At 40.8% G+C, this 268,516-nt stretch overlaps 1 protein-coding gene and 1 long non-coding RNA gene across 9 annotated transcripts; one reads left to right on the top strand and one right to left on the bottom strand.

The window, feature by feature from the left end:
- Positions 1-78,948: 78,948 nt before the first annotated feature.
- On the top strand, positions 78,949-85,308 carry LOC134295611 (uncharacterized). Its single transcript, XR_010002241.1, has 2 exons — positions 78,949-81,918; positions 84,279-85,308. It is a non-coding gene; the product is annotated as an uncharacterized LOC134295611 (long non-coding RNA).
- A 48,785-nt stretch (positions 85,309-134,093) lies between these two features.
- Positions 134,094-257,703, bottom strand: tmem260 (transmembrane protein 260). 8 transcript variants are annotated; one of them, XM_062968638.1, is made up of 16 exons: positions 257,419-257,703; positions 237,029-237,060; positions 236,033-236,184; positions 202,651-202,828; positions 196,311-196,424; positions 191,414-191,593; positions 189,908-189,948; positions 187,928-188,011; positions 182,623-182,740; positions 179,898-180,070; positions 177,917-178,088; positions 177,022-177,170; positions 174,708-174,884; positions 172,822-172,875; positions 172,320-172,410; positions 134,094-134,851 (listed from the first exon to the last, which is right to left on the bottom strand). In XM_062968638.1, the coding sequence occupies exons 1-16, from the start codon at positions 257,693-257,695 to the stop codon at positions 134,840-134,842; spliced, it is 2,004 nt and encodes a 667-aa protein (XP_062824708.1). In that variant the 5' UTR covers positions 257,696-257,703; the 3' UTR covers positions 134,094-134,839. The 8 variants fall into 8 exon arrangements, with proteins under 8 accessions (XP_062824708.1, XP_008120372.2, XP_062824705.1 ...); XM_008122165.3 differs by lacking the exon at positions 134,094-134,851 and adding an exon at positions 159,782-163,974; XM_062968635.1 differs by lacking the exon at positions 134,094-134,851 and adding an exon at positions 159,782-163,974 and having other exon boundaries at positions 174,708-174,779.
- Positions 257,704-268,516: the final 10,813 nt, after the last annotated feature.

Raw genomic sequence — 268,516 nt, 5'->3', positions numbered from 1 at the left:
GGAGTTGAAGTCCAAAACACCTGGAGGCCCAAAGGTTGGGAACCATAGGTATAATGAATGGATTTAGACACCACGCTAACTATCATGGCCTAATGAAGTGATTCCCAACCTTTGGGCCTCCCAGTGTTTTGGACTTCAGTGCCCACGGTTCTTAACAGTTCATAAGCTGGATGCGATTTCTGGGAGTTGAAGTCCAAAACCTCTGGAGACCCAATGGTTGGGAACCACTGGTGTAATAAATAGACTTAGACACCACGTTAACTAATGCAGTTGTTCCCAACCTTTGGACCTCCAGGTGTTTTGGACTTCAGTGCCCATGGTTCTTAACAGTTCATAAGCTGGATGCGATTTCTGGGAGTTGAAGTCCAAAACATCTGGAGACCCAATGGTTGGGAACCACTGGTGTAATGAATGGACGTAGACACCACATTAACTATCATGGCTTAATGCAGTGGTTTCCAACCTTTGGGCCTCCAGGTGTTTTGGACTTCAGTGCCCATGGTTCTTAACAGTTCATAAACTGAATGCGATTTCTGGGAGTTGAAGTCCAAAACACCTGGAGGCCCAAAGGTTGGGAACCACTGGTGTAATGAATGGACTTAGACACCACATTAACTAATGCAGTGGTTCCCAACCTTTGGACCTCCGGGTGTTTTGAACTTCAGCGCCCATGGTTCTTGACAGCTGGTAAGCTGGCTGGGATTTCTGGGAGTTGAAGTCCAAAACACTTGGAGGTTGGGAAGCATTGGCCTAATGCTATGGGTTCCTGGGAGTTGTAGTTCTGTAAAGGCTTCTCTGCTAAAGAAGTGTTAGTATAGACCAGGCATGGGCCAACTTGGGCCCTCCAGGTGTTTTGGACTTCAACTCCCACAATTCCTAACAGCCTACCGGCTGTTAGGAATTGTGGGAGTTGAAGTCCAAAACACCTGGAGGGCCCAAGTTGGCCCATGCCTGGTGTTTTTGGAGCCTGGAAAGGAGAGAAGGAGGTGGATCACATTTGGGAGGGAAGTTTGGGTTGATGGCTCTCCAAAGCAGATCTCCTCCTCTTTCCAAGGAGGGAGTGGACCTAAGAAGCTAAGCAACCATGCAGCAATAATGGATGCACAAAAGAGTTGGGGAAAGTTCTCCCTTTGGGGTCTTTGCAAGCTCTGATTTCCACAGCAGGGAGCACAAAAGTAGAAAGAACTTGGAACAATCTTCTTTTGGACGCCTCTCTCTATCCCTCAGACATCTCTTCTTGGGGTCTTCATGGATTCAATGGATAGAAAAGAATTATATATTTACTTTAGTCCTTTCTTTGCTTGGTTTCTTTCCACCCCGCCTTTCTTCCCTTTATAGGGACACAAACCGGCCAACAATAAAACGAGCCTCTGGACTGGAGTTAGGAGCTGGTTGGACTTCCATTTGTTGCTAATAATAATAATAATAATAATAATAATAATAATAATAATAATAATGCTTTATTTATAACCCGCCCTATCTCCCCGAAGGGACTCAAAATGAAATACGGATTATTTTATTATTATTATTATTGTTATTATTATTATTATTATTATTATTATTATTATTATTATTATTATTTTATCCGTATTGATACGTATGGGGATTCCTCCTGTTAGCAACAAATAGAACACAACGAAAATGAAAACTATATATTGAAACAATGCCCATAGACTAGAGTTGGGAGCTTCAGACCGTGAAGATGTCTTCATATTGGGTTGCTGTGAGTTTTCCGGGCTGTGTCTAGCCATGTTCCAGAAGGATTCTCTCCTGACGTTTCGCCTGCATCTATGGCAGGCATCCTCAGAGGTTGTGAGGTCTGTTGGAAGCTAGACAATTGGGGTTTATATATCTGTGGAATAATGTCCAGGATGGGAGAAGGAACTCTTTTCTGTTTGAGGCAAGTGAGAATCTTGCAGTTGGCCAGCTTGATTAGCACTGAACAGCCTTACAGCTTCAAGGACTGGCTGCTTTCTGTATATTATTGTGATTGATATACATATACATATATATATATATATATATATATATATATATATATATACTTTATTTTGATCCCTCCTTTCTCCCCAATATAGGGACTCAAAGCCACTAAGATTAAATAGAATGCAATGCAGATTCAAAGAATGCAATTCAAACAATGCGTGAAAAACATGGGAAATGTATTTTTTTAATTTAAATTTTCTTTTTTTACAATGGCTCTGATAATATTTCAATGAAGTTGTTTATTTAGCATCGCCCCCCCCCCCAAAAAAAAACAAACATGTTTTGGAATTCGGGTTTTTTAGGGGAAGTTTCTTCTGTATTTGCGTATATGATAAATTAAGAGACATTCTAGAGAGGAGACTCAAGTCAAAACATGGAATTCGTTTCTGTTTCATAGACACAGAGGTTGAATGCAATCTTTTAAAAAGAATGTTGTGCTTGAAACAAAAGCTTGGACAGTATTATTATTGGATTGCTGTAAATTTTCCTGTCTGTCTGGCCATGTTCCAGAAGCATTCTCTCCTGATATTTCGTCCACATCTATGGCAGGCACCCTCAGAGGTTGTGAGGTCTGTTGGAAACTAGGCAAGTGGGGTTTATTATATATCTGTGGAAGAAAGAACTCTTTGTCTGTTGGAAGCAAGTGTGAATGTTGCAATTGGCCACCTCCATTAGCATTGAATGGCCTTGCAGCTTCAAAGCCTGGCGGCTTCCTGCCTGGGGGAAATCCTTTGTGGGGAGTTGATTAGCTCGCCCTGATTGTTTTTTGGTCTGGAATTCCCGTTTTCTGAATTTTGTTCTTTATTTACTATCCTGATTTTAGAGTCTTTTAAATACTGGCAGCCAAATTTTATTCATTTTCATGGTGCCCTACTTTTTTGAGGATGCCTGCCATAGTTGTGGGTGAAACATCAGGAGAGAATGCTTCTGGAACATGGCCATACATCCCAGAAAACTCACAGCAGCCCAGTGATTCCAGCCATGAAAGCCTTCGAAAACACAATAGTAATGTCTAATATTAATTAATCGCCTTGATAATAAAACTCACTAGAGGATAAAGTCAGAAGAAAGACCCAAAATGCAGACCGACAACAACAACAACAACAACAACAACAACAACAACAACAACAACAACAACACTGTGTTCATAACAGTCGAAGGCTTTCATGGACAGAATCACTGGGTTGCTGTGAGTTTTCCGGGCTGTATGGCCATGTTCCAGAAGCATTCTCTCCTGACGTTTCACCCACATCTATGGCAGGCATCCTCAGAGGTTGTGAGGTCTGTTGGGAACTTGGCAAGTGTCTATACGCATTCTTTGAATTGCATTCTTTTAATCTGCATTGCGTTCTTTTTATACTTAGCTGCTTTGTGTCCCTATATTAGGGGAAAAGGCGGAATCAAAATAAAGTAAATCAATATTATTATTGTAATTATTATTAATAATATATATTATATATGATTATCACTCAGACAAGAGTTCTTTCTCCCAACTCTGGCAATTATTCCACAGATATATATATAAACCCCACTTGACTGGTTTCTAAGAGACCTCACAACCTTTGAGGATGCCTGACATAGGTGTGGGCGAAACGTCAGGAGAGGATGCTTCTGGAACATGGCCAGACATCCCGGGAAACTCGCAGCAACCCAGATACTACTATTATTTTTAATACTAACGATAACAATAATAATAATAATAATAATAATAATAATAATAATAATTTCCACTCGCTATTATTGTTTACTACCCTCAGAATCAACATAGGGCTTTAATATTTCATTTCCATCCCTAAATCCGGGTAAGTGCAAGGAGACGAGGAGGAAATATCCTGAATATTGGCTTTTGTATATAATACATTGCGTCAATATGTAACTCCGTCTCTTTGGTTTCCAATTTAAAAACAAAACGAAACAAAGGCCTTTTGACTGTGATTCCTAGTGAGTTTCAGTCTCTATGAATGTAAATGGGGGTCGTCCAAATAAATGTAGGCGATTCGCAACGTTTTCTCTCCGCTTCGTAAAAGCCGCCGAGTTTTAAGCCGGGTTTTTTTTTCCCTCTTCCGAACCTTGCGCCCCATAGAAACTCGCTTCATTCCCACTTCTTCGCCAACCAACCCCCAAGAAGTCAGAAATCCGTGTTTCGGGAGATGATTCCTTTCTATATCCGAAGGCAGAACCGCCCATCCAAAGTGAGGAGGAAACTCCAACCATCGCTTTTAGTTTCTTTTCTTTTCTTCCTTCTTTCTTTCCCTCCCTTTCCTCCCTTTCCTTTAACTTCCTTCCTTCTTTCTTTCCCTCCCTTTCCTCCTTTTCCTTCCTTACGTCCTTCCCTTCTTTCTTTCCCTCTTTCGTCTTTCTTTCTGTCCCTCCCTCCCTTTCTTTCTTTCTATTCTTTCTTCCTCCCCCTTCCTTTCTTCTGCTTCCTTCCTTCCGTCCTTCCCCTCTTTATTTCGTTTCCTTCCTTCCTCCTTTTCCTTCTTTCCTCCCCTCCTCTTTTCCTTTCCTCCCATCCTTTCTTTTTCTTCTTTCCTTTCCCTTTCTTTCTTTTCATTCTTCCTTCCTTTCTTCTCTCCTCCCTCCTTCATTTTTCTTCCATCTTTCCCTTCTTTCTATCTTCTTTCTTTTCCCTCCCTCCTTCCCTCCCTCTCTTTCTTTCTTTTTTATTCTTCCTTCCCTTCGTTCCTCCTTCCTTCCTCCTTTTCTTTCCTTCCATTCTTCCTTCCTTCCCTTCTTTCTTTTCCCTCCCTTTCTTTCTTGCCTCCATCCCTCCCTCTCTCCTTTCCCCTTTTCCTTTCCTTTCTTTACTTCTTTCTTTCCTTCTTCTTCATTCCTTCACTTTATTATTATTATTATTATTAAACTTTATTTGTACCCCGAAGGACTCGATGCGGCTTACAAAGGCCAAGGCCTCAACGCACAATATAACAATACAAAACAAAAGGCAAATTAAAAACAATTAAAACAGTATAAACAACAAGCAATAAACAATACGCTAAAACACAATAAAACTGGGCTGGGCCAGAGTAATGGGTACAAGATTAAAAGTGCTGATGTGACAGGTGATATATAAGGCTTATAGGGCAAATGCAGAGTGCGATATACGATCTTAGTTCTAATAAAGTGCTTATGGGACTTGGTGTTGGAGATTTCCTATTAATCTGGGAAGGCACATTGGAACAGCCAGATCTTCAAGTTCTTTCTGAAGACTGCCAATGTAGGGGCCTGTCTGAGATCCTTGGGGAGGGTGTTCCAGAGTCGGGGGGCCACCACAGAGAAGGCCCTGTCTCGTGTCCCCACCAACCACGCTTGCGACACTTCCTTCCTTCCTTCCCTCCCTCCCTCCTTCTCTTTATTTTCCTTCTTCCCCACTCCTTTCTCCCTTTCCTCCCTCCCTCCCTCCCTTCCTTCTTTCCTTCCTTCCTTCCTTCCTTCTTTTTTCCTTCCTTCCTTCCTTCCTGCCTTCCCTCTCTCCCTCCTTTTTTTCCTTCTTCCCTCTCTCCTTTCCCCCTTTCCTTTCCTTTCTTTCCTTCTTTCTTTCTTTCCTTCTTCTTCCTTCCTTCCTTTCCTTCCTTCCTTCCCTCCCTCCCTTCCTTTCTTTCTTTTCCTTTTTCCCTCTCTCCTTTCCCCCTTTCCTTTCCCTTCTTTCCTTCTTTCTTTCCTTCTTCTTCCTTCCTTCCTTCCTTCCTTCCTTCCTTCCTTCCTTCCTTCCTTCCTTCCTTCCTTCTTTTTCCTTCCTCCTTTTCTTTCTTTTCCTTCTTCCCTCTCTCCTTTCCCCCTTTCCTTTCCTTTCCTTTCCTTTCCTTTCCTTTTCTTTCTTTCTTTCTTTCTTTCTTTCTTTCTTTCTTTCTTTCTTTCTTTCTTTCCTTCTTCTTCCTTCCTTCCTTTCCTTCCTTCCTTCCCTCCCTCCCTCCCTTTCTTTCTTTTCCTTTTTCCCTCTCTCCTTTTCCCCTTTCCTTTCCTTTCCTTCTTTCTTTCCTTCTCCTTCCTTCCTTTCTTCCTTCCTACTTTTTTCCTTCCTTCCTTCCTTCTTTTTCCTTTCTCCTTTTCTTTCTTTTCCTTCTTCCCTCTCTCCTTTTCCCCTTTCCTTTCCTTTCCTTCTTTCTTTCCTTCTCCTTCCTTCCTTTCTTCCTTCCTACTTTTTTCCTTCCTTCCTTTCTTCCTTTCTTCCCTCCCTCATTTCCTTTCTTTTCTTTATTCCCCCCTCTTTTCCCCCTTTCCTTCCTTCTTTCTTTCCTCCTTCTTCCTTTCTTTTCTTCTTTCTTTCCCTCTCTCCCCTTGCTCTCTTTCTCTCTCTCTTCTCCATCCTTTCATTTTTGTGGCTGAAGGTCCAGGGAGAGTGAAGGAACCCGGCTCCAAGGAGAAACAAAAGGCAACACAAAAGGCAATCCAAGAAAATACACTTTTCTGCTTCTGGAACACGGCCATTCAGTCCGGAAAACTCACAGCAACCCAGTGATTCCGGCCATGAAAGCCTTCGACCAGCAGCACACTTTTTTCGGGTTGTCTTCAGCCAGTGAATCTTCTCTGTGAAAATGCCCAAGGAAATGTTTGAATGTCTCCCTGGAGAATCCTTATTACCATCCTGGAGCTTAAAAGGATTCATCCTCTAGGAAGATTTCTCAGCAGCTTTGGAAGATTTTCTTTCCTGGTTCAGTTTATTATTATTATTATCCTCCGACATTGTGTTTTTGAAGATTCACAAGACACCAAGGAGAAAATGTTTTGGGTTGTTGTGAGTGTTCGGTCTGTATGGCCATGTTCCAGAAGCACTCTCTCCTGAAGTTTCGCCCACAATATATGGCAGGCATCCTCAGCGGTTGAAGGGTCTGTTGGAAACTAGGCAAGTGGGTTTTATATATCTGTGCAATATATATAGCAGGAAGCAGCCATGCTTTGAAGCTGCAAGGCCATTCAATGCTAATCAAGGTGGCCTATGGCAACATTCACCCTTGCCTCCAACAGACAAGAGTTTTTATCCCAATTTGCACTTTCCACAGAGATATAAACCCCACGTGCCTAGTTTCCAACAGATCCCTCAACCTCTGAGGATGCCGGCCATAGATGTGGGTGAAACGTCAGGAGAGAATGCTTCTGGAACATGGCCAGAAAACTCACAGCAATCCTGTGGAATTCTAGAGTTTGCAGTTTAGTGCTAATTGCAGGATTACAAATCACAGGGATGCGTTTCCACTGCAGAATGAATGCTGTTTGATGTCATTTGAACTCCCATGGCTCAATGTTATATAAATTTTGGGAGTTGCAGTTTTACAAGGCCTTTAGCTCTCTCTGCCAAAAAAATGCTGGATTTTCACAAAATTATTATAGTACAATATAGTAATAGTTAATGCTTATATTGTGCTATACTAATAATATAATATGTTTTATGTACATACATATAACTTGTAAGCCACCCTGAGTCTCCTTCGGGGTGAGAAGGGCGGGATATAAATGTCGCTAATAAATAAGTAAATAAATAAAACTACAACTGCAAGGATTGCATAGCATTGAACTGTGTCAGTTCAAGTGGTGTCAAACTGCATTCATTCGACAGTGTAGATAGAGCTTAGGACAAAGGGTGAATACATTCAATTTGTGGCAACAACTGTGTTGTTTTTTTATGTTTTTATTCCAAAATGTAACTATTCTCTGTCCATTGGAGCAGGTTTTAAAAAAATCCTCAAACATTTGAAACTAAAGATTTCGGCATCCAATGACTTCTTCTGATCAGAACAAATCTCTCCTCTTTTTGTAACACACTGGACTCTACCTTTCCCTAAGCGTTCTTCATTTCTACAGTATAATTTCTCAATTGTTTCTACAATTGTTAAATAATGGGAAGTCCGAAATACTTTCCAGTCTGCTTCAGATAAATAATAATAATAATAATAATAATAATAATAATAATAATAATAATAGTGCTGGCATTATAAATTGGACACAGGTGGAACTGGACAATTTGGACAGAAAAAGAAGAAAACTCATGACCATTCATCATTCCCTGCACCCTCGCAGTGATGTTGACCGGCTGTATCTGCCTAGAAGATCAGGGGGCAGAGGACTCTTGCAAGTAAAACAAGCAGTCAAAGAAGAAGAACATGCCCTGGCAGAATATGTAAAACAAAGTGAAGAACCTGCTTTGATTGAAGTCAAAAATCAGAAACTCCGCAAAGCACAGCAGACAAATAACCAGTACAAGAAAACCGCACTACAAACTAGAGCTGACAGCTGGCACAACAAAACATTGCATGGAAAGTTCCTTGACAAAATTGAAGGAAAAGCTGATAAGGAGAAGACCTGGCTCTGGCTCACAAATGGGACCCTGAAGAAGGAGACAGAAGGCCTGATCCTTGCAGCCCAGGAGCAAGCCATCAGGACAAAGGCAATTCAGGCCAAGATCGAAAAATCAGCTGATGACCCAAAATGCAGACTGTGCAAGGAAACCGACGAAACCATTGATCATATCCTCAGCTGCTGTTAGAAAATTGCACAGACAGACTACAAACAGAGGCACAACTATGTGGCCCAAATGATTCATTGGAACCTATGCCTCAAGTATCACCTCCCTGCAGTTAAGAACTGGTGGGATCACAAACCTGCAAAGGTTGTGGAAAATGAACACGCAAAGATACTGTGGGACTTCCGAATCCAGACTGACAAAGTTCTGGAACACAACACACCAGACATCACAGTTGTGGAAAAGAACAAGGTTTGGATCATTGATGTTGCCATCCCAGGTGACAGTCGCATTGAAGAAAAACAACAGGAAAAACTCAGCCGCTACCAGGACCTCAAGATTGAACTTCAAAGACTCTGGCAGAAACCAGTGCAGGTGGTCCCGGTGGTGATGGGCACACTGGGTGCCATGCCAAAAGATCTCAGCCGGCATTTGGAAACAATAGACATTGACAAAATTACAATCTGCCAACTGCAAAAGGCCACCTTACTGGGATCTGCATGCATCATCCGAAAATACATCACACAGTCCTAGACACTTGGGAAGTGTTCGACTTGTGATTTTGTGAAACGAAATCCAGCATATCTATCTTGTTTGCTGTGTCATACAACGTCGTTGTGTCAATAATAATAATTTATTTTTCTATCCCTCCTCCATCTCCCTGCAGGGACTCGGAGCGGATAACACGGGGCCAAGTCCAAAAAACAAATAATAAACAAATAAATTACATGTAAAAACAAAATTTTCAATCAGATAAAATGAACACATTAAAGCCATAGTACAATATAATCTTCTTCTTCTTCTTCTTCTTCTTCTTCTTCTTCTTCTTCTTCTTCTTCTTCTTATTAAACTTTATTTGTACCCCGCTAGCATCTCCCGAAGGACTCGATGCGGCTTACAAAGGCCAAGGCCTCAACACACAATGTAGCAATACAAACAAAAGGCAAATTAGAACAATTAAAACAGTATGAACCACAAGCAATAACAATACGCTAGAACACAATAGAACTGGGCCGGGCCAGAGTAATGGGTACAAGATTAAAAGTGCTGGTGTGACAGGCGATATATAAGGCTTATAGGGCTTATATATATTATATATATATAAATGTAATGTACGTTTGTAGGACTGAGTAAACAACAAAATCACTGAATCAAAATACATCAAACTTGGCCACAAAAGACATAGTCATCCAATCTATGTCTTTCAAACAAAAAAAAAAACCCTAGAAAAATAAAGTCCAAATTAAAGGATGAGGAAGAGCCTTTTTTCCCTCCTGGCTGCCAGTCAGAAGGATATTCCCATAAGAAGAAAACAGCCAGGCTTTGAGACTGCAAGGCTATTCACTGCTATTCCACCTGGCCAACAAAGGATTCCCATAAGTCACAGCAACGCGTGGCCGGGCACAGCTAGTACAATAATAAAACAGTAAAATAATAGAATGATAAAATTCAAAGACTCAGAGATCTATCAAGGATCTCATCACACTAGATTTAAAGTGGATCCAAACTCTAGTGTGATGAGTCTGCAAGACATCTAAGAATTAATACAGTTTGACACCACTTCAACTGCCATGGCTCAATGCTATGGATTCATGGGAGATGTGGTTTCACAAGGTCTTTAGCTTTCTCTGCTGAAGAGTGCTGGTGCCTCATCAAACTGCAATTCCCAGGACTCATAGCACAGAGTCATGACAGCTAAAGCGGTGTCAAACTGCATCAATTTGACAATGTAGATACAGTCAGAGAGGGGCTTTATCACAATTGTAGGGGAAAATGGATTAACAAGGACAGAGATTTTACAAAAGCTACCAATAATAGTTGGTGCATCTAGATCAGACCTGGGCAAACTTGGGCGCTCCAGGTGTTTTGGACTTCAACCGGCTGTTAAGAATTGTGGAAGTTGAAGTCCAAAACACCTGGAGAGCCCAAGTTTGCCCAGGCCTGATCTACGTACGTTGAATGAAAAGTAATGCCTCCACCTTCGTAACTTCTCAACAGGTGACAGTACTGGTATGCGGCAGGTCCTGGCTTGTTCAGGAGACTCTTCTCTACAGTTCTATTTGGAAGGAAGCCTTAGCATTGAATGGTTGTGTTGTTAAAGTGTGAAGTATGGAACCCTGCGCAGACGGTCGGTTAGTGCGACTTAAGCAACGTGCAGTCATTGAATTCTTGACAGCAGAAGGTGTCACCCCAAAGGAGATTCATCAGAGATTGCAAGTTGTTTATGGTGATTGTGTTGATGTGAGTACTGTGTGTCGTTGAGCGAGTAAGTTTAAAGATGTTGAGATGGGAACATCTGACTTGCATGAGAAGCAAAGAGTTGGACATCCTGTGACAGCAACCACCCAGTTTCACAAGCAAAAAGTTGAAGATTGATTCAGGACGATCATCGTACACTCAGAGAGAAATTTCAATCATATTCGGCATTTCACAAGACCATGTGGGTCACATTATTGCTTTGCTTGGCTATCGGAAAATCTGTGCACGATGGGTCCTGTGAGACGCTGGTTGCAGAAACAGAGTGTCGACTTCTTCCCTGACGGCTTCAGAAAACTTGTTCCTTGTTGCCCGAATTGTCTGGTGATTATGTGGAAAAGTGAATAGTGTTAGTTAAAGAGCACATTCTAAGATTATTTCTGCATTTGATTTATTGAAATATTCCCATCCAAACTGAAGTTATGAAGGTGGAGGCATTACTTTTCATTCAGCCCTCATAGAGTGTGGAATTAATGCAGTTTGAAACCATTTTAACTGTCATGACTCAATGTTATGGAGTCCTGGGAGTTGTAGTTTAATGAGGCACCAATACCATTTGGCAGAGAAGGCTAAAGACCTTGTAAAATTAAAACTTCCAGGAATCTATAACATCAAGACAAGGCAGTTGAGGTGGTGACAAACTGCATTGATTCTACAGTATAGATAAGCCCTGCTTTAGCAATAGGCCTTAGGTCACATTTTCTTTCTCTCTCTCTTTGGTTCCTAGTCCCATTTGTTTCCCACTGGAGCAAAAGAGGTGCAAATCCCTTCTCTGCTAAGGAGTATTTGCCCGTTTCCAAGGAGATCACCAAGAAAGGGCTATTTATTTATTTTTAAATCCAGCATTATTTACTCCCGGCTACCCTTGTATTTATCCTTCTGATCAGCAAAGCGAGTTCAAGCCCTCCCTGACTCAGGAAAGGCTTGTGTGAAAAGCAGGTTGAGTTTGTGTGTGTGTGTGCAAAGAGATGACTTGGATGAAGGAAATATATATCCTCCTTTTGATACCCCAAAAAGAGATCAATATTTCAAGAACATATATATATTTATTAACACAAAAAAAGTTTTGATATACAAACAAACTGAGTTGAGGAAAATGAAGATGAAATTTGGGCAGAAGAGAATGGAGACAGCAAGGATGTTTGGAGTAGAAATGATACGGGAGACACAGAACTGGGGGCCAAGGTTTCGGAAGAAAAATATTATGGGGAAAGGTTGCAAATTTGAATTCACCTGGGCCGAATCATCATTTGAAAAAAAAAAAACGAACAAATTCCTATGCACACTGCACATGTCTTATTTGTAGTGCAAAACAACAACAACAACAATGAAAGAACAATACAATATTTTAAAATAAAAACAATTTTACCCAACGTAACCCTATCAGGATTTCAATGGGAAGCGAGGGCCTGCTTCTGGCCAATGAGATCATCAAGTTAATTAGGATTGTTGTTGTTGTGTGCCTTCAAGTCATTTCAGACTTTGGACGAGCCTATGTCTAAAATTTACTTACTTATTATTTATTTATTTACTACATTTATTTACTACATTTATATCCCGCCCTTCTCACCCTGAAGGGGACTCTAGAGTGGCTCTCAAGTCATAATATATTATATTATTCGTATAGCATAATATAAGCGTTCTATATTACTATATTATACTATACCACTGTACTGTAATATTATTAGTAATATTATATGTAATCTATATATATAAAAGAGTGATGGCATCAGGGCAGTGGACAAAACAACAAAACTACAGGCCCCCCAACCTCGAAATTTGACAACACAACCCATCATCCACGCCTCAAGGTTGATACAACAAAAAGAAAAGAAAAATAAAGTCCTAATTAGAGGGAGAGGAATAATTGTTTTTATCCAATTGCTGCCAGTTTAGAGGGCTAATCTCTGCCCACTTCGTTGCCTAGCAACCAAGGGACAGCCAGGCTTCAGTTAGGGGACAGGCAGATTTAGGCCTCACTTAGACTTCTTCCACAGATTATCTCATTTGCACTGGATTATATGGCAGTGTAGACTCAAGGCCCTTCAACACAGCTATATAACCCATTTAGAATCTTATATTATCTGCTTTGCACTGGATTATCTTGACTCCACACTGCCATATAATCCACTTCAGTGTGCATTTTATACAGCTGTGAAGAAGGGGCCTCATGTAATCCAGTTCTAGGCAGATAATTTAAGATGATCAATATACAGTAGACTCTCACTTATCCAACATAAACAGGCCAGCAGGATAAGTAAATATATTGAATAATAAGAAGGGATTCAGGAAAAGCTGATTAAACATCAAATTAGGTAATCGTTATACAAATTAAGCACCAAAACATCATATTATACAACAAATTTGACAGAAAAGGTAGTTCCATGCGCAGTAATGCTATGTAGTAATTACAGTAGAGTCTCACTTATCCAAGACTCGCTTATCCAACGTTCTGGATTATCCAACGCATTTTTGTAGTCAATGTTTTCAATATATCGTGATATTTTGGTGCTAAATTCATAAATACAGTAATTACTACATAGCATTACTGCGTATTGAACTACTTTTTCTGCCAAATTTGTTGTCTAACATGATGTTTTGGTGTTTCATTTGTAAAATCATAACCTAATTTGATATTTAATAGGCTTTTCCTTAACGCCTCTTTATTATCCAACATATTCGGTTATCCAACATTTTGCCAGCCCACTTATGTTGGATAAGTGAGACTCTACTGTACTGTATTTACAAATTTACCAGTAAAATATCACAATGAATTTGAAACACTGACTACAAAAACATTGATTATGAAAAGGCAGACTGTGTTGGATAATCCAGAACATTGTATAAGCGAATGTTGGATAAGTGAGATTCTACTTTGATATGAAATAATTTCTAGGATAGAATAATGCAGAACAATATAATCTCTAAAACCAGGACAGTAATAAAGAAATAAAGAAAGTAAATAAAGCAAGGAAATTGGAAATTCCACAAAGGAAACAATCAGGGCCAGCTAACACCTCCCAAGAAAGGATTCTTCCAGAAAGGAAGCTGAGAAGGCAGTGAAGCACTATGTACTACCAAAGTCATTATTATTCCTATCATTACTATCCTTACTATCCTTACTATTATTATTATTATTATTATTATTATTATTATTATTATTATTATTGTGTTGCGGTCAACCGTGAAAATGAATACAATCTGGCTCCAAGTATTCAAAAACACTAAAATCAGAATATATAAAAATTAATGTGGTATAATAAAACAGAACAATACAATCTCTAAAATCAGAACACTAAATAAAGAACAACACTCTGAAAATAGGGGAATTCCACACAGAAAACAATCAGGGCCAGCTAACACCTCCCAACAAAGGATTCCCATCATCAAAGTCTGGCCAATCCTCTGTTTTCTCAGGGCCACAGACAGTAGAAGCATATAAAATATCGCAAACAACACCACTCTGAAAACAAGGGAATTCCAGACAGGAAACAATCAGGGCCAGCTAACACCTCCGAACAAAAAAATCACTCAGGGAGGAAACAGCTAGGCTTTAAATCTGCAAGGCCATTACATCCTAATCATTTTTCCTAATTGCAGCATTCATACTTGCCTCCAACAGACAAAAAAAACAAACAAAACAATCAGAAATATTGTATATTCACAACCTTTAGGAAATAATGTCCCCTGATGGCACAGCATGTTAAAGCGCTGAGCTGCTGAACTTCTGGACCGAAAGGCCGCAGGTTTGAATTGGGGGAACTGACAGAGCCCCCACTGTTAGCCCCAGCTTCTGCCAACCCAGAAGTTCAAAAACATGTAAATGTGAGTGCATCAATAGGTACTGCTCCGGTGGGAAGGTAACGCTGCTCCATGCAGTCATCCCACATGACCTTGGAGGAGTCTACAGACAACGCCGGCTCTTCGGCTTAGAAATGGAGATGAGCACCAACCCCCAGAATCAGACACGACTGGACTTAACGTCAGGGGAAAACGTTTACCCTTGACCTTAACTACCACCAATTCCTCAATACTTTATTTCCCATACCACCATTCTTCGCCACAGCAACGCGTGGCCGGGCACAGCTAGTCTATATATATAAAAGAGTGATGGCATCAGGGCAGCGGACAAAACAACAAAATTACAGGCCCTCCAACCTCGAAATTTGACAACACAACCCATCATTCACGGCTCTAGGTTGATACAATAAAGTCCTAATTACAGGGAGAGGAATAATAGTTTTTATCCAATTGCTGCCAGTTTGAAGGCTAAGCTCCACCCACTTGGTCTCCTAGCAACCTACTCAGCCCAGGGGACAGGCACAGTTAGGCCTCACTTAGGCCTCTTCCACAGATTATCAGATTTTAACTGGATTATATGGCAATGTAGACTCAAGGCCCTTCCACACAGCTGTATAACCTATTTAGAATCTTATATTATCTGCTTTGAACTGGATTATCTTGACTCCACACTGCCATATAATCCACTTCAGTGTGCATACTAAACATAAAGACAACCATACAACAGGCATTCAATACCACCACTACCTCAACAATTTCTCACCAACACCACCAGACAATGCCACAGCAACGCGTGGCTGGGCACAGCTAGTATATAATATATAATTAATGTTACTATATGGTAGGTAAGGTAAAGGTTTTCCCCTGACTAAGTCCAGTCGTGTCTGACTCTGGAGCTTGGTGCTCATCTCCATTTCTAAGTCGAAGAGCCGGCATTGTCCATACACCTCTCCAAGGTCATGTGGCCGGCATGACTGCATGGAATGCCGTTACCTTCCCGCTGGAGCGGTACCTATTGATCTACTCACATTTGCATGTGTTCGAACTGCTATATGGTATTATTAGTATATTGTGTTACATTATAATATTATTATCAATATTATATGTATATACAATATATTATATTATAACTTTTATAAAATATTATATTATAAAACTGAGGGCGGGGGCCAGGTAAATCACCTTGGAGGGCTGCATCTGGCTTTAGTTTGGGGACCCCTGATCTACACTGTAGAATGAATGCAGTTTGACGCCACTTGTACTGCCATAGCCCCATGCTATAAGAGTTGTAGTTTGGTGAGGCACCAGCACTCTTTGGCAGGAAAGGTTAAAGATCTTGTCAAACTCCAACTTCCATGATTCCACGCCATTAAGTCACGGCAGTTAATGTGGTGTCACACTCCATCAGTTAACAGTGTAGATGCACCAGTAGGGTGCTTTCCTAACCTGAGACATAAGGAAGGGGCATAAAAGAGCTAATTTCTTTTTCATTTTTTCCCTATTCCTCCACTTCTTTACCTTTCAGGCCTATCCTTCTGCAAGAAACCTCTGCAATGATGCAGGAAGGAAAATTTCAATATTAGTGGTGCCTTCAAGTCATTTCTGATTTTTGGAGACCCTAAAGTGAACATATCACAGGGCTTTGAGAATGTGTGATTTGCCTAAGATCACTCATGGATTTTCAAACTCACATTAAATTCTCTATCTCTAAAGATTATATATCCTTTCTCCAAATGCTTGGGATCAGAAATGTTTCCAATTACAGTAGAGTCCCAATTATCCAACATAAACGGGCCAGCAGAACGTTGGCTAAGCAAATATGTTGAGATTAAGAGATTAAGAAGAAGCCTATTAAACATCAAATTAGGTTATGATTTTACAAATTAAGCACAAAAACATCATGTTATACAACAAATTTGACAGAAAAAGTAGTTCAATACCCAGTAATGCTATGTAGTAATTACTGTATTTACTAATTTAGCACCAAAATATCACGATTTATTGAAAACATTGACTACAAAAATGCATTGGATAATCCAGAATGTTGGATAAGTGAATGTTGGATAAGTGAGACTCTACTGTATTGGAATTTTTTGGTGTTTGTAGTAAAGGAAATGGTTTTCCCCTGACATTAAGTCTAGTCGTGTCCGACTCTGGGGGTTGGTGCTCATCTCCATTTCTAAGCCAAAGAGCCAGCATTGTCCATAGACGCCTCCAAGGTCATGTGGCCAGCATGACTGCATGGAGCAGCTTTACCTTCCCTCTGAAGCAATACCTATTGATCTACTCACATTTGCATGTTTCGAACTGCTAGGTTGGCAGAAGCTGGGGCTAACAGCGTGAGCTCACGCCACTCCCTGGATTTGAACAAGTTCAGCAGCTCAGCAGCTTAATCCACTACACCACGGAGGTTTTTAAAGAGTCTTACCAACAGACAAAAAGTGTTGAAAGGAGATAGGAGGAAGGGAATGTAAAATATGTCATTGTATTTATTTATTTATTATTTATTTACAGCATTTATATTCCGCCCTTCTCACCCCGAAGGGGACTTAGGGCAGATCACATTACACATATAGGCAAACATTCAATGCCTTTTAATATAGAACAAAGACAAGACAAACATAGGCTCCGAGCGGGCCTCGAACTCATGACCTCCTGGTCAGAGTGATTCATTGCAGCTGGTTGCAGCTGGCTTGCTCTCCAGCCTGCGCTACAGCCCGGACGACATAGCACTTCATTTGAGCCCAGTTTCAGAAGGAAATAAAAATCATTGACTGGAAGTGGAGCAAGAAAGTCATCTTCTTCCCAAACTTCAGGGGAATCCACCCCAAACTTCAGTTGAAACTCCAAATGAGGGACTCTATTTGGTAAGACACGTTTCAGTACCTTGGATAGCTTTTTAGACAGCTACCCGAAGCACGTGCTTCTACCATTTGTCTAGAAATATTGTCTAGAAGTCTGGGTGATCTACCATTAATCTCTCCTTTGCCATTATTCCTGCTGCTTCTTTTCCAGCCTCTGGGCTCGCCAGGCTCCAGGTAGTGATTTCGGGGCACTCGGTGGTGTGCCATATTCCAAATAACAGGCTCCATTCAACATCTTAGCACTCCGAGTAAACATGTGTTCATTGGCCCGAAATACCTGTCAGTGACACCAGGCATTTGCAAGGTTGGAATCACTGTGTGTAATGGATAATTGCTCAGCAATTAAAACAATTTGGAGGCAAGGTTCATTAGAGTAGAAACAAATGGAAGGCAGATTGGCTTGTGTGAAAATAAATTGAGAAAATACCCTAGCAGCTCAGCAGAGTTGCTCTAGCGAAAATGTACATATCTTTTGTTACACACGGATGTTTAGATTTTTGGAGAAGGGCAAATGGTCAATTGCTGCTTCTAAACTCTGTATCTCAATTTTTAGATAAATATGAGAAATGGCTTACACCAAATAAGACATAACTGAAGAACATCGATAGGGAAACACTGACCTTCTGTGCTGTCCATCTTCATTATGGGCATCCTTTCAAATGTTTAAAATGGCTATCCTCGCTTCATCGTCTCTTCTTCAGGTCAAATATTCCCAAATCCTGAAGCCATTCCTCAGATGGATTCATGGTTTCCAGACCATTTTGCTTGCCTTCCTCTGGACAGTCAGATCAATATCCTTCTTGAACTGGACACAGTATTATTTCAGGTGAGACCTGGCCAAAGCAGAATGGACTGCAATGATGACTTCCCTTGATCTAATAATAATAATAATAATAATAATAATAATAATAATAATAATAATAGTCTTTATTAATACCCCACCACCATCTCCCTGCAGGGACTCGGGGCGGCTCACATGGGGCAGAGGCCCAAACAACATAAGGACAAAATAAACAACAACATAATACAAATCACAATATAAAAGGACAAAAACAGTGATATGATATAAAACCAGAATATTATAACAGTTAAAACCAGTAAATTAAAAACAACGATACAAGGATAAAAAATTGCATTTAAAGCACATAAATGGTAAGGACATAATAAATACATTAAATACAATAAATTATTAAAACCATCTGGGGCTGATTAGTTAATGACTGTCTCACCGATGGTCAGCCGAAACATCTTCACAGGTGCTGCCTTAAACTTGCTGGAATTAAGGCAAGTTACATGGATGACTATACTTTCAAACTACAGGAAAGGAGATTCCACTTGAACATCAGGAAGAACTTCCTCACTGTGAGAGCTGTTCGACAGTGGAACTCTCTCCCCGGGGCGATTTCCTGCTTCTTAGCAGGGGGTTGGACTAGATGGCCCATGTGGTCTCTTCCAACTCTACTATTCTATGATTCTATGATTCTATGTTGTTGGTACTACTATCAACTCTAACCCTGATCTAAAGAAGTACTCCCTGAGTACCGCCCTGAGTTCCTTTGGGGAGATAGGACAGAATAGAAATAAAGTTTTATTATTATATTATTACACCAGATTCATTAGAGCAGTGGTTCTCAAAGTGTGCTCTACCTGGGGCTCAAATTTTAATGTTTGCCCATGCCTAATATATATACATGATATATACTATAATATAGGGGCCTCCGGTGGCACAGTGGGTTAAACCGCTGAGCTGCTGATCTTGCTGACTGAAAGGTCGGCAGTTCAAATCCGGAATGTGGGGTGAGCTTCCCCTGTTAGCCCCAGTGTCTGCCAACCTAACCTTTCGAAAACATAAAAATGTGAATAGATCAATAGGTACCTCCAGTGGGAAGATAATGGTGCTCCATACAGTCATGCCGGCCACCTGGCCTTGGAGGTGTCTGCGGACAATGCCAAGGAAGAGAGGAAGGCCGGAAGGTCTACAAATAGTCAAGTCCAGTCAGAGCTGTATGAGTTGGATTCAAGTCCAGTCGGATCTGTATTCAAGTAAAGTCAGAGGTAAATACTGAGTCCATCTTAGAGACAATTGAACTCTATACAAGAAAGAGACAATAAGAAGAAATAAAGATTCAGAAGCCTCAGTTCGGCCAAAATTGTGTCTATCTCTCCTCGTAAAGACTTTGTGGTGAGACTCAGGAGGAGAGAAAGAATAAAATTATAATCTCTGATCTGTTCCCTGTGCAGCCAGTTCACCTTCTAAGTACAGTAGAGTCTCACTTATCCAACATAAACGGGCCGGTAGAACGTTGGATAAGCGAATATGTTGGATAATAAGGAGGCATTAAGGAAAAGCCTATTAAACATCAAATTAGGTTATGATTTTACAAATTAAGCACCAAAACATCATGTTATACAACAAATTTGACAGAAAAAGTAGTTCAATATGCAGTAATGCTATGTAGTAATTAATGTATTTACGAATTTAGCACCAAAATATCACAATGTATAGACTACATCAGGGGTCCTCAAACTTTTTAAGCTGAGGGCCGGTCCACAATCCTTCAGACTGTTGAGGGGCCGGATTATCATTTGAAAAAAAAATACAAACAAATTCCGATGCACACTGCACATGTCTTATTTGTAGTGCAAAAACAACAACAACAACAACAACAACAACAACAACAACAACAACGAAAGAACAATACAATATTTAAAAATAAAAATAATTTTAACCAACATACATTTATCAGGATTTCAATGCTCCTGCTTCTGGCCAATGAAATAGTCAAGTTAATTAGGGTTGTTGTTGTTGTTGTTGTTGTTGTTGTTGTTGTGTGCCTTCAAGTCATTTCAGACTTTGAGCAAGCCTAAGTCTAAAATGTATTTATTTATTATTTATTTATTTACTGCATTTATTTACTACATTTGTATCACACCCTTCTCACCCCAAAGGGGACTCAGAGTGGCTTACAAATTATATGTACATACAATATTTTATATTATTAGCATAGCACAATATTAGCATTATATATTACTTTATTGAACTATACCACTATACTGTAATATTATTAGTAATATTATATGTAATATAGAATATATAATTAATATTATTATTATTATATGGTATTATTATTAGTGTTATATTGTATTACATTATAATATTATTATCAATATTATATGTATATACAATATATTATATTATAAAACTGAGGGCGGGCGCCAGGTAAATGACCTCGGAGGGCCGCATCCGGCCCCCGGGCCTTAGTTTGGGGACCCCTGGACTACATTGACTACAAAAATGCGTTGGATAATCCAGAACGTTGGATAAGCGAGTCTTGGATAACTGAGACTCTACTGTAGTCTCTGATCTGTTCCCTGTGCAGCCAGTTCACCTTCCAAGTAGTTATGATAGCGTGGGGGCAGAGCAGTCATGTTTCAGAAGTATTCTTTCCTGACATTTCACCCACATCTATCTTCTCTGAAAACCCTGTGATGGGGTCACCACATGTCAGAAATGACTTGAAGGCACACAAACAAACAAAAACAAATAATTGTCTTTGCAGCAGATGCCACAGGAGCAACATTCTTGTCCCTATGGGTAGCACTTCCAAGAGCCAGGGGTTCATTTCACAGCTCATTTTCAATCCTCATTGTCTCAGGACTCTGAAAAAAATATGTTTAGACTCACCTTGTGGTTTTACTGCCAAGTTTGTGAAATCCAAACCAAACAACCTGTCCCAAAGCCAGATGTCACTGCTGGGGATTGTTTAACTAACTCTCTTTTTTCTTTCTGTCTTCCTTGCTCTATTGAGAAGAGCTGCCTTGGAATTTGACTTGAAGGTTCTCATAGGCATTTTCGTCCCTCAAGTATTTCCAGTTGTTCTTGTCGTGAAACCCGATCACCGAACAGTGCCCAAAAGACTGCTTTGGGATGGTTTCATCTCTCCCTTCCAGCCCCACCTCCTCCATTCTTCTTCTTCTTTTTCTCCCTTTTCACCTCCATTGCTGCCCTTCTAGCCTTTTGCCAACCCACCTGGCCAGGTGTGCAAACGTCCTCCCTCGCTCTCCTTGGCAGGATGCGCTGGAAAAGAAAAACCAGCCGGTGAGGTCAAGGTCAGATGCTGCAGGGAAATAAACAGCCCACAATGAAAAGACGACAAGGTGAGTTTTCTTTTTCTGGTCACCTTGACCATATTAACAACGACATAACTCAAGTTTAAAAGCATGCTATGAATTCACTCCACAACAGGAAAGGTTTTAAAAAAATTGGTTAGTAGCGCCAAATGTAAACCAACGTTTTGAATTGTGATTTGGATTGTGCCAATTTTAAGGCTACAATTGAGACAAAGTAAACATCTTGCCCTTTCCGGATAATTCTCCCTCTTCCCCATGAAATGTTCCTTCATTCCCTCCGTATATAGCATTATAATTTTAATTTTAAAGGGCCCCCAGTGGTGCAGTGTGTTAAAGCACCGAGCTACTGAACTTGCGGACCAAAAGGTCACAGGTTTGAATCCAGGGAGCGGAATGAGCGCCCGCTGTTAGCCCCTGCTTCTGCCAACCTAGCAGTTCGAAAACACGCAAATGTGAGTAGATCAATAGGTACCGCTCCGGCGGGAAGGTAACATCGCTCCGTGCAATCATGCTGGCCACATGACCTTGGAGGTGTCTGCGGACAACGCTGGCTCTTTGGCTTAGAAATGGAGATAAGCACCAACCCCCAGAGTCGGACATGACTGAATTAACGTCGGGGGAAACCTTTACATTTTTACCTAGTAATGTTAACCTTCAGTTGAGGATTTAGAAATAGAGTTTGGACATATAAAGGAAAGGGACAAAAAAAAAGGTATGAAACTGGGACATATTACTCTCTGCAATGCTAGAAATGTGGAGTCTGGAAGAAAAATTAATTTCATAGAATCATAGAATCATAGAATAGTAGAGTTGGAAGAGACCACATGGGCCATCTAGTCCAACCCCCTGCTAAGAAGCAGGAAATCGCATTCAAAGCACCCCCGACAGATGGCCATCCAGCCTCTGCTTAAAAGCCTCCAAGGAAGGAGCCTCCACCACGGCCCCGGGGAGAGAGTTCCACTGTCGAACAGCCCTTCTCACTGTGAGGAAGTTCTTCCTGATGTTCAGGTGGAATCTCCTTTCCTGTAGTTTGAAGCCATTGTTCCGTGTCCTAGTCTGCAGGGCAGCAGAAAACAAGCTTGTTCCCTCTTCCCTATGACTTCCCTTCACATATTTGTACATGGCTATCATGTCTCCTCTCAGCCTTCTCTTCTGCAGGCTAAACATGCCCAGCTCTTTAAGCCGCTCCTCATAGGGCTTGTTCTCCAGACCCTTAATCATTTTAGTCACCCTCCTCTGGACGCTTTCCAGCTTGTCAACATCTCCCTTCAACTGTGGTGCCCAAAATTGGACACAGTATTCCAGGTGTGGTCTGACCAAGGCAGAATAGAGGGGGAGCATAACTTCCCTGGATCTAGACGCTATTCCCCTATTGATGCAGGCCAGAATCCCATTGGCTTTTTTAGCAGCCGCATTTGGAGGTAGAATGTTTACTGGAGGTCAATGTTTTTTACCCATAGCTTATTAATTTTGGGAGCACCCAGTGGTGCAGTGGATTAAACTGAGGAGCTTCAGAAGTTGTTGAATGAAAGGTTGGCAGTTCGAATTGGGGGAGCGGAGTGAGCTCCCACTGTTAGCCCCAGCTTCTTCCAACCTAGAAATTCGAAAACGTGCAAATGTGAGTAGATTAATAGGTACTGCTTTGGCAGGAAGGTAACATCTCTCCATGCAGTCATGCCAGCCACATGACCTCGGAGGTGTCTACGGACAACACTGGCTCTTCGCCTTAGAAATAGAGATGAGCACCAACCACCAGAATTGGACACAACTAGACTAAATGACAAGGGAAAATGTTTATGTTTACCTTTATTAATTTTGAGAGGTTATTCTGCTTCAATTTGAGTTGGACTAGGACTCTGAGGCTGGATCTATACTGTCGTATATCCCAGAATCTGATCCCAGATTATCTGATGATTCCAGATTATCTATTATTATTATTATTATTATTATTATTATTATTATTATTATTATTATTTACAGCATTTATATTCTGCCCTTCTCACCCCGAAGGGGACTCAGGGCGGATCACATTACACATATAAGGCAAACATTCAATGCCTTTAACATAGAACAAGGACAAGACAAACATAGGCTCCGAGCTGGCCTTGAACTCATGACCTCTTGGTCAGAGGAATTTGTTACAGCTGGCTGCAGCTGGCTGGCTGCTCACCAGCCTGCACCACAGCCTGGGCCCATTATCTGGCAATGTAGATTCATATAATCCAGTTCAAAGCAGATAATCTGGGATCAGATCCTGGGATATAGGGGCCGGGCTGTGGCGCAGCTGTTGAGCAGCTGCCTTAAATCACTCTGACCATGAGGTCATGAGTTCGAGGCCAGCCCGTGGCGGGGTGAGCACCCGTCAATTGAAAATAAAAAATAGCCCCTGCTCGTTGCTGACCTAGCAACCCGAAAGATAGTTGCATCTATCAAGTAGGAGATAAGGTACCACTTATAAAAAAAGTGGGGAGGCAAGATTAACTAATTTACGACCTGGAATGAGGAAGTGCCGTCAGTGTGGATGATGAAGCAGCTGCTCCCCCCTGTGGCCAGAATCAAACATCCCCTCAGAAGAAGGTTAACTTGCCTCTGCGTGTGTCTCTCAGTCTCTGTTTGATGTGTTTATGGGCATTGAATGTTTGCCCTATGTGTGTTATAATGTGATCCGCCCTGAGTCCCCTTTGGGGTGAGAAGGGCGGAATATAAATACTGTAAATAAATAAATAAATAAATAAATATAGGGCAGTGTAGATTTAGCCTGAGAGAAAAGGGGTTGAATTTCCATTTGGCCATTGAAACCCATTGGGTGACCCTGGCCAAGTCACACACTCTCAGCCTCAAAGAAAGGAGAGGGCAAGCTCCCTCTGAACAAATCTTGCCAAGAAAACCTTGGATAGGGAATTTTAGGTGAGTACATAAATACACTAAAAGCACCAGATTCCACTTGCTCTTGGAAACTAAGCAGGATCAACACCAGTTAGTACTTGGATGGGAAACCACCAATAAAAACCAGTAGGAGAAGAAGGAACTGGCAAAACTACATCCAAGGATTTCTTGTCTAAGAAGCCCTGCTGCAGTTACTATAAGTTGACAGGAAAGTTGAAGACACATACAACACACTCCCACATCTGCACTAAAGGGAATTAGTACTAAAAATGATATTACAAGGCCCTCTTAAGTGTCAAGGATAAGTCATCTTATCAGCTCCCTCGATATTCAGGTAAACAAGTTTAAGAACAGAACTGTCACCATCTCTTCTTCACTCCACTCCAGTCTGAGTCAGGAGATATCCATTCCCCACCTCACAAGATGAAATTGAATCTGGCAAAAGATAAAATCCTTAAAAAAAAATCCATCACAAACAATAAATGCATTCATTTGCAGAGCCAGGGAAATGGTTTAGGAAAGGCAAATAAATGATTCAGTCAAACCTGAACACAAAACATGCTTGTGCCGAGTCCCATTTGGCACCGTGCGACGACCAGCAAATGTGCAACCAATTTAATAGGTAAGTTAAAAGAAAGAAATGCAAATGAGCAAAATTTCAGTGTTACCCGAAGCTGGCACCTAATGTACAAACATCCCACATATGGGTCTGTTTGTTTTAACTATTCCTGTTAAATTGGTTACACATTTGCTGGCTGTTAAACTGCACGGTTGTTTGAAGGCTGGAGATACATGTATTGCAAAGTAATTTTTCTTTTTCTTTTTTACTTTTTATGTTGGAAAACATTCCTGAGATGTGGTGCAAAATACAAATATGAACCTTGAATTAGGACTCTGGCAGTCTGTTTAGACATACGGGGAAGGGAAGAGGTTGAAGACTGGACAGAAAGTTGCAATATAGCCTCAAATCCTAGCACAAAATCAGACAACTGTTGGGGATTAGGAAGCATTACCACACATTCACACACCCATGACATCTTGGAGGGGCAAATCTGCCAATATGAAATAAAATACCCTTCAAAGACCCCGATCCTCTAAGCAGAAAAGGAGCATTTTCATCATATTTTAGGCACTCCCAGGCTGTAAACCTGGTTTCCCAACAGAAAGGAAACCTAAGGTGAATCTATCACTAGATTTCCTTGGAAAGGTTTATTCAGAGTGAGGTTGAGAGAGGCTGAGTTGCACAAGGTCAACCAATGGGTTTCTATAGCTGAGCGGAGATTCGAACCTTGATTGAGTCATAGTCCAATACTACGAGGGTTATTCAGAAAGTAGATTACATTTTGGAATTAAAAATGAACAAAGTATAGGAGAAAACATTTACCATATGCAGTTGAAAGCCACACCCAAATACCACTTCTCAACATAGTTGTCATTCAAATCTAGGCACTTATCATAGCAATGAATGAGCTTGGCAACTCCTTCCACACAAAACTCTTCCGCTTGCGTACTCAACACAGCGTTTTGGCAATGATGCGCAGCTGCGGTAAGGGGTGACCGGCTGGTTGAGGATGCAAGCGGCAAAGTTTTGTGGGGAAGGAGTTGCCAAGCTCATTCATCGCTCTGATAAGTGCCTAGATTTGAATGGCGACTATGTTGAGAAGTGGTATTTGGGTGTGGCTTTCAACTGCATATGGAAAATATTTTCTCCTATACTTTGTTCATTTTTAATTCCAAAACATAATCTACTTTCTGGATAACCCTCGTATATCACGCTAACTCTCTATCGGTGATATTACATATGCATAGGCCAACAGCAAGTTTCTGGCTGATTTCTAATCATTCTCATCTGAGCAAAATAGTCAGTGTCAAGAACTGTTCCAAGACAATCTACAGCCTGGAAAATCCAAAGGCAAAGAAATTTTGTGCGTAAAAGAGCAGGGAGCCAAATGAGCCACAGAAATGGATAGCAGTGGCTGCTGGATGTGACTGTAAGGTTGGCAATGAAACACCATCTTCCACCATGCCTCAGAACATCAGATTTATTTAGCAGCTGCTTCTATATGGATGGAGTAAGGTGCATCTAGAATTAATGCAGTTTGGCACCACTTTAACTGTCAGGGTTCAATAATATGAAATCCTGGAAGTTATCGTTTTCCAAAGTCTTTAGCCTTTTTTGCCAGTTCTGGTGCCTCACCAAGCGACAAGACCTTGGAGTCCTTGTGGACAACAAGTTAAACATGAGCCAATAATGTGATGCGGCAGCTTAAAAAGCCAATGAGATTTTGGCCTGCATCAGGAGGAATCTAGTGTCTAAATCCAGGGAAGTCGTGCTACCCCCCTATTCCGTCTTATTCAGACCACACCTGGAATCACACTGTGTCCAATTCTGGGCACCGCAATTGAAGGGAGATGTTGACAAGCTGGAAAGCGTCCAGAGGAGGGCGACTAAAATGATCAAGGGTCTGGAGAACAAGCCCTATGAGGAGTGGCTTAAAGAGCTGGGCATGTTTAGCCTGCAGAAGAGAATATTGAGAGGAGATATGATAGCCATGTATAAATATGTGAGGGGAAGTCATAGGGAAGAGGGAGCAAGCTTGTTTTCTGCTGCCCTGCAGACTAAGACACGGAACAATGGCTTTAAACTAAAGAAAAGAAGATTTCACCTGAACATCAGGAAGAACTTCTTCAATGTGAGAGCTGTTCGCCAGTGGAACTCTCTGCCCTGGACTGTGGTGGAGGCTCCTTCTTTGGAGGCTTTTAAGCAGAGGCTGGATGGCCATCTGTCGGGGGTGCTTTGAATGCGATTTCCTGCTTCTTGGCAGGGGGTTGGACTGGATGGCCCATGAGGTCTCTTCCAACTCTATTATTCTATGATTCTACAACATTCAAGAATCCTTAGTCTTGGACCTATGGCAATCAAAGTGAAGTCAAACTGCCTTAATTTGACAGTTTGAAGCAGCCATAGTCAATCCCTTCTGGATTTTTGTGCCACAGTTCAAGGACCTCTCCAAGGTGCTGAATCTGTTTGCGCAGCATGAAGCTGCCAAAACGTTCAGCCTAAAATCAGGAACGGATTCACTGCCCCACTGACATGAAAGTCACCAGTTGCAGGGGCAGGGGAGGTTCTAGGGCAGTGGTTCTCAACCTGTGGGTCCCCAGGCGTTTTGGCCTTCAACTCCCAGAAATCCCAGTCAGTTTACCTACTGTTAGGATTTCTGGGAGTTGAAGGCCAAAACATCTGGGGACCCACACTTTGGGAACCACTGTTCTAGGGCCTACAATTCTCTCCTCCATCAGAGATAAATATATTGGAGAGTTCAAACAGAAAGGATAGGAAGCGCTCAGCAACTCACTCTGTTCAAGTATCTGACTTACCTTATCTAATGGCAGGGCTGGCCCTTGTCAAGGTGTCCCTGAGATGCTATCCCATTCCAACAAATCACTCAAAGACATGAGTCTTGAATATTATTATTATTATTTATTATTTACAGTATTTATATTCCACCCTTCTTTCTCACCCCGAAGGGGACTCAGGACGGATTGCAATGAACACATATATGGCAAACATTCAATGCCAACAGACAAACAACATACAGTATATACAGACACAGATGCATTTAACATTTTTCCAGCTTCACGATTCCGGCCACAGGGGGAGCTGTTGCTTCACCGTCCACTAGTGGCTGTACTTCCTCATTCCTTTCCTCGTGTTTTGCTGGCAGTTTTATGGTGTTGTAAATTAGTCAAATTAGCCTCCCGCATAAAGCATACCTAAATTTCCCTACTTGACAGATGCAACTGTCTTTCGGGGCTACATAGGTCAATAGCAAGCCGGGCTATTTAATGGTCAGGGGTTTAACCCGACCCGGGCTTTGAACTCTCGGTCAGTAGTGATTTATTGCAGCTGGTTACTAGCCAGCTGCACCACAGCCCAGCCCCATGACTCTTCCCATGATTGGTGTTGAAAACCTAAGACACAATGATTGTCTCGGTCCAGCTTTGGCATTAAAAAGGAGGGGGTGAGGATATCAACTCCATCTTTGCAATAGGACGGACTCTGTGCAGATGGGAAGACAGGGAAAGGATGAGTTTTGGAGATGTTGAGTGAGAGAGCAGGCATAGCTGTAAGAAACTGTGAAGACGGCAGGCAATAAATACTACCCATTAATCTCTCCCAAGATAATCCTGTTATTTTAATGCATCAGAGGTTGAGGGGGATACATAATTTTCAGTGTCAGCTATCCAATAATTGGCATGTTATAGGATCCAATCTAAACAGTTGGGTGGAGAGGACTCGGGGGGTGTTCTGGATGCATGGGGACCAGCATAGGATAGCAAGTGCTTTTCATATCAATGGAGTGGCAAATTTGTTCTGGGTTTTAGTCCAAATTGTTAACAAGTACAGAACCCCATCCCAAAAAAATTTCAAGCACCTAAAACTTAGGTCTGATTGTCAGCTCTGCCAGAACAGAAACCACCACTTCTGTGCACCTGAGATTTATTTATTTATTTATTTATTTATTTAATTATTTACAGGAATTATATTCAGCCCTTCTCACCCCGAAGGGGACTCAGGGCGGATTACAATGAACACATATGTGGCAAACATTCAATGCCAACAGACAAACAACATAGACAGACACAGAGGCATTTAACATTTTTTTCCAGCTTCACGATTCCGGCCACAGGGGGAGCTGTTGCTTCACTGTCCACTAGTGGCTGTACTTCCTCATTCCTTTCCTTGTGTTTTGCTGGCAGTTTTATGATGTTGTAAATGAGTTAAATTAGCCTCCCGCATAAAGCGTACCTAAATTTCCCTACTTGACAGATGCAACTGTCTTTTGGGGCTGCATAGGTCAACAGCAAGCCGGGCTATTTAATGGTCGGGGGCTTAACCCGACCCGGGCTTCGAACTCATGACCTCTCGGTCAATAGTGATTTATTGCAGCTGGTTATTAGCCAGCTGCGCCACAGCCCGGCCCAATCCAAGAACCAGTTATATGTCCCCTTTTGATGTTTTCTTTTTTATAACACACCAGTGAGTTCAAGGTGATGTACATGGCTCCATTTCCCTCACTTTTCCTTCATAACAACCTTGTAAGGCAGGTCAATCAAAACATAGATCATAGCCAAGAACCAGAAGAAGACTACAACTTAAAAAGATAAGTGTGTAAGAACTAGATAAGATTCTCAAGCATCAAGATGCATCAAAATACCAAAATAAGGACTGTCTATGCCACCATATTTCTGAGTTTTATATATCGTTGTGAAAGCCAGACAGTTAAGAAATCTGAGAGGAAGACAATAAACTCATTTGAAGTATGGTGTTGGAGGTCTTCCAATACCATGGACTGCTAAAAAACAAAGCAAAGCAATGCTGAATTCCCACTAAAAATCAAGATGACTAAATGGAGGCTGTTGTACTTTGAACACATCATGAGAAGACATGACTATTAGAAAATAAAATAAAAATAATGCTTGGGATGATAGCAAAAGAGGAAAACTGCATTTCAGATAGATGGGCTCCATCAAGGGAGCCACATCTTCTCTGAGTTTGGAAGACCTTTGCAGGACTGTTGATCGCTCCCAAATGTCTTGAAGGTGTTGTCTTGGATTGTCTCATTTATTAGGTCACCCAACATCTAAGCCAACATGATGGTTACTAACAGGAAAGTAGATCAGAGAGAGAAAGTCATTGTCTTAAGTCTTCCCACAAATGTGGTAGCTGAGTTGCATGGGAATCTGCATCTTCCACATTCTCTAACCATGTTATTGGTATTTGTTGTTAACTCAGCTTTGATTTGTCATGAAATCTTCAAGAGCCTCGGTCATTCACTGCTCTGTTCAGGTTTTCCAAACTCAGCACTTTCCTTAATTACCAGTGCTTCCTTTAATTGAATCAACCCATTTTAATTCCATCACTCTCCTTTTCTCTTACCTTTCATTATTGTCTTTTTCAATTAGTCATGTCATCCCATGACATGTTCAAACTTTGACAGTCTCAGTTTAGTCATATGTTTTAATCATTGTATTTTATATAATGTTTATGATTATGCATTTTTAGCCATGTTGTAACTCCACTCGAGCCACGAGGAGATGTGGGTAAGAAATAAAATTGTTGTTGTTGTTGTTGTTGTTGTTGTTGTTGTTGTTGTTGTGCTCCCAGAGAATTCAAGCTTGATTTGTTCTTGAATTTTGTATTTACTTTTTTTTTTTAGCAATCCATTGTATCCCTGGAACTTTCCTCCTGGATTATATGAAGCCCCTTCTACACATCTGTATAAAATCCACACTGAACTGGATTATATGGCATTGTGGACGCAAGATAATCCAGTTCAAAGCAGATACTGTGGATTATCCTGCCTTGGCATTCTGGGTTATATAGGTGTGTGGTAGGGCCTTGAGTCTACACTGCCAATTCAGATAATCTGTATTTTATAGGCGGTGTGGAAGAAGCCTGGATGCCATTCTGGCTGAATGGGTTGCTAGGAGATGAAATGGGTGGAGCCTACCCGTCTAACTGGCAGCAAGGGGAAAAACAGTTCTTCCTCTTCCTCTAATTTGGACTTTATTTTTCTAGGTTTTTTTGTTTGAAAGACATATTTTGGATGACTATGTCTTTTGTGGCCAAATTTGGTGTGATTTCGTTCAGTGGTTTTGTTGTTTATTCCATAGTAAAATGCACATTACATTTTTGTATATATACTAGCTTTGCCCGGCCATGCGTTGCTGTGGCTTATGGGAATCCTTTGTTGGCCAGGTGAAATAGCAGTGAATAGCCTTGCAGTCTCAAAGCCTGGCCATTTTCTGGAGTAGCTGGAGCTTTTTGTTGTATGAACGTAGAGGCATGGATGAGGAGTTGTGCTGCCAAGTGTTTCTGGGATGTGTAGTTTTGTTATTTTGTCCTAGGCCGAAATTTCATTACCCTTTTATATATATATATATATATATATATATATATATATATATATATATATATGAATGAGAGGTTTGGGCTTTTCAGGGTGGTGTGATTGAGTTTTTAAGGTTGGTACAAAATTATAATATATTTTAATATTCCTAAAAACATAAATTGCTTAATTGTTTTTAAATTGTATATATCTTAATACATTTGCATTATTTTGTATTTATGATGAGCTGCCTTGAGTCCCTATGTAAGAAGACAGGCAAGATAAAAATGAAACAAGTAAATAAAAATCATCTCAGAAAAAAACATTACATTGCAAAAATCAATGCAAATCTAGTGTCACTTGGCAAGGGAGTATAAAGGTGAAAAGCTGCCCTGTTCAATTGCTCACCTCTCCAGTGTACTTGCCAACAAATCAGGATCTATTGTAGAAAAATCAGCATCAAGCAGTACACATTGCAAAGCACTTAAAATAAAGAGACTGAGAAGGTTGCCTTCTCAGCCAAATGTGCACACACTCACTCACTCACTCACTCACTCATGTGCCTGCCAGGGAAAAGGCAAATTGTTAAGCTTGGGGTGTGGTGTGAAAACCCACATTCAAACTGCTCCTGAAAAGAATACAATAGGGTCAACTTACACCAACCTTAAGTGGCTGGCTGCCAAGGGGATCGTTCCCACGTACCTTGGAGATTCAATGGGCCCACCTGTTCCTTGCATGCTCTTTTCCTCATCCTGATTGACTATCTGGGCAGCGAAAGTCTTGAGGAACAACAATCGGCGCCTGATTAGGTTACAGCAGCCGAGCAATGATTGCCATGGAAGCAAAGAAAGCCAGGCGTGTCTTGTTCGGCAGGGCCAGGTTTTTCGGTGAGGACCTTTCTTCTGCAGGAACGCCTACAATTAATTGGGATGTACAGAAGGGAGAGAGACAGCATAGTGTAGTGAGTCATTTGAGTATTGAACAAGCTTTGTTTCATGCCCAACATTATTAAATTAAAGTATTGTATATAAAATGACTTTCAGTCTATGTGTATAAGGCGTATATGAAAGATAAATGAAGTGAGTATTTAGATGGGTGTCCTGTTTTGTCTTTCAAGAACAGCCTTAAAACAATGTGGTAAATAAATGAAAACTGCTTTACTTCAGCAAAACATAAGAACAGCACACTCAGTAGTATAATGCAAAAGAAAGCAAGGAAGTCTTTGGAGAAACACAGTTCTTAAGTCTGATAAATTCCCAAAACAAGTAGCAGTCTTACTTCAGACAAAGAAACAGCAATAAATCTTTAGGAGCAGGTTCCCTGCTTCGAGATGCAGACTTGAAGCAGGCACAAGGGGAGCGAAGGCTTAGGCATTAGAATCAGTTTTTACCAGCAAGAGCTGGCTGCACCTGCTTCTTCTTTATAGCCCTGAGTTCCCTCACAGCTGCTAGGGCAGTTCCTAATTACTCAGTTACATTTCTGGCAGCTATTCTAGCTGAATGACGTCTCTGCTCTGTTTCCCTTCGCCTCTCCTGAAATGTGGGTACTTGCAAAATCTCCTCTTCAGATTCCAACTCCCCCTTAGATTCTTGAATACTTTCCTGCTCCCCTTCCTCTTCTGAAGAAAAGGAATCCCTAACAATGGGGTCCCATTTCCAACATAGCTCATTGTGGAAATATATGCAAATCCAAGTATTCCAAAATACCTGGGGAAGCCAACATTTCTCATTTCACAGAATTGGGATAAAGGATATTGAAACAGCATACCAGCATTTCTCAACCTATGGGTTGGGACCCCTGAGGGGGTCACGAGGGGATGTCAGAGGGGTCACCAGAGACCATCAGAAAACACATATTAATTCACAGTGCTCTCTAGAGGTAGGTGAACTACATCTCCCCTAAATCACTGACAATTCTTCCCATATCCCTCCAGTATTTTCTGTTTGTCATGGGGGTTCTGTGTGGGAAACTTGGCCCAATTCTATCATTGGTAGGGTTCAGAATGCTCTTTGATTGCAGATGAACTATAAATCCCAGCAACTGCCATTCCCAAATGTCGAGGTCTGTTTTCCCCAATCTCCACCAGTGTTCACATTTGGACATATTGAGTATTTGTGACAAGTTTGGTCCAGATCCATCATTATTTGAGTCCACAGTGCTCTCTGGATGTAGTTGAACGACAACTCCAAAACTCAAGGTCAATGCCCACCAAACCCTTCCAGTATTTTCTGTTGATCATGGGAGTTCTGTGAGCCAAGTTTGGTTCAAATCCATTGTTGGTGGAGTTCGGAATGCTCTTTGATTGTAGGTTAACTATAAATCCCAGAAACTACAACTCCCAAATGACAAAATCAATCCCCCTCCCCCCCCAACCCTGCCAGTATTCAAATTTGGGCGGATCGGGTATTTTTTTGCCAAATTTAGTTCAGTGAATGAAAATACATCCTGCATATCAGATATTTGCATTACGATTCATAACAATAACAAAATTGCAGTTATGAAGTAGCAACAAAAATAATGTTATGGTTGGGGGTCACCACAACATGACGAACTGTGTTAAGGGGTTGCGGCATTAGGAAGGTTGAGAACCACTGCTGTGTGCAGTTTAGAAGCTTCATATTCCAATACAGGTGGTTGTTTGTCAGGACCCAGGCTACGGAGCACCAATAACCATGCGCAGAGGCCGGATTCTATCTAATATCTTTATTATAGGAATATATAAAGTCAATAAAAACAAGTGAAGAATATAGTTCAGAAGTAGACCTTTCAGGAAAGGTCAAATATAGTCCAGGAAAATAATGTCCAATATGTGATATTAGAGTCCAAAGTTATAATCCAATAACCGAAACACATACTTTGCCAAGCAATAGTGTGGGGAGATGACAAGGTCTTTTAGTCCATTGAAGCTTGACAACAAGGCTGGAAAACAAACTAGATTCTTGGCAAAACAAGACTTGATACGAGGCAAACAAGAAGCAAGAACAAGGTCCGTGGCGAGGTCCGGGGAACAAGGCAGGCTTGGAACTTGGTCCTGGAAACAAGGAATTGGAGTTGCGTAGTCCACACACGATCTCACTCCTCAAGCTGACGAGTTGACTCCGCAAGGTTTCCTTTGCGGCAAAACACCTAAATAGGGTCTCGTTTCCCGCCAGAAGAACACTTTCCCTGGAGAACTAGAAGTGAAACCCAACTCTGTCCAGATGCATGACTCCTTAGAATTTCCCAAGGGAAGCAGACCTAATCAGCTAATTGTTTGGCTGCGATTCTGGCGCTCCGGCGATTCGCCTCCCTAGCTCCTCTATCTCTATTATAATTGTCCTTTCGAGAAAACGGGGGAGAATTCTGCCCAAGGCTTGTTTGGCTGACTTCTTGAGGGCAAACATCCTCCAGGTGCAGGGGCTCCGATTCTGGCTGAACCGGTGGAAATCCCATGTTTTCCTCCTCGTCTGCCACAATAGTACTAGGAACAGGACTACAAGGCCCATGAGACATCACATTGTTGTTATATGCCTTCAAGTCAATGCCAACTATCTCAGTGACCCATGTTTTGGATCTTGGAATATTCTGAATTTCTGGATAAGGGGGGGGGGGGTTCAACCTGTTTTTTCATCAATTTTGATTCATTGTTTCTGGCAAAGGTTTCAGGTTGTTTGTGTCGATGTGTGAGAGGCTAATTGAGACTTATTCACCTTTTTCGTCTCAATTCCTCTCCTTCTGAAGACCTGGCAATCTGTCCAGTCTCACAGAAAATAAACTCTCATCAGTCGGTTGTCAGCCGAAGTCGGCGGTTCAGAGCTTTTATTGAAGCTATTTACAGCTATGTACATAAGCGCAGCTAACACACATGTCCGGCAGAATTGATGGAGACCAGCGAAGAAACATATCAGTAAAACTTGTCACCTCCCACATTCCATTCCCAGTGACTGATGTCTGCTACATAAGCGGAAGTTGAATTAATGTCACTCTAGGCCAGGGGTCCCCAAACTAAGGCCCGGGGGCCGGATGCGGCCCTCCAAAGTCATTGACCTGGCCCCTGTCCTAAACTTTAGACTTAGGGTTGACCTAAGGCTACCTGGTCTTTGGAGGTCTCTGTGCTTACCTATGGTCTTATGAGATCATTGAGATGGTCTTTGAAGGTCTCTTTGCTTAGCTACGACCTTATGAGACCATCTAGATGGCTTTTGGAGGTTACTTTTCTTACCTATGGTCTTCTGATGGCATGATGAGATCATCTAGATGGCCTTTGAGGGTCTCTTTCCTTACTTATGGTCTTATGAGATAATCTAGATGGTTTTTGGAGGTCACTTTCCTTACCTATGGCCCTATGAGACCGTCTAAATGGCCTTTGAGGGTCCCTTTCCTTATCTAGGTCTTCTGACAGCCTGATGAGATCATCTAGATGGCCTTTGAGGGTCTCTTTCCTTACTTATGGTCTTATGAGACCATCTAGATGGTCTTTGAAGGTCTCTTTGCTTACCTATGGTCTTACGAGATCATTTATGTCAACGATCCTCAAACTAAGGCCCATGGGCCGGATGCAGCCCTCCAAGGTCATTGACCTGGCCTCTGTCCTAAACTTTAGACTTCGGGTTGACCTAACTCTGAAATGACTTGAAGGCACACAACAACAACAATGCTAATTTTGGACCATTTCATAGTCCGGCCCCCCCAACAGTCTGAAGGACCATGAACCGGCCCTCCACTTAAAAAGTTTGAGGACTCCTGCTCTAGGGAGTAAATTTAATTCTATGCTGTTAACCATTCCTCTGCTGGAAGTGTGTGGAAAGCACCACACACTTACTTTAACAATGAGTGAACATTTCACAAACTATATAAACCACTACTCTGACAGTTTGCTGAGGTCTTGTGCCAAGAGAGGTTTCACAAACTACACTATATCCATTCCTATCATAGAGGTTTCTTCTTCTTGAGCAGGATCCTTAGACCTTTCCTTTTCTCGATGCCACAGCACAGCTTCCAGGGACACGTGTCATTTCCTGATTTCTATGTCAGCCACTTGAGGGTAATGCAGGGACTCTTAAAAAAAGAAAAGCATTTAAATATCATTTGTGTATGTTTCGGTTTCCATGTCCTCCTTTATGAGTGATGGCCCTGACAGTCAAAAAGCATGGTGTGAAACCACAAATTACCCCTGGCAGGCAAAGGTGAATTGAGCTTAACTTGGCAGCAGGATTAGATAAACAAGTTTGATGACAGTCAAGTTCTGCTTGGGCTCTTGCTTGTCAAAAAGTTGTGAAGATGCCGGTGAGTGCCTCAGCTTTAAGCATAAGCTCCTGAGAGACAGGAGGGATTATTCTTGTACTGACACTGGTAATAATTTCCAGGCTGATGCCAGGTGGGTGCCAGGGAAGAACAGCTATCAGGATTCCCAAAGGCCAGTTCAGACGTGCATTCCTTTCCTTTCCTTTATTTGCTACCTCAACTGCACCTAGCGCTGCCACAGTCTATACCTATAATCTCTTCCTCATCCTTTTTAGAACTATTACATAGAACCCGTTCCCATTTCTTGTCCCTTTTTCCTCCTCCAGTATATAAAACCCAGTGCCTAGGGGCTTATTTACACCAGGGGTTCTTAAAATTTTCCACTCACAACTCCATTCTACCTAAGAAAGCTTTCATAACTCTAGGTATATTAGGTAATATAACAAGTACTAACATTTAATAATAATTAATTTACAGCAACAACATCTATATATATAAAAGAGTGATGGCATCAGGGCAGCGGACAAAACAACAAAACTACAGGCTCCCCAATCTCGAAATTTGACAACACAACCCATCATTCACGGCTCTAGGTTGATACAACAAAAAGATAAGAAAAATAAAGTCCTAATTACAGGGAGAGGAATAATAGTTTTTATCCAATTGCTGCCAGTTAGAAGGCTAAGCTCCGCCCACTTGGTCTCCTAGCAACCCACTCAGCCCAGGGCACAGGCAGAGTTAGGCCTCACTTAGGCCTCTTCCACACTGCCTGTAAAATACACATTATCAGATTTTAACTGGATTAGATGGCAGTGTAGACTCAAGGCCCTTCCACACAGCTATATAACCCATTTATAATCTTATATTATCTGCTTTAACTGGAATATCTGGACTCCACACCTTTACCCTTTACCTTAACTACCACCAATTCCTCAATACTTTATTTCCCATACCACCATACTTTGCCACAGCAACGTGTACTACAACGTGCACAGCTAGTAGTACTATACAATATAATAATATTGTGCTATGGTAATAATATAATATATTATTGTATATTACAATATAGTAAAGGTAAAGGTTTTCCCCTGACGTTAAGTCCAGTCATGTCTGACTCTGGAGGTTGGTGCTCATCTCCATTTCTAAGCCGAAGAGCCGGCGTTGTCCATAGACACCTCCAAGGTCATGTGGCCACAGGCATGACTGCATGGAACGCAGTTACCTTCCCGCCAGAGCGGTACCTATTGATCTACTCACATTGGCATGTTTTCGAACTGCTAGGTTGGCAGGAGCTGGGGCAAACAGCGGGCGCTCATTCCGCTCCCGGGATTTGAATCTAGCACCTTTTGGTCCGCAAGTTCAGGAGCTCAGCTCAGGCTCCCCATATTACAATATATACATGTAATATTGATATTAATATTATAATGTAATGCAATATAATACTAATGATAATACAATATAATGATATTAATTATATATTATATATTAAATGTAATATTACTAATAATATTACAGTATAGTGGTATAGTGCCATATAGTAATATATAATGCTATTATTGTGCTATGCTAATGATATAATATATTGTATGTAAATACAACTTGTAAGCCACTATGAGTCCCCTTCGGGGTGAGAGAGGGTGGGGTATAAATGTAATAAATAAATAAATAAATCTGCATTTGCAAGGCTTGCTAAACAGGCTGATTTTCCTTTTTATGAAGTACATCTGAAGCATTTTTTGCAGAGTTCACTGTAAACACTGCACATTGCTGCTAACAGATTCATCCAAATGTCTAGGTCAGGGGTCCTCAAACTTTTTAAGTGGAGGGCCAGTTGCCGGTCCTTCAGACTGTTCGGGGGCCAGACTATGATGAAATAGTCCAAAATTAGGATTGTTGTTGTTATGTGCCTTCAAGTCATTTCAGACTTAGGTCAACCCTAAGTCTAAAGTTTGGGACAGGGGCCAAGCAAATGACCTTTGAAGGCTGCATTCGGCCCAAGGGCTTAGTTTGGGGACCTCTGGTCTAGGAGGTATTTCGAAACCTATTGCCAAATATTTTGTGACCCCAACACTGAGTTAAGAGGACTCAATTTGGGGTCAGGACTCACAGTTTAAGAAACATTAGTCTACACAAGCCTCAAAACAATAAATGGGCCAAAGGTGACGACTGGATGTCCATACAATGCAAGGTGAACCAGTTTAGTCCTGTAAAGGAAATTCAGCAAGTGCTCTGAAGTTTGTTGAAGCTATATTACAAAAAGTGACATTAAATAGTTGGAAAGCTCTGTTCTAGGCTTGCTCAAATAATTCGATTTCCCCGTTACCCGTTATTAATTCGTTATTTTCGTTTGTTTTGAAGCAATATACGACCTTGATTGTCCACACGTCTGGATATCGCGGTTTCGAATCGCGAGAGGCCGTTTTTTCTTATTTCTTCATTTTTTTCGTTAGGAAAAAAAAGCTTTTGCAAATCACCCAAACTCCTTTCCTTTTGCCCCTCAGCAAAAGGGGCGTCACGGGCTCAGCCAATGGGAGGGGGCGAGGGGGAAGGAGGCCGAGGAGGAGGAGGAGGAGGAAGACGGAGGGGGGAAATGGCCGCCGCCACCGCCTCGCCTCAGCTCAGGCCTGGAGAGACAGAGAGGGGCCCGGCGGTGAGGAGGAAGAGGCCCGGGATGTGAGGGGGTGTGGGCCAGGCCCGTCCTCGGCTGCTCCCGGGGAGGGAGGGAGGGAGGGAGGGAGGACTACGACTCCCAGGGGCCCAGATTCGCACCCTCCCTCCCCCCAATACAGGTCTCCATACCACGCTACATGAACTTGAATGGATACTGTGGTTGTGTTGTCGAAAGCTTTCATGGCCGGGATCACACTGTTGTGGTATGTATTCCGGGCTCTATGGCCATGTGCCAGAAGCATTCTCTCCTGACGTTTCACCCACATCTGTGGCAGACATAGAGGTTTTGACGTCTGTGCGAAGCTAGGCAAGTGGGGTTTATATATCTGTGGAAGGTCCAGGGTGGGAGAAAGAACTCTTGTCTGTGGGAGGCAAGTGTGAATGTTGCAATTGGTCACCTTGATTAGCATTGAATAGCCTTGCAGCTTCAAAGCCTGGCTGCTTCCTACCTGGGGGAATCCTTTGTTGGGAGGTATTAGCTGGCCCTGATTGTTTCCTGTCTGGAATTCCCATTTTCTGGGTGTTTCTGGGAAGGTAATGGCACTCCATGTAGTCATGCCGGCCACATGACCTTGGAGGTGTCTATGGACAACACTGGCTCTTGGGCTTAGAAATGGAGATGAGCACCAACCCCCAGAGTCAGACATGACTGAACTTAACGTCAAGGGATACCTTTACCTTTACCTATACACACACACACACACACACACACACACACATATATAAGCAGGGACTCTCTCTCTCTCTCTCTCTCTCTATATATATATATATATACAATATATATCACACACACACCAATTTAACAAAGTTTCAGCCACAAAAACAAAGTTTCTGAAGTAGAACAATGACTTTCACAGTAAAGACAACCCAATTTAACAGGAAATAAGACTTTCAAACCAGGAACAGATTTCTGCAATTATTAAAAAATGGTTTATTATAAAAGCTATGAAAATTCTCCAAAAATCAGAGGATAAGGGAAACGTTCCAAATTTTGGTGAGCTATCAGTGTTAAATGTGTTCTACCACTGTACCAAGTTTGAAGAAGATCACTCAAAAAATGAGGGTGGGAGAGTCCTGTAAAGTCCTCTCCCTCTGTGCTGTTTTTGGGAATTGCGCATGCGCGTCCGCCATTAACGAATTAATTTTGAAAATAACGAATTTTCGTTAATTTCAAAAATTTTTGGGGGCCAAATTCGGAAATACCATCAGAAACGAAAAGCTGCCCCCCTCTAGTTTTGAAACGAGTTTAGAATCAAATTTTTCATGGATCGATCAAGCCTACTCTGTTCTATAGACACGTGGAACCCCTGCAACTGTGATCAAATATAGACATTCCATCGTGCTAAAAAAAGTACAACCATATCCATAAGAAACCTTATCTGTGTACAAAACACCATAGAATCATAGAATCATAGAGTTGGAAGAGACCAGTCCAACCCCCTGCCAAGAAGCAGGAAAATTGCATTCCAGTCACCCCGACAGATGGCCACCCAGCATCTGTTTAAAATCCTCCAAAGAAGGAGCCTCGACCATACTCTGGGGCAGAGAGTTCCACTGCTGAACAGCTCTCATAGTTAGGAAGTTCTTATAAAGGTCTTCCTGATGTTCAAAAAAATAGCTGGCAACCAAAAGGATGCCAGCTATTTTTTTGAAAGCCTGTTTTTCCTGAAGCTGAGATGCATCCCTATTTTTAACTTTTCTTGATTACCTTCAAGATGGGATTAGACTTTGAGTTCAAAAGTCCTTTCACAAAAATATGCATCTGTTAAGAGGCTTGGCTGGGATTCTTTGGATTAGAAGCCCCATTGGTTCCAAGCCGTGCTGGCGATTCCGAGTCTTGGTGGCTCAGCCATGAGTTTGGAAGCCAGGCGGACAAATAAATGACTAATCAAGCCCAGGGTTACTGTTGCTGCCCTGTCTGAATTCCCCTGTCATAATCTCATCTCCTTCTTCCTTCTCTTAATTAATTTCCGCGTGGCCCGGGCGGGGGCCTTCCTTGAGTGTGTCTTGTTTGGAAGAGATGAGCCATCACACACTTCATTAGCAAGGTGTAAAACGATCCGAGGGACCCTTCTCCATCCACCTGCTTAATTGGGTTAATGAAGCCTCTCGGTGGGCCTTTGCTTAAAGCACTATTCTCCAAGGCTTCCTATAGGTTTCAGCCGCAGCTCTCACACAAATCCAGGGAAGACAAGCTTACATTTAAAGCCCTACAGTTGTGTAAGTTTCTTAGGAAAGGAGAGAGAAAAGGATGTTGTACCTTTTGCAGAGGAAGAATCTGAACAACTTCAGCCATGTGATTTTAGAAATTAATAGGACCAACAACATATTCAAGACCAGTTTAGGCAGAAAAATGCAACGCGGTTATAGTTTCCAGACCAGATGACACCGAAGACTTCCATAAGAAATGACCCTCCAACCATTCCTAAAAAACATCCAGTGAAGGAGTGTCCACCATCATTCATGGCAGATCATTTTGCAGTTGGATAGTTCTTATAGCCAGGTATTCATGAATAGTCTCAATCTCCTTTGTTGAAATGCATGAGGGTTGAATGAAAAGTAATGCCTCCACCTTCGTAACTCCTGAAAAGATGGCAGTCCTGGTCTGTGGCAGGTCCTGGCTTGTTCAGTAGACTCTCCTCTACAGTTCCATTTGGAGGGAAGCCTTAGCATTGAACAGTTGTGTTGTTAAATTTATTTATTTATTTATTTATTTACAGTATTTATATTCCACCCTTCTCACCCCGAAGGGGACTCAGGGCGGATCACATTACACATATAAGGCAAACATTCAATGCCTTTAACATAGAACAAAGACAAGACAAACACGGGGCTCCGAGCTGGCCTCGAACTCATGACCTCTTGGTCAGAGTGATTTGTTGCAGCTGGTTGCTCAACAGCCTGTGCCACAGCCTGGCCCAAAGTATGCAATCCTGCGCAGACGGTCAGTCAATGAGACTTAAGCAATGTGTAGTCATTGAATTCTTGACAGCAGAAGAATTTCAAGCATAATCGGTATTTCACAAGAACGTGTGTGTCACATTATTGCTTTGTTTGGCTATCGGAATATCTGTGCACGATGGGTCCTGTGAGAGGCTGGTTGCGGAAACAGAGTGTCGACTTCTTCCGTGACAGCTTCAGAAAACTTGTTCATTGTTGGCAGAAATGTATCCAATTGTCTGGTGATTATGTGTAAAAGTGAATAGTGTTAGTTAAAGAGCACATTCTAAGGATTATTTCTGCCTTTGATTTATTAAAATATTCCCATCCAAACCCAAGTAACGAAGGTGGAGGCATTACTTTTCATTCAACCCTCGTATATACAAAGCTTAGGTTCCTAGTTTATGGAAAGCAGAAAACATCCCTTAAAATATAGATTTCACATCCTCTATTACAGGCATGGACCTATCCCAGGCATGGGCAAATACACATCCTAATATCTCACAGCATTGAGCCATGGCACTAAAAGTGGTGTGAAACTGGGCTCATCCTACAGTGTAGCTGCATCTTAGGTGTGCATTTTAGTAATTTGTAATGTCGTGTTGTGAGCTCTTTTCTGTTTTGCATATTAGTTTTTATTTTCTACTATCTTAGGTACCTGGTGATGTCCAAGTTAGGTTTTTTTTTTGTAATAATAAATATTAAAATTAGTGATAGTTTGTTTTCAGATTTTATGAATGGCCCCATTAGTAAATTTATAGCAATATGGGTAAACTACAATTCCCATAATCCTGGGTCAATCCCCTTCCAAATGCCACAAGTATTCCAAGTTGACTAAGTTTGGTCCAGATCCATCATCAGTTGGGTTCACAGTACTATCTAGATGTTGGTAAATTATCACTCCCAAAGTTCAATGTCAGTTCTACCCAAACCTAGCCAACATTCAAAGTTGGCCATGTTGGATATATGTGCCACGTCTGGTCCAGATCCATCATTGGTTGGGTTCACAATACTATCTGAATGTGGGTAAACTATAAACCCCAAAATTCTAGATCAATTCTATCCAAACCCTTCTAGGATACAAAATTAGCCATAATGGGTATGCATGCCAAGTATGGTCCAAATACATTTTGTTTGGATTCGCAGCGTTCTTTGCTTGCGGGTGAACTACAATGCCCAAAATCATGGATCAATTTCCTCCCAAACCTAATCTGGTATTCAAAGTTAGCCATGTTGGATATCTGTGCCATCTTTGGGTCATATCAATTGCTGATTGGAATCTCAGTGCTGTTTGGATGTGGGTGAACTATAACTTCCAAAATTCTAGGTCAATTCCCTCCAAACCATAGCAGGACTTGTTGATCATAGTCATGTTGGGTCAGCATGCCAAGTCTGGTGCAGATCCATCATTGATTAGGTTCATGGTGTTCTCTGGGTGCAGGTGAACTACAACTCCCTAAATCCAAAGTCAATATCCCCCCAAACCCCTCCAGTATTGTCGAAGGCTTTCATGGCCGGGATCACAGGGTTGTTGTATATTTTCCGGGCTGTGTGGCCATGTTCCAGAAGTATTCTCTACTGACGTTTTGCCCACATCTGTGGCAGGCACCCTCAGAGGTTGTGAGGTATGGAGAAACTAAGCAAGGAAGGTTTTATATAAACCTCTGAGGATGCCTGCCACAGATGTGGGCGAAACGTCAGGAGAGAATGCTTCTGGAACATGGCCAGACAGCCCGAAAAACACACAACCACCCTCCAGTATTTTTTGTTGGTCAAGTGGGGTCTGTGTGCAAAATTTGGTCCAGATCCATTGTTGGTGGGACTTACAGTGCTCTCTGAAAGTGGGGGGCATCTTGGAAAACACATACAAACAAAATAGATACATACATAATAGAAATTTTGACTTTTATTATATAGATAGACTAGCTGTGCCCGGCCACGCGTTGCTGTGGCATTGTCTGGTGGTGTTGGTGAGAAATTGTTGAGGTAGTGGTGGTATTGAATGTCTATTGTATGGTTGTCTTTATGTTTAGTATGCACACTGAAGTGGATTATATGGCAGTGTGGAGTCAAGATAATCCAGTCCAAAGCAGATGATATAAGATTCTAAATGGGTTATATAGATGTGGAAGGGCCTTGAGTCTACACTGCCATATAATCCAGTTAAAATCTGATAATCTGTGGGAAAGGCCTAAGTGAGGCTAACTATGCCTGTCCCCTGGGCTGAGTAGATTTGCTAGGAGACCAAGTGGGCGGAGCTTAGCCTTCTAACTGGCAGCAATTGGATAAAAACTATTATTCCTCTCCTTGTAATTAGGACTTTATTTTTCTTTTCTTTTTGTTGTATCAACCTAGAGCCATGAATGATGGGCTGTGTTGTCAAATTTCGAGGTTGAGGGGCCTGTAGTTTTGTTGTTTTGTCCGCTGCCCTGATGCCATCACTCTTTTATATATATAGATTTTTAGTTTTCCTTTAGCATGTGTACCTCTATCCTTTAAAAGCTGTGTCTAATATAGAAATAGTCTTAGCCTTAGAGGAATAAAATCATAGTACAGTAGAGTCTTACTTATCCAACATAAATGGGCCAGCAGAACGTTGGATAAGCGAATATGTTGGATAATAAGGAGGGATCAAGGAAAAGCCTATTAAATATCAAATTAGGTTATGATTTTACAAATTAAGCACCAAAACATTATGTTATACAACAAATTTGACAGAAAATGTAGTTCAATATGCAGTAATGCTATGTAGTAATTACTGTATTTACAAATTTAGCACCAAAATATCACAATATATTGAAAACATTGACTACAAAAATGTGTTGGATAATTCAGAATGTTGGATAACTGAGTGTTGGATAAGTGAGACTCTACTGTATGTGTATATGCACATATATACATGTGTGGGCATATATGTGTGTATGTGTGTGTATTCATTCTATGAGTCTATTCTTTCAAGGCTGAGACAGTGTGACTTGTCTAAGATCAGCCAGTAAGATTTGAACCCTGGCTTCCTGGATCCCTGGTCTGATATTTCAACATTGGCTCCCCAACTACCAAGTAAGTAACCAAATGAAAAGTTCACTAATTTCTCTGGGGAGGAACTGGGGAACCTCAGAAAGCTCAGAGAACATTTGGCGTATTGTGACATTGAAACCTACAGAAGAGAATTTGTGGGGAGCAAATTCATTCTGTCTCAACAAGGTTTTCCTCCCCTCCTTTGTGCCTCGAACCCATGCCATAATCCTCCTTGTTTCGCTGGCTGCATCCTGTTGTTTCAGTGGGGAAAAACAATAGGCCTGGAGATTAAATCTGCATCCATGGCCCCATTGGCACAGTGGGATTTGAAGGGAACTCGCCTCAATCCCATCAGTTCCTGGCATCGCTTTGCCTTTACTCCTGGTAATTAATCTTTTCTCCTTGGGTTGTTTTATTTATTTTTTCCATGAATCGCTGTCACATTTGGAGCCATTTCATTAAGTTTCTTCTCCATTTTACGTAACTGCTCCGCTGCGTCGTCTCGCATCTGCTCCATGGATGGCGGAGAGGTCAGGCACAGCCCTCCCTCCCTTGTTTTTCTCATCACTGGACACAGATCCAGATAAACACACTTACGTAACCCGTTTGCTGCCATTCCACGCAAGGGAAGCCACAGCTTGTGGAGCCAAAGGCACTGAAAACCATGCATCCTGGATGGGTTTCCATCCCCAAGAGTACACTTTCTGCAAATGGCCCTAGGATATAATTGTTCTCACTCCACGTGTTCTTTGAGAATCAGGTATCTGTCACACAAATTCTTATGGATTTTTTTTTAAAAAAAATAGATTACACTCTTATTGAGAACAATGGACATAAAACACAGCCAATAATGTGGATTCACCGGCTTTTTTTATTTTTTGCATCGGAGGTGTAGTTACAACATTGTAGCTGTGGTCCATCTCCTGCTCTGAACCCTGAAACCTGCATTAAAATACAGTTGGCTGTTCTGAGCAATGACCCACTCTTTTTATTTTTAACTTTTATTGGAAAAAATGAGCATAAAACGCAATCTGCAAAGCAAAGACAATCTATAATTAAATTAACACCACTGCAAAGCATTAACACAATGCACAGTATTCAATCTGGTCTGGTCTCCAGAATTAAAATCCAATTCAATCAAGTTCATCGTTCCATATACATATGTTTGCTTGTTTGTTTGTTTATTTAAAAAATATATATTCTGCCCTTCTCACCCCGAAGGAGACTCAGGGCAGAGCACAACATATACCATATATATTCGAGTATAAGCCGACCCGAATATAAGCCGAGGCACCTAATTTTACCAACAAAAAAAACCTGGGAAAACATTGACTCCAGTATAAGCCGAGGGCGGTAAATTTCAGAAATAAAAATAGATACCAAATAAAATTACATTAATTGAGGCATCAGTAGGTTAAATGTTTTTGAATATTTACATAAAGCTCAAATTTAAGATAAGACTGTCCAACTCTGATCAAATCATTATTCTCATCTTCTTCAATGTAAATGTGCTTATGTATCCTTTTAATAATAATAGAGTAAAATAATACATGTAATAATAATAATAATAATAATAATAATAATAAATACAGGAAAATAATACAAGTAATAATAAATAGAGTAAAATAATAAATGCAATAATAATAATAAGGTCAGAGTGAAATAATAAATGTATTATTAATAAAAATAAAAATAGGGTAAAATAAATGTAATAGTAACAACAATAATAGAGAAAAATGATAAATGTAATAATACCAAGAACAATAGAGAAAAATAATAAATGTACCATATATTCTTGAGTATAAGCTGGCCCAAATATAAGCCAACCAGGACCCTCACCTGAGTATAAGCCGAGGGGGGCTTTTTCAGTCTTAAAAAAGGGGCTGAAAAACTAGGCTTATATCCGAGTATATACTGTATACGGCAAACATTCAATGCCGGAGCATAAAATAAACCATAAATATGCATAAACACTAAAATCATTTGTTTTCACATTAAAACCATTATTTAAAACCATTGCAAGACAGCTGCACTGTATCTGGCCAGCAGGGTGAAATTTCCTATTGCTTCCATTATTGCATTGCCCCAAAGCCCCATCTACACTGCCGGATAATGCAGTTAGAAATCCCATTATATGGTCAGTATAGATCAGGCATGGGGAAAATTTGGGCCTCCAGGTGTTTTGGACTTCAACTCCAAAACACCTGGAGTTGAAGTCCAAAACACCTGGAGGCCCAAACTTTGCCCATGCCTGGTGTAGACTCATCTAATGCAGTTCATTGCAGTTAAACTGCATTATATGAGTCTACACTGACCACATAAAACAGTTCGAAACTGCACTACATAGCAGTGTAGATAGATCCTAAGTCGCATGTTCTTGCATTCTCAGATTTCCATTGTTGCGCTAAGCAGCTTAACATAAAAATGTTATTTAGGCCCTTATATGATAAATGAGCAATAGAATCAGAGAAAATGTTCAACAGTATTCATTATGGAACAAATTAAACTTGTTAGCTATTACATGCTTCTTAAAGTATATATATCCCTTCAAAATGCCTAGAGAAGTACGTAGTCCCACCATATATGCATGCAGTTTCCCAGTAATGTTGATGCAAAGAGATTGTGATACTCTAGGTCAATGATGGGTAAACTTTTGCACTTGGTGTGTCAAAATTCACCAAAAAAAAAAAAAAAAAACCTAGCATGACTTGGGTGGTGTGTCATTTGCGGAAAAAAACCATAATTTCGCAATATGTATAGTTTAAATAACAAAAATATATAATTGTAATATATAACAGGGCCGGGCTGTGGCACAACTGGCTACTAACCAGCTACAATAAATCACTACTGACCGAGAGGTCATGAGTTCGAAGCCCGGGTTGGGTTAAGCCCCCGACCATTAAATAGCCCAGCTTGCTGTTGACCTATGCAGCCCCGAAAGACAGTTGCATCTGTCAATTAGGGAAATTTAGCTACGCTTTATGCGGGAGGCTAATTTAACTAATTTACAACATCATAAAACTGCCAGCAATACAGGAGGAAAGGAATGAGGAAGTACAGCCACTAGTGGACAGTGAAGCAACAGCTCCCCCTGTGCCCGGAATCGTGAAGCTGGAAAAAAATGTTAAATGCCTCTGTGTCTGTCTATATATGTTGTTTGTCTGTTGGCACTGAATGTTTGCCATATATGTGTTCATTGTAATCCGCCCTGAGTCCCCTTCGGGATGAGAAGGGCGGAATATAAATACTGTAAATAAATAAATAACTGTATTTAATAAATCAAAAACTATTTACTACCATTACTTCCATGTACAACAATCTATGGTACCTCTGGCAGCTTCCATGCTGATTTCACTCTATTCTAGTTTCAATGTAGTCATGAATAATAAATAATATAATAATAATATAATAGTAATAATATGATAATATACTACAATAGAATAATAATAAAATGATTATATATATATAAAATCATTCTATTATTATTCTATTGTAGTATATTATCATATTATTACACATACACACACACACACACACACACACACACACACACATATATATATATATATATATTGTGCATAATTCCCATGGAGTAAACAACAAAACCACTGGACCAAATCACACCAAATTTAGCCACAAAAATACATAGTAACCCAATCAATCTGCATGTGGTGCATGTCAGCAAAAATGGCAAATTAAGCACAATTACAAATTAAGCACCAAAACGTCATGTTATACAACAAATTTGATAGAAAAAGCAGTTCAATACACAGTAATGTTATGTTGTAATTACTGTATTTACGAATTTAGCACCAAAATAACACAATATATTGAAAACATTGACTACAAAAATGCCTTGATCCAGAACCGTGGATAAGCGAGTCTTGGATAAGTGAGACTCTACTGTATATAGCAACATTGCATAATGTGGTTGCACTTCTGCATGGTACAAGTGCACCCTGCCTATGACATATATTTCACAATGTTGCTGTTCTGCATGGAGGTTGTGTTGTGTTGGCGTAGCATATCTCCACAGGTTGATATGTATTGTTGTTGTCATGCCTTCACGTTATGGGCCGTGCTGTGGCGCAGGCTGATTAGTAGCTACTAGCTGCAATAAATCCCGACCATTAAAATAAAAAATAGCTCTGCTCTCTTTGTTGACCTAAGCAACCCAAAAGATAGTTGCATCCATCAAGTAGGAAATTTAGGTACCACTACGACACCATAAAAATTGCCCAGCAGCGTTTGGAATTAGGAAGTACTCCATCAAGGACTCGGTGTCGCCGTGGATGATGAAACAGCTGCTCCCCCTGTGGCTGGAATCGAGCATACCCCCAGGAAGCTAAAAGTGGAGAATGTTAAATTGCCTCTGTGACTCTGTCTTTGTCTCTGTCTCTATGTTCATATGGCATTGAATGTTTGCTATGTATGTGTAAATTGTGATCCGCCCTGAGTCCCCTTTGGGGTGAGAAAGAAGGGCGGAATATAAATACTGTAAATAAATAAATTACTTCCAACTTATAGTGACATAATCACAGAGTGGTTTGTGTCTGAAAGTGTCTGATTTACCCAAGATCACCCAGTAAGTTACCATGGCTGAGCAGGGATTCAAACCCTGGTCTCCAGAGCCTTAGTCCAACACCCAATCCATGACATTGATGTTGACATGTATGCCACACACATACATCTATGTTTCCCATCCTCTGTGTACATTTCTAGCATCTACTGCAGTTCTTCAACTGTAAGACATCATCAGTTGTTAGATGCACCCTAATTTCAGTACAACCAGCACTGAAAATACATAACATTACACCTGCAATTCTTAGACATACTACTATTTTAGAGATGTTTACCTAGGGTTGAAAAGTGAGTCTTAGATTTGAAAAAAGACAGCATTAGACCCAGGATCCATCCACTCTGACATATAATTCAGTTTCTGAATACAGATTATATGTTCTGATCCAGGCCCAGGAGTTGCTGAACTTGCTGGATGAAAAGTCAGTGGGTTGAATTCGGGGAGTGGGGTGAGCTTCAGCTATTAGCCCCAGCTTCTGCTAACCTAGCAGTTCGAAAATATGCAGATGATGATGATAACAACAACAACAACAACAAATATCAGACAGAAGGCCTGATCCTTGCAGCACAGGAGCAAGCCATCAGAACAAATGCAATTAAGGCCAAGATCGAAAAATCAGCTGATGACCCAAAATGCAGACTCTGCAAGGAAACCGACGAAACGATTGATCATCTCCTCAGCTGCTGTAAGAAAATTGCACAGACAGACTACAAACAGAGGCACAACTACGTGGCCAAAATGATTCATTGGAACTTATGCCTCAAGTACCACCTTCCAGCAGCAAAGAACTGGTGGGATCACAAACCTGCAAAAGTATTGGAAAAGATACTGTGGGACTTCCGAATCCAGACTGACAAAGTTCTGGAACACAACACACCAGACATCACAGTTGTGGAAAAGAAAAAGGTTTGGATCATTGATGTCGCCATCCCAGGGGACAGTCACATTGATGAAAAACAACAGGAAAAACTCAGCCGCTATCAGGACCTCAAGATTGAACTTCAAAGACTCTGGCAGAAACCAGTACAGGTGGTCCCGGTGGTGATGGGCACACTGGGTGCCATGCCAAAAGATCTCAGCTGACATTTGGAAACAATAGACATTGAAAAAATTACGATCTGCCAACTGCAAAAGGCCACCCTGCTGGGATCTGCCCGCATCATCCGAAAATACATCACACAGTCCTAGACACTTGGGAAGTGTTCGGCTTGTGATTTTGTAAAACGAAATCCAGCATATCTATCTTGTTTGCTGTGTCATAATAAAATAATAATAATAACAACAACAACAACAACAACAACAACAACAACAATAGACATTGACAAAATTACGATCTGACAACTGCAAAAGGCCACCCTACTGGGATCTGCGCGCATCATCCGAAAATACATCACACAGTCCTAGACACTTGGGAAGTGTTCGACTTGTGATTTTGTGAAACGAAATCCAGCATATCTATCTTGTTTGCTGTGTCATACAATAAAATAATAACTTTATTTTTATACCCCGCCACCATCTCCCCGAAGGGACTCGAGGCGGCTTACATGGGGCCAAGCCCAAATAATAACAGACTTAGTAAAAACAGACTGAAATAAAAACAAATCAATAAAACATATCAATAAAACATGGGTTGGATAAAAACATGAAAAACACATAAAAAGGACTGTGAGTAGATCAATAGGTACCTCTCTGGCAGGAAGGTAATGGAGCTCCATGCAGACATGCCAGCCACATGACCTTGGAGGTGTCTACGGACAATGCCGGCTCTTCAGCTTAGAAATGGAGATGAGTGGAGTGCCGCAGGGCTCTGTCCTGGGCCTGGTTCTGTTCAACATCTTTATTAACGACTTTATTAACAACATCTTTATTAACGAAGGGTTAGAAGGCACGATCATCAAGTTTGCAGACGACACCAAACTGGGAGGGATAGCCAACACTCCAGAAGAAAGAAGCAGAATTCAAAACGATCTTGACAGACTAGAGAGATGGGCCGAAACTAACAAAATGAAGTTCAACAGGGACAAATGCAAGATACTTCACTTTGGCAGAAAAAATGAAATGCAAAGATACAGAATGGGGGACGCCTGGCTTGACAGCAGTACGTGTGAAAAAGATCTTGGAGTCCTCGTGGGCAACAAGTTAAACATGAGCCAGCAATGTGATGCGGCTGCTAAAAAAGCCAATGGGATTCTGGCCTGCATCAATAGGGGAATAGCATCTAGATCCAGGGAAGTCATGCTCCCCCTCTATTCTGCCTTGGTCAGACCACACCTGGAATACTGCGTCCAATTTTGGGCACCACAGTTGAAGGGAGATGTTGACAAGCTGGAAAGCGTCCAGAGGAGGGCGACTAAAATGATCAAAGGTCTGGAGAACAAGCCAAATGAGGAGAGGCTTAAAGAGCTTTGCATGTTTAGACTGCAGAAGAGAAGGTTGAGAGGAGACATGATAGCCATGTACAAATATGTGAAGGGAAGCCATAGGGAGGAGGGAGCAAGCTTGTTTTCTGCTGCCTTGCAAACTAGGACACGGAACAATGGCTTCAAGTTACAGGAAAGGAGATTCCACCTGAACATCAGGAAGAACTTCCTCACTGTGAGAAGGGCTGTTCGACAGTGGAACTCTCTCCCCGGGGCCGTGGTGGAGGCTCCTTCCTTGGAGGCTTTTAAGCAGAGGCTGGATGGCCATCTGTCGGGGGTGCTTTGAATGCAATTTCCTGCTTCTTGGCAGGGGGTTGGACTGGATGGCCCATGAGGTCTCTTCCAACTCTACTATTCCATGATTCTATGATTCTATGAGCACCAACCACCAGAGTCGGACACAACTAGGCTTATTTTCTGGGGACAACCTTTACCTGTACTCTAACACAAAAATGCGGATTTTCCAGTTCTAGGAAATGGAATCCTGCAACCTATTTAACATTTTGGCAAAAATAAGGAAAGAATCGAAAAGCATTCATTTTGAAAACATCCAACAGAGATGCTAGAAATTGCATCCACTGCTTATGGGTAAAAAGCAGGATCCCATTGTGTTTCAGGTATATTCTGTGGCTTTGCTCAGGAATCATTAGAACAGTCTGCAGAAACACACAGTAGTGAGTTGATCCCGTTCTCTATCCAGGGGAGACGGTTGTGGTTGTTTGCAATACAGCATTGCGTGCATGTATATCGACAGACAGGCTTGAATGTAGGGATTGTCTTAGCAGAGCCGTGCATTTCTTAATGGATATTCTTTTGAAAAAGTAACCCACTGTCTTCCATTTATCATCATTACCGTTGCACAGGAGCACGTTCTTGTTGAAGATTTCCCCCTCCCTCCCTTTTGGCTCGATGCCTTCCCTGTTGCGAGTGGGGAGCTAAAATATTTTCATTACCTTCTCACCAAGTAGGAAGGAATCTTCAAAGAAGAAATGGGAGGAAGGTTACCTTCTTAACCCTAATTTCCCTACCACCAGCATAGCTTGGCGGCACATCATAAAATTAGTTTGCACTCATTCCGCGCATCAAGGCACTGGGTGGTGATAGGTTTTTCTCTTGGTAGGTTTTTGCGTGTATTGTTGTTGTTGTTGTTGTTGTTTGTTTAAAAAAAGAAAGAAAGGAAACCATTCCGTGTTGTAAACCTAGTGATTACTTCACGCTGTTTAAACTATATTCGTCGCCTTTGATCATACATTAGAAGACGGGAGGAAAAGCTGATATGGTGAGGATATAGGATGTTTTTCGGCTTCACTGCTCTTTGTTCAATGCGCTATAGCTTGAATAACATTTTTGCATGGACGGCATTCCTTTGTTTTTTCAAACACTTTCCATGAGTGACAAACAACAAAACTGATCCTTCCACATTCCCATCCAACATTTCATGAAACCAAGAGACTTATGGTTGAGTATGGTCCAAAGGATGTGGCCAAACAGGAAGAGGTCAAGACAAGTTAATAGAGAGGAAGCTCACAAAAGAATTATTGTCCTATGTAATCTATATATATAAAGGGTAATGAAATTTCAGCCTAGGACAAAACAACAAAACTACACATCCCAGAAACACTAAACTTGGCAGCACAACCCCTCATCCATGCCTCTATGTTCATACAACAAAAAGAAAAGAAAAATAAAGTCCTAATTAGAGGGAGAGGAATAATTGTTTTTATCCAATTGCTGCCAGTTAGAAGGCTAAGCTCCACCCACTTGGTCTCCTGGCAACCCACTTAGCCCAGGGGACAAGCAGAGTTAGGCCTCACTTAGACCTCTTCCACACTGCCTATAAAATACAGATTATCAGATTTTAACTGGATTATATGGCAGGGTAGACTCAAGGCCCTTCCACACAGCTATAGAACCCATTTATAATCTTATATTATCTGCTTTGAACTGAATTATCTTGACTCCACACTGCCATATAATCCACTTCAGTGTGCAGTCGGACACAACTGGACTTAATGTCAGGAGAAAACCTTTACCCTTTACCGTAACTACCACCAATTCCTCAATACTTTATTTCCCATGCCACCATACTTCGCCACAGCAACGCGTGGCCGGGCACAGCTAGTTGTATATAAAAGTAGATATCTTTGTCAAAATATCAATCCAAAAACTCTGGGTCAACTTAGCCATGAGATAATGTGTATTGTACTTTAGGTAAAGGTAAAGGTTTCCCCTGATATTAAGTCCAGTCATGTCTGACTCTGGGGGTTGGTGCTCATCTCCATTTCTAAGCCAAAGAGCCAGCGTTGTCCGTAGACACCTCCAAGGTCATGTGGCCATTGGTATGACTGTAAGGAGTGCCGTTACCTTCCTGCAGAAGCGGTACCTATTGATCTACTCACATGTGCATGTTTTCGAACTGCTAGGTTGGCAGAAGCTGAGGCTAATAAAGGGAGCTCACTCAGCTCCCCAGATTCAAACCACCAACCTTTCGGTCAGCAAAATCAGTAGCTCAATGAGTTAACCCGCTGTGCCACTGGGGGCTCCATACTGTACCTTAACTCAGTTTTAAAAAGGGGAACCATCTCTTTCTCTGAGGAGAGTAGCAAAAGGTAGGAGGCAAGAGCTTCGTTCATTCTGATGAACCTAAAAGAAGCACCGATCACATTTACAACCAGGTGTCCAGAGAAAGAAAACCAGAAATGTTGGCCCCATTTTAGGAGGCAACCCCTGGCAGTGAGACCAGGGAGATGCCTGTTGGCAGAAACCCAGGCAAGTGATTCGCCTGAGCTGCCCATTTTGAGTGAGTCCCTGCTATAGTGAGCATACAGATTAGGCCCAATTGAAATTAGCCAGTAAGCAAGGAGAGAAGGTTATTTTCAGCCAAGGAAGATTTTATTATCTGCAGATAAGATGCTAGCTAGTGATACATTCACAAAGTAGATAGCACACAGAATACAGTTTCACAGTCCTTTTTATACACAAACTGGCATAGGCTGCAGCCAAGCCTCTAATTCTGAACAATCACAGAGAGGGGCTTGGCTCACTGGCCAGCATGGGCTGGGACAAGGGATGATTAAGTGTCGATGAATGGGGTTCCTTTTACTGAACAGGAAAAATAACAAAGTGATTGAGGGCATTTTCTGGCCCTACCCAGGAATGCTATTGTCTTATGAGATGAACATGGCAAGGCCCCTTAATGGGGCTGGGCTGGCGGTTCCAGACCCCAGAGAAACAAAACATCATATATTAATACAATCATGCAAAAATGACAGAGGATGGGTTTGGCTGTAGACATGCAGATTCCTTCTGATGGGAGAGGTCCCGTTCATCAAAGGCGCAGGTGGTGAAATTGGTTCTTCCCCAAAGTGCAGGAAGAGGTGATTGCCCTGCTCCAGTAAGCTATTGTGTTGCAATGTCCAGGTAAAGTCCAAGAGATGGGTGAGGCTGGAAATTGATGAGGAAATTCCCAGCTTGGTTTCTTTAATTATTTTATTTATTTATTTACAGTATTTATATTCCGCCCTTCTCAGCCTGAAGGAGACTCAGGGCAGATCCCATTATATACATATAGGGCAAACATTCAATGCCCATATACAGAAGAGTCTCACTTATCCAACACTCGCTTATCCAACATTCTGGATTATCCAACGCATTTTTGTAGTCAATGTTTTCAATATATTGCAATATTTTCGTGCTAAATTTGTAAATACAGTAATTACAACATAACATTACTGCATATTGAACTACTTTTTCTGTCAAATTTGTTGTATAACATGATGTTTTGGTTTTTAATTTGTAAAATCATAACCTAATTTGATGTTTAATAGGCTTTTTCTTAATCTCTCCTTATTATCCAACATATTCGCTTATCCAACGTTCTGCCAGCCCGTTTATGTTGGATAAATGAGACTCTACTGTACACATGGAACTGAGACAGAGACAGACCCAGAGGCAATTTAACCTTCTCCTGAGGGGATGTTCGATTCTGGCCACAGGGGGGAGCAGCTGCTTCATCATCCACTGTGATGGCACTTCCTCATTCCAACGTCTTAAATTAGTTAAATTTGCCTCCCCACTTTATAAGTGGTACCTTATTTCTTACTTGATAGATGCAACTATCTTTTGGGTTGCTAGGTCAGCAATGAACAGGGGCTATTTTTTATTTTTTAATTGACGGGTGTTCACCCCGCCACGGGTTGGCCTCGAACTCATGACCTCATGGTCAGAGTGATTTATTGCAGCAGGCTGCTCACCAGCTCACCAGCCTGTGCCACAGCCCGGCCCTTCCCCCAGGCTATGCAATTGTGTGGGATGCAAGACATCTTTGGGTTCAGGAACAAGGGAAGGAATGGGGATCTCAGGAAAATAAAACATTAGGTTAACACAACATATAGGCAAAATAGGAACACATAGGAAAAAAAACATGGAGCATTTAGGACAAATTATATACATGAGAGACATAGTTTTCCAAAGTACCTTTAACAAGCCAGGCTTCCAAGAGGACAAAGGGGAAGGAAGGCAGGCAGAGTGGAAGAAAAGGAGGAAAGGGAAAAAAAGTGAGGAAGGAAGAAAAAGGGAAAGGAAGGAAAAGAGGAAGGAAAGGAGGGAGAAAGGAAGGAAAGAGGGGGAAGGATGAATAAAAAAGAGAGAGAAAATGAGACTTCAGTGAGTGGGGACCTAGCCCAGGTAAACTAGACATCCCAAGGACCCAGGGCTGGTTTTCTCATGCAACAAAATAATCAAAATTTTGGAAACACAGCCCTGTTTCCAAAACTTTGTGAGGAATGACTTAGGGAGCTGGGTATATTTAGCTTGCGGGAAAGAAGGCTGAGGGGGGACATGACAGTCATTTTTAAATATTTGAAAGGAGGTCACATTGAGGAGGAGATGAGCTTGTTTTCTGCTTCTCTGGAGACTTGGACATAGACAAATGGATTCAAATGGCAGGAAAAAAGATTCCACCTAAACTTCCTGGTGGTAAGAGCTGTTCAGCAGTGGAATATGATGCCTCACAGTGTGATGGAGTCTCTTTCCCTGGAAGATTTCAAGCACAGGCTGGATGGCCATTTGTCGGGGGTGCTTTGATTGTGTTTTCCTGCATAATAATAATAATAATAATAATAATAATAATAATAATAATAATAATAACAATAATTGTAATAATAAGTATTCCAATAATAAGTATTGGAAAATAAACACGCAAAGATACTGTGGGACTTCCGAATCCAGACTGACAAAGTTTGTCAGAGTAAGTTACGCAACGCAGCAGCAGTTGGATGGAATCAGTGGAACGCAGAATGAAGAGACATCAGAGATGTTGGTAAAACTATATACAAAGTTTTACTGACTTCAGTAATAATCAAGACAAACAGGCTTGCAGACAAAAGACGAACACAGGACTCTCACTCTTAGCAGACTCAGAACAGAACAGAACTGATACAATCAGTAATACATACACACTTGTGTCTGGACACTCCCCAGTTCCAGCCACACATCAATGTCAACACAGCTTCCCAGCAATTAACTCTTTCCAGACTATAGTACACTCTGGATGATGCAATCAGTATGCAATACATGCAAGACACAAATTGCATTTAAACACTACCAATACACAAATCCCACATTAACAAAGTTCTGGAACACAACACACCAGACATCACAGTTGTGGAAAAGAAAAAGGTTTGGATCATTGATGTTGCCATCCCAGGTGACAGTCGCATTGACGAAAAACAACAGGAAAAACTCAGCCGCTATCAGAACCTCAAGATTGAACTTCAAAGACTCTGGCAGAAATCAGTGCAGGTGGTCCCGGTGGTGATGGGCACACTGGGTGCCATGCCAAAAGATCTCAGCCGCCATTTGGAAATAATAGACATTGACAAAATTACGATCTGTAAACTGCAAAAGGCCACCCTACTGGGACCTGCACGCATCATCCGAAAATACATCACACAGTCCTAGGCGCTTGGGAAGTGTTTGACTTGTGATTTTGTGATATGAAATCCAGCATGTCTATTTTGTTTGCTGTGTCATAATAAAATAATAATAATACCATCAAAAACAACTTCATTCTTATACCCCGCCACCATCTCCCCAAAGGGACTCAGGGCGACTTACATATGGGGCAAATAATAATAATATATAATAATAAAACTTTATTTCTAGACCGAGAGGGACCCAGGTTGGCCAACATACATACAAACGGCAAACATTCGATGCCACAATTCCTTCACACAATTCCATCAAAAGTATAAAATGGCAATAACATACACATTATAATAAAGTTCCACATTTAAAAAAACAATAAATTTAAACATGACAATCAGTAAAAACATTATTGCACAGAACGAGCGTATACCTGGACCAATTTAAGTGACCAAGTTCATGAAGATGGTCAGTCCTTGTTATAGTTTCATTTAGACCATAGTTGCTATGGGAAGACAGTTATGTTAATCCTTCTCCTCTCCATATGCTAAGGTGCATAGATGTGTCTTTAACAGTTTCTTAAAGGAGAGGAGGGTGGGGACCATTTTAATGCCCACAAACACTAAAAACAATACAAGGAATCCATTAGAGCAAAAACAGAATTAAAATAACAACATGATAAATATAATAATCTAGATAAAACATATTGTATATACTCGAGTATAAGCCTAGTTTTTCAGCCCTTTTTTAAGACTGAAAAAGCCCCCCTCGGCTCATACTCGGGTGAGGGTCCTAGTTGGCTTATATTTGGATCAGCTTATACTCAAGAATATATGGTATGTTTATTATTTTTCTCTATTATTATTGGTATTATTACATTTATTATTTTTCTTAATTATTGTTGCTACTATTACATTTATTTTCCTCTATTATTATTATTATTGCATTTATTATTTTACTCTATTTATTATTACAGTAGAGTCTCACTTATACAACGTTCTGGATTATCCAACGCATTTTTGTAGTAAATGTTTTCAATACATCGTGATATTTTGGTGCTAAATTCGTAAATACAGTAATTACTACATAGCATTACTGCGTATTGAACTTCTTTTTCTATCAAATTTGTTGTATAACATGATGTTTTGGTGCTTAATTTTTAAAATCATAACCTAATTTGATGTTTAATAGGCTTTTCCTTAATCCCTCCTTATTATCCAACATATTCGCTTATCCAACATTCTGCTGGCCCGTTTATGTTGGATAAGTGAGACTCTACTGTACTTGTATTATTTTCCTGTATTTATTATTAAAAGGATACATTTTAAGGATAAGCACATTTACATTGAAGAAGATGAGAATAATGATTTGATCAGAGTTGGACAGTCTTATCTTAAATTTGAGCTTTATGTAAATATTCAAAAACATTTAACATACTGATGCCTCAATTGATGTAATTTTATTGGTATCTATTTTTATTTCTGAAATTTACCACCCTCGGCTTATACTGGAGTCAATGTTTTCCTAGTTTTTTTGTGGTAAAATTAGATGCCTCAGCTTATATTCGGGTCGGCTTATACTCGTGTATATACGGTAATTAAATAAAACAGCAGAATGCAAAACAGCAGCAAAAGCTCAACCAAAATAATACTTAACAAACCAATTGCCAGTAGTACAATGGGCATGACCAGGCTATAAAAAGGGCCGGGCATGGGACAGTGTAAATAGCGTGTCATACGGATGAGTATTGGATGAAGTGCAGAGAGTCAAGTCGTTAAGTCTAGTCGTGTCCGACTCTGGTGGTTGGTGCTCATCTCCATTTCTAAGCCAAAGAGCCAGCGTTGTACGTAGACACCTCCAAGGTCATGTGGCCAGCATGACTGCATGGAGCGCCGTTACCTTCCCGCCAGAGCAGTACCTGTTGATCTACTCACCTTTGCATGTTTTCGAACTGCTAGTTTGGCAGAAGCTGGAGCTAACAGTGGGTGCTCACTCCGCTCCCCGCATTCGAACCTGAGACCTTTCATTCTGCAAGTTCAGCAGCTCTGTGCTTTAACACACTTAAGAATTGCGAGAGTTGGAGTCCAAAACACCCGGAGGGCCAAAGTTTGCCCATGCCTGCCTGATATATATGGTATACAAATTACTGTATATACTCGAGTATAAGCATAGTTTTTCAGCTCCTTTTTAGGGCTGAAAAAGCTCCCCTCGGATTATACTAGAATGAGGGTCCTGGCCGGCTTCTATTCAGGTCAGCTTATACTTGAGTATATAGGTATTCAGAGTTGGACAGTCTTATCTTATTAAAGTCTTATTATTATCTTAAATTACAGTTTTATATAAATACAGTAGAGTCTCACTTATCCAACACTCGCTTATCCAACATTCTGGATTATCCAACGCATTTTTGTAGTCAATGTTTTCAATACATCGTGATATTTTGGTGCTAAATTCGTAAATACAGTAATTACTACGTAGCATTACCGAGTATTGAACTACTTTTTCCTGTCAAATTTGTTGTATAACATGATGTTTTGGTGCTTAATTTGTAAAATCATAACTTAATTTGATGTTTAATAGGCTTTTTCTTAATCTCTCCTTATTATCCAACATATTCACTTATCCAACATTCTGCTGGCCCGTTTATGTTGGATAAGTGAGACTCTACTGTATTCAAAAACATTTAGCCTACTGATGCCTCAAATAAAGCAATTTTATTAATATCTATTTTTTTTTAAATTGACCTATAGCTGCTGTGTTTCCCACCCTCGTCTTATGCTTGAGAAATAAGTTTTCCCAGTTTTTGTGGTAAAATTAGGTTCCTCGGCTTATATTCGGGTCGGCTTATACTCGAGTATATACGGTACTTCTTATATCTTTTGCAGCTGTGTGCTTTCATAGCATCTTGTTGTTTTGGTTTTTGGCTGTTCCTTCCTTGTGTGCTCTGTACTTTAAAGACTGCTCCATATGTCCACTGAAGTTTACTCTCAAGGAAGTGTGTCTCATAATCATGACAGATAGTAATTCTGGAAGGACTCAACACCAGTGATTGTCTTATAATTGTGGTTCTCTCAACCTGTGGGTCCTAACTGGGATTTCTGGAAGTCGTAGGCCAAAACATCTGGGAACCCACAGGTTGAGAACCACTGTCTTATAATCTCATTTGGTTGATAATGCCTGAGGAGGCTCAACTACATAGGAGTCTTGGTGATCCACTGTGATCAGATCCTTTCAAGGAAGTCCTTGAACACTTCATTGCCTAGTTTTGAGGGAGCATTATTCTATTTATATTTCTTTTTGCCTAATGTGTGGCCCGGGCCTCTGGTGGCACAGTGTGTTCAGTGTGTGCTGAACTTGCAGACCAAAAGGTCCCGGGTTCAAATCCCGGGAGCAGAATAAGCGCCCGCTGTTAGCCCCAGCTCCTGCCAACCTAGCAGTTCAAAAACATGCACATGTGAGTAGATCAATAGGTACCGCTCCGGCGGGAAGGTAACGGTGCTCCATGCAGTCATGCCAGCCACATGTCCTTGGAGGTGTCTACGGACAACGCTGGTTCTTCGGCTTAGAAATGGAGATGAGCACCAACCTCCAGAGTCGGTCACGACTGGACTTAATGTCAGGGGAAACCTTTACTTTACATACCTTAAGTAGATAAGCTAGATACTCAAAGACTTCATTTCTTTTATTTGAATCACAATTGCTAATCTACCATGCTTGATGACATCTTTGGAAGTTGGTCATAATCTTGAAACTGGTTTAGAAATTATAACCAAGACCTTCTTCAATTGTTGGTCCAAAGTTTAAGGTCTTCTCGAGGGGTCTTCCACTGGATGCATCTACACCAGGGGTCCCCAAACGTTTTAAGCAGAGGGCCAGTCCACAATCCTTCAGACTGTTGAAGGGACAAATTATCATTTAAAAAAAATACAAACAAATTCCAATCCATACTGCACATGTCTTATTTGTAGTGCAAAAACAACAACAACAAGAACAATGAAAGAGTAATACAATATCTAAAAATAAAAACAATTTTAACCAACATACATTTATCAGGATTTCAATGGGAAGTGTGGGCCTGCTTCTGGCCAATGAGATAGTCAAGTGAATTAGGATTGTTGTTGTTGTGTGCCTTCATGTCATTTCAGACTTTGGGCGAGCCTAAGTCTAAAATTTATTTATTTATTTATTATTTACTATATTTATTTACTACATTTGTATCACACCCTTCTCACCCCAAAGGGGACTCAGAGTGGCTTACAAATTATATGTACATACAATATATTATATTATTAGCATAGCACACTATTAGCATTATATATTACTATATTGAACTATACCACTATACTGTAATATTATTAGTAATATATAATATATAATTAATACTATTATATGGTATTATTATTAGTGTTATATTGTATTACATTATATTATTATACAATATATTTTATTATAAAACTGAGGGTGGGGGCCAGGTAAATGACCTTGGAGGGCCGCATGTGGCCCCCGGGCCTTAGTTTGGGGACCCCTGATCTACACTGTAGAATTAATGCAGTTTGACAACAGTTTCATTGCCAAAGCTCAATGTTATAATGTCATGACAGTTGTAATTTTGGGGTGCTCCAGCACTCTATATTATAGTGAACCATTGCATTGAACCATGGCAGGGGAAACCTTTACCTTTACCTAATGTGTGGTCCAAGGTGGTCCCCAAAGATGAAGTTTTTCCATGCATGCTATTTTTAAAAAAAGATAAATATCTCAAATTGCCCTGTTGTTTAGGGTCGAAAAAGAAAGTGGGGCAAGGAAGGACTCCTTCTGCCCCATTGCTTCCATCCGCAGACACACACACACACACACACACACACCACATCCATGGCCTCTGCTTAAATTATTATTGACAGCCAAGATGCCTCTCGAACAGATTGCGTAACTGTTGCCCAACTCATGTGCCCAAGTGTGGCACTAATTTAATTTTAATTTTGCAGGGCGAGTTTGCCTAAGATCCACCCCAGCTGGCCGGTGCCCATCATCTGTCGACAGAACTATCACTAAGCCATGCTGGGCTAAGTCAGGATTATAAATGAGGAGCGGCCATGTGCTCTAAATCTTCTTATTGGAGTAGCCCGAGAAGAAGGTATGCGGCCGCCACGTTTGATTGGCAGCTCCCTTCATCCTGTCGATTGACTTCCAAGGCCGCCCTCTCAGTAGCCCTATTGACGGTCACCTGCTGGTTCCAGCACGTGCCTGACCTACGACCCGTCCCTCCCCACAAGTGGGTCCTCTGCCCCCAAAACACTCTTGTTCGGGGCCTGGCTCCGGGGCCGGCTCCAATCCCCAGCCACGTCGCTCCGGTGGCACAGGGAGCCTATGGGGCATATGGCCGACTAGTTGCATGCCGAATGGGATAAACCGAAGCCAAACAGCCTCGCGCTGTTATCACAGCAGATGGGGGAAGCGTGGCATTCAATATTTAGACAGATGCCACCTCCTCGTTCCACCTGTCTGGAACTTGGACGTCGGACAACATGAACTGTCTGCCTCATTATTAAGGAGACAAAGGGAGCCTTTATGGAGCGCGCAACCGAGAGCATCACGTCGGCAGAGCGTGCACCAATATTAATTGCTGACCCTCTTGGTTCAAAAAAAAAATAGGCCCAGTAGAAACAACTTTGCAATTACAGAGAGAGAAAGAGAGAGACTGTGCTGCTCTCACATCCTTTCCCAATGCCGCTTGCCGCACTAAATTAAACCAGGAGGAAAGGAAGCGTGCGGTGTTTTTTAAAAATATGTCGTCCGGATTATGATGATTATTATTATCATCACTATGATTATCATTATGCTTTATTATTACAATTATAAAATCACATCTGAAAATGACGGCAAAGTTCCTTCCATTAAAAAGCCCAACCTTTCCATCTAACAATCACGGCTCTATTGTGCTTTGGCCTTTCTTGCAAATTTGCTCTTTGCTTCGCAGTAGTCAACAGTTCTTTCAAACAGCCAGACGCTGGAAAAACACTCTTAGCAAGGGTGCTATTATATTCCACATATTTTTACACAACAGTTTATGCCTTTTTCCTTCTCCGGCTTTGTTTAGCTTATTTTTTTTTTTAAAGGCAGAGAACAGAAAGACGACAAAACGAAAGGAAAAAGAAGAGAACACAAGTCTGCATTGTCTGGTTTTTTATGGATGCTTGGCTAATTTTTTTGTTTTTCAATTGGCAAAAGGCTTTGGTGATTTGGGAAAAAAAAGAGGATGGTGGCAGGCCATTCGTGGCACTCTACTTATAGGGCAATCAAGGATGGATTTAAACACCATTCTTCTTTCAAAAAGATTAGGAGCGAAATCCTGATGCCTTACATATGTGTAAGTTCCCCAAGGGAAGCAGTTGAACCTTTTTAGCTGAAGCAGAGAGACCACAGTCAGGTCAAGGTTGAAGAATCAATCTTGACCACAAATCAAGGAGCATGAAATGCACTGCAGACTAATCCAAACAGAGAAGTTAGCCATTGCAGAGCACTAGATGAAACAACCTGTGTCCAACCTGGACACAGAATATTATTTGAAAACACAGAAATGCTGGACCACTCTCACAACCACCACGTCAGACTACACAGAGAAACCATTGGAATCCACAAGCAACAAAAACGTGGAAACCATGAACATGAACAAAATCTGGGTACCAGTATTTTTAAAATCTCTAACATCAGGACAGTAAATAAAGAACCACACTCAGAAGAAAGGGGAATTCCAGACAGGAAACAATCAGGGCCAGCTAACACCTTCCAACAAAGCATTCCCCCAGGCAGGAAGCAGACAGACTTTAAAGCTGCGAGGCTATTCAATGCTAATTAAGGTGTCCAATGGCAACATTCACACTTGCCTCCAACATACAAGAATTCTTTCTCCCTCCCTGGTCCACTTGCCTCGTTTCCAACAGACCTCACAACCTCTGACGATGCCCACCATGGATGTGGGGGCAACGTCAGGAGAGAATGCCTCTGGAACATAGCTAAACAGATCAGAAAACTCACACCAACCCAGAATAGGAATTGTGTGAGCAGCAGTTCCATTGCCTACAACTGCACACTGTGCACAGATCAGAATTTGAATGTTTGATGTCTTGACTCAGTTCTGCAATCTTGACCCTCAACACAAAGATATAATAGCATTCAAAGGCATAGATATATTAGTTTGGAATGTCAGTATGCAGAGGCCGTATTGCATACTGTAACACTGGTAAGGTGGAACTTTACATGAGGATATTTATGGAATACAATGCCAATGTAGGATCATAGCCCATGATGCCCAGAAGGTCTTCCTGGCTCTCAACTTGGCATCACATTATAGTCTTTTCTAATGAATCCTGTCTTCCCATGATATGGCCAAAGTAGATCAGCCTCAGTTGAGTTATCTTGGTTTCTAGGTCTGATTAGCTCTTGGATCTATTTGTTTTTCTTTTTAGAAATCCAGTTGATCCAATGAACCTATCTCCAGGACCACATCTCAAAGAGGTTGATATTTCTCCCACCTGTTTTCTTCACCTCTCACAACCATACATTGACATTGGAAATATGATGGCATGGACAACCTTGACTTTAGTATTATATATCTTTACACTTCAGGGTCTTTTCTAGTTTCTTTATAGCTGCCCTTTCAAGTCTTCTGATTTCTTGGCTCTACTGTCCTTGTTCTTCTTTACTTTATACATAAAAGAACTGAAACTGAGTGTCAACCTTGGACATAGAAAAATTATATTTTTGCCTAAATCCCCCTAATTCTTCTGCTAGTATATCTAGTGGCTATAGTTCAAAAACATAACTTTTCTAAGTTCTGTTTCTGCCCTCTCATCATTTCTTGGCCCTAACCCTAGGTTGTGGATCACAATTCCCACTGTCTTTTATTCCTTGTCTAGATTAGTTGGAAGTTTCTCAACACCTTGCATAAGCCACATAACCTGCAAGTAGAAATCCAGACTGAACTCATGTTTGCAGGTTGCAAAGGTACAAAGGTGATCAGTTCCATGCCCACATTCCAATTTTGCCATCTGTTGTTGTTTTCCCTGTATTTGGAACTTCCCACCAACAGTGATCATGGAGATGATACAACCATCTCTGTGCCATGCAAAATAAAGTGTCAAAGCTTGTAGAGCTTGCAATTAAAGCTTTGGAGTCTAAAATTTTCCCCCAAATCTCAATTGGTACCTGGTTCTAAACAGGATCATAGAATTTATAGCTTGAGAGGAAATCATCATCATCATCATCATCATCATCATCATTTTACTTCTCCTCAAAGCTTGAGTTAGGGTACAACATACATTAAAACATAATATAGGCAGTCCCTGAGTTGCAACATCTGACTTAATGAATGACTCATAATTACAAACTAGGGTGAGACCATAGGAAGTGAGGGAAATCTACATCTAGGAAGGGAAATTTGCTCCTGAAAGTGTTACTATAATGGGAAAAGGGGACTCCACCAACGCTTTATCACCAATCCTTGTTTCCACAACAAGCTCAATTTCTCAAAATCTAATTTTCACAGGGACAAAAAGTGAGGTGAAAACTTCTTTATGCCTGTAAAGAAGGCACAGGCAGCAAAACAAACACCACAGAGATGTTCCGTATGCAATCTAAAGCCTATATATGGTATATATTGTATATTAAAATTATCCGTACATAAACTTTAAAATATCACTTGAGGTGTGCATGACTGCAGGTTGATTTGATCAAGCATTTGCTTGTGCAAATGAGACTGTGTTGCACAACTTTTGTGTAATACTCACTGGATACCTGTTGGCAACTTCCAACTGGAATCTGTACACAGAGATGAATCTGGATGAATCTACACTGTAGAATTAATGTAGTTTGACAACAGTTTTAGTGCCAGAGCTCAATGTTATAATGTCATGGGAGTTGTAATTTTAGGACGCTCCGGAACTTTACATTATATTGAATTATAGCATTGAACCATGGCAGTTAAAATGGTGTCAAACTGCATTTGTTGCACAGTGTAGATGCACTCCTTGTGTTCCAGCAGTCAGGGAAAGATGCTATGGAGAGGTTTGGGTGAAGACTTTCACCGTCTTTTCCTTGTTTGACTTCATGAAGCATTGTATACTTTTATGGCACTCCAAAAATAAGCAATAATAGCAATAGAGTTTAGACTTAGGGAGAAAAGGAGCAGTCAAAGTGGCCAAGGGAATGCAAACCCAGCCAATGGGAAAGTTCTTGATGCAAATGATTTTCTCATTCTCTGCAATGCTAGGAAATTGGGGACTACAGGAAAATTACATTTGGAGAGGCAGAACTCTCTTTTGCAGGAGAAAGACCCTCATGTTGCCCTCCTCCCCTCCATAGCTTCACCCCTGGTTGTGAATTAATGGCTCTTTATTAATAATGAATAGCCCGGTAGACACTTATCCAACATCTGCCTTGGGCTGAGGGTTCCTCTCCTGCGCATCTGTATTAATTTTAAAGCTAATATTTGCTCACTCCTCGGTAACGATGATTCCCTATTAAAGCCCCTCCAACTCCAAAGCATATGGGCTATGAAGCTGGAGGAAAGGCCCATCCGAACGGAGCAGCCCGGGACTCGTGAGGTTAATTACAGATATTAACGCGGCTTTTCCCCTCCTTGGCTTCTTGCCTTTGGAAAGACTGAGGGAGCTTCCAAGCGATCTGGCTCTCTTCTCGTTCGCCTGTTAACTAATTGATAAAAATGTAAGTGTTTCGAAGGAGTCTAATTAAATCCCCAAGTCTTACAATTACGGAGCTATCTGGGAGCAGCAACCTCAGCTGGCACCGTAAGATGGATAACAGGTTGCTTCCACTGCTGTGGGCCTGTCTTTCTTTCTTTCTAAAGATGTAAACCTACAAGAGGCAGCTTCACAGAAGCACTGTTCAACTGGCAACTGTGGAGTGTGGGTTTTGTAGTCCCAAGCGTCCAGAGGGCTACGGTTCTTTGCTGAGCAAGAAATGAACAAGTCCAGCAAATAACCAGAAACAGATCACAAGAAAGCTGGTTTTGGACTCCAGCTCCCAGTGTTTGGGTGTTTATTTATTTATTTATTTATTTACAGTATTTATATTCCGCCCTTCTCACCCCAAAGGGGACTCAGGGCGGATTACAATGAACACATATATGGCAAACTTTCAATGCCAACAGACAAACAACATACATTAGACAGACTCAGAGGCATTTTTAACATTTTTCCAGCTTCACGATTCTGGCCACAGGGGGAGCTGTTGCTTCACCGTCCAGTAGTGGCTGTACTTCCGCATTCCTTTCCTTGTGTTTTGCTGGCAGTTTTATGGTGTTGTAAATTAGCCTCCCGCATAAAGCGTCCCTAAATTTCCCTAATTGACAGGTGCAACTGTCTTTCGGGGCTGCATAGGTCAACAGCAAGCCGGGGCTATTAATGGTCGGAGGCTTAACCCGACCCGGGCTTCGAACTCATGACCTCTCGGTCAGTAGTGATTTATAGCAGCTGGTTACTAGCCAGCTGCGCCAGCTGCCCGGCCCCAGGTGTTGCTTTTTTGGACTCCAGCTCCCAGAATCCATTGATTCTGGCAGTCCAAAACAGCAATATCCAAACACTCTTGTTCCTCATTGCTAATGACCACTAATAGACCATGCTTATAAATATATCTCATTCCCCTTTCAAATCCCACAAGGCTAAAGTTCATCACCACATCATGTGGCAATGAGTCCCAGGGATTGATGACAAAATCTTCCTTTTCAACTGATTGCCAATTGCTGTGACCATAACTTCAGATCATACAGAAGAGAGGAGATCTTTTTATCAACCCATTCTAACTTTATACTAATGAAGGAGAAATTTGTTTAGTTTTCCTGTGAATGCGAACTTCATTTCACACCACCTGATAAACCAGTTGTTCCCAACCTGTGGTCCATGGACCACCAGTGGTCCCCAAGAACTAAAATATAGTCCACAGCCCCACCGTAACTACACCATTGTAACAAGAGCGACTGATCTCGTGAAACCCTCTTATACCCACAAAAGACATGACAACAAGCCTCCTGACTGCTGCTTCTCCTCCTCCTTCCCCATGAACAGAGCCATTCCATGTGGCACCTGGAAGCGGGAGCGCCTTGGTATCTTCATTTTTAGGCCTATTCCTGGGGTTATTTGGGATGCTGATTCATAAGATTGTATTGGATAGATCATCAGTTCGAGATTATTAAATATGGTTTTCTATGTGTGAGCAGATGGCAACTACTGGGTGGCATATCAGAAACTAGAGCTGATGTGGTCTATCTAATGCAATTTTCTGAATCAGCACCCCAAATAACCAAACCGAATCTAAAGTTGACCAAAACCTGATTTTGGTACTAATGTTAGTAAGTGATCCTTGGTCAAAGTGGTCCCTGGTCAAAAAAAGGCCAGGAACACTGTGATGAACGGATGGACCAAAACTTTGGTTCTTTTTAAAATTTGCAATTCTTTCAATATTACAATGTAAATAAGTGCATGGAACATATACATATTAGGAAAAGTGGGCAAAAATGCATTAAGCCATAAAAAGAATGAAATAATAAGAATTATTACCCATGGAATCAACTATGTAATGTAGGTCAATCACAATGACATGGATCCAATCCTTCTTTCATAATTCAGACAAGTGACAGGCTTCTAGCAAGGGAATGGTATCCTGTTAGTGACTTACGTTTCACTTTTGCAGATTTGATTAATCATGCTTAACGATCTCTTTAGAGATCACTAGATCCTCCTGCTCTGTTCTGCGGTCAACTTTTGTTGGAGACACACTGGAGGGCTTTGGCTGCATAAAATCCACATTGAACTGGATTATATGGCAGTGTGGACTCAGATAATCCAGTTCAAAGCAGGTATTGTGGATTATCTGCCTTGATATTCTGGGTTATATGGCTGTGTGGAATGGCCTTTAGGAGTCCCTAGAGAGGTGTTTTCTAGGTAAAAAATAATAGCAACTTTTTATTAATTGTTTTTCACTTTCATGAGCTTTTAACGAATATTGAGGGCTGACCATAGTTCTGATTTGAAGACCATCATTAATATCATATTTCTTTGATTCTAAACCATTGATTGTAAGATGCACATTAATTTCAGCACCAAGAACAAAAAACCCTCTATTTATATATATTAGAAGGCAACCATGATTCTAAGATGATTCTATATGGGGAGGAAAGGGAGTCTTAGAAAATAATAAATACAGTAGTTAGCTATTGAACATGTGATACTATTATATAACGCACATGCATACCTGAGCTGAGCATTGCACTCGTACACATTTCACATTTGTTTGCACATTTGTTTGCATAGTGTTACAAATCACTGACATGCAGTTGTCCCATATATCTGTGAGTGTAAAGTTACATTCTCTCTCCGTGATACAGGATCATAGCCATGATTAGCGAAATGCGAAAGGGAGAAAAACTGAAATGAATAAATGCTTCTAACCTTGCTCCCAAAACTATGCATAATTTTTCTGCAAGCTGCCTGCACATTGGACTCTGAAGGCAGTTTTCTACTTACCGTGAAATTCTATGGAATAACTCGAAACTATTCCAAGGGTTCAGCAAGACTGGCTGCACTCTTGGATGCGCTCTCGCATCTAGCAGAACGTGCTTGTTTGCCTATATTGGTTTAGCTATTTCCATAATTTACATACTGCCCATCTGCTAAGGCACCCTAAACAGTGCTAGGCTTCCTCGTCTCTCTGTCTTCTTCTGTTTTTCAAAAAGCCCAGCACATCTTGCATAAAACAGCAAACAAAATAGATACAGCTTATCCTCTACAAAACTTCAAACTCCAGCCAAAATGAAATTAAGGAGGTGGACCGTAATTTATCTTTACAGTGTTTTATGGCAATTGTACCATTGTTATTGTGGTGTGCGTTCAAGTCATTTATGACTTATGGTGACCCTAAGGCCAACCTAAACCTATCACAGAATTTTCTGGGCACGAAAGTTTGTGGTGAGCAACCAAAGGCAGTCCACCGGCGAGGCAATTTAGGCGGTTGCCTGTGGCACAATCATTCTGGGGGTGCAGTGAGGCCCCTGGGAGGATGGCGCCACTCCCTGCCTCCTTCTTCGGGCCTTGCGGGCCTTCTTCGGGCCGCCTGGCCTACTGGAAGGCCCAACGCAGGCTCCGGAATACCCGGCGCGGGCTCTGGAAGCCCGCGTCGGTCCTTCCGGTGGGCCAGGCGGGCCTTCCGGAGCCTGCGCTGGGCCTTCTGGAGCCCGCATCAGGCACTCCAGAGCCCATGTCGGCCCTTTCGGTGGGCCGGGTGGGCCTTCCCGAGCCCGCGCTGGGCCTTCTGGAGCCTGCGTCAGGCACTCCAGAGCTCGTGTCGGCCCTTCCGGTGGGCTGGGGGGCCTTCCGGAGCCCACGCTGGGCCTTCTGGAGCCCGCGTCAGGCACTCCGGAGCCCGTGTCGGCCCTTTCAGTGGGCCGGGCGGGCCTTCTGGAGCCCATGTTGGGCCTTCTGGAGCCGGCGTTGGGCACTCTAGAGCCCGCGTTGGCCCTTCTGGTTGGCTGGACGGGCCTTTCTGAGCCCACATTGGGCCTTCTGGAGCCTGCGTCGGGCACTCCGGAGCCCGCGTCGGCCCTTTCAGTGGGCTGGGCAGGCCTTCCGGAGCCCGCGCTGGGCCTTCTGGAGCCCACGTCGGGCACTCCAGAGCCCGTGTCGACCCTTCTGTTGGGCTGGGCGGGCCTTCTGGAGTCTGCACTGGGCCTTCTGGAGCCCACTGCTATCTGTTGGAAACAAGGCAGGTGGGGTTTATTTGTCTGTGGAATAATGTCCAGGGTGGGAGAAAGTGCTCTTGTCTGTTGGGAAGCAGGTGTGGATGTTGTAATTAATCACCTTGATTAGCATTTAATGGCCCTGTGGCTTCAAGGCCTGGCTTCCTCTTGCCTGGGAGAATCTTTTTTGGGAGGTGTTAGCTGTCCCTGATTGCTTCCTGTCTGGATTTCCACTGAGTGTTGTTCTTTATTTAGGTTTTTCCTTAATCCCTCCTTATTACCCAACATTTTCACTTATCCAACGCTTTTATTTTTCAGTGATTGGTTTTTTTTGGGGGGGGGGGGGCAATTTCTGTTCGCCTACACTTTAAAATTACCTTGGACCTGCTCTGTGAGCAACTGAGCCCTGGTCTCTAGAGTCATATTCCAAATCACAGACAAATGTGTGATGGTGTTGAACAACCAAATGCACAATCATGTGCAAACATTCAGAATGAGCATCCATGTGCCCTCTGCATGTACATCCATGTGCAAAACCTACCATATACAATGACAGCAGACAGGCAGCCCCATTACTACAATCTTGAGTTGAATATGTGCATTATGCACTAGGCAAAAATGTCCAACTGTTTCGATAGAGTTTTATTCTGAAATAGGTCATAGTTCTAAGTACTGATTAAAACTAATTTTAATCTCAAACGGGTGTCTTCTCTCTCCTCCCAAGGATAGTAAGGCTTTACAATGACTGTAAACTGGGTACTTTCTAATAGGGTAACATTTATGGTACCCTTTTATTAGAATTGTTTGAAGGTTAACTGAAATGTTCTTCACCAGATGTCATCTTTCCTATTCCCAACTTTCCTTATCCCACCCGTAGTGTGGTTTTCTGGTCCATGTGCATTTACGCATTATGGCAATGACTTGTACCCTATTATCAGACTTCACTACAGAGGACTCATTGAATTAATGGAGCTTAGAAAAGTATTGACTTACCAAGATAACATTGATTCCGCTGGTATTCTCTAGCTGAAACTAAGACTAGAACATAATGTCCTGACTTTTCATAAGTGTAAATAAGAGTGGACAACTAGTATTGTAGCTGTTCCGAAAACTGGAACATGAAGCAATGGATTTATATTACAAGAAAAATAAACTTCCTGAACCTTAAAAAGAATGTCTTGGCAGAAAGATCAATTCACCAGTGGAACTGGCTGCCTTGGAGAGTCATTGTGCTGGTACGGCTGTACCAGAAGCTCCAACTTTATTTTCTTTCTGCTAATGTTTGCAGTCATAGGGCAGGCCACCTGTCCATCATCATTAAGTTTGGTTCCGCCCCTTGTTCAGGGCTCTGGAAGGGAAGGAGCCATTTTCTAGTCAGTCTCACTTAAGGAATCTAAGCTATAGGACGTAGACCAGCTCGTCCCGTAGAAAAGCTTCATATCTCAAGAACATCCGGGGACATAGAACATCCAGGGATATAGAACATCCGGGGATATAGAACATCCGAGGAATCAGAAACAGAAATTCCAGGGGAAAGGTCCCAAAGGTTCCACGGAACCCCAGCTGAAACATCTGCAAGCCTTGGTTGGTAGGTCCACTCGATACGCAGAAGCATTTGGAATTGGTAGTGGGTCCCACATCAGCTAGGCCCATATAATAGACAGCCTGGGAGAGGTTATAAGAGGGTTTTCTCCTTATAGAGAAAGCACAGTTATCAAAAGCCAATTGCCTGTCCCCTGGGGACAAGACCGAAAAGGCCAACAGTTTATTAAGGAAACCTTGAAGTGTTATTTGACTCCTTGAAGATTCATTATTTGTTCAATAATAAAAACTTTGTTATCTCATTAAAGACTCAAAGGAATATCCTTTTCAGGAAAATCCTCAAGAACCTCTCTTTCAGGCACCCTGGCTTCCCGTTGGGCATAAAGTATACGTCCTATACAAAGACAATAGTTACAGGCCCAGCGTGTCTTCCTCTTTGGCAGTTCAGATGGTAATTTTTTGGTGATGTTATAGTTGTCTGTTCCTGCTTTGGAAGGACATTGGATTAGATGAGCCTTGAAACTGCTTTCAGATCAGTTCTGTGAATAACTTCAATTAGATTTTTGCTCATTTAAAACATGGTGCTGGAGGAGAGTTCTCTGGACATCATGAATCGGCAAGAGACCTATTTACACAGACCAAAATCCCATTGGCTTTTTTTGCCGCCGCATTGCATTGTTGGCTCATGTTTAACTTGTTTCCCACGAGGACTCCAAGATCTTTTTCACACGTACTGCTGTCGAGCCAGGCATTGTCCCCCATTCTGTATCTTTGCATTTCATGTTTTCTGTCTAAGTGGAGTATCTTGCATTTGTCCCTGTTGAACTTCATTTTGTTAGTTTCAGCCCATCTCTCTAGTCTGTCAAGATCGTTTTGGATTCTGCTCCTATCTTCTGGAGTACTAGCTATCTCTCCCAATTTGGTCCCATCTGCAAACTTGATGATCATGCCTTCTAACCCTTCATCTAAGTCATTAATAAAGTTGTTGAACAGAACCAGGTCTAGGACAGAACCCTGCTTGTGGCACTCCACTCGCCTCTTCTTTCCAGGATGAAGAAAACGCATTGGTGAGCACCCTTTGGGTTCATTCGCTTAACCAATTACAGATCCACCTAACCGTAGTTTTGTCTAGCCCACATTTGACTAGTTTGTTTTCCAGAAGGTCGTGGGGGACTTTGTTGAAGGCCTTACTGAAATCCAGGTACGCTACATCCATGGTGTTCCCTGCATCTACCCAGTTTGTAACTCTATCGAAAAAAGAGATCAGATTAGTCTGGCATGACTTATTTTTGATAAATGCATATTGACTATTAGCGATGACCGCATTCATTTCTAAGTGTTTGCAGACCACTTCCTTTTCTAGAATCTTGCCTGGTATTGACATGAGCCTGACCAGACGGTAATTGTTTGGGTCATCCTTTGTTCCCTTCTTGAAGATAGGGACCACATTTGCCCTCTTTCAATCTTAAGCGGCTGAGGGGTCTGAGGCCAGGAATTGTGGGATTTGAAGTCCATAACACCTGGAGGGCCGAAGTTTGCCCATGCCTGGTCTAGACACTATACTCCTCTTGATGCAACCTAGATTCACATTGGCTTTTTAAGCTGCCATATCACATTGCTAAGTCATGTTCAGGTTTTGGTCTACTAAGACTGCTAGGTCCTTTGGGATGTACTATTGTCCAGCTAGATATTTATTTATTTTATTTATTTACAGTATTTATATTCCACCCTTCTCACCCCGAAGGGTACTCAGGGCGGATCACAATGTACACATACATGGCAAACATTCAATGCCATATGAACATAGAAACAGAGACAAAGACAGAGACACAGAAGCAATTTAACCTTCTCCAGCTTCCAGCTTCATGAGGGTATGCTTCCAGCAACAGGGGGAGCAGATGTTTCATCATCCACTGTGATACCGAGTCCTTGATGGAGTACTTCCTCATTCCAAATGCTGCTGGATGGTTTTTTTTATGGTGTCTTAGTTTAATTAGCCTCCCCAGATGCAACTATCTTTTGGGTTGTTTACGTCAACAACGAGCAGGGCTGTTTTTTATTTTAATTGTCGGGTGCTCACTCCAACACGGGCTGATCTCGAACTCATGACCTCTTGGTCATAGTGATTTATTGCAGCTGGCTACTAACTAGCCTGTGCCACCACCATCAGCCATCCTACCGCTATTACTGTATATACCCGAGTATAAGCCGACCCGAATATAAGCCGAGGCACCTAATTTTACCACACAAAAAAACTGGGAAAACAAGTTGAGGGTGGTAAATTTCAGAAATAAAAATAGATACCAATAAAATTACATTAATTGAGGCATCAGTAGGTTAAATGTTTTTGAATATTTACATAAAGCTCAAATTTAAGATAAGACTGTCCAACTCTGATCAAATCATTATTCTCATCTTCTTCAATGTAAATGTGCTTATGTATCCTTTTAATAATAATAGAGTAAAATAATACATGTAATAATAACACAGGAAAATAATACAAGTAATAATAAATAGAGTAAAATAATAAATGCAAGAAGAAGAAGAAGAAGAAGAAGAAGAAGAAGATCAGAGTGAAATAATAAATTTATTATTATTATTATTAATAATGATGATGATGATGGTGGTGGTGGTGGTGGTGGTGGTGATGGGCACACTGGGTGCCATGCCAAAAGATCTCAGCCAGCATTTGGAAACAATAGATATTGACAAAATTACAGTCTGTCAACTGCAAAAGGCCACCCTACTGGGATCTGCGCGCATCATTCGAAAATACATCACACAGTCCTAGACACTTGGGAAGTGTTCGACTTGTGATTTTGTGAAACGAAATCCAGCATATCTATCTTGTTTGCTGTGTCATAATAAAATAAAATAAAATAAAATAAAATAAAATAAAATAATAATAATAATAATAATTAATAATAGAGTAAAATAAATGTAATAGTAGCAACAATAAAAGAGAAAAATAATAAATGTAATAATACCAATTATAATAGAGAAAAATAATAAATGTACCATATATTCTCAAGTATAAGCTAACCCAAATATAAGCCAACCAGGACCCTCACCCGAGTATAAGCCGAGGGGGGCTTTTTCAGTCTTAAAAAGGATACAAAAACAATGCTTATACTCGAGTATATACAGTAATTTCATTTCTTCTTCCTAAATGTTGTACCGTACATTTTTCCCTGTTGAAAGTCATTTTATTATTTTTGGCCCAACTCTCTCATCTGTGAAGGTCATTTTGGGTTCTGGTCTGTCCTCTGGGATATTAGCTATCCCTCCCAAGTTGGTGTCATCTGCAGGTTTGATAGGCATGCCTTCTATACCTTCATTGAATAAGATATTGAATAGCCCTGGGTTCAGGAGTGAACAACGTGGCACTCCACCAGTCACCTCTCTCCAGAATGAAGAGAAGCCATTGGGAAGAAGCACCCTTTGTGTTTGGCCAGTCAACCAATTACAAATCCATCAGACAGTACTGTATGAAGCCCACATTGACTAGCATCTTCGCAAGATCATCATGGGGGATCTTGTTGAAAGACTTACTGAAATCAAATACAGAAAACACAGAAACAATGCAGCAAAAAAAATTTGCAACGTCTTCGTCATACTTCAGAGTCCGCAGCTCTGGGGATCTGGGGAAAAGGAGGAAAGAGGAAGCATTTGGAGATCATTAATAAGAAAAATGGCCTTCGGTAAGTGTTTGTGGGCCAAGAAAAAAAACATATGCACCGTATATTGATTTTTGTGCAAGGGAAAAGATCGTTATGTGAGTCTGGTGCATTATTCAAGCAGAGCAGATGGGATGTTGGCATGAACATGCCAAATACAAGATGTGCGGTTTTACCCAAGTGGGCCGATAAATTATCATAAACCACTTATGGATATCCCTCAACCATGACGTCTAATAGTAAAATTAAATTAAACAAGAAACTTCCAGCCGGAATGTGTGGAAAAGCTGGCAGGAGGAGCGTCTCAGGAATGGAGGAACCAGCCAGAGGAACGTCATTCGCTCTTCATGGCTTTGGCTCACGAGCCTTCTTGAGTGGGCTTGCAAGCCGCCTCGGAGAAGACTTTCAGCAGTGTCCAAAAGCAAATGCAAATCAATTTTTAGGCAGTTTTTCAATGGCTTTGAAAGCGTTTCAGTATTCATTGGCACTGATCATTCAAACTTTGGAACTGCCTCTTCAGGTTGGGAAACTTCACTCTCAGTGATGCCATCACAAAGCTCAATCCCAATGGCTTTACAATAGAAACCTGATTGGCTGGATTCCCTGACTTCATAGTCCCTGAAGAAGGAGAGGTATAGAGTCAATATGGAAAAAAAATACTGTATATACTCAAGTATAAGCCTAGTTTTTCAGCCCTTTTTTTAAGACTGAAAAAGCCCTCCTCAGCTTATACTCGGGTGAGGGTCCTGGTTGGCTTATATTTGGATCATCTTATACTCGAGAATATATGGTACATTTATTATTTTTCTCTATTATTATTGGTATTATTACATTTATTATTTTTCACTATTATTGTTGCTAGTGTTATATTTATTTTACTCTATTATTATTATTATTATTATTATTATTATTATTATTAAAACATTTATTATTTCACTCTGATCTTATTATTATATTTATTATTTTACTCTATTTATTACTACATGTATTGTTTTTTCTGTATTATTATTATTATTATTATTTTACTCTATTATTATTAAAAGATACATAAGCACATTTACATTGAAGAAGATGGGAATAATGATTTGATCAGAGTTGGACTTAAGATAAGATTAGAGCTTTATGTAAATATTCAAAAATATTTAACATACTGATGCCTCGATTAATGTAATGTTATTGGTATCTGTTTTTATCTCTGAAATTTACCACTCTCGGCTTATACTGGAGTTAATGTTTTCCCAGATTTTTTGTGGTAAAATTAGGTGCCTCGGCTTATATTTGGGTTGGCTTATACTCGAGTATATACGGTAATATTATGTTGTTGAAAACTTTCATGGCTGGAATCACTGGGTTGCTATGAGTTTTCCAAGCTGTATGGCCATGAAGCATTTCCTCCTAATGTTTTGCCCACATCTAAGGCAGGCATCCTCAGAGTTTGTGAGATCTATTAGAAACTAGGCATGTGGGGTTTATATATCTGGAACATCAGGAGAGAACGCTTCTGGAACATGGACATACAGCCCAGAAAAGTGAAAGCAACCCAATAATACAGTAAAAGTCTCACTTATCCAACAGAAACAGACCGGCAGAACGTTGGATAAGCCCGGGCTGTGGCGCAGGCTGGTGAGCAGCCAGCCAGCTGCAGCCAGTTGCAACAAATCACTCTGACCAAGAGGTCATGAGTTCGAGGCCAGCTCGGAGCCTATGTTTGTCTTGTCTTTGTTCTATGTTAAAGGCATTGAATGTTTGCCTTATATGTGTAATGTGATCCGCCCTGAGTCCCCTTCGTGAGAAGGGGGGAATATAAATACTGTAAATAAATAAATAAGTAAATAATATGGATGGATTAAGGAAAAGCTTATTAAACATCAAATTACGTTATGATTTTATAAATTAAGCACCAAAACATCATGTTTTACAACAAACTGACAGAAAACGCAGTTCAATACATGATAATGTTATGTAGTAATTACTGTATTTATGAATTTAGCACCAAAACATCGCAATGTATTGAAAACATTGTCGCACCTCAGGTTAGCTTCACCTTGTAAAGACACCAAGCCACACACAGGAAGTAGTCTTTTGTAGTTTATTTAGGAAATAGGCAAAGGATAGTTCATAAAAGGGTAAAAGATCAGTTCCAAAAGATAGATACAAAACCAAGGCTGTAAGCAATAGGTCCATAGGAACATAGAGCATAAAACAAGGTCCTTTTCATGGAAGCCAAAAGTCCCAGCAAACAGAATATATCCACAAGATATTACAGGAAGGCAAACTTGGCACAGGAAAGCAGTCTTGCTTCTAGATCAAGCGATGGAGTTGCATTGACAAAGAGCTCTCTGCGAGCAGACTATTTTAAAAGCATGACATAAAGGCGTTCCGTTGCCCTCTCATTTATTGGCTATGCGAAGGCTTCTCCGCAACCCTCTAAATTCTAGTCTCGTAGCACGTTTGAGATTTTCAGATTCAAGGCCACTGAGCTCCTTATCAGGCGGCAAAACGGTATCCTCCTTTTCCACTCCCTGCACCTGAAATTCCTCATTAGAAACAACATCATGATTTATTCCCATGGGAACAACTCCCTGCTCTTCATTTCCCACAGATGGAATGCGCCTATAATTCCTAGCATCAGAGTCATCCTCAAATTCATCCTGAATCCTATCATTATGCACATATAACTCAGAATCTTCATCAGAGTCATGCAAAGGCACATCAGAATCACACAAAGGCAAAGGCTGAGCCACAACAAACATTGACTACAAAATACATTGGCTACTAACAAATTGACAACAAATAAAGATAGAATTGCATAAAATGAACTTACAGTAACAACACTGCCGAAAAATAAATACGTAAAAAGTTCAGTCCTTGCTGCCTAGAGAAATAGCTGTGGATTTGGGCAGGAGGCAGACTGCGTTGGATAATCCAGAACATTGGATAAGCAAATGTTGGATAAGTGAGACTCTACTGTAGTATCCATCTATTCTGCTTTAGTCTGGAATATTGTGTCTCGTTATGGGCACCTCAGATCAAGAATGATATTGACAAGCTGGAGCAAGTGCAGAGAAGGGCGACCAAGATGATCAAAGTTCTGGAAACTTAGCCTTATTGGGAAAAATAGAAGAAGATGGGAATGTTTTACTGAGGAAAGAGGAAGCAGAGAGGTGATGTGATAGCCATGAAGTATAGGAAGGACTACTGTCATGTTGCTTGTTTCTACTGCTCCTGGAGATAAATAATGATCCAATAGATTCAAATTAAAAGAAAAGAGATTTTCACTAAATATTAGGTATCCCTTCCTGACACTAAGGATGGTATCCCACGCAGGGAGACTTCCCTCTTGTGTCTGTCATGCTTTGTTAGGGAAGTATTTTAAAAGTGTGAAGAAATGGGGGAGGAGATTGACAGAACTTGTCTTCTGAATAATTATGAAACAGGAGAAAATATCGAAAACCACATGGGATGGGATCTGTCAGATTTGCTTACATTGAATCAATTTGGTGACATGGGGGAATGGGCGTTTGTAACAGATCTTGCCTAACTTACAGGGTTGGTAAGTGGCCTGCCTTGCAGGGTGGATGAACGGCCATTTGCAGGCCTTGCTTGCAAAAGTTAAGCAGAGCAAGGGGGAGGAGTGATCAGGAAGCCATTACTGTAAGTGCAGTCTGATTGGCTGATGCAAATGGAGAGAGTTGCTTAGCAACTTGAGAGGGGCAGAGCCAAAGTGACAGTTGGAGCTATGCAGCCAAATAATTCTTTCCGTTAGTCAGTTGGTTAGTTGGAGTTTGAAGTCTGGAGATAGATAAGTTTGGGAACTGTGTTTTTAAAAAGAAACCTCTTTGAGGAATATAGTTAAGAGCCTTCAGGGAAGTAAGGCTGAGTACTATAGTTTAGAGTGCTGATGTTAAATACCAGGAGAAGTGGATTTAAAGGTGTAAATTGTCCTGTTTGTATTTCCTGTGTGAAGGAACATATTTCCACAGAATTCAAGTTATAAAACCATCCTTTGTAAGATAAAAGTAAGGTAAAGGTAAAGGTTTTCCCCTGACGTTAAGTCCAGTCATGTCTGACTCTGGTGGTTGGTGCACATCTCCATTTCTATGCTGAAGAGCCGGCATTGTCTGTAGACACCTCCAAGGTCATGTGGCCAGCATGACTTCATGGAGCGCCGTTACCTTCCCGCCGGAGCGGTACCTATTGATCTACTCACATTTGCATGTTTTCGAACTGCTAGGTTGGCAGAAGCTGGAGCTAACAGCGGGCGCTCACTCCGCTCCTGGGATTTGAACCTGGGACCTTTCGGTCTGCAAGTTCAGCAGCTCAGTGCTTTAACACACTGAGCCACCAGAGAAAAGACTAACTTGATATTGAAACTTCTGCGCATCTTTACTGTTTAAGAATAAATAAACAACAACTTCTTGTTTTTATCACATAAAGTATCTCATGTGACTCTCTCTCAATATCCTAACACAGAACAGGCTCCTGAATATAACATTGATGGCAGCATTTGTAGAGGTAGTGAGTTCAAATCATCCATATTTTGGTGGTAGCTGAAGCCAAAGCCTCTGAAATTTTGGTAATTTTGAAAAATCTTCCATAGCGTCCTATGGATGGTGTTCTACAAAGCAGTGATCCAAAATGGAGCCACCTGATCCTTGTACAGTATTTTTTTTAATTAAATGTATTCAGTAGAAATTGCACTGCTTCAGGAGATTGCTGCTTTGCTTTCACTTGATTCTAACCTTTCAAAATTGTGCTTTTTCCTGCTTTTCCTTTTTCAAAGAAGTTGAGTTAGTGATCCATTGGGAAGAAGAGCAGAAGAGCCCATGGGGAGAAATGAGGTCTGTCTTAACTGCACTGGTTCATGTGATGCATCTGACAACAGATAAGTTTGGGAGAAAAGGTAAGAAACAACACCGTGTGATGGGTACTGATAAATGATGTGATTTGCTTTTTAATGCAACAGGACTAAATGCCATCTGACGCTTCCCTTATGCCCTGTGGGATGAGGTCCTATGAGTGCATCTACACTGCAGAATTAATCCAGTTTGACACCACTTGGTGTCAATGCCATGGAATCATGGGAGTAATTGTTTTACAAGGTCTTTAGCCTTCTCTGCTGAAGAGTGCTGGTGCCTCACCAAAGCATAGCTGACATGATTCCACAACACTGAACCACAGCAATTCAAGTGGTGCCAAACTGCATTAATTCTACAGTGTAGATGCACCCTAAGAGCTGTTTGACAGTAGAACACACAAACTCAGTACAGAATGGACTCTGCTTCACTGTAGGACTTTAAAAGAGGTTGGACAGCCGCCTGTCCTTGATGCATTAGCTATGGATTTGGGATCCCTTCTACGTCTTCAGTCCTAGGATTATGAGCCTGAATCCCTGCTTAAAGTCTGAGTCCTGGTGTTGAATAGTCTCAGACAAAGACACATCACAAACAACAGTGAAGCTTTGGCTGGGATGAAGTTGGGGATTACTGATCCCCAACTTGGGTAATATGTATGAAGTTCATGGGCTTTCCTATTATGTTTCTGTTACGTTTTGGATGCTTCTCTGGCTGGGACCGGTCATCAACACAACAAGTAAAATAATAATAATAATAATAATAATAATAATAATAATAATAATAATAATAATAATAAACATTATTTATATTCTGTCCTATCTTCCTGAGGGAACAAACCAAGAGCTCTGTCATTGCAGCACTCAATAACACAACCAAATCTTTTCAATTAATTTCTTCTTGAATCTCAGGAACTTCTAAGTTTTACTTAAAACCAGGGTCTCATGATGCCCACAGGAAGATAAGATCCTGCCTTCTGTTGTAGTGCCGGATGACTTTGCTCCACCAGTTCATGGCTGGAAAGAGAAGTCTATGTAGGATGTCACACCAGAGGAAGTAGGCCATGTGCAGTCTTGCTTTTAGCCTGAACTTTCAAGGAGGGATTCAAGATGATAGCCCTACATGGTTGAGAGAGTTCAGCACCTTACGGGGGTTGAATGAAAAGTAATGCCTCCACCTTCATTACTTCGGTTTGTTTGGGAATATTTTAATAAATCAAATGCAGAAATAATCCTTAGAATGTACTCTTTTTTCACTTTTCCACATAATCACCAGACAATTGGATACATTTCTGCCAATGATGAACAAGTTTTTTGAAGCCGTCACAGAATAAGTCAACACTCTGTTTCCGCAACCAGCATCTCACAGTCCCCTTCGTGCACAGATCTTCCGATAGCCAAGCAAAGCTATAATGTGACCAGCACGTTCTTGTGAAATGCCTATTATGCTTGAAATTTCTCTCTGAGTGATACAATGATTCTCCTGAATCAATCTGTCAACCTTTTGCTTGTGAAACTCGGTGCTTGCTGCCACAGAACATCCAACTCTTTGTTTGTCTCGCAAGTCAGATGTTCCCACCTCAACATCTTTAAACTTACTTGCCCAACGACGCACAGCGCTCACATCAACACAATCACCATAAACAGCTTGCATTCTCTGATGAATCTCCTTTGAGGTGACACCTTCTGCTGTCAAGAATTCAGTGACTGCACATTGCTTCAGTCACATTGACTGACCGTCTGCACAGGATTCCATACTTCACACTTTAACAACACAACCGTTCAATGCTAAGGCTTCCCGCCAAATGGAATTGTAGAGGAGAGTCCACTGAACAAGCCAGTACCTGCCGCAGACCAGGACTGCCATCTGTTGAGGAGTTACAAAGGTGGAGGCATTACTTTTCATTCAACCCTCATAGATAGATCTTTTAAGCTGTGGACTAGTACCAGAGCAAAATCATTGCCTGATTGGAATAGAAGCCACCTGTCAATGGGGAAAGGGACAGAAATCAGAAGAAGACTAAGACCTGGAAAGGCAGCTGAATGGAAAGAAGGTTCTGACACTCCCTACCATGAGCAGTCTGGTTGGCATCCTCTAGTTTTCTTTCTGCTCATAGTGGAGACGTTTTCATACAGACAGGGCTTTTAATTTTAATTACAGATCAGTCACATGTGTGTGGAATATCATCACAGTGTAACGGTTTGAGCATTGGATCACAATTTTGGAGATTTGATTCTCCAGTAAACTGGTAGGTCACAGTCCTCAGCTCCAGAAGACTCCTTGATAGAATCACCTTAGAGATGCTGTAAGTCAGATATGACTTAAAGCACATGCCTGGGCTGAAATCTCATGTTATTTTATGTCATTTTATGTGAAATCTAATCTGCTATGTCATTTTATGTCATTTTAGGTGACCTACCAGACTTTCAATGCCAGGGCAACATAGTTACATTTATATAGTCTTGCAATTACAACTGGTCCATAAGACTGATGTAGCTCTCAGTGAAAATGAGTCTGACACAACAACAACAACAACAACAACAACAACAACAACAACAACAACAACAACACAGGCCATTTATAAAAACAGAAGAACCAATCCACATGTCATACCCCAGCCACCTTTGGCTTCTGAACCTGATCCAGAAATGAACTTTGACCAGGATGAAGCTTACTCTGACCTTTTGCCCAGTTCTCCCAGCTCCTTTCAGTTACAGCTGCCGGCTGTTGATAGTTCAGATGCTTCCTTAATTGGGAGAGATACTGGAGATGTTACTCCCCTGGCTGAACCAGATGTCTAGAGTTCCCCAGAGAACGTGCCCTTCAACCGAAAGGAGTTTTTGCATCACCAGAGATCAGAAAAACAAGGGCTTAGGAGGAGTAACCGCTTGGTATCTCGAGGGGATTGTGGATAAAAAGATTCCCTTGGGAACCTTTGGGGAGTTTGGTCTCCCTTCGTTGGGATCTGATCTTCGTTCCATAAAAGTGCCTTGCACTGCAGGCAATTTGCAGTGTCAACATAGCGTTTTCCTGAGAGCACTTCACCGACTCCAGTTCCCTGATTTCACCAAGCCAAGCCTCCTGTTTCTGGCGGCCAAGCTGAGCCGCAACTCCCGATTTAAACCAGAGTAAATTCACTTCCTTGCCTTGTTCCTGAATCAAGTTTGATCTTCGCTTCGTCTTGTTCCTGCTTTGATATCCACAATCTCCTAGTGACTTTGGACCTTGTTATTCACCCTTGCTTCCTTGTTGTTCCCCGCTCAAACTTCCCAACAGTTTGAGCGTGTTTCGGTTTTGGACTTTGGACAGTAATATTGGACATTTTCCTTCATCTTTTTGGACTTATTCATACCTTTCCACAAAGGACTATTTCCCACTCATCCCTTCTGCTTATGCATTCCTGAATTTATATTTGCTTTAATAAAGATATTATATGATTATTGGTCTCTGTCTAGTTTCCAGTGTTCACGCTGCCTTGGGGTGCAACACCACAGTTTAGTTCCCGGCACCCTGGGAAGAGTTTGTCATTGACAAAAACAAAGGATGGATCAGAAGGCCAACAAGTGAGGAATAGAGAAATGAGAGGGAGAGAGAGGAGTGCATAACTCAATGGCAACCTAATTGGTTGCTGCCACGAGTGCGTTCTCCAGGGACAGATCGCCTGTGTACAGAGGTAATAGCTGACACACGTAAGCTGAGGCTGTGCAACAGAGGAGAAGGAGCCCCGGTGGATTGGGCAAAGGCTTAGTTCCAGGATTATGTGGAGACGGCGGGTAATTATTGAGTGGCATTGCTTTAGCACTGATTAATATCTGGGTGCTTGTTCCTTCCCTTCTGAGGAGAGCATTGATAAAGATGAACCCGGCCACTCCATGTCCTTCATGAAGCAAACGCATTGCAATCTGACAGGATCCGGCCTCTGTCTTTTGCTCCCTCTGTCTTTGCACCCCTCCCCAGCACTCTGCCTCGTTTGATCGCAATCTGCTACCAAGATGTATTTGCAAATTAATCAGGCCATGCTTGTTTAGCCCTTTGGTCCATTTGTACTGCTAAATTAATAAATGTTGCAGGAGCAGCCGAATACATAATTAAATTCTTCCGTTTAATCTCTCCATAACGATTTTGACCTTTGTCTGGTTCTCTGGTTAGAGTTGGAGACACGTCTGCAAGATCCAGACTTTGTAAGGAAGCCTAAGGGGACTATCTATGTACCTTGGACAGCTACTTGGGGAGCCTAAGGGGAACATCTACCTTGGACAGCTACTTGGGGGTGAAAGGATTGAATGAAGCTACAAAGAAACTGAGCTGCATGGAGAGACCAGAAAGTAATTGTTCAAACTCTCAGCCTGGTCACAATAAGCAGTAATAGACATGACTTATAAGTGATGAGAGGATTGGTATCCACAGTTCAGTATCCACAGTTTCATTTATCTATGTCTGATAAAATATGTATCTCCAAGGAATTTTCCAGGTCCTCCAACACAACTTTGGTATTCTTGGGATGGTTGTCATTCATTTCCATAGGGCTCAATAGTATCCCATTATTGCATATCCACATGAATTATGGAAATGTATACACAACCCAAGACCCAAGAGATGTAGGAGGTCAGCTGCTACCAACAGTGCTGTGGAATTCGAAGAGGGATGAATGAAGGGCGAAAGGGAGAAACGTGTCAAGAGGAAGAAGATACATCAAGCCAACCCTTGGCGGGACTACTTTCCATCTAGAAACCAATGTTCTCACCGTGAAAGAACATGCAGATCAAGGATGGGTCTCTACAGTCACCTAGGGACCCACCGCCAAGACCCTACACTTGGAAGGCAGTCAGACTTGGACATGAGAAATTGTCGATGATGATGTTGTCTATAGTGCTTGGGAAAGAAGAAGATCACATTACTGATGATTCAGTCAAGGAAGCCACAATCTTTTTTTTTGCAAGTCCTCAGCGTAGAATCATGACTACTGGACTGCTCTAACTGGAGATCCTGCATTGAGCAACAGGATGGACACAATAGCTCATGAGGCCCCTTCAAAATCTATAATTATGTGATTATAGATTTAGAAGGGGCCTCATGAGCTATTGTGTCTACCCTGCTGCTCGATGCAGGATCTCCAGTTAGAGCAATCCAGTAGGAAACTGTCCAGCCTTTTATTGAAGACATACAGAGAAGGAGACCAAACCTCTTCTCTAAGCAATTGATTTCATTGCAGAGCTGCTCTTACTGTCAAGAGGTTCCTTCTAATGTTCAGTTTAAATCAGCCTTGAGCAAACATGGTCTCTCCAGGTGTTTTGGACTTCAACTCCCACAAATCCTAACAGCCGATAAGCTTTAAACAACTCCTCCTCCGTACATGAGGCTGGACATTGTGGGCAAGCATACATATGCCGAGTTGTTTGTTCTGCTCCACAGTCACACAAGGTAGAGGATTCCTCCAGGTAGTGCCATCTTACCAGGTTGTCTTTTGATCTGCCCACTCCGCTTCTCAGTCTGTTCAGGGACTTCCAAGTTGCCCATTCTTGGTTTGCTCCTGGAGGAAGACCCTCATGGGGGCATCCAGCTGGAATTGCCTGTTTTAGCTGCCCAGAGGAACACCCTTGCTGCTGCTGGAGGAACATCAAGAGGAGTGGTGGTTCTCATGAATCCCTTCCTTGATTTGAGTCTATTGGGAGGAGGCTGATAGTCATGCAGTGGATGGCTTTCACAATGTTCAACCTTATTTCTCTCACCATTAGCAGCAACTTCCCGTCGCACGTCAGGAGGGGCAATGCCAGCTAATTTGTAGAGTTTATCAACAGGTGTAGGTTTAAGGCATCCTGTGATGATTCTGCATGTTTCGTTTAGTGCTATGTCCACTTGCTTCACATGGGCAGACTTTTGCCAGACAGGACAGGCGTACTCTGCAGTTGAGTCAGACAAGGCCAGGGCTGATGTTCTTATTACTTGTGGGTCTGCACCCCATGCACTGCCAGTAAGTTTCCGCAGGATATTGTTGCGTGCAGCTACTTTGTGCTTGGTGTTCATGCAGTGTTTCCTAAATGTTAGTGTTCGATCTAAGGTGACACCAAGGTATTTAGGATGGAAACAGTGTTCGAGCTCTTGGCCTTCCCAAGTAACTTTCAGTTTCCTGTTGGCTTCGCGGTTACGTAGGTGGAAAGCACACACTTGTGTCTTGGCAGGGTTAGGCTTCAGGTGGTTCTCTTTGTAGTAGCTGGAGAGATCTTTCAAGGCATTAGTGAGTTGGTTTTCAACTGTTTCAAAATCTTTTGCTTGTGTTGTTAGGCCAAGGTCATCAACATATATTTGTGAGTGGTGGTTGTGGCTGATCATTTGTGAAGATGTTAAATAAGGTCGATGCAAGAACACCTATGTTGCACCGTGTCATAGGCTGCCGTAAGGTCCACAAAAACTGTTCCCGTAATGCAGCCTTTCTCATAGCCTTCCTTGATATGCTCAGTCAGATGAAGGATTTAACCTGTACAGTTTTTCCCTGGTCTGAAACCTGCTTGTTGTGCAATAAGCTTGGGTTCGATAACAGGTCCTAATCGATTTAAACTTTAAACTTTTAACATTTTAGCCAGTGAAATAAAGGAATTGCCAGCATGCTGCTCATGTGTAAGTTCCTCTCAAACAACAATTGCTTGTGCATTGCGCATTGAACAGAGATTTCATATTTTTGTACACATCCAGTTGCACAGTGATGCAGTTCACTAGTGCACAACTGTCAGATAATTCCATTGGTATAATTTTATATTCCATCTCATTTTGGCCATCTGAAGACATTTGAGTGCTGAGGCATCATTCATTTGGATAGCCCAGGAACAACTATGCAATTCTCCACCACCACCACTTCGCTCAGCTCAGTCTGGGAATGCAAATCTTTCTTCTCCTTCTTTGCAATCTGAACTAATTATGATGTTATCCCGTCTGCTATTAACAGCAGCTATTAGTCAGGTCCACAGAGGCTCTGCAGGTGCATCTCTCTCCAGGGCAGGGATGCTCAGGTGAAGCAAGGAGGGAGTTCCAGCTGCATCCTGGTTGCCATGGCAACCCATCCTTCTGTCGCTAAGGACCCCTGCCCCCCACATAGCTTCAGCGGCTTATGCCCCTCGCATGTGGCACTTCCATGCGAAAAAGATCCCGCAGCAACGGGTGGGCCAGTTCGCATCAGTTCAATCAAATATCAGAGACGGGCCATTTAATTATTTTGATTAAGGTCAGTTTGAAGGATTTGTCTTGGGTTTAGCAAACACAATCTTACAGGTACACGGGCATTGGCATAAAGGAATATTTTTGTACGAGGGTTGAATGAAAAGTAATGCCTCCACCTTCGTAACTCCTCAACAGATGGCAGTCCTGGTCTGCGGCAGGTCCTGGCTTGTTCAGGAGACTCTCCTCTACAGTTCCATTTGGAGGGAAGCTTTAGCATTGAACGGTTGTGTTGTTAAAGTGCAAAGTATGGAACCCTGCGCAGACAGTCGGTCAATGCAACTTAAGCAACATGAAGTCACTTAATTCTTGACAACAGAAGGTGTCACCCCAAAAGTGTCAGAGAATGCAAGATGCTTATGGTGATTTTGTTGATGTGAGTCCTGTGCATTGTTAGGTGAGTAAGTTTAAAGACGTTGAAGTGGGAACATCTGACTTGCGTGACAAAGAGTTGGACGTCCTGTGACAGCAACCACTGAGTTTCACAAGCAAAAGGTTGACAGATTGATTCAGGATGATCGTCGTATCACTCAGAGAGAAATTTCAAACATAATTGGCATTTTATAAGAACATGTGGGTCAGATTATTGCTTTGCTTGGCTATCAGAAGATCCAACTCTTGGTGACTATGGAGTCCTATTCCTGATGTTCTTCCACAGTGAGGCCATCGGTTTCCAGATGGAAGGTGGTCCCAGTCAGAGTTGGTTTGATGCGCCTTCCTCTTGGCATGTTTCTCCCTTTTGCCCTCCATTCTTTCCTCTACAAATTCCACAACACTGCTGGTCACAACTGCCTTCCAGCTAAAGCGCTCAAGGACCAGGGCTTCCCAGTTCTCAGTGTCTATAACACAGTTTTTAAAGTTAGCTTTAAACCCATCTTTAAATCTCTTTTCCTGTCCACCAACCACCCATTTTCCATTCTTGAGTTGGGAGTAAAGTAACTGCCTTGGGAAATGGTGATCAGGCATTCAGACAACGTGGCCATTTCAGCGGAGTTGATGTCATAGGAGCATCGCTTCAATGTTGGTGGTCTTTGCTTCTTCCAGCATGCTGACATTTGTCCATCTGTCTTCCCAAGAGATTTGCAGGACAGAAAAGACAACAGTATTTGGCGAGGTAGAAAGCAGTAGGAAAACAGGTGATATAGACTGCATAACAGGTGAATAGACTGTTGATAACAGGGTAATTGTTTTTAGTTGCATACTCATGCCCTGAGAAAGAATTATACTAGATAGGTCTTGAAACCCTTTCCAAATCAGATTGGACATTTTATGACTAACTATAGTTAGGTTTTTGTGATGCTGGAGGAAACTTCTGCAGATGACATAAACCAGCAGAAAGAGACATCAAGTTTTAAATAATAATAATACATCAATAAGTCTGAGAACAAGTCAAGTTTGAACTTTCCCTAGAAGGTAATATGACTGAACTGAGACCATTGTGCTTTGAACATATCATGAGAAAACATGATAATAATACTAATAATAATAATACCTCAGCTGCTGTAAGAAAATCGCACAGACAGACTACAAACAGAGGCACAACCATGTGGCCCAAATGATCCATTGGAACTTATGCCTCAAGTACCACCTGCCAGCAGTAAAGAACTGGTGGGATCACAAACCTGCAAAAGTATTGGAAAATGAGCACGTAAAGATACTGTGGGACTTCCGAATCCAGACTGACAAAGTTCAGGAACACAACACACCAGACATCACAGTTGTGGAAAAGAAAAAGGTTTGGATCATTGATGTTGCCATCCCAAGTGACAGTCACATTGACGAAAAACAACAGGAAAAACTCAGCCGCTATCAGGACCTCAAGATTGAACTTCAAAGACTCTGGCAGAAACCAGTGCAGGTGGTCCCGGTGGTGATGGGCACATTGGGTGCCGTGCCAAAAGATCTCAGCCGGCATTTGGAAACAATAGAAATTGACAAAATTATGATCTGCCAACTGCAAAAGGCCACCCTGCTGGGATCTGCACGCATCATCCGGAAATACATCACACAGTCCTAGAGACTTGGGAAGTGTCCGACTTGTGATTTTGTGATACGAAATCCAGCATATCTATCTTGTTTGCTGTGTCATAATAAAATAATAATAATAATAATAATAATAATAATAATAATAATAATAATACTTTATTTATATCCTGTCCTATCTCCCCTATAGAAATAATAATAATAATATATGAAAAGCATTTTAAAAAGGAGGACCACATTACAAGTGGATAGACTCAATCCAGGAAGCATTGATCCTGAGTTCGGAATACTTCAGCAAGGAAGCCAATGACTGTGGATCTTGGAAGTTTCAAATTTGGAAGACTTCAACCATCTGCCATTAATCAACATTAATTTGATGGAAATTAATAACAATAAAATACCCCAATTGATTTGGTTAGACATTTTTGTTCGATGCAAAATTGGAGATTCAGTTCAAGGTCATGTATGCGGAATTGTCTATGGAGTCCCATTGTTCATTCTGTACCAATTCACCCTGCATACAGTCCATAGAAATTTTTATACATTGCTGATGGATACACTTTCTACTTTCACAGAATCACCGCACTCTCTGGCAGCAGTGTATTCCACTATCAAACAGCTCTTACTATCAGCTTATTTTCTGCTGCTCTAGAGGCTTGGAGATGGAGCAATGGAATCAAACTGCAGGAGATTCCATTTGTGCATTAGGAAGAACCTTCTAATGGTAAGAGCTATTTGGCCGTGGAATATGCTGCTTGGGAATCTGGTGGAGTCTCCTTCTCTGGAGGTTTTTAAACATTAATTGTTATGTTCCTGCATGACAGAAAGGGGTTGGACTGGATGGCCCCTGTGGTCTCTTCTAACTCTATAATTCAATTATTCAAAGTAAAGTTAAAGAAAAGTTATGAAGCCTCCAGTGGCTCAATGTGTTAAAGCGCTGAGCTGCTGAACTTGCAGACCGAAAGGTCCCAGGTTCAAATCCGGGGAACGGAGTGAGTGCCCGCTGTTAGCGCCAGCTTCTGCCAACCTAGCTGTTGGAAAACATGCAAATGTGAGTAGATCAATAGGTACCGCTCCGGCGGGAAGGTAATGGCGCTCCATGCAGTCATGCTGGCCACATGACCTTGGAGGTGTCTACGGACAATGCCAGCTCTTCGGCTTAGAAATGGAGATGAGCACCAACCCCCAGAGTCGGACACGACTGGACTTAATGTCAGGGGAAACCTGTACCTTTACCTTTACTTAAGTAAAGTTATATAACACAGATGGTGATAAAGGGTTCTAGCGACCAACCATCATGTGGATTTGAGGGAGGCATGAGCCATCCCTGAAGGTTTCATCCTGTTGATATTCTGTCTACACTGAAATTGTCCTTTTTGGCACTGTTGTAGTGTTCATAATCAGTGCTCAGTTACATAAATGGAGTTCTGCAAATATGCCTCTTTCATATGCAGTCGTATGGTTTTGGATGGTGCATAAAATGGTGAAGAACTGTTCAACAATGAAAACGTCTGCATCAGAGTAATGGTAGAGCAGGGGTCCTCAAACTTTTTAAACAGGAGGCCGGTTCACGATCCTTCGGACCGTTGGAGGGCCGGATTATAGTTGGCCACCGAGCAATAATAATTAATAACAACAACAACAACAACAACAACACACAACAATAACAGCAATAATAATAATAATAAAGAGGGTTAGAAGAGACCCTTTGGACCATTGAGTCCAATCCCTTTCTGCCTTTGTGCACCAAAGCACAAGCAAAGCACCCCTGACAGATGGCCACCCGGCCTCAATGTTAATAATAATAATAATAATAATAATAATAATAATAATAATAAAGAGGGTTGGAAGAGACCCCTTGGGCCATTTAGTCCAATCCCCTTCTGCCCTTGTGCACCGAAAGCACAAGCAAAGCACCCCTGACAGATGGCCACCCAGCGTCAATGTAAATAATAATAATAATAATAATAATAATAATAATAATAATAATAATAATAATAATAAAGAGGGTTGGAAGAGACCCCTTGGGCCGTTTAATCCAACTCCTTCTGCCTTTGTGCACCAAAAGCACAAGCAAAGCATCCCTGACAGATGGCCACCCAGCCTCAATGTTAATAATAATAATAATAATAATAATAATAATAATAATAATAATAATAATAAAGAGGGTTGGAAGAGACCCCTTGGGCCGTTTAATCCAACTCCTTCTGCCTTTGTGCACCAAAAGCACAAGCAAAGCATCCCTGACAGATGGCCACCCAGCCTCAATGTTTAATAATAATAATAATAATAATAATAATAATAATAATAATAATAATAATAAGGGTTGTAGAGAAGAAGAGACCCCTTGGGTCATTTAGCCCAACCCCCTTCTGCCCTTGTGCCGTGGGGGCCGGATAAATAGCTTCGATGGGCTGCATCTGGCCCCCGGGCCTTAGTTTGGGGACCCCTGTGGTAGAGTCTCCTTCTCTGGGATTTTTTAAAAACAGAGTCTGCATGGCCATCTGTCAGGAGTCCTTTGTGTGTTCCTCCATAGCAGAGGTTTTGGACAGGATAAACATTGTGGTCTCTTCCATTTCTGTGTTTCTATGAATCAAGGGGCGCATTGAATGCATGGATCACCTGCTGGTGATTCATACATCCAATGTGCCCTTGATTCATGAGATTGTGGAACCAGGACACATATCCACAGAGACTATTGGTTGCATAGTAGAAGGATACTCAGGATCAACCATCATCTGAGTACATGAGTGTAGGTTTACACAACACAGATAGAATAGACCTGGGTTTGAGCATTGTGAGGAACAACAATGTGGTCGGATCATCTGCAAGACATCTCGTTTGTGTCTCATTTCCTGTTCTATTCTAAAAAGGTGAAAGGGCCACCTTTTGAGAAAAAAAAACATAAATGTAATTTGCAGGGGAGAGGCTCTATCTGCCAGGAACAGGAGGAAGCAGACCTCGTCCTAGTATTTATCAGACACATGCCGCCCATCTGCTGGAGCTGGGGTCGAGAAGGATTTGCCGTTAATCCCCAGACCCATCTGCAGGGGGTTCGAAATGCTGACCACAAAGCTAGACAGGATGAAGTTTTATTTAATTAAAAAAAATACTGTTCCGGAGGTTACTGGAAATTACTCTGAAGAAGAAATCGCTTTTTGATTGTGCCATTTCTTGAGAGTAGAGGGCGGGGTCACTTTTGTGTCGAAATGAGATTGTGCCTAAAAATAAAACAAGCCAGCGACCTGTGGAGGAAGACCATTGCGGGGGAGAAGTGAGGGATGGACAATGCCGGCGGTTCACTGGATGCATCCCATCACCTGGACCAAACAATGGAGCCCAATCCTGTGCAAAATGCCACCAAGGGCTTGGAATTACAATCTGGGGCAAAAATGAATGCTGAGCAGACTATGGATATGCACACATGGCCTGCACAGAGAGTTAGAATATTTGAAGAAGGATCTGTTGCTAAACCCTGGGGCACACTGCCAATGCAATCCTATGCACAGTTACTAAGCCCAGTCGTATCAGAGGGTTCATAAAGCTGAAGCCTTATCAATGGTGCTCTGGAAAGAATACGATGTCTGTGTAAGAACATTGTTTGTGGACAATTGCTGGCATGAATGATCCTCCGTCACCACCTGTGTCTGACTGCCACATTTTTGAAGCTTTGGAGCAATCTTTAAATTGTAATGTGTTGTCAGTGTAAATGGGGGTCTCTGTTGTGTGTGTATCAGTGTTGCCACTTTCAATAAAACCCCTTCGAGTGTTATTTCCAGGAAGAGATAAGGCAAGAGAAAGCGAGTCTTGTTTCAAAAGAGCATCTCAGATCAAACGGGATGCAGAGCCAGAAACAAGAACAAAGCACAAATAATAATAATAATAATAATAATAATAATAATAATAATAATAATAATAATCAGAGGAGATTTTCATTCTGCTTTTCATTATTGCCATGATCCCTCTGTCAACAATCTTACAAAAAACAAATCTCAGCTATCAAACATCTAAGAATTCTCACAAAATTTCGCATCTGATGTACATGGATGACCTGAAGCTGTATGGAAAAACGGAAACTGAAATCCAGTCTCTGACTAACACTGTCCGAATTTTTAGCACTGATATCAGCATGGAGTTTGGCTTGGACAAATGTTCGACAGTGGCATTGAAGAAGGGAAAAATCATTGAAAGTGAGGGCATAAATATGCCTAATGGCCAAACAATAAAGTGTCACCAGCCAGAGGCCTATAAATATCTGGGCATACTACAACTGGACAACATCAAGCATGAACATGTGAAAACTGTGGTCAGCAAAGAATACACACAAAGGGTCAGAAAAATTCTCAAAAGCAAGCTCAACGGAGGCAACACCATCAAGGCCATAAACACCTGGGCCATACCTGTCATAAGATATACTGCTGGCATCATAAACTGGACACAGATGGAACTGGACAATTTGGACAGAAAAACAAGAAAACTCATGACCATTCATCATTCACTGCACCCTCGCAGTGATGTTGACCGGCTATATCTGCCTAGAAGATCAGGGGGCAGAGGACTCTTACAAGTAAAACAAGCAGTCAAAGAAGAAGAACATGCCCTGGCAGAATATGTAAAGCAAAGTGAAGAACCTGCTTTGATTGCAGTCAAAAATCAGAAACCCTTCAAAGCACAGCAGACAAAAAACCAGTACAAGAAAACCGCACTACAAACTAGATCTGACAGCTGGCACAATAAAACATTGCATGGAAAGTTCCTTGACAAAATTGAAGGAAAAGCTGATAAGGAGAAGACCTGGCTCTGGCTCACAAATGGGACCCTGAAGAAGGAGACAGAAGGCCTGATCCTTGCAGCCCAGGAGCAAGCCATCAGGACAAATGCAGTTAAGACCAAGATCGAAAAATCAGCTGATGACCCAAAATGCAGACTGTGCAAGGAAGCTGACGAAACCATTGATCATATCCTCAGCTGCTGTAAGAAAATCGCACAGACAGACTACAAACAGAGGCACAACTATGTGGCCCAAATGATTCATTGGAACTTATGCCTCAAGTACTACCTCCCAGCAGTAAAGAACTGGTGAGATCACAAACCTGCAAAAGTATTGGAAAATGAGCACGCAAAGATACTGTGGGACTTCCGAATCTAGACTGACAAAGTTCTGGAACACAACACACCAGACATCACAGTTGTGGAAAAGAAAAAGGTTTGGATCATTGATGTTGCCATCCCAGGTGACAGTCGCATTGATGAAAAACAACAGGAAAAACTCAGCCACTATCAGGACCTCAAGATTGAACTTCAGAGACTCTGACAGAAACCAGTGCAGTTCATCCTACATCCAGAGAGAACATTGAACTCCACCAATGATGCATCTAGATCAAACTTACCAGCATGACAAACTTTAACTACTGATGGAGTTTCAGGGAGTTAACCTGGCATGGTGTCAGTTGTCGTTTACCCACAACCTTATGCATTTTGTAAAATAAAAATGATGTTTTTCAAGTAACCCGGGCAGAGCTTGGTACACAATCCAGTAATAATAATAATAATAAACTTTATTTATATACCACTCTTTCACCCCAAAGTGACTCAGAGCAGTTTCCCTCCACAGCTGTGTTGTCCATCTCTGTTCAAAATACAGTATATACTCGAGTATAAGCCTAGTTTTTCAGCCCTTTTTTTAAGACTGAAAAAGCCCCCCTTGGCTTATACTCGGGTGAGGGTCCTGGTTGGCTTATATTTGGGTCAGCTTATACTTGAGAACATATGGTACATTTATTATTTTTCTCTATTATTATTGGTATTATTACATTTATTATTTTTCTCTATTATTGTTGCTACTATTACATTTATTTTACTCTATTATTATTATTATTATATTTATTATTTCACTCTGATCTTATTATTATTATTGCATTTATTATTTTACTCTATTTATTATTACATGTATTATTTTCCTGTATTTATTACTATTATTACATGTATTATTTTACTCTATTATTATTAAAAGGATACATAAGCACATTTACACTGAAGAAGATGAGAATAATGATTTAATCAGTTAGATCAGTTAATCAGTTAGACAGTCTTATCTTAAATTGGAGCTTTATGTAAATATTCAAAAACATTTAACCTACTGGTGCCTCAAATAATGTAATTTTATTGGTATCTATTTTTATTTCTGAAATTTACCACCCTTGGCTTATACTTGAGTCAATGATTTCCCAGTTTTTTTTTGTGGTAAAATTAGATGTCTCGGCTTATATTCGGGTCGACTTATATTCGAGTATATAAGCTTTGTATATTGTATTTTATGACTATTTTATGACTATTTATGATTGTTTTAACTGTTTTAATCATTTTAGTTTATTGTATATCCGTGTAACGGCATCAATTGCCACTTGTAAGCCGCCCTGAGTCCCCTCGGGTGAGAAGGGCGGGGTATAAATAATTGAAATAAATAAAAATAAATATATACGGTACCTTCTCTTTTGCTTTCCACTGTAAGTTTCAAAAAGGAAAAAAGAGCACCATCCCTAATAGAATTCAGTCAATCTGTGAAGTGTCATCACAGAGCATGCATATTATTTGCTTTAAGATTAATAGGCAAAGCCGGTGTTGACTGTTAAACTAAACAAAAACCTTACCAAAAAAACCCATCAATCACCATGCATTCTGTCAGGTGATATGGACACGCTTTTCCTGACATGACCTTGGATTCTGAAGCATTTGCCGTTCTCTCTTTTGAACCGGGCTGCATAAACATTATGCAAATAATCCAGTACGATCAATGCCTCCATCCCTGCATTTTCAAAGTAAACTCAGTCAAGTCAAGGGTTGAACGTGCATCAAGAATCACAGAATCAGAGTTGGGCCCCTTCTATGCTGCCATTTAATCCAGGTTATCAAAGCAGATAATCTACATCAGGGGTCCTCAAACTTTTTAAGTGGAGGGCCGATTCACAGTCCCTCAGACTGTTGGGGGGCCAGACTAGGATGGAATAGTCCAAAATTAGGATTGTTGTTGTTTTGTGCCTTCAAGTCATTTCAGACTTAGGTCAACCCTAAGTCTAAAGTTTAGGACAGAGGCCAGGTCAATGACCTTGGAGGGCCTTAGTTTGGGGAGCCCTGACCTAGACAATCTCATAAGACCATAGGTAAGCAAAGAGACCCCCAAAGACCATCTAGATGGTCTCATAAGTCCATCGGTAAGGAAAGGGACCCTCAAAGGCCATCTAGATGATCTCATCAGGCCATCAGAAGACCATAGATAAGGAAAGGGACCCTCAAAGACCATCTAAATGGTTTCATAAGACCATAGGTAAGGAAAGGGGCCCCCAAAGGCCATATAGACAATCTCATAAAACCACAGGTAAGGAAAGGGACCCCCAAAAGCCATCTAGATGGTCCCATAAGGCCGTGGCTAAGCAAAGAGACCGTCAAAGGCCATCTAGATGATCTCATAAGACCATAGGTAAGCAAAGAGACCTCCAAAAACCAGGCAGACTTAGGTCAATCCTAAGTCTAAAGTTTAGGACAGGGGCAAGGTAAATGACCTTGGAGGGCCGCATCCGGCCCCCGGGCCTTAGTTTGGGGACCCCTGATCTACATTATCTGCTTTGAACTGGATTATATGGGTCTACACTGCCATATAATCAAAGCAGATAATCTGGATTTTAAAAGGCAGTGTAGAAGGAGCCTTGGAAAAGATCCCAAAGGGCCATCCAGTCCTACCTCATTTTGTCATGCAAAAAGGACACAATTAAAACACTCCCGACAGATGGCCATCAAGCCTGTGTTTAAAAACCTCAGAAGAAGGTGACTCTACCAAACTGTAAGGAAGCATATTCCACCGCCAAACAGCTTTGACCATCAGGATTTTCTTCCTAATACTCAAGTGAAATCTCTTTGCTTGCAAGTTGAATCCAAAGCTCTTCAGATGCATCCACACTACAGAATTAAAGCAGTTTAACACTACTTTCATTGGTAAGATTATTTATTTATTTGCTTCATTTCTACCCCACCTTTCTCACCCCAGAGGGGACTCAAGGCATCTTACAAAATCTGGCAAAAATGCAATTCCGCACAAAGAAAAAACACATCCAGGTTTAAAGCTATGGGATCCTGGGAGATGTAGTTTGGTGAGGCCCCAGCATTATTTGGCAGGGAAGGCTAGAAATATACAGTAGAGTCTCACTTATCCAATGTTCTGGATTATCCAATGCAGTCTACCTCCCTCCTGGATCTACAACTGTTTCTCTAGGCAGCAAGGATTGAACTTTTTATGGATTTAATTTCCAGCAATGTTGTTACTGTAAGTTCGTTTTACGCAAGTCTATCTTTATTTGTAGTCAGTTTGTTAGTAGCCATTTTTTTAGTCAATATTTTCAATACATTGCAATGTTTTGGTGCTAAATTCGTGAATACAGTAATTACTACATAACGTTGCCATGTATTGAACTGGTTTTTCTGTCAATTTGTTGTAAAGCACAATGTTTTGGTGCTTAATTTGTAAAATCATAACATAATTTGATGGCTTTTCCTTAATCCCTTCTTATTATCCAACATTTTCACTTATCCAACGTTCTGCCGGCCCGCTTATGTTGTATAAGTGAGACTCTACTGTATTAGTAAAAGTACTATTCCCATGATTCAATAGCATTGAGCCATTGTAGTTAAAGTGATATCAAATTGCATTAAAAATTCTGCAGTATAAGTGCACCTCAAGTCTCTGTTGCAGCAGAAGACAAGTTTGCAGTCTCCTCAAATAGAAGGAGTGTGGCTTACAATGTTTGGTAAGAATTGTGCTTTAATGAGCAAATGAAATGCGAAATACACAACCACAATGGCACTTCATACATAATGGCAGCACATGCTCAACTTTGGTTCCACATCCTTCAGCTAAATACAATGGCACTATAGCCAAAAAAAAGAGTACATTCACATGGGCGAGAGAAATTATGCAGGTGTAAATCACACACAGAATGCCTTTTGGGATCTTCTTCAATATTATGAGCAGGACAGGGCTGTGGTGCAGCTGGTAAAGTAGCCAGCTGCAATAAATCACTCTGACCAAGAGGTCATGAGTTCGAGGCCAGCCTGCGGTTGGAGTGAGCACTCGACAATAAAAAAAAAAATAGCCTCTGCTCATTGTTGACCTAAGTAACCGAAAGATAGTTGCATCTATCAAGTAGGAATTTAGGTACCGCTTCGTGGGGAGGCACATTTAACTAATTTACGACACCATAAAAAAATCATCCAGCTGCCGTTGGAATATCATAGATCTGTATGTGCTCAAGTTCAATTACATGCAGTGTCATAGTAAAATGACAACTCTTGTATAAAATGTTGAACAATTCAAATGAGAGAGCCTGAGGATATACATGAATTGATGGGAATCTAAAGCAGGGTAGTGCTGGGCACATGGCAAAGTCGAAGTTTGTTCAGGGGATATTCTTCCCCAAATAATTCATGGATGCAAAACTTTTGGCTATGGAGCGTCACCTGTACTGTAGATCCTATCCATACTCATTTGGTGCCTAGTGGGAGTGATGAAATTTCAAAAGCGTCTGGCTATGTTCTTGTAGCCTGACAAAAAGCAATGACACTATTCCCAGGGTTTCACAGTGTAGATGCACCCAAGATGTAGATGTAGATGCACCCTGGTTTATTATGCAATTAATGGCTGGCTTCCCGTTCCGTCCAGAATAGCCGGGCATGGGGCGGAGGTCCTCTTCCAACTCGAGGATTCTAGGATTCTATGTAATAATTTAGTGTTTGGCTCCAGGAACATAGTTAAAGTTCATCTACACTGTAGAATGAATACAGTTTGATACCATTGTCGGGGTTCAGTGCTATAGAATCATGGGAATTGTAATTTGGCAATGCACCTGCACTCATGGCCTAAGAAGGTTAAAGATATTGTAAAACCACACCTTCCATGATTCCATAGCATTGGCCCATCTCTAGGTCCTTCCATGTTATTCCACCTTGTAAATGCTCCCCAGACATTTCTGTAACCCTCTTGCTCTCTGCCAGGCATACAATAACCATGGGTAGGTTTTATTTATATATATATATTTGGGGGGGGGGGGTTGTGTCAGGAGCGACATAAGAAAGTGCAAGTCACTTCTGGTGTGAGAGAATGGGCTGTCTGCAAGGACGTTGCTCAGAGGACACCGGGATGTTTGATGTTTTACCATCCTTGTGGGAGGCTTCTCTCATGTCTCTGCATGGGGAGCTGGAGCTGACAGAGGGAGCTCACCTGCTCTTCCCGAATTCGAACCGCTGACCTATTGGTCAACAGTCTTGCCAGCACTAGGGTTTAACCTTATTATTATTATTATTATTATTATTATTATTATTATTATTATTATTATTGTATGGCACAGCAAACAAGATAGAAATGCTGGATTTCATATCTCAAAATCACAAGTTGAACACTTCCCAAGCGTTTAGGACTCTGTGATGTATTTTCGGATGATGCGCGCAGATCCCAGTCGGGTGGCCTTTTGCAGTTGGCAAATCGTAATTTTGTCAATGTCTATTGTTTCCAAATGCCAGCTGAGATCTTTTGGCACAGCACCCAATGTGCCATCACCACCGGGACCACCTGCACTGGTTTCTGCCAGAGTCTTTGCAGTTCAGTCTTGAGGTCCTGATAGCGGCTGAGTTTTTCCTGTTGTTTTTCGTCAATGCGACTGTCACCTGGAATGGCAACATCAATGATCGAAACCTTTTTCTTTTCCACAACTGTGATGTCTGGTGTGTTGTGTTCCAGAACTTTGTCAGTCTGGATTCGGAAGTCCCACAGTATCTTTGCGTGCTCATTTTCCAATACTTTTGCAGGTTTGTGATCCCACCAGTTCTTTACTGCAGGGAGGTGGTACTTGAGGCATAAGTTCCAATGAATCATTTGGGCTACATAATAAAAAATAATAAAATAATAAAAAATGTTATTATTATTATATATTTATTATTATTATTATTATTATTATTTCCGCTTTCCTCTCTGTGTCAAACTGTAAGCTATATGTGGCACGATTACACTACACTGAGTAGTAACAGATTGCAGCCGATGTTTGCATTGATTTCTTTTTTCATTTGCTTACCAACAGCGCAATGGATCTTTCCCTGGGCAGCATTTTGAACCCTTTGATGACAAATTCTGCTGTGTTGACATGGCCCTTTTGATGGCCTTATGTCACTTAAGGGCGAATCCATTGCTGATTGAGGTTGACTGGTTATTGAGTTGTTGGATTGATTTACCCGCTGCCCCTCGCCCCTGCCTCCACCGCACTATCCTTTGTGAGGCCTAAGTTGAAGCAAAGACCAATTTTCTGCAAAAAAAAAAAATTAGCCAAACACACAGGGAAACGGTCCATGTAACTCTATCTACTGCTTCAATAAAATTAATACGGCAGATATTGACACTTCCTGACAGAGTCACGTTCCCACCCGCTGCACACCAAACAATGAAATGACACTAAATTCATTTGGAGCAAACGCGTGGCGTTGTTATTTTAGACAATACCTAATTTAATTTTGGTGTTTGAAAGGCAGCGATTGGAAATTATTAATACTCTTGTCTAATGTCGGGAAGAGATCGTTCAGCTATAAATTATTATTAGCATACGCAAGCAGCTCTTTCTGATTTGGAAGAACACTTTTGAAAGCCGGACAGTGAGGAAAGATGGGAAGAAGAGAATCAACTCATTTGAAATGAGAGTTCTGCCAAAAAGACAAGTCAGTCGTTTCTTAGAACAAATCAAGTCTGAACCTTTCCAAGAAGAAGAAGAAGAAGAAGAAGAAGAAGAAGAAGTAGTTCTGAAACACAACACACCAGACATCACAGTTGTGGAAAATAAAAAGGTTTGGATCATTGATGTCGCCATCCCAGGTGACAGTTGCATTGATGAAAAACAACAGGAAAAACTCAGCCGCTATCAGGAACTCAAGATTAAACTTCAGAGACTCTGGCAGAAACCAGTGAAGGTGGTCCCGGTGGTGATGGGCACACTGTTTGTAGTCTGTCAAACAGTGTGCCTCTGTTTGTAGTCTGTCTGTGCGATTTTCTTACAGCAGCTGAGGATATGATCAATGGTTTTGTCGGCTTCCTTGCACAGTCTGCATTTTGGGTCATCAACTGATTTTTCGATCTTGGCCTTAATTGCCTTTGTTCTTTGATGGCTTGCTCCTGGGGCTGCAAGGATCAGGCCTTCTGTCTCCTTCTTCAGGGTCCCATTTGCGAGCCATAGCCAGGTCTTCTCCTTATCAGTTTTTCCTTCAATTTTGTCAAGGAACTTTCCATGCAATGTTTTATTGTGCCAGCTGTCAGCTCTAGTTTGTAGTGCGAGTTTCTTGTACTGGTTTTTTGTTTGCTGTGCTTTGAGGAGTTTCTGATTTTTGACTTCAATCAAAGCAAGTTCTTCACTTTGCTTTACATATTCTGCCAGGGCATGTTGTGGTACCTCACAACCTCTGAGGATACCTGAGATGTGTGCGAAATGCCAGGAGAGAATACTTCTGGAACATATACAGTCTGGAAAACATACAACAACCCTGTGATCCTGGCAGAGGCGGTCCAACCATAAGGCGAAATAGGCATTTGCCTGTGGCGCCATCGTCCCGGGGGCACCATCGTCCTGGGAGGAGGGCACCACTCTCCACCTCCTTCCTTCTCTTTCGGGCCTTCCGGCCAGCGCAGACCCACCTTCGCACCACGCAAGCCCACCTTTGGGGCCTTCAGAGATTGTAAGGTCTGTAGGAACTTGGAAGCTAGGTATGTGGGGTTTATATATCTGTAGAACGTCCAGGGTGGGAGAAAGAACTTTTCTTTGAAGCAGGTGTGAATGTTGTAATTAATCACCTTGATTAGCATTTAATGGCCCTGTGGCTTCAAGGCCTGGCTTCTTCTTGCCTGGGAGAATCTTTTTTTGGGAGGAGTTAGCTGTCCCTGATTGTTTACTGTCTGGATTTCTTCTGTTTTCAGAGTGTTGTTCTTTATTTATTGTCCTGATTTTAGAGGGTTTTTTTTTAAATACTGAGGGCTATCTGGGTTATCTAAGTCCACACTGCCCTATATCCCTGTTCAATGTTTAGTGCTAAATTTGCAAATATAGTAATTCCTACATAACATTACCATGTATTGAACTGCTTTTTCTATTGATTCATTGTAAAACATGATGTTTTGGTGCTTAATTTTTAAAATCATAATGTAATTTGATGTTTTATAGGCTTTTCCTTTATACTTCCTTATTATCCAACATTTTCGCTTATCCAACGCTTTTATTTTTCAGTGATTGGTTTGGGGGGGGCGCCAAAATTCTGTTCGCCTACACTTGAAAAATACCTAGGGCCGGCTCTGGATCCTGGCCATGAAAGCCTTCGACAACACATCCAACCACTTCCACAGTGGATTTTTTGTTTTGTTCTTAGTACCTTCAAGTTGACTTTGATTTATGGAGCCCCCATGAAAGAGAGACACCCAAGCTTAACAGTCATCTTATCCTCAGTAGCCCTGTTCAGATCTTGCAGACTCAGGGCAACCAAGACTTCCTTGACTGAGTCCTTCCATTGGGAAAGCAGCCTTCCACTTTTTCTGTTGTATTGCCTTTGGCTTTAGCAAGTATTTTCTAATGGACTTACTTTATACATACGTGAGACACCATCAGGATTCCAGCCAAAATCAACCATCTCTTGGTAACCCATTTCTCCAATATCTTGCTTCCTTTATTTATTATCATTGAGCCAACAATCTTTTCCCTCTTCCACCACTACTGACACTGGAGTACCAAGAGAATAGTGGCCACCAATTTGCCCCACATCCCAAAATAGCCCAAAGGCCTCCAGATCTTCCAACATCCTTAAATGAGACAGCAAAATCAGTAGGAGATGGAAGTACCAAGCTGTTGGTAGATATTTTCAATGAGAATTCATTGAAATTTCTCTATTCTCTCTGAACCCCTTGAGATGGAGCAAGCTACCATTTTGGGCTTATTCTTCTGGCTGTAAAAGAAAGGTTAGGGACAGAGGACAGTGTTATAGTCCAACACAACAACCTCAAGACTGGGCCAATGAAGCGGCCAACCATGGAAGGTTGGCAATGTTTTGATCCGCCTCGTCTCGATGCTGCTGCGCCTCTGAATGCCTTCATCGCGTGTGGCAGGCTTAAGGCATGAAGTCACGCCCTGAATCAACATGAAGGGGTTGTTTAATTGCAAACTTGGTGACATAAAGACAAATGCCGAAATCTTAGAACCAAATTACGTCTAATTGCGGTTCGGTGGGGGACATGCCACTAAAACTGCCAATTTGCATATGGGGGAAGGACACACGCTGCATTGTTTTAGACAAGTTTACCAAAACATATCATTAGCAGCAAATACCAGCCACCTTCTTTTGCTGCCTTTAAAAAAAATTCTTAATTAGAGCTCCACTCAGCGTTGAACAGGCCAACTTCATCCTCTTCCAGTAAGCACTTCTTTATCAGAAGATTATATGAGCATACTGTCCACAGGGGGTCAAGATCAAATGTAAGTGGAGGCAGCCAGTTTGGGCAGATCAGAGGAAATGGAGCTGGAAAACTCTCTTTATGAATCCTCACCAACATTTAAATGCACAAGTACTAGAAGGGAAGCAAAGACGCAAAGCCAAATTTGCATCTCTTGCGCGAAAGCAATCGGAAAGGCTTGTTGCTGGGAATGAAGTCTTGCCTAACCTGAGAGCTTTGTGCTTTGGCGCCAACTCTAAGGCTGACATCCTCTTAGTGACCTACTCATGTGCAAGGCCAAGTTATGTGTCATACTACACAGATACATTCTACGAAGATTGGAAGAAAAAGAGTGGCAAATACAGAAATGTTGTGCTTTGTGCATCGAAGTTGCACATTGTAAAGCATACATTTCAAATTCGTTGATGTGTATTGCCCAATTTGGTCATTCTAGATGGGGGTTGGAGAGGTCTGATGTAGTGTATCTTTGCACATGGATACTTACTATGGAGATGTTTGATTATAACCTAGATCCACCTGACTCTCAGCCTGTTGGTGAGTTGCAATGGTGTAAGTCGTATCAATAATATTGTAATCTGGTTTTTAATAATTCAGAGGTCAGAACTCTCTATTGACCACATTGTGACCAAATTTCCCATCTGTTGCTGAGGCTGGATCTACACTGCCATGTAATCCAGTTCAAAGCAGATAATCTGGATTCAGAAACTGAATTATATGGCAGTGTAGACACAACCTCAGTTTAACTGTATGCAAACGACTCTTGCATATCCGTTTGCAGAATCTGAAGTAAGAAAAAAACAAAGGAGAAAACTGAAGGGAGTGGAGAGCAAGGCTGGGACATTTAAAAGCATCTGAAAAGTGGGGTGACAGAGGATGAATTAAGAGACTGCGCATGCTAAATAGGGACAGTTGGGACACCATCGGAAAGCTCATGCCATTCTAACATGCATGTAAAACCCAAAGATAAAAGTTGCACTAATGAACCCAGTCCCGTATTTTAAACCCAAGTTACGTTTCATAGCCATTTCGCGCGAGGCCAGAGTGAACAGAGAGAATCCAGCATAATGTTTGATTCACAAAGGGCTGCGTTCTCCGTTTTTCTGTTTGTCCAGTTCATCGTTTCCGCCGTGCAAATCCCCTCATTGATATGTCTGGTTTTGTCTCAGGGCTGCTATTGTGCCTGTCAGTCTTCGTTGTGTTTCGGAGAAGCAAAGGGAGAGTGGGGGGTCAAGAGAGAGGGAGGCAGCTGAAAAACACTGCTTTGGGATGTGTTCATCAGAATTTAATCAGAATTGTGCCGCGTTAAAAAAAAAGTGAGTGTCTGTTGCTGATAGGATTGTTGTGAGCGCTCTCCAGATATCCCTCCATTCAGCCACCGTGATTTTATCCACCGTTAAGTCACATCCGTGGTGCTATTTAGAGGAGACCTTTAATTAAATGGCCTCAAACCCTCCATGGCAATGCTGCAATTTTAATGTTAATCAGTTAATGAATCAATTGATTGGTTATAAGCCCGAAAGAAAATGACCTCTTCCTTTTCTTCCTTCCTTGCTTGCTTTTGTGGAGCGAGAAGGAAGACGCCAACGCTTTATGTGGCCAACAGGCCCTACTTAGGCTGGCGAGGTGATCAGATATCTTTCAAATCTCCTTTTGCAGCCAAAATGCAAACAGCAAGGTGGAGCAATGTCTCCTGCGTCGCTCCTTGGAGAAAGGATATCGACTGCATTAAATTGCCTTTGGGGGTATCTCAACAAATTCAGAGGCAGGACTTCCAAATACCCCATTTTCGCGGTCTTTGTGAATCAAAAATGTCCACAACTGTGTTTTAGAGTGCTGGGGCATTTTGTGATGCTTTTTGGAGCCCTCAGGTCATTTTTTGGCTGTTTTTTTAAAAAGGAAAGAAGAGGTATTACATTGGAAATGATTACTGAATATGTCTGGTTTTGAAATAGGGATCTTCCAGGACTAAAATGGCCAATGTTCTCTTAAATACTCTGCTATGCTCTACAACAACGGTTCTCAAAGTGTGCTCCAAGGAGCCCTCGAGGCTCCGCAAAGCATACAGAGGGACTCCGTGATGGCCCCTTAGGTTTCTGCTATTACGTATTATTATTATTATTATTATTATTATTATTATTATTATTATTATTATTATTTTATTGTACGACACAGCAAACAAGATAGTCATGCTGGATTTCATATCACAAAATCACAAGTGTCTAGGACTGTGTGATGTATTTACGGATGATGCGTGCAGATCCCAGCAGGGTGGCCTTTTGCATTTGGCAGATCGTAGTTTTGTCAATGTCTATTGTTTCCAAATGCTGGCTGAGATCTTTTGGCACTGCACCCAGTGTGCCGATCACCACCGGGACCACCTGTACTGGTTTCTGCCAGAGTCTTTGAAGTTCAATCTTGAGGTCCTGATAGTGGCTGAGTTTTTCCTGTTGTTTTTCGTCAATGCGACTGTCACCTGGGATGGCAACATCAATGATCCAAACCTTTTTCTTTTCCACAACTGTGATGTCTGGTGTATTGTGTTCCAGAACTTTGTCAGTCTGGATTCGGAAGTCCCACAGTATCTTTGCGTGCTCATTTTCCAATATTTTTGCAGGTTTGTGATCCCACCAGTTCTTTACTGCTGGAAGGTGGTACTTGAGGTATAAGTCCAATGAATCATTTGGGCCACATGGTCGTGCCTCTGTTTGTAGTCTGTCTGTGCAATTTTTTTACAGCAGCTGAGGATATGATCCATGGTTTTGTCAGTTTCCTTGCACAGTCTGCATTTTGGGTCATCAGCTGATTTTTCGATCTTGGCCTTAATTGCATTTGTTCTGATGGCTTGCTCCTGGGCTGCAAGGATCAGGCCTTCTGTCTCCTTCTTCAGGGTCCCATTTGTGAGCCAGAGCCAGGTCTTCTCCTTGTCAGCTTTTCCTTCAATTTATTATTATTATTATTATTATTATTATTATTATTATTATTATTATTACAAAGGCTGTTGGCCATCTGCTGCAGGTGCTTTGATTGTGCTTTTCCTGCAGAGCCACATCCACTGTTTTAATATGGTGAGATGTGAGAAAAGAGAAATACATAGGCTTCAATCAAGGAAGGTTTGCAAGTTAAGTAGGGGCTCTCATTCATATTCAAAAGCCCCAACTACACTGCCATATAATGCAGTTTGAAACTGCATTATACAGTCAGTGTAGACTGAGATAATGTAATTCAATGCAGTTGTATGAGTCTACACTCAGCGTATAATGCGGTTTCAAACTGCATTAAACAGCAGTGCAGATGGAGTCAAAGACTACAATTAACGACAACCCCTATTGAAAAGTCTAGTCCAGAAAACCCTCTTCCTGTTGTCTTCAAAGCCTTTACGTCCTTCTTCCCCAAAGTTGGCATTCAAAAGAGGCGGATAAACTATTCCATTTGAGGCTGCAGGAATAGTTTCTGTGAAAATCTCTCCTTAAGTAAACAGATCAAGTCCTTATTAGCTCAGTACCCGGAGAAGAGAAAGCCAATGAGCTATAAAGTGCGGAGCTGTTTAGCAATTATCCTAAGACAATCTGTCTTGGCGTATCTTGAACTCTCTTCACGATATAAATCTGAAACTCATTCTGCCCTCTTCATGAAACCCAAATGCCTGGTAAATCTTGGAAGTGACTTTCGGCCCGCTGGTATTTTTATTCACCTCACACTCCGAGGAGCTCACTGACTGGAATTCAATAGAAACTGTTCTCTGTGTGAAAGTAATTTCAGAAAGTAATCTAGTTTATGGAAATGAAAGGCGTCAAAACACACCAAATAAAAAAAAAAGCCCACTGTTTCCGTAGAAGTGTTCGGCTTCAAATATTTGACATGGAAATTTATCTAATCCCTTTGGGGCACCTGGGTTTCACAAGTGTTAACGTCTTTCGAAATGGATTTCACAAATGTTTATTTGGGATTCCCAGGCATACAAATAATTGAGAATATCAAGGCATCTCGCGGAATCAGTCTTAATGATAGAGATCTTGGATGGCTCAGGAGGTTAAAGGGTATGAATTTTAATTGGGGAAGACGGAAAGCGCTTCCCTCCGTGCCACCCTCCCTTCACCAGACATTCGAAGTATATATCCTGCCTTTTTGATACCATTTTTCCCAATGGGGCTTTATGGAGAAACTGGAAGTTTTTTCATAATAGATGACAAAGAAATGAGGAGTGTGCAGCAAATGGGATTCAGGACTTTATCGTACGAAGCTACTATTCCATTGCAAATGCATGGACACAAATAGTAGCTAGCTACATACCAGTATGGGCACTTTTACTATTGCACATACCAGTATGAGCACAGTGTTGTCAAATGCTTTCGTGGCCGGAATCACTGGGTTGCTGTAAGTTTTTGGGGCTATATGACCACATTGTCAACGAAGGTCTGCATAGTAAAAACAATGGTATTCCCCATAGTAACCTATGGATATGAGAGCTGGACCATAAGGAAAGTTGAGCAAAGGAAGATTGATGCTTTTGAACTGTGGTGTTGGAGGAAAATCCTGAGACCCTTGGACCGCAAGAAGATCCAACCAGTCCCTACTTTAGGGCCAGGCTGTGGCGCAGCTGGCTAGTAACCAGCTGCAATAAATCACTACTGACCGAGAGGTCATGAGTTCGAAGCCCGGGTCGGGTTAAGCCCCCGACCATTAAATAGCCCGGCTTGCTGTTGACCTATGCAGCCCCGAAAGACAGTTGCATCTGTCAATTAGGGAAATTTAGGTACACTTTATGCGGGAGGCTAATTTAACTTATTTACAACATCATAAAACTGCCAGCAAAACACGAGGAAAGAAATGAGGAAGTACAGCCACTAGTGGACAGTGAAGCAACAGCTCCCCCTGTGGCCGGAATCGTGAAGCTGGAAAAAAATGTTAAATGCCTCTGTGTCTGTCTATATATGTTGTTTGTCTGTTGGCATTGAATGTTTGCCATATATGTGTTCATTGTAATCCGCCCTGAGTCCCCTTCGGGGTGAGAAAGAAGGGCGGAATATAAATACTGTAAATAAATAATACTCCAGGAAATAGTGCCCAACCACTCACTGGTGGAAAGGATATTAGAGGCAAAGCTGAAGTATTTTGGCCACATCATGAGAAGACAGGAAAGCGAGTGATGCTGTGGAAAATGGAAGGAAAAAGGAAGAGAAGCCGACAAAGAACAAGATGGATAGATGATATCCTTGAAGTGACTGGCTTGTCCTTGAAGGAGCTGGAGGTGGCCACGGCCTATAGGGTGTCAGGCCCTGGAAGATCTCAGAATAAAAGCATGCTCACAAAGGCAACTCCCTGGAAACAGCTTTATTTTCCTTCTTACCATGAGGTATAGAAAGCGAGTTCTAACTAGTTCCTGCTAAATTGGCAGTGTATCATCCAGCTGACCCATGCTCCTCCCACTATCTATTTCTAACAGCTACATTCCATTCCCACATAACATGCTACATTTCCCAGGTTCCCAGGTTTCCCCCCAGTCCTCCCTTTCCCAACCAAATTGGCATAGAGTGGATGAAGCAGCTCGTTGTAGCTTGTACGGACACATCCTGACACAGGGAGCTCTGGCATGGGCTGGTCCATGAGGTCACGAATCAGATGCGACTGAACAAATAAACAACAACAACACGACCATATTCCATTAGCATTATTTCCTGATGTTTCGCCTGCATCTTTGGTTACTGGCATCTTCAGAGGTTCTGTTGGCAGCGAAGCAAGATTTTTTGTGTCAGGAGTGACTTGAGAAACCGCAAGTCACTTCTGATGTGAGAGAATTGGCCATCTGCAAGGACGTTGCCCAGTGGATGCTCAGGTGTTTTGATATTTTACCATCCTTGTGGGAAGCTTCTCTCTTGTCCCCGCATGGGGAGCTGCAGCTGACAGAGGGAGCTTTCTCAGTCCAGAAATCTGCTTCAGAGTCCTGGTTCTTCTCCCTCTTTTCTCAGCAGCAAACTGGCCTCAAAAGAAGATGGTTCTGTACTCTGAGTACACACCTGTCTCTTCATCAGCAGTACTCAGTCAGGACTGAAAACTTGTCCAAACTGGTTCTGCAGCAGCAGAACAGAAACAGTATCAAATCAATCCCCAGGTCTTTGAAGTCTCAGCCAACCAGCTTCATGCACTTCATTTTCCAGTTAACACACACAGCACAGTGCTTTTGCAAACCATGGCATACGGTAGATGATGGTTGGAATGGATGTCCTGGGGGTCTTTTCCAACTCTAAGTTTCCAAGCCTGTTTGGAGAAGCCAGGGAAGGAACACAAGGCCTTCTGAATGCCATACCTTCCAACTGTTCTAATGGGAAAGGCACAGTTACTATAAAACTCCTTGGATCCCACTGTTTTAACTTTCTTTAAAACATCCTAGTTTCTCTGCCTTCCTTTCTTGCTTTACAGGTTATTTCAATTGCTTCACACTGAGCTCAAAGTGCAAACATAGGGGGTTTCTTTTTCATGTCAGAAGCGAATTGAGAACATACTGCAAGTCATTTCTGCTGTTGGAGAATTGGCCGTCTATAAAGACATTGCCCGGGGGATGCCCGAATGTGTTACCATTGTATGGGAGGCTTCTCTCATGTCCCCACATGGGAAGCTGGGGCTGACAGACGGGAGTTCACCCTGTCTCGCAGATTCAAACCACCAACCTGTCATGGTTTGCAAAGATACTATATGTGCATTAACTGGAATATCAAATGCATGAAGCCGGTTGAGTTTGCAAGGACCTGGGGAATTGGTTTGTAACTGTTGCTATCCTGCTGCTGGAGAACCAGTTTGAAGAGGTTTCTCTCTGTGTGTGTATGAGTCTACTGAGTACTGGCTAAAAAGAAGATGGTTCTGTACTCAGAGAGGTCTGACTATTTCTGAGGCCTTGTTTGTTGCTGATTTTCACTGAAGCAAATTTATGGACAAAGAAAGGATGGCCTATAGCTGCTGATTTCTGTAAGCAAACAGAGGGACTATTGTAAATACCATTGTTCGGTTGATCTCTTGTTCTGCAAAGCTGAATGGTGCATCATCTGCAGGGTGTCTCTGGGTTCACGGGCATATGTAAAAGCTTCTATCTATCAACTACAATCCACTACGCGACCTTCAGGTCAGCAGTTCAGCCGGCACAAGGGTTTAACCCATTGTCCTACAGATGCACAGGGTGCATCTACATTATACAATTAATGCAGTTTGTCACCGCTTTAACAGCCAGGATTCAATGCTATGGAATCCCGGGGGCTGTAGGTTGGTGAGGCAACAGCACTATTTGGCAGAGAAGGCTAAAGACTTTGTAATACTACAACTCCCACAATTCCATAGCAATGTGCCATAGCAGTGAAAGTGGGAACAACCAATATTAATTCTACAGTGTAGATGCACCACATAGTTTGCATTCTATTAAATGAGTAGTGAGAAAATGGAGACCTTTTGTTGTCATGGCCGGGATCACAGGGTTGTTGTGTGTTTTTCGAGCTGTATATATACCTCACAACCTCTGAGGATGCCTGCCATAGATGTGGGTGAAACGTCAGGAGAGAATACTTCTGGAACATGGCCATACAGCCCGGAAAATATATAACAACCCTGGAGACCTTTCCTTTCCAGTAGGTTCATACATTCATGCAAATTCTGAATTAAGCCTTTCCTGGCAAGTGTGTTTTCTGTAACATTTGCCACACTCTGACATTGCTTGGCCACATGTGTCACGATATTCATCCATGAAATGTTTGGCGAGCATGGTGTGCAAAGCAAAGGACGTGGCTTTCAGCAACAACATTGTCCTGTCCCTTTGGAAATTCTGCTATTTAATCACTATCTATCTATCTATCTATCTATCTATCTATCTATCTATCTATCTATCTATCTATCTATATACACACACACATACACACACACACACACACACACACACACAACTAGCTTTGCCCGGCCACGCGTTGCTGTGGCTTATGGGAATCCTTTGTTGGCCAGGTGGAATAGCAGTGAATAGCCTTGCAGTCTCAAAGCCTGGCCGTTTTCTGGAGTAGCTGTATTCATCTCCTGTTTTTTAACATTTTATTTTGTATGTTGACCTTTTATGACTGTTTTATTGATGCTGATGTTTTTATTGTTGAGTAATTTGTTTTATTGTCTTGTTATTCTTATTATATTGTTGTGTTTGGGCATGGTCCCATGTAAGCCGCCCCGAGTCCCTTTGGGGAGATGGGGCGGGGTATAAGAATAAAGTTATTATTAGCTGGAGCTTTTTGTTGTATGAACATAGAGGCATGGATGAGGGGTTGTGCTGCCAAGTTTAGTGTTTCTGGGATGTGTAATTTTGTTGTTTTGTCCTAGTCCGAAATTTCTTAACCCTTTTATATATCTATATATATAAAAGAGTGATGGCATCACGGCGACCCACAAAACAACAAAACTACAGGCCCCCCAACCTCGAAATTTGACAACACAACCCATCATCCACGCCTATAGGTTGATACAACAAAAAGAAAAGAAAAATAAAGTCCTAATTAGAGAGAGAGGAATAATTGCTTTTATCCAATTGCTGCCAGTTAGAAGGCTAAGCTCCTCCAACTTGGTCTCCTAGCAACCCAATAAAAAATAATAAAAAACACCAAAAACTAATACGATAAAATACTATAATAACAGAAAATAACTAAAAATAATACAAGAAAATAATAAAATATAATAAATAAAAATATAACTTACAATAAAATTAATAAAAAATTGCAAATAATGTCAAATAAAAATTACACAATTTTTAACCAATACCACCACCAGTTTGCCACAGCAACGCGTGGCCGGGCACAGCTAGTGTGTGTGTACTAGTTGCTTCCAGAGAGGAAAAAGTGGGAATGGGGAAAGAAAGGAATCTTTTGCTGCCAGTTTTGCTTTCTCATCCATCAGCCTCCATCCCTTTCTCTGCTCATCACATCTGAGCGGTGCATCCCCGGCAACATCTGAGCCCTGCTTTTTGCTTCGGACCCTCCCCTCTCATTACCGGAGCCAGCGGGTGGAATACAAGCCCCTCTGTTTCCCTTCACTCTCTTTTATGAATAGGGTTGCTGGGCTGGGAGGAACAGTTGATGGGCAGCAGGGGAAGTGGGAAGAAAAGGGGTTCCACCCCGAGCATCATTTTCTCAATGGAGGGATGAAAAGGCCTCCAGGCCGCTATTCAGCGCCAACCATGTACCTTCCCCTCCCTGTCCCTTAGCCCTGCCACTCGGGCTTTCATTGCTGTCTAACCTCCTTGACCTTCGGTGTGTCGTCAGCCACAGGGGACGGGCACAAGGGAGGAAGGGAGGGAGGGCGGCCAGCATCCACTGGCTCCTGTGTGCCATTTAGCACCATTTTCTAATTTGCAGTTTGTTGCATGCATTGTGTGCCTTTCGTAGTGTTGGATTTCGCAGCAGCCAAGTACTTGTGACCTCATCCGTCCACGTACCACTAAGATCAAACCAAGACTTCAAAAAAAAAAATTCAGTCTAATGAGTTTACAGTGAATTTATTTATTTATTAGACTTGTATACGGCTACTCCCAGTTTGGCTCGGAGCGGTTTACAGAAATAGATTAAAACAATACCATTAGCTTTAAAATAACAATAAATAACAATAAAAACTGACATAGCCCCGAGTTTTTCACCCATCGAAAGCTTGTCAGAAGAGAAAGGTTTTGCAGGCTTTCCGAAAGGCAAGTAGGTCTCAGATAGTTCGGGTTTCAAGTGGCAAGGCATTCCATAAATGAGGGGCTACAATTGAGAAGGCTCTCTGCCTAGTAGAAGACAAATGATACGACAAATGGGCCCGGGCTGTGGCACAAGCTGGTGAGCAGCCAGCCGGCTGCAGCCAGCTGGAACAAATCACTCTGACCAAGAGGTCATGAGTTCGAGGCCAGCTCGAAGCCTATGTTTGTCTTGTCTTTGTTCTATGTTAAAGGCATTGAATGTTTGCCTTATATGTGTAATGTGATCCGCCCTGAGTCCCCTTTGGGGTGAGAAGGGTGGAATATAAATACTTTAAATAAATAAATAAGTCCGTATGTTAGGGACTTCAAGCAAATTTTGGTCTTCAGACCGAAGTAATCTCTGGGGTTGGTAGGGGAATAAGCGTGTTGTCGACCGCGTTTTAGGGGATCGGGCCCTTAAGGAGAGACCCGACCCGGTCCAGAGGGAACGGACCTTGGCGAAGCCAAAAGGAGAATATAAGCCGCAATACAACCTGAAGCCTGAAATGAAGAAGGTTCGCCAAAGTTGAAGGAAAATCCGCCAAGGAGTCTTTATTGAGCAATTCAGCTGAAAAGGACGCTAATAGCGATCATTCAATCTACTAGCGTAACATATGTTTCAAATAAAGCCATATTTATACAATGTTTCGGTCTGACAGCCCTTTGAATTTCCCGCCCCGCTCCCTCGCCCATCTGATCGCGGATAGGCTGGGAGGTTGAACGAGGCGGGCTTTCGTTTCCCGCCTCGCTCTGCTGGTCCAATGGGGGGCCGCTTTTTGTCCCCACTCGGGCCAATCAGAGAGGAGGAGGCGGGAGCTATTGAAACAATGAGGTGACAGGACAGGAAATATCAGATTAATTCTGGCCCAGCCGATTTCTAAAGGAATTAATGGCATCCATCAAGGATGTCCAGGGTCCTGTCATGTTCACAGATCTTAGATATGTCTTTGGGGTGTCAGACGGGAAGTAAAGAAGGGTGGTGATGAGCCGTCATTGACGGGCCCCCCCAGGGTGCCTTCCTGAGGCGTCCTGGCCTGGGATATGACAATGTTTGCCTTGGGGGCGAGTCACCTTTAGGAATTTGGTGACTCAAGCCCTATATTGTCCATGCGATCGGAATGAGATTGGATTAAACGGTGGCAGATTATCCTTTTGTTTTTGGGAAGGGAGGTCTGGGTCATAGGGCTAGAGTTCACGTTGGGGTCATAATATTTCCCATTTGATTTCATGATTTGACAATTATATGGGATAGAATGAAAATTAAAATAAAGTTGGAACATAAACCCTGCTGGGAAAAAATACATATTTTCTGGGGATCCCAAAGAGTATAAATACATATAGGCAGATAGGTAGATTTCAAGGAGGAAAGGGAGAATCCATAGAAGGGGGGGTTACATTGCACAAAGGGGAACCATGGATGATATAAACAATTGAAAACATTTGATAAGAATGAGGTTTACAACATCTGGGGAACCCAATATGGAAAGTCATAGGAGTGGAGTTCAAGCAGCATGATTTCACAATTCATGAAGTTAGCCCAACGATTAGAAATTCATACAACAGTGGGTCATGAGGGTGCCCAGGTACATAGAATATGCAAATTCATGGATACATGAGGAAAAAGAGTTCATCTGTGATGGGAGGAATTCGTAGAGATGGCATGGGGAAGAGGCACATGTGGGTTGCAGTCTTTGGGAGTATAGGATTTCATAAGTCCAGGGGTAGGTCTGGGGAAGAGTGTTCTTCTCCTTCATAAAATTATGAAAGTATGAATGAAACGTGGGGGGCACCCGTCCGGGCACCCCCTGGCAGCTGTAGAGAGGGTAAGGGTTCTTGGAGAACTATGTTTCCCCAGCGAGAGAGCGATCCCCCATCCCTAGTTCACAGAAAGGGGCTAGGGATCTCTTAAAACCATTCCGCGAGTCGCGGGGAGAGGAAAGTCCGGGATAAGGCTGGAAGGAAGCGGTCGGTCCCGTTTGACAATCAGCTGTTGAGGTGCCGAAAACTGGACCGATTCCGGTTCCGCTGGTTGTCTTCGAGTCAGGAGCCTTAGAAAGGGTTAGGACTAAAAAAGGAGCGTTCTAGGAGTAATTTTGATAGAGATATGAGCCGATTTGTATCGTCCGCCATATTAATCTATGGCGGAGAAACCTCAGCCGGAGTTAAAGGGACGAGAGAGAGAGAGAAATTGCATGCAAAGGAAGGAGTCAGAGAAAGATACAAAATAACCAGATAGAGAGTGTTATTGTTAAAATAAACGCTACTTTTATTGGGGGATTTTGTTACATAGTTCAGGGAAGGGGAAAGTGAAATAAAAAAGATCTCTTAATAATAGTCTGCTGCGGTCCCGTTCCGTTCCTTTGGTGAGCGATCTACGGAACTCTCCGCTGCATTTTCAAATCAATTTGAAAGCCGGGGTGACGGTCATCAAGTGGGCCCTCAGGTACGCTGGCCCCAAACCATGTAAGGCCTTAAAGGTTAGTACCAGTATCTTGAAAGTAATCCGGTACTCAATCAGTAGCCAGTGCAGCTGTTGTAGAATTGGGGTGAGAAGACGAGCCGCCGCATTTTGCACCAGCTTCAGTTTCCGGATCACTGATAGAGGAAGGCCAATGTAGAGAGCGTTACAGTAGCCGAGCCTCGAGATGACCGTCGCCTGGATCACCATAGCCAGGTCGTTCCTAGATAAGTAGGGAGCCAGTCGCCTAGCCTGACATAGATGGAAAAACACAGATCTGCTCACAGCAGAGACCTGGGCCTCCATTGTGAGCAGAAGGTCCAATAAGACACCAAGACTTTTTACAGAAGATGACGGACGTAGTGTCTCGCCATCCAGGGTAGGCAGCTGGATCTCCCTCCCACCCGGACGGCCCAGCCAAAGGATCTCCGTCTTCGCTGGATTCACCCTCAACCTGCTGGCACGCAACCATCCAGTAACGGCCTCAAGGCACTGATGGAAACGATCGGGTACGGAGTCCGGCCGGCCCTCCATCCTCAGAATGAGCTGAGTGTCGTCAGCGTACTAGAGGAGAGAGAATAGCTCCCTGTGGGACCCCACAAGTTAGCGGAGACCACGCGGAGACCATCCCTCCCCTCACCACCCACTGTCCCCGATTCTGGAGGAAGGAGGACATCCATTTAACGGGTATCCCTTAATTGCCACCCCAAACCCAGCTTGTAGAAGAGGACTTCATAATCTCCGTCATTTCACAGATGGAAACTGAGACACGTGTGGCCAAGCAATATCAGCACGTGGTCATGGTGGTCGAAGTTGTTCATAAGAAAGTATGTACACACTAAGAGAGTGCGCAGCTTGCTTTTGCCTGATATTACTGGGAAGGGCATAATTTCACTGCCTTCTCTCCTCTTTTTCCTGCTCTCTACTTTGTTTAGTTTTTTCCCACATTCCTTACAACCTCTGAGGATGCCTGCCATAGATGTGGCCGAAACGTCAGGAGAGAATGCTTCCAGAACATGGCCATACAGCCCGGGAAACACACAACAACCCTCAAACTGCATTATTTCTCCCTAGTCCAGTGGTTCTCAACCTGGGGTCTGGATGTTTTTGGCCTACAACTCCCAGAAATCCCAGCCAGTTTACCAGCTGTTAGGATTTCTGGGAGTTGAAGGCCAAAAACATTTGGAGACCCCAGGTTGAGAAGCACTGCCCTAGTCAATCTTTCCCTAGAAGTCAAGATGACTAAACTGACACTAAACTGATGTTTCATAAGGAAACATAATTCATTAGAAACCATAGTACAGCCACCCAAAACATTTGTGGGTTTGACTTTTGCAGGTTTGATTATTCACAGACTCACAGCAATATCTAGGTTCTGTAGCACTATTTTATGGTCAACGTCTTCCGGTCACATTGGAGAAACTAGAGATTTCTAGAGAGAACACCTCCCTAGGGATCACTGTGTGATTCTGTAGGCAACTTCCAGCAGAAATTGGCCATAATATCGTGCTAAAGAATCTAGAAATTTCTAGAGGGAATTTTCCCTAACCCCAGTGAACATGGAGGGCTAATTGTAATGCTGATAAGATAGGCAGCAATGAGAAAAGAGGAAGACCATATTGCAGATGGATTGACTCAACCAAAGAAACTATTTCAGTCCTAAGTCTACAAGAACTGAGCAAGACGATTGATGATAGGGTGACCTGAATGTCTCTCATTCATGGGATCAGCATAAGTTAAAGTTGCCTTGATAGTTAACAACAGCAAATCCATCAACAGGATCCCACCCAAAGTTGTTTTTTTTTTCATAATTCCGGTGATGTCAGGAGATATATGCCCATGTGAGTCAACACATAATTATTATCTTCTCCAAAACTATTTATTAAAATGTGCATCTTTCTGTAATCAACTCTTCAATGTGCTTATAATACTGTGGATTGAAGATTGCATTCCATCTATGTATCTTAAGAATTGAAATCCATGAAATCTCATGCTAAAACATGCCGGTCTTAAAGGTACCTGTTGAAAATAGCAACCTCTCACTATTTATTTGTTAATGTATATATTTGCTAACCTGTATTCTATTTGTATGTTGATTTGCCAGTTCGACTTACCTATTTGGTGTGGGAGGAGTTATAGACATCTGATTGTACTGAGCATGTTCAGACACAAGACTTCATTTTGTATTCAGTATGTGTTTGATCTTCAATGAAAGCAGATGTATGTGTCCAGATCTCAGTAGAGGTGGATGCATGTTGCTGTTCAGAGACTTCAATATAGAAATATGCTTTATGGACTTCAGTGAATACAACTATACCTAAAGACTATGGATTATTGATAAAGAATGATACCCTGTGTACTCAATATAGAGAATCTACATCCTATCTGTAACTGAACTTCAATAAGAAATGTGCCTGTATGGTGAATTAATACAAGATGTTTATGAGTAAACAAGATATGTTATTTTTCAAAGAAGACTTTGTGTTTTTTAAAATCTCTGAGTCCATATTTTTAACTAAGAGGTTTCAAGGGAGTGTATATCTTTTAGGCAAAGAAACAACCACCCTCTGCTAACCAAATATATTTTTGTAGTGGCATATCTTTCTCCTTGGCAATTTAAAGACATGGTTCTTCAGTTTAACAGCTGAGTTACCTGTGTGCCATTACATGAATGCCTATGAATATCAATTGTTCAAAGAGTTAACTTCTAACAAGATCATGATTTTCTAGTGACTAGTGGTTTTCAAAAGGTAGTCTCCACATATTCATGGAGATTCACATTTGCCAAAAGGATATGTGCCCAGAGACTGGATGCAGTTATATTTTAGTAGGTTATGCAATAGTACCACCAGAATACTTTCCTCTCCCTTTCCCCCTCTTCTCCAAATTGGTTATCTACACTGCCATATAACACAGTTTGAAATATCATCAAATTGTCAATGTAAAATTATATAATACAGTTTAACTGCATTGAGCAGCAGATGGGGCCTAAATCTCAAGTATGTTTTTGGGAAAGAAGCCTTGGAAATACAGTAGAGTCTCACTTATCCAAAACTCGCTTATCCAATGTTCTGGATTATCCAACGCATTTTTGTAGTCAATGTTTTCAATATATCGTGATATTTTGGTGCTAAATTCGTAAATACAGTAATTACAACATAACATTACTTCGGATTGAACTACTTTTTCTGACAAATTTGTTGTGTCCCATGATGTTTTGGTGCTTAATTTGTAAAATCATAACCTAATTTGATGTTTAATAGGCTTTTTCTTAATGCCTCCTTATTATCCAACATATTCGCTTATCCAACATTCTGCCGGCCCGTTTATGTTGGATAAGTGAGACTCTACTGTATCATCATATTGTCAATGTAAAATTATATAATACAGTTTAACTGCATTGAGCAGCAGATGGGGCCTAAATCTCAAGTATGTTTTTGGGAAAGAAGCCTTGGAAATAGATATTCTTTTTCACATTTTGAAAACACGCGAAACATTATTTCCAAAGGAGGTTTCAAAGAAAGCAACCACTCTTTAGAATTGGAACATCACTCCTCTGCTAAACCTGTACATTTCTGCCTTTCGGAGACAAAAGGCAGTTATTTGGTTGGAAGGGAGGGCTGGATTAATTGGTGGCCGGCACCAATTCTTTGCAGCTGAGAAAAGTAAGATAATGAGGACAATTAACCTTCCCCCCTCCCTGCCTTGCTTCAGGGGGTAAACCGATTCTCCCACCGAGAGCCGCGGTCCCCAAGGTACTTTGCCGGGAAGTCAATGTGTTTCTCTACCAAAGTATCAAGTATTGGTTTGTGCCCGAGGCCAAGGCTTCAGGTTTGATTACCCAGTTTTCTGATTCACTGAGCAGAAAAACTCCACCTGTGCAGATCCTGAGGAGAAAAGCAGGAGGATCTGATGGGGAAAAAGGCTCACCTTGTCGATGCCACCATGGGGAGAAACCAAACAAACAAGGCGTTAGGACATGAAAGGAAAGCTTTCGAGCATTTTTGCTGCTTTATGTCATTCCTCCCTCTGGGAAGAGAATGACAAGGCTAAGGAGAGAAGTCCAAACTTTGCTTCTTTCCCTTCTCTCTTTTTCTTTCCCATCACAACTGGTCTCCTGGTCCGTCAAGGAGTGGCCTTTGCTATTGTGGGCCTTGGGCCAAATGCCATCTGCATAACACCGTTTTCTTCAGATTAATCGCCCTGGTGAGGGTGATGAAACTGTAAAATGAACTGTGTCTTGTGTGTTGGTGCTTAAACTATTCATTCAGGTATTCTCTTTCTCCTGCCTTGTTATAACCGAGGTGCCTGTGGTGGAAATCCAATCTCTTTTCTAATTATTATTTATTTGCAGAAGTAGCTACGATTGGAAGGACTTGGTCCTCTTCCAGGTATTCACATAAAGGACATAGCTGTTCGTCAGAGAGCTGCGGAATGCATATTCATAGTCCTCGCATCTCAAAGGCTTGACATGCTTCTTGGACTTTGATTCTTGGCATTGGCTCCTGTGGATTTTAGCCTGAACTAAGTGACTATTCGAGGGCACGTCTGTACACGTGTAGTGGGTTAAAGCCTTGTGACTTGAAGGTTGGGTTGCTGACCTGAAGGCAACCGAATCCAATCTGGGGAGAGCGAGGATGAGCTCCCCCTATCAGCTCTAGCTCCATGCGGGGACATGACAGAAGCATCCCACAAGGATGGTAAAAACATCAAAACATTTGGTTGTCCCCTAAGCAACGTCCTGGCAGACGGCCAATTCTCTCACACCAGAAGTGGCTTGCAGTTTCTCAAGTCGCTCCTGACACGAAGAAAAAAAACTTCATCCAAGGCCAGTTAGGAGTTCTGTATTTATGTATTATTATGTAGTTATGTATTATTGTTGTTGTAAACTTCCCTGAGTCACTTTTGGAAGATAGGGCGGTATATAAATAAATTATTATTATTATTATTATTATTATTATTATTATTATTATTATTTTGTTATGACACAGCAAACAAGATAGATATGCTGGATTTCATATCACAAAATCACAAGTCAAACACTTCCCAAGCGCCTAGGACTGTGTGATGTATTTTTGGATGATGCGCGCAGATCCCAGCAGGGTGGCCTTTTGCAGTTGGCAGATTGTAATTTTGTCAATGTCTATTGTTTCCAAATGCCGGCTGAGATCTTTTGGCATGGCACCCAATGTGCCGATCACCACTGGGACCACCTGCACTGGTTTCTGCCAGAGTCTTTGAAGTTCAGTCTTGAGGTCCTGATAGGTCCTGAGTTTTTCCTGTTGTTTTTCGTCAATGCGACTGTCACCTGGGATGGCCACATCAATGATCCAAACCTTTTTCTTTTCCACAACTGTGATGTCTGGTGTGTTGTGTTTCAGAACTTTGCCAGTCTGGATTCGGAAGTCCCACAGTATCTTTGTGTGTTCATTTTCCATTATCTTTGCAGGTTTGTGATCCCACCAGTTCTTTACTGCTGGGAGGTGGTACTTGAGGCATAAGTTCCAATGAATCATTTGGGCCACATAATTGTGCCTCTGTTTGTAGTCAGTCTGTGCAATTTTCTTACAGCAGCTGAGGATATGATCAATGGTTTCGTCGGTTTCCTTGCACAGTCTGCATTTTGGGTCATTAGCTGATTTTTCGATCTTGGCCTTAATTGCATTTATTTATTTATTTATTTATTATTTAAACTTATATGCCGCCACTCCTCTAGGACTCGGGGCGGCTTGCAAGAAAGGCTAAAATCTAACAATTTAAAAACATATTTAAAATATCTTTAAAAAAAATCTTAAAAACACTCCTCCAGGGCTCGGAGTGGCTTACAAAAACAGCTAAAATCTAAACAATTTAAAAACAGCAATAGTGGAGATCAAAAGCCTGCCGAAACAGGTGTGTCTTACATGCTCTGCGGAAGACAGATAAGGTGACACCTTCTGCTGTCAAGAATTCAATGACTATACATTGCTTAAGTTGCAATGACCAACCGTCTGCGCAGGGTTCCATACTTCGCACTTTAACAACACAACCGTTCAGTGCTAAGGCTTCCTGCCAAATGGAACTGTAGAGGAGAGTCTGCTGAACAAGCCAGTACCTGCCGCAGACCAGGACTGCCATCTGTTGAAAAGTTACGATGGTGGAGGCATTACTTTTCATTCAACCCTCATATTTAAGGGGTTATTAAGCTATTTTAAGGGACTGTTTCATTCTGGTCCATGGTGGAGTATGTATGCGTAGACCACTTTCCAGGTTCTGGAGGGTGTCATTTTGGCTCTGATTTGTCCACATCCACTTGGATATTTAGAAAGCAGCTGCAATAATGCAATGACAGGATTGATAGGGAGAGTGTGTACTAAACAAGGTATTGTGCATGGTATTGTGCCTCTTTCTTTTTGCCTCCTCTTCCCTCAACTTCCCTCCCAGCTGGTCTATTTCTCTTCCTTCACCATTCTGTCTTCTGCATCCAGGTTTTTCCCATTCACATAGGTCGGAGCTGCAGAGGCAAAGAAAACTGACGTGACATTCACATATCGATTTGAAATATCCAGCCAAATACCAGGCTGCCGATCTGCAGAAGGATATCATAATGTCACATCTGCAACATCTGATTCTTTCACGCACACTCGCACCGACCATGCGCCAAGCAGCTATGTCCAACTAGCTTCAAGTGGATGGTTTAGCAGATAATTTCATCTTGTTGATGTTCTTTGAGAAAATGTAATCAAGGATATTGGATATAGGTTTTCATTGTAGATATGCGAATGGGCTGGCTCAGGTTTCATGCAAATATCTCATATATATATATATATATATATATATATATATATATATATATATATGAATGAATATGAGAGAGACTTCCCTAGCATTTATAAATATTAATACAGAATACCCAGCAAGAACAATGCATCCGAATAATGAGAAGTACAAAATCCCATCCTATTGATTCTGGCATATCAGCGGCTTAAGGATTAGCAGGTGAACTTTGGAGTTAAAATATTGCTTTGAAAAACAAAATAATGATAATGTCAAAATGCAAAAAGGATGGGGGGTGGAAGCGAGGTCTCTGAGTCATTGCGCTCTGTGTTCTTAAGGGCTTTGAAGAGATACGGCAGCACCATTGTGATGAATCGCTGATGTGGGGCAGCCAGGACCCAACCCTTTCCCCAGAGGACCCCTTTGCATATTCTCCGGGTGATAGGAGACAATCCACAAACCTTCTGACCCCAGAAGGATTGGACCTGCAGAGCAATGGTCATCAACTTGGATGACTTTAAAAGGGATTTGATGAATTCATGGAAGTTAGTAGCGTTGCCAGATATAGGGCACCGGCCTTGAGTCTCACAGTGCAAGTCCATTTTATCCATTCCTCACTTCAAATGGGAGGAATTTGACAGTGGGAACACTATCTTGCCTATATTATTACATATATATAAAGCTTGGGGACCTGGCGGTGTCCGGGTTATTAGAAGAAGGCATTATTTGTTTTGGGATGTTGGGTAATATCACTGAAGTCCAGATTCATTGTTGGCTACATTCAGGGCTTTCTGGATGCAGATGAACTACAACTCCCAGATCCAAGGTCCATTCCCCTAAACCCCTGCAATATTTTCAGTTGCTCATGGAGCTTCTCTGTGCCAAGTTTGGTCCCAGTACATTGTCCGTTGGGGGGGTGGGGTGTGTCACAGTTTCTCTGGATGTAGGTGGACTATAACTCTCAAAATCAAGGTCCATTCCCACAAACCCCTGAAGTATGTTCAGATGGTAATGAGGCTTCTCTGTGCCAAGTTTGGTCCCAGTTCATTGTCGGTGGGGGTCACAGTATCAGTGAAGGTACTGCAAGTCCCAGTTTCCATGGCAGGTTTGGTCCAGATCCATCATTGGTTGTGTTAACAGTGCTCCAGATCCATTGTTAGTTGGTTTAACAATGCTCTCTGGATATAGGTCAAGTATAATTCTTGTAAATCATGGTGAATTCTCCCCAAACCTCTTTTTTAGATGCTGATCAATTCCTCTGTTAACTGTGTGCTGTCAGAAAGGGTAGGGAAGGGTTAAGGGAGAGGCAGTGGGTGGAGTTATGCAAATTAGGGAACCCTGGGATGCCCATTCTGGAGAAATAACATAACATCAAGGATGAAATTGTCTCCACATGAAAGTCTTCATTTGGGTTGGGGGGGGGGGCAGAATGGTGTTAGTGGAGGACACTGGCAGGGTTTGGGCTACATTATTCATGGCACTCACTATAACCTGCATGTCAGTGGAGGGAGGGCCATTGGTGTCTCCTGCTCAGTGGGAAGTATAGCTGTTTGTGGAGGTGGGAGGCTGTATAAATGGACACTTCCTCCACATACACACATACACATTTTTTACTTTTATTATGTGGATAGATAGATGATAAATAGATAGATAGATATTTCCCTCATTTCTTAGACTTAGGGCAAGTCTCATGACTTGCATGACATCCTAAGGTATAAAGTGGTGGGTCCATAGGTGACTGTGGAGACCTATTTTGGATAGATGCCCTGATGGAAGGTGGTCACAACAAGGATTTACTTGATTTGCCTTTCTCTCAGCATATTTCTCCCTTTCACTCTCAATTTGAGTCTGTTCAAAATTCATAGCACTATTGGTCACAGCCAACCTCCAGACACAACACTGGAGTGTCAGGGCTTCCCAGTTCTTGGTATTTTATTCCACATTTTAAAAGATTAGCTTTAAGACCATCTCTTTTGCTATCCACCATCATTTTGTTTTCTATTCTTGAGCTGAGAATAAAGTAACTACTTTGGGAGATGGCGACTAGGCATCCAGACCGTATGGCATTTGGTCCAACGAAGTTGATGGCAGAGAGTCATTGCTTCAGTGCTGGTAGTCTTTGCATCTTCCAGAACACTGATGTTTGCCCACCTGTCTTCTTCTCAACAGATTTGCAGGATTTTTTGAAGGCAACTTGCCTGCAAAGCCAGGGTCAGACCCACCTGGCTGAACCTTCTGTGGTGCCTTCTCTTCTCTAAACTAAAGACACACAGGTCTCTAAGTCATTTCTTATAAGCATTGGCTTCCAGACTTTTGACCATTTTGGTCACCCTTTTCTGGACATGTTCCAGCTCAAAAATACACACACAATGGGTTCCTGAGGTCCAGTAAGTCCAATTTTCTACCAATGCCAAGGAATGCCAATTAAAATGGCTCTAACATTATACCTGTGGATTTCTTGCTCTTCCCTCTATGACATTCCACTCTTTTCCAATGGAAAGGGAAGGGGAAACCAATTTAGTTTGGTTTGGTTTGATTGTGAGGGGAGAGAAATGACAGTATTCTAAATATGACATCCTCCTATTTTTCCCTGGGGAGCCCAAAGCAGTTTATTTATTTACAGTATTTATATTCCACCTTTCTTTCTCACCCCGAAGGGGACTCAGGGCGGATTACAATGAACACATATATGGCAAACATTCAATGCCAACAGACAAACAACATATATAGACAGACACAGAGGCATTTAACATTTTTTTCCAGATTCACGATTCCGGCCACAGGGGGAGCTGTTGCTTCACTGTCCACTAGAGGCTGTACTTCCTCATTCCTTTCCTCGTGTTTTGCTGGCAGTTTTATGATGTTGTAAATTAGTTACATTAGCCTCCCGCATAAAGTGTACCTAAATTTCCCTAATTGACAGATGCACCTGTCTTTCGGGGCTGCATAGGTCAACAGCAAGCTGGGCTATTTAATGGTCGGGGGCTTAACCCGACCCGGGCTTCGAACTCATGACCTCTCGGTCAGTAGTGATTTATTGCAGCTGGTTACTAGCCAGCTGCGCCACAGCCCGGCCCGTTGAATCTTTGTCAAGCAGTTGAATCTTTGTCCTCTGAACTGTGTCCCTTTGTGCCCATTTGGAGGCAGCCTCCTTTGTGTTGTTCTGCATTATCAACTTTTTCCAACTTCACCATGTTTTCTTGCAAACTATAACTCCCAGGATTCTGCAGCATTGAGCCAGAGCAGTTAATGTGATGTCAGACCCGCATTGATTCTACAGTGTAGATGCACCTTCCTTCTCAACCATAGGGAGCTGTCATATCATAGCTTTTGCTTTGATTCGAATACTCAAGGTGCATCAATATGGCCTGAGATGTTAATGAAGTTTGAAAGAAATAAGACCACTAGCAAGTGGGGAAGAGGTCATGTGTGGTTTTGATAGCTAAAGTCTTATCAAGGCTGTTAATGCCAAGATGACCTCCCCCCTCCCCAAAGAAAAATCCTTTAGCATCAGCCATTGGTTCAAATAAGCCTAATAGCTCAAGAAGCCCACTAGCATTCGGCAAACAAAACACACTCAGAATCAACTTTAATGCCAGCCTGCAAGAGGTCAAAACAAGAAAGCCCAGCCTGGCTTTGCAAGTTAAATCCCAGGGATCCATTCTAATTTCCCCACTCAAGGATGTTTAAGTAGCCCTTGGATGCTCTTTACTGCACTTTGATCCGTGCATCGTTCCATTAAAAACTTTGCAACTCGGGTCTTTCTCAAATGGATAGCTGCCTGTGCCAAATGGGTTCATGCAAAGACTTAGCTAAGCTGCTATGCATAACACTACTTAATGGCTGTGGTTAGAAAATAAATATTGCCCAAGTCAGGACAAAAAATAAAACTTTCACTCCATGCGCTGTAGGTAAGCACTGGAAAAGCTCACTCCGACACGAAGATCTGACTAGTGTAAACCTACACTCCTTTGCTCTATAATCTGCAGGCAAGTGCAATTGGGAATAATGCACATAATGCACATAACATCCAATATTTCACTGATGAAAACCAGGACACGTGTGGCCAAAGTATATTATAATTTGGTCAGGAAAGCAAATATTATGCCCCTGAAAGAACAGACAAACTTTGCGAGGCTAGTGCAGTTTGCTGTGGTCAAAGCTATTTGGAAAGGACCAAATTCATCTTCCGCCTCTCCTCTCTGCCTTGGGGTGGATCTACTCTGTAGAATTAGTCTGCAAAATAGATACCCTCACATGTGGGCTTAACTGTAACTCATTTCTCATCTTTTAAAGCCATATCTGGTGAATGAAATTGACAAAACTAAGATTAGTTTCAACAAAGAGAAATGTGTGGTTCTACTCACAGCAAAAACTCACAGCAACCCAATGATTCCACCATTCCAACAACACCATTATTACATCATCACCATCATTATTATTATTTTATTCTGACACAGCAAACAAGATAGATATGCTGGATTTCGTATCACAAAATCACAAGTCGAACACTTCCCAAGTGTCTAGGACTGTGTGATGTATTTTTGTATGATGCGTACAGATCCCAGTAGGGTGGCCTTTTGCAGTTGGCAGATCGTAATTTTGTCAATATCTATTGTTTCCAAATGCCAGCTGAGATCTTTTGGCATGGCACCCAGTGTGCCCATCACCACCGGGACCACCTGCACTGGTTTCTGCCAGAGTCTTTGAAGTTCAATCTTGAGGTCCTGATAGCGGCTGAGTTTTTCCTGTTGTTTTTCGTCAATGCGACTGTCACCTGGGATGGCGACATCAATGATCCAAACCTTGTTCTTTTCCACAACTGTGATGTCTGGTGTGCTGTGTTCCAGAACTTTGTCAGTCTGGATTCGGAAGTCCCACAGTATCTTTGCGTGCTCATTTTCCAATACTTTTGCAGGTTTGTGATCCCACCAGTTCTTTACTGCAGGGAGGTGGTACTTGAGGCATAAGTTCCAATGAATCCTTTGGGCCACATAGTTGTGCCTCTGTTTGTAGTCAGTCTGTGCGATTTTATTACAGCAGCTGAGGATATGATCAATGGTTTCGTTGGTTTCCTTGCACAGTCTGCATTTTGGGTCATCAGCTGATTTTTCGATCTTGGCCTTAATGGCATTTGTTCTGATGGCTTGCTCCTGGGCTGCAAGGATCAGGCCTTCTGTCTCCTTCTTCAGGGTCCCATTCGTGAGCCAGAGCCAGGTCTTCTCCTTATCAGCTTTTCCTTCAATTTTGTCAAGGAACTTTCCATGCAATGTTTTGTTGTGCCAGCTGTCAGCTCTAGTTTGTAGTGCAGTTTTCTTGTACTGTTTTTTTGTCTGCTGTGCTTTGAGGAGTTTCTGATTTTTGACTTCAATCAAAGCAGGTTCTTCACTTTGCTTTACATATTCTGCCAGGGCATGTTCTTCTTCTTTGACTGCTTGTTTTACTTGTAAAAGTATTATTATTATTATTATTATTATTATTATTATTATTATTATTATTATGTTTATTATGTTTATTTATACCTTGCATTTCCACTCCACAAGGATACTCAATGTGAATCTATTGTCCCTTGTCCTATTCTCTAGAGCAGCAGAAAACAAGCTTGCACCTTCCTCAATAGATCATAGCTATCATGTCCCTTCTAAGCCTTCTTTTCTCCAAGCTAAACATTACCCAGTTGCCCGAACTGTTTGTCACAGAAATTCAAGATTTCTAGACCTTTGGCCATTTTGGTGGCCCTAGCTTGTTCAATGTCCTTGAATTATGACACCCCAAATTGGACACAGTATTCTATCTAAGGTCTGACCAAAGTAGAAAAGAATGCGACTCTTGACTTCCCTCTGTCAAGACGCTATATTCCTATGGATGTAGCTGAGAATAGTATTGGCTTTTTCAACTGCTGTATGACACTGTTGACATGTTCATCTTGTGGTCTATTTAGACTCCTAGATCCCTTCCTGACCTCACAATTGTGTTAAAAATGAAGTGTGGATCCTTGATTGTGACAGCAGAATTGATGAGAAGCAACTAGAAAAGCTTACGTGATACAAGGATTTAAAGATAAAACTGCAAAGACTCTGGCACAAGCCAGTCAAGGTGGTCCCAGTGGTGATTGACATACTAGGTACAGTGCCTAAAGACTTTGGCCAGTACTTAAAAGCAATCGGCACTCACAAAATTGCCATCTTGTCAGCTGCAAAAGGCCACCCTACTCGAATCTGGACTCACTGTTCGCCGATACATCACATAGTCATAGACACTTGGGAAGTGTCCGACGTGTGATCCAATATAACAGCCAGCATAGTGATTTTGTTTGCTGTGACTCATCTTGTTGTGTATCAAATAATGATAATAATAAATGAAAGCCAAAACCAAGGTCACCACAACATCTATTATAGAACTCCAGTATGCCGATGACAACGTAGTCGGTGTGCATTCAGAAGAAGACCTACAAGCCACTCTAAACACCTTTGCAGAAGCTCGGCCTCTCACTGAAAATCGAGAAAACCAAAGTGCTCTTCCAACAAGCACCAGCTAATCCCTCTGCAATGCCAGGAATACAGCTTAATGGTGTCACATTAGAAAACATTGACCATTTCCGCTACCTTGGCAGCCACCTCTCCACAAAAGTCAACATCGACAGTGAAATACAACACCGCTTGAGCTCTGTGAGTGGAGCATTTTTCCGAATGAAGCAGAGAGTGTTTGATGATCGGGACATCCGTAGAGATACCAAGGTGCTTGTTTATAAAGCCATTGTCCTCCCAACCCTGCTCTACGCCTGCGAAACGTGGACTGTCTACAGACGTCACACCAAACTCCTGGAGCGTTTCCATCAGCGTTGCCTCAGAAAAATCCTGCAAATCTCTTGGGAAGACAGGCAGACAAATGTCAGCGTGCTGGAAGAAGCAAAGACCACCAGCATTGAAACCAGCATTGAATGCTCCTATGCTATCAACTTTGCTGGACTGGCCACATTGTCTGAATGCCCGATCACCGTCTCCCAAAGCAGTTGCTCTACTCTGAACTCAAGAACAGGAAACAGAATGTTGGTGGACAGGAAAATAGATTTAAAGATGGGCTTAAAGCCAACCTTAAAAACTGTGGCATAGACACTAAGAACTGGGAAGCCCTGGCCCTTGAGCGCTCTAATTGGAGGTCAGCTGTGACCAGCAGTGCTGCGGAGTTTGAAGAGGCATGAATGGAGGGCTTAAGGGAGAAACGTGCCAAGAGGAAGGAGCATCAAGCCAACCCTGACCGGGACCGCCTTCCATCTGGAAACTGATGGGAGAACATGCAGATCAAGAATAGGTCTCTTCAGCCACCTACAGACACACCCTCAATACCCCACAACTGGAAGACCATCGTCCTCGGCCTACGAGGGATCGCCTAAGTAAGTAAGTAATAATAAATGGCAAGAAAAGAAAGTCTATCAAACATTAGGAAGGACTTCCTGTCAATAAGAGCTCTTCAGCAGTGGAATAGGTCGCCTCTGAGTCTGCTAGTCTCCTTCTCCAAAGGTTTTTAAGCAGAAGCTGGATGTCTATTTTGGGAGTGCTTTGATTGTGTGTTCCTGCATTGTAGTTGGTTAGACTGGATGGCCCTTGTGGCCTCTTCCAGTTCTGTCATTATAATTGCAGCCACATTTTGGGGCCAGCTAGCGGGAGGTGTTCCTATCTGGTTTATTTGGATCCCTTTCTCCTTGGTGCTATCTGGAATTTAACCAATGATCACCTTTCTAACACGATTTGTTTCCACCTGCTGGGCATCTGGAATGAAACCTGCCGCTGTTTCCTTGGCTTGGTGCAAGCATTGTGCATAGTCAGTCGACTCTCCTTCATTAACACATCCTTTAGAAATGCCAGGGAAATCTTTAAACCTTCCAATCTCCCTCCTGCAAGCCAACATGCGCCTTTCGTGCAAGTGCGCATCTCCAAGCAGGTGCTCTGGGACCATTCCCCAGCTTGTTGGAAATTTAATCGCCGCTAAAATATTTGGCGGTTTCGGCTTTTCCCTTCTCCTCCCGCCAAGAAAACAAGTCCTTCCTGGTTTCACAGGCATCTTTCAACAACTTTAATTTCATTTATAGATTAAGGATGGAAGTAGCATTTCCACTTGGTTGGGCGCTGGGCTCGGAGAAGACAAAAACATGCATTGTGTGCCATGTTCGGAAATGGTTTGGTAGTTCTCCTTTTCTCTCTCTGTGGCACGTCCCTCTTCTTTTTCGTTGGTTGTACTTTCTAAAAACCAGACATTCAGCTGTAGGTGGGATCCTTCATATCAGACTTTGGAGCACTTGGGTCAGGTGCTGAGGTGACAGGATTTACCTTGAGCTACTTTCAAAAAAAGTAGGAAGCCTTGAAAGAGAGACGGGGAAATGTTCTTGACGTAGATGGGAGAGCACAATGGGGCAGCAGATCTACCAGGGTTGTGGCTGCTTTTCACAGATTCATGTCAGATGTTCAGGGAAAATCATATTACAGGAAAAATTCCCCCATTCTTGATTTGATTGCTCAATGTACCCAAATTGCCCAGAATCCCAATCTTGTCATATATGCTGACCATTTTTCTCTGGTACAAATTTGTTCTCATTCAGTTCATTCAGATACACCAGGCCATTTCACATTCAGATAGCCATTGCCCATGGCTGAACAATGTGCATTTCTCATAGATATCTATCTATTGTACTTCCCTGGCCTTTGCTTGTGCTCTGGGATCTCGGTTCAGGTGCAACACATTGCCATTCAAAACAAAGGTTCCTAGTCTGAAAGGTGAGGTATAATTACAGGAAATAACATAAAAGAAGGGTAAAATAACAGTCAAGACTATTGTTATTCAGGCAGGCCGTTGGCTCTTAACTCACTATGATCACAGAGTGTGGTCTGGATCTATAATGCCATATAATGTAGTCTGAACTGCACTATATGTTCAGTTTAGACCCATATAATGCACTTTGCACTTCACTGAATTGCATTATATGGGTTTACACTGACTAAGTAATGCAGTTCGAACTGCATTCTGTGGCAGTGTAGATCCAAACATCCTTAGACATAATTAACCAAGTAATTTTTCCTGCCCCACTGCACCCCAAAAAACCCTCATTGAAACATCACTCATCAATGCAGCCAATATCCAACTTACTGTATATACTCAAGCATAAGCCTAGTTTTTCAGCCCTCTTTTTAAGACTGAAAAAGCCCCCCTCGGCTTATACTCGGGTGAGGGTCCTGGTTGGCTTATATTTGGGTCAGCTTATACTCGAGAATATATGGTACATTTATTATTTTTCTCTATTATTATTGGTATTATTACATTTATTATTTTTCTCTATTATTGTTGCTACTATTACATTTATTTTACTCTATTTTTATTATTTTTATTAATACATTTATTATTTCACTCTGATCTTATTATTATTATTGCATTTATTATTTTACTCTATGTATTATTACATGTATTATTTTCTTGTATTTATTATTATTATTATTATTATTATTATTATTACATGTATTGTTTTACTCTATTATTATTAAAAGGATACATAAGCACATTTACATTGAAGAAAATGAGAATAATGATTTGATCAGAGTTGGACAATCTTATCTTAAATTTGAGCTTTATGTAAATATCCAAAACATTTAACCTACTGATGCCTCAATTAATGTAATTTTATTGTTATCTATTTTTATTTCTGAAATTTACCACCCTCGGCTTATACTGGAGTCAATGTTTTCCCAGTTTTTTTGTGGTAAAATTAGGTGCCTCGGCCTATATTCGGGTCGGCTTATACTCGAGTATATACGGTGCTTTGGCAGTAGGGTCTTTTTATGCAGTGTGTTATGCTATTAACCATTTAACTATGTGTCAACTATTAGGGGATTTTTTTTGTTTTGTATTGTTTGAATCTATGAGTATTATCAACAGCATTGTTTATTGTTTTCTAACTTTAATATCAAATAGGTTTTAGTTGGACTTTGTTTTATTTTATTGCCATCTGCCTTAGGTTTCATGCTGGGACTGGGGACTCCAGCAATATTCTTCCCAGTCCTCTGAAATATATTTCTTTAAAGGAGAAAAAGACAACAGGGATGCCTACGAGTCTAGATAAAGGCTTCCGTTTCGGATTAAGACCCTGAACAAAATGTCCCCATTGAATTTATTCTAAGTTTAGCTCTCTTGTCTTGATTGTTTTCATGGCAATCGCTGGCAGAGAACAATTGCTGGCAGAGTCTTGCAGCTGAAATTCAACATCAGCTTTGCAGGGCTTTGGCTGGCCTGCACCAGGTTGGATGAAGTGGGGGTCACATATGGGGGGCTGTTGCGTCAAAATAATCTCTGGCAAAAAAGAAAGAAAAGAAAAGGTGGCAAAAGACTTATTTCTTGACACACTGCTCTCTTATATTAAGAAAATACATAGTGCAATAAACCCTCCTCCCCTCGATTTTTCAATTTGCTTATGACATCTCTTATTGCCTATATAGGTGGATAATGTCTTTATAGATTCAGTCACTAGATGGCGCTGAACTCAATGGAACCTTCATAGAATCAGAGAGATCTGTAGAACAGCATTTATTTTAGGGATAGGGTTCTTGAATGCTTACTTTAAAGTTCAGGATAAAGCCCAGAGTGGATTCAGCACTCAATGTAGTTTGACACCACTTGAACTGCCATGTCTCAGTGCTATGGTTGGGCTGCTGATCTGCAAGCTGCCAGGTTCAAATCCCACCCGGGGAGAGCGCGGATGAGCTCCCTCTATCAGCTCCAGCTCCATGCGGGGACATGAGAGAAGCCTCCCACAAGGATGGTAAAACATCAAAACATCCGGGCATCCCCTGGGCAACGTCCTTGCAGACGGCCAATTCTCTCACTCCAGAAGCGACTTGCAGTTTCTCAAGTTGCTCCTGACACGAAAAAAAGTGCTATGGAATCATGGCGGCTGTAGCCTTCTCTGCCAAATTATGCCTCAGCCTCATCAAACTAAAGCTCCCATGATTTCGTAGCATTGAACCAGTTAAAGTGGTGTCGAATGAATAAATTCTACAAAAGTTGCATCCTAGAGCAGATGAGGATGGAAAGGTGACAAAGCCACTGGAGGAAGAAGGACAGGATCTTTCAGAGCTGCAAAGGGAAGAGATGGGAATGTAAACATATTGAGCATCCCACAGTCCACCACAACTCCTGTTAAACCAATGGTTCCCAACCCGTGGCCCATGGCTCACTGGTGGGCCGTGAGACCTAAAATTAGGGCCGCAAGACATGCGGGAAATATTTTTTTCATGTTGTCTTCGTTTTTAGGCTTGTTCCTGGGGTTATTTGGAGTGCTGATTCTAAAAATTACATTGGATAGACCACATCAGCTCTAGGTTATCAAATATGGTTTTCTGTGGGCAGGCTGATGGCGACTATTGGATTGCATATGTTCTTTATCAGAAACTAGAGCTGATGTGGTTTATCCAATGCAGTTTTCTGAATCAGCACCCCAAATAATCAAACCGAAGCTAAAGTTGACCAAAAACTGATTCGTCACCTTTTTGGTACTAATGTTGGAGAGTGGTCCCTAGTCAAGTGGTCTCTGATCAAGCTGGTCAAGTTGTCCCTGGTCAAAGTTGTCCCTGGTCAAAGTGGTTGACTTGTCCCTGGTCAAGTTGTCCCTGGTCAAAGTGGTTGCCGCTTGAGTGGTTCCTGGTCAAGTGGTTTGCCTTTGCCTGCCTCTGAAGCTGAGAGAGTTTGACTTGCCCAAGGTCAACCAGTGGGCTTCCATAACCAAGTGGGGATTCGAACTCTGGTTTCCAGAGTCACAACACAACTTCACACTGTTCAGCATCCTGTTCAGGTGGCTTCCACTGTTTCCTTCATCCTTCTTATGGATTTCCTAAGCATCTTCAGCAAAGAACAAAGGGAAGGCTGCCTGGGGGTAATAGGACCTGTAGTCCCAAATGCCTGGTGGGAAAAGATGTTTCTGTTTTAACCTCAAGGCTCAACATGGGGCTAAGTTTCTCTGCTTCTGAGATGCGGTGCAAGCAAAAATATTCCTCCGTATTTCTCACCCCCAAATAAAGATCTCTTCATGTTGTCGAAGGCTTTCATGGCTGGAATCACTGGGTTGCTGTGAGTTTTTCGGGCTGTATGGCCATGTTTCAGTAGCATTCTCTCCTGATGTTTTCACCTGCATATGTGGCCGGCATCTTCAGAGGTTCTGTTGTCAGTGAAGCAAGTGGATATATATATATATATATATATATACTTGGGAACCCACCATTGGTCCCCTGCTCAGTGGGAACTATAGCTGATTGTGGAGACTGGAGGCTGCCTGTGTAAGTGGAAACTTCCTCCACAAACACACACACACACATTTTTCACTTTTATTTTGTGTGTGTGTGTATATATATATATATATATATATGGAAAAAACCCTTGTCTGCTTTAAGCAAGTGTAAATGTTGCAATTAGCAAGAACACCACTCAGGAACAGAAAAACTCCAGATAGCTAACAATCAAGGGACAGTTAGCACCTCCCAAACAGAGGATGCCTCCAGGCAACAGAGGCCAGGCTACCTCTATACAGATACCTTCACTGATTGACTTTGTAGGTTCATGGCTACTCATGCTATTCAAGTTTACTAATTGCAACATTCACACTTGCTTTAAACAAACAAGGGCTCTTTCTCCCACCTTGGACATTATTCCACAGGTATACATATACACTCCACTTGAACCTCTTCCAGCAGAACCTCTGAAGATATCTGCCACAGATGCAGGTGAAACATCAGGAGAGAATGCTGCTGAAACATGGCCATACAGTCCGGAAAACTCACAGCAACCCAAAAATCTCTTGTATGGAACTATGTCAACTATGGAAGACACAGGAGATCCTGGAGGAGCATGTGCACACTACCAAACACACTGGAAAAAACATTTTTCACTCTATATCCTCCCAAAATCCCTCCAGGTAAAGCCATTTCTATGAGAACAAAGTGTTCAAGCTCCACAAAATGACATTTTAAGGTCTTCTTCTGGGATTAAAATTACCCAGAGGTCCATAAACATGGCCAAAATATTCCCCATGCTCTAAAGAGTCAGACAAATAGTTCCCCAAACAGGATTCTGAAGCCTCCTTCCATGTCTTCATCTTTGGCATGCCTTTTCAAAATCCTCCCTTTGCAGCCCATTTCCCAGCGTCAAGGTATGTTTGCATGCATGGGTTCTCCCTGTCACAAGAGATGAGGCATTTGCATGCTAGCATCCCCATTTAGCTGTGGCGTATGAACTGTCTTCTGCTATTTGATTTGGCTCCTGAATGGAGGACGAAGCAGCCTCTGTCATTTTATGAAGTTACTTTTTCTTGGGCTGGAGCTTCCAGGCTCTTCCATCCAGAAGAGTCGTGAAATGTTTGCCTACCTTTCGTTTTTCTGAACAATTGGTTCTGAGCCAATGCACCCTTTGAAATAGTTTTTCATTGTATTAATTTTTTAAAAAACCAAATAAATTGTTAAATAGAATGGAGAATTCAGTTAAAAAGTGGAAAGATTAGCAGCTACGAAGGAACACAATCCTGAAGTATAAATGGATATCATTAGGATTGTCCATGCCATTATAGTTCTCATTTCTATGTATTGTTATGAAAGCTGGACAGTGATGAATGCAGATAGGAAGATCTCTTCATCTGAGATATAATGAATCTACGGATAGTATTGCGGATCGCCCAAAAGAAAATAAATAAATAAATGGGTCCTAGAGTAACTCAAGCCTGAACTCTCTCTAAAAACCAAGATAACTAAACCAAGGCTGTCATACGAGGGTTGAATGAAAAGTAATGCCTCCACCTTTGTAATTCCTCAACAGATGGCACTCCTGGTATGCGGCAGGTACTGGCTTGTTCAGGAGACTCTTTTCTGCAGTTCCATTTGGCAGGAAGCCTTAGCATTGAACGGTTGTGTTGTTAAAGTGCAAAGTATGGAACCCTGCTCAGATGGTCAATCAATGCGACTTAAGCAACTTGCAGTCATTGAATTCTTGACAGCAGAAGGTGTCACCCCAAAGGAGATTAATCAGAGAATGCAATCTGTTTATGATGATTGTGCTGATGTGAGTACTGTGCGTCGTTGGGCAAGTAAGTTTAAAGATGTTGAGGTGGGAACATCTGACTTGCGTGACAAACAAAGAGTTGGACGTCCTATGACAGTAACCACAAGCAAAAGGTTGAAAGATTGAATCAGGACAATCATTGTATCACTCAGAGAGAAATTTCAAGCATAATCGGCATTTCACAAGAACGTGTGGGTCACATTATTGCTTTGCTTGCCTATCGGAAGATACTGTGAGACACTGGTTGCGGAAACAGAGTGTCGACTTCTTCCGTGAAGGCTTCAGAAAACTTGTTCATCATTGGCAGAAATGTATGCAATTGTCTGGTGATTATGTGGAAAAGTGAACAGTTAAAGAGAACATTCTAAGGATTATTTCTGTGTTTGATTTATTAAAATATTCCCATCCAAACCCAAGTAATGAAGGTGGAGGCATTACTTTTCATTCAACCCTTGTATTTTGGTCATATCATGAGAAGTTCAGACTCATTAGAAAATATGATAAAGCTTGATAAAACAGACGACACAAGGAAAAGAGGAAGACCTCGTTGCAAATAGATCAGGCATAGGCAAACTTGGGTCCTCCAGGTGTTTTGGATTTCAACTCCCACAATTCCTAACAGCCTATTGACTTTTAGGAATTGTGGGAGTAGAAATCCAAAACACCTGGAGGATCCACGTTTGCCCATGCCTGAGATAGATATTTCTAATGCAGAGGCTTACTAAGTCCTGGCAGACTTACTGATTGGACTATTAGTGAATCAGAGGTATCTCAGTATCATGCGATGAGATGGTACTGATTATAGATATGACAACAAGAAAGCTGAAGATAAAGAGAGGGAAAGGATGGAAATACGGAGACCACTCTGACAACCATCGTGTCAGACTACATAGAGAAGTCATTGAAATCCACAAGTGCATGGACAATTTCAACAGAAAGGAGAAAACAATGAAAATAAACAAAATCTGCTTACCAGTGTTAAAAGAATCATGACAGTAAATAAGGAGCTCCACTCAGAAATAGGAGAACTCCAGACAACAAGCATTCTTGTTTGACTCTTGTTTTAACTGAAATTGTTGTATTTTTAATTGATGTATTATTGTTGTGTTAAGTTTTGTATGATGTTTTGCACCTTGGAAACCGCCCTGAGTCCCTTTGCGGAGATAGAGCAGTATATAAATAAAGTTTTTATATTATTATTATTATGTTATTATTCAAGTGCCAGTCAACACCTCCCAAACAGAGGGTGACTCCAGGCAACAAAGGCCAGGTCATCTTTATGCAGATACCATCAGTGATTAACTTTGCAGCTTCATAGCTACTCAATGCTATTCAAGCTGAAACATTCACACTTGCTTTTAACAGACAAGGGTTCTTTCTCCTACCCTCGACATCCCCAGATATATATACACACTCCACGTGCTTCGCCCCCAAGAGAACCTCTGGAGATGCCATTAGCCACAGATGCAGGTGAAACGTTAGGAGAGAAAGCTCCTGGAAAATGGCCATACAACCCAAAAAACTCATAGCAACCTATCAGAATAAAAATATAAGAGGTAAATTTACAATGGCACAATCACAAAAAAAAAGAACCTGACAATAGGGTCCTGGTATCTGCTGGGGTTTAGTTTCAGGCTCTCCCATAGAGATCACAATCCAAGCATGTGCAACTTACATTATATGCAATGGTGTTCCTCATATAAAATTGCAAAAGCAAGGTTTGCTGTTTGAGTTTTCTTTTTAATACCCTGTTTCCCCAAAAATAAGACATCCCCTGAAAATAAGACCTAGTAGAGGTTTTGCTGAATTGCTAAATATAAGGCCTCCCCCGAAAGTAAGACCTAGCAAAGGTTTTGTTTGGAAGCATGCCCGCCAAAGAGAACACCAGAGCATAAAGGATTAGTAAATGTACATACCATAGATTGTTGTACATGGAAATAATGGTAGTAATAAGAAATTCTTGATAGGATTCACGGTTTGTCTGGTTATGCTGGTTTGTGATGACAGCTACTGTACAATATATAATAAATATTCATTTTTTGTTCAACAATAAATATGAATTCTTCTTCATGGAAAAATATGAAGAAGAATATAAAAATAAGACCTAGTGCATCTTTGGGAGCAAAAATTAATACAAGACACTGTCTTATTTTCAGGGATACATGGTACAGTAGAGTCTCACTTATCAAACATAAATGGGCCGGCAGAACGTTGGATAAGCTAAAATGTTGGATAATAAGGAAGAAATAAGGAAACGCCTGTTAAACGTCAAATTACATTATGATTTTACAAATTAAGCACCAAAATATCATGTTTTACAACAAATCAACAGAAAAAAGCAGTCCAAAACATGGTAGCATTATATGTAGTAATTACTGTATTTATGAATTTAGCACCAAAACATCACAATTTTGGGGCTTGGCTGTGGCGCAGGCTGGTGAGCAGCCTGCTGCAATAAATCACTCTGACCATGAGGTCATGAGTTCGAGGCCAGTCCGTGGCGGGGTGAGCACCCGTCAATTAAAAAATAAAAAAAATAGCCCCTGCTCGTTGCTGACCTAGCAACCCAAAAGATAGTTGCGTCTATCAAGTAGGAAATAAGGTACCACTTATAAAAGTGGGGAGGCAACTTTAACTAATTTACAACGTTGGAATAAGGAAGTGCCGTCTCAGTGGATGATGAAGCAGCTGCTCCCCCCTGTGGCCAGAATCGAACATCCCCTCAGGGAAGGTTAAATTGCCTCTGCGTCTGTCTCTGTCTCGGTTCTATGTGTATATGAGCATTGACTGTTTTCCCTATATGTATATAATGTGATCCGCCCTGAGTCCCCTTCGGAGTGAAATATAAATACTGTAAATAAATAAAATAATAAATAATACAATATATTGAAAACTAAAAAAAAATTAGCTACTAACAAACTGACTACAAATAAAGATAGAATTGCATAAAATGAACTTACAGTAGCAATATTGTTGGAAATTAAATCCATAAAACGTTCAATCCTTGCTGCCTAGAGAAAGAGCTGTGTATCGGGGCGGGAGGCAAACTGCGTTGGATAATCCAGAATGTTGGATAAGTGAATGCTGGATAAGTGAGACTCTACTGCAGGGGTCCCCAAACTAAGGCCCGGGGGCCGGATGTGGCCCTCCGAGGTCATTTACCTGGCCCCCACCTTCAGTTTTATAATATAATATATTGTATATACATATAATATTGATAACAATATTATAATGTAATACAATATAACACTAATAATAATACCATATAATAATATTATATTCTATATTACATATAATATTACTAATAATATTACAGTATAGTGATATAGTTCAATATAGTAATATATAATGCTAATATTGTGCTATGCTAATAATATAATATATTGTATGTACATATAATTTGTAAGCCACTCTGAGTCCCCATTGGGGTGAGAAGGATATGATACAAATGTAGTAAATAAATGCAGTAAATAAATAATAAATAAATAAATACATTTTAGACTTAGGCTCGCCCAAAGTCTGAAATGACTTGAAGGCACACAACAACAACAACAACAACAACAACAACAACCCTAATTAACTTGACTATTTCATTGGCCAGAAGCAGGACCACACTTCCCATTGAAATCCTGATAAATGTATGTTGGTTAAAATTGTTTTTATTTTTAAATATTGTATTGTTCTTTCGTTGTTGTTGTTGTTGTTGTTGTTGTTGTTTTTGCACTACAAATAAGACATATGCAGTGTGCATCGGAATTTGTTGGTATTTTTTTTTTCAAATGATAATCCGGCCCCTCAACAGTCTGAAGGATTGTGGACCGGCCCTCGACTTAAAAAGTTTGAGGACCCCTGCTCTACTGTATATGCAAGCCATGGATGGTTGAATTCATGGATGCAGAATCTATGGCTAAGAAGGACCAGCTGTACTTGTAACATAGGTAAAGGTAAAGGTTTCCCCTTGATGTTAAGTCCAGTCGTGACCGACTCTGGGGGTTGGTGCTCATCTCCATTTCTAAGCCGAAGAGCCGGCGTTGTCCGTAGACACCTTCAAGGTCATGTGGCCAGCAGGACTACATGGAGCGCCGTTACCTTCCCGCCGGAGCGGTACCTATTGATCTACTCACATTGGCATGTTTTCGAACTGCTACCATGTTTCCCCGAAAATAAGACAGTGTCTTATATTAATTTTTGCTCCTAAAGATGTGCTAGGTCTTATTTTCAGGGGATGTCTTATTTTTCCATGAAGAACAATTCACATTTATTGTTGAACTAAAAAATGAACATTTATTATATACTGTACAGTAGTTGTCATCTCAAACTAGCATAACCAAACAAACTGTGAATCCTATCAAGAATTTCTTGTTACTACCATTATTTCCATGTACAACACTTTATGGTACGTACATTTACCAATCCTGCATGTTCTGGTGTTCTGTTTAGCAGGCGCTGGGCATGCTTCCAAACAAAAACTTTGCTAGGTCTTACTTTCAGGGGAGGCCTTATATTTAGCAATTCAGCAAAACTTCTACTAGGTCTTATTTTTCGGGGATGTCTTATTTACGGGGAAACAGGGTAGGTTGGCAGGAACTTGTAACATGCCACATCATTATTAATACCTTGGAGAGCTCCCTCGAAGTTCAGACTAAAATTTGTAACAAATTTGCTGAAAGAGATGCTACAAGTCACCACTGGGAACCTGGCGCCATTGGAAGCATTTTGGCCTCTCCTTTCCCATCATCCCTTCAATCCTTAACATTGCTACCAGGGGAAGCAAAAGGGAGGTGTAACCTACTGCCAATTCATTCTAGTGTAACAATTAAATCTATCCATTTAGCAACTTGCATCTGTAAACAGAGGCGCTTGCAACTCAAACGGCGGCTCCGGCGTGTCGGCGAAGAGAAACAAAAGTTTTAAATCTGACGCTCGCATTCGGAATCACATTCCAAAATGCAAATACATACCCACAAGCATGCAGCCACATATTTTGATGGAAACAATTACCAAAAAAAAGGCCTCTGTGCAAATTTTTCCTCCCAGTGGAGCCAAGGAAGCCCAAATCCTCTCCGGAGTGCCCTCTGCCGGGCAGAAAAATCCAGCGCAAGCCACGCTGCCTCCAATTAAATTTTGGCACCTTCCTCGCACATCTGCTTTAGGAATACAAAGCGTGAAATTTGGAGTAGCAGGTTTAATATTTGATCCAGCCAACAAAATTTTGCTACAAGGACTTACCTATGGTAGGCTGTTTAAAAAAACACGGCGGTGGGGAGGGTTGTTATTCCCCATCTCAGTGTTTTGTTCCCTTGCCACCCGGCCTGTCTAAACTGGAGAAAAAATCTGTCACCAAAGTAAATACATGGCAGGAATAATTTCATGGCTGTGCAAAATTTGTTTTAATTTCCCATCCGGTACAAATAATTACTTAGCATAATACCCCCTAAAAATGTGCGCTCTTATCTGAGAACTGCCGATGGCACATGACAGTTTGGGGTTTGTGTGTGTGCGGGTGTGCGTAGTTCTTTTCAAAGAAATAAACATCTAACTTGGAGAAAGAATTGTGCTGTACTTGCTGCTTAATGAAGGGAGGAGGAATCTATTTCTGCGTGGGTCAAAATAGCAGCATCTTGTTATACAAGTTCATTATGGACTAACATTTTGTCCTGATGATGGAACACAGTTTGAGCGAATTTTCACCTCTTGTTCAGACCATGGACAACACACTTCTATTTTGCCTCCCTTAGTCCAAGGATGTGAGATAATTCCTGCTTTCAACCATCGAAAAGGATACAAGGTTCTGTACCTCCCTTAGCAGAACTGGAACAATATATTATAGAGTTGCTGATGATGGACAAAATAACAATGCACTTAAGAGGAGAACCTTTAGAGAACTTTGTTAAGGAATGGCAACCAATGATCCAACATTTCAATGTAAAATTAATCTAAAAATGTACATAGAGGAAGCTAATAGACTGAAGGAAACGGATATAAATTTGGATATTATAATATCATTATATATACTATACAAATAGAAGCCTGTGACCCTTTATTGTAAATATATTGTCTAAGAAATGATTATGAAAGACTAATAGATGAAAGTATTGCACTGTATGCAACAAACACCTGCAATGTATGTATATTTGAATGAGTGAAAATAAATAAACAGTTATATTAAAAAAAAGAAAAAAGAAAAGAAAAGGATACAAGGTTCTTTTACAACCTATTCTGAGACCTCACTGCCTCTTGGTATGTTATTAGGATAAGTGAATAATAAACTCTTAGGAAATCTCAGAATTATAGGATGATTAAGTCAAAAAAATTGACATAGTGACATTCAGAAATCATGGACAGTATTCTCTATCATGACTTTCTGCCCACATAACTATATAACTACTAGCTGTGCCCGGCCACGCGTTGTTGTGGCTTATGGGAATCCTTTGTTGGCCAGGTGGAATAGCAGTGAATAGCCTTGCAGTCTCAAAGCCTGGCCATTTTCTTCTTATGGGAATCCTTGCTTGGTGAGCTGGAATACCCTTCTGACCGGCAGCCAGGGGGAAAAAAACAGCTCTTCCTCATCCTCTAATTTGAACTATATTTTCCTAGGTTTTTTTATTTGAAAGACATAGATTGGATGACTATGTCTTTTGTGGCCAAGTTTGGTGTAATTCGGTTCAGTGATTTTGTTGTTTACTCAGTCCTACAAACATACATTATATTTTTATATATATATAGATAGTGCTAAGGAACTTGCAATACTGCAAGTCGCTTCTGTGTGGAATACATCTCACCACGTTAAAACAGTGGATGTGGCCCTATTGAGACATGACACATTATCAAAGGATGTTTATGCCCTACACCACTGGAGAAATTTTACTGTTTAGCCAGTATTGCACCACCTGGATTCAAACTACAGGAAAGGAGATTCCACCTGAACATTAGGAAGAACTTTCTCACTGTGAGAGCTGATCACCAGTGGAACTCACTGCCCTGGAGTGTGACGGAGGCTCCTTCTTTGGAGGCTTTTAAGCAGATACTGGATGGCCATCTGTAGGGGGAGGGAGGTGGCTTTGAATGCAATTTTCTGCTTTTTGGCAGGTGGTTGGACATGAGGTCTCTTCCAGCTCAGATTCTATGAATCTATGATTCTAAGTAGCAGCCACCAATGAAAAGACCAAGGCATTGACATCTCCGGCCCATCCTTTGTTTGAATATCAGTCACCATGTCAACGCCTTAAATCAAGAAACAACTTCCTAAGATCCAAAGAGACACTTGCAGGAACATCTCAGCAAGCAAGAGTCCAAAAGTGGCAGGTTAAAACCTGGAACCTCAATCAGTGGCTGATATCAGATGAGAAACTCCCCCCCTGGGCACACAGAAGACTGGGCAACTTGAAAGACGCTGAACAGACTGCACGAGATGCAGAGCCAATCTGAGGAAATGGTGCTATAAAGTGGAGTCCACAACATACAAGTGTGGAGAAGCTCAAACTACAAACCACTTACTACAATGCAGCCTGAGTCCTGCCACATGCACAATGAAGAACCTTCTCACAGGGACACCAGAGGCACCCCAAGTGGCCAGCATCTGATCAAAGGAAATCTAGTATAATGCCAAGTTTTTAACTTTGTTTGTGTTATTAAATGCATTATAACTGTATCCTCAATTCGCTACTGATCCAATAAACACACAAACAAACAAATAAGGAACTTACAATGACAGATTTGGAAGAGATCCCAATGTCCCTCCAGTCCAACCACATTGTGCCATGCAGGAAGACAATTCAAGCACCCCTGACAAATGGCCATCCAGCCTTTGCTTAAAAACCTCTAGAGAAGGAGATTGGATTCCAAGAAAGCATATTTCATTGCCAAACAGCTCTAACTATGATGAAGTTCTTCCTAATGTTTTGGTAGAATCTTTGTCCTGGAGTTTGAATCCACTATTCTGTGTCCTAGTCTCCAGAGTAGCAAAAAACAAACTGGCTCTATCTTCCATATGAAATCTTTTCAAATATTTAAACATGACTGTCATGTCTCCTCTGATCTTTCTCTTCTCCACACTAAACACACCCAGCTCCCTAAGCTGCTCCTCATAAGGATTTATGGTTTCCAGAGCTTTGACCATCTTTGGACATCTTCCAGCTTGCCAGTATCCTTCTTAAACTGGAGTTGCTCAGAACTGGACAAAATATCCCAGGTAAGGTTTGACTTTGGAGTCACCTCCACTGAACACATAGAGAGTAGTGACTGTGCATGGAAGAAGCTTCATGTTTCAGGATATTTCAGTGATAATGGATGGGAAGAACAACATTTGTCCTCTTCATGTAACGAAGCAAAATGAACATGACCATGTTGAGTTTCTTTCTCTTTAAAAATAGTTCCAAGGTCTCGGGACATTTTGATCCTGACTTTGCTCTGGTGAGCTCGACGGTTTGCATCACCAGTTTTATCCTCACAGGAATCGTGCAAGGCCAAGCAGATCGAGAAGGCAGCACTGAGATCCAATGTTGAGGTTTTGCAGCAAAGATTTCTGCAGATGGAGTTATGTCTGGGTTGGGCTGCCTTGAATCCCAACATTGCATCAGTCAATGAACAACTGCACCACCCAATGGGCATCAATATGGTTTGTGCAACTCCACTTTTGCAACCTTGGTCTGAATGCTTACATTAGAAGTGAACATCTGCGAACTTAGGGAATGTGGACACCGGAGCCATCATGGTGCAGTGGTTTTAGCATTGGATTGCAACTCTAAAGAACAGGATTAGAATGGCCATCTGTTGAGGATGCTTTCTTTCTGTGTTCCTCTGTGGCAGGGGTTTGGACTGGAATAGCCCTTGTGGTATCTTTTAACTCCATGATTTTATGATTCTATGATTTTATTAATCCCTGCATAGCAATAAAACACATTGGGTGACCTTGATTAAGTCACATACTCGTATCTTCAGAAAACCCTATGACAGGGTAGACTTAGGGTCACTATAAGTGGTCTCTTCTAGCTCTATGGGTCTATGATTTTAGCACAAGGTCAACAAATGACCGTCATGACTCTGAAGAGAGTAGAACTAGATCTCCTAAGTCCCAGCCCAACACTCACTGTTGTCCAGTCTGCCAGTCCCTTTGCCACTTTCCTGATGTTTGGCTCTAATATTGGCTTTCCCCCATTTGCTTCCTTTGACGTCACTCCTGCTTTTCCCTGAGGTTGGGAAGTGGAGGCTGCAATGCTCTGATATCTGAGTCACCGTATAGCACGTCAAGTTGTTTCTGACCTACAATGCATCTCAGATAAAGCTTCCACCAGGTTTTTCTTAGCAAGATTTGTTCAGAAGACGTTAGCCATGGCTTTCCTCTGAGTGAGACTTGCCCAAAGTCACCTAATGGGTTCCATGGCTGAGTAGGTCTCCAGAATCATTGTCCAAGGCTCAAACCACTACGCCACACTGCCCAGGATTGGTTTTCTTTGCTCCTTTGCAGTCGACCTGCAGTCCTGACACCTTGATTCTTCTAGGATAGACATAGGCAAAGTATGGATCTTCCATGATTTCATAACTAGGAAGTGAACTGAAAGTGACCACCATTCACTTCTTGTTGCTCAGCAGAGTCCTAGAAACATGACAGAAATGCTTACAATGCCTCCTAAAGATCATTTGGGGAGCATTTAATATATACTGTATATACTCGAGTATAAGCCTAGTTTTTCAGCCCTTTTTTTAAGACGGAAAAAGCCCCGCTTGGCTTATACTCAGGTGAGGGTCCTGGTTGGCTTATATGTGTGTCAGCGTATATTCGAGAATATATGGTACATTTATTATGTTTCTCTATTATTATTGGTATTATCACATTTATTATTTTTCTCTATTATTGTTGCTACTATTATATGTATTTTACTCTATTTTTATTATTATTAATACATTTATTATTTCACTCTGATCTTATTATTATAACTGCATTTATTATTTTACTCTATTTATTATTACATGTATTATTTTCCTGTATTATTTATTATTATTATTATTATTATTATTATTATTACATGTATTATTTTACTCTATTATTATTAAAAGGATACATCAGCACATTTGCATTGAAGAAGATGAGAATAATGATTTGATCAGAGTTGGACAGTCTTATCTTAAATTTGAGCTTTATGTAAATATTCAAAAACATTTAACCTACTGATGCCTCAATTAATGTAATTTTATTGGTATAATAATAATAATAACTTTATTTTTATTCCCCGCCCCATCTCCCCGAAGGGACTCGGGGCGGCTTACATGGGGCCTTGCCCAATACAACAATATAATAACAAAAACAAAACAATAACACAATTATCCCAACAATAAAAACATCAGCATCAATAAAACAGTCATTAAAATCAACATGCAGCATAAAATGTTAAAAACAGGAGACTAATTCATAGATCTAGGCCAAAGTGCAGAATATTCCGAAATGGGGAGAGGTAGTTTGGTACCTATTTTTATTTCTGAAATTTACCACCCTCGGCTTATACTGGAGTCAATGTTTTCCCAGTTTTTTTGTGGTAAAATTAGGGCTCGGGCTGTGGCGCAGGCTGGAGAGAGCTGTAATGAATCACTGCAATGAATCACTCTGACCAGGAGGTCGTGAGTTCGAGGCCCGCTCGGAGCCTATGTTTGTCCTGTCTTTGTTCTATGTTGGAAGGCATTGAATGTTTGCCTATATGTGTAATGTGATCTGCCCTGAGTCCCCTTCGGGGTGAGAAGGGCGGAATATAAATGCTGTAAATAAATAATAAATAAATAAAATTAGGTGCCTCGGCTTATATTCGGGTCGGCTTATACTCGAGTATATACGGTATATTAGAATAACAGAGTTGGAAGAGACTACAAGGGCCATCCAGTTCAACCACCTGCCATGCAAGAAAAGCACAAAGCACCCCTTACAGATGGCCATCCAGCCTGTTAAAAAGTCTCCAGAGAAGAAGACTCCATGACACTCCAAGGCAGACAGTTCCACTGTTGAATAGCTCTCACACTCTGGAAATTCTTCCTAATGTTCAGCTGGAATCTCCTTCCCTGTAATTTGAACCCATTACTCCAAGTTCTAGTCTCCAGGACAGCAGAAAACAAGCCTGCTCCCTCTTTCTTGTGACATTCTACATTGTAGAATCAATTCAGATTGGCACTGCTTCAACTGCCATGGCTCAATGCTACAGAATCTTGGAATTTGTAGTTTAGTGAGGCACTAGCCTCCTTTAGGAGAGGAAGTTCAAGACCTCATAAAACAACAACTTCCTTGATTCCATAGCATTGAGCCACGGCAGTTAAAGTGGTGTCAAACTGCCTTAATTCTACAGTGAGACAAGGGCCACCAGCATTAGCAAAGTTCAACGCTGCAGCTATGCCAGCGTCACAGTCCTCCCTTGGGTGCACCCATCACTACAGCCTTGTGGATGAGCTGTCTAGCATTTTCATGCTAGAGGACCCTAGAAGCACCAGACTTAAGCAGATTATCAGCCATAGCACTTAAAGATGCATAAGTAAGCATGATGATGCAGCCGAAAATTAAGCAGAGGCCTTTTACCAAGAATATTTGTCCATCTCCTCTACCTCTTCCTCTCTCTGATGGGTGGCACCTCTCCAGGTGAAGATCGATCATGTCTTCCAGCTGATTTCTAACCTCTTGGTGGGATCAAGGGTCAGTTCCACACTCCAAATGTCTTCATAAACTGGACACTTCCACAGTCAGCCCAAATAGCCCTATAGTCACATTGGTGATCTGATTACTTGAGGATTTGATTGATATATTCTCTTTAGGAATCTCTAAGTCCTCCGGGATGACTCTATAGCAGGCATGGGCAAACTTCAGCCCTCTCTCAAGGTGTTTTGGACTTCAACTCCCACAATTCCTAGCAGCCTACTGGCTGATTTGGAATCAGACTTTGCCCCCCAAATCACACTAATATTTAACATGGCAATATAACCCCTCTTCTAGCTATGGGACCATAGCTTAGTGAAACAGTCAATGCTGCATAAACAGTAGGGGTGTGCAATTTTCCGTTAGTCATCATAACTCATATCAAATTTCTTAAATTCAGACTTACTATGCGATATGCCGCACCAAAAACTTAAAAATTGAAACTTACCCAATATTTTTTTTTGAATTTTGTAAATCACGGAAGCCTCCCAAAGTCAGTTTTATTTTCAGTGCAACCAAGTGTTAGGGATTCCTCTTTTTTAGAAGAGGAAGGGGAGCAGGAAAATGTTCATGAATCTGAGGGTGCGTTGGAATCTGAGGAGATTTTGCAAGTACCCACATTTCAGGAGAGGTGAAAGGAAACAGAGCAGAGACGTCATTCAGTTAGAATAGCTGCCAGAAATGCAGCTGAGTAATTGGAAACTGCCCTAGCAGCTGTGAGGGGACTCAGGGCTATAAAGCAGAAGTAGGTGCAGCCAGCTCTTGCTGGTAACAAACTGACTCTAATGCCTAAGCCTTCGCTCCACTTGTGCCTGCTTCGAGTCTGCATCTGGGAAACTGCTCCTAAGGGTTTATTGCTGTTTCTTTGTCTGAAGTAAGACTGCTATTTGATTTGGGAATTTATCAGAGACTAAAAACTGTGTTTGCCCTAAGACTTCCTTGCTTCCTTTTGCATTATTCCACTGAGTGTGCTGTTATTTATGTTTTGCCAAAGTAAAGCAGTTTTCATTTATTTACCACACTGTTTTAAGACTGTTCTTGAAAGACAAAATAGGACACCAAGCAAGGCAAAGCCAAAAAGGCTGCCTTTCCTCTTTCTCACCATTAAGAGAAGGAAGCAGCAGAAAGAAAACAGAGTTCGCTAGGAAAGAGGCTAAGAAAGCACAGAATTCTGGGAAATGTAGTTTGGGAAGGCAAGGAGCCCTATGCCAGAGAATTAAAAAGGCCCTTCCCTAAACTACATTTCCCAGAATTCTGCTCAGCATCAGAAAGCCCCAATGAGGATAGGGGAGAGATTTGTCCCTCCATAGCAGCAGCCAGCTAGAGTTCCAATAAATGGTTGAATCTGCAAGGAAGAGGACTGACTGATACTTCTCGTAAGTAAATCTCTGTACTGGGCTGGTAAGACACCCTAAATGGAAGTTCTATTAGTTAATATGAGAGACATTCAATGAGATAACTGTTGTGACTTTTTTTAAAAAAAGTTTCTGTCAAAACTTTTTAAAATTCCCTAAAATCAGTAGATGTATGAATATTTCTGAAAATTGGGGGAAATGATCCCTTGTTATCTTGTGTCATTGTATAGAAAATTCAAGGGCATAGCTCTTGTCGTTTTTTTAAAAAAATTTGTTTATAAAAACTTTGAAAATGGTTCAAAATTTGTGGATAAGTGAAACGTTCTGAAACTTGATGGACTAACAGTAGTGAATGTGTTTTACCACTGTAGCAAGTTTCACCCCAATAGCTTTAAAAAAATAAGGAGAAAGGAGCCCCTGAATTTTCCCAGCTTGCACAATTATTCTATCGAAAAAGTAACTAAATTTCATTATTTTCGTTATAGTAACGAAATTTTCAGTAACGATGCTTTAGAAACATTTTAGAAACAAAATGACAGCCCCCCCTTTAATTTTATGAGTTTTGAAACTTTTTTTTTTCATTGATTACACAGCTTTAATAAACAGACCAACTGTGAGTAGAAAAGACCTCTGGTCAAGACCCTAGCAACAACCTCTGCTTCCAGGGTTAGTCCAGCATTAAATGCGGAACAAAGACCTAATGCTGAATAGTGACATTGCATCAACCGTGCCAAAGCAACAAATGTGCAACTCAACAGATAACTGGATGCTCGTATGTGTAGAATCACAGAGTTGCAATCCCATTCTACCATGCAGGGAAACATAATCAAAGCACTCTCAACAGATAACCATCCTATGCTCAAAAAACTCCAGGGCTGGAAACTCCACTGGACTCCCAAGCAACATATTCCTGTTCAAGATGGTCAGGAAGTTCTTCCTAATGTTTAGGTGGAATATCTTCCTGCAGTTTGAATCCACTGATCTGTGTCTTTCTTGAATTGTGATGCCAAGAACTGTATTCCACATGAGATCCAACCATGAGGCTGGAACTATTATTTCCCCCAATCTAGACACTTGATGCCTATTGGTGTTGCCTAGGATTGCAATGGCATTTTTAGCAACATTCTCAGTACAGTGTTTGAACGTTATTTATCCCAGAAGTATTTTTATAAGACCTTTTTGGGTTTTAGAATATTTGCATATGCATAATCAGGTATCTTGGAGACGGGCACCAAGTACAAACAAGAATTCCTTTTATGTTTCATATATTTATACATCACATACCCTGAAGTGGCTTTATGCAATATTTTAAATAATTTGGTGCATGAAACATCTACACTGCCATATAATGCAGTTTTAAAATGTACTCTAGCTGCACTGAACTACAGATCACAGGATTTCATATGAGTCTACACTACCATATATTGTAATGCAGTTCAGTGCTGTTAAACTGCATTCTAAAATTGCATTACATGACAGTGTGGATGGAGCTCATGCTTGTGTTTGTTAAACCACCAGAAAGCAAAATATCATAGTCGACAATATATATGTCAACAATTTTGGAGTACAGTAGAGTCTTACTTATCCAACACTCACTTAGCCAACATTCTGGATTATCCAACGCATTTTTGTGGTCAATGTTTTTAAAACATCGTGATAGTTTGGTGCTAAATTTGTAAATACAGTAATAGCATCACTGCGTATTGAACTACTTTTTCTGTCAAATTTGTTGTATAACATGATGTTTTGGTGCTTAATTTGTAAAATCATAACCTATTTTGATGTTTAATAGGCTTTTTTTAAATCTCTCCTTATTGTCCAACATATTTGCTTATCCAACGTTCTGCCGGCCCGTTTATGTTGGATAAGTGAGACTCTACTGTATTTTAAATAATTTGGTGCATGAAATATCTACACTGCCATATAATGCAGTTTTAGAATGTATTCTAGCTGCATTGAACTACAGATCCCAGGACAATATATATGTCGACAATTTTGGGGTATTCAACCTGTATCTAGCTTTTTCAAAGGGAAACACTCACTTCATGGGGAAGGCTTGCAGATTCGAAAACTCATGTGTCTGTGAGAGAATGCATGCTTTTGCAAATGGAATAAAGTTAAAAACGGTGATTTTAGCTCCCCTCTCCACTTTCTCTTTCTTTTCTTTTCTTTTTGTTCTTTCTTTCTTTGGTAGAGTTCCCTTCCCATGGCGAAGTAACTTTCAAGTCAGTGCAAAGTCCTTGGCCTGTGATTAAAAGTCTTTGCCAATTAGCCTTCCACAACTCCCATTCATTTTTCACCCTCTTCCTCCTCCTCCTTCTCCCCCTCCCCGTTCAAGATGAGTAGGAGGCTAATAAGGCTGCGATAAAAGGGCAAAAGGCACGGAGACAGCCAAAAGGGGGATTAATGAGCCCCTCGGTTTATTTGTCTCCCTCACAGCTGAACTGTTACATCTATTGAGGCTCTTCAAAGGGAGGTTGCTCCCAACCTTTGGCAGGCTCCAGTGGGCATCTTCAAACCATGGAGTGAGGAGGAGGAGGAGGAGGAGGAGGAGGAGGAGGAGGAGGAGGAGACCCTCACCCCTGCCATTCCAAAGCCAACATGGGTCTAGAAGAGATGGAGATGGACCCTGCTCACCATCTCACTGAGACCATCACTATTTCTCTGGAGAAGGTATTGCCTCTTTCACGATTATGCAGAAGAGGGAATTTTATGGTTGTTGTATGTCTTTCGGGCTGTGTGGCCATGTTCCAGAAGTATTCTCTCCTGACGTTTCGCCCACATCTATGGCAGGCATCCTCAGAGGTTGTGAGGTATGGAAAAACTAAGCAAGGACTGTTTATATATATCTGTGGGAAGTCCTCAGATAGACCTCTCTTCTCCAAAATTATAGGTTGAATCTGAATGATCTGAATGCATGGTTGCTTGCAACAAGGTTCACAGTTCTTTCGGAAAGCTGCTTTGAATGGCAACTCTAATTCCAAATCCGATTTCCTCAGCTTGGATCCTACCACAAATGTTAGACTACAACTCTCATGATCAACAGCCATCCCGGATGTCCGTGGAGACACAACTAGCAGGCCCTGGGTTAAGACAAACCAAGATGAATGAAAGAACTACCAGATGAGTGAACCTCCACTGAGAAATGTTATTGCTGTTGGAGGCCTTCATGTCCACTCCAAGTTATGGTGATGCTATACTAAGGTTTATTTGGTTTTTTTTCAGAGAAGGTTTGATGTTGCCTTCCTTTGAGCTGAAAGACCATGATTTGCTCAAGCTCACTAAGGGACTTTCATGGCTGGGCACGGATCTTGGCCTTCAAGAGTCTCAATCCAACACTGAAATATTTAGACCTCCGGATTGTTGTATGTCTTTCGGGCTGTGTGGCCATGTTCCAGAAGTATTGTCTCCTGACGTTTTGCCCACATCTATGGCAGGCATCCTCAGAGGTTGTGAGGCATGGATAAACTAGGCAAGGAAGGTAAATATATATCTGTGGAGAGTCCAGGGTGTGACAAGAGTCCAGGGTGTGACAGGGTATACCATACATCAAGGGAACCCCTGACCGCATAGGCAAACTGATGAAGAAGCACAACCTACAAACTATCTACAGACCCACAAAGAAAATCCAACAAATGCTACGGTCAGCGAAAGACAAGAGGGATCCTCTCTCCTCTGCAGGAGTCTACCGGATACTCTGCAGCTGTGGACAAGTCTACATAGGGACCACCAAACGCAGCAGCATCGCCCAAACACAAATCAAAGAACATGAAAGGCACTGCAGACTCAACCAGAGAAATCAGCCATAGCAGAGCACTTGATGAACCAACCTGAACACAGGTTCTGTGTTTGAGAACACAGAAATGCTTGACCACTCCAACAACTATCATGTCAGACTACAAAGAGAAGCCATTGAAATCCACAGGCATGTGGACAACTTCAACAGAAAGGAAGAAACCATGAAAATAACAAAATCTGGCTACCAGTATTAAAAAACTCAAAAATCAGAACAGTAGATGGGAAGCAACACTCTGAGGGCAGAGGAGCCCCAGGGACGGCTAATGACTCTGAACAAAAGATGCCCCCCAGGCAAGAGACAAACCTTTCCAATGCTAATTAGGGTGATTAATTGCAACATTAACACTGACTTCCAACTGACAAAGGACTCTTGTCACACCCAGGTCTCTCCACAGATATATATTTACCTTCCTTGCCTAGTTTATCCATGCCTCACCTCCTCTGAGGATGCCTGCCATAGATGTGGGCGAAACGTCAGGAGAGAATACTTCTGGAACATGGCCACACAGCCCGAAAGACATACAACAACCCTATGAGCCCGGCCATGAAAGCCTTCGAGAACCCAGAGGGAATTTTGGTCAAGTAGGCTTGGCACACAACCAGGCACACAAGCAATACCTTCTTCTACACCAGGGATCCCCAAACTAAGGCCCATGGGCCAGTGGCGGCCCTCCAACGTCATTTACGTGGCCCCTATCCTAAACTTTAGACAAGGTAGTTTCTCACTGTTGTTGTTGTTGTAGGCCTTCAACACCAGTAAGAGGTGGTGAAGGCACACACCGGTTGCTTGAATACCAGTAAAAGCAGGGGTCCCCAAACTAAGGCCTGTGGGCTGGATACGAGACACTAACCTGTCCTAAACTTTAGACAAGGCCCTCCAAGATCCTTTACCTGGCCGCTGTCCTAAACTTTAGACTTAGGGTTGACCTAAGTCTGAAACTACTTGAAGGCACACAACAACAACAATCCTAATTTTGGACTATTTCATCATAGTCTGGCCCCCCAACAGTCTGAGGGACCGTGAACCGGCCCTCCACTTAAAAGGTTTGAGGACTCCTGTTCTACACAATCGTTGCAATTACAGCATCGGGCTTGGAAATATGCATCTCACAAAGGAACATTTGATCATGTGGTGGATGAACATTAGACAAAGGAATGTTGGAATTGCATGTACTGTTTCAAGAAGACTAAGGACACGCCTATACTTGCACAATGACTGCATTTTAATCCCTTTGAACTGCTATGGCTCAATGCTATGGAATGACGGGATGGCCTTGTCTTCCAAGATGTGGTGATGCTTTATCAGACTACAGATCCTAGGATTCCATAGCATTGAGCCATGGTGGTCAAAATGGTGTCAAACTGCATTCATTCTACAGTGTAGATGCACTCTAAGATTCACTTGAAACCATAACTCATTGAATTGATGAATATGAACATCCTAACAGTTGGAATCAAAAAGTGTTACATAATTTGATCACAGCAAGACTCAAGGTGCATCTAAACTGTAGAATTAACAGGATATCCAGGGACTGAGTTCTGTCAAACCTAGTTAAGGAGCTCTCCCCAGTTTTTATTCTGGCAGCACTAACTAATGCCAACTCTACTGCAAGGTCACCAGAGTGAAAACTTAAAGTACCTTTGTACCTTCAATAGTCATATAGATACAGAAAAGCATTTAGGCTGGTGTGGCTTATCATGCCAGCAACTACCAAGCAACTGCTTCTGAAATTCCCCTCTTCTACCCAACAAGGAAATGTACAAGAGGCCTCTCTGGTTTCCAATCTGACAACCCTACTCTGTACAGATGCCCATGTTTTCATCCTCTGATCCAAACTCTCTCCAGACTCTTTTGCCAATCACAAACAAGGGTCTGACCCAAAGTTGGGAAGCCACATTCAGGGTCTTGTGGAGACCTTCAAAGAAGCATCTACCCAACCAGAAAAGGTACAAGAGACCTCTCTGATTTCCAATCTGGCAACCCTACTCTGTACAGATGCCCATGTTTTCCTCCTCTAGTCCAAACCCTGTCCAAACTCCTTTCCCCATCACAAAGGTTTGATTCCAAGTAGGAAAGCCACACTCAGGGTCTTGTGGAGACCTTCAAAGGGGCTTCTACCCAACCAGAAAAGGTACAAGAAACTTCTCTGGTTTCCAACCTGGCAACCCTACTCTATATAGATGTCCACGTTTTCTTCTTCTAGTCCAAACCCTGTCCAAACTCCTTTCCCCATCACAAACAAGGGTCTGATCCCAAGTTGGGAAACCACACTCAGGGTCTTGTGGAGACCTTCAAAGGGGCATCTACCCAACCAGAAAAGGTGCAAGAAACCTCTCTAGATTCCAATCTGGCAACCTTATTCTCTAAAGACACCCACATTTTCCTCCTCTAGTCCAAACCTTCTCCAGACTCCTTTCCCCATTGTAAACAAGGGTCTGATCCCACATTGGGAAGCCACACTCAGGGTCTTGTGGAGACCCTCAAAGGGGCATCCTTGCCCTGGACTGGCATCCTCGCTCCAAAGACTTGTGGGGAGAAAGAGAGCTCTCCCTCCACCTTCTCCCCACCCGGACCCCATAACGGCTTACGACATCAGAAAGAGCACTCCAAAAATAGAGGCCCCCATGGCATCCCTGCAGTACTTTTAAAAGAGAATTAGTGCTTTTAATTACGGCCGTGGTCTGAAAGGGAGCCCAGTTGAGTTCACCAAGAGGCCTTTGATCAAGGGCTTCTGCCAGCACAATGGTGCGGAACTGTGACTACTGTTCGTAAGGGGAAAAGGAAAGGGGGGTGCGGGGTTTCTTCCCCCCTGAACCCCTGAATAGCTCACCAGCGATCTTTGAATGCAGGCCAGCTCCTAAACCTTCCCTCTTCATTAAGCAGACATTTCTATACAGGGGCCTGTACAGCACTCCGGAGTCTCGGAGCCTATACAATTGGAAGGGGGGAAAGAAACCCTAGAGATTCGGGCCACTCTTGAGGAAGTGACTCGACTCATTAAAACAGGTCGCTATTAATTAACTGTCATAATCAAATAAAGAGCCATTATTTGCATTTCTTAACCCAGGCTTGTACGCAGGGGCGTGCAAGGGGTGGAGGTGATTCTGGCAACCAAAAAAAAGTGAGGGGGAAAAATGAATGTATTTAAAGGGGGAATAAACACATACATACAAAGGAAAGGGGAGAAGGAGAAAAGGAAAGGAACGCCTCCCCAAAAAAGTCCCCCTTTCAAGATGCAGGGAAGTGGGTTTGGCTGCTAATTACAAGGACTCCACCGGCACAAGGGAACAAACCGGGCGGCAAAATACAAAGAGAAAAGTCATTTGGGAAAATGCAAAAATGTGTTTACTTTGCAAGCAGTTTGTGCAAATGAGACAAATAGAACAGTGGGTCCTGCTCATTTCTCTCTCCACTTCCCGACTCCTGGTACTTGTTTGATGATGAACTTTGCCTGAACAACGAGAAAACCATCAAAATTAAAACTTCTGACTAATTGGCTCCTTTCATGCAAGTCTCAGCTTAGAGTTGATCTGTCGAATTAATGTCATTTTCTGAAGTCAATACAGTAGTCTCACTTATCCAAGCCTCGCTTATCCAAGCCTCTGGATTATTCAAGCCATTTTTGTAGTCAATGTTTCCAATATATCATATTTTGGTGCTAAATTCGTAAATACAGTACAGTAGTGTCTCACTTATCCAAGCTAAACGGGCCGGCAAAAGCTTGGATAAGCGAATATCTTGGATAATAAGGAGGGATTAAGGAAAAGCCTATTACACATCAAATTAGGTTATGATTTTACAAATTATGCACCAAAACATCATGTTATACAACAAATTTGACAGAAAAAGTAGTTCAATACGCAGTAATGTTATGTTGTAATTACTGTATTTACGAATTTAGCACCAAAATATCACGATATATTGAAAACATTGACAACAAAAATAGCTTGGATTATCCAGAGGCTTGGATAAGCGAGGCTTGGATAAGTGAGACTCTACTGTATTTACAACATAACAGTACTGCGTATTGAACTACTTTTTCTGCCAAATTTGTTGTATAATATGATGTTTTGGTGCTTAATTTGTAAAACCATAACCGAATTTGATGTTTAATAGGCTTTTCCTTAATCCCTCCTTATTATCCAAGATATTCGCTTATCCAAGCTTCTGCCAGCCTGTTTAGCTTGGATAAGTGAGACTCTACTGTACTTATGAAAGTCTGGGAAGTCAGGAAATCTAAGAAATACAACAGCATCCCAAATCCACAAAGCAGATACGTCGATGGGCCGACCGAAAATGCACAAAATACATTGTACAAGCTTTCAAAGCCTCACTGGCTTCATCATCAGGTAAAAATATTAAAAGATTCTTTTGTTTATTTGAGGCATTTTTATGATACGGTGCAGAAATTCATACAGCTGGTAATGAATTACATGGTTGTTGTTGCTGTTTAAAAAATTTAAAAAGTCCCACCATATACATAAAAACAAATAAAAACAATAAAAACAAATATAAAAGGCATCAAATTTGGAGCATCCCTAAAAACATTCGAAGAGTCCCTCTCTCTTGTCCATCTGTTCCTGTGAACTATCTGGAAGCAATGATTTCTGCCTTCCATTAGCTTCAGATGGTGATGATGATGATGACGGCAACAACAACAACAACAACAACAAAAGGTGGAATATAATACAAGTTCAAAGTAGGGCTCGTCCAAGTTTCCAGTTTGGAAAATATCCCTATTTCCCTTGTGTTCTTCCTCTTGGACTCAGGGTGCATCTGAGCTGTAAAATTAATGTAGTTTGACATGACTTTAACTGCCACGGCTAAGTACTATGGAATCCTAGGAGTTGTAGTTTTGCAAGGTATTTCACCTTCTCTTCTGGGGGACATAAGAGAAGGCTCCCCGCTGGATAGTAACACATTTGGGCATCCCCTGGGCAACGTCTTTGTAGACAGCTGATTCTCTCACACCAGAAGCAACTTGCAGCATGCAACCTTCTCTTCCAAATACCCCATATTTGATTGGATTGGGGCAAAGGACCATGGCATACGGGAAAAACCACAAATAAAGAAATTGCTATTTTATTACCCAATTTCTAGGAATTTCTAGTTTTCCAGCCATAGAATATCACTGCAGGACCTAGAGATGCCTCAAGATAACATTTTAAAATCAAACCCATGATTAATTAAACCTGCAGAAGTCAAAACCACAAATGTGGAGGACTGACTATAGTACTGGTGCCTGACCAAAACTACAATTCCCAGGTTTTCAGAGCATTGAGCACCATAGCAGTTAAAGTGGACTCAAACTACATTAGTTCTACAGTGTAAATGCACCTTCAGGCACAATTTTCCCTGAAAAAAATCTTGATTCAGGCACTGTTTCAGAAAAAGGGTTAAGTGGAAAGTGATGAAAGGCAATTTCTGAAGCAGTGCCTGCTTCTAGATTTGTTTTGTTTTTGTGTTTTGATTGGGAACAGTACTTGGGTCTAGGAGGAAAAATGCAAAAGGAGGAATTGCAATCAAAGTGGTAACGGGTTTTAGCAATATTACACAGGTTTAACATTAGAACAATAGTATTTTGGTACAAACATTCCTATTTCTTGCCATTTAACCTCTGCTGAATCTGTGTCCTGGAAACAACAACTGTTTGTTTACTGCTGGTGGCTGTCAGCTAATTCTAGGATAACACAAACAGATCGGCAAGTAGTAATACAATTCATTTCTGAAAGCGCATGATCAATTTGAAATGACCAGGGAAGTAGGAATGAAAAGCTCTTGGCAACGAGAAGGAATTCCAAGGAGTTATTCCGGGATAAGGAAAACTTCAAATAAAATAGTTTGCACAGGAACAAAACTTTCAGAGATGTCTTTCTTACTTATGGTGAATCTACACCGTAGACTTAATGCAGTTTGGCACCACTTTAACTGCCATGGTGCAATGCCATGGAATAATGGGAGTTGTAGTTTGAGGCACCAACACTCTTTGGCAGAGAGGGCGAAAGACCTTCTAAAACTACAACTCCCAGGATTCCTTTGCATTGAGCCATTATAGTTAAAATGGTCTCAGATGCATTAATCCTACAATGTAAATGCACCTTTACTGATTATATCCCTACTTGGTGCATGTAATAGTTAACTGATTTTAGACAAGAGTTCTCAGAAATACTGAGCCAGCGTAAGCAATATCCTGGGAAGTCTGTTGAATCGGTATAAAAAGGAACTTTTCTATTTTTTCCCTCTGCTTAACAGGCAGGCAGAATAAGACGGTTTCGAAAATATATTGTTGATCTGTCTATTCTATTTCTATTCTGAATTTCTTTCTGTGAACTCCAAAGCAAATCTTTCTCCTCCATGCTCCTTCCACACAACAACCTTGGGAGGTAGATAAGGTTGTATATGTGCGAGAATATGTGATTGGCCCATAAGTCTTCTACTGAGTTTTCATGGCTTAACGTGGATCTCTTAGGCCCAAATCCAACACATTCAGGTAGTCCCAAGATCAGACACATGCAGATCTTGGGACTACCAAATATGGCCCCTGAAGCCCCTGGGACTACCTTATATACTTATGTATAAGTAATGTATTATGTCCCTGGTGATGCAGCCGGTTAAACCATTGAGTTGCTGAACTTGTGATTGAAAGGTCAGCAGTTCAAATCCAGGGAGCAAGGTGAGCTCCCACTGTTAGCCCCAGCTTCTGCCAACCTAGCAGTTCAAAAACATGCAAATGAGTAGATCACCGCTCCAGTGAAAAGGTAACGGTGCTCCATGCAGTCACGTCAGCCACATGACCTTGGAGGCATCTATGGACAACGGCTTAGAAATGGAGATGAGCAAGAACCCCCAGAGTCGGACATGACTAGACTTAATGTCAGGGGAAAACCTTTACCTTTACTATAAGTCTAGAAATGGTAGTAAAAAACCCAACCCCCAAAAACTACTTTGATTTATCCACGGGTCAATGGGAGTACTGTGCCTTAAATTATCTAAGAAAAGGAGCCATCCTCTTCTCTGAGTACAGAGGCAAAAGGCACGAACTTAGTGTACACTAGAAGAACCTAAAAAAAAGCCCCTCTACTCTCTTCATCGTAGTGTTGCATCTGACCTTTGTTGAATGCATACTCAGGCAGCAATGGCCTTTTCTCTTCTTTGCCGAATGACCATTGACTTGTTCACAGGCTATAGTAAAATCCATAATTTTGGTCCAAAATCTGCTCCTCGACTTATACACAAGGTTGAATTCTACATGAGTATATACGATATATATTTTTGATCATCTCTTGTAGGGTGCACCTTAAAAGGCTAAACTGACTCAAAACTGGATGCAAACAAATAAGTTTACTCCTTCGCTCAGAATTCCCAACCTCCTCTTCAAAACATGGTGAAGATCTGCTGTAACAGAAGCTGGGAGTGGCACAAAATCATTTCTGGTGAACGGAAATGTGGAAATGCAACCCGTTGGGGGCAAATTGCAAATGGGCACAACTGCACTACTCCATGGTGACTCTCACTGCTTCATGCTCCTAGGAGATGTTGGTCCTTCAAGTAATCTGGTCCCAAGCTGTCCATGGCTTTCAAGTGTGGCGGGGGGACAGCAACCCAGAAACCAGACATCCTCAATGCTATGGAATAATGGGAGTTGTTGTTTGGTGAGAGGCACAGCATTCTGGCAAAAGCTATAGTGTTTTTAGAACTACAATTCCCAAGGTATCATAGCATCGAGCCATGGCAGTTCAAGTAGCATCAAACTGCATTAATTCTACACCTAATACTACTTTTATTTGACCCAAACTGGCCCATTACATTCACTGGCTGGCTCAAAGTCTACTGAGAAAAAGTAAAACCTTTGTCCTCTTTCTGATGCATCCCTATATATACCTCTGCCATTTAAACACTTTACATTTTTCTCTTTTCCTCTTAAAAACAAAACTCCATATAACCAAACACGTTAGCTTCGCTTCCATCTATAGGTACATCTACACTGTAGAATAAATGCAGTGACACCACTTTAACTGCGATGATTTAGGCTATGTAGTATCTCCAGGCCTTTAGACTTCTCCAGATTGCTCGTGCCTCTCCAAGGAATGACTCCCAGGATTGAGCCATGGCAGTTCAAGTGATGTCAAACTGTATTCATTCTACAGTGTAGATTTACCCTAGAGAATATCTTCCTACTGGATTTCCATCCACTCCAATGTGATCTTTCCTATGAGCTCTTCAAAGCCCATTCAGTTTTCCATTCCACATACTGAAAGCGAAGGGTCGCAAGGCTGTCCTGTGCCTAGTGCTTGTGCTCTCTTCTCTTTATTTTTCTCAGTTCCCGGAGTTCCTTCTTCAGATGTTTTACAGCTTGCAAAATCTGCCCTTGCTGGGGATCGTCTGCGGCTTTCTCCGTATAAAGGAGGAAATGTTTGATGGTTTCCAAGAGCAGGACTTCCGGGTCTTCCCTCGGTGGGTGCAAACGCAGCATCCTTTCGCAAGCGATGGCATAGTTTTTGTGCCAGTTCACTGGGTGGGATCCATGAGCACTTACGATCTCCTTGTACATCTAAGGAAAGTAAGAATCCAGAATTCAGCTTTGCCGGCATTTCCACCCTCCAAAAATTTCACATGCTGACACAGTACTCACTCTTTAAAATAATAAAGCTTGTCATAAAAAGCATTCTTAAAAACAAATTTGATGCCAGAAAACAGGTTGTCAACCTTGTGGAAAGGTGGGCAAAATATGGTACCATTTTATGGCAAGATAATACAGATAGATAGATCAATGAGTTTTCACAAACTGAAATATTGACTACAAGCTCATTATAGGTAAAGCAGAAGCCAAAAAAGTTTTGGCTTATTAACTGACTATTTGTAAATCACTCCAATACTGCATACACAGTAGAGTCTCACTTATCCAAGCTAAACAGGCCGGCAGAAGCTTGGATAAGCGAATATTTTGGATAATAAGGAGGGATTAAGGAAAAGCCTAATAAACATCAAATTAGGTTATGATTTTACAAATTAAGCACCAAAACATCATGTTATACAACAAATTTGACAGAAAAAGTAGTTCAATATGCAGTAATGTTATGTTGTATTTATGAATTTAGCACCAAAATATCATTATATATTGAAAACATTGACTACAAAAATGGCTTGGATTATCCAGAGGCTTGGATTAAGCGAGGCTTGGATAAGTGAGACTACTGTACTCAAGTATAAGCCAAATTTTTCAGCCCTTTTTTTAGGGCTGAAAAGCCCCCCTTGGCTTATACATGAGTGAGGGTCCTGACTGGGTTATATTCGGGTCAACTTATACTCAAGTATATAGGTAATCAGAGTTGGACAGTCTTATCTTATTAAAGCCTTACTATTATCTTAAAGTTTTATGTAAATATTCAAAAACATTTAACCTACTGATGCCTCAATTACTGTAATTTTATTGGTATCTATTTTTATTTTTGAAATGTATCAGTAGCTGCTGCATTTCCCACTCTCGTCTTATACTCAAGTCAATTAAGTTTTCCCAGTTTTTTGTGGTAAAATTAGGTGTCTCGGCTTATATTCGAGTATATACGGTATATCTCATTATTACAGTTTCAAAGGACAACATTCCAACACTGCAATATTTTACCTCTATGTTGATTGGAACTTACTCCAAGGTAACTTTGTATAGAACTGTAGTCTATTTCTCTCATGGTGGCCTTGACATTTCCTAAGACTTGATCATGCTTTCTTATTGCAATCATGTTGATTAAGCAAATGGAAACATACCATTATTGCAACCATTGTGTTCACTCCTCATTGGAATTGCACTCCGTGGCACTTTCATGATGCGAAATCACAGAATTAGCCTTGCGCATATACTGTGTTTTTCCCCTGATTTATTTTGTCACTACAGTTACGCAGTTTTGACATTCCTGTGAGAAATCATCTACATTGACAAGAAAACCATTGCACGAGAAATTCTGGATTTTTTGACAGGTTTTTGCCATCTATGACAAGAGACAATCCAAGCTTGATTCAAACCCGATACAACTATGGTAAAGGCAAGATATTGTGAAATAAGCCCCATCCAAAATCATTTTTATCCTGCTGCCATTACTCTTTATCAGGCTCGTGTGATAAAGTTCACAGTCTTCCAATTTTTTAACCATAGTTTCCATTTTGATTTATGACTGCACCAAGTTATAGAAAGTTTTCAACTGGTTCAATTTTTTTATTTTCTACACCACGCATGGGCAAACCTTGGCTCTCCAGGTGTTTTGGACTTTAACTCCCAAAATTCCTAACAGCCTGGATGGCCCAATTTTACCCATGCCCAGTCTACCCTAAAGCTATGTAATCCATAGTCAATGTTATTTACATTTACTTAAGGGTGCTTATATTCCAATCTTCAGCCACTAAGGTTCTCAGACTGGCTTACAAATTCGTTAATGCTGTTGCCTTAACGTTCAGCTTGAAGACACATGGCAACAACAACAAAATAATGAAATGTAACCCTTCTTCTGCACTTTCTTCCTTGGCTTTTTTCAATGGCTGCTCCAAGTTTTTGCTATTTTCCACTAGTAATACAGTGTCATCTGCGAGGCTTAAATGGTTGACATTCCTTCCATCAATTGTCACGCCTCCTTCCTCCAAACCTAATCCAGCTTTCCTATGACACGTCGAGTGTATAAATTAAATAGACAAGAGTGACAAAAATGCAGCCTCGTTTGATCCCCTTGCCAAGTGGAAACCATCCTGTTTCTCCATATTTCTGTTGTAACTGATGTCTCTTGTCCTGATCTCAGGTTTCACACCAGGACAATCCAAAGTTGCAGCATAACTTGTTTTTAAAAAGTTTTTCATGATCTACAAATTGTTGGAAGTGAAGAAGCATCAACACTTATGTAGAGAGCAACTAGGGACAAAGGGAACCCTGTGGGGCAGGACAACTGCCTTGTTTTCACCTCTGTTTCTTAGATCTATGTAACTCAAAGTGTTTTGCTTCCCGTCTGCATAATAATAATAAATAATAATACACTTTATTTATACCCCACCACCATCTCCCCAACGGGGACTCGGGGCGGCTTACATGGGGCCATGCCCAGAACAATACAATATAACAAAATATAAATAAAACAACAAATCATAACGCATTAAACAATAAAATTATATATATATATATATATATATATATATATATATATACACACACACACACACACACACACACACACACACACACACACACACACAATACAGTAAACAAAATCAAAAGAACAGTAGATCAATAAAACCAAGGGCGGGCCACATGAACACTAAGTTAAAAGTCTGCATGTATAGATCATTCTCTCTTCTTTCCAAAAGTCTTTAGAGCTTTATTATCCTTTGTTTGAGGAGGGAGTATCATTTGAGATGAACCATATCTCTCTTTTTTTATGGAGTTACGAACTTGGTAGATGAAGGGAATGCGGTGGATGTAGCATATCTCAATTTCAATAAGGTCTTTGACAAGGTCCTCCATGACATTCCCACAAAGAAACTAACAAAATGTGGGCTGGACAATGCTACTATTAAGTCGATAAAGTCAAAAGGGTGCTTCCCGATGGCTTTTCATCCTGGAAAAAACTGACCAGTGGGGAGCCATAGGATTCAGTTCTGGGCCTTTCAGGGCTAGTCAACATCTTTATCAATATCTTGGATGACAGAATAGAAACATACAGATCACATTTGCAAATTAAGAGAAGCAGCTAGTATCCAGAGAGCAGGATCAGAATTCAAAATGACCTCAACAAATTAGAGAGCCGGCCCAAACTAACAAAACGAACTTCTACAAGGAGAAATGTACATTATTATACTTAGGCTATAAAAATGAAACACACAGAAATAGGATGGGTGACACCTGGCTTGAAAACAATACATGTAAAAGGAATCTAGGCACTGTGTTGTCGAAGGCTTTCATGGCCGGGATCACAGGGTTGTTGTATGTCTTTCGGGCTGTGTGGTTATGTTCCAGAAGTATTCTCTCCTGACATTTCGCCCACATCTATGGCAGGCATCCTCAGAGGTTGTGAGGTCTGGAACATGGCCACACAGCCCGAAAGACATACCACAACCCTGAATCTAGGCACCTTGGTAGACCACAAGCTGAACCTGAGTCAACAGTGTGATGTGACTGCTAGAAAAGCCAACACAATTCTAGGCTACATCAATAGCAGTATAGTGTCGAGATCAAGGGGAGCTATCGCCCCACTCTGTTCTGCATTGGCCAGACCTCATCATGAATTGCCTTGTGTCCAGTTCAAGAAGGATATTGACAGGCTGGAAAATGTCCAGAGAAGGGAGACCAAAACAGTCACAGATTTGGAAACCATAAATGCCTATGTTGCTTAAAAAGCTGGTATGTTTAGCTTGGAGAAGAAAAGAAGGCGGAGAGGGGACATGAGAGCCATGTTTAAATATTTGAAAGGATGTCACATTGAGAAATGAAGCAAGCTTGTTTTCAGACCAGGACATAGAAGAATGGATTGAAATAGAAGGAAAAGAGATTCCACCTAAACATTAGGAAGAACTTCTGTGAGCTGTCCAACAGTGGAACTCACTGCCTTGGAGTGTGGTTTCTCCTTTTCTGGAGGTTTTAAAGCAGAGGCTGGACGGCCATCTGTCAGGGGTGCTTTGATTGTGTCTTTCTGCATGGAAAGGGATTGAATTGAAGTGCGCTAGAATTTCTTCCAACTCTTGGATACTATTACACTACGTAACAAAATTTGAAAAAAATATTCTGTTTACTTGTGCAGTACTTTGAAAGTAGTTATATTCCATAAACTTTGTTTTTGTGACTGCTGCAAACTATGTTGAATTGGTTGATACTATGAGATATTCACTGAAAACCTAGAGCAAAATGTGCTCTAGCATTTTTGCAGTTTAATAAACTTTTCCCATGTTTTTATGACAGAACCAATTAGGAAATGACATTTATAACCCAGGAACAAACATTGTGTTATGTGGTGTTATTCTTTCTATTATTCAATGAGGCTTCTCTCTGCCTGAAGATGGCTGAGACACAGACATGACAGTCAGTCAGCATTAGGGACTCTTCTACCATAGTTATGTAACTTTCTTTTTTCTATCTACTCTATTATCTGAGATGTATTACTTGCAGGAATAAAAGTAATTGTTTACCTCTTTAAAACCTTACCAACTTGTGTTTTTTCTCCTCCATTTCTGACCATAAACCCATGCTGCACTCTATTGGCCCGGGCTGTGGCGCAGGCTGGTGAGCAGCCAGCTGCAGCCAGCTGCAACAAATCACTCTGACCAAGAGGTCATGAGTTCGAGCCAGCTCAGAGCCTGCGTTTGTCTCTGTCTTTGTTCTATGTTACGGCACTGAATGTTTGCCTTATATGTGTAATGTGATCCGCCCTGAGTCCCCTTCAGGGTGAGAAGGGCGGAATATAAATACTGCAAATAAATAAATAAATAAATAAATGCTGTGCTATAAAGTAAATATTTTCCCCTGACATTAACTCTAGTCGTGTCCGACTCTGGGGGTTGGTGCTCATTTCCATTTCTAAGCCAAAGAGCTGTTGTTGTCTGTAGACACCTCCAAGGTCATGTAGCCGGCATGACTGTATGGAGCGCCTTTACCTTCCCATCAGAACGGTAACTATTGATCTACTCACTGCTAGATTGGCCAAAGCTGGAGCTAACAGCAGCAGCTCACTCTGCTCCCCGGATTCAAACCGAAAACCTTTTGGTCAGTCAGTTCAGCAGTTTAACCCACTGTGCCACCAAATATTCCTACAAAAATCGAAGGCAGTCTCCATCCATGCCATACCCAAAACAGTCTATGTAGCTTCCAAGACCAAATAGGATATAGTGTCTTTAGGGGTATATAAGCCCTTATATCAGTGATGGCCAACCTATGACACGCGTGTCAGCACTGACACACATGGCCATTTTTGCTGACACGCTGCCGCATGCAGATTGATTGGATGACTATGTATTTAGTGGCCAAATTTAGTGTGATTTGGTCCAGTGGTTTTGTTACTTAGTTCATGGGAATTATGCACATTAGGTTATTCTATTATTATTGTAGTATATTATCATATTATTACTAGTACAGTAGAGTCTCACTTATCCAACATAAACGGGCTGGCAGAATGTTGGATAAGCGAATATGTTTGATAATAAGGAGGCATTAAGGAAAAGCCTATTTAACATCAAATTAGGTTATGACTTTACAAAAGAAGCACCAAAACATCATGTTAGACAACGAATTTGGCAGAAAAAATAGTTCAATACACAGTAATGCTATGTAGTAATTACTGTATTTATGAATTTAGCACCAAAATATCACGATATATTGAAAACATTGACTACAAAAATGCGTTGGATAATCCAGAACGTTGGATAAGCGAGTATTGGATAAGTGAGACTCTACTGTATATTATTATTATTATTATTATTATTATTATATTCACTATTCACGACTACTTTGAAACTAGAATAGAGAGAAATTAGCGTGGAAAGTGCACGAGGTACCATAGATTGTTGTACATGGAAATAAGAGTAGTAAATAGTTTTTGATTTATTAAATACAGTTATATATTACAATTATATATTTTTGTTATTTAAACTATACCTATTGCGAAATTATGGGGTTTTTTTTCTCAAAGTGACACACCATCCAAATCATGCTAGGTTTTTTTGGTGAATTTTGACACACCAAGTGCAAAAGGTTGCCCATCATTGCCATATATCCTAATACATCAGCCTCAGGGAGTCAAACAGTCATGCCTTTCTTCTCTCGTTTGAAAAAGGGACTTTTGCAGCCTGGATGTCTTTTAACCGAAAGCTCTCCTTCTGCTCCAGGGTGAGTTGACAAACAAGAACATGTGCGTGAAGCAGAGGACAACGGAGGCCCTTCTCCGCAGGAGGTGCTGGAAAGGAACGCTTCCCAACCTGGACACCGAGTGCCGTTGCGCTCAGCGCATCTCAACGGGACATACATCTGCCACACCTCACCCTTCCCTCCTCTCCATCCGGAGACAATGAAAAGAGAGAAAGGGGGGGGGGGGGAAGAGAGAAATACACAGCCTCGGCAGCTGGCCGCTTGGAGTCAAGTGCAACGGCCTAATTTTTGTTTTCTAAATCTCCATCTCTTCCTTTCCCACATTTTAAAAGGAAGTTCCACACTGCAGCAGAGCCTGAAAGACTTGATTCCTTGGGCTACAACTCCCAAGCCCCTAAACAAGCAATCATTCATCAATTCATTGACTTTATACACTGAGATCCAAGGTGACTTAGGGTCATCAGCACAAAGGCAGGGATTCCAAAGAATTATTTCAGGGTGAATAAAACTTCATTTGGATCTCCAAAATAAATTTGGTTTGTAGATGGACAAAGACTTCAGAAACATTCAGAGACTTTTTCTCAGCTAGAGCCATATTGAGTCCCCTTTGGGGGAGATAAAGCGGGTTATAAATATAATAATAATAATAATAATAATAATAATAGTCATTATTATTATTATTATTATTAACACACATCATCCAAAAATACATCACATAGTCCTAAACACTTAGGAAGTGTTCAATTTGTGATTCTATGATACGAAATCCAGCACATATATCTCGTTTGCTGTGGCATACTATGTCTTTGTGTCAATAATAATAATAATAATAAACAAAGTTCTGGAATACAACACACCAGACACCACAGTTGTGGAAAAGAAAAAGGTTTGGATCATTGATGTTGCCATCCCAGGTGACAGTCACATTGACAAAAAAAAACAACAGGAAAAACTCAGCCGCTATCAGGACCTCAAGATTGAACTTCAAAGACTCTGGCAGAAACCAGTGCAGGTGGTCCCGGTGGTGACCGGCACATTGGGTGCCGTGCCAAAAGATCTCAGCCGGCATTTGGAAACAATAGACATTGACAAAATTACGATCTGCCAACTGCAAAAGGCCACCCTACTGGGATCTGTACGCATCATCTGAAAATACATCACACAGTCCTAAACACTTGGGAAGTGTTCGATTTGTGATTCTGTGATACAAAATCCAGCAAATATATCTTGTTTGCTGTGTCATACTATGTCTTTGTGTCAATAATAATAATAATAATAATAATAATAATAATAATAATAATAATAATAGGGTGCATCTACACTATAAATATTAATGCAGTTTGACCCCACTTTAATTCAAGGCTATGGGATCTTTGGCATTGTATTTTGGTGAGCCATGCACTCTCTGGAAGAGAAGACTAAATGCCTGGTAAAACTGCAACTCCCACAATTCCATAATATTGAACCATGGCAGTTAAAGTGGTGTCAAGCTGAATTAATTGTTCAGTGTAGAGGCACTCTTATAGGAACTAAAAAAAAGTAAATGTCCCATGCTATAAATTTTTAAACAAACTGATTATTTTAATGGTTAAAATACAAAACCTTAATGAGATATGATACAATATACCACTTCTAACACATTGCTGCTGCATAAGGTCCCATCTACACTGTTCTATAATGCAGTTTGAAACTGCTTTCTATGGTCAGTGTAGACTCATATAATGTAGTTTAATGGTATAGAAATGCATTATATGTGTCTACACCAGGCATGGGCAAGCATGGGTCCTCCAGGTGTTTTGGACTTCAACTCCCACAATTCCTAACAGCCGGTAGGCTGTTAGGAATTGTGGGAGTTGAAGTCCAAAACACCTGGAGGGCCCAAGTTTGCCCATATCTGATCTAAACACTAAGGAATCGCAGCCTAGAATTGCATTTTTTCAGTGGTCACCTATATGGAAATATTAGATTGGACCAAAGCTACATAAAGCTTGGGCAGAAATCTATGACACAAGCTCAAAATGAATAGAGCTGAAGGTTATCTTTTAATGTAGGGAATAGAAATTGCTTACGCTGTAAGCAAACATGTAAAGCTGGGATTTCACATCTGCAGAGACAGAAGCCATTTCTGCAAGGTCGAAAATGAAGAAGGCTGTTTTCATCCTGGGGAGACAGAAGGAAATAGTTCATTAAATCTGTGAAATTTCGCCTCCTGATCCCACACCGCACTGCAATGGTCAACAGGTGGAATTATGTGGCAAAGGCAACTAAGGAAAAGGAGATATCCCGACTTGGACCACAACTCCCATCACCCTAATACTTGCAAGGCAAGGTTTGCCACCTACTGCTTGAATAATTATATTATAGACAAGACACATTTTGGTTTCCTGAAGTCCATCGTAACTTCACTTTTGCCACCTGGTTGTAGTGATATTTTGTGATGTAATGACACCATGTACGTGGGTAGCTGAGCACTTCTCTTCCACAATAGTATCCATTCAGACAGGAGAATGTGTGGTTGTTACTAGGGGGAAGTGTTGGTTTGTAGGTGTATTTCTGTGTGCAAACTCTCACCTGGCTTGCCACATCTCCTCGTTGGCTACTGCTTCCCACGAAGTCGCATCAAACCTGAAGAAGAAACACAGAAGTTCTGTAGAGTCAGAAAGAATGGTAACAATGACTATTAGTACAGTAGAGTTCCAGTTATCCAACATAAACAGGCGGGCCAAATGTCAGATAATCGAAACTGTTGGATAATAGGGAGGCCCTATTATCTCTCCTGGCAAGCCGAGTGCTTGCCGAAGGGAAAAGTCTCATCCTGTTGCACCTCAGCACTTGTTCACCTTGCTCTTAACACACACTCCACCACGGCAGGCTAGGTTTAAACAGTTTATTGAAAAAGATAGCAAAGTCTAAATAAAAAGCAGTAAAGAAAGCAAACATCCAAATGCAATGGCAGTCAATAAAAAGCAATATAATCCAGAAGTAAAAGCAATTTGCATAATATAAATCCAAGTCTCTGATATAAGAAATTAGTCCTGAAAAACAAGGCACCATGAACTTCAGAGTAAAATCCAAAACACAGTTTCCAGGCATGAACATAAATGAGAATCCTTTTCCATGAGCTTAGACAAGGTAGATGTGCTTCCAAAAATCAACGTTGCTTCATCTGAAATCTCCCTCTGTTTCTGCTGTATTTACCCATGTTTACAAGCCAAAAAGGCACTTCTCTGCCCTTGAATTCCCATGTGTTTGCCAGCTATTCTAAGGGAATGTCTGGGGCGATGAACCTTTAACCTTAACCTTGTATCTCTATCTAAGGAAGACTCCTCTGAGTCGCTGCCCAAAACACCTGGAACTTGTTGATGTTCGAAATCCTGTGAAAGGTCACCCTTATCAGTAGTTTCTGTTTCCTTGCCAGCCCGCGACCTCTCTGATAATTCACAGCCAGAGCCTTCAACATTTCCAGCATCAGAGCCTTCGAGATTTCTCTCCTCAGCATTGCTTTGGTCAGCCTGCATAAACCCAAATCCCCCTTCATCATCAGACTGAACCACAACATGTCCATCCAGCAAGCACCCGGATTAGAGAAGACCACTGCATGTTGCTGCCTAGCAACGCACACTGGGCTTCTCCAAAGCGCCGGGTGGTTGCTGGAGGGAAGAGTCGGATAATACAGTACATCTGATAACTGGAAGGCGGATAACCGGAACTCTACTGTAGTAACTTTTCACAGTCCAACCAAAAAGAAAAACCTTTCTTAGTATCTTGATTTTGAGGCATGTTCCTGGGGTTATTTGGGGCACTGATTCAAAACACTGCATTGGATAGACCACATCAGCTCTAGTTTCTTAGATATGGTTTAATTGTTTTCTATGAACAAGCAGAGGTTTGTGTTCTGTATCTCAAAAACTGGAGCTAATAAAAAAAGTGGGCCACCAACATGAAATGTTTGGAACGCTCTACGCCAACTACTCCAGTGTGACTGTGGTCAACTTCTGGAGGAGAACCCTACAAAGAACATATTAACCAAATTCACGAAGAAACAAATCTGCAAAAGCTAAATCCAAAAAAGTGGAGGGCCAAGTATATTTCATATCTACAAGACAAATATAATTCAGAGAGGACCGTAGAGGTCATCTTGGATTGCCTCATCAGAGGTAAAAAGGCATTCAGAAGTGACTTAATAATAGTAATAATAAACTTTATTTATATCCCGCCACCATTTCCCAGAGGGACTCGGGCAGCTCACAAAGCACTCAAAGGTGCAAACATGCAAAATACAAAAAGTGCATAGACAGTAACGCAAAAGCATAGCAGCCAACATAAACAGCATGCCTCCTTTATTGCTTCTTTCCAGAATGAAATCAGCAAAGAATTACATCCTAAACCAAACATAACTGCTTTCATCCCCAACTTTCCAAACTTTGATAAGCTGCCGCCAATGCTGTGTGGCTCACCTGCCATACTCCTCGCTCCAGTTGTAGAGATTTCTGGTGAGACTGATCCACTCTCCGGGGTCAAAGGGGGCTCTGGAAGACACAAGTTTGTCGCAGGAGCCCCACGGCCAAAGGACATAGTCTTTCTTCCAGGTGGGGTCACCTTCATGGAGCCCAATGCAGACAAAGGATTCTTTGCTGTTGCAAACAACAAGCCAGCGGATGGTATTTAAGATTTCCAGAATGAAATGATTTGTCTCCAGTTGCAACAAAAGCAATCAGCAACAGAAGTGTTGCAAGAGATTCAACACAGGCTAATATTATTGTTTCAATAAAAAACAATTTAGGGACTGCAGCAGCTCAGGGAGATCATAGAATCATAGAATCCTGGAATTTGAAGAGACCTCACGGGGCCATCCAATCCAACCCCATTCTGCCAAGAAGCAGGAAAATCACATTCAAAGCACCTCCGACATAATAAATTATAATTTAGTATGCTTTATTTTATTTAATAAAAGAACAATCCTAAAATAAAAAAGTGATACAACAGGCCATAGGATAATTCTGCCTGAAATGCAGGCATTTATATTCTACTATCTAAGGAAATACATTAAAAAAGTATTCTTAATGTACTAAAAAGCAAAAATATACTATTCTAGGAGTAAGAACATGATTTATTACTAGCCTTAATGAAATATAGACTTAGCATAAATGCACATTATATTATTCTTCTATATCTCTCTGCTAACCAAATAATGACATACTGCTTGGAAATCCTGACTATTTGTATTACTACTACCCTGTTTCCCCGAAAATAAGACAGTGTCTTATATTAATTTTTGCTCCCAAAGATGTGCTAGGTCTTATTTTCAGGGGATGTCTTATTTTTCCACAAAGAAGAATTCACATTTATGGTTGAATTTTTAAAAAATGAAAATTTATTATCTACTGTACAGTAGTTGTCATCACAAACCAGCATAACCAAACTGTGAATCCTTTCAATATTATATTTTATTGCTATACTGTTTTAAAATTACTGTTTTAAATTTCTGTTCGTATGTAAATTTATTTTGTTGGTGTGTAAGCTGCCCTGAGTCCCTTCTGGGAGATGGAGGTGGGATACAAGAATAAAGTTATTATTATATTATTATTATTTCTTGTTACTATCTTTATTTCCACGTACAACAATCTATGGTATGTACATTTACCGATCCTGCATGATCCTAAACAAAACTTTACTAGGTCTTACTTTCGGGGGAGGCCTTTTATTTAACAATTCAGCAAAACCTCTACTAGGTCTTATTTTCTGGGGATGTCTTATTTTCAGGGAAACAGGGTATTATTATTATTATTATTATTATTATTATTATTATTATTATTATTATTAAATTTTCCAACTGTTGTACTGGCACAGTAATGATTGTTTAGTTTAACTTTAACAGTTTTTGGCAGTTCTTTGTTAGAACATTACCAATGTCAGCTGCTTCTAACCTAGCGATTTTACTCGAAGTGTTTAATGCCAATGCTCATGCCTTTTTGCTTTTGCTTTTTGGTGTGTCTCTTTGCCAAGTACTTTTGCATTTTTATATCGCCATTTGTTCAGATTTATTTTTTTTATTTTTTTATATAAATATGGACACTTTGGCTTTGCTTTTGGTTTTTGGTTTTTTTTCCTCTCTCCCTTTTTTAATCCTTTTTTAATCACAGTTTTCCTACTTTCTATACAGTCAAATGTTCTCACTCTTTTGATGTTAATTTACTCTATCTTATAAGTTAAAACTTCAATAAAAATATATTTTTTAAAAAAGCACCTCCAGATAGCCATCCAGCCTCTGTTTAAAAGCCTTCAAAGGAGGAGCCTCCACCACACTCAGGGGCAGAGAGTTCCACTGCTGAACGGCTCTCACTGTTAGGAAGTTCTTCCTGATGTTCAGGTGGAATCTTCTCTCCTGAAGTTTGAAGCCATTGTTCGTGTCCTAGTCTCCAGGGCAGCTGAAAACAACCCTGCTCCTTCCTCCCTATGACTTCCCCTCACATATTGATATATGGCTATCATGTTTCCTCTCAGATAGACCTCTGAGGGTCTCATGGGAAGGCTACAGGGTAAGCAAGATGAGGGCTTTGCCCTCCAAAAAGAAATCTGTCTCTCCAAAGGGACACCTGCAGTTTTTACTTTCCCAACACTATTGAACAGCCAGGACACAGATGAAACTTACACACAAAAAAGCAGATTATAGATAAATAGTGATGTCTACAGGGCAAACATGCAGAACCACGTACTCCGTACAAGTTGAGACAGTTTTAGAAAAGCTACTATTCAAAACGGAATACTTACTGTTTATTTACCTTGAGCAAATGATGAAGGTTAAATGTGATTGTTCCATCAGGTAACAACGCTTCCGTAGGATTCCAACGGTCTCCGGGGAAAACAACACCAGGCAAATGTTTTGCTAACTTTGGCAAGTACCAATGGTAAGTCATCATCTGGTAAAGGCAAAAAAAAATGCAAAAATGTAAATTTAATTTAGGGTAGTGAAAGAGATTTCAGTTCCCCTGAAGATTTCTAAACTGGCAGAGGTTTGGTCTTTGAAATTCCTTCTAGGGTTTAATCCAAACCAGGAAAATAATTCAACTCTAAGATAAAGGTAAAGGTTTCTCCCTGACATTAAGTCTAGTATCTGACTCTGGGGGCTGGTGCTCATCTCCATTTCTAAGCCAAAGCGTAGGCGTTGTCCATAGACACCCCTAAGGTTATGTGGCCGGCATGACTGCTTGGAGCACCGTTACCTTCCTGCTAGAGCAGTACCTATTGATTTACTCACATTTGCATGTTTTTGAACTGCTAGGTTGGCAGAAGCTGGGGCTAACAGTGGGAACTCACCCCGCTCCACAGATTCACCGCTGCCCTTTTGGTCAACAAGTTCAGCAGCTCAGTGGTTTAACCTGTTGCACCACTGGGGGCTCCAATTCAACTCAACTATACAATATTTTGCCCCAGATTTACAGTGTTAGTGCAGCACCTACTCAAAATATACCTGACTTAGATTGTATTGATAGCCAGACATTGACCCTACGCAAACTGAAACTGGCAATGCTGTTTTCTTTCTCTTTCTCCCAAGGCTACACCTACTGGCATCACCCATCCGCTCCCATATGGATGCCAACCCCCTCCCTTGACCTCAAAAAGGTTCCCCATCCTTTTCTGCACAATGAGATAACTTCCTACCTACCTCCTGATCAACTAAGGTGACATCTGGCCTCATTCCTTCACAATAATGAAGGTAACGAAGAGAATTCCCCGGCAGGTCTCCTCGCAGCAGGACGATGGCATCTGGGGGCATGGAGGACAAAAGGTTTCTTGCAAAGCGGTCAACAACATAGTTGTGGCTTTGGTCGCAGACACTGGGAGGAAAAAAACACGTCAATTTTCCAAGCTTTTATATAATGCACAGAAGACAGATCTGAGAAAGGTGAAGCCGTAAGGATAGTTGCTCCTTGGTTAGATCAAAAATGTCAATATAGGTTGAGTCTTCCTTATCCGGAAATTCCAAAAAGTGCTGCCAGCCGACCGCTTCTATCGTTGGGGAAAGGGGGCTAGACACAAATCCAGTTCCTGATGGGATTTTCCTAAAGGAGCCCAATTGGGGGAAAGAAAAGAAGGGCAAACTGGGGAGGACTCCACCTATATAAAACAGACACGGCTACTTTGCAAAAAGGGCAAGGAAAGTATGCTCACTGCCAGGAACTACCTTGGATGTCTATTTATTCATGGAGGCATTACATAAGGGAAGTCCTCCCATGCTTTTCCGATCTTCTCTTTCCCCATTCAGGTTTCTGGCCTCGGTAAGAAAAGATACTTCCTTGAGGCTTGATGGGCACTGGGAGGGTGACTAACCCCCTTTCTTCCACCTCTCATTTATTGGACTATGTTACACGATTTTTGTTTCTGGGTTATAAATATCATTTCCTAATTGGTTCTATCATCAAAACATGGAAAAAGTTGATTAAACTGCAAAAAAATCGTTTTTGTGGGACATCCTGCAGCATATTTTGTTCTAGTTTTTCAATATAGATAGAGTCTCAACCAATTCAATGTAATTTGTGGCAGCCACAAAAACCAAATTTCTGGAGTATTACAATTACAGTAGAGTCTCACTTATCCAACATAAACGGGCCAGCAGAATGTTGGATAAGCGAATATGTTGGATAATAAGGAGGCATTAAGGAAAAGCCTATTAAACATCAAATTAGGTCATGATTTTACAAATGAAGCACCAAAACATCATGTTATACAACAAATTCGACAGAAAAAGTAGTTCAATACATAGTAATGCTATGTAGTAATTACTGTATTTATGAATTTAGCACCAAAATATCACGATATATTGAAAACATTGACTACAAAAATGCGTTGGATAATCCAGAACGTTGGATAAGCGTGTGTTGGATAAATGAGACTCTACTGTACTTTCAAAGTAAGTACCGCACAATTAAACAGGAATAACACTTTCAAACAAGGAACTGAAAAGTTTTCAAATTTTGCTACATAGTTTTATGTATATGCATATACAGGTATTCCAAACTTCATAAAAATTCAATAATCCAAAATCTTTTTTAATTCATGGTTTTTTCCACTTTTGCAAAAGTCCTGTGCTCCTAAATCTCATGGAAGAGGAGGCCCTATTTACATATACACAGGCCAGAACTACTTGGGGGAAAGAATGGGATACAGATATAATGGGACAGATTTTGCAGAAAATCCACAAAAGAGTATCAACTAGTCATTTAGCAAATACTCCAATACTGGGCTTAGGTGGCCCAAGGGTATGACTGGATACATCACTTAGAATCATAAACTCATAGAGTTGGAAGAGACCACATGGGCCATCTACTCCAACTCCACCATGTTCTTGTAAGTTACTTCTACAAGTATACCTCTGTTAACAAAGCCTCTGACAAAGTCTTTTCATGCTTATCCAGCTATCCTTTCCTCCTCTTATTTAACAATAAAGGTTTTTAGCAACATCAACACTGAGAAAATAATGAAAGACAGCTGGACAAACAGATTTTTGGTGTTAGTTTGTCGCACTTTGTCTGCAGTAATAACAAGGCTTGAGTTGAGAAAGAATGGTGCAAGAACATAACATCCTTTCCATGATATTTTCTGTTAAAGAAGCAATGCCCAGGAATGTATCTACTTTGTTCAAATACCTGTAATTGGAGTAGATTTGCATTGTGACAAGCAGAGTGGCCAAGAGCCATTCCAGGCTGTGAATCAGCCGGTTGGTTTCAACTAAACTTTCGCCCAGAGAGAAGAGACAGGAGAAGCCAAGACCAGCCAAAACTGCCAGTACTGCATTACTCTGCATCCAGAATCGCTCAACCTGTAAAGAAATATATAGTGTGAAGAGCATAAGAGGAATGGTTGGATGAGCTTTTCCACTTTGACCTGTTCAGAGGATCATTCCCACCATGAAATTATAGGAACACAACAAGTTTCATCATCATTACTATTATTATTGGTTGCGTTTCTCTTTTCTGAAATGCCTGGGACCTGAAGTGTTTTATATTTTGGATATTGTACAATTTTGTAATGCCTGCATTCGGACATAATGACGTACCTAGCAGATGAGACTCAAATCTAAACACAAAATGTATTAATGTTTTATATACACATCATCTGAAAGGACTATTATTATTATTAGTAAAGGTAAAGGTTTTCTCCTGACGTTAAGTCCAGTCGTGACTGACTCTGGGGGTTGGTGCTCATCTCCATTTATAAGCCGAAGAGCCGGCATTGTCCATAGACACCTCCAAGGTCATGTGGCCGGCATGATTGCATGGAGCGCCGTTATCTTCCCGCCGGAGCGGTACCTATTGATCTACTCACATTGGCATGTTTTCAAACTGCTAGGTTGGCAGGAGCTGGGGCTAACAGCGGGCACTCATTCTGCTCCCGGGATTGAACCTGGCACCTTTTGGTCACAAGTTCAGCAGCTCAGCGCTTTAATGCACTGTGCCACCAGGGGCCCCATTATTATTATTATGTTTATTTATATCCCACTTTTTCTCAAACCCGGGGAGCGGGGTGAGCTCCCGCTATTAGCCCTAGCTTCTGTAAAACTAGCAGTTCGGAAACATGCAAATGTGAGTAGATCAATAGGTATCTTTTTGGCGGGAAGGTAATGGCGCTCCATGCAGTCATGCCGGCCACATGACCTTGGAGGTGTCTACGGACAACGCCGGTTCTTCGGCTTAGAAATGGAGATGAGTACCACCCCCCAGAGTCGGACACGACTGGACTTGATATCTGGGGAAAACCTTTACCTTTACCTTTTTCTCTCCTCAAGGAGACTCAAGGTAATTGTATACACAATATATTAAATGTTTTTGTACACAAAGCTTGTGTACATTGAACCATCAGAAAGCAAAGGTGACACAATGCCCGTCACCCATGTGGACAATTTTGGATTGTGGAGCATTTTGGAATTCCATACAAGGGATACTCAGCATGTATTTATATTCCAATTTCCACCCAGACTGGGGTATTAGCCACACTGCAGAATGAGAGCAGTTTGAAGCCTGTTTAACTGCTATGGCTCCATCCTATGTAATCCTGTGATTTGCAATTTGTTGTGACACCAGAGCTCTCCAGCAGAGAAGGCAAAATATCTCACAAAACTACAAGTCCCAAAGTTCTACAGCACTGAGCTCCAGATTTCATAGCACTGAGACATGGCAATTAAAGTGGTGTCAAACTGCTGTAATTCTGCAGTGCAGTTATATCCTGGGAATCAAAGCATCTCACACATTAAAGAAACATTGAAAATATATTTTAAAAGATGATCTAAACTAAGAACTACACTACAATGACAAACTCTAAAGACGGAAGGACTAAGAGAAGGATCTCTCCTGCTAATTTCAGAGTCTCGACAGACATATAGTTGGAGATGTCGTACATATAATAGCCTGGGATTAAACCATATAGAGCTATATAGGTCAAATAATTTCTTTGAACTGTACCAAGAAACAAATTGACAGCCAAAGTCCAGTCCTACAAAATTGTAGGATTTGTAGTTGAGATAAGGACATTTCAAATTCTATGGCGGAGAGCTCTAGCGCCCCATCAAGCTACAAATCCCTCTAAAGGGACATCTGCAGTTTTTACTCTCCATAGGATGTTGCCATGGCAGTTAAAGTGAAATCATAGTGATATAATGACTTACATGTATTTTGTGAAAGGAGCAGACTTATCTAACATTAAGTTACAACAATAATGTAACTTAAGAATACTGTACACAATTTTCACTTTAAAAAGGAATGCCAAGGAGTAAATTATTTATAACTAGTTACTTCCGAACTCTTCTTCCTGACACTAGAGATGTTTTTCACTGTTTAATACATAATCTTCTTTGGATTTCATTAAACTATTTTGAGTCTTGTTTTAAGAAAGTGCAATATAAATAAGCACATATAGTAATATACTAATAATATATGGTCTAGCAGTACAGTAGAGTCTCACTTATCCAAGCTAAACGGGCCAGCAGAAGCTTGGATAAGCAAATATCTTGGATAATAAGGAGGGATTAAGGAAAAGCCTATTAAACATCAAATTAGGTTATGATTTTACAAATTAAGCACCAAAACTTCATGTTATACAACAAATTTGGCAGAAAAAGTAGTTCAATACACAGTAATGGTATGTTGTAATTACTGTATTTACGAATTTAGCACCAAAGTATCACGATATGTTGAAAACATTGACTACAAAAATGGCTTGGATTATCCAGAGGCTTGGATAAGTGAGGCTTGGATAAGTGAGACTCTATTGTATTTGAATACATATTCATTTATTTAATGCATATGCCATTTTTTACTTCCAGAGCAGGACCCAAGGCGACTTATAAAACATTTTACTTGCCAAATGTGAACTCACCACTCCCTTAAACAGAGGCTTTGAAATATCAAGGTTAGCCCTCCAAGCAAAGAAAAGTGAATACGCCAAGAGCATCAATGTAAAAAGCCAGACCAAATGCTGCTTCCCAACTTTTGGCCTAGAAGAATGAAATGAAAAGGATTAGGAGGAAAAGGTGTTGAGGGAGATCCATTAGAAAAGCCACAAATATGAGCTGGATCCTCGTTGAAAAACTGCTGGATATTCAATGCATTTCACCTATATAATCTGCCCTCCATATCTGGAGGGTTGAGGACCCTACAAAAATGGGAAACCTATAAATAATTTTAAAAATGTGGTTTTTTAACATGGAAGAACTCTTCTCTAGGAATTTTTAGGTCCTTCAGCACAATTCTATGCAACTTTCAGTTGAAGTCTATCATGAGGTTGCATTGGAAGATCTATAGATTCCTAAAGAAACCATATTAATCAAATTCATGGAATAATCAGACATACAAGGCATGGCTAGGCTACATTTAAAGACACGCAGTATTGGAAAATAACTGCACCCAGTCTCGGGGTACATATCCGTTTAGCAAATGTGAATCTCCATGAACATGTACAGACCACCTTTTAAAAACCACTTGTCAAGAAAAGCATGACATTGTTAGAAGTCAACCCTTTGAACAAGTGATATTCATAAGCATTTGTGTAATGGCACACAGATAGCTCAGCTGTTAAACTGAAGAACCATCTTTAAAGGATAGAGACATGCCACTATAAAAATATATTTGGATAGCAGCGTTTTAAAGATGTTTCTTTGCAATCGTAGTTGCCATATAATACAGTTCTGAAGAACTGCTATATTTTATGCATCAGCATAATCTCTGTTCCTAACAGATCAGAGACAACCCACATTATCAACTAAAAACCAAATTGTCTTGCATAAGTACATATGGATATATTCAACTGAAGAGAAGATTTTACTCAAACGAGTTTTTTTTGGCTCTTCTATGGAAGATCACACTTTTACAAAAGGTTATGATATTCAAATGGTTGTGAATGCCATTTTTCTCCAAAAGGTTATGGAGATTCTGGTTAAACTAGATTTTCACCTACATATTTTAAGAAACACCATGTATCTTTGGACATTGAATACACACACACACATCTTTAATAGATTTATTATTTATATGTTATAGATAGGACAAGAAATATTCACAGTAACCAGTATGCATGAATAGATAGAAAACAATTTATATCAATGATACTTTCTTAGCTACCGTATATACTCGAGTATAAGCCGACCCGAATATAAGCTGAGGCACCTAATTTTACCACAAAAACTGGGAAAACTTATTGACTTGAGTATAAGACGAGGGTGGGAAATGCAGCAGCTACGGGTCAATTTCAAAAATAAAATAGATATTAATAAAATTGCATTATTTGAGGCATCAGTAGGTTAAATGTCTTTAAATATTTATATAAAACTAGCTGTGCCCGGCCACGCGTTGCTGTGGTGTTGTCTGGTGGTGTTGGTGAGAAATTGTTGAGGTAGTGGTGGTATTGAATGTCTGTTGTATGGTTGTCTTTATGTTTAGTATGCAGTGGGTTATATGGCAGTGTGGAGTCAAGATAATCCAGTTCAAAGCAGATAATATAAGATTCTAAATGGGTTATATAGCTGTGTGGAAGTCTACACTGCCATATAATCCAGTTAAAATCTGATAATCTGTGGAAGAGGCCTAAGTGAGGCCTAACTCTGCCTGTCCCCTGGACTGAGTAGGTTGCTAGGAGACCCAGTGAGCGGAGCTTAGCCTTTAAACTGGCAGCAATGGGATAAAAACTATTATTCCTCTCCCTGTAATTAGGACTTTATTATTCTTTTCTTTTTGTTGTATCAACCTAGAGGCGTGGATGATGGGTTGTGTTGTCAAATTTCGAGGTTGGGGGGCCTGTAGTTTTGTTGTTTTGTCCGCTGCCCTGATGCCATCACTCTTTTATATATATAGATATACTAGCTGTGCCTGGCGACGCGTTGCTGTGGCTTAGTCTGGTGGTGTTGGTCAGTCTACATTAGGTTGTATTTATGCTGTGACCTCCACCTTCTTTATACTAACATTAGTAGTAGTATTTGAAGTCTGTTACCTTCTTCAATTTTGTGTTGATTGATAATTGCTTGAGATCCCTGTTGTCTTTGGTTTGTTATTAGTTGTAATGTCTGATTCTGCTGAATGCGGTTTATATTTTTATTGTGGTACAATAGTCTTTTTTTTTGTTTTGCCTGTGTAGGTGTTTATTATTGTTGTTGTTGTAGTGGTCATGAAGGCTGGATAAGTTAGATGCTACTGTATTGTTTTTTGGAGGCCCAGTGTAGCACTGACTGGCCTCTCAGCCTCATAGCCTGGTTGTTTCTTGCCTGTGATGGTGTTGATTCTTACTGTTGTTGTTGTTGTCATTGTTATTATTGTAATTGTTTTTTTGGAGGCCAAGTGTGAATGTAGGGATTGGGGAGGTGGATGAGTTGTGTTGTCAAATTTTGTATTTGTTATAGTCACAATGCGTTGTTGTGAGTTTTGTGGGTCCAGATTGTGGTTTTGTGGTGTGGTTGTGTTGTTACAACTAAGAGGCAAGGCTTTTGTGTTGTGTTGCCAAGTTTTGTATTTCTGGGGCGTTTAGTTGTGTTGTTCTAGTCACGATGCACTTTTGTGAGTTTTGTGGGTCTAGATTGTGGTTTTGTGGTGTGATTGTGTTGTTACAATTGGGAGGGAATGCTTTTGTGTTGTGTTGGCAAGTTTCGTATTTCTGGGGCGTTTAGTTGTGTTGTTGTAGTCATGATGCATTGTTGTGAGTTTTGTGGGTCCAGTGTGGTTTTGTGGTGTGGTTGTGTTGTTACAACTGGGAGGCAAGGCTTTTGCATTGTTTTGGCAAGTTTTGTATTTCTGGGGCGTTTAGTTGTGTTGTTATAGTCATGATGCGTTGTTGTGAGTTTTGTGGGTCTGGATTGTGGTTTTGTGTTGTGGTTGTGTTCTTACAACTGGGAGGCAAAGCTTTTGGATTGTGTTGTCAAATTTTGTATTTCTGGGGTGTTTAGTTGTGTTATATTCACGATGCATTGTTTTGGCAAGTTTTGTATTTCTGGGGCGTTTAGTTGTGTTGTTATAGTCATGATGCGTTGTTGTGAGTTTTGTGAGTCCGGATTGTGGTTTTGTGATGTAGTTGTGTTGTTACAACCGGGAGAAAAGGCTTTTGTGTTGTGTTGTCAAGTTTTGTATTTCTGGGGCGTTTAGTTGTGTGCCAAGTTTTGTATTTCTGGGGAGTTTAGTTGTGTTCTTATAGTCACGATGCATTGTTGTGAGTTTTGTGGGTCCGGATTGTGGTTTTGTGGTGTGGTTGTGTTGTTACAACCGGGAGGCAAGGCTTTTGCGTTGTGTTGTCAAGTTTTATATTTCTGGGGCGTTTAGTTGTGTGCCAAGTTTTGTATTTCTGGGGAGTTTAGTTGTGTTGTTATAGTCACGATGCATTGTTGTGAGTTTTGTGGGTCCGGATTGTGGTTTTGTGGTGTGGTTGTGTTGTTACAACCGGGAGGCAAGGCTTTTGCATTGTGTTGTCAAGTTTTATATTTCTGGGGCGTTTAGTTGTGTGCCAAGTTTCGTATTTCTGGGGCGTTTAGTTGTGTTGTTGTAGTCATGATGCATTGTTGTGAGTTTTGTGGGTCCAGTGTGGTTTTGTGGTGTGGTTGTGTTGTTACAACTGGGAGGCAAGGCTTTTGCATTGTTTTGGCAAGTTTTGTATTTCTGGGGCGTTTAGTTGTGTTGTTATAGTCATGATGCGTTGTTGTGAGTTTTGTGGGTCTGGATTGTGGTTTTGTGTTGTGGTTGTGTTCTTACAACTGGGAGGCAAAGCTTTTGCATTGTGTTGTCAAATTTTGTATTTCTGGGGTGTTTAGTTGTGTTATATTCACGATGCATTGTTTTGGCAAGTTTTGTATTTCTGGGGCGTTTAGTTGTGTTGTTATAGTCATGATGCATTGCTGTGCGTTTTGTGAGTCCGGATTGTGGTTTTGTGGTGTTGTGTTGTTACAACCGGGAGAAAAGGCTTTTGTGTTGTGTTGTCAAGTTTTGTATTTTATGGGGCGTTTAGTTGTGTGCCAAGTTTCGTATTTCTGGGGAGTTTAGTTGTGTTCTTATAGTCACGATGCATTGTTGTGAGTTTTGTGGGTCCAGATTGTGGTTTTGTGGTGTGGTTGTGTTGTTACAACCGGGAGGCAAGGCTTTTGCGTTGTGTTGTCAAGTTTTATATTTCTGGGGCGTTTAGTTGTGTGCCAAGTTTTGTATTTCTGGGGAGTTTAGTTGTGTTGTTATAGTCACGATGCGTTGTTGTGAGTTTTATGGGTCTGGATTGTGGTTTTGTGGTGTGGTTGTGTTGTTACAACTGGGAGGGAAGGGTTTTGCATTGTGTTGCCAAGTTTTGTATTTCTGGGGCGTTTAGTTGTGTTGTTATCGCATGATGCGTTGTTGTGAGTTTTGTGGGTTTGGATTGTGGTTTTGTGGTGTGGTTGTGTTGTTGTAACCTGGAGGCAAGCCTTTTGCATTGTGTTGCCAAATTTCGTATTTCTGGGATGTTTAGTTTTGTTGTTATAGTCACTGCGCAAACAACTTTATCATTTTATATATATAGACTGTAATTTAAAATAATAATAAGACTTTAATAAGATAAGACTGTCCAACTCTGAATACCTATATACTCAAGTATAAGCTGATCTGAATAGAAGCCGGCCAGGACCCTCACTCGAGTATAAGCCCTAAAAAAGGGCTGAAAAACTAGGTCAAGGGGAGCTTTTTCAGCCCTAAAAAAGGGCTGAAAAACTAGGCTTATACTCAAGTATATACAGTATTTCATACAAGAAAATCCAGTCCCATATACAACTACATGAAACACTGGGCTGTTAGTCATTAATTGAACCCATACCCACACTTCACATCAAACTTCTCAGTTAAATGTATTTTTAACCCTGAATATACATGACAGGAAATGTTTGCAGTAACCAATGTTCATGAATGGGTCAAAAAACCTGAAATATCCTTTCCTTAGCTCTCAAAATATTATCTGTTCAGCTTAATGAGATATGTCATGAAAGAAAATTGGTCAGATTATTATTTCCCCCAAAAGCCATGGCTTTTTAACTCAGAAACACTTTCTATTACCTAGATCCAAGCCCCTCTGATGTAAAACAAAGGAACTTGCCTTTACCCCATTTCATGACGATGATTAAGTTGTGGGCTTTTGGCCTGCAAGAATATGCAATTCTCAAATCCAAATGGTGACATTAAAATAAAAGCCCCACCTGAGTGCCGAATGCAAAACTGCTGCAACTGCAAGGGCTGGGACTAAGAAGGAGAATTCCACCTTCATGTGGGCCACCTGGAAACTGAGAAAACACCAATGTAAGGACAAGAGGCACAAGCCAACAAATGTATATTAACTCTACGACTCAAGTTATTAGAGGTCATTGGTGACTGAAGCAACCTTTCTGAAATAATAACATGTGTGCTATATATAAAATCCCATCAGAGCATCTGGCACACCAAGGCAGGCATGAATCACAAGAGTGGATGAATCATAAGAGTGCAACCATTAAATCAGACACAATAGGGATTAGAAGCCAAAGAGAGGAAGTGGCAAAGTCCCATCCTTTTTTCTTTCTTTCTAAAATTATATTAAGTTATTAACAATAGGACATAGCAGCAGAATATAACTACTTTTTTTAACAGAGCGAACAGGAAACCTACCAGGCATTATGTTTCATTTCCCCTCAAAAGGAAGATTTTCAGGGTTTATATAATATCTTTGGTTCATAGCATGAGAAAATAAACAACAAATTCACCATTTAATAAAAGCATCTCCCCATAAGTCCAAATGTGACCACAGAAGAGGAGGAAACTCTTCACTATCACTGGTGGAATTAATAAAATGAAACCATGTTGACTGGTCATTTATATCATCTTGCACAGAAGGTGTCCGTTTTGATATAAATGCTACGTCTCAAATTTGCTTTGCATTAGGTTTCAATGGACAGGTGCTCCATTTTTTATTCTTACTTGGCATACATACCCATCATGACCAACTTTACAAACTTCTAGAGTTTGGAGGGCAATTACAGAGGATGATGGGAGTTATAGTTCACCCATACATAAAGAGCACTGTGAACCCCACCAACAATGAATCTAGACCAATCTTGCCACACATACCCAGCATGGCCAACTTCAAACACTGAGGGGTTTGGGGAGCAATGACAGTGGATGATGGGAGTTACAGTTCACCCATGTGCAAAGAGCACTGTGAACCTCATCAACAATGGCTCTGGACCAACCTTGGAACACATATCCAACATCACCAACATGAAATACTGCTGGAGTTTGGGGTCAATGGTAGAGGATGATGGGAGTTATAGTCCACCCATACTCCAAAGAGCACTGTGAACCCCACCAGTGATGGATCTGGACCAAACTTAGCATGCATACCCAACCTGAACAACTTTAACTACTGGTGCAGTTTGGGGGACAATGATGACAGATCTGGACCAACCTTGGCACGCATATCCAACATGACTAACTTTAAATACTTCCAGGGTTTGGGGGCCATTACAGAGGACAATGGGAGTTATAGTTCACCCATACACAAAGAGAACTGTGAACCCCACCGATGATGGATCTGGACCAACCTTGACACACCTATCCAACATGACTAACTTTAAATACATCTAGGGTTTGGGGGGCAATTCCAGAAGATGATGGAAGTTATAGTTCACCATACAGGAAGAGCATTGTGAACCCCACTGATGGATCTGGACCAAACTTGGCATGCATACCCAACCTGACCAATACTGAGTACTGATGGGGTTTGGGAGACAATGACAGAGGATGATGGGAGTTATAGTTCACCCATACGTGAAGAGCACTGTGAATCCTGCCGACGTTGGGCCTGGACCAAACTTGATACACAGATGCATTCTGAACTATTGTGATGTCCCATTCTAAGACTGAGAAAACTCTTCCCTTGTCTCTCCTGCAGTCTAACCAAACTCTGCAGCGATCAGTCCAGGCAACATATGGCTAGTCCCACAGCATCATTCTTCCAGATTTTATTCCATGGAAATAAGATTCACAGGCTCACAGGTTATTTCAAGGAAATCTGAAATAACCACCAGTATTTTTGGCATGCAGATAAGCGGATCAGGTTGGATGCAGGGCAATCCAATGTCCACACATCAGAAACACCCTCCACTGTCTCAACGGCCAATAGCAGAGCCTTGATGGTGACTTACTGCAATATGTCAGCCATACTGGATCCATTTTCCAATTTTGCCTGCATGAGAAAGGAGAAAATCTATTATTATTTCTAATACGGAAAAAAACCCAGCAATCTATTAGCTTACTGGAGCCAATATGTTGTGGTTTGAGAGTTGCAACTATGACTCCAGGGGTGCATCTGTACTGTAGAATAAATGCAGTTTGACACCACTTTAACTGCCATGGCTAAAGGCTATAGAATCCTGCCAATGTGGAGTGCTGACTGTATATACTAGTCATGTTTTTTTTGGGGTTCTGAAGTCACCTTGAGTCTGGGACTGGAAAAAAGGCCTGGACATACATAAATATTCATATTATCTTATATAATCCATGTATAAGTCAACTTCACATATAAGACAAGGATGGACTATGCTCTTGCCTTCTCTGTTCAGAGAAAGCTATTGTTCCCTCCTGCAATGATCCACAGATACGTCAACCCAGATTTGCAGGGCTGATATTTGTTTAAAATGTCAAGACTCATATATATGAGAATATAGGCTAGTATTTATTTATGTCCAATTTTATTCCCAGCCTGGGCCTTAATACTGACATCTAGCTATATATATACACAAGTCAAGTATGTACATGATTGGGCTGCAGTGAGTTTTCCGGGCTGCACGGCCATGTTCACAACCTCACAACCTCGGCGGATTCCTGTTATAGATGTGGGCGAAATGTAAGGAGAGAATGCTTCTGGAACATGGCCATACAGTCCGGAAAACTCACAGCAACCCAACAAGAGAGTTGTTTTTGCAAACCCAGGGACTCTAACAACCATCACGTCAGTCTTTAAATTGTTTAAATTGTTTTTATTATGATATTGCTGTATAATTGATGACTCTATGTTCATCTCTTGTTTTAACACTTTATTTTGTATATTGACCTCTTATGACTGTTTTTATCGATGTTGATGTTTTATTGTTGAGTAATTTGCTTTATTGTTTTGCTTGCTTTTATATTGTTGTGTCTGGGCAAGGCCCCATGTAAGCCGCCCCAAGTCCCTTTGGGGAGATGGGGCAGGGTATAAGAATAAAGTTATTATTATTATTATTATTATTATATTATTATATTAAATGTATTGATTGGGCCTGGTCCCCATGTGAGCCGTTCCGAGGCCCCATTGGGGGAGATGGAGGCGGCATTCAAAATAAAGTTGTTGTTATTATTATTATTATCAGAGAAGTCACTGACATCCACAAGCATGTGAACAATTTCAACAGAAAGGAGCAAACTATGAACACGAACAAAATCTGGTTACCAGTAAATTGCTCAAGCAGACAAGAGTTCTTTCTCCCACTCTATTCCACAGATACAGAAACCCCACTTGTTTAGTTTCCAACAAACCTCTCAACCTCTGAGGATGCCTGCCATAGATGTGGGCGAAACGTCAGGAGAGAATGCTTCTGGAACATGGCCATACAGCCTAGAAAACTCACAGTAACCCAACAAGAGAGTTGTTTTTGCAAAGGAGTTTTATTTACCAAACTGAACGTCCCATATTCTTCCCGGAGAAGGTGGGTCATGAATCCCTTCAGGTGGGTCTGGTCTCCCCACGTCCAACGGGCTTTGTTGAGGAAAGATGAGGCCGGCAAGTAGACATACGGCAGGCAACCAGCCAAGAAGCAAAGCCCCAACTTCAACATGCAGCCCAGAGTCAATTCCTACACCAAGAAAAGCATCACGGCCACCATTACTTCCATTGGCTCTTGCTGGAACAACAAGACTGGACATCAACAGGGGAAACGGGGAGAAAAATATCCCTATAGTGACACTCGAGACTGATCTCTCAATTTGCACTTTCAAGTCGCCACAAAATGAGATAATTTTTTTTTAAAAAAAATCAGCCCTCTTTCCATGGATTACTCGGCCTCTGATCGCTCTGATCTCTTTTGCATGGCAGGGTGAAATCTTAAAAGTGAAGCGAATGACATTAGAGGTTTCTGAAGATCACATTTGTGGCATCTTTATTTTATTTTATTTTTCCCCCCTCTCCGTCTTCCCCTCTTTTTCGGCGTCCTCCCACCCCCCGGCCTTGAAATTGTGCCATGACAGGCCCGGATGGTGGAAATGCTGCAAGGCGTAGATAAACCACTTTGCAATGATTAAGAAGTTGCCCGGTTTTCCGTCAACACCGCGTCCCCCCCCCCCAACACTCCTCCCCATAATTAAATTAAAATCTTTCGGGGGCTTTTCCTTCTTGTTTTCAACATGCTCTTCATCAATAGTCGATCTTGTCATCGGTATTTATCTTGATAGCTTTGGAGAGCGCCAAGACTCATCCGACACCGGAGGATTTAAAAGCAATGGGGTGTTATCTGCGGCCACAAAACAACACCACACTACAGGATAAGGCTTCAGCTGGTCGGGTCCCCTTTTATGCAAGCAATATAAATTATAATTATACAACAACAACAAACTGTATTTATTAGCCACCTCTCCTTAAGATTCATATACACAAGTTTTTAGATTATATATTCTTTTAAAGAAAATCTATACATTTACATTCAACCTTCTGCCACTACAACACTACAAATAAATATCTAGTAGTATCATAGAATTATAGAGTTGGAAGAGACCTCAAGGGCCATCCAGTCCAACCCACTGCCATGTTATCTACATTTTGTTCCTGAAAATAAAAGGTAACTAAAATGTAGACACAAAAACTGTTAATGTGGGATTTGTGTATTGGTAGTGTTTAAATGCAATTTGTGCCATGCTTGTATTGCAACTGATTGCATCATCCAGAATGTACCATAGTGTGGAAAGAGTTAATTGCCAAGAAGCTATGATGACCTTGATGTGTGGCTGGAACTAGGGAGTATCCAGACACAAGTGTTTGTGCATAACGATTGCATCAGTTCAGTTCTGTTCAGTTGAGTTCTCTCTGTCTAGAGTTCGAGTCAAGTTCTGTTGGAGAACAGAGCAGTCCTGTGTTCGTCTGTCATCTGCAAGTCTATTTGTGTTGATTATTGCTGCATACAGTAAAACTTTGTAAATAGTTTTACCAACGTCTCTGAGCGTCTCTTCGTTCTGCGCTCCACTGCTTCCATCCAACTACTGCTACGCTGCAAATACTCTTGACAAAAACAAACCATACAAATAAATGGGTTGATGTGAGTTTTCTAGGCTGTATGGCCATGTTCCAGAAGCATTCTCTCCTGACGTTTCACCCACATCTATGGTAGGCATCCTCAGAGGTTGCAAAGTATGTTGGAAACTAGGAAAGTGGGGTTTATATATCTGTGGAATGTCCCAGGTGGGAGAAAGAACTCTTGTCTGCTTGAGGTACATGTGAATGTTGCAATATCTACAGACCCACTAAGAAAATCCAACAAATGCTACATTCAGCAAAGGACAAGAGGGATCCTCTCACCTCTGCAGGAGTCTACCGTATACTGTGCAGCTGTGGACAAGTCTACATAGGCAGCATTGCCCAGACACAAATCAAGTAACATGGAAAGCACTGAAGACTAAATCAACCAGAGAACCATAGCAGAGCACTTGATGAACCAATCTGGACACAGCATATTATTGGAGAACACCATGTCAGACTACACAGAGAAGCCACTGAAATACCCAAGCACATGGACAATTTCAACAGAAAGGAGGACGCCATGAAAATGAACAAAACCTGGCTACCAATATTTTTTAAAAAACTCTAAAATCAGGACAGTAAATAAAGAGAAACAGAAAACAGAGGAATTCCAGACATGAAACACTCAGGGCCAGCTAACACCACTCAATGAAGGATCCCTCAGGCAGGAAGCAATCAGGCTTTGAATGCTAATCAAGGTGGCCAGTTGAACCATTCCCACTTGCCTTAGGTAGACAAGAGTTCCTTCTCCCACCTTGGACATTCCAGATATATAAACCCCACTTGACTAGTTTCCAACAGTCCTCACAACCTCTGAGGATGCCTGTGGGTGAAACGTCAGGAGAGAATACTTCTGGAACATGAAGCCCAGAAAACTCACAGCAACCCAGTGATTTCAGCCATGAAAGCCTTCGGCAATACATACAAATAAATACTTCTGCTCACTTCTTGCTATTTTCAACAGCAGCTAGATAACAATGGCAAGACAGGCTAACAAGAGCTATCATTCAAAAACACACACACAATAAGACAAGGAAGGAAGATATATCTTTCAGAAAACCAGTTTAAAATTGTGTTTTCATCATTAATATACTGAATAACGAAAACATAGACATACGGCCTCCAGATAAATATAACATAGAATAGCAAAATGTCGAGGGCAAGAACAAACTAGGATTAAACTATTTTATCTTATTATGGATGCCATAAATATAACAATATAACTTATATGATATAACCAGCCTCGAAGTACAAGGAGAGGTAGGTAAGAAATGAAATCGTTGTTGTTGTGCTAAAGTTGTGTAGTGTTTTGAGCATTGGACTCTGGGCGCATCTACACAGTAGACTTAATGCATTTTGAAACTACTTAAATTGTCATGGTTCATTGCTATGAATTCTGGGAGCTATAGTTTTGCAAGGTTTTTCACCTTCTCGAACACATACCGTATATACTCGAGTATAAGCCGACCCGAATATAAGCCGAGGCACCTAATTTTACCACGAAAAAACTGGGAAAACATACTCCAGTATAAGCCGAGGGTGGTAAATTTCAGAAATAAAAATCGATACCAATAAAATTACATTAATTGAGGCATCAGTAGGTTAAATGTTTTTGAATATTTACATAAAGCTCAAATTTAAGATAAGACTGTCCAACTCTGATCAAATCATTATTCTCATCTTCTTAAATGTAAATGTGCTTATGTATCTTTTAAAATAATAATAGAGTAAAATAATCCATGTAATAATAATATAATAATAAATACAGGAAAATAATATGTAATAATAGAGTTAAATGATAAATGCAATAATAAGAAGAAGAAGAAAAAGAAGAAGAAGAAGATCAGAGTGAAATAGTAAATGTATTATTATTATTATTATTATTATTATTATTATTAATAATAATAATAATAGAGTAAAATAATCCATGTAATAATAATGTAATAATAAATACAGGAAAATAATCCATGTAATAATAAATAGAATAAAATGATAAATGCAATAATAATAATACAGTAGAGCCTCACTTATCCAACATAAACGGGCCGGCAGAATGTTGGATAAGCAAATATGTTGGATAATAAGGAGGCATTAAGGAAAAGCCTATTAAACATCAAATTAGGTTATGATTTTACAAATGAAGCACCAAAACATCATGTTAGACAACAAATTTGGCAGAAAAAGTAGTTCAATATGCAGTAATGCTATGTAGTAATTACTGTATTTAGGAATTTAGCACCAAAATATCACGATATATTGAAAACATTGACTACAAAAATGTGTTGGATAATCCAGAACGTTGGATAAGCGAGTGTTGGATAAGTGAGACTCTACTGTAATAATAATAATAAGAAGAAGAAGAAGAAGAAGAATATTAGAGTTTAATAATAAATGTATTAATAATAATAATAAAAATAGAGTAAAATAAATGTAATAGTAACAACAATAATAGAGAAAAATAATAAATGTAATAATACCAATAATAATAGAGAAAAATAATTAGTGTACCATATATTCCCAAGTATAAGCCAACCAGGACCCTCACCCGAGTATAAGCCGAGGGGGGCTTTTTCAGTATTAAAAAAAGGGCTGAAAAACTAGGCTTATACTCGAGTATATACAGTAGTTCTAATAACTCAACTAAACCAGAACTTTTATGATTTCATAGCTGTTAGTATATTTGGGTACAAAATTATTACAGTAGAGTCTCACTTATCCAACATAAACGGGCTGGCAGAACGTTGGATAAGCGAATATGTTGGATAATAAGGAGAGATTAAGGAGAAGCCTATTAAACATCAAATTAAGTTATGATTTTACAAATTAAGCACCAAAACATCATGTTATACAACAAATCTGGCAGAAAAAGTAGTTCAATACGCAGTAATGCTACGTAGTAATTACTGTATTTACGAATTTTGCACCAAAATATCATGATATATTGAAAACATTGACTACAAAAATGCGTTGGATAATCCAGAACGTTGGATAAGCGAGTGTTGGATAAGTGAGACTCTACTGTAATTTTTGCAGAAGTTGTGGGGGTCTTTGGGGGGGGGGGGTTTAGCCTCCTATACTCCTGTCTACTCCAGTACACATAGATTTAGAACAGACCTTCCTAACCTACTGCACTTGAGGTGGTTTGGACTACGTCTCCCATAATTCCCAAACATTCCCATTATCTTGGGATAATGGTGGTTGGAGGCCAAAAGCATATGGAAGCCCTCACCACTGGGTAATTATGCTCAGGAGCATCTGTGCCATCCCAAAGACAAAATACTCACCCTCTCCCTGAACAAGCGGAAGGAAACCCACAGCACAATGCAAACCACGTAGATCACAATGGTATGCTGGTTGCACAAGCTCAGCCCACAACAGAAAGCACCCATTTTGCAGACCTGCAAAAAATGAAATAAATTCAACTACTAAGGTTTTCAATTTAATGTTCCAAACATTCTTGTTCTTACAATATCCCTGTGAAGTTATTCATTGGAAGTGAACCCAAGAGCTGGCGGAGTAGCATTCCTGGACTATGCATTCCAAAGTTCTTCAATGAGTTTTGGCCATTTGTGACAACCGCTTAACCATTTTGTTGATTGTAGAGCTGGAAGGGGTGACTGTGACTTAGGCTAATATATAATTGTTGGTACCATTTAGAGCATGGCATCTCTAACTTTTTTTTTACTTGTGTCACCTTTTCGTCCAATACATTTTTTTCATGACATATAAAATATAAAATAGGTATACAAATCAAACATTTACTGATCACTATATGACATGTGTTTTGTTCCTTGGTTATAAATGTAATTTCCTAGTTGGTTCTAGCATTAAAAAAAATGGAAAACGTTTATTAAACTTCAAAAACATTGTTAGTGAGAGGGACATCCTGCAGCAAATTTTGCTAATTTTTCTCATAGAGTCTCAACCAATTCAACCTAGTGTGTGGCAGCCACAAAAATTAAGTTTCTAGAGAATAACAACTACAGTAGAGTCTCACTTATCCAAGCCTGGCTTATCCAAGCATCTGGATTATCCAAGCCATTTTTGTAGTCAATGTTTTCAATATATCGTGATATTTTGGTGCTAAATCCGTAAATACAGTAATAATAATGAAATAATACTTTATTTATACCCTGCCACCATCTCCCCACGAGGACTTGGGGCGGCTTACATGGGGCAGAGGCCCAAACAACATAGGACAAAACATAGGCAACATAATACAAATCACACTATAAAAAGATAAAACAGTAATACAATAAATCAATTAAAACAAAAATACAGGATAAAAAATTGCAACATAACATTACTGCGCACTGAACTACGTTTTCTGTCAAATTTGTTGTATAACATGATGTTTTGGTGCGTAATTTGTAAAATCATAACCTAATTTGATGCTTAATAGGCTTTTCCTTAATCCCTCCTTATTATCCAAGATATTCGCTTATCCAAGCTTCTGCCGGCCTGTTTAGCTTGGATAAGTGAGACTCTACTGTACTTTTAAAGTAAGTATTGCACAATTAAACAGGAAATAACACTTTCAAACCAGGAACAGAAAAGTTTTCAAATTTTGGTACCTGGTGTAATAAAATAAATTTGTTTCAAAACAATTCTTTCATATAATATAATTTTACCATTAAATATGAAAACCAAGCTACATCTTAATGAGATGGATGTGCTTGTTTGTTTTTAAAGACTAAATAATAACATGACTGAATACTTGATATTGCAAGACATAGAGCATCTTCAATGTTTTTCATGCTACCCTGACATGTTTGGTTTGCAGTTTCAAGTGGCAGAATATTCAGTCAGTGCTTCTTTTTTCTCCTGAATTGGGGGCCCACGGTGTTCATGCCCCCAACGTAGAAGGTCCCAGGTTGCAGAATGGGTCACGTACCTGAATTGGACCCACATCCACCTCCCTCTTGTTCCACATACCTGTGTCCTCCCCACAAAACAAATTATTAGCCTGCCCCTTCCTGCTCAGGTTGCAAGCAAATTCTTCTTGAACTTTTAATGGCAGGTAATTGATATTTTTTATTTCAATTGATGGTTTGTGTACTCAGCCTAGGTGTTTTAGAATCGAATTTTCAAGGAAGGTATTTCTGGAACTAAAAATCAGCATTTGCAAGGCTTGCTAAACAAGGCGGGCCAATTTTCCTTTTTTATAATGTACAGCTGAAGCATGTGCTGTATATTTCTGCTAACAGGTTCATGTAAATGTCTAAAACAGCCGCTAGGTGGCAAGCTACACAAGCTTTTCGTGACCCCCACATTCAGTCACAGGACCCCAAATGGGGTTGCGACCTACAGTTTAAGAAGCTTTAATCTAGAGTAGATCCAATGAGTCAAAGGAAATTACATTAAGTACTGACTTCTTAAGTTAGAATCGCAGAGTCAGAAGGGGGCATGGAGTCCAACATTTTGCCTGATGTAGGATTTCCACCCGAAACTGGAAACTCTCCAGCCTCTTTTTGAAGATATCCAGAAAAGGAGCTCCAGCATTTATTTAGACAAGAGATGGGCAAATTTCGACCCTCCGGGTGTTTTGGACTTCAACTGCCACAATTCCTACATAGACCTTTGTAGATCTATGTCAGGGGTCCCAAAACTAAGGCCCGGGGGCCAGATGCGGCCCTCCAAGATCATTTACCTGGCCCCTGTCCTAAACTTTAGATTTAGGGTTGACTTAAGTCTATCTGGTTTTGGAGGTCTTTTTGCTTATCTATGGTCTTATGAGATCGTCTAGATGGTCTTTGAAGGTCTCTTTGCTTAGCTATGGCCTTATGAGACCATCTAGATGGCTTTTAGAGGTCACTTTCCTTATCTATGGTCCTATGAGACCATCTAGATGGTCTTTGGAGGTTTCTTTGCTTACCTATGGTCTTATGAGATCGTCTAGATCAGGGGTCCCCAAACTAAGGACCAGGGGCCGGATTGCGGCTCTCCAAGGTCATTGACTTGGCCTCTGTCCTAAACTTTAGACTTAGGGCTGACCTAAGTCTGAAATAACTTGAAGGCACACAACTACAACAATCTTAATTTTGGACTATTTCATTATAGTCCGGCCCCCTAACAGTCTTTGGGGCTGTGAATCGGCCCTCCACTTAAAAAGTTTGAGGACTCCTGATCTATGTAATTCAATGTGTTTTGCTTCCTGCCAGAATGTAAAGATCACTTTCCTCTTTAGTACTTTTTGTTTGAGAAGGGAGCTCCATAAGGTTTCTGTCTATCTCAAGATGCTTTACACACAGTCAGAATTAGGGACTCTCCTACCAAAGTTTTGTCTATCTACCCTTTTATCAGAGACTACCATATATATTCAGCATTGACCAGGTGTTGGCGGGGCTGATGCCTCGCTTTCTCCCTTCTCCACCTCGCTTTCATATCTGCCAAGCAGATATGAATGTCTCCATAACAATGGCTTCATGGCAATGCTAACCATCTGAGTGGAAGTCTTGTTTAGGCTCTTTAATGCCTCTCCTTGTGACATTGCCTTTGTATCTAGATACTGCACTCTTGGGGTTGCTTCTGTGGGCTGCATACAACTTTTATTAGTTTTGAGGGCCCTGCTGCAAACAGTTGAAAACCCACCAGTATTTTACCTTGGGTAATGAAGGTTCTGTGTGCAAACTTTTGTCCAGATCCATCACGTCACATAGGAGCCTTCGTGGCTCAAACAAACTCTCAAACCAACGAACAAACATACATACTTGGGATTTTATACACAAAAATAACATGTGTCGAACTCAAGGCTCATGGGCTAAATCCAGTCCCCAATGTCATTTTATGTGGCCGCCCAGAGGCTGGAATACAATTCCTATATTCCTCTTCATTAGACATGACTAGAGCTGATGGGAGTCGAGATATAGGAACATCTGAAAGGCTACAGTTTGTTCTGTTTAGTCCAAAAAGAGTGGTTTGGATTTAGATACAATTTATTTAGTTACAATATTTATATCCCGCCTTTCTCTACCCTGAGGGAGACTCAAGGTGGCTCTGAGGGGGACTCAAGGCAGCTAAGAATAATAATAATAATAATAATAATAATAATAATAATAATAATAATAATAATAATGTATTTATACCCCGCCACTATCTCCCCATGGGGACTCGGGGTGGCTCACAATGTTACAAAAGTAACAGCGCAAATACATTTAACAATATACACAGTTTAAAACACAAGAAGATGATAAAACAGAAGTTAAAACAAAGGTTTATACAACAGTAATAATATCAAACAACCACCAATGCAATTCAGTCAACTTCAGAGGTGGGGGGACTATAGCAGCAATATAAGATAAAATCATTAGATTAAAATACCCCGATGAAAGGAACCTAATAACATTCAGAATAGAATTATAATGAGGCTGGGATACAAGGCTGGTGGATATGATGTCTATCCTTAAAATGTCCTTTAACCTTTCCCCAACATTAAAGCCACAAATACTGTTGGGTTGCAATCTCCATTATCCCCACTCCGCATGGAGGAGAATCAAAAGTGATGGGAGCTGTCATTCAGTAACATCTGAGGACCCAAACTGGGTAAAAACTACGTAGCAATGACCACTATGTAAAACAATTATAGTTGGCCCTCTATATCCGCAGATTTTCTGTCCATGGATTCAATGGCCCTTTGAATCTCAACTTTAGTCTTTCCATTTACGACCATTTCCTCATTTGTTGCACTTTATTATACCCACTTATTTATTACAGTCACATGGTCCCGCATTCCAAGCTGCTTCCCTATTGATGGTAGCACCTTTTAACTACAGTAGAGTCTCACTTATCCAAGCTAAATGGGCCGGCAGAAGCTTGGATAAGCGAATATCTTAGATAATAAGGAGGGATTAAGGAAAAGCCTATTAAACATCAAATTAGGTTATGATTTTACAAATTAAACACCAAAACATCATGTTAGACAACAAATTTGACAGAAAAAGTAGTTCAATATGCAGTAATATTATGTTGTAATTACTGTATTTATGAATTTAGCACCAAAATATCACGATATATTGAAAACATTGACTACAAAAATGGCTTGGATTATCCAGAAGCTTGGATAAGTGAGGCTTGGATAAGTGAGACTCTACTGTATCTTGTTAACAATATTTACTCACTGCACTATACCCAGTTCGTTTTATCTTTTTAGTTGGGTGCCAAATCCATGTTTTTATGATGTTTATTATTTCATATTTGAAATGTTTGTTTTAATTGTCGTGTTTTTGTATTCTCTAATGTTGTTTTATTTTGCTTTGTTTATTTTATCCAGGCTTGGATAAACCGCCCCGAGTCCCCTAGGGGAGATGGAGGCAGGGTATAAAAATAAAGTATTATTATTATTATTATTATTATTATTATTGACACAACGATGTTGTATGACACAGCAAACAAGATAGACATGCTGGATTTCGTATCACAAAATCACAAGTCGAACACTTCCCAAGTGTCTAGGACCGTGTGATGTATTTTCGGATGATGCGCGCAGATCCCAGTAGGGTGGTCTTTTGCAGTTGGCAGATCGTAATTTTGTCAATGTCTATTGTTTCCAAATGCCGGCTGAGATCTTTTGACACGGCATCCAATGTGCCCATCACCACCGGGACCACCTGCACTGGTTTCTGCCAGAGTCTTTGAAGTTCAATCTTGAGGTCCTGATAGCGGCTGAGTTTTTAATAATTATTATTTAATTATATTGACACAACGACGTTGTATGACACAGCAAACAAGATAGATATGCTGGATTTCGTTTCACAAAATCACAAGTCGAACACTTCCCAAGTGTCTAGGACTGTGTGATGTATTTTCAGATGATGCGCGCAGATCCCAGTAGGGTGGCCTTTTGCAGTTGGCAGATCGTGATTTTGTCAATGTCTATTGTTTCCAAATGCCGGCTGAGATCCCGAGTTTCGGCACCCCCCCCCCCCCCCGCAGGTGCCACCTTGACGTGGTGGGGGGGGGGGGGCTTAGCAATGATGACTGAGGGCTGTGCTGGCGGTAGTGTAACTACCGGCAGGTCCAACCAAGCCAGAGAGGCCTCAGCTGAGGAGCAGAACCAAGAGCACCTAACCCATTAGCATTATGGATAATCAAACCCAAACGAAGTCTATACTGGCTCGGTCGTCGCCCAGGATAAAAAGGACCGCGGGGGATGCTGCTGATTCTGGACATCCATCGACAAGTGGGCTACGGAATCATCAAAACCCAAATGAACAGTCACAGAAGCGGCAGAAATATACAATGCCAGAAAACCGCACATTTAATTATATTATTATTATTATTATTATTGAAGGCAACTATAAGGTTGCTATGGCCTTTGATGAAAATGAGTATGACACCCCTGCAAAGTAAGGGTTTCTTTTTACCGTCTGTGACCCTTACCAAAGCATCTTGTATTTCTCTCCTGACTCCTACCATGAGCTCATATAGAGCACTGACTACGCTGCACTCTACTCTGCCATAGATACCAAAGATTCCTACCGTTTTCACAGGAAGGTCTACCAATTTCAGGTCCTTCCATTTAACGTGGGGAGTGGGTGGACATGGCTGGGGGGGGGGGGGGAGACGGGGACAAGGGCCGGGAGAAAGTGGAGAGCGGAGAGGTCTTTTGATCCTGGAGTGGGCTACCTTTGATCTCTCCTTGGCGGACGCTGCCTCCTGGAAACGGGCAGAGAGAGCCAGGAGCAGCCCGACACACAGATTGTTTAAGCTGAAAACCTCGGCGGAGGTGGACCACTGCCATGTGAGGCGAGAGAACGCAAACATCCCCACAGCAAAGATTCCTGCGGCACGGCTGCCAGAAAGCCTGCAAAGACAGATAACAAGAAAATGGATCTTCGTCTCCAGGAATGTCAGCTCTCCCCCCCCCCCTTCTCCACGACAAGCTCACATTTGAAACAACACAACAACAACAACCACAACACTATCCAGATTCCCCTCTATTGTCCCTTCTCCAGCAATCCCCGCACCTGAATGAAAGTACACCTTCCTTTTGGCTTATTCCCACTGCAAGAAATGAGAGATAATAATGTTTCATGCAACCACTTCTTTTTCTGCAAAAGCATGTCGTTATTTGGACTTGAAGGGCTCTGCTATTATATGCTTTAGAGAAAGGGAAGTGTATTCGGTCAAAGGAAAATTGTAGAGCTGGAAGAGACTCACAGGGCCATCCAGTCCAACCAGCTTCTGCCATGCAGAAAGACACAATCAACACACTCCTGACAGATGGCCATTCAGACTCTGCTTACAAACCTCCAAAGGAGGCAGATATACATTATATACATTAGGGGCCCCTGATGGCTCAGTGTGTTAAAGCGCTGAGCTGCTGAACTTACGGACCAAAAAGGTGCCAGGTTCAAATCCCGGGAGCGGAATGAGCGCCCACTGTTAGCCCCAGCTCCTGCCAACCTAGCAGTTCGAAAACATGCAAATGTGAGTAGATCAATAGGTACCGCTCTGGCGGGAAGGTAACGGCACTCCATGCAGTCATGCCAGCCACATGACCTTGGAGGTGTCTACGGACAACGCCGGCTCTTTGGCTTAGAAATGGAGATGAGCACCAACCCCCAGAGTCGGTCACGACTGGACTTAACATCAGGGGAAAACCTTTACCTTTAACTATACATTATAACCCACAGTGGCATACAGCATGTAACCTGATTGAACTTAGAATAATAGAATTCTGAAGTTAGAAGAGATCTCAAGGGTCATCCAGTCTGCTTAAAACCTCCAGAGAAGGAGACTCCATCACACTCCAGTATCAAACGGCTCTCACCAGTATGAAACTGGGCACTGGGCATATATAGAGGGGGCTGTGGCATATGTTAAGTGCAATCCCATTTTCCCTACATTGTAAGGAAATTGGTGACACTGGTCCATGTGAATAGCATGACTGGTTCCAATTCAGAAGCAGCCCAGTTGTTCACACCACGTTGAAGTGGAGGCAGCTCCAGAGCTTTGGGGAAACTCCAGCATTCCCAAACTTTTCCCAACCACGTTGAGAGCACTGGGATGAGATGACTCAATGCATCATGCAAATGTCACAGAGTCAATTATTGACCACTTCAAGTTATAATTCCCACTATTTTATGGAGCAACAAAAAATTTGCCCCCTCCTCAATGTGACATCCTTTCAAAATATATAAACATGGCCATCATGTAATATTTAAACAGGGCTGGGCTGTGGCGCAGCTGGCTAGTAACCAGCTGCAATAAATCACTACTGACCGAGAGGTCATGAGTTCGAAGCCCGGGTCAGGTTAAGCCCCCAACCATTAAATAGCCCGGCTTGCTGTTGACCTATGTAGCCCCGAAAGACAGTCGCATCTGTCAATTAGGGAAATTTAGGTACGCTTTATGCGGGAGGCTAATTTAACTAATTTACAACATCATAAAACTGCCAGCAAAACACAAGGAAAGGAATGAGGAAGTACAGCCACTAGTGGACAGTGAAGCAACAGCTCCCCCTGTGGCCAGAATCGTGAAGCTGGAAAAAAATGTTAAATGCCTCTGTGTCTGTCTATATATGTTGTTTGTCTGTTGGTATTGAATGTTTGCCATATATGTGTTCATTGTAATCCGCCCTGAGTCCCCTTCGGGGTGAGAAGGGCGGAATATAAATACTGTAAATAAATAAATAAAATCATGTTCCCTCTTGACCTTCTCTCCTGCAAGGTAAACATACCCAGTTCCCTAAGCTGATCCTCACAAAGATTCATGACTTTTAGAATCAAGACCAAGAAAAGGAGCCAAAACTGCATGTACAGAGCACATTTTTCCATCCTTGGACTACCATGGGATTTGCAGTTTAGGAAGGAGCACTTAGAACTTTCTGCCAGAGAATTCTAGTGTTTACTAGAGATGCAGGTAAACACAATGATGCAGGCATCATAATGATGTAATTGCAAAGTGTAAAAGCCTATACAAAGAGAGACACAAAGAATGTACACTAGACTCTTGGTTAATTAGAACTCAAGCAACCAGAACTCTCGTGCAAATAGCAAAAAATATCAAAGAAATATTAATTTAAATTTTAAAAATTAAAATACATTTTTGATAATATAGTAAAACCAGTTTTTATAATACAGCAAAACTGTGTTGCATTATGTTAAGTTTGGCTTTCTCTTAATTTGCTTTTGATTACTGCATTCCAATATCAACATCAAGTCGAAACAGTTTGTGGCATGGTATACTATGGACTATGGTATTAGGCCTATTTTTAAAAGCAACTTTCAAATAATCAGAAACTATACCTGCCAATTCCCATACATGCTGGTTAACTGGGAGTCTATTTTATGTCTTCCCTTATTTTCTTCTCAAAGTAAGCAACAAGTAATTTAAGCCATTATCTTCCTGTTACATTATAGGATCTGAAAACCTGAGTTTTCAAAACCTGTTGCAAGTCAGGATGTATTTTGCGCAGAATTCCCAATAGCATGTTCCGTTTAGCAAATTGCATTCTCTATGCAAGAAATTGTCCCAAATGCTATTTTCCACATAGAAAACATCATAATTAAGAACTTAAGTCTCCACAAAATTTGGACATAGTTGATATGTACAAAACACTGTTTTTTTCTGTGCTTGAATGATATTTCTGCAGGAAATTTCTGTGCAAATTTTTGTTTCATGCACAAAAAGTATATTATATATACAGTAGTCTCACTTATCCAAGCTGAATGGGCCGAAGAACCTTGGATAAGCGAATATCTTGGATAATAAGGAGGGATCAAGGAAAGGCCTATTAAACATCAAATTAGGTTATGATTTTACAAATTAAGCACCAAAACATCATGTTATACAACAAATTTGATAGAAAAGTAGTTCAATACGCAGTAATGTTCTGTTGTAATTACTGTATTTACGAATTTAGCACCAAAATATCATGATATATTGAAAACATTGACTACAAAAATGCCTTGGATAATCCAGAACCTTGGATAAGCGAGTCTTGGATAAGTGAGACTCTACTGTATATATATATTTACTTTCCATCCCTAACATAAACACACACATAAAGACATACATCCATTTCCAAGGATACCCTAACATTCAGCATCTTCTCATTTCCAAACAATATTTTTTAGGGTGGGAGAAAATCCCTCAGCATCACATTTCACTTTTCTTTGTTTGTTACGTAAAATTTTCATCAACAGTGATTGCTAACATGTTTAATGGAAAGGATTAGGATAAGAGATTTTTCTTGTATTGTATGTTGTTATTCTAATAAAAATTACTTTTCTGGAGAGAGAAGAGGAGAAAGAGATCAAACTGGGGTGAGTCAGAGCCTAACTGTACATATTACTCACAATTTCAGCCTCTGCATGACTGATAATAGCTAGAATAGAACAACCAGAGCTGAAAAATGATTGTGACAAGGAAGAAAGAACTCTCCTTGTACCACCATTACGATTAGATGATGGCACATATGAACAGGTATCCAACAAAACCAAGAGGTATCCAATTGAAAGCTCAGGAAAACAGCCTTATTAAATACAGGAGATAAATAACACAGCAGCCCCCAGAAGGTCTGACTAAAACTCAACTGCAAAAGTTACTTCAATGGATAGATTAAGAAAGTTATGGGGTTGGGAAGCTCTGAAGGTTCATATTCACGACTTATACTAATGGGAGGAATCCAACAGCCCCAAAGGTTATTATCTGGTATCTCATTAGTCTGCATTTTACCTGTTCATATTTGTTATGTGTATTTAATAGTGTTTTATCTCATTGTTTTAATCATGGTGTACCTTGCCTTGAGCAGCAAGAAGAGGTGCGTAATAAATAAATTATTGTTATTAAATTGTTATTGGCGTTCAATGTACACACTTTCAGTTTCATACACAAAATTATTAAAAATTGTTGTATAAAATTATCTTCAGGGTATGTGTATTAGATAGACACACAGACACTGATATCTATACTGTATTTAATTTCACAATAGTCACCATTGCATAATAGTTGCACCTTCATTTTTAGGGTGGTGAAATCAATATGTGTAAATTCCCCACATAATAGTCGCACTCTTAGTGAACTCACCCCAGTGAGTGAATGAAGCGTGTAACTGCTGTTTTGGTGCTACAGGGTGTGTAGTACCAAAAAGGCTGGAACACAGGGGAGTGAATTCACACCACATCACACCCAGTTAAGAATGAAGCTCCTTAGCTGGAATTTTTTTCACTGTGCAATAGTTGCACCCTCTTTTGTCATTTAAAGAAAGGGGAAGTGTGACTGTGATGAGATGAACAATGGTATGCATGTATATATGTGTGTACAATCTATATATATAAAATGATAAAGTTGTTTGCGCAGTGACTATAACAACAAAACTAAACATCCCAGAAATACGAAATTTGGCAACACAATGCAAAAGGCTTGCCTCCAGGTTACAACAACACAACCACACCACAAAACCACAATCCAAACCCACAAAACTCACAACAACGCATCATGCGATAACAACACAACTAAACGCCCCAGAAATACAAAACTTGGCAACACAATGCAAAACCCTTCCCTCCCAGTTGTAACAACACAACCACACCACAAAACCACAATCCAGACCCTTAAAACTCACAACAACGCATCGTGACTATAACAACACAACTAAACGCCCCAGAAATACGAAACTTGGCACACAACTAAACGCCCCAGAAATATAAAACTTGACAACACAATGCAAAAGCCTTGCCTCCCGGTTGTAACAACACAACCACACCACAAAACCACAATCCGGACCCACAAAACTCACAACAATGCATCGTGACTATAACAACACAACTAAACTTCCCAGAAATACGAAACTTGGCACACAACTAAACGCCCCAGAAATATAAAACTTGACAACACAACGCAAAAGCCTTGCCTCCCGGTTGTAACAACACAACCACACCACAAAACCACAATCCGGACCCACAAAACTCACAACAATGCATCGTGACTATAAGAACACAACTAAACTCCCCAGAAATACAAAACTTGGCACACAACTAAACGCCCCAGAAATACAAAACTTGGCAACACAATGCAAAAACCTTGCCTCCCGGTTGTAACAACACAACCATACCACAAAACCACAATCCGGACCCACAAAACTCACAACAATGCATCGTGACTATAACAACACAACTAAACGCCCCAGAAATACAAAACTTGGCACACAACTAAACGCCCCAGAAATACAAAACTTCACAACACAACACAAAAGCCTTGCCTCTCAGTTGTAACAACACAACCACACCACAAAACCACAATCCAGACCCACAAAACTCACAACAATGCATCGTGACTATAACAACACAACTAAACGACCCAGAAATACAAAACTTCGCAACACAACACAAAAGCCTTGCCTCTCAGTTGTAACAACACAACCACACCACAAAACCACAATCCAGACCCACAAAACTCACAACAACGCATTGTGACTATAACAAATACAACATTTGACAACACAACTCATCCACCTCCCCAATCCCTACATTCACACTTGGCCTCCAAAAAAACAATTACAATAATAACAATGACAACAACAACAACAACAAGAATCAACACCATCACAGGCAAGAAACAGCCAGGCACTGAGGCTGAGAGGCCAGTCAGTGCTACACTGGGCCTCCAAAAAACAATTCAGTAGCATCTAACTTATCCAACGTTCATGACCACTACAACAACAATAATAATAAACACCTACACAGGCAAAACAAAAAAAGGACTATTGTACCACAATAAAAATATAAACCGCACTCAGCAGAATCAGACATTACAATTAACAACAAACCAAAGACAACAGGGATCTCAACCAATTATCAATCAACACAAAAATTGAAGAAGGTAACAGACTTCAAATGCTACTACTAATGTGAGTATAAAGAAGGTGGAGGTCACAGCATAAATACAACCTAATGTAGACTGAACAACACCACCAGACTCAGACACAGCAACGCGTGGCCGGGCACAGCTAGTCTATATATATAAAATGATAAAGTTGTTTGCGCAGTGACTATAACAACAAAACTAAACATCCCAGAAATACGAAATTTGGCAACACAATGCAAAAGGCTTGCCTCCAGGTTACAACAACACAACCACACCACAAAACCACAATCCAAACCCACAAAACTCACAACAACGCATCATGCGATAACAACACAACTAAACGCCCCAGAAATACAAAACTTGGCAACACAATGCAAAACCCTTCCCTCCCAGTTGTAACAACACAACCACACCACAAAACCACAATCCAGACCCATAAAACTCACAACAACGCATCGTGACTATAACAACACAACTAAACTCCCCAGAAATACAAAACTTGGCACACAACTAAACGCCCCAGAAATATAAAACTTGACAACACAACGCAAAAGCCTTGCCTCCCGGTTGTAACAACACAACCACACCACAAAACCACAATCTGGACCCACAAAACTCACAATGCATCGTGACTATAAGAACACAACTAAACTCCCCAGAAATACGAAACTTGGCACACAACTAAACGCCCCATAAAATACAAAACTTGACAACACAACACAAAAGCCTTTTCTCCCGGTTGTAACAACACAACACCACAAAACCACAATCCGGACTCACAAAACGCACAGCAATGCATCATGACTATAACAACACAACTAAACGCCCCAGAAATACAAAACTTGCCAAAACAATGCATCGTGAATATAACACAACTAAACACCCCAGAAATACAAAATTTGACAACACAATGCAAAAGCTTTGCCTCCCAGTTGTAAGAACACAACCACAACACAAAACCACAATCCAGACCCACAAAACTCACAACAACGCATCATGACTATAACAACACAACTAAACGCCCCAGAAATACAAAACTTGCCAAAACAATGCAAAAGCCTTGCCTCCCAGTTGTAACAACACAACCACACCACAAAACCACACTGGACCCACAAAACTCACAACAATGCATCATGACTACAACAACACAACTAAACGCCCCAGAAATACGAAACTTGGCACACAACTAAACGCCCCAGAAATATAAAACTTGACAACACAATGCAAAAGCCTTGCCTCCCGGTTGTAACAACACAACCACACCACAAAACCACAATCCGGACCCACAAAACTCACAACAATGCATCGTGACTATAACAACACAACTAAACTCCCCAGAAATACAAAACTTGGCACACAACTAAACGCCCCAGAAATATAAAACTTGACAACACAACGCAAAAGCCTTGCCTCCCGGTTGTAACAACACAACCACACCACAAAACCACAATCCGGACCCACAAAACTCACAACAATGCATCGTGACTATAAGAACACAACTAAACTCCCCAGAAATACAAAACTTGGCACACAACTAAACGCCCCAGAAATACAAAACTTGACAACACAACACAAAAGCCTTTTCTCCCGGTTGTAACAACACAACTACATCACAAAACCACAATCCGGACTCACAAAACTCACAACAACGCATCATGACTATAACAACACAACTAAACGCCCCAGAAATACAAAACTTGCCAAAACAATGCATCGTGAATATAACACAACTAAACACCCCAGAAATACAAAATTTGACAACACAATCCAAAAGCTTTGCCTCCCAGTTGTAAGAACACAACCACAACACAAAACCACAATCCAGACCCACAAAACTCACAACAACGCATCATGACTATAACAACACAACTAAACGCCCCAGAAATACAAAACTTGCCAAAACAATGCAAAAGCCTTGCCTCCCAGTTGTAACAACACAACCACACCACAAAACCACACTGGACCCACAAAACTCACAACAATGCATCATGACTACAACAACACAACTAAACGCCCCAGAAATACGAAACTTGCCAACACAACACAAAAGCATTCCCTCCCAATTGTAACAACACAATCACACCACAAAACCACAATCTAGACCCACAAAACTCACAAAAGTGCATCGTGACTAGAACAACACAACTAAACGCCCCAGAAATACAAAACTTGGCAACACAACACAAAAGCCTTGCCTCTTAGTTGTAACAACACAACCACACCACAAAACCACAATCTGGACCCACAAAACTCACAACAACGCATTGTGACTATAACAAATACAAAATTTGACAACACAACTCATCCACCTCCCCAATCCCTACATTCACACTTGGCCTCCAAAAAAACAATTACAATAATAACAATGACAACAACAACAACAGTAAGAATCAACACCATCACAGGCAAGAAACAACCAGGCTATGAGGCTGAGAGGCCAGTCAGTGCTACACTGGGCCTCCAAAAAACAATACAGTAGCATCTAACTTATCCAGCCTTCATGACCACTACAACAACAACAATAATAAACACCTACACAGGCAAAACAAAAAAAAAGACTATTGTACCACAATAAAAATATAAACCGCATTCAGCAGAATCAGACATTACAACTAATAACAAACCAAAGACAACAGGGATCTCAAGCAATTATCAATCAACACAAAATTGAAGAAGGTAACAGACTTCAAATACTACTACTAATGTTAGTATAAAGAAGGTGGAGGTCACAGCATAAATACAACCTAATGTAGACTGACCAACACCACCAGACTAAGCCACAGCAACGCGTCGCCAGGCACAGCTAGTATATCTATATATATAAAAGAGTGATGGCATCAGGGCAGCGGACAAAACAACAAAACTACAGGCCCCCCAACCTCGAAATTTGACAACACAACCCATCATCCACGCCTCTAGGTTGATACAACAAAAAGAAAAGAATAATAAAGTCCTAATTACAGGGAGAGGAATAATAGTTTTTATCCCATTGCTGCCAGTTTAAAGGCTAAGCTCCGCTCACTGGGTCTCCTAGCAACCTACTCAGTCCAGGGGACAGGCAGAGTTAGGCCTCACTTAGGCCTCTTCCACAGATTATCAGATTTTAACTGGATTATATGGCAGTGTAGACTTCCACACAGCTATATAACCCATTTAGAATCTTATATTATCTGCTTTGAACTGGATTATCTTGACTCCACACTGCCATATAACCCACTGCATACTAAACATAAAGACAACCATACAACAGACATTCAATACCACCACTACCTCAACAATTTCTCACCAACACCACCAGACAACACCACAGCAACGCGTGGCCGGGCACAGCTAGTATATATATAGATAGATAAAGTTGCGGGCGCAGTGACTATAACAACAAAACTAAACATCCCAGAAATACGAAACTTGGCAACACAATGCAAAAGCCTTGCCTCCCGGTTACAACAACACAATCACACCACAAAACCACAATCCGGACCCACAAAACTCACAACAACACATCATGACTATAACAACACAACTAAACGCCCTAGAAATACAAAACTTGGCAACACAATGCAAAAGCCTTGCCTCCCGGTTGTAACAACACAATCACACCACAAAACCACACTGGACCCACAAAACTCACAACAACACATCATGACTATAACAAAACAACTAAACGCCCTAGAAATACAAAACTTGGCAACACAACGCAAAAGCCCTGCCTCCCGGTTGTAACAACACAATCACACCACAAAACCACACTGGACCCACAAAACTCACAACAACGCATCGTGACTATAACAACACAACTAAACGCCCCAGAAATATGAAACTTGGCGACACAACGCAAAAGCCTTCCCTCCCGGTTGGAACAACACAATCACACCACAAAACCACAATCCGGAACCATAAAATTCACAACAATGCATCGTGACTATAATAACACAACTAAACGCCCCAGAAATACGAAACTTGGCACACAACTAAATGCCCCAGAAATACAAAACTTGACAACACAACACAAAAGCCTTGCCTCCTGGTTGTAACAACACAACCACACCACACAACCACAATCCAGACCCAGAAAACTCACAACAACGAATCGTGACTATAACAACACAACTAAATGCCCCAGAAATACGAAACTTGGCAACAACACACAAAAGCCTTCCCTCCCGGTTGTAACAACACACCCACACCACAAAACCACAATCTGGACCCAAAAAACTCACAACAACGCATTGTGACTATAACAACACAACTAAAACGGATGGCCATCTTTCTGAAAGGTTTGGGTGGGTTCTTCCTCCATGACAAAAAGAAAGGGGTTGGACTGGATGCAAACTACAAATTCCAGCACCCCATGGCATGGAGTCCATGCATTTCAATTAAAGGCCTCTTCCTTCTCCCTTTCCCTGCCATCCAACCCATTGACCCAGTTCCATGGCTCCGCAGGCAGGAAAGGCTGGGACGAATAGAACGAAGGAAGGAGGGAGGGAAGGGAAGCGAAGGAACGTCAAGTACAAGAGCCCTCCCTCTCTGCCCGGAAGGCCAAGAGCAAAAGGGAGAGAAAGGCCATTGATCCGGTTATATTTACCCTCCTTTCTGACCAGTGTGTTCTTATCAGCGAGCTCAGCATCGGAGCAGAGAAAGGGAACAGCATAGGAATAAAGGAAACAAGGAGAGCACCCACTCTATCTATCCATCCACTCATCTATCCATCCACTCACCCACTAATAATAAACACCTACACAGGCAAGAATCAGCCATGCACTGAGTCTACAAGGCCATTCAGTGCTCATCCACCTCCCCAATCCCTACATTCACACTTGGCCTCCAAAAAAACAATTACAATAATAACAATGACAACAACAACAATAAGAATCAACACCGTCACAGGCAAGAAGCAGCCAGGCACTGAGGCTGAGAGGCCAGTCAGTGCTACATTGGGCCTCTAAAAAACAATACAGTAGCATCTAACTTATCCAGCCTTCATGACCTCTACAACAACAATAATAATTAACACCTACACAGGCAAAACAAAAAAAGACAATTGTACCACAATAAGATGTAAACCGCACTCAGCAGAATCAGACGTCACGATTAACAACAAACCAAAGACAACAGGGATCTCAAGCAATTATCAATCAACACAAAAATTGAGGAAGGTAACAGACTTCAAATACTACTACTAATGTGAGTATAAAGAAGGGTGGAGGTCACAGCATAAATACAACCTAATGTAGACTGACCAACACCACCAGACTAAGCCACAGCAACGCGTGGCCGGGCACAGTTAGTATATATATATATAAGTAAAGGTTTCCCCTGACATTACGTCCAGTCATGTCTGACTCTGGGGGTTGGTGCTCATCTCCATTTCTAAGCTGAAGAGCCGGCGTTGTCCGTAGACACCTCCAAGGTCATGTGGCCGGCATGACTGCATGGAGCGCTGTTACCTTCCCACCGGAGCGGTACCTATTGATCTACTCACATTGGCATGTTTTCGAACTGCTAGGTTGGCAGGAGCTGGTGCTAGCTAACAGCAGGCACTCATTCCGCTCCCCGGATTCAAACCTGCGACCTTGTGGTCTGCAAGTTCAGCAGCTCAGCACTTATATATACAGTATAGTCTTGCTTATCCAACATAAAAGGGCCGGCAGAACATTGGATAAGCGAATATGTTGGATAATAAGGAGAGATTAAGGAATAGACTATTAAACATCAAATTAGGTTATGATTTTACAAATTAAGCACCAAAACATCATGTTATACAACAAATTTGACAGAAAAAGTAGTTCAATACACAGTAATGTTATATAGTAATTACTGTATTTACGAATTTAGCACCAAAATATCACGATGCATTGAAAACATTGACTACAAAAATGTGTTGGATAATCCAGAACGTTGGATAAGCAAGTGTTGGATAAGTGAGACTCTACTGTGTGTGTGTGTGTGTGTATATATATATATATAAACTTCATGCTTACATTTGGATCCCATCTCCAAGATTTCTCGTTATATACAAGTATTCTAAAATCCAAACAAATTTGAAATCGAAAATATTGCATGTCCCAAGCTTTTTGGATAAGGGATATTTGACCTGTATTATTAAAGATTTCTGTCGTACTCTCCACAGTCTGCCACTTTTAAATTATACTAGCTATATACTGCCATTCAAAAGAGAAACATCATATGTTGACATGAGCCCAGAAATGTCATAAACTGTAAAGTTTGGTGAAGCCATTCAAAGTCAGATAAGGCTTTTGTGGAAGCTGCATCTGAGAAGTTTCAGAAATAAGGATGGGGAAAAATAGATTTTTTTCTCATCCTTGGCAGGTCAGTGCCTTTTCACCAGCAATAGCAATGATAGGGGAGGGAGAGATCGGAAGCAAAAAAAATTGTTTGGTATGGGGAAAAATCCATATTGTGTAAAAAGTATTCTAGAAAATGCTGTTTTCTGCACGAAATGATTTTCTACTTTGCACAAGTGAAAATTTTGCATACTTAAAAAAATCAACAAAGTATTTCTTCCTTGTCTCCTTTTAATTATGTTAAAATTGAATGCTGAAAAACTGCCATCCTGTCCAACTCTTTGAAAAAGAACACGGCAGGCAAGGTTAGGCAGTAGTCAAGGGGTTAATGCTGGTCCAGAAGATGGAAGTCACTGGAAAAGAAAGGAATGGAAAAGAAAGGGATGCAGGCAAAGACCAAAGTAGTTCCAAATCCCTTGTACATTACAAAAAAAAATTACCAGGCCTTCACATCGGAAAGCCTTGATTGGAAAAAATTTCACCAGATAATAGTCATTTGTCATTTAAGAGGAAGGAAGTGCGACTTTGATGGGATGAAATATGTCCATCTTGTCTAGACCTTTAAGCAGGTGAATGGTCCTCTACTCATCCCAACTGCAATTGCAGAGGAAGAGAAGAAGAGACAGCCCAGAGGAAGAGAAGAAGAGACAGCCCAGCTTCATCATGCCCAGATCCACAATAAGATAGAAGACCTTCCTTCCATCCCGACTACCACTGCCCTGGCCTTAGAGGAGGAGAAAGGGCAAAGACAACTCCATCATGCCTCAGTGCAAAGAACAGATGAAATGATAGACAGTGTCTACTGGCCTTAATCCAATCCACCCCTGCGATTCCCTTTTCCTTATGTTTCATGTCTTATTTCAGTTGTATGCCTGAGGGCAAAACAACGGTTGATAAGCTGTTCCAGGAGACTTTTTGGCTTCAGGTTGGGGTACAAATACTCTAAATAAATAAACAGGCTACTGGCTATGAGTGGAATGAGAGCCTACGTTTTTGGACTACATTTTTACAAATCGGACTTTCCCAGCATTAATGGACTGTCATTAAACACATACTCCAAAGTGAATGAGCAGAATAGGGAAACCCAAATAAACAAGGAATTGTTTAGAGAAAGGGTAAATTATTTGTAGCTCAAATTGTTCATAACAACAATCACAACAACGGCTGCTTATTTTGTTTTCTGGGCTGTATGGCCATGTTCCAGAAGTATTCTCTCTCCTGACGTTTCACCCAAATCTATGGCAGGCATCCTCAGAGGTTGTGAGGTATATACAACACACAACAACCCTGTGATTCCGGCCATGAAAGCCTTCAACAACACGAGGCTGCTTATTTTGATTTGAGAATGGAGCCATTGATATCTATTATATAGTTAGGACAGTTGTATGCCATATCTAGTATCAGAAAAAGTGTTCATTATTAGGCTATCAACTAAATAAATAAATAAGCGGTCCAATAGGGACTGCAGGTACCTGCATTTCAGGTATCCATGGTCCAGTTGGGAATGTATCCCTCATGGATATGTGGGTTCAATTGTACAGTAGAGTCTCACTTATCCAAGCTAAACGGACCGGCAGAACCTTGGATAAGCGAGTATCTTGGATAATAAGGAGAGATTAAGGAAATGCCTATTAAACATCAAATTAGGTTATGATTTTACAAATTAAGCACCAAAACATCATGTCATACAACAAATTTGACAGAAAAAGTAGTTCAATACGCAGTAATGTTATGCTGTAATTACTGTATTTATGAATTTAGCACCAGATATCATGATATATTGAAAACATTGACTACAAAAATGCCTTGGATAATCCAGAACCTTGGAAAAGCGAGTCTTGGATAAGTGAGACTCTACTGGATTGCCTTTTCTAATGAGATATGCTGTTATACAATATGTCCAAAGCATGATAGCTTCAGTTTAGTCGTTTTGACTTCCAGGGCCAATCCATGCTTCATCTCTCCTGAAACCCAATTACTTGTCATTTTTGATCATAGTATCTACAGACCAGTTCTCCAAATGATTCTCTTCCTGTCAGCTTTCCTCACTAATTACCTTCCACATCCATACATAGAAATCAGGATAACTATTACATGGGCGAGCTTGAGTTTGGTATTTAATAAAACATCTCTACATTCAAGAATCTTATTGTGTCCCTTCATAGCAGCCCTTTCAGGTGTTAGTCTTCCTCATTTCTTGACCACAGACTCCGTTTCGATTTCTGACTAATTCACGATAAAGAAATTTCTTAACTCTTTACATCTGTGGGTATGACTTTTGCAAATCTTATTACACTGTGTAACAAAATTTAAAAAAAATTGTGTATCTGGTTTGAAAGTGTCATTTACTGTTTAATTGTGCAATATTTATATGGCAGTGTAGACTCAGATATTCCAGTTCAAAGCAGGTATTGTGGATTATCAGCCTTGATATTCTGGATTATACGGCTGTGTGGAAGGGCCCTGTGTTGAATGGGTTGAGATGCTATGAGATATTCATTGAAAAACTATAGCGAAATATGCGGCAGGATGTCTCGCAAAAACAAAGTTTTTGCAGTTTAATAAACTTTTCACATGTTTTTATGATAGAACCAATTAGGAAATAACATTTATAACCCAGGAACAAAAATCATGTTATATAGCATTATTAGTAGATTTGATTTAAATGTTCTCTCTATATCAACATAACTAGCACTTTAGCCGAGTTTCCTACAGATCTTATCCATGATTTTATCATGATGTATTGTATGTGCTTTTATAACTTGTTTTATTGTTGTTTGATTTGTTTTACTGCTTGTTTTTATATTGTCATGACCGGGCTTGGCCCCATGTAAGCCGCCCCGAGTCCCTTCGGGGAGATGGGGCGGGGTATAAGAATAAAATTATTATTATTATTATTATTATTATTATTATTATTATTATTATTATTATTATTATTAGGCAACTTGTGGTGGAGGATTTAAGAGATTCCTAGAAAGAACGCTTCACTAGGATTCCCTAGATCAGAGGTGTCAAACTTGTGGTCCTCTAGATGTTTCAGAACCCAACCCAACTCCTGGAAGCCCTAGCCAGCTTGTCCAACTGAAGTCCAATAAAGCTGGAAGGCCACAAGTTTGACATCACTGGGTTGTTGTATGTTTTATGCTGTGTCCAGGTTGGTTCATCAAGTACTCTGCTATGGCTGATTTCTCTGGTTGAGATAGTCTGCAGTGCCTTTCATGTTCTTTGACTCATGTTTGGGTGCTGCATTTGGTGGTCCCTATGTAGACTTGTCCACAGCTCCATGGTATACGGTAGACTCCTGCAGAGGTGAGAGGATCCCTCTTGTCCTTCGCTGACCGTATCATTTGTTGGATTTTCTTTGTGGGTCTGTAGATAGTTTGTAGGTTGTGTTTCTTCATCAGTTTGCCTATGCCTTACTTAGTTTCTCCATACCTCACAACCTCTGAGGATGCCTGCCATAGATGTGGGCGAAACGTCAGGAAAGAATACTTTTGGAACATGGCTATACAGACCGGAAAACACAACCTTGTGATCTTGGCCATGAAAGTGGTGTCAACAACACATTTGACACCACTGTTTCTCCAGTGAAATTCTGTGGACTACATCTGTCAAAAGTTGACCATGGTGTCATTCTGGAGGTAAAATAAAATAGTGTCTTTATATCTAAAACACAACAAACTCTTGTTGTTGTCAACCTGGCCACCATCTGACAGCAATTAACTGTCCAAGGACCAGTGGTATCTGGTGGCTCTCTCTCAGTAGAGTTAGTGAGACCATTCTGGAGTTGAGTATGAACTTTAACAAAGCCATTCAAGATGATGAATTCAACCCCCACAAAGAGTTTCAACATACTTGATAACTCTTATCAAAGTCAGATTAAGATGCAGATTAATCACTAAAGACACAATCCAATGCAACAAATAATGGATTGGGAAGAATGTACAATTCTTTTCAGCCGGGAAAGAACTTCCAGAGGCCCATTCACAGTACAGAATGATGTCATTATTATTCCACTTTATCTGCTATATTTGCCTTATGGAATTCCGTGATTTTCAATTTATGGAAGGGCATTTACAAATCTCAGAATGCTATTATGCCCCATGGTGCTCTACAAACCCCAGGATGCCATGCATTGGAACCATGATAGTTCAAGTGGAATAATAGCAGTGAATGGGATCCACAGTGTCCTAAAAAGTGTCCTTAGATCCTTTGGGGCTCATGTTATTTAAAGTTCCACGCCTATAACCCAACCAAGTTCTGCTATTTCCCAACTTTTAAAATCCATTTTTGGATAATGACTCTACAGATGAAAATGTGAAGACAGTGGGGTTTTTTCCCTCCCTTTGAATATCTCTTGGGGGACATTCCTGAGAAGTATTAAGTTTTTAAAGACCAACCTACTACCCCTTTTTTGGTGCACTTGGCAGAGAAATCCATTTCAAAAACTTCTCCTTCTCTTGACAAGTCATCAAAACCATGTCATCCGAAGTTGCTCCTAACTCCGTGGGTGGTGGCGCTCTCTCCGGGGCAGTGCGGCGACCCAATCTGTCGTCCTCTGTCAAGCATTTCCAAAATATCTCTCGACGTTATATAAAGCGAGCACTTTTTAAAATGATTCCTCTTATTGCTTCGACCGGCGCAATTTTAAGTAGGATACCCAAGATGCCAGAAAGTTGGGGGGAATGTGGAGTGCAGGGAGAAGTGAAGGGGGGCACGCAGAGGAGAGAAGAAAATGGAAGAAGGAGAAGACTCGGCAGGAAACAGATTTAGCAATTTAAATGTTTTATAAGTTTTTTTTTTGTAATTGAGGAAACTTTTCATAATCTGACATTTGTTAAAAAAAAGCACCCACTTATTAGAAATTATGCAGCGGAGTAGCTGTGGAAATATGAGCTCGCTTCACAATTATGAAGTCGGGCTAGGAAGGCCTAGCCTATTGTGCGAAGTGGCATAAACCGCACAGAGGGGCCTATCAGCTCAACAGCAGGCGGGGGGCTGCTCCATTCAAAGCGAGAGATACAAGCTTCGGGGCAAAAACCTGGCGGCTCCCTCCTGACCTCACAATCCCCTCCTGGTGACAGATCCAAGCTCCATAGCAAATTAGACCTTCTCACATTACAATTGCAGAAGACAGATTCCATTAGCAGTATCTGAAATTGAGTGGAGAGCAGTCCCGTTATCAGACCTGACTCATAAGCGGTGCTATTAATCAGAGCTATGATAGCATTTATATATTTCAAGCTATCTGCCGCGGCTGTGATATTCGGCTACAAAGGGTTGATGGGACTTAGGGAAGGGAACAATGGAGCTTTCTGGGGGAAAGCAGAGTAAATCAAGAAAGTCTATGACTTCCACATATTCTGAAGGGATTGCGGTTTACATAAATTTTCTCCCAATTGGAGATTGAGCTCTTCCTCATCTTACACATGGGATTTAGTTGTCACTCAATGGGAACAGCTGTGAAAAGGTGAATTGGCCCACCGTTCAAAATACTGCCTCCGTTTTTAAAGCAATTAACCCATGAACAGGGGGGATACCTGGCGATATCAAGAGGATTAGACTAGGCAGTGCTTTATTAACATTTCCTTGAACTAATTCTAACTCTGACTAGCTGTCACCAAAGACTCTTCAGTCTTTTTTAAAAAAAAAAAAAATTAAGGTTGGGAAGGAGGGAGCACGCTGGCCTCCTTTCCGCCCCCGCCTTCTCCCTCCCCGCTCTTTACTTAGCCACTTCCAAAATTAAGTACAGAACCTTCAGCCGAAAACGTGTATCTTGCGTTTGCAGCAAATGCAAATGAGGCAGAAAGTGTAACGATGGATGGAGACGATGTGACTTCAGTGGAAGTGAATCTGTGTGTGTGTGCGAGAGAGGGAGGAGAGATCAATTAGCCAAGAGGTCATGGCAGATAGTCTCCTAAAAGAGAAATTAATACTAGAGCCTTCTGTGGTCTTTTATTCCCAGGCACTATTTTGTTAAAACTTAGAGAAGCTCCACGTTCTTTAAGCATTAGCTGCTTTCTTCAAATGAGAAAGAGCCTTGCGGAAAACCAGACAAAAGCCATAGTCTAGAAGGATCTCTAATCTGGAAGGAACGTCCCCAAATATACCTTAAATCGGGATATCCCGCACACTCTTTTCAAGCGCGGCGTTTTAATTTCGTGCTCACGGCTGAATGGGATGATGGTCAAAGATACAAAGATGTTTGACGTGAATCAAGCTCTCTGCTTAACGTACGGATTCTGTTGGCTTGCAAACTACTGTGCGGGAAGCAAAGAGAGAGACTTGGGCAGGTGGAAAATCTGATCAATTCATTTGTCTGGCAATAGCAAAAGGGGGATTTTGGGGAGGGGAAACATCAGGGGAGAAACCATAACCCATCAGGCTCACTGGTGACAAACACATCGCAAAGCAACTGTTAAGGATGGCTCACAACCCGGAGAACGGTCAAAAGAAACCCCAAGGCCCAATTGGAAAGCCCAAGAAATCATAATGCCTGAAGCGTTCCCAAGTTTATATTTCAAGAAATGGATGGAAAAGGGGAGTAAATACATTTCATCCCCCTCGACTAAACTGGGAGTCAGCTTGCCACATTAAACTCGAAAACCGGATGTCGGGGAACGGAATGCAATATAAATGGAAACCCACAATGAGAGCCAACCTTTCGCTTTCCCAACCCGAGCAAACTCCAGCAGCAGAGCCTTAAAACCAAATTTACCTTATAATTTCTACAGTTCTGGTTTAACTTTGGAGAAGCCGTTTTTTCTCCTCCATCCCTTCCTCCGCTCAAGTGCCCGCCCCGGAATATTTAAGATTCCCTTCGCTTCAGCAAAAATATTAATGCTGCTCAGGGACTTCAGTTGTGGGTGTGAACAGATAGGAGAATCCATTTCGCTTCTCAGCTGCCCCCGCGAATCCCCGCTTTTGTTTTAAATGCGCAGCTTCGTTTCGAGGCTAAGTTCCAGTCTTATTTCCCTTTCGCCAAGAATGAAAGCTAAAAATTAAGCAAGAAGGAGGAAAGCTCATTTTTCAATTCCTGTATTTTACCATAAAGCCTGAAAATATTTAATAGTCTGTTCTTCTGGAGAGAATTTTCTAATCTTTCCTTACTTCCACAAAAACCAAAAGTAGTTTCATTTTGGATATATATGTCCATGGCCTCTCCAGCTTTGTTTTAGACACAAATGTGCAAGCACCAAAGATTTTCTTATAACCTAATGTCTTGTCACGCAGTTTCAAAATTAAATTAAAACAAGTATTTCAGTTTTGGGATGCCATTTAATGGAAGATTGTCTTTTTTCAGCATCCACCAAACACCAAATATTCATCAAGTGTTGCAAAACCATAAGACAAAGCATTTAGGATCTGTAATTCCACCAAGTGCTGGTCAGTCTTAGTGTTTTGGTGATTGCTTTTTCATTGCATATGCAAAACACAATACACGGTTTATAAAAGGTATAACAAACAAAAGTAAATGACTTACACTTCTAACCTAACAAAAAGCAGACCCCAAAACACTATTATATTTAAAAACATAAAATTATACCTTGCAAACACATGAAAACAGAGGCACATGGATTTCAATACACAACAATTCTTTCCTAATTTTTAAACTGCTATAATTCCAATATGCAGAAACAGCAAAGGTATATTATCCATGTGATTTCTATTTAACCTGTGATTTTTTAAAATAAACAAAAAAATTTAGGAGCACAAAGGACAGTGTGTTAGACCTTTTAAATCATTTCAAAGCTAAGCAGTCGTGAAACTGAGATCTCACATGCTTTGTAGAATTTGAAAAGCTAAAAATTAAGGAAGGGGGTCTTTTGAAAAAGCACACTTTCAGACAAAAAGCACAGATCGGGAAATAGTGAGTTTTTTGTCATTTATTCTTTAATGCACACAACAAAAACGAGTGGGGAAACCTGACCACCTAGCAGAACTGAAAACCTTATTAGAAGAACAAAGTGCGAGAATACAGTTAACGCTAATCCGGCATGTAGAACAATGTCTTCTTAAGTGGGAATGAATGAAACTATTGTACGGCTCAAAAGCCTCCTCCAATTAAACATTAAAATGAAACTATCTTGACCGGCAAATGAACATAAAACTTGAGAGATGTCTCTCAACAGCCTCTCAAACAAAGGATTTTTTAAAACAATAAAAAAACAAAACAAACTGATTTACATAGAATATAAAGGGAAGAAAAGGGAAATTGGTCTCTGTGTTTGGAATGGTTGGCTGATCATTATTTTAATAATAAAAATATGCATATATATATATATATATATATATATATATATATATATATATATATATACACATGACAACAACAACAAGCCAAGCTGTGATTCTGTACTGTACGCAACTGTCATTGCAGCAAAACGTGCCCGGCTGGTGGGCTTATGTACATGGAAGAAAAGGTTTTTAGAAGGTTAAGTTTGGGTCAGGCGACAAATGAAATTGTGACAACCCCAACTGACACTGTATAATGTCTTCTTCCACCGAATCAATAGGCCGCTCTCGGCTCCAAATTACCATAGAGATGGTCCGCTCCTTTCTGAAGGGGGTCTATTGTTTGACCAGAAAACAGATTTGCCACTTGAACTGCGCCATCCCCGTAGGATGTGCACTTCATTAATTATTTGCCGTCTTAAAAATCCATCGGCGGACCCGGCACGATAACAATACATCCTGTGGAATACGGCGGAGCGGTTATGTCCTGACCCGCATCACTGCCGTGCCCCCGCTCCCCAAAAGATGTAAAATAAAAGCCAATCTGCATAGCATAAATGGAAGCGAGATGATACCAATTTGGGGATTACTTTGCGACACCCACAAATGCGCATGCCCCCCAATTTGGGGAAGAAAACATTACTGCACAATTTTTCAAAAAGAAAGAAAAACCAAGTAGAACTGTCCTAAAAGGGCTTTACAGATCTCTGTGACTGCTGTCCAGACTGTCCTTCTGATTTATTCTTTTTAAAAGAGATTATAGAAATATGCATGAAAAAATGGCAGCTTCCCACCTCAAGATGGATTTGACAACCATGCCTGAAAATATGTGAGCAATGTCTAAGCAAGTGTGACCCAATGGAACAACGTTAAGACTGAGCATGAGCTAGAAACCACATGGCCACATAGTCCAAGTTCACATCAACTCTGCTGAGATGGGGCACCTTTAGCTTCAATAAGTCAGAAACATCTGGTCAAATATTTGTGTTTCAAAAGTTTTAAACAGGGCCTATTTGTATGACTAGTAATATTATCTTCCTTAATTTTTAACTTAATTTATTTAATTAATTGATTGGTTTATATCAAGTCTTTCTACTTGCATAGGGTTCAGGGACACTTGCAGCTATTTAAAAAAAACAGTGTTTGAGAGTGTGAGAGAGTGTGTATGCCTTCATATTGCCCATCAACTTATGGCAGCCCTATAAGGTTTTTCTTAGGCAAGAAAAACTCAGGTGGTTTTGACAGTTCTTCATTCTGAAATATAGCCTACAGCATCTAGTAGTAGTCATTGAAAGTTTTCCATCCAAGTACTATTCAGAGCTAACCTACTCAAGCTTCCAAGATCAGATTGGATCTGATCCCTAGTGAGATAATTGTGTGTATGTTTGTACCTTCAAGTTGTTCATCAATTTATGGTAACCGCATGAATTTCATGGGGTTTTCTTTGGCAAGGAATACTCGCAAGATGGTTTTGCCAGTTCCTTCCTCTGAAATAGAGCCTATAGAACCTGGAATTCCTTGGAAGTCTCCCACCCAAGTATTCACCAGGGCTGATCCTGTTTAGCTTTACCTCCATGACTTCGGAGCCCGTGGGAAGTCTCTCTCCCATGTCTACATCAAACATTCCTTAGATGGTGGAACCAAGAAAAAGCTTTTCTCCATAGATCTTAGGTAGGTTCATACATTTTATAGGTTTACTACATTAGAAGCTGGTTTACCACTGCTGCTGCTCAGTCGTTTAGTCGTCTCCGACTCTTCGTGACCTCATGGATCACTACATTAACATAATATATAATTCACCCACCTACCATAGTTAACTACAAAATATAGTAGACCTGCATATTACACAAGGGATCATTCCAGGACCCACTGAACAATACAATTTTTCACATATAATTTGGAACCTTATTCTTTTTACCCGAAATGAACCACACCTTAGGCTTTCAGCCGAAGCATACCAAGGCACTATTTAGGAGAACCTAGCAAATTCTACAGAAATGTTCTCTCTACCTCCAGAGCAATTTAGTGGTCAACATCCTGCAGAACGTTGGCAAAGGTTGACCATAGAAACACACTGAAGGCGAATAAAGAACACTTCTCGAGACATCACTAAGTCCTCCTGCACAATTCTATGATATTCAAAGCTCTTTGTGTTTAAATGAAACCACGTTCAACAAAATCACGGAATAAATAGGCCTACTGTACGATCGTAAGATGTTTGACTGACACCTTATTCATTTTCTCTATACATAGAAATAATATACAGGTTGGACATTTTGATTCTCAAAAGAGACAGAAGAGGGATATTATCATCATCATCATCATCATCATCATCATCATCATCATCCAAATTCCCAAAATTGTCATCGTGGGGGGGGGGGGATGTTTAACAGAGTGGCTTCTTTGCTTTCATATGGTTCAGTGTACACCAATTTTGTTTCATGCACAAAATTGTTAAAATATAATATATAAAGTTATTTCTAGCTCTTGTGTATAAGGTGCTTATGAAACATGAATGAATGTCAAGTTTAGACTTGAGGCCTATCTACAAGAGATTAAATCCATATATGCAAATACAAGTATTCCAAAATCTGAAGAGAGAAAAAAAATACAAAATGCTTCTGGACCTAAGTATTTCTAATAAGGAAAATTCAACCTCTATTGAGTTCCACATTTTTAGCATCTGTGGAAATGAAATGCTGATGTCCTTTTTTTATTAAATAAAAAAAACCAAAGCATATAGTATAGTTATTTTCATTTACCTATATGTTTATCTGTATGTTTATTTTCATTTATTTCCCCTACCCCTTGCTGTAGGACAACAAAAATCCCCACCCACAAATGTAATTCCTTTGTAAGACTTTTGCCTGGGATGACAGAATGAATAGAGGACGAGGGCGGATCTTTACAAAGGGGAATGCATTACCAGCAATGCAGTAAAGATTAATTTAAAATTAAATGTATACAACCAGGGATTTTTCTCCCCCCTTCGTCACTAATGGAACTTGAGCATTATTATTTATTCTTCTCTAACATTATGCTCAATGCTGTTCCTAACCGATATGACAAAGGCACTCTTGCCTTGAGAGTTTATGCTTTTAAATATCGTCAACCCCCCCCCCCTTCAAAAGCTTTGGGCCCTTTTTATATTATTAACCCCATTTCTTTAACGACGGTGAAAATTAGTTAAGGATGAATTATCTGATAGGGGAAAGTCCCTATTCATACAAAAATATTAGAGAGGTGTACTTAAGCAAATAAGACACGGAAGGCAACTTCTCCCTCCAGGCACGCCGTATGTAAAACATTTATCGCAGCCGACCGTCCATCAACCCGTTTTTCCCCTCCTTGCGCTCTCAGTTTCCCCACAGCTTGGTAGGAGCACATGGCAGAGCATAGAACAGGCTTGGATTTCAAATTACACAAGGCAGTACATATATATAACATTTACTCTCATTTCTAAGAAAAAAGAAAATGCATTATTACGGGACCGCCAAAAAACGGTTCCCCTATTTGGCTTGCGCTTTGTACAAAGCTCTGAAAAACCAGCCTCTTGCCCTGCTATTTTCTTTACATTCTTATCTGTTAATTAAGGTGCCCTGTTCCTAAAAATCACCCACATTTTAATCTGGATTTTGAAGTGTTCTGAAAGTCATAGAAATGGCCCACATAGACCAGCAGGCAGTCACACTATAGGCATTTTCACGTGATTCGAGACCTTCTTCAGCCATGAACATTTTTATTGAGGAGCCTTGGGCAATTTTGGTATCTGTCGGCCTCAGTTCCCCACCCATAAAATGGGATTATTAACGACTCAATGTGCAGAAGAGAGGGAGCTGCTCCATCGTCTTTTTTCTCTTTCTTTTTTTTACAAAAATGTATGCTCAAAAATTGTCAAAAGACTTGAAAGCAATCTAGAAACAATTAAAAAATAAATACATGGGTTCCTTAATAAGAGTCACCTTTGAAAATCTTATTAAGGGGTTGGTGTCATGAGTTAATTAAGACCCAACTTATTTACCCAAAAATAAACCTTTCCCTAGTGTTGCTGCATTGTCACGTGGCATGGGCGAAACTTTTTTTAAAATCCTTCCAAATAGGATTTTTCTTAACACTTTATTTAACTGGTTTTGCTATCAAACCCAAGAGAATTAAACAGAATAACCAAAATATATACTAACTAGGTCCAGAAAATGAATAGGCAATTGTTATGGTCTGAGGTTGAAACATTGGGGTTTCCTACAAAATTGCCAGAACAGTCTCATTTATTTATTGGGAATCCTAGAAACAAGTCAATTCTTAACTAGTAACAAGGGCTTTTGCCATCCAATTGATGTACAACCAAAAGAAGGGCCAACAGTAATCTATGCAAAATTATGTTATCTTTGATCTTCTCCACTAGGTTCCAAAAGACGCTCTACAGCAAGCATGGGCCAACTTCAGCCCTCTAGGTGTTTTGGACTTCAACTCCCACAATTCCTAACAGCTGGTAGGCTGTTAGGAATTGTGGGAGTTGATGTCCAAAACACCTGAAGAGCTGAAGTTGGCCCATGCCTGCTCTACAGCTATGAATCAAGAAGTCCCCAACATGAATCTTGCCTCCATCATGAACTCAGGAAGTTAACTTCGGTGAAAGCTAGACCTCTCAAAGGCTGGATCTACACTGCATTATATGGGTCTACACTGACCATATAATCAAGTTCAAATTGCACTATTTGGGAGTAGATTCAGCCATAATCTTCAATCGTCCATCTGAAATATGGGATATAACTATCTAGAAGATGCTATGTATCATCAACATTATGACCTGTTGAATATTGTTGTTTATTCGTTCAATCGCTTCCAACTCTTTGTGACCTCATGCACAGCCCATGCCAGAGCTCCCTGTCAGCTGTTGCCACCCCCAGCTCCTTCAAGATCAAGCCAGTCCCTTCAAGAATACCATCCATCCATCTTGCCCTTGGTCGGCCTCTCTTCCTTTTTCCTTCCATTTTCCCCAGCATCATTCTCTTCTCCAAGCTTTCCTGTCTTCTCATGATGTGGCCAAAGGACTTCATCTTTGCCTCTAATATCTTTCCATCCAGGGAGCAGTCGAGAAATATTTCCTGGAGTATGGACTGGTTTGGTCTTCTTGCAGTCCAAGGAACTCTCAGAATTTTCCTCCTACACCATAACATCAGGAAGAACTTCCTCACTGTGAAAGCTGTTCGGCAGTGGAACTCCCTGCCCCGGACTGTGGTGGAGGCTCCTTCTTTGTAGGCTTTTAAGGAGATGCTGGATGGCCATCTGTCGGGGGTACTTTGAATGCAATTTCCTGCTTCTTGACAGGGGGTTGGACTGGATGGTCCATGAGATCTCTTCCAACTCTATTATTCAATGATTATGATTCTATGATCATAGTTCAGAAGTGTCTATCTTCCTTCGCTCAGCCTTCCTTATGGTCCAGCTCTCGCACCCATAGGTCACTATGGGGAATACTATTGCTTTGACTATGCTGATCTTCATTGCCAGTGTGATGTCCCTACTCTTCACTATTTTATCGAGATTGGTCATTGCTCTCCTCCCAAGAAGTAAACATCTTCTGATTTCCTGTTGAATATACCCTACCTGAAGTTCTTCCATGTAGAGGCAGGCATGGGTAAACCTTGGTCCTCCAGGTGTTTTGGACTTCAACTCCCACAATTCCTAACAGCCTACCAGCTTCCAAAATACCTGGAAGGCCAAAGTTTGCCCATGCCTGATGTAGAGACAGGATTTGAAGGCCAATGCGGTCTCTTCCAACTCCAATGTTTAATGACTCTGTGATCATTGTCATGGATTCTTGCACATATGGTCATGTTTAGCGCTGGCTGCTCCTGGCCATGGGAGAACCACCTGGGAAAACCCAGATCATTGTTCCGACCTGTGCTATTCTGGGACAGGTTGAGCATCTCTTATCTAGAATTCCAGAATATTTCAAACTGTTCACATGGGTGGCTGAAATACGTGACACCTTTGTTTTCCGATGGTTTGGTATGCATCAACTTTATTACATACACATAATAAAAATCGTGCATGAAATCAGAGTCCATATTTTCAGATTTCACTTTTGCAGATTACAGTAGTCATAGATTTGCTTCATATGTTCTCTCTTAAGTTCTCCAAGTAAGACTCAGACTTAGAGATTCTCTAAGCATTTTTAGGTCTTCCCATCCAGTTTGAAGCATGTTTTTCAAACTCGTGTCTTGTGTCTAATCTCTGTACTGATTTGTTGTTCTATTATATTTTGTTATATTGTATTGTTCTGGGCATGGCCCCATGTAAGCAGCCCCGAGTCCCCGTTGGGGAGATGGTGGCGGGGTATAAATAAAGTTTATTATTATTATTATTACTGTGTATTTTAATATGTATTTTATAGAAATACGTTTTAATATGTATCTTTTATAGAAATAGATTTAAATATGTATATTTGTGGAATTTTTATAATGTTTATGTGTTTTCATTATGTTGTAACCCACCTCGAGCTACAAGGAGGTAAGAAATGAAAAATTTATTTTTATTATTATTATTATTATTATTATTATTATTATTCCAGAACAATTCTATTGGACATTGACCAGTGTCATGCTGGTGGACCAGGACATTTGTTCTCTCAGCCAAAATATATAGCAATTTATATTCAAGGGTTTCACTGGCATGGGGGTCTTGTGCCCCAAACCTCATCAGGGATGTGGAGGGATGGCTGTACATTCAGATTATGTGCATAGGGTATATATAAACATACATGAACATTGTGTTTAGAGTTGGTTCCCTTCTCTAAGATATTTTGCTGTTTATATGCAAATATTCCCAAATCTGGAACAAAAACGTAATCTGAAGCATTCTTGGTGCCAAGCATTTTGCATTCACATATTAAAGCCATGTAGAGAAAGCAAGACGGTGTTTCCTACTTCATTGCAGGCACATGAACAGTGATCGTCTGAACTAATCACAGTGTCAGCCAGGAGACAGCAAAGAAGATTTTGAGGAAACCACAAATCCATCAGTTTTTTTACACAGTACTTACACGCCTACATGCAATACATGAAGATGCATCTATTTCCAATTTCCCCTTTGGCTTGCTATAGTTCAAAATCTCCCCAAATGCAGCAAGCGTCATGCCGCCAGTATCATCATCCTGTTTGCATCGTCGGCACCTGCAAATCTGAATTTCGTTCCACAATAATTCAATAGTTTCCAATAGTTACTGTACTATCCATGCAGGTAGAAAACGCAGAGCTGAAAGTGTCCAGGCGCAGCTGCCCCTCTTTTGTAGCCCAAGCAATTAAAAGTTTGCCAGTACAGTTGAGGCTTGCATTGTCAATTTTTTTTTTGTTAAATCCATCTGCGTCTTTCTATAGTGACAAACTTTGTTACTTCTGGTTAGATAAATCTGATCAGTGAAGTGTGTTAATAAGACCAAACATGGTTGTATGCTTTTGAAAAAAGAAATTGTTTGGGTTGTTTTAGTGTTTGTATGTCTGCGAGCTGGTATATAGCTTTGTTTAGGTTGTTGGGCTAGTTTTGTTTTTTAAAAAAATTATGAATCACAGGAAAACCTTTTATGGTGTCCTAAGTCAAAAGTAAAATTCAATGTTCAAACAGCTGACTGCCAAGAATAAATAAGTTCAATTTCTTGGTAACTGCTATGCAAAGTTGCAACACGAAACCAAAAACTAAGACCTGATGTTACAACTTAAAAAATATTTCCCTCTTGCTTTATTTTCCCATGAAATGAGTTCACCCAAAATACCACAATTGACACGCGTGCCCATGGATTTTTTAATTCACACCCAATCTTATTAATAGTTTAACAATATTTTTCAATATGTTCTTATGTAGCGTGAGTTTCTAACCTGGATTTCTTCTTTCCATTTATTTGCAAGCAACCTTGAGTATCGGTTTTGGGGAAAAAATAGGATGGAAATAATTTTGCAAATTAATTTCAAAGGTGATTGTGAACACATGTACAATACTTATTCTTACATAGGGTCATTCTAGAAGTCCAAAAAGGGTAGGAGAGTGAAGTAGGACAGATAAAATAAAGAGAAAACAACATGAAGACGAAGATGCAGGAAGAAAGGGAAAGAAATGCTTGAGACTAGAAGTGTTTTGGATTCCAGATTTTGGGGTATTTTGGAATTCCTGTATTTGCATATAAACACATAATGAGATGTTTTGGAGTTCCATTGATGTTTTGCATGAACCATCTACAGTGGGTTGCTAGTATCCACAGGGTTTGTTTCAACAATGATGTAGTAAAATAGTATTCCTGATATAAAGGGAAAAATCAAAGTTTGCTTTGAAGCTAGGGATGGCTGAATCTGTGGATACAGAATCCATGGGTACGGAAAGTTGACTATAAACACACAGATCATTTTAAGCCAAGTTTTTGATAATATGAGTCTACTTCAGGAGAAATAAAGTGATATATTATTATTATTATTATTATTATTATTATTATTATTATTATTATTATTATTATTATTAGCTGACAGAGTTTTGCAGCATAATACTCCTAACCTTATGATCATGTTAAAAAACAAAGTATGGCTCATCAATGTTGGGATCCCAGGTGACAGCAGAATCTATGAGAAACAACTGGAAAAGCTAACACAATACGAGGATTTAAAAATTGAACTGTAAGACTCAGGCACAAACGATTCAATACAACAGCCACCATAGTGATCTTGCTAGTGGTGTACTAATATTGTTGTGTTTCTAATAATAATAATAATTATTATTATTATTATTATTATTATTATTATTCAAAGACTATGGCAGAAACCAGTGCAGATGGTCCCAGTGGTGATCAGCACGTTGGGTGCTGTGCCAAAAGATCTCAGCCGGCATTTGGAAACAATAGACATTGACAAAATCACGATCTGCCAACTGCAAAAGGCCACCCTACTGGGATCTGCACGCATCATCCGAAAATACATCACACAGTCCTAGACACTTGGGAAGTGTTCGACTTGTGATTTTGTGATACGAAATCCAGCATATCTATCTTGTTTGCTGTGTCATAAATAACAATAATAATAATAATAATAATAGGGCCTAGAATAAAATGTGTGCACACTGAACTATCAGAAACCAAAGAGATCACTGTCTCAGCCATCTACATGGATGATTTCGAAGTATTCTGAATTTCGGAATTCCAGACGGAAAATGCTCGACCTGTATAAACAGTGGACTCAGGTACTGCTGAGTTATGAGAGGGATACATCCCATACCAAGATAATAAAAATGTAAGTCTTCCAGAAATAGAACAAATATTTTCATCAGAATATAAGGGGATAAAAAGAAAACCCATCAACAACTCAACAAAATATAGAGTGTATCAGAGCCACAGTGGTTGGAGTGGAGGACCAGGAGCCTAAATCCTTGTTTAACCACAGAAGAATTATATTGGATGGCCTTGGTTATACCACACTTTCTCAGACCCAAGAGGAAATTGATGGCCAATTCTCTTTGTCCAAATCTAGGTCCGCCAGTGAATTCTTTAGAGCAGGCATGAGCCAACTTGGGTCCTCCAGGTGTTTTGGACTTCAACTCCCACAATTCCTAACAGCCGGTAGGCTGTTAGGAATTGTGGGAGTTGAAGTCCAAAACACCTGGAGGACCCAAGTTGGCCCATGCCTGCTCTAAAGAATACCCTCTCCAAGTCCTCCATTGGCCTCTCAATTTTTACATTTGCTTTAATATGGGATTCTCAGGGATTATCCATCCAAACAGTTTGTCCCCCCACGGCATTTCTGACTTCTACCATCCACCTAGACATTAGGGAGAAGTTCATGATTGTAAGAGCACTTGACAGTGGAATATGCTGCCTAGGAGTCTGGTGGAATCTTCTCTGCAAGTTTTTAAGTAGAGGCTGGATGGCCATCTGTTGGGAGGGCTTGGATTGTGTGTTCCTGCATGGTAGAAGGGGGTTGGACTGAATGGCCCTTGGAATCTTTTCAAATTCTATGATTCCACCTTCATGAACTAGACAATGTCATTGTCACAAGCTGCTTTCGAAATAAATCACTCCATTTCACAAGCCACAATATTCTCATCAGTATGGATAGGGGATTCTGGGAGCTGAGACGGCTCAAAAGTCTACTTTCTGACATAATATTTCACAGACAGTGACTTCCAGCTTTTATCTTCAGATGTATGCTTGTTTAAATTATATCTGCTTTCCTCCCATGTGGGACACATATACAGTTCGAGCGTTCCTTATCCATAATGCTTGGGACTAGAAATGCTTTGGATTTTTTTTCCAGGTTTTGGAATACCTGTACTTGCTTATGCATACATAATGAGATCTCACAAAATTCATAAGTGTTTCATATGCCCCTTATGCACATAACCTGATGGTAATCTGGTGCAATGTTTGAACAATGTTGTGCATAGAGCACAGTTTGTATACATTGCACCATCCTAAAGCAAAGGTGTCAATATTGCCACAATTTAGGATTTTAGATTACTGGTACAGTAGAGTCTCACTTATCCAAGCCTCGCTTATCCAAGCCTCTGGATAATCCAAGCCATTTTTGTAGTCAATGTTTTCAATACATTGTTATATTTTGGTGCTAAATTCATAAAAACAGTAATTACAACATAACATTACTGCATATTGAACTACCTTTTCTGTCAAATTTGTTGTATAACATGATGTTTTGGTGCTTAATTTGTAAAATCATAACCTAATTTGATGTTTAATAGGCTTTTCCTTAATCTCTCCTTATTATCCAAGATATTTGCTTATCCGAGCTTCTGCCAGCCCATTTAGCTTGGATAAGTGGGACTCTACTATAGTTTCGAAATCATGAACAAGATGGGTTCTGTAGATTGATTCTTAAAATGAATTTATATGCAAATCGGAATAGGTGCATTTTTAAAGTGCAACTCCAGTCGCATACATATAAACACACACAAGCCTTGGATTGCACAGGAAATGGTTAACACCCCTATGGTATTTGTTTTGGTGTCTGTGCCCTATTCAGAAGATTTCACCTCTCTTTCCATCTCTGTGAGAATTGGGTTTTGACAAATTTGGCTTGATTTGAAACAAGGATTTTTTTATTGTGTCAGAAGCGACTTGAGGACTGCAAGTCGGTTCTGATGTGAGTGAATTGGCCGTCTACAGAGACATTTCCCAGGGGATGCTGGCAGGGCTGTAGCCGGGGGGGGGGGGGGGGGGGGTTGGAGTTCAACCCCACCCCCCCCCCCCCACCCCCAAATTCAGGTTAAAAAAATCCTGGTTTACTCATGAATTTTAACTGATGAACCAAATCCCCATGAGTGTCCACTGAAGTTTATCTGTCTTGAGTGTCCACTGAAGTTTATCAATATAGCCTGATTTCTAAATTTTGTAATATAGAACTCTCCATGATTCACTTAAAAAAAATCAATTTTTTTTCTGGCTACAGACCTGGATGCCAGGATGTGTTACTTAGGATGCTTCTCTCATGTCCCCGCAAGCTAGAGCTGACAGATGGGATTTGAACCAGCAACTTTCAGGTCGGCAACCCAACCTTCAGGTCAGCAGTTCAGCCGGCACAAGGGTTTAAGGGTTTAACCCATTGCGCAACCATGGCTCTACAAGGACTGGTGAGAACACTTCAGTGGAGACCCCTTCTTCCCCATGACAATCACTTTTCCAGAAGTTGATTTCCCGTCCAAGGGGAAGATTTCTCCCACTTCCTGTTGTCTCACCCCCATTCTTAACTATAAGATGTTTGTAAATTGGATGTTTGAAACTTGGGGGCTTATTTCTGGATAAGGGATGCTCCACCTGTACTCCACCTGTTTTTAATTAATTGTTCTGTGTTTTAACTTACATTGTTGGACTTGTCCCCATGTGAGCTTCCCCGAGTCCCTTCAGGGAGATGGAGGCGGGATACAAAAATAAATAAATTATTATTATTATTATTATTATTATTATTATTATTATTATTATTATTATTGTATGACACAGCAAACAAGATAGACATGCTGGATTTCGTATCACAAAATCACAAGTCAAACACTTCCCAAGTGTCTAGGACTGTGTGATGTATTTTCGGATGATGCGTGCAGATCCCAGTAGGGTGGCCTTTTGCAGTTGGCAGATCATAATTTTGTCAATGCCTATTGTTTCCAAATGCCGGCTGAGATCTTTTGGCACGGCATCCAGTGTGCCCATCACCACCGGGACCACCTGCACTGGTTTCTGCCAGAATCTTTGAAGTTCAATCTTGAGGTCCTGATAGCGGCTGAGTTTTTCCTGTTGTTTTTCGTCAATGTGACTGTCACCTGGGATGGCAACATCAATGATCCAAACCTTTTTCTTTTCCACAACTGTGATGTCTGGTGTGTTGTGTTCCAGAACTTTGTCAGTCTGGATTTGGCAGTCCCACAGTATCTTTGCGTGTTCATTTTCCATTATCATTATTATTATTAATTGTTATATTTATTATTATTATTACTTAATATTTCATATTGAGTTTGGTTAAATTCTTCATGCACCGCCTCTTGGGGCAGTTGCTGATTTGTGAGCGTCAGAGAAGCTCGTTCATCCGTCTCTCCGTTCAGCAATTAAGACTTAACCCCTGAGCAGGAGAAAAGAAAACGCAAGGAAATGAGCATCGGCCGGGCGCTTGCTTTACCTGACAATTGTGTCAAAGAGAAACGAGGCGGCAGCTGCTCCCAACAAGGCGCAGAGGAGATTGACTCGATAGGCAACGGACCCAAAAGGCAGGAGCGCAATGGCCGATTTCGCCAGGAGAGTGAAGAGCGGATAGCCTGGGGGATGAGCAACCTAGGAGAAAGAAAGAAAAAACCCCGAGAAAGCATTTGCATTAAGATGTCACAATGGCAGCCTAATTGAGAAATAACTCCCTTATTAGCTTAGCAATAAACACCCAGGCTGGGACCGTAGTCCTCTCTGTTTTGTAACAAAAATTAAGGGGCTTTTCCCCCTAATTTTCCCTTCTTCTCCATCAGTGCCAATTTTTAACTTTGCAAAATATTTGCCTTGGTGGATTTGCAGGATAAGAATGCACCGCCGAGAAAAGCAATGACATTCATTATTAGCATTCCTTTAAATGGTATGAAGTTTGGGTTCATAGTATATTAGGGTCAATCAAAAGCTTGGGATTCCTTTTTTTGGTGGTGGGTGGGAGAGAAAAAAATATAATTACAAAAAAAAGAAAGAGAGAGAGAGCGAGAAAGGGATAGGGAGAATAGATTCTGAACTATTTTATTGGTTAGCAAGTTGAAAGACCACACTGCTATCGGATTACCACTGCTATGACAGTCCTTAAGGTCTCGCCTAAAGGGGATCATGCACCATAATAAAGTTTATTAAATAATAAAACTTATTAAAATTGTTAACCCGATTTATTTTATTCTCCCCAGCTTATACAAAATTTGGGTTGATAATAAGCCAAGCTACTGTATATACAGTAAAGCCCTTGCTTTATAATTTAGTTTAATTGGATTTAAAACTTGGGAGTAAATTGTCGCGTGCCGTACTTATAAGTTAGCAAAAACTGTGGTTTGAAAAATAAATTAATCTACTTTAACTCCATGCTTAATTAAACTTCCTTAATTCCTAAAACTGTTAATGAGAGCATTGATTAAACAATAAAACTAATACTTACTCCAAGCTCATAGGCGGCTGTGATCAGCTCCCCTGTGAAAAAATAATGTAAAACCAATAATTACTATTAGGGAATGACACTCCTCCCAAGTTTTCAAAATCCAAACCGTTGCGTTGGGGGGTTTTGCATTAATTTGACTGGATAAAAGTGTAAATCTGTGGAGATTTAGCAGCATGAAATTTCCCAAGAATATTTTCTTCCCTCTCTGTTGCCGTTGCACAAAATACCTTTTGTTATTTCCCCCCCCCCCTTTATGTTTGTATCACAAGATGCGCAAAGGTGTGATGTGCAAACACAAGTCACAAAATGAACAGTAATTGCTGTAACACTAACAATAATAATAACAACAATTCATAACAAGAACCATTAAAGGTACAGGAATAATTTGCAGACGGGAAAGCAAAACATCAAGAGCCTTTGATTTCACAAGAAACCTTTTATTGTTCTCCCCAAAATATCATATTTCTAAAATATGAATAAATTCCTGATATATTCCCAGACATATTAGGAATTTTCTGCTCCATTAAAGGGATCATTACCCAATGCTTTGAGTAATGTTTGCAATGAATTTTTATTTTTTATTGATATTTGGGGTTGCTTTGCATTTTTCCCCAATATTAGAAGCAGCAGTGAAAATAAGGCTTTTTTCTGGTAGCATGCTGCAAACTCAAAATCTTCTATATTGATTTTATTCAATCAGTCCTATTGTCCCGAATATCAATTACATTAAATTTGCAAACCTTCCCTTAGCTTCAGGGTCAAACAACACTGGAAGCATTCATTATCGGATAAGTAGTTTCTATGACCATTTTTTAAAAACCATATTCAGAATAACTGATCAGCGTATTTTCCCCACAAACGTGTCAGAAAATGCTACCTCCTATAATAGAACAATTCACCAGCAAATTTAGAATTTGCTAAATGTGATCAGAAAGCAAGCATAAGTGTTTGCTATTATAAAATGCCAGGGGGAGAAAATATCTCAGTAGCAGTGTGCGGTATTTCATGTGTTTCATATACACATAGCCTAATTCTATACAATATTTTTAATACTGTATAAGCCTAGTTTTTCAGCCCTTTTTTTAAGACTGAAAAAGCCCCCCTCGACTTGTACTCGGATGAGGGTCCTGGTTGGCTTATATTTGGGTCAGCTTATACTCAAGAATATATGGTACATTTATTATTTTTCTCTATTATTGTTGCTATTATTACATTTATGTTACTCTATTTTTATTATTATTAATAATACATTTCTTATTTCACGCTGCTATTATTATTATTATTATTGCATTTAATATTTTATTCTATTTATTATTACTTGTATTATTTTCCTGTATTTATTATTATTATTATTATTATTATTACATGTATTATTTTACTCTATTACAGTAGAGCCTCACTTATCCAACATAAACAGGCCGGCAGAACGTTGTATAAGTGAATATGTTGGATAATAAGGAGGGATTAAGGAAAAGCCTATTAAACATCAAATTAGGTTATGATTTTACAAATTAAGCACCAAAACATCATGTTATACAACAAATTTGACAGAAAAAGTAGTTCAATATACAGTAATGCTATGTAGTAATTACTGTATTTATGAATTTAGCACCAAAATATCACGATGTTTTGAAAACATTGACTACAAAAATGTGTTGGATAATCCAGAACGTTAGATAAGTGAGACTCTACTGTATCATTAAAAGGATACACAAGCACATTTACATTGATGAAGATGAGAATAATGATTTGATCAGAGTTGGACGGTCTTATCTTAAATTTGAGCTTTATGTAAATATTCAAAAACATTTAACCTACTGATGCCTCAATTAATGTGATTTTATTGGTATCTATTTTTATTTCTGAAATTTACCACCCTTGGCTCATACTGGAGTCAATGTTTTCCCAGTTTTTTTGTAGTAAAATTAGGTGCCTCGGCTTATATTCGGGTTGGCTTATACTCGAGTATATACAGTAACTTCGTGCACAAAAGAAATTTTGTTTAAACCGAACCATCCGAAACCTAAGATGACAATATCTCAGTCATCCATGAGGACAACTTTGGGTTTTGGAGTATTTCAGATTTCTGGGTAAGGAGAACTATGTGCATACAGCCCAAATGCATGCTCTTCAATTCAGAAGGGTGAAAGGCTTGGAAAAAAGGCTTTTCAGGAGACTACAGTCCCTAGCTAAAATCGTCACTCTTCCAAAATGACATCTACACTATAGAATAATGCAGTTTGACACTACTTAAACTGCCATGGCTCCATGCTCTGGAAACCTGGGAGTTGCAGTTTTACAAGGGCTTTAACCCTCTATGCTGAAGTGTGTTAGTGCCTCACCGAACTACAACTGCCAGGATCCCATAGCATTAGGCCGTAGCAGTTAAAGTGGTATCAAACTGTGTTCATTCTACAGTGTAGATCCACTCCAGTTACAGAAAAAGAGATTCCAGCTAACTTTAGGAAGGATGATTTAATGCAAGAGATCTTTCACAATGAGATAGACAGCCTTGGAAAGTGGTAGACTCTCTGTCTTTGGAGATTTGGAAACAGAAGTTGGATGGGCATCTTTCCGGGTGCTTTGTGTTTTCCAATTCCTACATGACAGACTAGGGCTGGACTAGATGGCTTTTGGGGTCTCTCTTCCAGAGCTAGGATTCTATATTTCAAAGAGGGCAGTCACTGGTTGGAAATGTTCCTTATCTAAATTATCATTCATTTCAAGTCTATCAACAATAAAAACATTGAAAGCCAACGAAATCTTAGAATTTAACATCTAGGCAGCCAACTGAGCACTCAAGTAGATGACTATCCATTCAGTCTTCCCCACTAGTGGGAAATGGAATTTATATATATAAAAGGGTAATGAAATTTCAGCCTAGGACAAAACAACAAAACTACACATCCCAGAAACACTAAACTTGGCAGCACAACCCCTCATTCATGCCTCTACGTTCATACAACAAAAAGAAAAGAAAAATGAAGTCCTAATTAGAGGGAGAGGAATAATTGTTTTTATCCAATTGCTGCCAGTTAGAAGGCTAAGCTCCGCCCACTTGGGCTCCTAGCAACCTACTCAGCCCACCCAGCCTCTCAATAATAATAATAATAATAATAATAATAATAATAATAATAATAATAATAATAATACAATCCTAAGGTTAGCAGATACCCCTAAGGATCATCCAGTTCAACTTCCTTATATCATGCAGGAGGACACAATCCAATCACTCCTGACAGATGGCCATCCAGCCTCAACAAGTTCTCACCAACACCACCAGACAATGCCACAGCAACGCGTGGCTGGGCTAAGCTAGTATATTTATATAGGCTCAGTATCCAAAATGCTTGGGAGCAGAAGAGCTTTCAGTTTCAGATTTTAGAACACTTATATTTACATATACAGTAGAGTCTCGCTTATCCAACCTTCCCTTATCCAATGTTCTGGATTATCCAATGCAGTCTGCCTCCCGCCCAAATCCAGAGCTGTTTTTCTAGGCAGCAAGGACTGAACTTTTTACGGATTTAACGTATGACAATATTGTTACAGTAAGTTCATTTTATTCAATTCTATCTTTATTTGTAGTCAATTTGTTAGTAGCCAATGTTTTCATTGCCAATGGTTTCAATACATTGCAATGTTTTGGGGCTAAATTCGTAAATACAGTAAGTACTACATAAAGTTATCGTGTATTGAACTGCTTTTTCTGTCGATTTGTTATAAAACATGATGTGTTGGGGCTTAATTTGTAAAATCATAATGTACTTTGACGTTAAATGGGCTTTTCCTTAATCCCTCCTTATTATCCAACATTTTCACTTATCCAAAGTTCTGCCGGACCATTTATATTGGATAAGTGAGACTCTACTGTACCTATTTCAGGACATTACTTAGAGATGCAACCCAACTCTAAGCGTAAAACTCATTTATCTATATATATAAAAGGAGAATGGCATTGCTCCACCGGGCAAAACAACAAAACTAAAGGCACCCCAACCTAGAAAATTGACAACACAACCCCTCAGCCACGTCTCTACTTCTTACAGACAAACTAGACACTATTTCAGCCATGCATGTGGAGTATTTCCAGATAATGGAGACTCAACCTGTATTTACATTATCATCTCCTGTCAAAATCTTGCTGAGGTCCTAGGCATGTATCAACTCCTCTACGGAACTGAATTGACATTTTCCTCCAACTATATTTAGTTCTAGGTCCTCAAAGCAGAATTACACATTATATAAATAGTGGTGAGTGTTGAACATTAATGTTCACTATGCATGGGGTTGCCCAACACTGCAATTCACGGAGCAATGGATTCAAACTTCCAGGAAAAGAGATTCCACCTGAATATTAGGAAGAACTTCCTGATGATAAGAGCTGTTTGATAGTGGAATGTGCTGCTTCTTTAAAGTCTCAGTCTCGGGAGGTTTGTAAACATAAGCTGGATGGCCAACTGTCAGGAGGGCTTGGATTGTGTCTTCCTGTGTAGCAGAAAAGGGTTGGACTAGATGACCTTTGGGGGTTTCTTTCATTTCTATGATTCTATCAGGACATACGTCTTGAGTGTGTATGAAGGTGCCTTCAAGTCACTTCTAGACTTATGGCAAACCCATGAATTTAATAGGGTTTTCTTACACAGGGAATATTCAAGAGGTGATTTTATCAGTTCCTTCTTCTGAAATATAGCCTACAATATCTGGGATTCATTGACTGGGACTCCCACTCAAGTCCTAACTACGGATGACTCTGCTTAGCTTTCAAAAGCTGATGGGAATCTGCTCCTTTTAGGGTATTTAGGGCGGCTGTTGGTGAAGTAATGCAAGATATTGGCCAAGAGGTTTCCCATCTCGGGTTACAAGCAATGAAGAACTTGAAAAAATTATTTGTCTGGATTATAATTACCAGAATTCCTCGACCAGGTTAAAAACAATCCAATTATTCTGAGGCAAACCACACATTAACCACTTGTCGCACCTCAGGTTAGCTTGACCTTGCTCAAGACACCAGGCTGCACACAGATCGTAGTATTTTGTAGTTTATTAGGAAATAAGGAAAAGATAGTTCATAAAAGGTAAAAGTTCAGTTCCAAAAGATAGTTACAAAAAAAAAGCTGTAAGAACAAATCCACGGAAACAATAGGCATGAAGCAAGGTCCTTAAAACGAAGCCAAAGTCCCAGAAACGAGGATACATCCAGGCTATAAGATAATGCAGGAAAGCAGACTTAGTTCTTGATTCAAGCGAGGAAATTGCTTTGACAAAGATTTCCCTCTTTTAATAGCATGTCATGAAGGCATTTCTTTGCCCTTTGACCTCCCTCTTATTTGCTATTCTGAGACTTCTACACAACCCCCTGAATTCCAAACAACTAGCCCGATCTAGAGAAGCGGCCTCATCACTTTCAAGGCCACAGGGCTCGTTAGTGTTATCAGGCTGAGGCTGGGAGCTGCTCTCCCTTTCTGCTTCTTGCACCTGAAAACCATCATCAGTAACAACATCATTTATTCCCGTGGGAAAGCCTCCCTGCTTCTCATCTCCCACAGTAGGAACACTCTGCACCTGAATCCCATAATTCCCATGAGAGTCATCTTGAAACTCATCCTGAACCTGAATCCCATCATCTTGAAACTGCATCCCAGAATCCTCATCAGAGTCACCCAAAGGCTGATTCACAACACCACTAGATTTGTGTGCGGAATTCATTTCTACTGTTTCTTCGGGAGCAAAAAACGGGAAGCACCCTCCCCGCACAAAAATCAGTTTGAAACTAAAGCACGTTGGAGCCGATCCCAGCTCCACACTTGCTTTCGTCTGCAGTCAAGCAGGAAAGAGAGTGCATGTGTGGCGTACAGGCCCAGAAAGTGACCATGCCTGCCAGTACCTGCAGCCGAGTGCTTCTTACTCTAGAGGAAGAAGCACTCGGCTGCAGGCACTGGCAGACGTGGATGCTTTCCGGGCCTGCATGCCATCCTTAGAAAGAGAGTGAATGTGTGGCGTACAGGTGCAGTGCCTGCAGCTGAGCGCCTTTTACTCTAGAGTAAGAGGCGCTTGGCTGCAGGCACTGCAGGTGTGTGTACTTTTTGGGCATAAACACTACACCACACTCTTTCCAAGGAGAGTGCATGTGTGGAGTGGCATGCAGGCAGGCCCAGAAAGTGCACACGTCTGCCAGTGCCTTCAGCCGGGCGCCTCCTCTATAGCAGAAACAGCAGGTAAGAAATCGCCTTAAAGTGCATGCTGGGAAAGGGAGCCTGGGTGGGAAGCCTCCCCATAATGGTCCGATAGGAAACAGATCTTTCACGGCCTCAAACTGAAAACAGGTATCTGCCCTCCTGATTTCGGGTGGCTCCCAAAAAACGGATCGGGGGCCCCCACTGAAAGCCAGGACACAAAACGGGTCAAGGTTTATCCCGAATGCACAAGTCTATCAACTACACACAATGGCAATTCTTTCAATCCCAATATCTTCAATGCCATATTTAGTGAGATATGAGGATGGCTTCTTAGTCGTCATTCCCAGATCCAAAACCCTATGGAGATTAGAAGGGCCTTCTTTTTGCTGTAATTTCATCAGCATATAAAGACATTTTAAAGGAAATTATCTTACTGACTTATCTTAGTTTGAAACTGTATTACAGTAGAGTCTCACTTATCCAACACAAACGGCCGGCAGAACGTTGGATAAGCGGATATGTTGGATAATAAGGAGGGATTAAGGAAAAGCTTATTAAACATCAGATTAGGTTATAATTTTACAAATTATGCACCAAAACATCATGTTATACAACAAATTTGACAGAAAAAGTAGTTCAATACATGGTAATGCTGTGTAGTAATTACTGTATTTACGAATTTATCACCAAAATATCACGATGTATTGAAAACACTGTCTACAAAAATGCATTGGATATTCCAGAACGTTGGATAAGCGAGTGTTGGATAAGTGAGACTCTACTGTATATAGTAAGTGTAGGTTTTTACAATATAGTGATGAGTCTACACTGACCATAGTTTAACTGCACTGTAGGGCAGTGTAGATGGTGTCTTAGTGCTTTTGCCTCATCATTTCAAATGGCTGGTAATTATATGAAGAATGTGTTGTCGAAGGCTTTCATGGCTGGAATCACTGGGTTGCCGTGAGTTTTATGGCCTTGTTCCAGAAGCATTCTCTTCTGACGTTTCACCCACATCTATGGCAGGCATCCTCAGAGGTTGTGGGGTGTTGGAAACTGAGCAAGTGGGGTTTATCTATCTATGGAATATAACAGCTCCCAACAAAGGATTCCCCCAGGCAGGAAACAACTAGGCTTTGAAGCTACCAAGCTATTCAATGCTAATCAAGCTGGCCTATTGCAGAATTCACACTTCCCTCAAGCAGACAAGAGTTCTTTCTCCCACCCTAGACATTATTCCACAGATATATATACTCCACTTGCCTAGTTTCCAACTCCTCACAACCTCTGAGGATGCCTGCCATAGATGTGGGTGAAACGTCAGGAGAGAATGCTTCTGGAACATGAACAGTTTAATACTATTTTATTCACAACCTCCTGAATGTTTTTAGCTCTGTGTGCTCGATTTGATTTCATTTTATAAACAAATCTGGGAACAAAAAGACGGTTATAAATAAAAGGAGACGAGGAAAGAAAGCCTTTCATATACAGAAGTGGGAATTCCAGATGCTTGGCACCAAAGCATCCCATGGGGTAAAAACATTATCTCTTTCACACCCTGGTCCAATCCCTCTAAAAGCCCTTCTTATGGTTTCCCCATCCATTTGCAAAGAAAAATAAAATAAAATAAGGGCACTCGCCCACTTCCAAGCCACATATCGAGGGATTAGTTAATATTTACAGAGTGGTTCTTTTTTATAAATGGGGAGAATTACATATTGCATAACTTAATACATTCATAATGCAAGATCAGGGTAAAAGAGCTACCCTAAAAAAAAAAACCACACATACACAAAGAAAACCCAAACTGAACAAGACTTTGCCTTCAGTCCAAAACACAGTATTATGCATGGGTGGATCTACATTGTAGAATTAATGCAGTACGACACCACTTTGACTGCCATGACTCAATGTTATGGAATTCTAGGATGTGCAGTTTAATGAGCAACTTGCACACTTTGGCATAGAAAGTCAAAGACTTCAAAACACTACTTCTCCCAAGATTTCTTAGCATTGAGTCATGGCAGCTAAGGTGGGTTCAAACTGCATTAATTCTACAGTGTAGACGCACCCGTCAACAAACACTCTGGTTTATATCACACTGGAAATATAGTTGCCCCACATACATTAATTAATTTACAGATGGTTCTGGTTTCTGACTTATAATGTGTTTCGCTGGCACTCCGGGAAGAAAACATTTGGGAATTAGTTCTGGGCTTTGTTTTGTTTTTTTTCGAGCCACAGTCAACTGTGCACTCTCTAAGCTCCTTTGGTACATGGCTATACTTAGGAAAGGATTTGCTTAAAATATCACCCCATCTTCCTTTTATTAAATCACGTCATGATGTTGCTGCGGAGGACAGCTCCACTTTCTTGGGAATCGACATTTCCGGAAGAGTAAAAGCAAAAGAAGAGTGCATTATGCATTTACCCACAATCTGAAAGTGGAACATGATGCTCAATGCGTGAAGAACAATTTTAACTTTTAATGTTTTGTTTTATGATGACGCTTTTCAAGTGGGAAAAGGCAGGGGAAGTTAGTTTCAATGGGTGTATTGGAGGTATAAGTGATGTATTGGGAAACTACTGGCTTTACAGATTGAATTAATGACACTTAGGTAAAGGTAAAGGTTTTCCCCTGACATTAAGTCTAGTCATGTCCGACTCTGGGGTTGGTGCTCATCTCCATTTCTAAGCCGAAGAACTGGCGTTGTCCATAGACACCTCCAAGGCCATGTAGCCGGCATGGAGCGCCGTTACCTTCCCGCCAGAGTGGTACCTATTGATCTACTCACATTTGCATGCTTTCGAACTGCTAGGTTGGCAGAAGCTGGGGCTAATAGTGGGAGCTCATCCCGCTCCCCGGATTCAAACCGCGAACCTATCAGTCAGCAAGTTCAGCAACTCAGCAGTTTAACCCGCTGCGCCATCAGGAGCTCCATAGGTATTATGAATGACCTAAAAGTACAATTTTAAGTTCTTCAAATGATTGAAGAGAATGGAAAGCTGCTTTGAGTCCCATTTGAGGGAGATAAATCAGGATATTATTATTATTATTATTATTATTATTATTATTATTATTAATAATAATAATAAATAGCTCTCCCAACTGTCTTAAATTAATTCTCAAATTAACTAATAAAACATACATTGAATTGTGCCTCACATCTGTGATCCTTGGGCCCCATCTCTAATTCACATACAGTAGAGTCTCACTTATCCAATATAAACGGGCCGACAGAACGTTGGATAAGCGAATATGTTGGATAATAAGGAGAGATTAAGGAGAAGTCTATTAAACATCAAATTAGGTTATGATTTTACAAATTAAGCACCAAAACATCATGTTATACAACAAATTTGACAGAAAAAGTAGTTCAATACGCAGTAATGCTATGTAGTAATTGCTGTATTTACTAATTTAGCACCAAAATATCACAATGTATTGAAAACATTGACTACAAAAATGAATTGGATAATCCAGAACGTTGGATAAGCGAATGTTGGATAAGTGAGACTCTATTGTATATGCAAATACAGGTATTCCAACATCCAAAATACTTTTGATCCCAAGCATTTTGGATATTTGCTCCATTTTTATCCTGAGAACTGTCAGAAACAGAGAGTGAATTTACAGTGTAGAATTAATGCACTTTAAGTGCCAAGATTTAAGGCTATGAAATTATGAGATTTGTAGATTCACACTGCAGGTCAAGTGTTGTCAAACTGCATCATGTGTACAGTGTGGATGTACCCATAATTTCACAACAAGGGCTAACTAATTTGTGTGTTGCTTTTTTCCTAATTAGAAGTATCAAATCTGTTATCTTCTTTGGTGCTCCTAACAGTGTATGGTGTGTATGTTTATATGTGTGTGTGTGTGTGTGTATGTATGATTTCAATTATTAATTATTAGATAGTTATAAGTTTAATTCTTAGGGCCAGGCTTTAGCACAGCAGGTTAAACCATCAGCTGCAGTAAATCTTGCCAATCAAAAGGTTAACAGTTCGAAGCCTGGGTCAGGGTGAGCTCCTGGCCTTTAGCCCACCCGCCTACCTAGCAGTTTGAAAGCAAAATGTGAGTAGATAAATAGGTACTGCTTAAAAGCGGGGAGGTATTTTAAGGCACCCATAAGAAAATGCCAAATGCTGGCAATTTGGTCAAGGAAGAAGTTTACGAACAAAGCTCTTCGGCAGGGAGATGGAGCAACAATAGCCCCCAAGATGCCGAAGATGGGAAATTCCTATATAAACCTCTATCTATGTACAATTGTTTGTCTTGTCAGTATATAAATGGCATTAAATGTTTGCCACATATGTATGTTCTGTGATCCGCCCTGAGTCCCCTTCAGGGTGAGAAGGCAGAATATAAATACTGTAAACAAACAAACAAACAAATAAATTCTATTTTAATGTTTATAGGCTTTCGGTTTCAAATTCTAGTGTATTGTTACTAGCACAGTACATCGTTCTGAGTCTCTTTAAGAGAAAAAAGAGATACATAATAAATGTAATAAATCTATATATATAATAAAAGTGAAATCGGAGTATGTATCAGCGTTTTGATTGGCCTGGCGGAATATGTGCTCGCGTTTTGATTGGCCGCAACTATCCCAGGCCACTGAGACCAACAGGAATGACGGATCTGCACCAGACTTGGCACACTTCATCCCCACGATGCACTTTATGACCTGCTGCCATTTGGGGGATGATGGACCACAGATGATGGGATCTGCAGTACTTTCAAACACTTAAACTCCCACAGACTACTGCAATGCCCACCAATGATAGAAATGGACCAAACATGGCACACAGAACCCCTTTGGCCCCCTTTACGTCCTGATGTATATTGGGGCAGGATGGACCAAGGATGATGGAATTTGCAGTACCTTCCCTCACTTCTTGAGACCACAGCAACTGCCACAAATCACAGAACTGAACCAAACCAGGCACACATATCCCAAATGACACACTTCACATGCTGCAGCAGTTTGACGGAGGGTGGACCAAGGATTATGGGATTTGCAGTACCTTCATCCAATCCACCTCCCACAAACCACTGTGATGCCCATGAATGACAAAACTGTATCAAACTTGACACGCAGGTGCAGGGTAGCCCACTTTACATCCTGGTGCAGTTTGGGGGAAGAGGGACCGTGGATGAGGGGACTTAAAATATCTTCAGTCACTTCCTGGGACTACTGTGACCCCCACCAATGACTGATCAAGACCAAACTTGGCACATAGAGCCACCATGGCCCACTCTACATCTTGGTGAGATATGAAAGAGCTTGGACCTTGGATGATGGGACTTGCAGTATATTCATTCACTTCCTGAGACCACTGTCACCCCCATCAATGTCTCATCAAGACCAAACTTCAAACAGAGAACACCCATGACTCACTCTACACCCAGGTGCAGTTTGGAGGATGATGGACCATGGACGATGGGACTTCCAATACCTTCACTCACTTCCTGAGAGCACCGCGACCCACACAAATGACTGATCAAGACCAAACATGCTACATGGAGCCCTCATGACCTATTCTACATACTGGCTCTGTTTGGAGGGGGATGGACACTGGACGATGGGACTTGCATATGGGAGTTGGAGCTCACTCGCACCCACTGAACCCACCTGACATTGGATATAGGCTACACTTGGAACACAGGCAAACAATGCCTTTCTCAAATGACCCGGGCATCGCCGGGTCTCCAAGTAGTAATAAATAAAATAAATAAATAAAACTTTATTTATATCCCACCACCATCTCCCTGCGGGGACTCGAGGCGGCTTACATGGGGCAGAGGCCCAAACAATATAGGACAAAATATAGGCAACATAATACAAATCACACTATAAATTTTTTTTCTTCGTGTCAGGAGCAACCTGAGTTGCTTCTGGGGTTAGAGAATTGGCCGTCTGCAAGGACGTTGCCCAGGGGACCCCCGGATGTTTTGATGTTTTACCATCCTTGTGGGAGGCTTCTCTCATGTCCCCGCATGGAGCTGGAGCTGATAAAGGGAGCTCATCAGCACTCTCCCCATGTGGGATTCGAACCTGGCAGCCTTCAGGTCAGCAACCCAACCTTCAAGTTACAAGGCTTTAATCCACTAGGCCACGGGGGCTCCTTCTAAAAAAATAAAACAGTAATACAATATATCAATTAAAAAATACAGGATAAAAAGTGGCATTTAAAACACATAAATGGTAAAATCGTGATAAATACAGGATAGATTATTAAAAACCCTCTGGGGCTGATTAATTAATGACTGTATCTCCAAAGGCCTGCCAAAACATCCAAGTCTAATGTTACAATTTAAAATAATTTGCAACAATAATAACACTAACATTATGAGAAAGATAAACAATGTGTTTTATACTTCGGTGAATCACTAAACAAGAGCAACAATACCAAAAACGAGCTGTCTGTCATTTGATATTATTTGACCTTTTAATTGACAAAAGTGTTTTTTGGATGAGGTGTATTTCCAACCTTATTGGTGACCAACCCACATTTCCTGGAAGGTGATGTTTCATGCACACAAAGCGACAAAAAGGATCATAAAAGAAACCATCTCATCTTTTTCCCTCCTGATCATTTTTCCCCAAAGAATCCAAGCTTTATAGTGAAATCAATGTCTGAAACGTTATCTATACCTTGCATCAGAACACACTTTGTTGGACTGGTTTTTAAAAGCTTTTGTAACTTGGAAAAAAATACTCAACCTTAGAATGTGTTGCAGATAAATAACTCAGTCTCATTTCTGCACATCCAGTTTGCGCATGTCAATGATGCACAACAAATTCCATTAAGAATCAAGGTTTCCACAAGTCAGAGATATGAGTTGAAAACTTTCCAGTGTGGTATTTTTAAATGGAAAAATTTCCAAACCCTCTATAATTTATGTTTATTTATTCATGTTGTATTGCAATTAACCATGTTTAATAGACTAAGACTAGAATATCAGCTTCCAGGTATTCTTCCCAGGACTCAAGCATTAAGAAACATTAAGGAACAGACTAACAGATATTTCTGCTTCACAAAATCTCTTGCACTTCAATCAGTCACAGGTAAAGACAAAATTGCACATTAACTGTGCCCACAGGCTCATATATATCTTTTCTTCTGTCTCGATATATAAAACTCAAAGTGTGTTTACATGTATGTATGTTGGTTTGTACCACAAAAGCTTATCCATGGCTTGATGGATCTGGACCAAACATGGCACACAGACCGTTCATGATCCAACTTAAATAAATAGAGGGGTTTGGACTTTAAAAACCTACTCCTTTCAGGCCAAGAGCAGCGGGAAGGAAAAGGTACAAAGCAGATTGGCTGTGGCTAGGTGAAGTGGACCTCTTCCAACTCTATGATTCTAAATATACTGTTGATAACAAGATATGTATGACCTTAAAAAGAATAGTGTTCTTACAAGGGTACTATTTTTTTCCTTAATTTTAAGCAAAAGTACAGATTGAGTATCCCTTATGTGGAATTTCAAAATCTGAAACACTGTAAAATCCAAAATTATTCACATGGGTGGCTGGGATAGTGACACCTTTACTTTCTGATGGTTCGATACACATCAACTTTGTTTCATGCACAAAATTATTTTTATTATTTTTATTCATTTATTTAAAATACTGTTTAAAATTACATTCATTCATATACATATATATATATATGTATATGTATATCAATGAAAGTAATTTTAAACAGTATTTTAAATAAATGAATAAATAACAATAACAATTATAATATATATTATAATATAATATATTATAAAGACTACGATATATATATATATATATATATATATATATATATATATATATATAATACAGTAGAGTCTCACTTATCCAAGCTAAACAGGCCGGCAGAAGCTTGGATCAGCGAATATCTTGGATAATAAGGAGGGATTAAGGAAAAGCCTATTAAACATGAAATTAGGTTATGATTTTACAAATTAAGCACCAAAACATCATGTTATACAACAAATTTGACAGAAAAAGTAGTTCAATTATGTTGTAATTACTGTATTTACTAATTTAGCACCAAAATATCATGATACATTGCAAACATTGACTACAAAAATGGCTTGGATAATCCAGAGGCTTGGATAAGCGAGGCTTGGATAAGTGAGACTCTACTGTGTGTGTGTGTGTATGTGTGTGTGTGTGTGTGTGTATATATATATATATATATATATATATATATATATATATATATATGGGTCAATTTCCAAGATATCCCATTATTCATATGCAAGCATCCCAAAATTCCAAACTATGATAAGGAACATTTCTGGTCTCAAGCATTTTTAATAAGCGATACTTATCCTATATATCAGGCATGGGCAAACTTTGGCCCTCCATGTGTTTTGGACTTCAACTCCCATAATTCCTAACAGCCGGTAGGCTGTTAGGAATTGTGGGAGTTGAAGTCCAAAACACATGGAGGGCCCAAGTTCGCCCATGCCTGCTATATGTGCTATTTTTCTTTACATAATCACAAATATTCCTACAAAATAAATTCCACAGAAAGCTGTAAATGTGTGTGGATATGATTATTCAAACCAAACTGATCAGATAATATTACAGTAGAGTCTTGCTTATTCCAAATAAACGGGAAGGCAGAACGTTGGGTAAGTGAAAATATTGGATAATAAGGCAGGAGTAAGGAAAATACTATTAAATGTCAAAATACGTTATGATTTTACAAATTAAGCATCAAAACATCATGTTTTACAACAAATAGACAAAAAAAGCAATTCAATAGATGGTACAGTAGAGTCTCACTTATCCAACATAAACGGGCCGGCAGAACGTTGGATAAGCGAATACGTTGGATAACAAGGAGAGATTAAGGAGAAGCCTATTAAACATCAAATTAGGTTATGTTTTTACAAATTAAGCACCAAAACATCATGTTATACAACAAATTTGACTGAAAAAGTAGTTCAATATGCAGTAATGCTACATAGTAATTACTGTATTTACGAATGTAGCACCAAAATTTCACGATGTATTGAAAACATTGACTACAAAAATGCATTGGATAATCCAGAATGTTGGATAAGCGAATGTTGGATAAGTGAGACTCTACTCTAACATTATGTAGTAATTTATTAATTTAGCACCAAAACATTGCAATGTATTGAAAACATTGACTACAAAAACATTGGCTACTAAAAAAATCTGACATAAGCCACTGCTGCAAAGAATGCCAAATTCAGTGGCAAATATCAAAGACTTGGAAAGACCACTGATGAAAGTTAACGTGAAAAAGTGCAAAAGAAGGACTACAGCTGACTATTCGGATGACAAAAACAGATGATTTGCTTAACTTTAAAGTGGGTGATGAAGACACTGAAATAAATAAAGATTTCCAATACCTAGGTTCAGAGTCATTAAGCGAAATGGAGACGGCAGTCAGGAAATCAGATGATGACTATTAATTGCAAAGGCAGCCTTGAAGGAATTAACTACAATTCTCAAGTGTAAAGACTTCTCATTAAATACCTAATGTGAGAATTCACTCAGGCCATTTTAATTTCTAGTTTTTATGTATGGGTGTGAATGCTGAAAGAAAGAAAATCAAATAATGTAGAACATGGTCTCACTGAACTAGTGCTGGCATATGGCCCTCCAGTTGGTTTTGGATTGCAACTTCCAGCATCCCCACCATTGCCTATGTTGCCTAAGGCTGCTGGGAATTGTAATCCAAGGCTATCGAAAGGGTAGCATGATTCAGATCACTGAAACAGTGGAAATCTGCCCTTGCGCTAAGTGCAGAAATGTACTGTATATACTCGAGTATAAGCCTAGTTTTTCGGCCCTTTTTTTAAGACTGAAAAAGCCCCCCCCCCCCTCAGCTTATACTCGGGTGAGGGTCCTGGTTGGCTTGTATTTGGGTCAGTTTATACTCGAGAATATATTATTGGTATTATTATATTTATTATGTTTTCTCTATTTTTGTATATTATTAATGCTACTATTACATTTATTTTACTCTATTTTTATTATTATTATTAATAATAATACATGTACATTTATTATTTCACTCTGATCTTCTTCTTATTATTATTCTTATTATTGTTGTTGTTGTTGTTGTATTTATTATTTTACTCTATTTATTATTACATGTATTATTTTCCTGTATTTATTATTATTATTATTACATGTATTATTTTACTCTATTATTAATAAAAGGATACATAAGGATAATCCAGAACTTTGGATAAGTGAGACTCTACTGTATCATTAAAAGGATACACAAGCACATTTACATTGAAGAAGATGAGAATAAGGATTTGATCAGAGTTTAACAGTCTTATCTTAAATTTGAGCTTCATGTAAATATTCAAAAACATTTACCCTACTGATGCCTCAAAGTAACTGTATTGGTATCTATTTTTATTTCTGAAATTTACCACCCTCGGCTTATACTGGAGTCAATGTTTTCCCAGTTTTTTTGTGGTAAAATTAGGTGCCTCGGCTTATATTCGAGTCGGCTTATACTCAAGTATATACGGTAATATATATAGTCTTTTCTTTTCACACTGTCTTTTCAATCTATTACACATAATGACTACATGGTGAGGTATCACAACAGTTACACTTTCTCCTCCTCTTCTTTATTGTTATTATTTTCATCCCCACAATAATTAAACTTATACATTTATTGAGCTGAAAATAATAACAATAATAAAGAGAAAGTGTAACTGTTGCGATGCTCCACCATATTGTCAAATATGCACTTTGTGTATATGTGTGTGTATATATATATATATATATATATATATATATAAAGAGCAAGTCCCTTCTATTCATGCTATCTTTACTATCCATTAAACAAACTTCCAACTTGCATTTTTTTTAATACTTGGCACAGATAAATGGAAGCATGGTAAAAGAAAATATATGCAAAATTAGGGTTTCCAGTTTCAAATTGAAGGTGGCTCCTGACACTTTTATTATTGTGTTGTCGAAAGCTTTCATGGCCAGAATCACCGAGTTGCTGTGAGTACTTCGGCCTGTCTAGCCATGTTCCTGGAGCATTATCTCCTGATGTTTCGCCTGCATCTATGGCAGGCATACTCAGAGGTTTGTTCACAGGTCTGTTGGAAATGAGACAAGTGGATTGTATATATATTTGTGGACTGTCCAGGGTGGGAGAAAGAACCCTTGTCTGTTTGAAGCAAGTGTGAATGTTACAACTGGCAAGTTTGAAGAGCATTGAGTAGCCATGAAGCTGCAAAGCCTGGCTGTTGTTACATAGGGAAATCCGCTGTTTGGGAGGTGTTAACTTGCCCTTGATTCCCTGCTGTCTGGAGTTCCCCTGTTTCTGAGTGGTGTTCTTTATATACTGCCTTGATTCTGGTGCTTTTTAATTATGGTAATTGATTTTGTTCATGAAAGACGCTGCAGACTAACTCAACTAGAGAAGTCAGTGATAGCAGGGCACATGATGAACCAACCTGGACACAGAATATTATTTGAAGACACAGAAATGCTGGACCACTCTGACAACCATCATGTCCGACTACACAGAGAAGCCATTGAAATCCAAAAGTATGTGAACAATTTCAACAGAAAGGAGGAAACCATGAAAATGAACACAATCTGGCTACCAGTATTAAAAAAAAACCCTCAATAATAACAAGGAACCCCACTCAGAAACAGGACAACTCCAGACAGCAAACAATCAAATGCCAGTTAATACCTCCCAAACAGAGGATGACCCCAGGCAACAAAGGCCAGGCTACCTCTATGCCAGTGGTTCTCAACCTGTGGGTCCCCAGATGTTTTGGCCTACAGCTCCCAGAAATCCTAACAGCTGGTAAATTGGCTGGGATTTCTGAGAGTTGTAGGCCAAAACATCTGGGACCCACAGGTTGAAAACCACAGCTCAATGCAAATACTCTCACTAATGGACTTTGAAGTTTCATGGACTACTCAATGTACAGTAGAGTCTCACTTATCAAAGACTCACTTATCCAAGGTTCTGGATTAGCCAATGCATATTTGTAGTCAATGTTTTCAATATATCGTGATATTTTGGTGATAATTTGTAAATACAGTAATTACAACATAACATTACTGCATATTGAACTACATTTTTTGTCCAGTTTGTTGTATAACATGATATTTTGGTGCCTAATTTGTAAAACCATAACCTAATTTGATGTTTAATGGGCTTTTCCTTAATCCCTCCTTATTATCCAACATATTCGCTTATCCAAGGTTCTGCCAGCCCATTTAGCTTGGATAAGTGAGACTCTACTGTATCTTGTTTTCAAACTGTGCTGCACTTCAATATCACCCCCATTTTATAGGTTTTAGTGTTTTAACGTGATCGGTTCCTTGCAACCCACCCCCACCCGTCTCCTATTTTACTCATGGACTTTACTCAGAGTTTTGCACTAATCACCCTCTGTACACAGCAATTGATGCCTTGGTTTTAATCATTGTTATGTTATGTTGTTTTATAACTATGTTATTATATTGTGTTTTAAATGTATGGACAGTTTTTCTTATGTAAGCCGCCCCGAGTCCCTTCGGGGAAATGGAGGCGGGGTACAAGAATAAAATTGTTGTTGTTGTTGTTGCTGTTATTCAAGCTTGCTAATTGCAACATACACATTTCCTTAAATCAGTGGTTTCTAACCTTTTTTTTTGACCAGGGACTACTTCCAACCTTAGTACCAAAAGGGTTACTAATCAGTTCTTGGTCAACTTTAGATTCGGTTTGATTATTTGGCGTCCTGATTTAGAACATTACATTGGATAGACCACATCAACTAATTTCTGATACAAAACATATGCCATCCAGTAGTGGCCATCTGCTCACCCACATATTTGATGTGATCTATCCAATGCAATTTTCTTAATCAGCACCCCAAATAACCCCAGGGACGGGCCTAAACATGAACACAACAAGAAGAAAAAAATAGGTTGGGCTGTTATTATCCATAGTAGTAACAGTGGTTCTTGCGGACTACTGGTGGTCCACGGACCACAGGTTGGGAACCACTGCCTTAAACAGACAAAGGTTCTTTCTCCCACCTTGAACATTATTCCACAGATATATATATAGAGAGAGACATATATATACAGTAGAGTCTCACTTATCCAACGTTCTGGATTATCCAACGCAATTTGTAGTCAATGTTTTCAATACAATGTGATATTTTGGTGCTAAATTCGTAAATACAGTAATTACTACATAGCATTACTGCGTATTGAACTACTTTTTCTGTCAAACTTATTGTCTAACATGATGTTTTGGTGCTTAATTTGTAACATCATAACCTAATTTGATGTTTAATAGGCTTTTCCTTAATCCCTCCTTATTATCCAACATATTAGCTTATCCAACGTTCTGCCAGCCCGTTTAGCTTGGATAAGTGAGACTCTACTGTATATATATACACATACATATATATCCACTCCACTTGTCTCACCTCCAACAAACTTCTGAAGGTGCCATTAGATTTGGGTGGTTTTAGGTGGTTTGTTTTTTGTTTTCTATTGTAGGCTATTGTTGTAAACCACCCTGAGTCCCCACAGGGAGATAAGGCAGGACATAAATAACAACAACAACAACAATTATTATTAGTATTATTATTATTATTATATAGCCCAGGCATGGGCCAACTTGGGCCCTCCAGGTGTTTTGAACTACAAGGCTGTTAGGAATTGTGGGAATTGTAGTCCAAAACACCTGGAGGGCCCAGGTTTGCCCAGAACTGATCTACACTGTAGAGTTAATGCAGTTTAATACTGCTGTAGATGTCATGGTTCAATGCTAGGTTAGGAATGGTGGGAGTTGAAGTCTAAAACACCTGGAGGGCCCAAGTTTAGTCCATGCCTGATATAGTTGCAGATGCAGGCGAAGCGTCAGAAGAGAATGCTACTGGAACATGGCCATGCAGCTTGAAAAACAGCAACCCAATATATAATTAAATGCACAAGAGCCAATTTTAAACCAGTGGCAACAACAGCCTATCCAGATTGCAACCTTGCAACATTTAAAAGCACAGGAGCTTTCTCCAGTTTTGGATCTGGCACTAATTAAAGGCACAGGAGCACTCTTCCGTATGGAATGTGGCAACCCTCATTGAAACATATGCATTTGGGGCCAAGTGATGCATGCACGTGTCTTTAGGGGTTGGAAAGAGAGGGCCCAGGCCTGCTACGTTACCGGAGTCCCCCCCGGGCACGGAGGGGGGCAGCGTCCCCACGTACACGGCCGCCACCGCCGCGCCCACCGCGCCTGCCCCGCACAGCAGCCCCATTGAAGTCCAGCAGCCATACCACGCATGCGCAGAGCGCTCCCGCTTCCTCCGGCTTGGAAAGCAGAAGCCGGCGCCTTCCATTCTGAGCAAGGTGGAATCGTGTGAAGATGCCTTCCTCCCCCTTTCCGATGCCCGCGATGGTACAGTCCGCGCCTGGAACAGCGACGACGCGCTCCCCCTCATGGCCAGTAGTGGCACTGCAGCAAGAAAAAACACCAAAGCAGGAAAAAAAATAACTTTTAAGAAAATGATTTTTTTTACAATCACAATATATCTTTTCTTAATTTGCTTTCAACCTGATAATGGTCACGCTCCTGTCCTGTGATTTGGTCTCTGTCTTTTATAGAAATGCTTTGATCTGTATCTTTTATGAAACTTTATCATAATTTTATATATCATATACAGTAGAGTCTCACTTATCCAACATAAACGGGCCGGCAGAACGTTGGATAAGCGAATATGTTGGATAATAAGGAGAGATTAAGAAAAAGCCTATTAAACATCAAAATAGGTTATGATTTTACAAATTAAGCACCAAAACATCATGTTATACAACAAATTTGACTGAAAAAGCACCAAAATATCACAATGCATTGAAAACATTGACTACAAAAATGCGTTGGATAATCCAGAACGTTGGATAAGCGAGTGTTGGATAAGTGAGACTCTACTGTATTTACAATAGTCCCTCTGATTGCTTACAGAAATCAGCAGTTATAAGCAGTCCTTTCTTAGTCCATTAATGTGCTTCAGTGGAGATAAGTAGTGAACAAGGCCTCAGAAATAGTCAGGCCTCTCTGAGTACAGAACCATCTTCTTTCCAGCCAGTTCTCCGTAGACTCACTCACTCAAACACACATACAGAAACCTGTTCAAACTGGTTCTCCAGCAGCAGGATAGCAACAGTTGCAAATCAGTTCCCCAAATCCTTGCAAACTCAGCCAGCTGGCTTCATGCATTTGATTTTCCAGTTAACACACATATAGTATCTTTGCAAACCCTGACACGGTGTGCCAATTGTGGTCCAGGTCCGTTGTCACTGGGGGTCACAGTGCTCTGACTTGATGCAGGGTGAACTACAATTTCCATCATGTGGAGTCAGTCCTCCAAACTTCTCCCATATGTTCAGTTCTACTCTATTTGCTATGCAGACTGAGTTGAAGAGAGTAGGAAACAGTTAAGGGAGAGGCAGTGGGCGGGTCATGTAAATTCCACACCAATGGGGAGGGTAAGGAACACTGGGATGACTGCCTGTGGTGGAGGAAACACATAAAATCTAGGATAAAATTATCTCCAAATGAAAGGATTCCTTGGGTGGTGGGCTGTGTTGTGGTTCAGTCTGAAGATGAAGGTGGATTTGGGTTTTCACTGTCTGAAACTGACAATGTTAGACAGTCTGAGCAGTCAGAGACTCTGAGAAGCCGGCAAGCAGCCAAGATGAGCAGACCAGGTTGAGATAGTAGAGGCTTCAGATCAGCATGACCTTTCACAGCTGTCAGAACAGGAGGAGGGCAGGGGAAGTCAACAACAGTCAGGTGGTTCAGAGAGTGATAAAGAGGAAGTCCAATTAGACAGAGAAGCAAGGCTGTTTCTGAGAACCAAATTCCCTAAATGTTCTCTAAGGATTGCTGCCAAAAGGCTGGGAACCCAAGGTCAAAGGAATGCCTTCATGTCTTGTAAGAATGGGTAAATAAGGAGAAATGTGGGGACACATTTCAGATCAAGCAACTTTGCTTTCATGGCAAGATCTCCTGCTTTGTTCCTGTTTTCAAGCCTCAAGTCCTAGTTCAGGTTTTGCCTATGTGTTTTGGGAAAGTATTCTTGCCTTCATGTTCCTGTTTGTATCATGTACTTTGGATTCTGCTTTGAAGATCATGTTCCTGTTTTAAACCTTGTCATCTAAGAATTTACTTGCTGTTTTCTGGGACATTGGATTCCTTCGATCCCTTCGATCGTCAGGGGAGGCTCTCCTGTCACCACTGCCTATATCTCAGGCCCGCCTTGTGGGAACAAGGGAGAGGGCCTTCTCTGCTGTGGCCCCCCGATTGTGGAACTCACTGCCCAGTGAGATTAGGCAAGCCCCCACATTAGTAGCCTTCAAGAAAGACCTGAAAACATGGCTCTTCCGTTGTGCTTTTGGAGAGTAACTACTATATACTTCTTCTCTGTTGCTCCCCTCCAATATCTATCTTCTAGACTACACCACTATCTTATGACCCTGTTCTTTGTGGCTTTTATTCTCATTTCTTTCTCGCCCCGTGTTTTAACTTAGTGTTCATGTGGCCCGCCCTTGTTTTATTGTTCCCTTGATTCTGCGTTGTAATGTGTATTGTTATTTATTGTATTGTTCAATGTATTATGATGTGTTGTTCTTTTATATTCTGTTATACTGTATTGTTCTGGGCATGGCCCCATGTAAGCCGCCCCGAGTCCCCGTCGGGGAGATGGTGGCGGGGTATAAATAAAGTTTTATTATATATTATTATTAGTTGGATTATTGCATTCCCTTATTGTCTTTTTGTCTTTCTTTTTGCTACCTTTTTATCAATAAACTGTTTAAACCAAGTCTGTCGGTTTGGGCTACATGTTCATGGTGCTCGCTATAACCTGAAATGTCATTGGATGGAGTATTTTTGGTGGCTCCTCAGCACTGTGGGTTATAGCTGTTTGCTGAGGCAAGTACTAGCATACATTTCTCCCTGTTGAAAATAATTGTGTTGGTTTTAGCCAATCAGCTCTCTAATCTGTTGAACAGGGGTCCCCAAACTAAGGCCCGGGGGCCGGATGCGGCCCACCGAAGCCATTTATCCGGCCGCCACGGCACAAGGGCTGAAGGGGGTTGGGCTAAATGACCCAAGGTTCTCTTCTTCTCTTACAACCATTATTATTATTATTATCATCATCATCATGGCGCAGCTGGTGGGAACGAGGGACAGGGCCTTCTCGGTGGTGGCTCCCCGGCTGTGGAACACCCTCCCCACAAATATCCGACAAGCCCCAACTCTTCTGGGTTTCAGAAAGGCTGTGAAAACATGGCTGTGTGCACAAGCTTTTAATGAGTAATATGATAACGTCGACATGGTCCGATTGAAGGCTGAAGCATGAGGTTTTTAGACAAATGGAGCTAATTTACATATGTTTTAATTTTTATAATGTATTTTAATGATGTATTTTTATAGTTTTAATTGATTGTGTGTACTGTTTTTGTTTTATTGTTGTGTTCTTGGCATTGAATGTTGCCAACTGTGTAAGCCGCCCTGAGTCCCCCCGGGTGAGAAGGGCGGGGTATAAATTCTGGAAATAAATAAATAATAAATAATCATCATCATCATCATCATCATAAAAGCTGGGTGGCCATCTATCAGGGGTGCTTTGCTTGTGCTTTTGGTCCACAGAGGCAGAAGGGGGTTGGACAAAATGGCCCAAGGGGTCTCTTCCAAGCCTCTTTATTATTATTGTTAGTATTATTATTATTATTATTATTATTATTATTATTATTATTATTATTATTTAACATTGAGGCTGCGTGGCCATCTGTCAGGGGTGCTTTGCTTGTGCTTTTGGTGCACAAAGGCAGAAGGGGATTGGATTCAATGGCCCAAAGGGTCTCTTCCAACCCTCTTTTTATTATTATTGCTGTTATTATTATTATTATTATTATTATTATTATTATTATTATTATTATTATTAATTGCTCGGTGGCCAACTATAGTCCGGTTCTCCAATGGTCCGAAGGATTGTGAACTGGCCCCCTGCTTAAAAAGTTTGGGGTCCCCTGCTGTTGAGGTCATTTTGGATCCTGATCCTGTCCTCTGGATGCTATCTCTCCCAGTTGGGTGTCATCTGCAAATTTGATCAGCTTGACTTCTTTTCCATCGTCCTTTTCACTCAAACCTTCTATGCATAGCAAGGGTTGGTCTAGATGTCCTCTGGAGAGCCCACCCAGTATTATGATTCTTTATACACCAAACCAGAAAGGCTATCCAGAAAAACACAAATGGAGAAAACAGACCAAAGATAGCCAAGTCCACTGTAAAGGATATTCAAAACAGCAGTTCGGCGTGTGGCAGTAGTTAAGAAAGCAAACAGAGCGCGGGGAAGTTATTGATAGAGGAATAAAACACACATCCCCAGAAATCATTATGGGATTGTAACAAAAGACTCGTGAAGCCATACCTGGAGTACTGGAGAAGATTAAAGGAAGGGTTTGAATAGAAAAGTGAGGGAGGGAGACACAGAGAGAGGGAGGATAGCTGAGCGTAACCGGGATGATAAAACAGTCATGTGGATTATATCTAAGCAGAAAGACATTGGGGAAATTAGGTTTGCATTCATTTAATATATTTTTCTCAATTTTTTTTAGGGAGTGGAAGGAAGAAAAGAAAGCGGGGAAGAGAGGAGATTAAGGGACAGCATGGTTGAAATGTTGCATATCAAATTCGGAGCAGGTGGGTGATCGGATGCAGCAATCTTAGTCCATAGATTGGTGTGGTCCGTGTCGGTAGGGCAGCAAATCCATTCCGGGTTTTTGTCTGGACTTTGAGAGCTATCCTGGGTACTGATGCTATTGGAGCTATGCAATCATCTCTCTGCATTCACAGTTTGGACTTTTGTGAGTTTAGATCAGGCATGAGCAAACTTCGGCCCTCCAAGTGTTTTGGACTTCAACTCCCACAATTCCTAAGAGCAGGTAGCTTCAAGTAGTCCAACGGGTGACAGCCAGGTTGCTCACCGGAGCAGCGTAAAGGGAGTGCACAACTCCCCATTATGTCAGCTCCACTGGCTGCCAATCTGCTACCGAGCACAATTCAAAGTGCTAGCTTTAGCCTATAAAGCCCTAAATGATTCTGGCCCAGCTTACCTGTCCGAACGTATCTTCCCCTATGATCCACCTTGGAGCTTAAGATCTTCCGGGGAGGCCCTGCTCTCGATCCCACATCTTTCACAGGCGCAACTGGTGGGGACGAGAGCCAGGGCCTTCTCAGTGGTGGCCCATCGGCTATGGAACTCCCTCCCCAGTGAAATTAGATCAGCTCCTGCTCTCCTTACCTTCAGGAAGAAAGTTAAAACGTGGTTATGGGACCAAGCCTTTGGACAATTACCTTTTGGTGCAATAAGTAAATATGGAATAGTGCAATGATGACTGAAACAGCCTTGGATTATGAATTTGGACTGTGTGGTTTTAATAATTGTTTTAACATTGATATGTTTTAAAATCTTATTTTAATGCATATGTTTATTTTATGATATGTATGTTTATGGCCCCTGGTGGCACAGTGTGTTAAAGCGCTGAGCTGCTGAACTTGCAGACCAAAAGGTCCCAGGTTCAAATCCTGGGAGCGGAATGAGCGCCCACTGTTAGCCCCAGCTTCTGCCAACCTAGCAGTTCAAAAACATGCAAACGTGAGTAGATCAATAGGTACTGCCCCGGCGGGAAGGTAACGGCGTTCCATGCAGTCATGCCTATGGCCACATGACCTTGGAGGTGTTTACAGACAACGCTGGCTCTTCAGCTTAGAAATGGAGATGAGCACCAACCCCCAGAGTCAGTCACGACTGGACTTAACGTCAGGGGAAACCTTTACCTTTACCTTATGCTTATGGCATCAAATTGCTGCCTATCTATGAGGCCACTCTGAGTCCCTTTCGGGGTGAGAAGGGCGGGATACAAATGTAGTAAATAAATAAATATTATACGGAGCCTCCTTCTCTGTAAGTACTTAATCAGAGGCTGAATGGCCATCCGTCAGGAGTGCTTTAATCATGTGTTCCTGCATGTCGACTAGATGGCCTTTGGGGGTCTCTTCCAACTCTCTAATTCTATATATTAGTATATCAAATATTTCACATAGTATAAAGTTCAATAGGAATATGAATTCTATATATTAGTATATTTCACAAGTATGAAGTTCAATAGGAATTAATGTATGCATCGCCTCCTAGTAGTGACTGATGCCTGAGGCCCCTTCTACACTGCCATATAAAACCCAGATTATCTGCTTTGAACTGGGTTATATCGCAGTGTAGACTCATATAATCCAGTTCAAAGTAGATAATATGGATTATCTGACTTGATAATCTGGATTATGTGTCAGTGTTAGAGGGGCCCGAGTAAATTCTCCTTGGATATTTTTGTGTGATACAGATGTGAAAGGTTGTGTCAATAAAGTCGTTGTATAGCTCCATTGTGCTCACTGCTCACACAATGGTCATTGCAATGGTGCATTTCACATTGGCTTTCTCATCCAGTTGTGCAAGACTACAATTCACTAATATTGCATTGCCACCTAACTCTTGAGCCCCTTCTACACTGCCATTCATCCAAAGCTATGGACAATGCAGTTGCTGTCGCCCGCTTCTGGTCTAAACCTATTTAGTTGTTTTGTGATTTCCTCTATTTTTTTCATCATTTTTAAAATGTATTTGTTATGCAATGCTTTTGACACAAAATAAATAAATACACTGCCATATAATCCAGATAGGGAGATAATCCACATTATCTGCTTTGACCTGCATTATATGAGCCTACAAATTGTGACATAATCCAGTTCAAAGCAAATAATCTGGATTTTATCTGGCAATGTGGAAGGGGCCTTGATAAAGGATCATAGCCAATGTTTCGTATAAGGTCCTGCAACTGACATTAATATTGAAAAAAATATTAATTATGATTAGTACAAATCATTATTATTATTAACTAGCTGTGCCCGGCCACGCGTTGCTGTGGCTTTTTTTAGGTGGTTCCGTGTCTTAGAGGGGGGGAATCCTTTGTTGGGAGGTATTAGGTGGCCCTGATTGTTTCCTGGATGGAATTCCTTTGTTTTCAGAGTGTTGCTCTTTATTTTGTGTTTTGAGATGAAAGAGTGATGAGTACCGAATGGGTTTGGACCTTCAAAGAGTGGGTGTTTCCCTGTTTGAGGGGGGGGATCCTTTGTTGAGCATAAGAACGTAGAGACGTGGATGAGAGGTTGTGTTGTCAATTTTCTAGGTTGGGGGGCCTTTAGTTTTGTTGTTTTGCCTGGTGGAGCAATGCCATTATCCTTTTATATATATATATATAGACTAGCTGTGCCCGGCCACGAGTTGCTGTGGCTAGGACTTTATTTTTCTTTTCTTTTTGTTGTATGAACGTAGAGGCGTGGATGAGAGGTTGTGCTGTCAATTTTCGAGGTTGTGGGGTGTTTAGTTTAGTTGTTTTGTCCGGTGCCGTGATTCCATTACCCTTTTATATATATAGATTGGTATTGGCAATTAATAATTATTAGTTGTTAGTAATTATTAATTACCATTGAACCAAACCAAAATGTACCTGAAAGATATACTAAGTAAGTCTGCATGTAAATATATTTTATTTATATATATATATATATATAATTGCTTCTGAAATGGGGCTTTGAGGATTCCTCAACGGTGCAACAGACTGCAATTTTGCAACTTGTGACCCTTGAGCGTCCTCTAGTGGTCAGTTGACAAAGCAAATCAAAAAATCAATTTGTAGATGTGCAAAAAAAGGAAAAGAAGAGAACATTGCTCAAATATAGGACATAGGTTTGCATAACACAGTCATATGATAATTCATGCACAAAGGAGTGGATTTAGAAATATTTCGCACAATATACATTTCAAAAACATTCTGGAGAGGAAGCACTAACCTCGGAGGATAAATTGCCAGGCATGGTCAAACTTTGGCCTACCGGCTGTTAGGAATTGTGGGAGTTGAAGTCCAAAACACCTGGAGGGCTGAAGTTTGCCCATATAACCAGAAATATATCCCAAAAATCCCTAACTTGGCAGCATGAGGTGTAACTTAAAAAACAACAACATGTACATCAGGACAACAAGATGTTGCAGTATATGCTCATGTATAAGTGGGAACTGTGTATACATCAAGGGCAGGTTTGGGGGCCAAAATTATGGATTTTTATATGACTTATAGATAAGTTGAAGGCCATTCCATTTAACTCTTTTTGTATAGAGTATAGAATCACAGAATTGCAGACTCATAGAGTTGGAAAAGACTACAACGGGTCTTCCAATTCAACTGCCTACTAGACAGGAAAAGCACAATTAAAGCACCCTAGACAGATGGCCACCCAGCTTCTATTATTTTTTTATTATTAAATATATTTATTGGGCTTTTAATCTTATAGAATAACTAGCTGTGCCCAGCCACGCGTTGCTGTGGCGTTGTCTTCTAACAGGCAGCAATTGGATAAAAACTATTATTTCTCTCCCTGTAATTAGGACTTTATTTTTCTTTTCTTTTTGTTGTATCAACCTAGAGCCGTGGATGATGGGTTGTGTTGTCAAATTTCGAGGTTGGGGGGCCTGTAGTTTTGTTGTTTTGTCCGCTGCCCTGATGCCATCACTCTTTTATATATATAGAAATAATATTACAATGAAAGAGTGAGAACATTTTGGTTGTATAGAAAGTAGGAATACAAAAGAAAAGAGAGACTAAAAAAGGGAAAAAAGGAGAAAAAAGATATATACAAGTATATATTTAAAAAGGAGATTCTATCTAACAATAGTGAATTCTAAAAGGAAAAAAAGAAGAAAAAAAGAAAAAAATTTAAAAAAAATTAAAGTTTTTTGACTTCCTTCTTACTTTGATGGTCCTATAACTTAAATCCGGTCCATATATTCTTGTTTCAGTTCTGCTTCCCCACTGTCTTCTTCTATTTCTCGAGATTGCATCCTTTCAACAAATGAAGTCTATCTTCATCTGTTTCAGATAATCTTTTACAAGGTCCCAGTTAGTTTCTTTCTTAGGTGAGCCATGGTTGGGTGTTAACCAATATTCATATTCATAATCCATATTCATAATCTCTAGCACTTTGTGTACCCAGTCTTCTTTTTTCAGTATTTCTTTTTGTCTCCAGTTCCTGGCATAAACTATTCTAGCTGCAGTAGCCAGGAAACTGAATAGAATCTCCTTATTTTTGTTTTTTTCTATGTCTAACATCCCTAGTAAGAAATATTCCGGTTCTCTCTGAATTTTCAGTTTGAGTATTTTCTGGATGCCTCACCCAGTTTCTTGTTGAAGTGGGAATGATTGTATATAGAGTTGTTTAAATGTAATTGGGTTATAGTGGTGCAATGTGAGCTGAAGATTGCATCATGCACTGTCTGCTGTCCACTATGCGAGTGTGTAAAGAGTTAACTGTGTATTGCATCAGACAGCAGAGGTGGTTATAAATAGCTCCCTGTGTTATCTGTTCTGCTCTCTGCCCTCTGCCCTCTGCTCTCTGCTCTCTGTCTGTATATATCGTCTTGAGAGTTTTCCGTTTGTTAGTAAATCTTTTGTAGATAGCCAAACAGTCTTCAGCCTCGTTATTGGTGCCAGTGATTCTTCGTTGATTTTCCGCTGCATGTGTGTTTATCCAAATCGCGCGCTCCGACACTTCTATTATAAAGTCTCCAGAGAAGGGGCCTCCGCCACACCACGAGGCAGAGAGTTCCACTGTTGAACAGTTTTGAACACAGTATTCCAGGTGAAATCTGATTAAAGTAGAACAAATGGGCACCATGGTTTCCTTTGAGACACTAAACTCATTTGGATGCAGCCCAAAATCCCATTGGCTTTTTTAGCTGCTGCATCACACTGTTGGCTCAAGTTCAACTTGTCCACGAAGAGTCCACAATCTTTTTCACATGGTCTGTTGATAAGCCAAGCATCACCCATCCTGTATCTGTGAATTTCATTTTTTTTCTGCCTAAGTGAAGTATCGTACATTTCTCCCTACTGAAATTCATTTTATTCGTTTTGGTCAAGCAGCTCTCTAATCTGTTAAGATCATTTTGAATACTGATCCTGTCCTCTGGAGCTATCCCTCCTAGTTTGGTGTCACCTGCAAACTTGATAAGCATGTCCTTTAAATCTTCATCCAAATCATTAATGAACAGTACTGGGCCCAGAACCGAACCCTCTTTATGGCACTCCACTAGTCACTTTTTTCCAGGATGAAGAGGGACCATTGTTGAGAACCTTTTGGGTTTGGTCACTTAAGCAACTACAGATCCACCTAATAGTAGCATTGCCTAGCCCGTGTTTGACTAGTTTGCTTGCAAGAAGGTCATGGGGACCTTGCTGAAGGCCTTACTGAAGTCAAGATATGTTACATCCATGACATTTCCTGCATCTACCTGTATTGTAACTCTATTGGAAAAAGAGATGAGATCCGTCTGGCATGATTTACTTTTGAGAAATGACTTTTAGTGATCACAGCATTCCTTTCAAAGTGATTCCTTAATGGTCTGCTCCAGAATCTTTCCTGGTATTGATGTCAGGCTGACTGGATGATAATTGTTTGAGTCCTCTTTTCCCCCAATACAGCAGAGTCTCACTTATCCAACATAAACGGGCCGGCAGAACGTTGGATAAGCAAATATGTTGGATAATAAGGAGGGATTAAGGAAAAGCCTATTAAACATCAAATTAGGTTATGATTTTACAAATTAAGCACCAAAACATCATGTTATACAACAAATTTGACAGAAAAAGTAATTCAATACGCAGTAATGTTATGTTGTAAATTGTCAAGGACAGAACGCCACAAGATTCAAAGTAACAGAGTTTATTAGATTACAGAACTCAAAAAATGCCCGTAAAACACAAGGGCCAGGCAGTATTTGCCTTTAGGAGCAAAAAGGGACAAAAGTAAATGTTCAAAAGATAAACCGGATTAAACCGGAGTTTAATCCGGGTAAAAACAAACTGCTTGCTTCAGCCTGAAGATAAACAAAACGAAATCCAAGGAACAAAAGATACAAAGAATGCAACTAATTGGCAGCAGATTCCTCTCTGCTGCCAACACTGTGCTTAGAGTAACTTGCGTCGCTCCCCCACACACACAGCAGACAGGATTTCCAACACGAGCAGATCAGCCAAGGATTGTAGCAGTAGAGTAGACCAGTTCCGTTCCGTAGATCAAAGCCAGAAGCAGACGTTTGTAGTTTTCCAAGTCCAAGAAGGGGGGAAGACAAGCCGTGGTCAGTTCAGTC

This window comes from Anolis carolinensis, chromosome 1 (genome assembly GCF_035594765.1).
Source record: "Anolis carolinensis isolate JA03-04 chromosome 1, rAnoCar3.1.pri, whole genome shotgun sequence".
Taxonomy (NCBI): Eukaryota; Metazoa; Chordata; class Lepidosauria; order Squamata; family Dactyloidae; genus Anolis; species Anolis carolinensis.
Note: the sequence above shows the minus strand (reverse complement) of the source record. Positions and strands in the feature narration are given on the sequence as shown.

Coding starts and splice junctions, on each gene's coding strand:
- tmem260 (XM_008122165.3), bottom strand. CDS start 257,695: ATGAGGGGGAGCGCGTCGTCGCTGTTCCAGGCGCGGACTGTACCATCG. Junction 180,071..182,622: donor AGCCTCTGTTTAAGGGAGTG/GTGAGTTCACAT, acceptor ATTTCTTTACAG/GTTGAGCGATTCTGGATGCA. Junction 178,089..179,897: donor CAAATCTACTCCAATTACAG/GTATTTGAACAA, acceptor TTTTCCTCCCAG/TGTCTGCGACCAAAGCCACA.